Raw genomic sequence first — 288,358 nt, forward strand, 5'->3', positions numbered from 1 at the left:
TTTGCCCAAGATGTACTGAAGTCATGATCAGGTGACTCTCCTCCCACTTCAAAGTGACCTGTTTGCTTACAGTCCTGGTATCTAACCTATTTGGGGGATACTTTCCCCACAAATGATGCGTAAATGTCCAGAATACCCTGCTCAACCCAAGACCATAAAACCCTGACCGTTAAGTTATGGCAGCACTTCATGAGCCAGAAATACTTTGATGGTTTATGACTACAAATAAATTAAATCACCCAGTAGCTCTTTCCCTGATGAAGGGAAAGGGCCATGCTGCAGCTCTGCTTTGATGTGGGCTCCTCCCCATCCAACAAGATAAAACATGGGATGACTACTAGCATAGATCCCTTGCTCTGCTACATCTGCATGCCACTTCCAAGGCTGAATATTGAAAATCCAGTGAGACACAAACTCATTTTGTCTTCAGTACTGATATAAAGGAAATGCTTTTCACAGAAACATAATTAACCTGTGGAACTCACTGCCACATGATATCAAGGACGTAAGTTTAGTAGGATTCAAAACAGGTTAGATTCTTTTACATGTTAAGCTTTTTGGGGTAAGGAGCACCCTTATCTTATCTATCTTTGTTTCGTGTTTGTACAGCACCAAGCGGCCCTGGTCCAGGACTGGGGCTCTTAGAGGCTACAACAATACAAATAGAGTAATAATAATAAACTATAGGTTTGTACAGTTCCTAGCATAATGGGGCCCTACCTGGTTGATACTTTTTAGTGCTACCACAATTTAAATACTAAATCAACCCTCCATGTTAACATAAGCCAACTACCAAATGCCAAGGGTTAGAAAACACAACCTTCTATGGGGCTATAAATTTACAATTGTCCATTAAGAAACTTCTTGCACCTTTCTCTCAAGCACCAGATGCTGGCCACTGTCAGAGACAGGATACAAGGCTGAGTGGACCATTGGACTGAGCCAGTGCAGCAATTCCTAGTTTCCTATGCCTCACTTTGAACATTGCCATGTTTCAGACCCCATAGGTGGCTCCTTAAGGCAAAAAAATTCATTCCAATTGTCAGTACAGAAAATTGTCAGTGTGCATCCCAGACAGCAATAAGAACGACAGAAATGCCTAGAAATTAAGCTTGTCCAGGATCCTTTTACAAGCGATTGACTTAATTATCTCCAGCACTGGTCCAAAAGAACCGTGCTGGAATAATAATTCATTCCCTGAGCAGAGCACTTGTAATTCCTTAGCCAGAGACAAGGACAAATCGCTGCTGCTACAACAAGCCGCTGATTTAATATTTAATAGGTTCAGAGCCTGCTAGCTTGCAGCTGATCATCTCAAGCGCCTCTTTATCTACGGTGTAATGTGCCTCTGCAGCTGGGCAGTTAAACTCACTCAATAGGTGCATTAGTGGCAGAATCAGCTGATGTAGGAGCAAGAAATTCAAAATGCAGCTGAAAAATAAATGTATTAGGAAGAAGCCTTTAGGAGTTTCAGACATGCTAAGGATCCGAGAGTTGGCAGGTTGTTTCCAACTCATTCTAGTGGCGAGGGGGTTGCCTGAGAGTCAGGAAATTGGGGGTCTAGTCCTGGCTCTGCGACTGACTGCCATGGTGACATATGGTGACCAGTTGGATCCTCAGTATGTGGGCAAGACCTACCTTGGGCAAGTCACTTCCCTTCTTTGTGCCTCTGTTTAGATTATAAACTCTTTAGGGAAAGGACAGGACAGTTTCGCTATTTCTTTGTACAGCATCAGCACCTAACACAATGGGACCCAGATCTCCTGGGGTCTCTAGGCACCACTGGATTACACATAATTTAAAAAGGAGGCCAAAAAACAGACGACAGATGTTAATAACATTTGGTCATTACTGTGACGGGTTGGATCACAGAACCCGCCTTGGGGGCTGCCACCCGATGTGCCAAGACTACTTCTGCTCCTGCTTTCCCTGCCAGCTCAGGACCCCAGCACCCTGTCTTGCTGAGCCAAACACTCCCGTCTGCTCCAGCAAAGACCTAGGGTCTGAATTACGTGCCCCAAAGCTGCAGGTTTACCTGAAAGCAGCTAACAGAAGTGTTCCTCTCTTTAACACTCAGATGCCCAAATCCCAATGGGGTCTAAACCCAAACAAATCCGTTTTACCTGTATAAAGCTTATACAGGGTAAACTCATAAATTGTTCGCCCTCTATAACACTGATAGAGATATGCACAGTTGTTTGCTCTCCCAGGTATTAACACATACTTTGAGTTAATTAATAAGTAAAGTGATTTTATTAAATACAGAAAGTAGGATTTAAGTGGTTCCAAGTAGTAACAGACAGAACAAAGTAAGTCACCAAGCAAAATAAAAAAATGCGCAAATCTATGTCTAATCAAACTGACTACAGATAATCTCACTCTCAGAGATGCTTCAGTAAGGTTTCTCCTCAGACTGGACCCCTTCCAGGCCTGGGCACAATTCTTTCCCTTGGTACAGCTCTTGTTCCAGCTCAGGTGGTAGCTAGGGGATTGTTCATGGTGGCTCCTCCCTTTGTTCTGTTCCAGCCCTTTACATATCTTTTGCATAAGGTGGGAACCCTTTGTCCCTCTCTGGGTTCCCACACCCTCCTCAATGGAAAGACACCAGGTTAAAGATGGATTCCAGTTCAGGTGATATGATCACATGTCACTGCAAGACTTCATTGCCCACTTGCCAGCACACATGTATACAGGAAGACTTACAGGTAAAACAGCCATCTGCAGACAATTGTCCTGGTTAATGAGAGTCATCAAGATTCCAAACCACCATTAATGGCCCACACTTTGCATAATTACAATAGGCCCTCAGAGTTATATTTCATATTTCTAGTTTCAGATACAAGAGTGGTACATTTATATAAATAGGATGATCACACTCAGTAGATTATAAGCTTTGTAATGATACCTTACAAGAGACCTTTTGCATGAAGCATATCCCAGTTACATTATATTCACTCATTAGCATATTTTTATAAAACCATAGACTGCAACGTCACAATTACCAATCTGGGGCCTGATCAAAATCCTGTTGAATTACAAAGATTTGAGATTTGATCCCTGAGTGTGCATTCAGAGTCATATATTTACTGGCAAAAGTACGTTTTTACTGCAGTTAGCACAGTACTGCCCATGTAACTATGGGAGAGCAAACTGAATTCTATTTTTGCATTATAAAAAAACAAAAACAAAATATTCTACAGTAAATCGTCCAAACTGTGCAACATCCTTATTGTAAACGGTAGGATTTTCGACAATGACTGTAGTATTTTTTTTTTAAATGCCTCTCTCGCTCTTGTGTAAGGCATCTGCAGAATAATGTTCTATAGCTGCAGTCGTAAGTCCATAAGTCAATTCAAGGCCTCCTCGGTGACATGGTGGATATCATCCAATTCACCTTTGAATCCCTATTTGGGGCACTAAATGCCACTGCACATCATGAACAAATCTTCCCTACATTTTGATAGTAGACTCTTTATTACTAGCAGTTAGACCCTTGTAGGAACCAGAATGTGCATGTCATGCGAAATTCCATTATTTTGAAATTGTGTTCTGAAACCGAATGAAAATGAGGAATTTCAAAATTTCCTGCAAAACTAAGTTTTCACATTTTTTCAAGTTTTTGATTGACCTTTTTAAAAAAAATGTATAAAAGAAAATAAAAGACACTTTTTTCAAAAAGAAAAGTTGTTTTGAAACATAAAAATGAAACATTCCATTGCCAAAATGTCAAAAAGGAACATTTCAACCTTGCCTACATGCTTTTTTTATTTTTGTTTCTTTTTTTCTCCTCTAAATTTCATCAAAAGCAACATGTTCCCCATGGAAAGTTTTGGTTTAGATAAAATAAAATTTTCTGTTCTATAAGAAAACATCTGTTCCACAACAGCACATTTTTTCAGAAAATGTTCAACCAGCTCTACTGGCGAATGGTGCAAAAGGCAGAAACAACGCATCTTGAGTCAGATCTTAGGCTTCATCTATGCTTAAAATTAAGATTGACATAGCTACATCTCTCAGGGGGTGTGAAAAATCCACACCTGTGCACAATAGCTATTAAGGTCACCAACATTGTATTTCAAAAATACAGGACTCCTTTCTTAGCATCCCTATGGGGGAGAAGTACCCTGTACCACAGGGGCCAGAGGTGGGGTACTCAGTGCCACAGGGGGTGGGGGTACTAACCAGGTGGCAGTTGAGGAAACCTTCTGCTCCCTGCAGCAGTCAGGCAGTCTTGGCTGCAGGGACCCAGCTCCAGAAGTGAACAGGGCAGCACTGAAGGGCCAGGGTTGGGAGGGGAGTGGAAAGATGCACCAGTGAGTATTGGCCCCCTGCTGGACTGGGCCCCCTGCTGATTCCAGCCCTTGAGCACAGCCCGGTCTTCTTTCCCTGCACAAGGTCTGTCTGGCAGGGCAAGTGCATGGGGCTATGTGCCCTGGAGCTGCGCTGAAGGGCAAAAGTCAGGAAGGGGCTCTGTCTGGCAGGGCCATCAGTACTCTTGTTGTGTAGCCTTCCATTCCCTACTCACAGAGTCTCTGGCAACAGCCCCAGCAGAAGAGCATAACTGCTGGTTGGTGGCAACTGCAGCAGTGGGGGAGCGAGGCAGGCAGGGACCCTGGTCTAGTAGCTAAGACCACCTGCACAGAGTCCTGTCCGCTTTCCATGCTGGACAGAGCGTTCTCCTGACTCCAGCCTTTCAGCATGGCCCCATCAAGTCTTCGTGCTCACCGATAACCTTATCTCCCTCCCCTTCCGCCGGGTGCCACACCCTATAGTTTGAGAACCTCTATGGTATAGGTACATTGGTTCAGGGACCAATTCTGCATTACTACGATTGTCTAATTTTACAAACCTTATATCCTTGGAAGGTAAGATAATAATAAAACTGGCTTTGCATAATGATAATATTTTTAATATGTTGAAATATGGGATAAAAGGTATCCCATACTGATTTAGTGTGGGACAGACAATTTTCTATTTAAATAAGGGCCATCCCTTGTAATATGGGCCTGTTGTCAACCCTAGTACCTATACCAACCCAATTCCCCATGTAGAGGCAGCTAAGTGGATGTAAGACTGCTTCAGCTAAAGTAGCTCCCATTGCTCAAGGAGGTGGAGTTTACACTGATGGAAAAAACCCTTCTGTCACTGTAGGAAGGACACTATGGTACTGAAGCGGCATAGCTATAGCATCCGTAGTGTAGACCAGCCCTTAGAGTTTACAGGGCTAGCAATTAGAAAAACCTTTCTAAGCTTCAGAGTAACAAAGAAAATAACAGAACACCACTAGCTGTCACCTTCAGCCCCCAACTAAAACCTCTCCAGCGCATCATCAGAGATCTACAACCTATCCTGAAAGATGATCCTTTACTCTCACAGATCTTGGGAGACAGACCTGTCCTCGCTTACAGACAACCCCCTAACCTAAAGCAAATACTCACCAGCAACCACACATCACCGAACAAAACCACTAACCCAGGAACCTATCCTTGTAACAAACCCCGATGCCAACTCTGTCCACATATCTATTCAAGTGACATCATCATAGGACCTAATCACATCAGCCATACCATCAGGGGCTCGTTCACCTGCACATCTACCAATGTGATATATGCCATCATGTGCCAGCAATGCCCCTCTGCCATGTACATTGGCCAAACAGGACAGTCTCTACGCAAAAGAATTAATGGACACAAATCTGACATCAGGAATCATAATACTCAAAAACCAGTGGGAGAACACTTTAACCTGTCTGGTCATTCAGTGACAGACCTGCGGGTGGCTATATTACAACAGAAAAACTTCAAAAACAGACTCCAACGAGAGATTGCTGAGCTGGAATTGATATGCAAACTAGACACAATCAACAAAGGATTGAATAAGGACTGGGAATGGCTGAGCCATTACAAACATTGAATCTATCTCCCCTTGTAAGTATGCTCACACTTCTTATCAAACTGTCTGTACTGGGCTATCTTGATTATCACTTCAAAAGTTTTTTTTTTCTCTTAATTAATTGGCCTCAGAGTTGGTAAGACAACTCCCACCTGTTTATGCTCTCTGTATGTGTGTATATATATCTCCTCAATATATGTTCCATTCTATATGCATCCGAAGAAGTGGGCTGTAGTCCACGAAAGCTTATGCTCTAATAAATTTGTTAGTCTCTAAGGTGCCACAAGTACTCCTGTTCTTTTTGCTTTCTAAGCTTGAGCTTCTTCATTTAGAGGCTTAAACTGGTCTTCTGAAATGAGAGAAACGGGAACCATGAAGAAAACCAAAATGTGGAACACCCAGAAATGCATTTTTACAGTCACTTTTCTGAGCATGTCCCTCAGGGTGTCTCGCAGCTTTATCTAATAAACATTCCAAGCACAGTGAGTTACTACCTTACTGCAGGGGGCTGAAACCAGTCCAAAACATCAGTATGGACTGTGTTCCTTAATGGGCCATTAGAGAATCCACAGTGGGACAGATACAGCCCTGCCAGAAGAAACCAATTAGGCGCCATTCTTCCACGCCAGCTGTAATGCAGACAAATGAAGGGACGTGCCCTGCATTAATATGCCAAAGCTAAAAGCACTCCTTCTTCCATTAGCACATGCTGCAGTCCTCTCTGAGTCTGCACTGTGGCTTAAATGTATAAAAATAAAGGCTTGATTGATTCGGTTGAGGAGGAATGCTGTGCATTCACTCTCCCTGCTCATTCTCTTACCATTAATGGTTCCAGATGATTTCTCCTTCCCCATATGCCTTTTCAAACAGGGAACAGATTGGAAAAAGAAGTATTGGTATTCCCCACTCTCCATCCATGACCCATGTTCCATCCTCTCATCACACCAAAATGATATACCACTCCCAGTCCATTGTGCAGATCTTCATTAGATAATTGTCCTCCTCCTTGCTTTGATCAGCAATGGAATGGCTAGCGGTGTTGACATTTAAATTCTAAATCACTAGGCTCCAGAGTTAACACCACTGAAGCAAATACGAATAAACAAACATTCCCACCTCTCAAAACTATTGGTTCAGATGGTCTGCAGACTCTGGCAAGTATCAATGCATTTGTTTACAAACAGTTCATGTTCTGAAGGTTACCTCTGCTGGAGACAGGGTGGGATTTTCAAAAGTACTCCATATTGACCTGACTCTTCTCCAATAGAAGTCTATTGGGATTGTCAATTTTCAGGCCCATTGAAAATGAGGCCATTTATCATTAATTTAGGCACTTAATTTTAGACTCTGAGATTTGAAATTGTTGGCCTTGGTGGTTGTATCAAACACCTGACAAACCTCCATCTGTTCTCAGACTTAGAGCTACTGCATCTGTTAAGAGTAAAATCTGAATGCACATGAGTCAGCCCTGTGGAAAAACATTGAAAAAGCTGTGCCAAAAATGTGCCATCTGTGTGCCAGAATACAACCACGTTTATGTTCTAGCCTGTTAAATATAGCCTGAAAATCATTACATAAATAGGTAGAAATATTTAATACACTGTTGCTTCACAAAATTCAGTGTTAAGCTATTGCATGTGGCCCATATGTTTATCTTACTCATCTGTAAAATGAGGATTTCTCTTCATAGGGGACAAAGATACACTTTCTTTCCAAAGTTCAGTGCTCCTCCAAAGGCTAGATTGAATGTCCTGTGCCCATGTCATCTTCCCACACAGCTCTGCTAGGGTACATCAGTCCAGTTGAGCAGCTATTTAAGTGCTATTACAGGATGTACTGACTACACAAACATTGGATATAACAATATTTTGAGCCAAATTCTATTTAGGAACTTATTTGGCCTCCTGGCCCCATAGTATATTAGCACTTCAGAGACATTCATGGATCGTTGCACACAACTATCCTGCAGTAGGGCAATACCCTTAGGTATTAGCTCCTACAGGGAGCTGAGGCACTGCGGCCTGGATTCACAAAGAGACGTAGGCATCACAACACTGAGTGTCGCAGCAGCTAATTTTTCAGCCGCTAGAAAATCACGGGAACAACACTGATCCACAAAACCCTCGTTGGGCATCTAGGCTCCCTATACAACGCCTGGGGGGGAGATAGGCACCTTAGAATGAGGTCCACAAATGCCAGGATGCTAGGAGGGGAGCCCTGTAAGCTAGCTAATGAGAAATGCCGGAGGATGTGCGGGGTACTAAACCCTGCTACTCTCAGGAAGATAGATACCTCTCTCTGTTTAGCAATCCACAAACAGGAACCTGTTAACCTGGAGTCAGGCAGCTTTGGTGCCTAAGTGCTTTCTTTCCGGAATGGGTTAGGCATGTGCCTCCCTCCACACAAAAATGGTCAGTGGGGTGCCCAGTGGTTACAGCACTCCCCTGGGATGTGGGTGACTCAAGTTCAATTCCCCCCTTTATGCCAGAGGGGGAGAAGGGATTTGAACTGGGGGTGGGGATCTCTCACTTCTGAGAAGAGTGCTCTGACCACGGAGCCATGGAATATTGGACAAGGGAGGGGTTCAGTCTCTCCTGTTGAAGTTGTTCCACTGTGGAAAAATAATGAAAGAGAGAGTGATTGGAGCAGGGGAGCTGGACCCTGTGTCTCGCACCTCATAGGTAGTAGTTTCTCGGACACACACACACACACACACACAAAATGAGAATGACTTTGTAGTCCAGTGCTTAGGGAACCCATATGGGAGGCAGGAGATCCTGGATCCCATCCCCTGCTCTGGTCACTTTCATTTTTTAATCCACAGTGACACAGCTTCAACAGGAGAGACTAAAGGAGGCCCACATCAGAATATCCAACAGCTCAGTGGTCAGAGCACCCTCCTGAGAGGTGGGAGACCCCAGTTCCAATTCTCTCTCCCTCTTTGGCAGGGAGGGAACAAACTGAACCTGGCTCTCCCACATCCTAAGTAAGTTCTCTACTTACTGGGCTAAGGTTATAAGGTGGGCCCCTCCTCCTTCTCCAGACAGATTTTGAATGGGACCGGGTACGATAGGCAGCCTCTGAGTGCACCTACTGGATCGGGCCCCACATATGACTTAGGTGGGGCCAACCACCTGCCTTACCTCAGGTTTTTGAATTGCTCTCTGGTTTTGGGGAGGAGATAGATGTCTAGGTGTGTAGAGGAAAGTGGCAGTGCATACGCCGAGAAGCACAAATATAGGCATCAAGGAAACTTTTAGTCTGCAACCTTAGGAGCTGAGTGAGTAAACCTGCAGAGTTCAGTTGGAGTTTTGTGGATCGCAGTAGAGCCAAAACTGGGACTTAGGCACCTAAAGCCAAGACTTCGGTGCCTAAGTCCCTTAGTGGATCTGGGCCACAGAGAGTGAGTTGCCCAAGATTAGAAGTGGCCAAACATTCATAATCAATTAAATTAAAAAAAAAGTTTAAGGGGCAAAATGTTACAAATCTGTTTTGACCAGCTCTGCTGCCCAGGAACACACAAAGTCTGTCACAGCCAGGACCTCTTGAGTCCCCATCCACTGGCTTAACTACAAAACCATCCTTTTGCCTTACACCAGTAAGTAAGTTAAACAGATGTGAAATTCACTCCTCTGCAGATGGTTAGCAGAATGCCCCAGCACCTCTATTAACCCCTTGGGCTTAAGTGGCATATAGGTTTCTTTGCTGGCCCTTTGCATGGGGGTAGGAAGCAAATGACATGGCACCTGCTATGAATTTAGTTTTTCTTCATTTGAATCACTTTTCTGAGACCAGCCAATGCAAAGTTGCATCACTTAGTTCCCATCTGTTGCATTTTTGGTAAGAAAATATCTGTGTCATTATGACTTTTCCCAACACCTAGTAAAGGACGTGGTGAAGAACAGAGTTTTCCAGAGATGAAAAGGTTTTAAGGCATTTCACATGGCATGCATGGTATCTGTTGGCAACCTGCACCCAGAAGAGTTTACACACACACTGCAGGGGAAACAGGGTGCCTCTGGCCCCAGAGTCTTCCCAGAATTGGGGGGACCCTGCATCACCCTCTTTGAGAGGGAACCAGGGAGGATACCCTGCCCCATTATATCCCCACCTCTCCCTCCTGACAACAAAATAAAAGGGGGTAGAGGCAGGCAGATGACTATCACTCCACTCCCCAGTGAGAGTAGAGGAGGCAACTTATTTCAACCCAGCCAGATCTGAACTTCCAGGGACAATCTTTCTTCCCCTTGCAGCAGCTAGCTTTCATCCCTTTGAGAGTAGGAGTTCCTGCCTTCTCCCCCTGTGTGGTGTGACAATGGTAAAGAATCACAGAAAGAGTCACTTTCTTCTAACTCTGAACAAGGAACCTGATTAGAATTTAAAATAAACCGTATTATTACTAATACTACTTGCTCTTTCTGCTTTGCTGCACTGCTTCTGACTGTAACTTTCCCCAGTTCCTCTCTTGCCAGGTTTCCTGCTACCACCTGAAAGAAACAATACAAATATCCTCACAAACTGCAAGTCTTCTTAAGACTTGTCTTCACTGTGGTGCTAGTTCAAGGTATAACTTAAGTGCTGTCCCTAATGCAATTCCTGTCCACACAAAAATCTCTAGCTTAAGTTAAAGGGCATTTAGCAGCATGGACATTGTGGCTTCAGCGGAGTCTCGGGCTAGCCATCTTACCTCAAGCCTGGGAGGGGTTGGATGGGCTTAAGCTCAGGTGGCTAGTCAAGTCTCTGCCCAAGCCACAATGTCCACCCAGTTATTATTAGCAGGCTAGCTTGAGCCCCACTTAGGGTTGCCAATTTTCTACTCACACAAAACCTAACACACTTGCCCCACCCTCTGCCCCACCTCTCCTCCAAGGCCCCACCCCCGCTCACTCCATTTCCCCTTCCCTTTGTCGCTCACTTTCTCCCACCCTCACTCTCTCGCTTGTTTTCACCGGGCTGGCTCAGGTGGTTGGGGTGCGGGAGGGGGTGAGGGCTCCAGCTGGGGGTGCAGGCTCTGAGTTGGGGCCAGAAATGAGAAGTTCAGGGTACGGGAGGGAGCTCTTGGCTGATGCAATGGGTTGGGATGCGGGAGGGGGTGAGGGCTCCAGCTGGGGGGTACAGGCTCTGGTGTGGGGCTGGGGATGAGGGATTTGGGGTGCAGGAGGGTGTTCCAGGCTGGGGCCGAGGGGTTTGGAGGGCGGGAGGGGGATCAGGGCTGTGACAGGAAGTTGGTGCACAGGAGGGAGTGACGGGTTCAGGCTCTGGGCGGCGCTTACTGCAGGTGTCTCTAGGAAGCAGCGGCATATCCCCCCTCCAGCTGCTAAGCAGAGGTGTGGCCAGATTGCTCTGCACGCTGCCCTGTCTGCAAGCACCGCCCCCGCAGCTCCCATTGGCCACAGTTTCCAGCCAAGGGAAGCTACGGAGCCGGTGGTTGGGCAGTGTGTAGAGCCCCCTGGCTGCTCCTATACCTAGGAGCTGGAGAAGGGACATGCTGCTGCTTCCGGGAGCCACTCAGAGCCTGCAGGGAGCCTGCCTTAGCCTCACTGTGCTGCCGACCTGACTTTTAATGGCCCAGTCAACCGGGCATTCCGGTCAAAAACCAGACGCTTGGCAACCTTAGCCCCACTAGCACCAGTCTGTCTGCCCAGGCTGGGAGATTTGCTCCGAGTTGCAATGTACATGTGCTCTCAGGGGGTAGTACAGGTTGAAGCTCAAGTGCTGCTGACCCTTGAGTTAGTAATGCTGTGGGGATGCAGCTATAGGCTACAGTTCAAATTAGCAAAACTCCTCATCTGCTAATCCAATCCAATCACCCTGTGTAGCTCCAGTGTTGTTTTGCACTGTGGTCACTCTTACTTGCGCTAGGGTCACTTGAGAGGAGTAACTAAAATTAACAGTGTCGGCGAAAACCACCCCTTAGACTGCCAGTGCTATTAGAGGCAACAGTGGCTCAACTGTCTTCAATGTAAAAGGTAACTTCTGAAGATGTGAAAAAGGGAGAAAGTCCCATAAAAGCTCAAGTCGATACACTTCAACCATTACTCTTTAACTGTGGACAGTCAATAAAGACAAAGCGTGAAGCCACGGTTACCCATCATACTGTGGATTATTTAAAAGAATTTTAGGAGCCCAGATTTTCAAACTGGCCCAACTTTGCACCCCTGGTGAACGGTGTTTGTAATTTTATACCTGAAAAAAATTCATGAATAAACTTGGGCAGGCAACACTGTGCCCTCAAAGCTGGAGGTCTGGTTTGAAAATCAAGCCTTACAAATGTAATTTGCTTTTTCACCATTTATCCCATTGGTTTACTTTGCCGGTAAATCCCTCATCATGGACAGGGAAACTGGGTGAGTTAGTTTTATCATCTATTTATGGTCAGTTTTAGTTTCTAGTCAGTTTCCCTTTGGGTGAAATTCATTCCTGTGCAGATGGCAGAACAAGGCCTGTGCACCAATTAAGATGTATTTATGCCTTATTTTGGTGAGTTCAGTGGCACAGGCTGCCTACTGGCCATCGAGGGTGAATTTCACTTGAGATATAATCTAGAAAGAATAAAAAAGCTTCATAAAGCAAAATTGCCTTTTTCCTTAGCATATGTGATGGGTTTATTTTTCCCTTGTCATCTATGATCTTGAACTATTTGCTTATAAGGAGTATAACTATTTGTATATAAGGTTTTCCAATAAACACATAAATGAACACCCAACAATCATCAAGCCATGAAATCTGTTTCTGTCAATTGGCAGAAGGAGTACACAGAGAGGGCTGACCTCCAAGAGTTGATGATCACATTATCCCTGGCTAAGAAAAACAATGAACCAACTTTATCTGTGTAACACTCCCCACCCCCCAAACAAATGGCATCACTATTCAAATGTGGGTAAATGTTTGTAGAACAATGTAGGAAAGCTGTCACTCCCTCCAAATATCCACAAGGTGGTGCTATGTAATAAAATTTAGGAGCAGAGGCTCTTACGCAGCTTGGAGATAGTCAGCAAACCAGATCCAACCTTGCTTTTCAGTATCTATGTATCCCTATGCCAAATAACTTAGTCGTACAAAAACGAATCCATCTTCTTTTTTCTTCTGGGTGTCACTCCTCCAGCAGCCTGTAGCAATTCTGTCCACAGAATCTTAGGACTCAGAGTTGGAAAAGACTGTATTCCAGTCTCCTAGCCAATGAAAGATTGTTCCTTATTGAATGTCCCAAGCAATGGGGCTTCTACTACTTTCCTTAGGATAGGATCCCACAGTTTAATAGATCTCAGTCTGGAGTCATCCAACATCAGGATATTGATCAATTATATTTGTCAGAGACAACTTTTATCTCTGGGACTTATAAAATACTTCCAAAAAGCGACTTGGTTTACTTTGGAATGGACTAGATTGCATCAAGTGGCAGGGATTTAATAAAATGTTTTTCTGTCAAGGATACCTCTCCTGCCTGCCCTCCCACCCCACCCCAACTTCATATGCAAGATGAACACTGGGCTGTTATCAGGAATTAAGTTATCAGGAATTACACATTTCCAGCAAATGCACTTAATAAAGATTTGTTTGCCGGGGATGCAGCCTTTTTCCTTGGTTAAACAGATGAATCAGTTCTCTAGCAGAGGTGTAGTGATGCTGGGGAGATATGGAGTATCGCTCTGGCACCTTCAATCCAGGACAGTGGGTACTCCAGCACTTCAGAATTTCCCCCTCCCTGAGCTCACTGGCTCCTCCAAGGTTTGGGCTCCTCTCCAAAGCGTCTGTTGCTCAGTTGCCCTAGGAGATCCTGTGGGTCGGCGGGATCTGAGGAGCATAGGTGGTGAGCAACTAGGGCTAGAGGGGCTCAGCCCCTTCCCCAAATCTGAACCACCCTGCCACCCACACGCACAGCCCAGCTCGGGTGGCAAAGCCCGCCTCTGGCCATGAAAGGCCCAGCTTCACACTGTGACTTTCCTGCTGCTGGGCAGTCAGGTGGCTATCTCTGAAAGCACATGTATACAGAGCAAAGAGGAAAGGGGAATTTTTGTGGGAGCCCCTACTTCAAATATTGGCTGGACATCACAGGTAACATTCCATTTTAATTTTCCCACTAGAACAGAGGCTATCAGCTCACTTCACAATATAACACTCCACTGGCCCAGTCGTGAACTCCTTGTGTCACTGCACCCCACATTCTTCGCAGTAATATTATTATGATATGATTATGGCATAATTTTGATGTATTTTATGCAAGATGAGTCATATGAGGTGTCATTGGAAAAGTTATGATGTACTGGATATGATTATCCTATTTGTATGCATATATCATTTTTGTATTTGAAGTTAGGAATACTGACTATACATCTATATTACACCTGGGGAACGCCCACTAGGCAAAAGGCTCTCAGTCTAGATGGCTGGCTGGGAAGGGCCCATTTATGTTGAAGGGCCATTAGAGAAAACAATAGGCCTTAGAAGAAGCTTATCTCCCACCTGGGGACCTTCCTGAGGACACTGCAGACAGCTGACTGCTGTAACACTACAGGGACATGTGACCAGGTCACCTGGTGCTGGGCTCCATCTTGGGATATCAGTGTTTTCCACTGACTGGCGTGGGAACCAAGCTTTGAAACAAATGGTTCCCATCATATGCAAAAGCTATTTAAGGCAGGGGAGTGACATCATTGATAGTCTTCACTGACTCCCCACCCAAAGAGACTCCTGGAAACCCTGAGGAACAAAGGCTGAACTGGGGGAAGTGCTGGACTCAGGCTAAAGGGATATTTAGCCTGTGAATGGAACACCTGGGGATTCCAAGCTGTAAACCAGTGCAGCTTGCCCTTTAAGAATCTGCAGCCTGCTTGTATTGTCAGTTAGGGTGAAGATTTGCTATTCATAGCCGATCTATCTAGTATATTAAGCTTACTTTGTCTGTTTTGTTTGTTTGCTAGGTAATCTGCTTTGATCTGTTTGCTCTCACTTATAATCACTTAAAATCTATCTTTTTGTAGTTAATACAATTATTTTATATTTTAATCCAAACCACTGTGCAGTTGATTAAGAGATCTGGGGTAAATCTCAGCTTGGTTACCACAAGTGTGCATGGTCCTTTTCACATTGAGGGAGAAGCGGACCAGGTGTTAAACCCATATACTGGCCAGATTTGACTAGGTAGAATGGTACTGCTCTGGGGTCCCAGGCTGGGAAGCTGGTGGTTAGAGAGCCTGCATGTAACTGCAGCTGGGTGTGTCCCTACCTGTGTGAATACTGGTGAAAGTGCAAGGTTGGAGGGCTTTGCAACTTGTCACAGCAGCACAGTGTGAGAGGAAGCCCAGGCTGGTGGGTCAGAGGGCTCAGTGGTACCCCACTTCCAGGTGGGAACCTGTCACACTCCTTACTCTGGCAAATCCCTCACTGATATCAGTGAGAGTTTTGCTAGAATTCGGTTGCGGTGATGGTTGTGACCAGTCTCCAGTCTCCTCCAATTCTCTTTAGGTTCTGTGCTCTATGGATCATGCTGCAGAATGTCTACTAAATGCCAGATCATCTGTGGGACCAGTGACTCCTAAATCATGCAAATATCTTGTGTCAACAAGACATTAACAGCATTAGGTAAGGATGCATGCTGCACTCAAAAGAAAATGCTGCTCAGCAGAGCAAGGAGTCAAAGCCATCAGATAGAATTAAAGCTCTTTTATTAGTTTAGGTTGTTCTTCTCAGGCAATGCAATCTGGGACACTATTCATAATTCTAATGAAATTCATAGAATAATCCAATTGGAACACTTGATAGCACCTGAGCCATTGGCAGTTCCTGACCTTGTGGCCTGGAGAAACGCAGAAAAAAATTGTGTTAACCTATCCTTTGGATACAATGGGCTCAATTTGCAAATGTCGGTGTCTAAATTGTATCTGTAAATCAGAAACTTACCAACAGGCAATTGCATGCACAAAACAACTAAATAAGCATGCAAATGGATACTTATAGTCCCATTTATTACTAATTACTATCTGTTGATGGAGTGCCAGCAATGTAGTAGGCAAGACAAACAGGAAGAAGAAAGTTCATTGCCTCAAGACTACAGCCTGCAGGCCTCATCCTGCAGGCTGTTCTGTGGAGGCCGAGCCCTGTGTCCATGCACAGCTCCAAGTGGCCTCATGCAGGCTGTACAGGTTTGGGGGTCCATTTCTGCAGAACAGCTTGCTGGATCAGGGCCTAGCTGGTCAACATTCTGATGAAGCATGGGGATCGGGTACAGCAGAGCAACAGAATGGTGGAGTCAGCCCTGGACTTTTTGCTTCCACCTTTTTGTTGGGATTTTGTTTCACATTCTTTGTCATCTCTTTTTATGAAGTCGTGTCTGAGAGAAACACATGGTTATCAACCCAGTGGGAAAAGCCTTTTTAAGGATGGACTCAAAGGAGGAGAGCAAGTGGAGGCATGTCAAATGAGGGGAGTTCAGGCATATCAGGGCCAGGCAGAAAGAGCCAAGACTGGAGTGTTGACAAGGACAAAAGTGGGATCCATTTTCCTGGCTCAGCACTTAGATCTCCTTCCTTGCATCCCTCTACTGGCTCCCCTTTTCCACAGCCTCACTTTTAAGTCCCTTTCTGACCTACCTTTACGCAACCTCTCCTATGCTATCAAGACATTATCATCAGCATACGTGCAATGAGCCCAGCCATTTGATGGTGTTGTCATCAGCCAGGTGGTGAGCCAGTAGTCCGCCATCAAAATAAGTCAGTGGGCACTGGTCAAGGATATGCAACACTCTGAAATTGACTGCAGCTGCACCGTGGGTCATTAGAAAAACCCCATTTAAAGAGATTGGCTGCACAGCTGCCCAGTCCTGTTTGATACCGGTTCAGAGGTGACCATAAGTGCCTTGGTAGATCAAAACCTGGTGGACAGATGGTTGGTCAGTGACGAGTGAGTGATTGACTGTCATCGCTGAGCACTCATTGTGCCAAGCAGATTCCACCGTCATGTCCTGTGGTGGCATAAATGACCATAAAGAGCATCTAAAAGGCAGGCAAGCTGCTGGGGGTGGGGGAGGAGGGTATGAAGAGGTCTGCATACAAAGACAAGTCACTGTTCTCATGGATCTTAGGCAATAGCATATGTTACCAAGTATTGGTAGCCATAGCAATGGAGTAGCCGATAAAGTCCCAGTAACAATAGGCATTGCTTTGTTAAGCTCTACATCGACCAGTCTTGTGTGAGAGGACATGAATTCTTGTCTTTGCTCTGCAAATGATGCCAGGCTCCATTGCTCATTATTTAAATTTACCAACCAGCAGCTTCACTTTTTCTCATGCTGCCCCTTACGCATGTAAGTAGCATCTCATAAACATCCGCAAAGTCATCTCATTGGCTGCCTTCAAATCCCTCCTGAAAATGCCTCTGCCACCATGCCTACAAACTTCAGTTAGGCTGCTGGTGTGCTGAGACCACTGCCTGCCACGCTGACCAATATTCTCTATTGGTTTCCTAGTACAACCCGTCAGTCAGTCGGTATCCATCTGTTGTCTGTTGTTTTATACAGAGACTGTAAACTCTTTGGGTCAAAGACCATCTTTCTGTGTTTGTACAGTGCCTAGCATAATGGGGACCTGATCTATGACTGGGGCTTCTGGTCCACAATAGGGCTCCCAGCCACTACAGTAATACAAATAATAATGAAGGAGGGCAGTGAGACATGTGGCTTGGGTAGAGTGGAGAGGGGAAAGGAGTTAAAAAGTTCTTGAAGATTTGTTAGTATATGTAACGGGGTTGGGACTCACCACCGTGGCGCCTCGTACTGGTTGTTCCAGGAATTAACTCAGTCCAGTGGAGCGCCCCCTCCTGGTGGCGTCCCAACCATCATCTCGCCCTCAGTTGGCGTGTCTGAGCCCACGTTGCTCACAAACTTGTGGCGTCCTCTTCAGGACCACTGCCCTCCAGCAGTGCCCCTCTGTCTTTCCACACCCACTTCCGGGGGGGGTCAATCAGCAGTCTCCTTGTCCAGCCACCATAGTCAACCACACTCCCCAAAGTCTAATCTCTCCCGTCAGGGATCTGGCATGGTCTGTACTGGCCGCTCCCTACGGCCAATGGCTAGATGTACTGCAAGGGGGTAGGGAGGAACCCAGGCCCACCCTCTACACTGGGTCCTGACCCAGGGACCCTCTGATGGCAGCCTCGCTGTCCTCCTACTCTCCCCTCGTCTGTCTGCTTCCCTGGGCCGCTTCCCCTACAGCCCCTTGCACCCACTAGGCCCTTCCACTCAGGACCTGCAGCCTGGCAGGCCTCAGGCTAGAGCTCCCCGAGCCTGGCCAGCACTGCGTTGTCCATGGTGCTAGTCTCCCAGCTTGGAGATAGACCTTTCCCCTCTTGAAGGCCTGGGACAGACTGACTGCTCTCTCTCTTTGCAGTCTTTTATAGGGCTGAGTCTGGCCCCGATTGGCTGTCTCCAACCTGGGACCTGATTGGCTCCCAGTAAGCCCTTCTCTCATTGGCTGTGTGTCTGCGCCGGCCCACTGGCCTGCCGCAGCCCATAATCTCAGGGAGTGGGGCAGCCACCCCACAACAGTATAATTTCAGTATTATTCTGTATGGAACAATTCTGCTTTGACCAAGGTGACCTACTAGATCCCCCCCATCTCTAATTGTATTATGATTTTATAATATGGATCTATTTGGTGTGGAAACATCAACCAGGAAGGTTAAAGGGCTCAGTGCCTCAGATTTAAAGCATCCATTTGTTGGATATATAAATGAATGGGCTAAGCACTGGAGCATTTGTTGAGGGGCTATTATAGTTGAATTTTCTTCTGAGCTGCTTATGAGCTCTTGGCTAATAGGGTGGAATTTGATTTTTTACAGAAGTCTGTGCAGATGATTTTCTTGGAAGAGATTCTGAAGCGTCTGCCTGTCCAGCATATGGGACGTGATGTCCCTGCAGTGTCTGATTAATCCCTTGCCAGGCAGCAGCGTTGGGACTGAAAGTGGAAGCCTGTGGCTCTTCGATTAATGTTTTCAGTGCTAGCATGAAAGAGTCAGAATAAGAAGCAATGGCACATTCATATTAGAGACAGACTCAAACCAAAGCCCCCAAATGTGAATGTCATTGAGCTTTGGGGTATTTGAAATCCAAACGTGGATCCAGATCTGAAATTCAACAATGGTCGCTGTCATTAGGGTCAAATAAAAACTTCATAGCCAGAAACTATCAAGCTGAGTTGTTCAAATTTCAGGCCCAGACTTTCTGACCGAGGCACATCTGTATTAACAGCTGGGAATAATGTGATGAAACTGAGCAAAGGAAAACTTCCTCCCAGTGTGATCTGTGAGAACATGGAATAATCTCAAAAAGGAAATGATGGAAGCCAAACCACTTTAATTATATAAAACTTGACTGGTCAAAGCACTGTGCGATAAACCCTGGGTAACAATCTGGCTTTTGTTGGGGCAGAAATGGGGATGGACTAGAAGATTAAGAAATATTCTCCATATCAAGTTTCTATAAATCTGTGAATAGCTCATTCTGAAGCAAGATGCTTACCCTTCCATTCTATTAACACTTCCTTTGCCCTCTCTCCATTCTCAGGCTATGAGAAAGGTCTATGGGGAGACTGCTGGGAAGTTGAAGGGATACAGTCTTTCATCTCTAGGTCACCACTGTTTGAAGTTGGCTCAGTTTACCAGTGAAAAGCAACAGTTCCCACTTCCCATCTTGACAGATGGCCTATGTGAAAATAATCTCTGGTCTCTCTCCAGTCATTAGTGGACAAGGGTCCACATTTAAAAAAAAAAAAAGGACCCTGCCACCAGAATCAATATATATTGGCATTAATTAGCACCAGCAGCGAGGACAAGGACAGAACAGGCCATAAAAATGTATGGGCATTGAAGGGGCAGGAGCAATGGGCCAACCTCCCATCCAATCGGAGTCCAGGGCCTGAAAGAGTTTGCTCTCATTATGAAAAAAAGAATGGGGCAGTAGGGGGCACCTCAGTATCAGGGAACTCAACTAGTCTGTTAACACTGTGCAGGCAGGTGCTGGGGTGGCAGAGGTTCAGGACAGCCTATTCACTCTGTCCCAGTGGGGTCTGAGACAGTGGGAGCCCCACTTCGACATCAGGGGTTCATTTTAAAGGCATCTGTTGTTCTGTGCCAGTCCCTGTTCTGCTGGAACAGTGTGCCTGGATCATTCCTGTTCAAATGCTGAGTAGAGAGCAGTGTCACCCTCGTGTCAATGAAACGCTTCATTTAATGAGATGCATTAAAAATAGCCAGTCTCTCTGGAAACTGTGTCTGCACAGACACAGGGGGCCGTGAAAGGAGCAGCCATCCCCCTGCTGCCATGTAGCACCGGCTGGCTTTGTTTGGGCTGGGGTTCTGAGAATGGCCACAGAACCTTTCAGGCAATGGGAAAAGCACATTTTGTTTTTCAAACCAAAACCGTACAATGACACTTATGGTTCAGACAAACCAGCTCTTCCACCCAAATACCGTGCTGTATCTACAATGTTGCTTGGGCTCCAGAACCTGCTAAGAGGACAATAACTGATTTGCTAAGGCCATCCCAATCCCAATGATATAACAAAGCAACAAAGGCTAGCATTTGTGGTGGGTGTTCCCATCTGATGGCTGTTTGGAGATTTATATGAAGTGAGTTGATGGTTCTCAGTCCAGTTGCTAGGGGACATTGTCCACATTACATCTTTACATTGGCACCATCATTGGCTGTTTTAGTAAAAAGGACAAGGACTGAATAGGGATGGAGAATAACACTTTCTGTACCATCCAACCTGCTATGTTCATGCAACAGCTCAGTGACACAACCAGGAACAAAATCCTTTTCTTTTGATCCTGCCCACTATGACACACTGCTTTCTGTTGCCAAATAACATGTAACAAGTTACCATCACCTGGAAGCAAAAATAATTGAACCACTGGACAGTGACATATTCAAACACATTGAGGAAGTCAGACATATTATCTGGCAGAGGTCAGTAGTGCACATACATGCTAGCCAGCACATTACATTCACTGAGCCCTACTCATTGCTGCTCTAGAACTAATCAGACCAAATCCAGAAAGTATTCCGGATTTACTTCAGAATATCTGAGAGCAGAATTTGTCCCATAACTCTTAAAAAGAGGGATATATTTGAGTAAAACTTCCTGTGTCATCATCAGGTCAATTAAAAAATGAACTGGATCTTTTTCAGGGTATCTTAATAGCTTATGACATCTAAAGTCAAAGCATTTTTATCAGTCAGTTGCAAGGATTGGGATCAGCCATTGGAATATAAGATGACTTCAGTAAAGCGTGGACTCACATACATTTTGCAGACACATATCTACCTGGGGCAAACCACTACAGAAACAGACTTCTCAATCATTTATAACTCAGTAGCACAAGCAAGCTGTATGCTGTCCCTGACAGGACAGTCACTCCCTTTCAGGCTCACATATTAGCTAGCAGTGACTTCCAGAATGCTAATGTGCATTTGCCAAAAGATCATTTTCTGCAGCACATCGCTGTTGATAGTGTATAGCAGCCCCACAGCCATTTGTCTATCAGGTCTGTTTATTAGATGATGTGATGCCAAATCCAAGAAGCGATAAGGATGTTTGTTGGGCAATCACAATTTTTTTGTTTGTTAAAATAATTCTTTTAAAGCAATTTAAAATGGTTTGGGGCCAAAATACAAGTTTTGAAAAAAACAAGGATTTAAATAAATCTCATTATGGAAACACTGATGGTGACCCAAGACAAAATAGCTGTCTCTTCAGATAGAAGATTCCTTCGAGTACTAAAGATAATCATATCTCACTTTTGAGGATGCAAACTGATTTCCTTCCTGACCACTGCAGCAATTTTCCTTTTTATGTGCAAATAGTACATGTGGGCAGTGGTCTGATCTAGTATGTAAATCTTGTGTTCTTGCAGTATGAAGTACACGTTTTTTGGAAAAGATTAGTGCTCAGAATATTGCTGTATCCTTAGCTGTGCTGATGAAATGGGTCATAGATTTTAAGGCCAGAGGGACTATTGTGATCCTATAGTCTGTCTTCCTACATAATACAAGCCATAGACTCTCACCCAGTACTTTCTGCATCAAGCCCATCACTTCTGTTTGAGCCACAGCATCTCTTAGGGTATGTCTACACTGCAATTAAAAACCCAGGGTTGGCCATGCCAGCTGGCTCAGGCTTGCAGGGCTCAGGCTAAGGGGCTATTTAACTGCAGTGTAGACGTTTGGGCTCAGGCTTAACCTGGGCTCTAGGACCCTGTGAGAGGGGAGGGTCCCAGATCCCAGGCTCCAGCCAGAGTCTGAATGTCTACACTGCAACTGAACAGCCCCTTATCCTGAGCCCTGCAAGCCCGAGTCAGCTGGCATGGCCAGCTGCAGGTGTCTAACTGAGATGTAGACACACACCCTTAAATATCAAGCGTCACTGTTTTGGCACAAAAGCTATGAAAAATACTTGATTGCCTCTTTAAAAGGAGATGACCTGGATCCCTCCTGATAAAAACAATCCTGTTCTAATGTCTTTCATTTTTAATACATTTCTCTGTGTTGTGAGAGTAGCAACTACGGACTCAAGTGTAACAGCAATGGCTCTCTACAGCCTATTGTCTCTATTTTGGTCTCAAAATGTGTGAAGGCTCTGAGTAAAGCTCTGGGCCCTAAGAAATCATTGCAGTAACTGTGCCCAGTGCCAGCAGTGGTTACTGAGCTGCCCACCTCCATGAATAGCCAGCCACTCCACTCTGCTTCAGAGTCACACTAAGCAAATAAATGCTGGGAGAACATACATCAACAGGGCCACGACTGTGAATTATGTGATGGCTGCTGCTATATACGTGCCAAGCGCCAGAGCTGTTATAGTGATGCACATTAACCCTGCAAAACTACAGTTGATAGAAAGACAAATCTAAATGAATGGCTCACTCACTCACTGCTCTTACTCTACAGTGCACAATATGGGGGATGGTCCTAAACGTCTACATTCAAATCCAGACCAGGATTTTGAACAACCCCAAATTTGTCTGGCTTTGGTTTACCTAATACAGAGAGAGATCCATATCCTGGTTTGCATTCTGAAGCCCCCTCCAAAGATCAGGGTGTTTGTATCTGGGATTTTGGCTTGGGCCCATCTCAGACTCTAGCACAAATTGAGGAGAATTTGGTTAGCCCTCCTCTGCAGATTAAAGCAGGATCCTTGTATCAATAGGATCCTGGCCCTATGAGTAGTCCATCCATAGTCTTCCCCTGCCTGTGTGGTTCTTACCATTGCCGGACAGCAGGTCAGAGGCCCCCACCCCTGGCCAGAGCTGGGTCAGGGAGAGCTGCGCGGGCAACTATGGGGAGCCAGTGTGGAGTCACGAACCTTCCACCTCCACCTAGGCAGAGAGCCCGGGGGCAGTGACATGGGCCAGGGGCTACTCTCAGCCCCCCAGCACTGCCGGCAGGTAGAGGGTCCGCACGGATCCCTAGCTAGGCTCCAGTGCCATGCTGGCCTGGCTGGGGCATGGGGCCTCGCAGGGGAAGAGGAGGGGAATGGGGATGGTCTGCCCAGGAAAAGTGGACGGGCCAGGCCCATCCACTTCCAAAAAGTGGGAGAGCAATGGCCCTTGGTCCCCCCTGGTTCCGGCACCACTGCCTACTTCCCTCATAACCTTTAGTCTACTGGCTAGGGCACTCACCCAGGATGTGGAAGACCCCTTAGTTCTTCAGGAGACCTAGGATCTACCATCTCTTAGGTAAGTGCCCTAATCATTAAGTTATAGCATATTCTAAGGTAGGGCCTCCCCGGTCTCTCCAATCAAAGTTGTTTCACTTTAAATAATTAAATATTAGTTGACCAGAGAGAGCTGAACTCACTTTAGATACCTGTGTGAACCCCTTCTCCTCATCAAGCAGAGGGGGGCTTGAACCAGCAGTTTCCCACATCCTGGGTGAGCCTCCTAACCGCTGCATCTTAAACAGTCATTTACCCCATGCAAAATGAATGTGAAATGCTACTAGATCAGAGAGGTAGCATTTTACACTCATTTCACACCATGATTGCACAAAGTGCAAAGCACTGGAGAATCAGGATATATAGTGAGGGTTCATCTTGCATAAAAACTCCCACACCTTGTTTGAGGTAGGGTGACCAGACAGCAAGTGTGAAAAATCGGGACGGGGGTGGAGGGTAATAGGAGTCTATATAAGAAAAAGCCCCAAATATCGGGACTGTCCCTATAAAATCAGGACAGCTGGTCACCCTAGTTTGAGGGAACAAAGCCAATGGACTATGATGCTATTTTATAGTGAAATCTGCACAAGAGATCTTTCTTATTAGGCAACCTCCTATCTTAGAAAAGTGTCCCAACTTAATTTCAAATGGACTAAGTACAGTCCTGCTTCATCTTTAGTAGGAGGCCACCTTCATTAAGCAACCAATTATTGTCAATCCCTTGAGCAGTTGTGTAAGAAAAGTTTCTCTATATTTTATTGGCATACATATTTCCAAGGTGCATCCCTGCAGTACCTGGACTTGTTCTGTTAACAAACTATCTGAAGCTTGGAACACAAGACTGCTTGCATCCAAAGGTAGAATCATACATTAGGCCAAAGAACTGAGAAACAGATAGTACTAAGAAGTTGTGTAGGATTAGCCCAGGGCCACAAAATAGGGGGCTAGGGATGATTTATTCAAAAGTGTGGAATCAATCAATTGGCCTTTCAGCTGTAGGAATTAATCAAGATGGAAAGAGTTATGCTACCCCAAAGAAAAATAGGAATAAGGGACCATAATTAAGGAAGCCCTATAACCTGAATTGATCTAGCAACACATACAGGCCATAACACAACTGTGTTTGCTGAATGTTTGCTCATGGGCATGTACAGTGAGTCACTGCACACAACCCCCTGCTGAGATCCACCCTAATAACTCAGCAGAGAGGCTGATGACAACTATTAGTAACAGAGATCTGTGTATGTGGGTTGCTTGTGGAGGACTGTATGGCAAGTTTCCATGACTTATGTATGCATCACTGTCCTAAAAGTTAGGTATGTAGGAAGTAATGTGATGCCTCATGTGTTATCAATAGCTTTAATGGCACCCTCAAGTAACTGGGAGCTAATTAAGGACTCTGTGGAATTCACCTGCTTAATATATGGCCAGCCTCTACTTTCATTAACAGATGTGGTGCTGGACGGTGCTCACTAGCACAGATTTTTGACATGGTTTCAGATAGGTTTGGGTTTGGAGGCATTTTTAAATCCATGCCATCTGTTGGTTCCAACACATCAGGGTCTGTTCTGTTTGTTCCTTACTCTCCTGTTCTGCTGTGCACATCTGGATTTAACCTGCTTACTTGCTCTTTTAGGGGGACAAGGGATTTGAATGAGATCAGTCAAACAAAATTCATTTGTTAGACAACTCAGATATGAATCTAGGTTTCCTACAGCTGAAAAGCCAATGCATTTGCTCCCCTCACAGAACTCCCGTTAAAATGGAATTAAATGACTATTGAGGAATCTCAATTTAAAGGTATATTCAATTCTTTGAGTACTTCATTGGGAAACATTCAATACAAGCTGATCTACCTGTTAGTATAGGATGTTATTTTAATTACATTGCTTCCTAAAGTTTGATTCAATCCTGGACATTAGCTTTGGCATTAACTTCTATACAAGTAAGCTCTGACCTTATTTTGCTCTAAGTCCCTGCTGTTGGTAAACCAACCACTCAGTCAAGTTTCCAATGAATTAGGCTCCATTGTTCATCCCCTGTGAAGTACTGTGCAATTCTTCTTGCATTCCCAATTACTTCAGCGTGTTTTTTGTCATGTCAGGCTGATGTTCCAGAAGAGAGGCCTCCACAGACGTAGCTCTGGGTAGCACCCAGCACAAGTGCCAGATGTTCCCATGTCATTTCACTTCATGCTTGCCCATACCAGGTTATTTCCCCTGACCTTGGGAAATGGTTCTAAAGGGTGAGTCAGTTCTTCATTTTAAGGCTAGGTTTGAATGAGATTTGTTTCTTATCGGTTGTTGACTAAGATTTCTTTAGAGCCTTTCCAGGTACAGGTGGGATCTATCCTCATGGTGTTTGCTTTGAATTGCTGCTTGGTTAGTTGGTCAAAATTTGAATGGCACTTTGAGCATGTGCACTACAGACGTGCTAAGTATTAGCACGATCTCTTCATGTGATGTGCAATGGCAGCTAATATCAACAGGTGGCTTGATCATTCTGATATACTGTGCCCCTATTGGCGCATGCAGGGCACAGTTCAAGCACCAGAGCTGTGCACTCAGGTTCCTCCAGTGCCATGCACTGGTAAATTATTCAGGGGCTGGGGGCAAGGATAGTGAAGTGGCTTGAGTAGCTTCTGCCAAGCCTGCGTACCCTATGCTGCTTCAGGAGGAGAGAATATGTGCAGTGGTGAATCCACTAGCTCTGCCCTGCCACCAAAGACACACTGTGCAGTGGTGCCAGGGGGTCCACTCAGCACTGAGCTCTGTGATCTGCAGGGAGTGCATACCCCACCTAGGCAGGATCCCCACATCTGATCCCTCTACCTTGTGCAGTGAAGTCATTCTGGTCCTGCTGCAGGTAGCCCCATCATGTGCAGGGTTAGCAGCTTCCTAATGATGCCTGTGTGCAATGCCTCTGAAATGGAGAGTCTAATGATTAATGTTGTTAACAAAATAACCTTTTCTTTGCATGTCTTTCATACCACATGTACTTCACAGTACATTGCTAATCTAACAATGCAGCTAGGTAGTTATAGTAAAAGAAGATCAAAAACTTATTTCTCCTCTAGAAAGGAATCTCTAATAAAGCAGACCTTGCTACCAAATAGCCTTATCCAGTCCAGCATCTAGCCACAAGCCGGCAACCACAGAAAAATATAACCCACTCTCTGCATGGGAAACCCCACTGCTAATCATATAGGTCCTTCCCCACCAATCCCAGAAGGCATTGCTAGAGGTAAACTTTTCAAACACGTGTTGTGCCTGCTTAATATGGGTCTGATCCTGAGAGATGCAGAGCACCTGCATCTCTCATTGACTTGCTCCAGCCACTACAGTCAAGAATGGCTATCATGCTAATAAAGAATTAGAACTTTCTTCAATACCCTCAGTCAGAAGTGTATTCAAGGTACTCAGACTATGGAGTTATACTTTTCCATTAGATCAAATGCCTATAGACCTGTATTGGTATTTTCTTTTCTTGCAGCAATACACAATTAATGTTGCAACGGGGAGCATGGGTGGCACAGCATAACTTTGCCAGTATATTACTGTTTGTCTGTCTAGATTGTAAATCCTTTGGTGTAGAGATCTGCTCATATTCTGTGTGGCTTTGTCCAGACAAGGATTTAAGGTGAAGTCTTAGATCCAGCTCACTCCAATTAACTCTCTTCAGACCACCCCAGATTTTAAGTGGACCAGTTTAGTACGGGCTAAAGTACAATTGCTTTGTTCCGACTAAAGGTTTGGAAGGTGTTAAATAGATCTAGCTAGTAACTCCATCTAACATCACGTTTACATCCTATTCTGGACAAGGTCTGTGTGTACAGTGCCTAGGCACAACAGGGCTCTGATTGTGACTTGGACCTATAGGCACTAACATAACACTATACTACTAATAAATAACTAGCAATTTTTTACATGTGTCATAACAACAGATGTCCAGGAAAGTGACTAACACTGAGGTAATATCAGTAGTGACGGATTAGCTGAAGGGAAATATTGATCAAAGGAATTCTTTTGCTGATTTTTTTTAATATTATGTCCTCCTTCCTATCCCTACACCTCAGAGATAAAAAAATTTACCCCACTCCGGGATGGGGTAAATGGTGGCAGTGTAAATGCCAGTTATATAAGTTTCATTTATTACTGTATATTATATTTGTTAATTGATTTTATTCAACTGCCCCTGTGAATTTAAATTAGCAGTGACATTTAATCTGTCTATTATACCCTGTTTCTTTAAATTGTTAAGTAAAGGAGTGTTAGCTCTAATTTAAGTATCTTGGATGAATATTATTTATAATTGGGATGTCTGAGTTAGACCCATGCCACACATTATTATTATTAGAATAGATTTATTCCTGAAGGTTCCTAACGCACGCTATTGAGAGTGTACAGGGGCCAGCCAGGTGGAGGCACTGCCAATTTTAACTTCCTTTCGGAGTAAAGGGACTGCAGCAGAGGGGTGGATCGAAGATTCCCACTTATCCAACATCACCACTGGGATACTCAGGATCTCCTTTAATGTCAACAACATCAGGCGCCCAGGCACACAGGTCAGAGTTGCCTGCTCCTGCGTAACCTAGGGAAGAAAGGGGGGTTACATGAGCATCCTCAGCACAGAGCCACTGTGAAATAAGAGAAGTGAGTCAGCCCTAACGTGAGCTCATGCTGTGCAAGCTCCTCACCAGTACACCTCAATTTAAACCTGTAACGCTCCCTGCTATTCCGGTTCCAAGCTATCATGTGACTCAAACCTGGACTGCCACATCCCTGCTAATCCAGCTGTGGGCCTGTCCTGAACATAGCCACTCACACATGCTGAATGATGCTATGTCCTATTCTTTGTGATACAGACACCTGAATACACTGGAGGTTAAACTGAACCCACCACACACATTTCCCTTGGCACATCTGCCAAATTTGAGCCTGGAGATCTCCATAAATGAAAGACCCAGTATCAACCCCCTGACCCAGACATGTGATCCTAACTCTTCCACTGGCTCAGTAGTCGATTCATAAGCATAGGAGAGGCACCGTGACTTGCCTAATTTCCTCATGAAAGTGAGGATAATGCTAACCCTGCTTTGTAAAGTGCTTTGAGATCTTCAAATGAAAAGTGCTATGTAAGTGCAAAGTACTATTATTATAACTAATTTCAGTTGGAGGAAGTTTGTCTGATTTCAGCTTATCATACCTGGAGAAAATTCCTTCCAGATCCCTTGTGGTGATCAGCTTTTTGCAGTTTATTATCACTATTACTTTGTCATGGAGGCTGACAAATATTAGTGCTGCTCATACAGCCAGCCTCTGGCCTTCAAAAAGGTTTAAAATCACAGCAACCAAGTGCGTGTTAAACATTTTCTATCACTGGCTGAAGACTTCTCACTGGATTTCTGCAGCCTCCATTTCGAAATTAATTACTATTTAAAGAAGATGGTCCCACTGGGATTTGATTGTGGCTGGTTAGAGAACAGAAGGGGGCGATGGGGGCTCAGGCTGTCAAGCTTTTTCATTCTATTGGTTGATTCTGATTATGGACATTAGCATTCCCGTGCCTTCCCTGCCATAACTATAATGCTCGAAAAAGTGCTTTGAGGACATTATTAATCAGACAAAGGTAAATTCACCTTAATGCAATGGTTCACTGTTCCCCAGCATGCATGCATGCCATTTTGTCTGCCGGGTGCAGGACTTCATACAGAGTACTACTGAATCTCCCCTTGTTGCCTTTATACTCTGTGTCCCTCACAGCAGGTAGTTCCACTCAGACCTTTCCATCTGGCTAGCATGGCATAGCTCCTTCCCCTGTTCTAACCTTTGCTCTCCTGCAGGAGCCCACTTTGTGCACATCTATCCCTTGACTGAGCTCAGGCCCGCCCTTGTATTCCCCTGCAGGCTTGGTTCCTAGTCACATGTTTCCACTACATGACCTCTGGACTGAAAGGTAAAGGTGAGGCTGAAAACCCAGGACTCCCTTAAAGGGCCAGCTGACCCTGCACCTAGCTACAGAATGAACCAAGCAATCCTGTCCTTGCTGGGTAGGGTCACCTCTGACAAGCTTTAACTCAACACCCAAGGGCCTGATTTTCAGTAGTACTAACTACCTAGCAATTAGCAACCAATTTAATCTGGAGATGTAGGCACTTAGCACATCTGAAAATTGGGCCCAGAGTGTGTCAGTTGGAACCCCACAAATCGGAGGCACCCAGAATTAGATGAGACTTTTGAAAATGTTAGTCGGTGCTGCTCTCTGCCTCAGTTTCCCCCATCTGTAAAATGGGGATATATTTACCTTTCTTTATAAAATACATTGAGATTGGCAGATGATAAGATCTATAGACATGTTAAGTATTATTAAGAAAATAATCATAATCAATATTTAATAAAACAAAATACTTTCCTTTCATTGTATTCCTCCCCTGAATGACAGTATTTCTAGCATAGACACCATAAACACTGTTCAGTGGAAAATATTACATCTCCTCTATTTTCTTTCTTCCTCCCATCCTTATCAGAATTGTTATCCAGACAGTATCATACAAAAATTTGTCCATCCCTTTTTATCCAGCACTTCAGACATCTCCTGATTCAAAACAATTTCTGAACAGTATATCTCTGTCACTATTGCTTTGAAATTCCTTCCCTCCTCCTTCTCTTGTCTTGGTTATAATGAAATCAGTGAATAAGGGACTTTTTTGTCCCTACAACTTTTTGTATTTAAATGTTGATCCAATAGGAGATCACATAATCTTTCTTTACTTCTATCATAACTTACTTCACTTTTTCACCTCATCTAAAATACATTTTGGGTCAAAAGAAACAGCTGAGGCCTGACCAGTTTAGTTTGATCTGAAATTAAAATTTTGAGTTTTTAAATGTAATAACAATTTTGGAAAAAAAATAGTTTGGATCAGTCCAAAATATGTTTTTTCCCCCTGATTTTCAGTCCAACTGAAAAAATCAGTTATTCACACAGCTCTAACTGTAAACTGTGTCTGGGTCCATACCAGTTTTCAATTACAGCTAGAGCATTCAGAGTTACAGAGGTGAGGTAGCGCCTGCGTTCTGATATTGAATCAGTGGGCCAAATCCAGGTCTGGCTTAATTCTATGGAAGTGTGCCAATTATTTCAATTGGACCAATTTTTGGCCCCCCTCTGTGTCCTTGAGCAAATCACTTAATCTGCCTTGGTGTGTATTTAACCTTTCAGCTTCCCCATCAGTGAAATACTTTGCATACTGTCTGTCACAGTACACAAGGAGACTGAAGTGAACAATAACACGTATAGAAGGAATTCTTTACTGAGACTGCTGGCAATAGATCTTGTGTCTCTCTCTGTCTCACAAGCTCTCAGGGTATGGCTACATGGCAAGTGAATGTGTGAATGTAGAACAGGTAGGCATACCCCTGCTATTTTAATCTAGCTAGCCTGGATAACAATAGTAATGTATATGTGGTGGCACTGGCTAGGGTTACCATACGTCCGGATTTTCCCGGACATGTCCGGCTTTTGGGGGCTCAAATCCCCGTCCGGGGGGAAATCCCCAAAAGCCGGGCATGTCCGGGAAAATCGGGAGGCTCGGCCGGGGCCTCTTTGTGCGGGGCCGGGGTCGCGGGGCCGGGGGCATGGTGCCGGGCCGGGAGCCGGGCCGGGCGCGCGGTGCCGGGCCGGGGGCCAGGCCGGGCCAGGGTCGCAGTGCCGGGCCGGGCCCGCGGGGCCGGGGAGCCGGGCCGGGCCCGCGGGGCCGGGGAGCCGGGCCCGCGGGGCTGGGAGCCGGGCCGGGCTCGGCTCGGGGAGCCGGGCTCGGGGAGCCGGGCCGGGGTCGGGGAGCCGGGCCGGGCCCGCAGGGCTGGGAGCCGGGCCGGGCTCGGCTCGGGGAGCCGGGCCGGGATCGGGGAGCCGGGGTCGGGGAGCCGGGCCGGGGTCGGGGAGCCGGGCTCGGGGAGCCGGGCCGGGCCCGCGGGGCTGGGAGCCGGGCCGGGCCCGCGGGGCTGGGAGCCGGGCCAGGGTCGGGGAGCCGGGCTCGGGGAGCCGGGCCGGGCCCGCGGGGCTGGGAGCCGGGCCGGGGTCGGGGAGCCGGGCCCGCGGGGCTGGGAGCCAGGAGCCGGGGGTGGTCGGCCGGGGCCGCGCCTCCTCCCCCCCACACACACTCCCTTACCTGCTTCAGGCTTCCCGCGAATTAAATGTTCGCGGGAAGCAGGGGAGGGGGCGGAGACTTTGGGAGGGGGCGGAGTTGGGGCGGGGGGGGGCTGGGGGCGGGGGCGGGGCCCCCGGGGAGTGTCCTCCATTAGGAGGCACAAAATATGGTAACCCTAGCACTGGCTTCAGCACAAGCTAGCAATCAGAATACATGCACCCTCGGTATTCACAGGAACATATCGAACCCCACGCCACCACATCTACTTTACAGTTCTTGTGGCCCATGCTGGCTAGATTAAAGCTACAATCACACCTTCAACAGTGTAAACATATCCCAGACGTCAGTTGCAGTGTAAATGTATCCCAGATGCCACCACATCTACACTACTACTGAGCATCCAGCTAACTCAGTGGCCATATAATACCACATGGCACTTAAATCCTCAGAACACTTTCCAACCATTAATTAATCCTCCCTCTGATGTAGGGAAGTAATACAGTGTAGTCAGCAGTCCATTCCGAGACTTCAGAGTCAGGCAAAGACTCAGGAAGATATGGGGGGGGGGGTCCTCAGCTGGTGTTAGTCCGCACAGTTCTAGTCCCCTGTGCATGAGATTAGGCAGCACAGAAGGGACCCCCTTCCAGCCAAATCCCTGAATCCAAATGAAGCAAATGACATTTGAAAAAAACACTCTTCTGCAATTTCTTTCTAAAGAAAATGGAGCATGTTTTCCACTGCATGCCCAAAGGTGAAGACTGGACATGCAGAAGTTACCTAATTAAAAGCACTAAATTTGGGAATAAAAAATGTTAGTCACGGGTTTTTTGATATACCCTGAAGTTTGTCAGAGATTTATTTGCAAAAATTTTGTAGTAAGGGCAAGTCAGCTGCCCTGATGAATACAACATTAAATATTATGGAATACATGATGCAGCTCTTCTCTGTTTTACATTTTCTTAATCAGTATTTCTAAGATGATTTTATATTTTAAATGTACTCTTAAGTCTTCATAAAGTAATCATTCCAGATTACTACATATTTAACTCACTGAAACAAAGACATTATTTTAAATTAATGAGTCACAGAGGTTTAGTGTCTTCATAAAAATGTTCATTGCTTTTAGAAAACGGGAACACTAATTTTACTTTGTGTGATCTCATAACAATAGACATGTTTATGAAATGTCACCAAATTTAAAAAAATATGTTTCCAAAGATTTTAGGCATAACAAAGGATTTTATATCTTACTAAAGTACTGATTTTGCTAGAGGGTTCTCTTAAAACTAGTTCATCAAATAGTCAGAAGTAAAGAAAGGGAAACCTGTTTGTCCAGCTATCTCAGGGGTTCTCAAACTGGGGGCCAGGACCCCTCAGGGGGTCACGAGATTATTACATGGGGGGCTGCGAGCTGTTAGTGTCCACCCCAAACCCCGCTTTGCCTCCAGCATTTATAATGGTGTTAAATATATTTAAAAGTATTTTAATTTATAAGGGGCGTCACACTCAGAGGCTTCCTATGTGAAAGGGGTCACCAGTACAAAAGTTTGAGAACTACTGAGCTATCCGGCAGTAAAGAGGTGTTGTCCCTTTAAGAAGAAGAACAGGAGTACTTGTGGCACCTTAGAGACTAACAAATTTATTAGAGCACAAGCTTTCGTGGCCTACAGCCCACTTCTTCGGATCCACTAAAGCTTATGCTCTAATAAATTTGTTAGTCTCTAAGGTGCCACAAGTACTCCTGTTCTTCTTTTTGCGGATACAGACTAACACGGTTGCTACTCTGAAACCTGTCCCTTTAAGGGCTCTCTTCAACAGGGGATGAAGGGAGAAAGGGCTGGACAGAAAGGACAGGAAGACTTGGGAAGCAAGTTTCTGTACTTAATTAATTAAAATTAAAATGTGTATTTTAGATAAGGGTGGTCTTTTGAAGGATTTCTTTAAAAAACTATATGTCTGAAGATCCAAGCATTTAAGGCTAAAGATGAATACTCAGATTGTGCATCTAAAAATCTATGCAAGGATTTTTTAGAGATGTGATTTTATCATCTTCAGCAACACACTAATGAAATATTTTTAAAGCAAATTTTAAACTAAGGTCCTGTAGACTAATATATTCTGAGTAAATATTACAGTAATGCACAACTGTTTTTGTCAGTAAATTCAGAAACTGACAGTATATAAGTGGGGGTTGGCAAATGCCTGTTAAATGGCTTCATTACTACTTGAATGGCTCTTTAATAGATTCAGTGTTGTGCTAATAGTCTGAGAGGCTGGAAGGCTTTTTCACTTTTAAGTACTAGATCCCCTACAGAGGAAGACATACCAGGCTGCAGCAGCTAGCTGTGGGAGCCTGCAGGAAGGGTCAGAAGAGGGATAGGAAGAGGCAGGCGGGTGGACACTAAGACCCAGGAGTGCCCCAAATTTTCAGGTGCCCTATGCAGCCTTGTATACTGCATATGCCTATGAATGGCCCTGGAGGTGAGGGCCTGCGGGAAGGAGTGGAGTTGGGGTGGGACAGGTGTGGAACGGGGGCAGGAAGAGGTGGGAATGGGGTTTGGGGGAAGGGGTGGAGTTTGGGGGAAGGGGTGGGAAGGGGATGGGGACGGGGCCTGGGGCAGAGGGTGGTCGAGCACCACTTGGGAACTATCAAAGTCGGCACCTCTGCACTGCAGTGCACAGCTTCATTCTAATAAATGCTCCCTTCTTCCACCCTCCCCATATCCACCCTTCTTTCTAAGCTCCTTTCCAAGGCAATGTAAAAACCCCAGCCCCGATGCCATCTGTCAAGCTACGCTAATCTGTCCTCTGCTCGTCTCATGGTCAATTTGGCTCATCTCTGATTGATGCAGATATCCTTTATGTTACTGGACACAAGGAATTTACTTGCAATACCATTCGTGGGTTGATACTTTGATTTTCATAAAATAATGTAATAATTATAAATATTACATTGTTCTCAGAGATGCTTTTCATCTGCAGGTGTCAAAGAATTTTACTGAGCATTAATTAATTAAACCCTATAACAGAACTGTGAGGCAGGCTAGCTTTAAAAAGAAGAACAGGAGTACTTGTGGCACCTTAGAGACTAACAAATTTATTAGAGCATAAGCTTTCGTGGACTACAGCCCACTTCTTCGGATGCATATAGAATGGAACATATATTGAGGAGATATATATACACACATACAGAGAGCATAAACAGGTGGGAGTTGTCTTACCAACTCTGAGAGGCCAATTAATTAAGAGAAAAAAAACTTTTGAAGTGATAATCAAGATAGCCCAGTACAGACAGTTTGATAAGAAGTGTGAGCATACTTACAAGGGGAGATAGAATCAATGTTTGTAATGGCTCAGCCATTCCCAGTCCTTATTCAAACCGGAGTTGATTGTGTCTAGTTTGCATATCAATTCCAGCTCAGCAGTCTCTCGTTGGAGTCTGTAACCCCATTTTACAGATGAGTAAATGAGGCACAGCAGTATCAAATGACTTGCCCAAGGACATACAATGAGTCAGTAGCAGCGCTGAGAATAGCATCCAGGAGTCTTGGAATGAAAACTTAGTCATCAGTTCTAAAACACTAGATGACACAGCCTCTCACTTTGCCATGCCAGCTCTTCTTTTGTCTTTGTTTACATTGATTTCCATGGCAGCTTTCCAAGACTGTGCAGCATCAGCGAGGGCTTTTTTTTGTCAGAGAAAGGAGAGACTTATTTTAGGATTAAGTCATTGGACTTAATATAGCTCCAGTCTCCATCCCTGTGAGAATCTGGAGCAAAACCCCAGATACAAAGCTCACATCCATTCTGTTAATTAACAAGGGAGCTTAGACCAGTTATTTTCTCCAGCTGCAGGAGGTAAAGGGAGAAAATGTTAGAAGGGAGCAACTGTATCAGCATTTGTGTTGTCCGCATGCCACTAGCTGGCCGATTTTGACAGCTTCATCCGCTCCCTTGCCCTGCTTATATAAGCTAAATAGTGCAAAGAACAGACAGGTAAACAGAGATGCATGTGCTCAACACCCTTCAGCATCAGGGTGAAGTTGTCCAGATTCTAAAGGTTTGAATAAACACAGGGGTGAAAGTAAGGTGGTACAGGCCAGTACAGCCTACTGGGAAAAAGTGGCCGCTGGTACCGGCCTGTACCCAGCTGATTTTAAAGCGCTGCCGCAGGAGCACTTTAAGGACCCTGCTTAAAGCGCTGCATGGCAGCTCTTTAACGTCACTGCCCCTTTTGCGCCCCCCATCAGCGGCCTTGCCGGGTCCCTACCAGCAGGGCCACCGACGGGGGTGGTGGTTGTGCAAAAGGGGCAGCGATGTTAAAGCGCTGCCGCGGTAAAGGACCCTGCTTAAAGTGCTGCCATGGCAGTGCTTTAACGTCATTGCCCGCAGCCGGGGGTGGGGGGGCGCAAAAGGAGCAGCTGCCCCAGAGCCGGCGAGTTAAAAGGGCCCGGGGCTCTGGCCACCACTGCCGCTACTGCAGCCCTGGGCCCTTTAAACAGCTGCTGGAGCCCCAGGCAGCATAGGCCAGGCAGCGTGTATGGGCTGGCTGGGGGATGCTGACCCGCAGCTCTGCCCCTTCTGTCCGAGGCGCCGGCCCCCGTACCGGTAAGTCCTGTGTTTTACTTTCACCCCTGAATAAACATATGCATTTATGACTGGCTGTCGAAATCAAACTGTAACCTGAACGTGTTGATGTTCTCTCTTCACTGGTTGTTTACCTTTCCATCTACAAACATATCCAGTGTGTATACTCACTACAGAGTCATTTCTAGCGGTAAAAGATAAAGGCCATGCAAGAAGAGGCAATCTGAAAATCAGCTGTTCCCATAATTCCACACTGCACACTGTACAGTCACAATTATTTAAACCCCTTTTATATGAAATGAAGGAAGAATCCTGCGGAGTCAGTCCTTCTTTCCACTGCTCCAGCTATCCCTGAGAGCTGATGACATAACATGGGCAGACCTAATAAGTTACATGCACAGAAGCTATGTTTAATGCCTACTCTTGTTGAGCCGAATATAATCAAAATACACAGCAGAGCACAGTGCAAAACCAATGAATGTAAATCACAAGATTTAAAATTATCTTTCCCCCTTGAGTATCTTAGGAATGTTGGAGACCTAGGCCTTATCTATACAAAAAGTTGGACTGCTTTATTTATACCAGTGTAGTTAAAGTGATACAACTGCCCTAATATGGAAGCAGTTATACCATATAAGAGTGCTTGTATTGCTAAAACTTCTTGCCATGTGGGAAGAGGAATAAGCTATACCTGTATAAGGCACCTTTATAACAGTGTCCACAGTAGAGACTGTTCTAGTATAATGATCTCAGTTAAAAAAAAAATCAACACCCCTAGCCAAAATAGTTATACCTGCACAAAATCTTTGAGTAGATAAGGCCTTAGAACTGGCAGAGAAATAATGGATGCTGCAATAATTTGGCTAAATTCATAGCAGAGCTGGGGAGGAAAAGGACTTGGAACTACTTCTGTATGATGTCTGTGATAAATACAATGTTGTAACTGAGGCAGCATGGTCTAGTGCAGTGGTTTTCAAACTTTTTTTCTGGGGACCCAGTTGAAGAAAATTGTTGATGCCTGTGACCCAACGGAGCGGGGGATAAGGGGTTTGGGAGGGGGTTGGGGTGCAGGGGTGAGGGCTGCAGCGTGGGGCTGGGAAGGAGGGGTTCAGGGTGTGGGAGGGGGCTCTGGGCTGGGGCATGGGGTTGGGATGCAGGAGGGGGTCAGGGCTCTGGGCTGGGGGTGCAGACTCTAGGGTGGGGCTGGGGATGAGAGGGTTGGGGTGCAGGAGGGGCTCCGGGTTTGGGGGGGCTCAGGGCTGGGGCAGGGAGTTGGGATGCAAGAGGGGGTCAGGGCTCTGGGCTGAGGGTGCAAGCTCTGGGTTGGGGCTAAGGATGAGGGGTTTTGGGTGTTGCAAAGGGTTCTGGGTTTGGGGGGGACTCAGGGCTGGGGCAGGGGGCGCAGAGTTGGGGCACAGACTTATCTCCGGCAGCTCCCAGTCAGCGGCGCAGCCGGGATGCAGAGGCAGGCTTCCTGCCTGTCCTGGCACCGCGGACCACGCTGCTCCCCAGAAGCGGCCAGCAGCAGGTCCTGCTCCTAGGCGAAGGTGCACAAGCGTCTCCGTGTGGCTTTCCCCCCCAGCTCCCATTGGCCAGTTCGAGTGCGGAGCCATTGCTTGGGGCGGGGGCAGCACGCGGAGCCCGGTGGCCTCCCAGCCTAGAAGCCAGACCCGCTGCCGGCCGCTTCCGGGGCACAGCGCGGTGTCAGAACAGGTAGGCACTAGCCTGCCTTAGTTGGGCAGCACTGCCGACGGGACTTTTAACGTTCTGGTCGGCGGTGCTGACCAGAGCTGCTGGGGTCTCTGTGTGCCGCACTTTGAAAAACACTTGTCTAGTGGTTAAAGCACTGCAGTCAGGACTCTTGTGTTCTGTTCCCAGTCTGTACAACAAGCTTTCGCTGTGCACTCGGAAAATTCACCTACTGTATTGGGTTAGCTTAACATTATTCAGATACACCTCTACCCCGATATAACGCGACCCGATATAACATGAATTTGGATATAACGCAGTAAAGCAGTGCTCCGGGGGGGGCAGGGCTGCGCACTCCGATGGATCAAAGCAAGTTTGATATAACGCGGTTTCACCTATAACGCGGTAAGATTTTTTAGCTCTCGAGGACAGCGTTATATCAAGGTAGAGGTGTACTTTCTAATGGTCATTAAGGTGCAGGCTAGCACATCTGAAGCCCTGTTGGCTGGCCATGTTTTAGTTCAGGAGGGGAGCCTAAGGTTAAAGGTCTTGTCTATGGGGTAAAAAAGGGTTATTTTTCAGACAAGTTAGCTCTGTTGAGTTAGCTTAACTTCTTTGAGAACCCTCCTCACTACTAGCCTTAATGTGGATGTATTTTATTTATGTTTTAAACTTTTAAAAATGCAATTTTTAAAAGACACCCACCCATCCAGTGCTCACACAGTTTAACACCTTTAGAAATGCTTGAGCTGATCAAATAGTAGCCTAGGCTCCCATCTTAACTAGTGTTAAGAGGGCTTTTCATTTGGGTTAAGCTAACTTGATTGAGCAAATATGATTAAAACAAAACACTGTAGACAGGTGCAACCACAGGGCACTCCCTCACTGGCTGAGATGGCCCTGTAGGCACACTGCCTCAAGTCCCCAAATAATTCACATACACCTGGAATCTTTAAAAGAATATTCCTCCTTTTGGAGGAGAGTGATGGTAGAAGGGGTGTGTCTAATTTGTTCAGATTGTTCAGATCCCCTTTTAGTGTCAGAGGTTGCACAGTCCTCCCTCTCGGGCCTTTTTTTTGCCTCGTCCAGGCCTCCCTGGCCTATAGAATCTCCCCTGTGGTTTCACAGCCATCCCTCCCGGGGTCTGTCTGTTCCAGGTTCAGTCTTAGCTCCCCAGCCTATAGGTCACCCCTCAAATCTAAGGTGTCACAGTCCTCCTTGCTAGGACTGTGGCTTTAAGGTCTGGCCTCCCTGGCCCATAACTCACCCCTCAAACTTACGGGTTGCACAGCCCTTCTTCCTAGAGCTATGTGCTGATTCCATTCTTTTCTCTTCTTTTCCTTTCCCAGCAGCCACTGGCTTCAGAAGCTCCCCTTCTAACTGGCTTGGAGCCTCCCTTTGATGTCCCTGCCCAGTTATCTCTAATCAGTCTCTTAATCTTTCCCCAATGCCTGGCTGTGCTTGGCTGCGGGAGAGGGGAGCCTTATCCCTCCCTCCCATAACTCTACAAGGTTCCTGGTCCTGGGCCCCTTACTTAAAGTTACAGTGGTCAAAGTTTTTCCTACTGCTTCCCTTTCCCAGTCACTGACTGTCTCTGGTATCAACTTCCTTTCTCTAAATGACTACTTCAAAGCCTTCATCAGCTTTCCCTGGACACTTGGTGTAGGGTAATTACCTACTGTGGCCTTACACACACACACATTTTGCCTGACAAGCCTCAGTGCCTTGGCTTTTCCATCTCTAAAATGGGGTTAATGTTTCTCAACCACTTTTCAGCCTCCAAAGATGCTATAAAAACATAAAGTGTTATTCTTTTATCTACCAACAAAGTGGCAGTTTGTTTTCAAACCCTGTTGGTTCTCAAGGCCCTTAATGGTGGGGGACCAGGGTATAAAGATTACCTCCTTCCACTACATCAGCTGTGCCTTGATACCACCTGGCATTTATGGTGCCATCATCACCTTTGGAGGAGCTTCCCCAGAGGTGAAAGTAAGCCGGTACGCCCCGGTACAGCGTACTGGCAAGAGCCGGTTTGCTGTACCGGGGTGGCCTGGCTTCCCCAGGGGGCAATTTAAAGGGCCTGGGGCTCCCAGCAGGGGCTGGAGCCCCAGGCCCTTTAAATTGCCACCAGAGCCCCACTGCTGGAGCTCCGGGGTAGGGCTGCAGGGCTCTGGAGGCTATTTAAAAAGTCCGGGGCTCCAGCTGCTTCTACCGCCCCAGCCCTTTAAATAGCCGCTGGAACCCCACCGCCACTAATCCAGGGCTCTGGCGGCTATTTAAAGGGCCGGGGCGGTAGAAGCAGGGGATCCCTGGGCCCTTTAAATAGCCCCCAAAGCCCAGAGGTAGCGGGGGGCTCCAGGGCCTATTTAAAGGGCCTGGGGCTCCAGCTGTCTCTGCCGCCCCGGTCCTTTAAATAGCCGCAGGAGCCCCGCCGCTTCCCCAGGGCTCTCGCGGCTATTTACAGGGCTGGGGCGGTAGAAGCAGGGGAGCCCCAGGCCCTTTAAATAGCCCCCGGAGCCCCAGACTGCTGCTGCTATACCAGTGGGGTGGGGGGGGGAGACTTACCTTACAGAGTGGGCTGGGGCTGGCTCTGAGTCCCTCAGCCCCGCCCCTTTTGCCCTAGGCCCCGCCCCTTCCGGGGGCCAGAGCTGGCCCCAGCGTACCGGTAAGTCACTGGACTTACTTTCACCCCTGCGCTTCCCATAAATATTCACAAAGCTACCTCATAATCTACCTTCAAACCCCTCCACAAAACTCACCTGTGCTGTGAGGCCTAGAAAAAACTTGACAACAGTTAGGCTGCTGGTGTGCTATGGCCTCTGCCTATCACCAATATTGTTTCATTGATTCCTTGTACTGTAATTCCCATCTGTCTGTATCCATCAATTGTCTCGTCTTCTATTTAGATTGTAAGCCTTGGAGCTACAATCTAAAGGTGTTAAACTATATTTATTTTGTGTTTGTACAGGTCTTTTAGGTGCTATGGTAATACAAATAAATCATCAATCATCATCACGCCACTGATGCATAGCCAAGGCTTTGCACTGGTGGTCTGGCACTTGTGCCCAGTGGATGTCCACACCTGTCTTTTGCCATTGCTTTGAATTATGGGACACTATTTGATTTTTACATATTTTTAGCTATATTCTGAATGTTATGTTTTATGCTCATGCAGCAGTCACCTGTGGAGAGAGGAGAACTGGTGGCTTCATTTTGGCATTTTTCTTGTCAAGTAAAAATTGTCCAATTTTGAAAAGAACTGCAAGATCTAATAAAAAAGGGGGTTGGACTTCACAGGAGGGGTATGTTGACTACTGTGAGAATTGTGAAGTTGGCGAATACTACGGTTTTTGTGCAAAAAGGATGCACAGTATGGTGATGCACTCCAAACACAGTTTCTGAAAAGTGTGATTTTTAATGGTTTGGATCTTTTTCCAAGAACAGGTGAATACTTTCAAAAAGTCAGACTCCTCCAGCGGTACTTTCCACTTTTCATTATTTCAAGCATACTATTTCGGCTGCAGAGAGGTTTTAAGAACATGTCAAAGGCAAAAGCCTGAGGCAATGATCTGCTATTAGTGCCTCGATAGTAGAGTAAAAATCCATGGCCACCTAGGACTTCACAGGCGCTGCTATGCTGCATACCAGGGCTCCTTAGGAGTTTTAAGTCCTTCTTCTCCAAAAGTGCAGATCCCTACCATGTGTGGTAAAGGAAAAGCTCTGATAGCTGTAAACAGCATAGGATCTATGCCATATTCTGATTCTATACAGATTTAGTCCAATGATTATAAAATAGTGCCCCTGCTCAGGGCCAGTGCAAGGATATTTTGCGCCCTAGGCGAAACTTCCATCTTGCGCTCCCCTTATTATAAACTTTCAAAAATGAATACTGCATAATGTGGCATTGTTCATTAGAATTAATACAAGGGGGTCAGAGGAGATGATCACAACGGTCCCTTCTGGCCCTGGGGAACCTATGAGCAAGGAGGAGGCTAAGAATGCCCTCAGCTCGCAGGGTCTCTAAACGTTCCCAGGCTCTGAGTACTTCGCCCTCTGAGGGGGACCCAGGGGCAAGGAGGGAAGAGGAGGGCTCTCCCAGGGAGCAGGTGAGGATCTCCCTGGGGATCAGGGCCAGCTCCCCACATTGGCCCAGTGCCACCGGGGGCAGGGCCAGCTCCAGGGTTTTGGCTGCCCCAAGCAGCCAAAAAAAAAAAAAAAAAGCCGCGATCCCAATCCCAATCCCGATCCCGATCTGCGGCGGCAATTCGGCGGAAGGTCTTTCGCTCCGAGCGGGAGTGAGGGACCGTCCGCCAAATTGCTGCCGAATAGCTGGACATGCCGCCCCTCTCCAGAACGGCTGCCGCAAGCACCTGCTTGCCAGGCTGGTGCCTGGAGCCGGCCTTGACCGGGGGGGGGGGAGGGCGCTCGGTGTTTGGAAGCAGCACCTGCGCCAGCCCTTTCCCCTTTGTCGTGCTGCAGGATTTAGTTTCACTTTCCCTCACCCCAGGAGGTGGCTGTACCCGGCCCCTGGCGCGACGCATTGGAGAGTGAAGCTCACCTGAGCTCAGGACCGCGTCCTGCCTCCCCCAACGGCTCCATCCCTCGGCTGCGCTGGTCGCCGCGCCCAGCTGGCTGTCTCCTCCTTGCTCCGCCGTAGGCTCCCACTGACCGTCCTGCATGGCGCCCCTTGCTGCAGGGGCGGGTTTGTTATGGAGGCCTCGCTCCCTGCCCTGCCCTGCTCAGCTGACTCCCGTGACACCGGACACCGCTTTTTGGCACCCCCAAATCTTGGCGCCCTAGGCGGCCGCCTAGTTCACCTAGTGATTACACCGACCCTGCCCCCGCTCTAGGGTGACCAGATATCCCGATTTTATAGGGACAGTCCCGATTTTGGGGTCTTTCTCTTACATAGGCTCCTATTACCCCGCACTCCCTGTCCCGATTTTTCACACTTGTTGTCTGGTCACTCTACCCCGCTCTAGCCCCTGTAGCCCACTCTAGCCCCTGCTGTATTATACTGACCTCCCTTCTGTGTCATGGGCAGAGCCAGGGATGGGAGTGGGTGATCCTGTAGAATGGAACATTATGGGAGATTCTGTTCCCTAAATCTGGAAAAGCCCAAAAGCAGCTCTCTGGAGGCTGCCCTAATTTATTCCAGAAGGCACATCATCCCTCAGAGTAGCCTAGGATGCTAGTGGGAAGATGGCTACCTGGCTAAAAACCATCTTTGCCCTAGTCCTCACATGGGTTAGACCTCAATCTGTATTTTCTAAAACATTATTACAAAGATCTGTCATTGTTTTACTCTCTCCGTATGCAGTGAATAAGGCTGGTGTCCCCATCTCTCTGCCATTGATCTGCAAGTCCCTACACAGCCAGGAGTGCAGGTTTATAGTGCTCCAGCAGAATTGTGAGCAGAGGCTATACCAGGTCATAAGTACATCACTAAGCTTTCTCCTCCACAGGAAACTGTAGTAAATCTCAAGCCTCTCGCTCACCCACTCCCATATTTGAAAGCGTGCCAGGTAAAATGGGGCAGGGACAGGTGTCTGGAGAGAATGAGAGTAGACATGGACTTAAGCATCATCTTTGTCTATACTGAGGCACTGGATAGGCTGTCCTCATAGGCCTCATTTCTGCTACTCAGCAGGAGTAACCTAGTGATCAACGCTCTCATTAATGTGGACTGGATTGCCATGCATGCCTTGTGTTGCATAGACGTTTAATTTATGTGCAACACTCTTCATCTGTGCCTGGCAGGATGACGTGCTCTGAGGATCAGCCATTTAGCAGACAGTATATCCTGTTGGGAAGCACACAGGAAGTGCATTTCACAATACAATGCATATCCCTTATAATAAGATGGGAAAATTAGAGTGCCTCAAATTAAATAAGGATATTGATATAATAGGCATCACAGAAATGTGGTGTAATCAGGATAATCAATGGGACACAGTAATACCAGGGGACAAAATGTATCACAAGGACAGAATAGGTCAGGCTGATGGGTGAGTGGCACTATATGTGAAAGAAAGTGTAGAATCAAATGAAATAAAAATCTTAAATGAACCAAACTGTGCCATGGAATCTCTATGGATAATAATTCCATGCTCTAGAAATAAGAATCTAGTGGTAGGGATATATTACCGACCACCTGACCAGGATGGTGATAGTGATTGTGAAATTCTCAGGGAGATTAGAGAGGCTATTAAAATAAAAAACTCAGTAATAATGGGGGATTTCAACTATCCCCATATTGACTGGGTACATGTCACCTCAGGATGGGATGCAGAGATAAAGTTTCTTGACACCTTAAATGACTGCTTCTTGGAGCAGCTAGTCCTGGATCCTAAAAGAGGAGATGCAATTCTTGATTTAATCTTAAATGGAGCACAGGATCTGGTCCAAGAGGTGAATATAGTTGGACTGCTCGGTAATAGTGACCATAATATAATTAAATTTAACATCCCTGTGGTGGGGAAAACACCACAGTTGCCCAACACTGTAGCATTTAATTTCAGAAAGTGGACTACACAAAAATAAGGAAGTTAGTTAAACAGAAATTAAAAGGTACAAAAGTGAATCCCTGCAAGCTGCATGGAAACTTTTTAAAGACATCATATTAAAGGCTCAACTTAAATGTATACCCCAAATTAAAAAACATAGTAAGAGAACCAAAACGGCGCCACTGTGGCTAAACAACAAATTAAAAGAAGCAGTAAGAGGCAAAAGGGCATCTTTTAAAAAGTGGAAGTTAAATCCTAGTGAGGAAAATAGACAGGAGAATAAACTCTGGCAAATGAAGTGTAAAAATATAATTAGGAAGGCCAAAAAAAAAGAATTTGAAGAACAGCTAGCCAAAGAGTCAAAAAGTAATAGATAGCAAAAACAATTTTAAGTACATCAGAAGCAGAAAGCCTGCTAAACAACCAGTGGGACCACTGGACAATCGAGATGCTATAGGAGCACTCAAGGACAATAAGGTCATTGCAGAGAAACTAAATGAATTCTTTGCATCGGTCTTCACGGCTGAGGATGTGAGGGAGATTCCCAAACCTGAGCCATTCTTTCTAGGTGACAAATCTGAGAAACTGTCCCAGATTGAGGTGTTGTCAGAGTAGGTTTTGGAACAAATTGATAAACTAAACAGTAATAAGTTATCAGCACCAGATGGTATTCTCCCAAGAGTTCTGAAAGAACTCAAATGTGAAATTGCAGAACTACTAACTGTAGTCTATAACCTAGCATTTAAATCAGCTTCTGTATCAAATGACTGGAGGATAGCTAATGTGATGTCAATTTTTAAAAAGGGCTCCAGAGGTGACCCCAGCAATTACAGGCCGGTAAGCCTGACTTCAGTACCAGGCAACTGGTTGAAACGATAGTAAAAAACAAAATTGTCAAACACATAGCTCAGGGGTCGGCAACGTTTGGCACGCGGCTCGCCAGGGTAAGCACATTGCTCGCCCGCGCCGCTTCTCGCCGCCCCCATTGGCCCAGGACAGCAAACCGCGGCGAGTGGGGGCCGCGATCGGCCAAACCTGCCGCGTCAGCAGGTAAATAAACTGGCCCGGCCCACCAGGGTGCTTACCCTGGCGAGCCGCGTGCCAAACGTTGCCGACCCCTGAAATAGCTGAACATAATTTGTTGGGGAAGAGTCAACATGTTTTTTGTAAAGGGAAATCATGCCTCACCAATCTACTAGAATTCTTTGAGGGGATCAACAAGCATGTGGACAAGGGGGATCCAGTGGATATAGTGTACTTAGACTTTCAGAAAGCCTTTGACAAGGTCCCTCACCAAAGGCTCTTAAGCAAAGTAAGCTGTAATGGGATAACAGGGAAGGTCCTCTCATGGATTGGTACCTAGTTAAAAGATAGGAAACAAAGGGTAGGTATAAATAGTCAGTTTTCAGAATGGAGGAAAGTGTAAATAGTGGTGTCCCCCAGGGGTCTATACTGGGACCAGTCCTATTCAACATATTCATAAATGATCTGGAAAAAGGGGTAAACAGTGAGGTGGCAAAATTTGCAGATGATACAAAACTACTCAAGATAGTTAAGTCCCAAGCAGACTGCAAAGAGCTACAAAAGGATCTCTCAAAACTGGGTGACTGGGCAACAAAATGGCAGATGAAATTCAATGTTGATAAATGCAAAGTAATGCACATTGGAAAACATAATCCCAACTATACATATAAAATGATGGGGTTTAAATTAGCTGTTACCACTCAAGAAAGAGATCTTGGAGTCATTGTGGATAGTTCTCTGAAAACATCCACTCAATGTGCAGTGGCAGTGAACAAAGCTAACAGAATGTTGGGAATCATTAAGAAAATGATAGATAATAAGACAGAAAATATCATATTGCCGCTATATAAATCCATGGTATGCCCACATCTTGAATACTGCGTGCAGATGTGGTCGCCCCATCTCAAAAGATATATTGGAATTGGAAAAGGTTCAGAAAAGGCAACAAAAATGATTAGAGGTATGGAATGGCTTCCATATGAAGAGAAATTAATAAGACTGGGACTTTTCAGCTTGGAAAAGAGATGACTAAGGGGGGATATAATAAAGGTCTATAAAATCATGACTGGTGTGGAGAAAGTAAATAAGGAAGTGTTATTTACTCCTTCTCATAACACAAGAACTAGGCGTCACCCAATGTAATGAACAGGCAGCAGGTTTAAAACAAACAAAGGAAGTATTTTTTCATGCAACGCACAGTTAGTCTGTGGAACTCTTTGCCAAAGGATGTTGTGAAGGCCAAGACGATAACAGGATTCAAAAAAGAACTAGATAAATTCATGGAGGATAGGTCCATCAATGGCTATTAGCCAGGATGGGCAGAGATTGTGTCCCTAGCCTCTGTTTGCCAGAAACTGGAAATGGGCAACAGGGGATGGATCACTTGATTATTGACTGGATTTAGAATGGCCGGAGACCAGTCAAGAGATTTGTCTCCCTACCCGCCTCTATCATTGGGGTTTAAGATTGCCCAAAATAAAAACTAACAAGGAAGTGCAGGAGTAAAACTCAGGTATGTTTATTAAACTAACAACAGTTCAACAAAGTAAGTAAACTGAGTATACTATAAAGAACTCCCAACACAGGCAAGTAAAGCGAACAGGTAAAGGTGACATTATAACTATACTGACTGTGACCAAAAGGGTTTTACTCCCTCCCCAAGACGGGTCCCAGGTAAGGGGTATGGAGGACTTAAAAGGTCGCTACCATTTCTTGCAGCTTGTCTGGAGCCTCCTGACCTCACGGCACGAATCAGGTCCGGAACCAACCAGGTGACTCGGCAGGGTGAGAAGTGGACCTCAGGCGACAGGTAGGTGGTAACTCTGGTTTTTCTTCCTTCTTCCCTGCGATGTCATGGGTGCAAGTAAGATCCGGATGAGAGGGTGGCAGCTAACAGCTCACCCTTGCATGCAAGTGTGTTAAACCTTCCCACAACCCTAAAGCGTGGTGCTCTGGCATACACACCTGAGTACAGCCCTCTGCCACTCAGATTGGCAGCCCTCTCCCTCAGACGTGCTAGCCCTTATATGCCCTGCTGTTACTGGGCAGATCATAGGTCACATGGATATTCAGTTTCCTGCCTTTTGGCAAAAAGGGTGGAAAACTGTCCCTAAGGAGGAGGAAGAAAGGCAGCCAAGATGGATTCCCAGTTGTTGTTAGGAATTCAGGATGGCGTGTGGGTATTAACAACCAGAACAGAAATACAGAAATTCTCCCCCTACATGATGAGTACCTGTTCTGTTTATTCCCTCTGGGGCACCTGGCATTGGCCACTGTCGGAAGACAGGATACTGGGCTAGATGGACCTTTGGTCTGACCCAGTATGGCCACTTATGTTCTTATCCCTTGGGAAACTAAACTAAATTTCATTATTTTTAATTTAGTAATTCAACTACTGCTAAATTTACCATTTAAAAAAATTACATCATATTTGAAAATAATTGACACTTCACACCTAAATTGTACAGCCTTCCTGATCAGTACATAACTCACTGAAACACTAGTCTTCAGCCAAAACTCTGTACTTACTTAATTCTGGGAGCTGTCTTTCCCACACAAATATACAGTAGGTTATTTGTAGTTCTTTCGTGTTTCGATAGTTATTTGGAAGATTAATACATTTATATCAATGTCTCCACCCTAGTTCAAACTCTTTGTTAGTTTGGTTTAAAAGTAATATGTGGTTTTATAACAGTGATATGAGCCATGTTCGTGCCAAATGAATGGATGCACCTTTCACTCGGCAATGTTACCAACTTTGATGCCTTTATTTAAAATGCTGTTCTCAACATATTTTCTCCTTGACTACTTTGCAGAAATAAGAAGCTCTTGTACGGATGATGTAACTGCTGATTTGTGTCAGCAAGTTCCAGCATTATAGCTAAATAAATGCAAAATGATTTTAATAATTTTTCATTTGTCTTTCTACGTTGCTTTCCATTGGAGGATTTCAAAGTGCTTTGGAAACATTAATTAATTAATTAAGAGTCAACCCCTCCCCCATCCCACAATGAGCTAGAAAAGTATTATCCTCACTTTACAGATGGGGGTCTGAGATACAGATAGTTTAAGTCGCTTCCTGAAGGTCGCATGAGAAATCAAAGCTGGAAGTTGAACTCAGATTGCCTGACTCCTAGTTCTAGATCCTCCAAAATATGTAGGCACCTAAATATCTCGGAGGATCTGGGCCCAAGCACTTTAACTGCTGCCAGGGGACCATGCTGCCCTCACAACCCCAATCAAGACAAATTATTTCTACTTGTTCCAAAGATGAGATCCAAAATGTTTTAATTTTAAAAACAAGAGTTTGACCCTAAAAAACTCTGAAATAGCGTTTGTATTATAGTAGAGACCCATATATCTAAAGAGAATGAATTGGGTGGCGGAGGTATGCAATGTATTTGGGCGATCAAAGGATTTTTAGGGTGACTGATACCATTGGAGAAAGAGGGGACCACCCCTATTTTCAGATGTCCAGGGTTTTCAGATAAAAGTAATTTGGATGATGGGAGATTTCAGATATCAAGGCTTAGATGATGGGGGATATTGGCCAATGAGGGATTGCAGCCAAGAGGGGATTTTGGATCAGAGGATTTCAGGCGGTGCAGGGGGATTTAGGGTAAGAGGGGTGTGGGTGATGAAGACTGGGGATGAGAGTGGTCTGGGCTGTATTGGGGGATTTGGGGGTAAAAGGGATGTGGGTGACACGGAAGGGTTCATGTGGTAATGGGGTTGGGGGTGAGAGGGGTGTGGGTGACAGGGAGGGGTTTGGGTGGTGACAGAGGGTTCGGGGTGAAAGAGGTGTGGGTGACAGGGAAGAGTTTGGACGGTGATGGGGATAAGAGGGATCTGGGTGATGAAGAAGGATTCAGACAGGGTTGGGGGCAAGAGGGGTGTGGGTGATGAGAAGGGTGAAAGGGGATTGGGGTAACAGAGGTGTGGGTGCCAGGGAAGGGTTCAGGCCGTGATGGGTATTGGGGGGTAAGAGAGGTGTGGGTGATGAGGAGGCATTCGGGTGGTGTTGAAAATGTTAGGGGGCTTAATCCTTCACCCTCTCACTTCCCTGGTCCTTCTGGCATGAACAGAGAGCAACAATACTCAAAGTCCAAAGGTGCAAACAATTTGATGTTTATTGGGATGAACTTCCAGCAAGCAGGATTCCAGTTTCCTTCCTTAGTGTCCCCCTTCCCAGCTCTGACACCACAGAGCCTTGCCTGTGTCTCTGTCCCTGTTCCCATCCCCCCCCCTTAGCAAAACATGATCCCAATTCCCCCAGTCCCTGTTCCCATTCCCCCCTTACTTCCTGACTGACTGCAGACTATATAGTAAAACTTGAGTTCTGCTTAGCTATACCTTAACCAATCATTTTACTGAAATTTTACTAACCAATCCTAACATGGTTATTTAACCAATTATTTCCCACCTCCTTAATTGGTTTACACCCAACAAAATTAATTATACAGCAGACAGAAACAATCACAGAACCAGACAGAGATTATACAGACAAACAATAGGGAAGTGGAGACTACAGTGATAGAACAATACAGAAATGAGGATTTCACATCCCAGCTATTGATAAGTGAGGTCTTGCCAGACAGGATGCTATCAAACTAAGTTTCCTTTTACATCTTGTCATAGAAATTTCTGTCTGTTCCAGCTTAGGAATAAGAAGAGACGGACATAGCTAGCCAAGCAAGGAGCCCCGGGAGGGGCGATCCATTTATTTCAATTGCAATTGGGTTCGAGCTCATAAGTCAGCAAGAACAAAGAAAACACTTACACCAAAGCATTATATGCAGTTGCTTATGATAATCTATCGCTCTATGATTGGCCAAAAATTTGCCATCATTACCATACATAATTAGCAAGCTACATGTATCCGCCCCTCTTATGACCTCTTATTGTTCATCTACTTACCCCCTCCTCCTTGCTTATTTTGCAAACCAAGCAGTTAGCTATCTGCAGGACACAGGCACAGAAAGTTCCATTGTCTGCAGGTTTGGAGTTTGGCTACATTTCCTCTCGAAGGACTTTCCTGAGTTAAGACAACCCATAGCTGATGTTTTCCCTTCTTCTTTCTCCCATATGTACCTGACAAATTTGCCCCCTAGCAGTTAAGCAGAATAATTTTATATCAATTTTCTAGGCTCTTCCCTTTCTCTGGAGGTGATAGGAATATCAGGACAGGATTGTATTCCTAACAGCCCAGTAGCACCTTATTTCAATGTGACTACTTTGGAATGTGAGGACGTGACCATACACTTCCCAGTTTATGGCTGGCCTCTGCTACTTAGCTGAAGGCCTTAGCCTAAGAACCAGGCCTCAGACTGTCACAGTAAGAGAAGGCCCTTACACAAACAGACAGTGATTTTGATTCTTTCTTTTATACCTATTTAACTACCTAAGTGATACGAATACACCTAAATTCTTAAAGTATAGGCCTTTACAGATAGGCCTGAATATCTATATCCTAACAGGAAGTAAGAGGGGTGTGGGTGATGGGGAGGGGTTCAGGCGGGGCTGAGGGTTGGGTGTAAGAGGGGTGTGGGTGACGGGGAGGTGTTTACGTGCTGATGGGTTGGGTGTAAAAAGGATGTGGGTGACAAGGGGGTATTCGGGCGATGTTGGGGGTAAGAGGGTTGCGGGTGACGGGGAGGGATTCAGGCTGGTGTTCCCAACTCTGACTGAAGCTATTCTGAGAGATTTCCCCCCCAACATGACATAATGTAATTTTCTTAAAATATCCTATGAAAATTTCCTGGATTGCTTTCAATAGTCACCAGGAGATCAATGCTGATTCTGGGAGACTCCAGGTCAATTGTGGAGGGTTGGCAACCCTAGTTCAGGCAGTGATATGAGGTTGGGAGTAAGAGAGGTGTTGGTGTCGGGGAGGAGTTTGGAGAGATGGGGATTGGGGGTACGAGGGGTGTGGGTGACAGGGAGGGATTCAGGCAGGGTGTTGGGGTTGGGTGTAAGAGGGGTGGGTTGACGGGGGTGTTCGGGCAGTGATGGGGGTTGGGTGTAAGCGGGATCTGGGTGATGGGGGTGTTCAGGTGGTGACAGGTGTAAGAGGGGTATGGGTGACAAGGGGGTGTTCGGGCGGTGACGGGTGTAAGAAGAGTGTGGGTGATGGGGGTGTTCGGGCAGTGACGGGTGTAAGAGGGGTATGGGTGACAAGGGGGTGTTCAGGTGGTGACAAGGGGTGTTCAGGCGGTGACGGAGTAAGAGGGGTGTGGGTGACAAGGGGGTGTTTGGGCAGTGATGGAGGTAAGAGGGGTATGGGTGACAAGGGGGTGTTCCGGCGGTGACAAGGGAGTGTTTGGGCAGTGACGGGGGTAAGAAGGGTATGGGTGACAAGGGGGTGTTTGGGAGGTGACGGGGGTAAGAGGGGTGTGGGTGACGGGGGTGTTTGGGAGGTGACGGGGGTAAGAGGGGTGTGGGTGACGGGGGTGTTTGGGTGGTGACGGGGATAAGAGGGGTGTGGGTGACCAGGGGTGTTTGGGCGGTGATGGGGTGTTCAGGCAGTGACGGAGGTAAGAGGGGTGTGTGTGACGGGGGTAAGATGGGTATGGGTGACAAGGGGGTGTTTGGGCGGTGATGGGGATAAGAGGGGTGTGGGTGACAAGGGAGTGTTCAGGCCAGGGCCACCCAGAGGAGGGGGCAAGTGGGGCAATTTGCTCTGGGCCCCGAGAGTTTTTCGGGGCCCCTGGAGCGTGGTCCTTCACTCGCTCCGGGGGCCCCGGAGCGTCTTCCGCTCTGGTTCTTCGGCGGCAGTTCGGCGGTGGGGGTCCTTCTGCTCTGGGACCCGCGGCGGGGGGTCCTTCCGTCCCGGGACCCGCGGCCGAAGTGCCGGGTCTTTGGCGGCAATTCAGCGGCGGGGGCCCCCTGCTGCTGAAGACCCCAGGCCCCCTGAATCCTCTGGGCGGCCCTGGTTCAGGTGGTGACAAGGGATGTTCAAGCAGTGACGGGGGTAAGAGGGGTATAGGGGACAAGGGGGTGTTTGGACGGTGATGGGTGTAAGAAGGGTGTGGGTGACAAGGGGGTGTTGGGCTGCGGGTGACAATTCGGGTGACGCAATGACTTATACCCCAGTTTTGCAAGTGGATTTTTATACATTATACCAGGAGTGAAAACCCTGAGCGCGTCCTTGTGATCGCCCCGGCTTTACCCCACCCTGCCCCCCGGGCACCAGCAAGAGCCGCACGCAGTGGGCGCCCCGCCTCCAACTGGCCTCTGCTCAACGCGGCCTCACTCAGCGTTGCGAGCGGCCCGGGCCAGTAGGGGGCGTGGCCCTAGGCAAAGGGGAACGGTCACAGCGGCAGTGGGCGGGTCCCTGGCGCTGACTGACAGGGCAGGGGCGGGGCCTCTGGGGGGCGGAGTCAGACGGCCTGAGACCGAGCTGTGGAGCTCAGCTGAGGGGAGACTCCAGACGCCGACCGCTCCGGCCGCCGCCTGCCAGGTAACGGCCTCACGGGAGGGGGACGAGGCTGGAGACCGGGGGGCGACTGCGGGGCCCGTCCAGCCCGCCTGACCCTCGAGAGCGCTGTGGGCTCCGGGGTGAGGCGGCCCCGGGCCCTGACTCCCTCGGTCCGGCTGCGGGGCCCCGCTTCCCTCCTCGCAACGGCGCTCTCCGTCAGGCGGCGCAGGGCCCCCAACACAGCCACAGCGACCCCACGCCCTCCGTCTCCCCGGCGGCGGCACCGTCACAACAACAGCAACCCCCCCCCGTACCTCCGCCCTGCACCGCCTGAGCCAACCCCGCCCTCCCGTACCCCCGCCACAGCCGCAAGAACCCCCCCCCGTACCGCCGCAGCAACTCCCTCGTCCGCCTGTACCCCCGCCGAGCAGTCCCCGACCCTTGTCCCTCCCCTCCCCCCCGCACAACCACCGCCCCGGCACCACAAAGCGCAACACAACTTCCTCCCCTGCCCCAACCGGCGCCACAGCAACCCTGCTCAGCACCAGCACCCCACCCAACAACCGTCCCCTTCGCCTGCACCATCCATAATAGCTTAAGAATTCTCCCCCATTCCCGGCAGAGCAGTACGGTGTCCTACAGCACAATACACCCCGCACGAGCACAGGCTGGCTGTGGCTATTAAGGGAAGCTGGCTTGCGCCACGGGGGTAGTTTCATTTCCTGTTGTGAATGTGGTTTAACTTTATTGCTATTCTGCCCACACATATATACAAACAGACAAACTACCCGGCCACCAAGAATCACTCCTAACCTCCTCCTCCCCCCTCCCTGTCCCCCGCAAGATAAATAGTACCTGGAGAGTCATTCCTTGGATTAATCATTCCCTAGCCCCAAATTGGACCAGTTACCCCTTTGTTTCTCCATCTCAGCAGTAACACATTTCCTCCTCCAACAAAACCCTCTAATATACCTTTCAATTAAAAAAAAAAAAGTGGTACAGAGTGAACTCTGTTTGGATCAACACATCCTCCCCAGTGTAAATAATTTCAGCTACATAGTCTCTTGGGTTAATAATCTTTCCATCCAGCAGCAATTGCCTCTGTTCCTGACCAGTCCTCCCATAAGGTAAATATAGGGAGCAGCAGACCTGGGATCTGTACAAACACAGCAATACTACTGAGTGTCTAAATGGTGGGTGGGGAGAAGAACGAGAGTGCCTGTGGGGTTGCTACTGAGGGGGTTGTTCGTGCTAGCTTCCCCCTTGGTAGTATGGTACCTGTGACTCAGGCCCACAGGACTTTTGTGTTTCATGTCAGCTGTTTCCTCTTATTTGTTGTCAGATTGTCTGTGCTTCTGGTAGAGCCTCATTCTCAAACCAGACATAGGCTGAGCCTTTATTGATTGGCTCCCAGCAGCCCACATGACCAGTATCAGCTGTTGGACTGCTTTCTTCCCACCCCCCTTTTGGTTTTCTTTGTGTACAGTTTAGGTTTAAATAATAGAGGCTGCAGTGCATGTTCTGGGGCTTGTGGCTATGAGCAAAGGCAGTAGCGCATGCTCTTGCAATCTGCAGTGGGTGCTCGGTGAGAAGGATTCTAGTGCTGCAGTAGTGATGCTGTTGCTCTAGCCAGAGCATAGCTCACTGCCAAATATAGCAGCAGCCTGAGTGATTAAAAACATTTATCAGAGGGGATCAGGCTCTGTGCCTTTTTTTTGGTCTTCTAGAGTTTGGTTGTCTAATAATCACTCGAACAGTCTGCATTCAGTAAACTGTATATGATGAAACAGGAAGAACTGAAACATAATAATCTTAACTTGCTTTTGAAAATTATTGTGGCAACTGCAAGCCTTGTGCATATAACATGCCTTATTTCAAAACTCCCTTCCAAGTGTGTATTTTTTACCATTGGGAGAAATTCTGAGGTAGTTTACATCCACAGTTTAGGTTTCCCTTTTTTTAAAAAAGGTTCATAGAAATAATTTCATGATTTAAAAAATTGTAAAACTTTATTGTGGTTCTGTGTGCAAATACAGTTTTCAGAAACAAAGTGACAGTTTAAATTCTTTAAGGAAAAATATGTGTGGGGGGGGGTTAAACAATATCTACAGTCTTTGCAAGCCAAAGATGGGACCCTGACAGTAGCACTGACTAAAAACAATACTGAAATTGTTCTGTTTTTCACTGTCCAAAATGAGTGAAGTGAAAATATCAAAAGGCAGAAATGTTGAAGAATAAATTCCTTCTAACATTCTTTGATCTGATGAGTTATGTATTGGTATCACAATTAAGGAAACTTAGTTAAGAAGATTGTCAAACAATAATCCCTTTTATGTAGACACTAAATATGGCAAACGGGGGGGGGGGGGAAAAAGGATTTTTATGGCATCCAGGAGGGCTTATCACGCCGGTTATCACTTCTGTAACTTCAGGTAATACTCCCAACTGTTTACCCATTAACATAGTCGTTGTTTTTGGTTAGTGACCCCTTGTATTGTTTAATGTGGATATAAACTTGCTGATTTCCTTTCTCCTCTTCTCTCCTCCCATGTCCCTTGCCCTCAAACCATGTGACCCTGTGTAGCCTACTTATGATATGACATTCAGCACGCAGGAAGTAATGGAAGGCTTTTATGAACAACAATCGTGTTGAAGTGAAGTGCTGTCTTGCAAGCAAACCAATTTCCTGACCTTTCAAACGTCAGATATGTGGCTATGTGAGACCTCATACAATCCAAAAAGACCCCAATTCTGCAAATGGCTCTGCATGGGTAGACCTAGTTATCTGCACAGAGCCCTGTTGAAGTCAAAACAGCTCTGTGTGGGTCTAGCATTTACCTACACAGAGCCATTTTCAGGATTAGGGCCCTAATCATATGCGGCTTTGTTTCAGCTCCTGTTCCCCCACCCCTCCACTTTATAAAAAACATTATTTGTTTAAAAGCATCTTTTCTATTTATGCCTTTCTGAAGCCTCATTCCATCTGTCATGCGAGTTGTTGAATCAGCCTTAAGTAAACCCCGTGTCCTTATTTGACAGCTGACTCTTTTATATGAAGTATTCGGTTTCTTCAGTGCTAGAATGATCTTGGTCGTCTGATTATTAAGAATTTCACTGCAGTCATATTAAAAGCCAGTCTTGTCTTAACAAATTTTGGATTTGGATCTCTTTCGTCTGACATGGATTTTCAAGAAACTAAAATATTTATTCCAGGTGTTTTAATTCTGGAAGAGATTTTAATTGAGGCAAAGAGGGAATCAAAAGTAATGTCTGTATATAAACACAGAATTTTATGATGCCTAAATTAGTATGAGAAAACCAATATAGTTTTCAGTAATATATGGCATGCTTTTTTCTTTTTTTTTAAAAAGGATCTGTTTTAAAACAGTGCTAGAATTTGAAAAATACTTTTGTTGCATCTTCCATACACAAAGCAAAATGCAATATCAAGATTAGGTTAAGAATACAACAAAGAAATAAAAACATGCAAAGTGTGAATGACATAGACATGTACAAGATATTACCCTGTAGTTTGTCTTCTAGTAGTAATTATTAGAAATTAAAATGTCACTTTTAAGCATGTCATCTTTTCTAATGTTGTATGTCTACAGAAATATCCTTTGTAAACTTATGTCACCCATTACTTCCCCTTTTTTAGTTTTCAAAGTATGTAAACGTATTATAAACTACCAATTTAATTCCCCATAGATTAACTTTTTCATAAATGGGCTTCAGCCATTGTGTGGGATGAGATGTAGGGTGTGCCTGAAAGCTCCATCAAGCAGGTATCCATCAGGGGACAGGGAGCAGGGGGGGTTAGATGGGTCGGGAGTTCTGGTGGTCCTGTCAGGGGCGGGGAGTGGTTGGATGGGGTGTGGGAGTCCCGGGGGTCTGTCTGGGGGTGTGGGTGTGGATAAGGGTTGGGGCAGTCAGGGGACAGGTAGGGGGTAGGGTCCTAGGAGGGCAGTTAGGGTGGGGGGGGGTTCTCAGGAGGGGGCAGTCAGGGGACAAGGAGCGGGGGGGTTGGGGATTCCGAGGGTGGGAAGTGGGAGGGAGTGGATGGGGATTAGGGTGGGGCTCTCCCTCCCCCCAGTCCTCTTTTTTTTGATTGTTGAAATATGGTAACCCTAGGCGAGGGGAGAGCTAGGGGACGCATGGGGGCTGATGCCTGCATGCATCTGCTGTAGCCTGCAGGCGCCCCCAGGGGGGGCGCCAGGCCGCAGCCTGGGCAGGAGGGGCGGGGGGCGCGGCTGCTCCCCACTAGCAGCGCCGCCGCGGCTCCTCCATAGCTGGGGCTCATCGCCGCCGCAAGTGGGATGCTCTGGCTCTCCGGTGCCTCCAGAAGGCGGCTCCTCCCTGCCGAGCTGCTGCAGCAGCCCAAGCCTGGCAAAGCCAGTGAGTGGACATGGGGTGGAGGCCGCCGGGGAGGGGAGGGCTTGCAGGGGAGCTGTGCACCCTCCAGGGGAGGCCCCTGGGGTCTATAAAGGCTCATTGGGATTTGCCCCCAATGAACCGATGTTCTGGGTGGATGGCGCAAGGTGGAAGTTTCGCCTAGAGCGCAAAATATCCTTGCACCGGCCCTGCATGCAGCCCGCCAGTGGGCCACGTGCCAAAGGTTGCCGATCCCTGATTTAGTGGGTCTGGTCATGGCATCCACCTTAAAATTCCTGGCTCAGCTTTCTAGAGCACGTGCATAATATCTAATAAGTGTGTTATAATGTATTATACCTGTTCACTTTTGTTCCATTGCCTGCTTCAGCTTGCTCTGTCCGGCATAAGGATGCATGCATCATGAGGAGCAGGGTTTGTATCCTGCTAGCTGTAGCCAACGATTTTAGTTTATTATCCATTTATTGTGTGATATGATTAATCAATATGTCATAAGAATATAAGAACAGCCATATTGGGTCAGACCAAAGGTCCATCTAGCCCAGTATCCTGTCTTCTGACAGTGGCCAATGCCAGGTGCCCCAGAGGGAATAAATAGAACAGGTAATCATCAAATAATCCATCCCCTGTTGCCCATTCCCAGCTTCTGGCAAACAGAAGCTAGGGAGACCATCCCTGCCCATCCTGGTTAATAGCCATTGCTAGACCTATCCTCCATGAACTTGCCTAGTTTTTTTTAACCCTGTTATAGTCTTGGCCTTCAGAACATCCTCTGGCAAGGAGTTCCACATGTTACTGCCTTGTGTGGAAAAAATACTTTTTTGTTTGTTTTAAACCTGCTGCCTATTAATTTCATTTGGTGACCCCTAGTTGTTGTGTTATGAGAAGGAGTAAATTACACTTCCTTATTTACTTTTTCCACACCAGTCATGATTTTATAGACCTCTATCATATCCCCCCTTAGTCGTCTCTTTTCCAGTATATTCATTGTATGTTAAATAGAGTTAATTGGTAGGATTATAGAAGTATAAGATTGATCAGTATTTAGAGGGAATCATGTTTTAGTTATAAGTAAGAAAAGCTGAAACGCAAGAACCTATAGGCTGAGGTCTGCAAGATTTTAGCTTCGCTATTTTAGGCCTTGGAGATAATAGAAATGTTGACATAAATAAATGACTGAAAAACAACCTGATGCCCTAAGATTATGTGAAAAGATGTACCAAGTGGTGATAATGCAAAAATCTAGCTGGAAGATTAATTCTAAATTATAAAAATTTTGTAAAAATACATCTTGTCTCCAACTTTTGTCTTAACCACAGAATACAGGTGGTGCATCAGTGTTAATGAGAAGAGAACCTACACAGCCTGTAGAATTCGGGCTCCCTTATGTTTCTAGGGGACACACACCAATAAGAAAAGAGAGGGTTGACACTTTCATGAACATGCACAGAATGTAGGTATTGACAGAATCACATTATAAGGACGGGTGCCTAGAGCGGGAAAAATTGAGCTTGCGATTGGAGAACTCCAGCAGGGATCCACCCCTGTATTGATGATCAATCCATGAGAGAGCCATCAGACTCTTACACCATCTAGGAGGATGTGAGTATGTCTGTAGTTATAATGGGTGCATGGATATATTTAGGAACTGTATATGCTGTGACACTCATAACTTTGTTGGCAACTTTAATGAAACTGCTAAAATATAGTGGACCTTGTTCTTGTGATTGTATGTGTTACTTGCCTATGGTTTCATGTGTTCCTGTGAGCTCTAGATCTAGAACAAGCAGAGATAACTCTGTTGAACTTGAAACTGTAGCCGCCAGAGCCGAACCCACTGTAGTATAATATAACCAATGCTAAAATTAACATTAAATAAAATAAAAGATTACATAGCTCATTCACTCTCAGATGTCATGATGGAGGATTACCAGCTCTCACTATACTTGCTGTTAGCCTGACGAGGCCTGGAGTGTATTTTGATGAGCATAGGCACCTTTGGGTGGCAGTGTTAAGAAGGTAAGGAATTGACTTTTTCTTTCATTTATCCAATAATTCTTGTTTGTTTCTCTGTACTTTTTTTGTGTTGCTTTGTTTTGTAGCTTTACTAGATTCCTTCTCATGTGTGTTTCTCTCTAGGATACAGAGGTGAAATGATCTGGGCTTGATTCCAGAGTGAATACGTCTTTTGAGCCTCTCCATGTGGCTCAGTGAGTTTCTTCCCCACCTAAGGGAATGTGGCTCCTGTGCTATGCACCACTTCTCCTCAAGGGAATGACAGTGAGTGCTGGAGGACCATGGGAAGGTAAATGAATTTACTTGGGAATATGAAGACAGAAGGTCAGGTACTGCTGCATCTCCTTTAATTAGCAATCTTTTTCAGTTTTCTCTCTTAAATTTCAGGAGTGGTTGGAAATGGTGCTGAGACAGTATCCAGATTGCTGGAACAATCCCTGGTAAAGTGAGTTTCTATGTTCAGGTGTCTACTGTCAAAACATACATTAGCAGTTGGTGTATTTTTAGGTGATTCTCTGTGCAACTAAAAATCTCTCAATTGTTACCATGCTTTTAAAAGGTTAATAAAGTTTTATTTTGCATTATCTCTTTCTGTCATCTGTTGCTTGTGTGGGTGGAATGGCTAGAGCAAACATCAGTGAAGTACTTAGGTACTCTCGAGTCAGTATGCGTCCAGTAGGTGAATAGCTTGATGAATGACAGCTGTTTGCCCTGAGCTGACACTTGCAATTCACTTCATAAAAGTTGCTGTCAACTGTTACTTTGACCAACAGATTAAAAGTTTCATATTCTATTACTGACTCTGAATCACTTGATTCAGAATATTGATATTCACTTGAATATTGGCCAGCTAATTTAATGTTTGTTCTGTTCAAATCTGTAATTTCCATAAGGACGTTGCATATCTTGCACACGTTTATTAGAGGGCGAGGAACAACTGGAGGCTGCATAGCTGCTTTGAGGAAGGGCTGGGGGACAAGAAGTGTCTACTTATTCCTCAGCCTCTGCATTTTGAGTCCTTCCCTGTAAATGTCTCTGATACCTGTCTCTGGTGCTATTTATAGCTTTCTCAAGAACAGCATGGAACTGGCATGATTCTTGATAGCTCTGCTGCTCCCTACAGGGTTATGAATATCAGCAGAGAACTTGAACTACTATGAGAAGTCCATTGCAGCTATTTGTATGTAGATGCAGGGAGACAACGCTGGACTGGTTTACACTCTTCTTTCGTTGGAACCTTGTCTTTTGTAACTGGAGGTCTAAACTTTTTTTCAACCAAAACATTAGTTTCTACAGAATTAAGGCCTTAGTCTCTCATATTCACTGGAGAGAGACTTCACACTCCCACTGGTGAGTGGATTTTTCAGACCCTGTGTGAGCATGAGACCATGAATAAATATACACCCATACTTCTTACATGGGATGTGAAATCTGAAAAAAATAAAATTATGTTGGGTGATAATTGTACCTTCCATTTAGGGACACTGGATGCTAGTCAGGAAGGCCCAAAGGCAGCTTTTTGCCTCTGCCGTATGGTTTCAAGACATACTTGACGATACGCCTAACAAATTCCTTTGCAGGGCTCAGCATCAGTATGTATGAAAGGGCAGCCAGCCTTTGTCCACAGCAAAATAGCCCCTCAACATGTGTGTTCTGCAGGTAAGTTAGTGCTAAACTGGTGCTTACCTAAAAAATTTCAGGGAAGCGTCTCAAGTCCAAATTCAGAGTTTTCCTAGGGTTTTCCTGCTCCTTGTTAGCAATACAGCTTGTCCAGGATACTCAAGATCAAATCAGCTTTTTAAGGCCTTTCTTTTAGCATTCATTTTGTAATTACTTCTGTATTTCACCTTAATGTCTAGATTTTATATAATAACCTAAAGAACTGTGCATGAGGTAAACTTCAGAGCAGTTCAACTAAGCCCTCATTTACTTACTAAAATAATTGGATTTTTATTGAGTAGTTATAAAATCCAGAGCCCAAATAAGTATTCCAGATCTTTATCCTTGCAATAAGGCTAAAATTTGTAATGGGAAAGATAGGTGTGTGGATTTTTAAAATGTTAGTCAAAAACTTTAGTAAGGGATACATTAATTGCTAGTCGTAGATTTTTAGGGACCCTTATGGTTATCTAGTCTGACCTTGTGCATAACAGGCCATAAAACCTCACCCAGTAATTTTAGCATGAAGTCTGAAACTTTTGTTTGAGTTCTAGCATATCTTCAAGAAAGACATCCTGTCTTGACTGAAACTTAGTGATGGAGAATCACATCTCTAGGTAAATTGTTCTTTTGGTTTAATTACCCTTGCTGTTAAAACTGGGTGCCTTATTTCTAGTCTGAATTTACCTAACTCCAGCTTCCAACTGTTGTATATCATTATGCCTTTTTTCTGTTAGATTAAAAAGTAGTTTGTCAGAAATCTCTTCCCCATGTAGGTACTTGTACAACATGAATAAGTCATTTCTGAACCTTCTTTTGGATAAACTTACATAGGTTGAGTTTCTAACTATAAGGCATATTTTCTAGAGTTCAAATCATTCTTGTAATTCTTTTCTGAGCCTTTTCCAATTATTCAACGTCTTTAGATACTAGAACATGGTGTCTATTTCACTAATGCGGTGTGTAGAGAGGTAATATCAACTCCCTACAATAGCTGATATTTTCTGCTTGTATTTCCAGGGATTACATTCGCCCTATTGGCTAAGCATTGCACTGGAGTTTCCTATTTAGTTGGTTGTCTCAGCCAAGTCCTTTTCAGTGTCTGTTTTCAGGAAGCAATCCCCCATTTCTTTTTGTTGCTAGAGGTATGATCTTGCATTGTGCTGTGTTAAAACAGATGTTCAAATGAGCCCACCTTCCAAGTGATCCAGCTTAGTCTGTATAACTGACCTATCCCAATTGTTATTTAAAACTCTACTAATTTTGCCATCTGCAAATTTTACCAGCAATGATTTTATATTTTTTCAGATCACTGATAAAGATACTGAATAGAATAGAACTGAGATACATGTGGTGCCCCAGTAGAACCACCATTCAATGACGATTCCCCAGTTAATTTTTTTGTGATCTATCAGTTAACCAATTTTTAATCCATTTAATATGTGTGACATTGATGTTGTATAGAGCTTTTTTTTTTTTTAAACTACAGTGTCATGAGGGACTAAGTCTAATACCTTACCGAAGTCTAAGTTGGTTATGTCAACAGTTTATCATCATCCATACTTGTGATCTCATCAAAGATATCTGTTTTTTGTTTGTTTGTTTTACAAGACTTGTTTTCCATAAACCCATGTTGATTGGTTTTTGTTATGCTACCATCCTTGAATTCTTTACTGATTGCATCCCGTATCCACCTTTCCATGCTTTTGACCAGGATCAATGTTAGGTTAACTGGCCTGTAGCTTCCCAGGATATCCCATTTGCCCTTTTAAAATTATTGGCACACCATTAGCTTTTTTTCAAGACTTCTGGAACTTCCTTAGTATTGCAGGATATGTTAATGATCAACATTAATGGTTCAGAGAGCTCACTGCTTTTAATATTCTTGGACGCAAGTTATCCATTTTTGCAGACTTAAAAATGTTTAACATTAATAGTTGCTCTTTTACATGTTCTTTAGTTACCATTAGAATAGAGCATTTCATTATCATTGTAAATTATGAATACACCATCCAGCCTCTTTCCAAATACCGAAGAAAAATATTTATTGAATACTTCTGCCTTTTCATGATAATTTTATCATTTTTGTTCAGAGTCGGGCCTATACCATTGCTGGGATTTCATTTGTTCCTGGTTATATTTAAAGAATTCCTTCTTGTTGTCATTTTAAGCTTACTGGCTGTGAATTTTTTCACAGCTTCCTTTAGTTTGCTTTATCAATTGTTTTCATTTCCTGAGTACTGGCTTGTACTCTTTGCTATCAGCTTCACCATTTTTCCATTTGTTACAAAATTTTTAAACTTTTATTGCTGCTTTTACTTCCCTCCTTTTACCAAGTAAGATAAAACCATGCTAGAAAGGGATATCTTGCCACTTAAAATTCAACTGTAACGATGAAATTGTTTTATCAAGTAGAGACCTGCTTTATTTACTGTTTAAAAGAAGCACAGTACATGCTGACTGAAAAGGAGATGCAGAATCTAACACTGCTACCTTGAGTTATATATACTTACAGTGAATAAGGTTTTTGAGAAACATGTAATTCAAACAACATTTTAATACATAAAACCTGTGGTAAAATACTTCTATTCAATAATAGGCTGCTTATTTCATTACCAAACAAACCACGTTACCATACAAAGTGGCAATGCAAAGCAACAAGAAAATCACTGCCATCTACTTTAAAAGTATGTTTTAGGTTAAAATGGTTGTGAGATTTTTGTGTTAATTAGTTTTTCATGCCTGTGAAGCAACTTATTTCCGTTTAGGAGATAGAACCTCTAGAAACGGAAGTCTGAAGTGGGAAAATATTTATCTTAAGATTCACCATATCAGATCAGACTAAGTGTCCAAGTTGTGTGTCCTGTCTCTGGTTGTCCGATATCTGATCTTCACAAGAAAACCAAACACCCTTCCTCACACACATAATGCCCAAACTCATTGTGCGATGCAGTAGTAGGGGAAAAGAAGGAAGATATTCTCTTCTGATTCCTGTTGGTAACTAATTCTTGACCTGAAACATAAAGAAAGCAGTACTTTAACTGAGCTTGTATAAACAAAAGTTGTTTGGTTGTAAAGCTTCTTTAAGAGAGAGAAATGGAAATAAGATAAATGATTCAGTAAAACATTTAAAACCTATTTCTCTGTTTGATACAGTGTTATCCTTCATTATCTCCTTTTGCTGTTTGGGTATCTTCTGTGCATACTTAATGGCTAATTTTCAATATCTTGGCAACTTCAATACAACGAACTTACTTTAGCTCCTTTTTGCAGGTTAGGAGAATTGCTCAGCTGCTTCGGCGATGGTGCCCAGAAATACCCAGGGTAGACATATAAACATTTTAAGCTATCCATTTTTTATAATAGAAAATGTTTATATACAAGCTGTCTACTTCTAAAGCCTCTGGAAGGTGGGTTGTTTATGTGAAATAGCATCTGAAGCTTAACTGCACTATTATGTATGTGAAACTATAGTGTTGCCAGGTTCTGCAACAGGCAGCTAAGTATTGTGGCCCAATCTGCTTTACTAGAGGAACTAAAGCATCCTGGATGATTTTTAGCATTGTGTAGAATAGTGAAGCATTACTACGTGGTTGAATGTGACAAGCTTGGGACATGACAAAATAAGTATTAAAGTGACTCAGAAAAATTAATCTGTAACCATCATGCTGATTCACAGTATTACCACAGAGGTAATACTAAGTGACTTATCCAAGTGTCGACTAAGATGGATGAGTTTTATTGGAATGGCATGTCAGGGCTTCAGTAGAGAGAATAAATTCTTAGATAGGGAGGGAGCATAGGGTTTTGAATACAAGAGCCACAATCATTAAGCCTGAGGCTGTGGTTCGCAGATGTGAGTTACTGTTCTTTGCAGGCTCACTCACTTCGTACATCTGATTGTACTTCTATTCTCTCCTTGTTCAGAGCACTCCAATATGTCCTGCTGTGCTCATCTCCAGCCCTTGTCCTACTAACATATGGCAACAAAAGGAGGAAATGGCCACAGGCAATTGTGTGTAGAGGGGCTATGCTGTGGAGTAGCTGTTTTGCAGAAGACTGCAGCTGTGGAAATATCTATTACAGTATTGAGTACTTTTCTAGGACTATACTACAAGTGTTGGAGGGCATGTTATTATGACTCTTATTTGTATTACAGTAGGGCCCAGAGCCCTACTGTGATCAGATTGGGGCTTCACTGTATAAGGTGCTGTATAAACACCCAGTAAAAGGACAGTCTCTACCCTGAGGTAGTTCCTCTTTTCTCTTGCACTATCTGAATGGTGCTTCACAGCTTTGTTTGGCCTTGGAGACTGCTCAGGACCCTGATCCTGCAAATAGTTATGATGTAGCTAACCTTACAATTGTGAGTAGTACTGTTGAAATCAATAGAAAAAGAGACTAGTCCAGTGCTTAGTGCTTGATCTGCAACAGGCTTCCTTGGGCAAGTCACACATGTCTACACGGCAATAAAACACCCACAGCTGGTCTGGGTCAGCTGACTCTGGCTGTGGAGCTATAACATTGCAGTGTGGACGTTCGGGCTTGGGTAATCCCTCTAAGTAAAGTTTATTCAAGATGTGAGGAAAGTGACATGGAGTTTGTTAATGAAGAAAGCTCTATGCTGTTTCTTCACCCACTTGGTAGCTTAATAGCTTTGTCTACCTAATAAGTAAAAATGGACCTTTGTTGTGTGTGTGGTTTTGTTGTTGTGTTTTTTTTTTTGTTTTGTTTTGTTGTTGTGTTTTTTTTTTTGTTTTGTTTTGTTTTTTTGCATGAAGACCGGGCTAGTCAGAGAATCAAACACATGTTCCTTTGTCTAAGGCAGACCTGTTCACCAGCTCCCTGCTTTAAACACATTTTAAATATGGCTGGTTTAATCATACTTTAGTCCTAATCCTAGCATATATCCATAACTCTTAATACACACTGTGTATATGCATCATGCAAGAATATTAATGATCAGTGAGTTATTAGTTTTCAAATGATATCTACAAAGCATATTTTGTGCAAAGAGTATTATAGTAGTGTGTAGGGTGTGAATACAGGGGTTCTTAGGGTCACGGTAGGCATTCACTGTTTTGCTATAGAATTGATCATATACTCCCACATTTGATCTGACTTGTCTGGAGACTAGTCCATTTCAAAAGACAGTAGTTGCAGCAGTATTAGCTATAGGATTCCTAAAAGCAAAACAACATTATTGTAAAATTAACTTTAGAGCTCCATCCAGCTCATATTGAAGACAATGGAGGTTTTGGTAGTGACTTCAGTGGAAGTTGGATTGGGCCCTTACATACATTATTACCCAGAGTACTTTACCATCTCACAAATGCAGTATTGGCTGATCTGGATTTGGAGTCTGGAAACAAAGTTAAAAATCTATGAAAATGCACAGATCCCTTTTTCAAAAGCAGTTTATTGACTTGCATGCAACAGACTTAAGCAGACATTTAAACGAACAGGGCTCACATGCTTTGCACTTCACGGGCATTTTAGAGAACAGTGGCATCTGAAGCACTGTTAGGCTGCGCAGTGCTGTCATATGGTGCTAGTTCCTTACTTTTGCTGCTAAATTGCATTAAAATACAGCTAAGAATGCATTTCTTTCCTAATATTACTGTTCTATATAAATAATTGCTGTAGATGATCATAGAATATATCCATGGGCTGACCACTTCCTTCCATATTAATGCCAATCATGTACTGAATGGGAGGTGAGGTGTCTGAGACAGTCTTACATTACCTTCCATGCTATGAAAATGTTTGAAAACCCATGACTTTTTCCCCCAGTTTTGTTCGCTAACTGCACACACTATTTTCTTATTTTTAATATAATAAACATGTATGGTTGGATAGTCATGGAAATTTTCTATTTAATGCTACCTTTCCCTGTCAATTCCTTATTTTTAAGGAAGAAAGTGTAGCTGCTTTTAAAACATAACTGCATCATTGATCAAAATGCAACAGAACCGTGTCAGCAGTTGTATACTGATTTGTTATTATACAACTTTATTATACAAGTGCAGTGAAGGGCATTTTTTTTCTTTTTCAATAAACAGATTTGTTGCAGGCTTCCAAGGAGATTTATAAAAGCTAATGAGAAAATAACTTCAGTATTATGATAAATATCTTGACTTATTATTATTTAATTGTATTCCCCATAGCACCTAGGAGCTCTAGTCATGGACCAGGACCCCATTGTACTAGGTGCTGTACAAACACAGAACAAAAAAACAGTCCCTGCCTCAAATATGAGACGAGACAGCAGATGGATACAGACAGACCCATGGGGGAGTACAGAGAAACAGTGAGACAATATTGGTCAGCATGATAGAGGTCTATATAAGAGGTCAATACCCTTTGATATGCTATTTACATTAAGATATCACATATTTATATAATTAATTTACATGTACCAGAAGAGAACTTTAAAATCAAATAAATGCTTTATCTATACTTGAAGTACTGATAATTTTTCTCCAGACTTGAAACATACATCCTTGTGACTGTCTAAGGTTCAGGTAAACATCTTTATTTTTTGATAGGTCATGGTATCTCAGTGAATAGAATGAAAATCTTTAAGTTCTTGCATCATATTATTGGAGTGCCTTACAAGTTAAAACATTTTTCCCAATTATCTTGGGTATCTGAAGTTGCACTGCCATGTAACATTTCCTTACTAAATGAATAAAATAAATACACGCTAAGTTAAATGAAGTTTAACTTCAAAATAACATGCAATGAGATTTGTGGTCCTTCTAATGAGCTCAAAGAGAGAGTTCCACTATTATAGGCCAGCTGCTGAGAAAAATGTGTCCTCTCATGATCAAGGCCTTGAATTTGATTTTTTTTCCCATGGGTAACAAATGTAAAGAGCTGAGTATGATATGTGTCCAGTACTCTGTGTGTTGCTGAGTAGCTGCTGTGTTCTCAACTGACTGGAGCTGTTGACCCTAATAAAGCTCCACTAATAGGTATGATAAATTGCAGTAATCGGGAGATAACCAATGTATGTATCACTGTGGCCAAATCAGTAGGATAGACAAGGATTCAGTCTTCAGGCTACCCATAGATGCAAGATGGCACTCTTACTTCAAATAACCAAATTGCTATCAAGGAGTCCAGAAGGACCCCAAGACTTAACTGTCTTAATGATTGGAGGGCTGATTCTTTTGCTGGAGGAGGATGGTATGGATGTGGCAAATCCTTTCGAGCTTCCTTCTCCCTGCCAGCATGATCTCAATCTTGCCTGAATTCAGCTTCAACCTATTATGTTAAACACCTAGCCTACTATGTTAAACACTCTGTTATGTACACATTCTTGCATTGGCAACATCTTGGTCCTCCTTGAAGTGTTTCAGGCAACTGACTGGGTGGGATTTTCATACCCAGTGCATAGACAATTCAGTTATTGTATCAGTTGAATTGGCCATGTACCAAGTCTGATCAAACTCAGAGAAATGCTTTTTCATAATGAAAGTGTCAAATACCTGTACTAACATGATAGTGTAGCTATGACAACACAGGTGTCACTGTAATGACTGTGATGGTCACCTTTTTAAAAACAAACTCTTATTTTTGTTCTACCAAAAATCTGAAGGAAATGGGATTTTAAAATCTGGTTTTAAAATTAAGGGTTAAGGATTCAGCTTGAGCCACATACAAGCAAGGAAAGTTGAGGTTGCTCTGGGTTTCTGTGCTTCTCCTTTCCCCCTTCAAATATTGTGTGGGGGTATAAGCTGCATGATGTTGATTTAAGTCAAAGGGAGAGATTTAGTTAAAAGCTGCCCACCACTTGGAAATTTTACAGAGTTCTGATCTGCCAGCTGTATATTTACTGATTTCTTCATAACACATTCCTGAAAATTATAACGTTCTGCTGGGACAAAGAAGAAAATTTAGGAGAGAGCCTCCTGATTTTGGTTAGGTTCTTAGTCTCTATTTCCATCAGGGTTAAGGAATAAAGGATCAACACAAACTGTAAGTTCAGTACTTAATAGATCATAAAGAGTTTGTATATTCGTCGGCTGAATTACCCTGCAATGTGTTCTGGCCATATGTCAGAGGAAGTCTTATGTGAATTTGCTGTATGGATGAAATATTTCTGTTTGCTTTCAGGTCTTGAGTCTAAATTTAAGAACTTATAAAAATGGGCAGAATTTTCCTGGACCATATTGGTGGCACTCGTCTGTTCTCCTGTGCAAACTGTGATACAATCCTGACCAACCGCTCTGAGCTCATATCAACTCGCTTTACAGGGGCCACAGGGAGAGCCTTCCTTTTTAATAAGGTTGGTAAGAAATTAGATGACACAAGAGAGAGCTTCTTACTTTTGAAAATCAAGTTTGTGGGGGGCTAAGAATCCATCATCACACTAACTGTTAAACCTTGGATTCAGCTGACATCCTGCTGTTGTGATTTTTGTTTAAAGGGTGGGTTTTTTTCCTTCTTTCTAACTTGCTCTTTTTAGGTCATTGAAATTTCACCGTAAATTGCCTAAACTATTGGAGTTAATGCTTAAAAGGCTACAGGGAGGATTGTGAATTTAGTATCTTGCCAAAGTGCATGCAGTTAAACTCGAAGTATTCTGAATTCTATAACGTAAAGTTCAGGTTCATTGTAATAATACTTTTTATGCAGGGTTCCAAAGAGATTTACATTCATTTTTTTGTCTAATCTATTCCAGATTTTTATACCATGCCTATTGCTATGATATCTTTAAACTTCACAACACCATTGCAACTGTGTAGATAAATACTGTCCCCATTTTACAGGCAGGTATAGTGATGTACAAGTTGGTATCTTGACTAAGATTGGCAGAGTTGGGAATGAGCATAGAATATGGCTCCCAGTAGTGTGGGTGGGTGGTGTTGGTAAATATTTATGTAGAGACCAGGTTTTTTTAGGCTGACTCTGGCTTAATAACACAGATTTTCTGTGCTTTCTCAACAAATATGGCCAGGTAATCAGGGATGTATTTTCTTGAAATTGACCATCAGCAACCAGACCTTGGTAACACTTTTTTGTTAGCATAGTCCTCCCAGGTACAGGCAAGAAGTGTGGTTTCAGAAAGCACAGCTGTGGTGTGTGCTGAGTTCTGTCAGTAGCACATATATGCAAGTCTTCTTCCGTATACTGCAAGTGTGTAAGGAAAGACAGCAGTAAATCTGTCTTCAGACTAGTCCAAAAAGTGTTGGATCTTTGGGTCCAAATCGTGTTTGTGAGAAACAGAGTTTTGGCTAAGGCTTTATGATTGTTGATCTCTGCAACCCCAACTTGCATCACTGTAAGTATCAGATTATTATCTCCATTACAATTGTCATAAACATTGTTACTTTTCAGCAAGTTATTTACACTAGTTCCACATGTTTAGTTACCTAAACAAGTTACAGGTGGATTTTTTAACTGCTAGGATAAAGGAAAGGAAGGCATGCATTTGTACCGTCCCTAAAAGGCATGCACTTGTCAGCTCACTCAGTTTATCTTTCTCAAGCGGTGGGATTTTCAAAAGTACCAAAGGGATTTAAGAGCACATGTCCCATTGACTTTTGTTGAAAGTCAATGGGACTTATGCTCCTAAATCTCATCTTAATTTTTTTCCTGAAAACAATTTTTAACTCTAATATTCCAGTGACTAAATTGACTGATCCATTCCTTTGATCGCACCTATTGCTAATAATGGGTTTGGTATCAAGAAATTACTTCTGACATCAAGGGGTTACTAACTAAACTGTCGCATTGTGAGTAGCTTTATCTAATTGCTATGCCTTAGTTGGGCAAACTAAATAATACTGTAGCAGGCTCTCGCTGTGCTTCACAAACAATGTAGGCTCCGAACACCCTTGTGAGGTAGATCTCTGAAAGCTCTGCCCTCACAGGCAGCAGAACTTTGGTAGTTTCACCTGTTATGTTTCAGCGCCCAATATGCACAGTGCTACAAGCTCTTCACTTAGACATTTTGTACTTTGACAGAGGTACCTTGGATTTCCTAGTAACTGGAAAATGGCTTTAAGAGTCTTGCCTTTGGTAGGCCTAACCTTTCTTCTCCTCATTCCCTTTATATTTTTCTCAGGTGGTAAATCTACAGTATAGTGAAGTTCAAGATCGGGTCATGCTCACTGGCCGCCACATGGTTCGAGACGTGAGCTGCAAGAACTGCAACAGCAAACTGGGTTGGATCTATGAATTTGCCACTGAAGACAGCCAGCGCTACAAGGAAGGCCGTGTTATCCTGGAAAGAGCTTTGGTCCGAGAGAGTGAGGGATTTGAAGAGCATGTTCCATCCGATAATTCTTGAAGAGATGTCAGCCTCTTCTCTGGTTTTCTTCAGTGAAACTCAAAAAATAAAAAATAAAATAAAAAACAACAAAAAAATTCTACTTGTATACACTGTCACCTTAGCATCAGAGTTGGATTCATTAAACTATGGACTGGGAAAGATTGCGAGAGAATTTCAGATGGAAACTTCCTTTCTTTATTCATTTAATTTTTACTTTTCTCCCAACAGCTGTTTGTAGAGAATGTTGAACAGATGCTGTGATTTTTTTTCTCCTTTGCATTTACATCTCTTTGATCTGAGATTGTATCTACAGCTAACAGTGGGCTGAAAGGAAAATAATCTGGATAGATCTTTTGTTAGAGAAATCATTGGTTTTTAGTTCATATAAACTCTGATACATCAATAGAAAATTATTTTAAGTCCAAAGGGGTTTTTTAATTTACTTTCCAATTTTTGATCTACGTTTTTAACTTTTTTTACCCAGTCCTTTCACCAGATATACTAGTTTAAGAAAAGAGATCTGAATTTGTGACGAGTGCAAAAGGTTCAGTGTTGGAACGGCTTGTGCTGGCCGTTGTGCCATATTCTTGTTGAGGTTGATCGGTAGCGCAGAGCCCATTCTTTCTTGTCATTCTTGACCCAAAGATGTCACCAGTCCTCATTTATTTGTAAAGTCCCTTTCACCATATAATTGCGATTGGAAGCTATTTTTGAAATGGGGCAAAACTGTTTGGCTTTTTTTCTTTTAACTGATGTAACTTATAAGCATAGTAATAATCTAATGTAATAATTGTCTTAGTCTTGTGTTGCTTTAAAAATCAGAAGCTGTTTGTAATGATGGCGTTTACTGAGTAACTACTGTTGCAGTAGTGAATGTGTTTTTTTCCCCCTTTTCGTCTCTTTACTAACCTCATTAAGTAGACAAAGCTATTGCGAATCTTAATTCTTGTTCAAATGGCTTTCTTTTTTAACCCAAGATTTTGTGTTAAAAACACAGCTACAGGGGAGGAGGAGGAGAATGCTAGCATGTGCATTCGTGCATACAGCATACAACCTGCAACTTTTTTAAACAGCTTGGTTTCAAATGCTGCTTCTGGTATTGAAACTCGTATCTATCTTTCAAAATGTTGTTGCATCTTTCTATTGTGATGTTACACCTTTTGTCTTTCTGACTAGCAGAACAGGCTTGCCTGGTTGTAATTACTGACTTGATTCCTGCTTCCTTCCTGTAGAAGTCAACTGTTTTAAGATATTGAAATCTTACTTACCTCTTGGCAAAAGTGTTCTCCATTATCTTTCTTAAGGGTGCCCAAACATTGTGACTTGGAACCACACTGACAACTTGTTAAGAGCCCAATGGCTGCACCTGATTTGAATGTTAGTTGTGTACTGTTGTTTATCAGAAATAAATATGCATAGATATAGTTTCTGCCTGAACTTAGATTTTTGTGAACCAGCAACTAGTATTTGTTTAACTCCCCTAGCAAGCCGTGTCAACAAAACAGGGCATCCATAGGCCCTATCTCTGTATCTGAAACAGCAGACAGGAGGGGGGGGGTGTAATATTCCAGAGGGTTCCTTTGGCCACTGGGCTGTGCTTTGGCCATCTAAATCTGTCACCTATTAACTTAAAAGTAGCTTTACTATAGAACGATGTCGTTTAGCGGGAACACAATGTAGATTCACATACCAGAACTACTTTGAATCAAGGTACGTGAACAGTAGTGTAACTTGTGCCTCAAATGAGTCAGCTCTTCATGAGCTTGAAAATCGCCGTTGGAGTGATTCTCTGCAGTTCTCTTCGTGTCCTTTTGGTGTTACAGTACAATAAAATCTGTGTTGTCCTGAATTGTCTCCCACCAGTCTGGTTTTTTTACCTTTGATTATTTGCAAAATCCAGTGCAGCGTAGGATCAGTCAATTGAGCAAATGACTGCGGTTCAACAATCTGAGAACAGGAAATGGTTCAACATCTCATGTTGTCTGAGCAGGTGGCAATAAGAGCACAGCCAAGGACTACTCATGGTTTAGCACAGTGTACAGGCTGCTTGCAGCCCAATCAGCACACATGTGGCCCATGTGACATCCTCAGGGCTGTAACTAGGATGCAGTGGGAGGGGCACTGACCCAGGATGCGGCGCTGGGGGTGGGGGGCATGGGGCAGTACAGGATCAGGGTTAGCCTGTGGCATCAGGCCCAGCAGCAGCAGTGCCCCCCAGCAGGATTGGGCCCAGCAGCATCAGGAGGAGGGCAGGGTGCTCAGTGAGGATTGCGGGTCCAGTGACCCCAGCTGGAGCAGGCTCCCTAGCACTAGGGCCGTGGTGGGCAGGGCATGTTATATCGCCGAGCTTCCTGCAGCCGAGGTAGGAGACCAATGAGTACGGGAAGGCACTGCAGGGTGCAGGCAGTGCATGGGGGACAGACTCTACGTGGGGGGACTGGTAGCTGGGGACAGTCCTTGGAGGGGTTGAATCCTGTGGGGTCAGTCCTGGGTGGTGCTGGGTGAAGTTGCTGGGGGGCAGTACCTAGGTGGGGGACTGGGTGCATGGGGGGCAGTCCTGAGTTGGGAATGCATGCTGCACTGGGCAGGGCTGCCCATCTTGGCAGGCAGCCTCTGCAGCTATGCTCTCCGGGTACTCAGCCCAGCCGCAGCGCAGAAGTGAGGGTGGCAATTCACCATGCTGTGCCACCCTGACAAATTATTTTTTACAATGTTTTGACTTATTTTGCTAGTTTAAAATGCTTTTGGTAGACATTTGCCCATGTTGAAGTGAAAAGTACTATATCTATTTGAATCATATTGCTGTCATATAACAAATACTAAACCTTACTCTTTTTGTAGATATACAGGTAGTATATATGTATTGTGTGGATGCAGCCCACATAATACTTAGAGAGCTGCCTATGTGGTCCATAGTGGTAAATAAGTTGAGAGCCACAAGTTAGAAGGTATAGAGCACGGCTTCATAGTCTAAAAGTGGTCTTGAACCTGTTTGAGTTCAAAGGTGATATTTTTATTTAAAAAAATAAGTGGCAATAGAATAAGCAGGAAATAATTATTCTTTAATTTGAAGGCTACCATATCATTCCCCTTATGTCTTCCTGGAGACAGTCCAACAAGCTAAATACAAGTTTCCACAGGAATAGTTCAGGTCTCAATTCCTACCCTCTCTAGTATTGGCTTAAATGGTTTCATACCCTCGGCTGTATGTATTTGGAACTTCAGGAATATTTTTTGTTTGTATGTATGTGAGCTGTTTGTGCAGAGTGATGCACGCTTGTGATACTTGAGCATGATACTTGATTTATTTTAGCTGCTGAAGAACATGCAATGGGGTGGGCAGAAAGGAGAACAATTATTGGGTACAGTATACAATCGGGGCCTAATCCCACTTACATTAAGGCCCATTTACATTGGCAGAGTATCAGGCCATGAGACTCCTAAAGTGCCTTTCTTTGGGTGCTATGATATGAAAGCACGCTATTGGGTGAACTCATTAAGAACCCACTAGTCTCAAGCAAGACTGTTATAGTTTTAGATTAAAACTGAATCCCATGCATTTTGGTTTGCTCGGTCCCCCTCAATAGAATCTCTGTGGCTGAGTGTTGAGTGGGAGGAATTAGCTCTCACTTCCGGTTTTTCCTCCTCTTTGTGATGGTGACACTTGGTGTGTGTAAGCGCAGGTCTACTGCTAACCTAACTTGCCTGTAGGGGACAATATATGGTTAAAAGAACAGGAGTACTTGTGGCACCTTAGAGACTAACAAATTTATTAGAGCATAAGCTTTCGTGGACTACAGCCCACTTCTTATGGTTAGCATTTTGTCCCTGTGCCAGTAGATTGAGTGGAAAATCTCACTTCTACAACTCATTAGTGATTAACAAAGAGAAGAATTTGCCACTTGATTTTAAATGTTAATGACCAACAAAATATTTTGTATTGTTATTTGAATCCCAAGCTAAAACTTTATTTATCTTAATTAGAATTGCTAAGATTCATCTTTAGAGCACCAAGGTGCGTGAGGTAATACCTTTTTTCTGGGCCAACTTCTGTTGGTGAGAGAGACAAGCTTACACGGAGCTCTTCAGGTCTGGGACTACAACCACTAAAATTTGTCTTTGTCAAAACATGACTGTCTTGTCTGGGAGGGTTAGAAAACAGCATGCTATCAATCTATGGATTGAAAATCATGGCATTTTAATTCAATAAAGTTTTCAATGGGTGTTCAAAAAAAATAAGAAATGTACAGCTCACCAAGAATTACTTACAAGCCAATGTTTTTTTGTTCATCTACCTAAGCATTGAAAATTAACATAGGAGACAGAAAGGAAAGAGGTTCATATACACCTGATTCCTTGAAGGGCAAGAATTGGAGCAGGTACTTTACACCGTATCCATAATCCCACATAACAGCCTTTCTGTCCTATGAGAGAACTCCCAGTAAGTCTAAGATAACTACCTGCAAATCTGGAACTGTAAGAGTAAGTCAGACTACAATGTGCTTTTAAAACAGGGCATGTACTGGGAATAGCTTTTGCTTCTCTCTTCGAATTGCAGGAGGGGAAAAAATTGAATTTTAACTGTTTAAATTTGCTGATTTAGGGGAAGCTATGAAAAGTAAGTTGCCCTGAGTGACATGGAAACAGGATTGGGCAGAGAAATAGTGGCTGTTAGTTCAGAAGCTTCTGCCTGGTCTATACCAGTCTTCACACTGTGGAGTGCAAAAATGAGTATGCTCACTTTTTTCATGTAATTCATACTCAAAAGCTCTGTTAATGAAGCTTCCGTCAAATGGCTAAATTACAGTTCAAACTGGTTGGCTCTTAACTTTCTAGGCCAGTGGAATTTGGAATGTGTTTTAGAGAGTGGATGCATATTTGTTACCTCCAGGCATGGATGATTGCAATGTTCTATACAGTAGGTAGGGTTGACACCAAAGAGGTATTCACTACTAACAGGGAAACTTGCGACTGCCTCAACCTGATGGTTCCTATGCTGCACTGGCTCCCAGTCCAATGTAGGATCCATTTAAGGCCACTAATGTACTGGGTCTCTTTTCTGTTGGGTGATTTACCATAACTGCTGTGATTCTCAGGGATACTAGGAAATGAGTGTGTTTGCTACTCTGAAACTCTCAGCAGCTGGCCCATGCCTTTTAGCTCTCAAACAGAGTGCTGCTTCAACCCTGAATGAGAAAGCAACTACAAAGAGGAAGTGATTAGCTCTTGTCTTCAAGTAGGATCCCCAGGGGTGCTCCACTCTAGGTGTGCTTGAGCCACCTGTGCCTTTGATTGGAGATTTCTCATAGCAGTGTCCATTTAGCCTGTGCATGTGTGTTACTCGGTCTTGTGCCCTGTGCCATTGTTATATAGCACTGCATGGGCAAACTGCCCTCAGTTCTTTTCAGGTGCCTCACCTGAGGTGGACCTCTGGCACTTGTCCATGTTGTTTTACCTCAACTGTGCCCTAGTCTTTATTCTAGTAGTTTTTATAGTAGTTCTTAGTATTAGCCAGTAATTAGTAAGTAATAGCAGTCTTTAGATTCCTACTTTGGGGGGGGGGGGGATAAAAACCTCCCAGTGAACTAGAAGCATCTTATGCTCGGTTCTCCTGGTTTCAAACACTGTCTGTTGTGCTGGGAGGCAATCCTGGTGAGCAATGGATACTGCCGGTGCATCCATTGCTTCAGGGAGTCACACTTCGGGGCAACATGAAACTTCTGTCTGGTGTTGAAATCTAGAGCCAAAAAACAGGGAGATCAGACATTGTCCATTCATGATAGAGCGTTCACTGCACCCAGCTTTGCACCCAGCTTCTCACCCAACCCAGGGACCCATCCCAGTACACTGGTCTCTGAGTAAGTCTGCTGCTTCCACTGTCTCCAAGATGCACTCCTCGAAGGCCCAAGAGGAAGAGCCAAGATTCCTTTCATAAAACTTCCAAAGATGGCCCCTCAAGCGCTTGAGATAGAGAATCTATCTTAAAAAAAAAAATTGCGGTCTCAAGTAACCCCCTCGACTTCAGTACCTTTTGTTCTCCAATCCAGTACCCATGAGGGCACCACTAAACCGAAAGACTGCAAAGTCTGAGGCCTGGGGAATCGTTGATAACATTGGTGGACCGAAGCGACAAGAAGAGCTCTTCCTCTGTTCACTCAGTACTGAAGAAGCCCACTCAGGCTCCAACTGGACTTCCCTCAGAATGGCCGAGAATCACGATACTATCAGCTCTCTCAACCACTATCACTTTGGTGCACGGCATGGACTTGGTTCCGACAGCATGCTTAGTACTGCAAGAGGTTTGTTTTCCCTGAGACCTGACTGTATCTGAGATGTACGGCTCACCACTGCTTGGCTCCAACGTATTTTCAGTACCGGAAACATTAAGATCTCTGGAAATTTGCCCGGGACTGACAACTTCACCTCCATTTTCTTCTGGTGCTCCACCATTTCACAGTGAATTGGAGAAAGAGGATTCTGATGAACACCTTGCCTCGGTCTCCCAAATATTAGTACAGGGTTCTCCTCCTTATCCTATAGACTAGACGCTCTTTTCCAGGAGTCTCTGAAGGACAAAGCTGGAGTCGTCATAATACTTCTGACCTGGCCCAGATAAACATGGTTTCCTTAGCTGATACAGCTGGCTGTTTACTCACTGATCACTCTCCAGGCCATTCCACATCTACTCTCCCAGGAAGGCAGGAAGATTCTTCACCCCAATCTCAGAGTTCTTTATCTCAAATGGTGGCTGGTCAATGGCTCATGGGATGAGAAACAACCTGCTCAAAAGAGTAAAAAGAATATTGTTACACAGCAGAAAATGGTCTATTCTTCAAGTGATTGCTCATGTCAATTCCAATCAGGTGTGCGTGTGCCGCATGCACAGCAGTGGGTAAATTTTTCCCCTTGCAGTATCTGTCAGGTTGGCCTCAGCACCCCCTGGGGTAACGCCTTCATGGCACTCAATATAGGGCCCTGCTGACCTGCCACTCCCTCGGTTCCTTCTTTCCACCACTGATGGTTAGCCGGAACGCCTTTGGCACTTGCCTTGGCAAGCATGTTTTGGCAGTGTCCTATCCATGTGTATATAGTTGTTAAATAGTTGTAGTTGTAGTAGTTACTTTGTGGTAGATTAGTTCTATAAGTTTTCTTTGGGGTTGCCCACCACGCCCCACAATGCTCTCCCAGCAGCAAGGTATGCCGCAATCCCCTGGGTTTAAAGCCTGCAAGGACTGTGGCAAGTGTACAGTGATTTCCCTACACGCCCCCCCAAATTTCCCCAACATCCCCCCAAGTTTTGTTAACTAGTTACATGCCAAACCTGGTGGCTGAACTTTGCGACTTTGTCCTCACCCACAACTATTTCACATTTGGGGACAATATATACCTTCAAGTCAGTGGCACTGCTATGGGTACCCGCATGGCCCCATAGTATGCAAACATTTTTATGGCTGACTTAGAACAACGCTTCCTTACCTCTCATCCCCTAACGCCCCTACTCTACTTGCACTACATTGATGACATCTTCATCATCTGGACCCATGGAAAAGAAGCCCTGAGTAATTCCACCATGATTTCAACAATTTCTATCCCACCATCAACCTCAGCCTAGACCACTCCACACAAGCGGTCCATTTCCTTGACACTACTGTGCTAATAAGCGATGGTCACATAAACACCACCCTATACCGGAAACCTACTGACCGCTATACTTACCTACATGCCTCCAGCTTTCATCCAGGACACACCACACGATCCATTGTCTACAGCCAAGCTCTAAGATACAACCGCATTTGCTCCAATCCCTCAGACAGAGACAAACACCTACAAGATCTTTATCAAGCATTCTTAAAACTACAATTCTCACCTGCTGAAGTGAAAAAAACAGATTGACCGAGCCAGAAGAGTATCTAGAAGTCACCTACTACAAGACAGGCCCAACATAAAAAATAACAGAATGCCACTAGCCATTACCTTCAGCCCCCAACTAAAACCTCTCCAGCGCATCATCAAAGATCTACAACCTATCCTGAAAGCTGATCCCTCACTCTCCCAGATCTTGGGAGATAAGCCTGTCCTCGCTTACAAGTCAGATTATGACCAGGAGGCTGCCAGGCAACTCTCCAACACCACATTCTACAGGCCACTATCCTCCGATCCCACTGAGGAGTACCAAAAGCAACTACACCAACTGCTCAAGAAACTCCCTGCTATAGCATGGGAAGAAATCTACACAGACACACCCCTAGAGCCCCGATCAGGCGTATTCTATCTGCTACCCAAGATCCATAAATCTGGAATTCCTGGACGCCCCATCATCTCAGGCATTGCCACTCTTACAGCAATCTGATCTGGCTATGTGGACTCTCTCCTCAGACCCTACGCTACCAGAACTCCTAGCTATCTTTGAGACACACCCAACTTCCTGAGATACAACCACATTGTCTGTCTGTGGGATTGGAGCAAAACACCTACAAGATCTTTAACAAGCATTCTTAAAACTACAATACCCACTTGGGGAAGTGAGGAAAGAATGACAGAGCGAGACAGGTACCCAGAAATCACCTACTACAGGACAGGCCCAACAAGGAATATAACAGACCACCACTAGCCATCATGTACAGCCCCCAGCTAAAACCCCTCCAGCGCATCATCCACGATCTACAACCTATCCTGGAAAATGATCCCTCACTCTCACAGACCTTGGGAGACAGGCCAGTCCTCGCTTACAGACAGCCCCCCTGAAAACTGATAATTTATTCTTACTCTTTGTTTCCCATCTTTTAACCAGTTACTGATCCATGAGAGGACTTCCCTCTTATCCCATGATGGCTTACTTTTCAAAAGTCAATTTAAATTAAATACATTTTTTAAATTTATATATTTTTAGAAATCTAGACCTGTTGTGTTGTGTTGTAACTTGCATTACCCTTATGTTAAATTTGCATTATCCTAACAAAACTTTTACTTTATTCATATCTCTTTTATCTATCTCATCAGTCCTGACACCCCTCCCTGTAAATTTGGACACCCCCCCCCGACTAATTTCAATTCCTGGGGAAACCACTGCAAGTGTATGCCTAGGAGTGAAACCGCACACTTTGTGTCTGAAGTGTTTGGGGGAGAGCCACCTGAAGGAGTGCTGCAGGATCTGCAGGGGGTTTCGCTGGAGAACCCTTAAAGACCAGGAGCAGCACCTTAAGATCCTCCTGATGGAGGCCGCAAACTGTCTGCAATTGGACCCTGGCTCGACAGAGCCGACTCTGAGCACCTCTTCCTTGGTGTGACGTGCACTGGCGGCGCACGAGTCGGTGCCGAGAAGGACTCCTCTACAGACCCTTGGCACCACCACAGCTCTGCCAACAAGATGCAGGCCACAGGGAGACACCGGTCTCAATCCCCGGTGCCCCAGAAGAAAAAGAGGCTGGAGAGGGGCCGCTCTCCCCCGGCCAAACCTAAAGAGCCTACCACCGTGAGACCCGAGTCGGGCCACGCCTCTGCCCCACTGCCTACCAGGGTCGTGTCAACTCCTGCCCCCTTGGAGGTTCAGTCGAGTCCGGACCCCCACCGCTCTCTGGCCCGACAGAGCCGAGAGCTGCAGCTGGCCTCCATGCCAGAGGCATTTGAGGCTGCTTGGGACTTGCTGGAGCTCACGCTGCCATCTTCCTCCCCGAGGCATGACAAGTCTCTGGTGCTGATTCGTCCACTGGTACCATCGAGGGGCAAGTCAGCAATGATGGCGTGGCACTCCTCATCGCCTGCGCATCATTCCCCAGCACGGGCTGCCCACACGGGGGAGCTGCACTGGTCCCCCGCCCACAGTACGGATCACCAGCACCTGTGAGCACGGCTCCTCCATGGTCATCCTATTCGGCGTCATTGGAGGAGGACTTGTATTCTCCAGCAGCAGCAGGAAGTCCAGGTCCCGGTGTGATTGCTAGCCCTACCCCGCGCTGTGGCTGGGCCAGTGGAAGGCCCGGACCCAGTGGCCCTTCTGGCTGCCCAGGTCATTTCACCAGACCCAGGGACAGAGCCAGGGGTTGCACTCCAGATCAGCGTCAGTGACCTCAGCGTCCTTTGTGCAGCCACAGATGGCGGCGGCCCCAGGAGCATCGGCGTTAGCAATAACTCAGTCAGCAGTTGGGGCATCAGCACCAGCGGCACCCTCAGCGCTGATGCTTTCGGCACTGATGTCTGCGATATCCACAGCACCGGCAGCTCCGGCTCCACCTTCAGAGTCTGCACCATTCCTCCCGATGCTCGCAACACGAGGGCATCGGGCACCACGAGACCGCCTCGGACCAAGGGCAGTGAGCAGGGCCCACTACCTGCGGGGCTCTCATCTTTGTCCTCCCCGAACAAGGTCGTGGCAGGCACGTCAATGGCCCCGGCTTTGGAAGATAGCAAGGTCTTGCAGCAATTGCTGCAACGGGTGGCACAGAACCTGAGCATCCAGGTGAAGGAAGTGGTGTTGGATGCCGACCCCATGGTATCAAGTATCAGAGGGGTAGCCGTGTTAGTCTGAATCTGTAAAAAGCAACAGAGGGTCCTGTGACACCTTTAAGACTAACAGAAGAATTGGGAGCATAAGCTTTCGTGGGTAAGAACCTCACTTCTTCCGATGCAAGAAGTGAGATTCTTACCCACGAAAGCTTATGCTCCCAATTCTTCTGTTAGTCTTAAAAGTGCCACAGGACCCTCTGTGACCCCATGGTGGACATCCTCACCCCCTCCAGGGGCCTGCCTGCAATGCCTTGCCACCGATCAAGACCATCAGTGATACCACCAAGACATCATGGCAGACCGCGGCCTCCTTCCCCCCCACAGCAAAGAGGAACAAGAGGTGGTACTTCGTACCTTCCAAGGGGTACGAACATTTGTATACCTACCCTCCTGCCAGACTTCCTAGTCATAGACACAGCCGACCAACACAAGCGCCAGGGCTACCAGGGGCCCTCCCCAAAAAACTGAGAGGCTAAAAAACTAGATCTGTTCAGGAGGAAGATCTATTCAACCGGGGAGTTGCAGCTCTGCATCTCAAACCAGCAGGCCATTGTTAGCAGGTATAGCTACAACACCTGCGGTGCAATAGCAAAGTTTGCGGAGCTGCTGCCACAGGACTCCCACACAGAGTTTTCTGCTCTGGTAGAAGAGGGCAAGCTCATTGCCTGTGCCCCCCCTGCAAGCGGCCCTGGTTGGAGCGGACGTGGCCAGGTCTCTGGCCTCCCTTACAAGCAACCATACAGGACCTCCCTTTTGAGGGTTTGGCCCTCTTTTCTGAAAAAACGGACATAAGGCTTCATACCCTGAAGGATTCAAGGGCCCCTCTCAAGTCCCTTGGCCTCCATGCCCCCGCTACATAGCGGAAACATTTTAGGCCAGTGTCCGCCGCGATTCTACCAGTCACACAGTAGGCAGGATGGTTCCTGATGGAAGAACAGAAACAGGAAGAGGCCCCACCCTTCCTCAGGCCAGGGGTCTGGTCAGTCAAAGCCATCTTCAGGCCAGAAGCAGCTCTTTTTGAAGGTGTGCTCAAGGACGGTGTACCAGCCCAAACACTGGATCCACCCAGCCTTACGTTCTTGTCCAGATTGTCCCCTTTCTACCCCTCATGCTCCCTTATTACATCAGACCGCTGGGTACTCTGCATGGTAGAAGGGGATACTCCCTCCAATTCTCTGCCCTTCCACCCCCACTTTTCCCTGTCCTTCAGGGACCCTTCTCACGAACAACTCCTAATAGAGGAGGTGCACTCACTCCTAGTGCTGGGGGCAGTGGAAGAGGTTCCTCAGGAGCTGAAGGGCAAGGGCTTCTATGCCCGGTATTTCCTATTACCGAAAGCCAACGGCGGCCTCAGGCCCATCCTAGACCTGCAAGAGCTCAACAGGTTCATGAATAAACTGAAATTTCGCATGGTCTCCATTATCCCTTCCTTGGATCCAGGGGACTGGTATGCTGCCCTCAACTTGAAGGACACATACTTTCATATTGCAATCACACCATCCCACAGAAGGTACCTTAGGTTTGTGGTGAATCACAATCACTATCAGTTCACAGTCCTCCCGTTCGGCCTCTCAGCAGTGCCTCAAATATTTACCAAATGCATGGCACAGGAACAGTCATGGCCACATTCCTTGCAGGTGACAGGTACAGATGTTTCCATACCTCGACAACTGGCTGATCAAGGGCCGCTACAGGGAGCAAGTGGAGGCACAAGTCAGGTTCATAACAGCAACTTTTGACAAACTGGGCCTTCCCTTGAATGTGCCAAAGTCAACTCTGTCCCCGGTTCAGTGGATAGAGTTTATAAGGGCCAGTCCTGGACTCCATGCAGGCCAGGGCATTCCTCCTGGAATCGCGGTTCTGGGCCCTGGGCGACATTATTCGAAGTCTCAGGCAGTTCCCTACCAAAACTGCAAGGAATTGCCTGAAGTTTCTGGGACACAGGGCTGCTTGTACCTATGTGGTACAGCACACCAGGCTCAGACTCCAGCTGCTCCGATTGTGGAGTCGCCCGACCCTCGTCTCCCTCCTGTGGTGGCTTGACCCGCAGGTGGTATATGCAGGAGTTCCCTTCACCAGACCTCAGCCATTCCTCTTATTGGTGACAGACACATCAGCCTTGGGGTGGGGTGCACATCTGGGAGACCTCAGGACACCAGTCTCTCTCGTTTCACGTGGAGCTTGCTCTCCACATCAACGTCAGAGAGCTGAGAGCAGTCCACCTAGTATGCCAAACCTTCCGAGTTCATCTGGAAGGGAAATCTGTATTGGTTATGACAGACAACACCACAGCAATGTTTTATATAAACAAACAGAGGGGTGCACACTCCTCTCCCCTTTGCCAGGAAGCCCTCAAGCTGTGGGACTTCTGTGTAGCTCATTCAATACACCTGGAAACATCATACCTCCCCAGAGTACAGAACAAGTTGGCAGACTATCTCAGTAGGTCCTTCTGTGCCCACAAGTGAGTTCGCGACATCCAGGAGCAGGGACCAATCTTCCAACAGTGGTGCTTTCCCCAGATAGACCTGTTTGCCACATGACGCAACAGGAAGTGCCAGAAGTTTTGCTCCTTCCTGATTCACAGCCCGTGATCCATCACGGATGCGTTCCTTCTTCCCTGGGAGAGCCACCTCTTGTATGCATTCCCTCTCATTCACAAGGTGCTCCTCAAGGTTTGAAGGGACGAGGCCTTGGTGATATTTATAGCTCCAGCCTAGCCCTGTCAATACTGGTACACGTCTCCTCGGCATGTCTGTGGAAGCCCCAATCACCTTGTTGCTCTTCCTGGACTTGATAACGCAGATCACTGCCATCTCCAGCACCCAAACCTCAAGTCATTTCACCTCACAGCATGGAAGCTCCATGGCTGAACCCGAGGGAGCTCACTTGTTCGGACCCTGTCAGGCAAGTCCTCCTAGGCAACAGGAAACCCTCTACCAGGGCTACCTACTTGGCCAAATGGAAGAGATTTTCAGTCTGGTTGGTGCAACACCGTCCGTCACCAATGCTCGTGTCCATATCCCTTATACTGGACTACCTTCTTCATCTTAAGCAGCAGGGGCTGTCCATGTCATTAATAAAGGGTCAGTTGACCACCATTTCTGCCTTCCATCTAGGCGCAGAGGGCCGGTCGGTCTTTGCCAACCCTGTGGTCAGCCATTTCCTGAAAGGTCTCGACAGGTTATACCCACATGTCCAACAACCGGTCCCAGCCTGAGACCTCAATCTGGTCTTTTCCAGACTAATGAGGCCACCTTTTGAACCACTGGTGACATGTTCTCTGCTGTACCTCTTACACAAGGTGGCGTTTCTGCTAGCAATAACTTCAGCCAGGCGTCTGTGCTCAAGGCCGTAACATCGGAGCCTCCTTACTCTGTGTTCTATAAGGACAAGGTTCAGCTCAGACCGCATCCAGCATTCCTCCCTAAAGTTGTTTCTCACTTTCACATAAACCAGGACATCTTTCTCCCACTTTTTTATCCTAAGCAGGTGCTACGACCTGGTGAAGGTATCGGCCCCTCCGCTTACAGCGCACTCCACTAGGGTTCAGCCTTCGTCAACAGTATCCATGGCATGTGTTTCAACTCAGGAAATATGCAGAGCAGCAATGTCGTCCTCCATTCATACTTTCACATCACATTATGCAATTACCCAGCAGGTCAGAGACGATGCAGTCTTTGGTAGAGCGGTGCTCCAGACAGCAAACATTTAAGTTCTGACCCCGCCTCCAAAGCTTAGGCTTGGGAATCACCTGATTGGAATTGACATGAGCAATCACTCGAAGAAGAAAAAATGGTTACTAACCTCGTAACTGTTGTTCTTCAAGATGTGTTGCTCATGTGCATTCCAATACCCACCCTCCTTACCCCTCTGTGGGAGTAGCTGGCAAGAAGGAACTGAGGGGGTGGCGGGTCAACAGGGCCCTGAAGGCGCAACCCCAGGGGGTGCCCAGTCCGACCCGATGGGTAGCTGCTAGGGGAAAACTTTTCCGGTTGCCGTGCACGCAGCACGCGCGCACACCTGATTGGAATGGACATAAGCAACACATCTTGAAGAACAATTACAAGAAGGTTAGTAATCATTTTCTCACTATACGTTAGGGTTACCATACGTCCGGTTTTTCCCGGACATGTCTGGCTTTTTGGTAATCAAACCCCCGTCCGGGGGGAATTGCCAAAAAGCCGAACATGTCCGGGGAAAATGTCAGCCGGGCACTTCCCCGCCCGCGGTTGCTCTGCTCCTCCCCTGACTCTTCGGCTCTGTTTAAGAGCCGAGCTGCCCGAGCGCTACCGGCTTCGGGCAGCCCCCATGCCTCCGGACCCTGCGCCGCCGGAGCCCGGGAGGGGAAGTGCCCGGCTGGGGGCGCAGGGTCCGGAGGCATGGGGGCTGCCCGAGCGCTACCGGCTTCACGGTTTGCCAGGCAGCCTCCAGCACCTGCGCCCCCAGCTGGGCGCTTCCCCTCCCGGGCTCCAGCTGCGCTGGGGGGGCGCAGGGTCTGGGGGCTGCCCGGCAAACCGTGAAGCCGGTAGCACTCGGGCAGCCCTTTTCGTGTGACTGGGAGTGGGAGGGAGGAGGGGGCGGGGAAGGGGCGGAGTTGGGGCGAGGCTGGGGGTGGGAAATGGGCGGGGGCAGGGCCCCGTGGAGGGTCCTCTTTTTTTTATTTGTTAAATATGGTAACCCTACTATACGTACTCTCAAAAATGGACAAGATTTGTCTCTTGGTGTGATCTCAAACATACTCCCCTGACAACCTCATCGCTGCCAGATATACTGGACTGTATTCTATCACTCTAAAGCTCAGGGCTGTTGTTGAGCTCCATTAGAGTCCACGTAGCAGCCATCATGGCTTTCCATGCGCCAATAGTTATTCCGTTTTTGCTCACCCAACAACAATGAGGTTCTTCAAGGGGCTTGGAAATCTCTTTCTGCCAATCAAGTGTCATATGCCAATTGTGGCCTCAATCTGGTTGTTAAATGCCTTACAAGACTACAATTTGCTCCCTTTATCAATGAAAACAGAATTCCTGATAGCCATCACATCGGTGTGACAGGTTGGGGAAATAGGGGCCCTTATGGCATATCCCCCTTTTGCAGTATTTTTTAAGGATAAGGTCACATTATGATCACACCCCACATTTCTAATACAAATTTCCTATGAATTCTATAGTAACCAACCCATTCACCTACCACTTTTCCATCCTAAATCTCACCTCTATAGACAAGAGGCATTGTTACACACCCTTGGCAGCAGGAGATCCCTGGTTTTCTATCTTGACAGGACTAAACCCTTCAGAAAGACTCCCAAATTGTTTCTCTTGCTCGCAAATAGAACAAAAAGTTCTGCAATCTCTAAACAAAGACTTTCCAAGTGGCTATCCAACTGCATTAGTTTTTGCTACGAATCTTGTAATCAGAGGGGACGCGTGGGGGAGCAGGCAGGGTTGTCCCGCCCCCCAGATTTGCTGCTTGGCTTGTACTGAGCATGCTCAGTAACACTGCTGAAGCCTCTGCCCTCACTCCACCACCACCACCCCCCTCCACTGTCCAGGTTGCCTCTGCTTGTAATATTCAAACACCTTTGGACTTATGAACTCATTGTGCGAGATCCATTTCCATCTCTACAGCCTTTCTCAGAAGTGTTCCCAGCATTGAAATATGTACAGCCGCAACTTGGGCTTCTGTACATACATTTGAACACTATGCAGTAACTCACGACTCTGCTTCCAATACTGTGTTCAACTTGGCTGTACTTTCTTTCACACTGGACTCAACTCCAAAGCCCCCTCCATCTTAGAGGGAACTGATCAGTAGTCACCTAGAGTGGAGCATTCATGGGGACACTACTCGAAGAAGGGGTTACTCACCCTGTGTGGTAACTATGGTTCTTTGATGAGTCCCCATGGACAGAGCCGGCTCTAGGTTTTTTGCCGCCCCAAGCAAAAAAAATTTTGGCTGCCCCCCATCCCAGCCCTGGGCTGCCCTCACCCCCCCCCCGCTCCTTGCTGCCCCAGCCCTGGGCTCCCCCCCTCCAACCTGCACCCTCCTGCTGTCCCAGCCCTGGGTCACTGGTAACTCGCTCCCAGGGCGGGTCATTCAGCAGGAATTTTGGATGTGCACAGAACACAGACAGGATTGGTTCTCATATGGTTACAGAACTGCAGTAAAGTGGAACAAGTTTCAGCTTGTGTGATTGGAGGATGTCTGGATGCATATTATAAGACTGTCCTACATAAATGAGGAAAAGTTGAGGTGCCTTTATTATTCTTTTGTTCCACTCTTTGTTTCTATGGGGAATTTGCCAATGCAATCACTATCTTCCTTTTAAACAAATAAAACTATTAAAAAAAAAAGCAATGGCTGTTAAAAATAGCAATTCCAGTCCTAAAAATCACTGGAAAGCATTTCTTGCTCAATTTTATCCTACTTTTTCTACAGCAAGTTACAGTGGATCAGTATATTTGATTTGGGGGAAATGAAGTAACAGCTGCCCAAATTGAGCTTGAGCACTCCTGAATTTTGAGGGTGTTCAAATCTGGAAGGCAGGTGCTAGATTCCCTTTCTGAATATTAGCTAAATCTGGAAAGGAAAAGTCAATTTCTGCTTCCATGGCTCAGAAGTGGAAATCCTGCTACATGCCTGGTACTGTATCTAAAGCTGCCCAGGTCCTCTAGCAGAGCCTCCCCTCCCTTACTTTTCATTTTAAATTCTAGTGGGATCCACGTACTTTCCTTGCTAGCCTTCAGATAGAGAGGCGCACTGTCCCTTTAGTCCACCCAATTCCTTCTTTGGGGGGCTGCAAGGTGAGGTCACACCAGTATCCCTAATCCAGTCTGGGGAAGTCTTCTACTCCTTGGGCTGGGCACACTTGTCCCCCACTCACCGTGCCACCCCATTCTAGCAGCCAGCTCTCCATTCACAGCAAGCTGCAGCATGGGCTCAGCTACCTCCCTCCCTTTCCTGTTGATAGCTGCCAAGGGATTGCTGGGAAATGTAGTTCTTTCCCTGCTCCAGGGCTGGCTCTATAGGCAGGGAGCTAGGCAAGGAACTACAGCTCCCAGGGTCCCATGAGTTCTCCATTTCTGCAGTGTTGCGAGAGGGTAGGAAGTGTGTTTGGGGAAAAAAAAAAAAAAAAAGGATGGATGGCCAGAATGCCGCCCCCTGCAAATGTGCTGCCCCAAGCACCTGCTTGTTTTGCTGGTGCCTAGAGCCGACCCTGCCCATGGATGCCCCACTAACCACTCTCCTTCCCCTCTCCTTTGGATGTCTCTGCTATAGGGCTTTGCTATAGAGAAGGAAGTGAGGGCAGTTCACCTGTGCCATGCTATATAGCAATGCCATAGGTCACAAGACTGAGTAACATGCACGGGCAGAACAGACACTGCTATGAGAAATCTCTGATCAAAGGTGCAAGTCACACAAGCACACCTAGAATGATGCACCCATGGGGGTGGGGAAGGAACACATCTCAAAGAACCGTAGTTACTGCACAGCGTGAGTAACCATTTCTGTGCTTATTTGTCTCTGCTTTCTTGGTGACTCTGCCCTAGTAAGGAGTTTTGTAATGTTGATACCTGTTCAACGGGAATTGGGCTAAGACTATTAACTTTTCTCCTAGAAACAAGCCAGCAGCCTGGAGCTAGTTTTCCCATTTGTGCCCATTTTGCATCAGTAGTGCCCTAGCTTATATGGATATTGTGATGGTTTGGGGCATCTGTGTACAATTGATGAATTCTGATTAATTAACTTTATGTATAACTGTATTCCTCAGTGTACTGAATCAGACTGGCCCCAGAACAATTAAAAGAGTAGTTAACATTGAATGACTCTGCCATGGCAGAACAATGTATATGCTAAAGAGACTGGCCGAGCTAACAGAAGCTGGTTCTGCCCAGGTTGCCTGTGTAGTAGCATAAAGTGCTCCCTGGCAGAATTTCCTAATGTGACAGTTGCAGTTTGTGTTGCTACACTTGCAGAGAGTTGGGGTTGGAGAAGCATGGGAAATTCCCCAGCAGAAAAGGGGAACAAAGAGAGGTCTTAGAAGCTGCTTTTGAAAAGGGCCTTGCTCTTTGAGCTAGAGTGAACCTGTTGAGTGCTTCCTGAGCAAACCAAGGCGAGATCAGCATGGATTAATGAGGAATCAGTGCAGATGGTGTTCATTTCAGTTTCAGGGCACAGTTGCAAGATCGGAAGAGGAGGAAGAGTGAGAGTGTGTGTGGCTGGCTAAAGGGTGGCTTTGACCTGAGGAAACACTGACTGGATAGTCAGCCCTCCTGGACAGAAAACCACGATGTCGTGGTTTTCTAACAGCACCCTGCAAAGATGAGAACGGAGAGGGACCATTGTGTCTTGTGCTTATTTACAAAAACATTAAATCCTGGCAAGAGAAAATAACTCTGTTTTGTTTGTTCGGTGAGCTACTCTTACTCACTGCTGCCCTGTGACAGTAGCCCACCCATAAATATGCTCTGAGTTCCTCTTGGGTTCCAGGTGCCATATTCATTTGGGGGTGCATTATTTATAATTGGTACAGCTCTGAGGTTGTTTATATAGGGAACCTATGTAATATAACCAAGGTTGCTGATTGGTCTAGCCTTCATCACAACCTCAGGTGAAGCTGTTCATGGCCTCACCCCTCTCCCCCATCCTGTCACACATGGTTTCCCAGGGGGAGACTACACATACCCTAACCTTGCCTACCTACCTTTTGCTATTTGCAAGTAAGATTGCTCATAGCCTTACCTGCCTCCTGACATCTTCCCTCCCAGGGATCTTCAGGAGGAGGGTATTTCCTGGTATCCCACCCCCAGTCTATTAAACTGTAGGATCTTCAGGGAAGTGTACTAGACCCAACCCCCAATGTTAAGATGCAGGATTGTGGCAGAAGAACTCAGATACTACGGTAAAATGACAGGTTTCAGAGTAGCAGCTGTGTTAGTCTAAGAGGCTATTTAATTAAGATGAGCTATTATCAGCAGGAGGAAAAATACTTTTGTCGTGATAAGACAGTTGAAATGGGCAGAGGGGCATTGCTGGCATATGATGGCATATATCACATTGGTAGATGTGGCTCGTTCACCCTCACATCTAAGGTGCCACAAGTACTCCTGTTCTTTTTGTGGATACAGACTAACAGAAACTTCCCATGTAGTGCTGATCAGCAGGGACTCCCAGGCTGCAGCCCCTGGATTTTGAAAGAGGTGACTGCTGGCACAGCAGTTTCTACATGGGCCCTTCGGCTTTTACATTCATTCTCCCCCTTGGCCCAAAATAGCTAAAATTTGTAGCCAGCCACAAAATACATTTGAAATAAACAGACTTCCTGGTGTTCTGCTGACAAGCGGTCTGCACTATGGCAGAAGCCAGCCAGCAGATGGTGCAAGGCTTGAAAGCGAAACTGAACTGGGAGAGAAAGGAAAACAGGCTCCTAGAGAGGGGCGGGGGAAAGCATAAAAAAACTTACGTGGACAGACTGACAGGGAAATCTTTGTTTGTTTGGGCACCGTGAGAGTTTCACACACAAGTCACTTGCACTTCTCGTGCTGAAGAAAGTTCTAAAGGTAAATTTGTACATTTTCTGTCTGGCTTGTGCAGAACTGAGATTAGATCCAAGCAAAGCAGATTGTCTGAGATCTCATCTTTTTCTTAAAATACTCCTAACAGGCTTAAGATCCTTTAGAGCAGGGGCGGGCAAACTTTTTCGCCTGAGGGCCGCATCGGGTTTCGGAAATTGTATGGAGGGCCGGTTAGGGGAAGGCTGTGCCTCCTCAAACAGCCAGGCATGGCCCGGCTCCTGCCCCTATTTCCCCCCACCCTGCTTCTCGCCCCCTTAATCCTTCCCCCCCACCCCCCGGGACCCCTGCCCCATCCACACACCCCTGTCCCCTGACCACCTCTGGAACCCCCACTCCTGATTGCCCCTCTCCACCCCCTCCAACCCCCCCTCCTTCCTGACTGCCCCCCAGGACCCCTGCCCCCATTCAACCCCCCTGCTCTCTATCCAGTCCCCCGCTTCCTGCCCCCTTACCATGCTGCCTGGAGCACCAGTGACTGGTGGCGCTACAGTCGCGCCGCCGGGCTGGAGCCAGCCACGCCACCGCGCAGCACAGAGCACTGGGTCAGGCCAGGCTCTGCAGCTGCGCTGCTTGGCCGCCCAGAGCATTGCGCCGGCGGCGCGGCACGCTGAGGCTGCGGGGGCGGGGAAACAGCAGGGGAGGGGCCAGGGGTAGCCCCCCGGGCCAGGAGCCAGGCAGGAGGGTCCTGCGGTCCGTAGTTTGCGCACCTCTGCTTTAGAGAAGCAGAGCTTGATCATTTCCAGTTCTGGTTAGAATTTTCATTCCATCGAGAAGGTAGGGAATGTAGAAACAGAACTAAGTTTCTGGCTTTGAGAACAAGGAGTACTTGTGGCACCTTAGAGACTAACAAATTTATTTGGGCATAAGCTTTCGTGGGCTAAAACCCACTTCATCGGATGCATGCAGTGGAAAACTCAGTAGAAAGATATATATATATACACAGAAAACATGAAAAAATGGGTGTTGCCATACCAGCTATAACGAGACTAATCAATTAAGGTGGGCTATTATCAGCAGGAGGAAAAAAACTTTTATAGTGATAATCAGGATGGTCCATTTCCAACAGTTGACAAGAAGGTGTGAATAACAGTAGGGGAAAAAATTAGCATGGGCCTCTCTTTCTGGCTTTGGTGCATTTCAGTGAAGATGGGGCTTTCCCAAGCTGTAGTGTGTTTGTGCTTCAAAATGTGCTGTGCTTTCTGTGTTTAACAACATCAGAAACTTGCGTAAGAGGAGGTAAAAACTGGAGAGGGGTTTGTGCTACAAAGTTCAGTACAGGGTTTTGGTTCAGGCCAGGGTAGAGACAAGAGGCCTATCATGACATTCAGCTATGGGGGTGTTTTGGATCTGGGGTTTTGCTCTGGGACCATCTCTAGCCTCTGCATTAAATAATGTCAACATTTTTAAGTCTCTAATGCAGTAAGTCTGTTCAGTTTCTTGGCTTTCGCTATACAGATTGGATGTCACAGTTCTTCTGATCTCATGACAAGTATTGCAGCAGGTAAAACTGAAGAGGGCTGCTCTTTTCCTATTCAGAGGCTATACAGCACAACAGCAAGCACTAATCTATCCTGGTGACAGTGACTGTAGCAATTATGCTGAAATCGGTTTGGGGATGACCTATTCTAATTGTTTCAAGAGTCTGAAGATTGTATTCCAAGCAGAAGCTTAGGGCCACCCCAGACGGAGAGTGCAGAGGGAAGGTGAGGAAGGAGAATGTTATGGTTCACGGCCATATCTTAGTCCCTGTGCACAGCCCAAACAAATGAGATTGTGCAGAGGAGCTGTGCAGGGTGATGCGGGTATCACCTTCAACCCATAGGCAGGGCCTTTGCTGTAGTGTCCGTGGTCTGTTAAACTACCTCAGGTGGGTTTTGGCCAATATATCCTTCTCCACCCTCACATCCCCTTCTTCGGGTCTGCTTTGGAGGCCAGTGCATAGCTGTGCCCTAGCTGCTAGGCCCTATAATAGTGCGTACTCTGCATACTTTTCTAGAATACGAGTACAAAGATACAGCTTGGCTGCTGAGGGACACATCAGAGGGGGTGGATGGATGGAAAAGTGATTTCTTTAACCTTTTTATTCTTTCATTTACTCTGTATTAAGATCCCTTTTCAGTATAAATGAATATAATCATTCTTACTGCTACTTGCATTAATTCTGCTAACCATATGAAATCTAGGAAAGGGTCATGTTTATCCATCTTTTAACAACTCTGTAGAATTAAGGATTTGTTGTTTTGCCTTGGAAATATGATAAACTGACTTTTGACCTTTCCCAGCACTGAGTCAGCTGGCGGGAAGTTAGTGTCTGAAACACTTTGGGCCTAACTCTTTTCTCGCCCTCCCTCCCCCACTGGTTTTACATTAACGTAGCCCATTGACTTCAGTGGAATTATTCCAGATTACCAGCAGCATGAGAGGAGAATGTGTCTTCAGTTTTGTTATTTTGAGGAAATAAAACTCTGCGGTTGCTGAGCTGGCAAATTTCATTTTCATTTGGCATGTTTTCAGCACTGGAAAGAACTCATCTCGTGACCGGTATGGTAAGTGGCTGGTTTTTGGATGCACACACTGGTTCTCTCCAGTGAGTTGTGTGTGAATCTTGCTGTATTATCTCAGCTGTAATTTTTTCCCCCCTCCAGCCCCAATCAGAATTTTAAAGGAGTGACCAAGGTTCCCCATGGATTATAAGAATTCAGCACAGCCTCTTTTCTTTCTTATAGAAACAGGACAAAATCAGAACCTGATCTGAGGCCGTAGGACTGGTGGTTCAGATAAAATAAACCCTGAACCCAAAGCACTCATAATTTATTTTTGGGGCGTACAACCCAAAGGAAAACCAGGCTTCTCTGCTCACTCTGACCATAGAGTCATACAAAATTAAGGGCTGGAAGGGACCTCAGGAGGCCCTCAAGCCCAGCCCCCCTGTGCTGAGGCAGGACCAAGTAAACCTTAGACCATCCCTCACAGGTGTTTGTCCAACCTGTTCTTAAAAATCTCCAAGGAAGGCGATTCCACAACTTCCCTTGGAAGCGTATTCTAGAACTTACTATCGTTATTGTTAGAAAGTTCTTCCTAATAGCTAACCTAAATCTCCCTGGCCCCACTGCTACTCCAGCCCAAGGGAGGCTGACTTAACTCCAGCCACTGCTCCAGGGGCCTGGGGCCAGCCAGCTGCTCCAGCGGTCCAAGGGTCGCTACTCTGCTGGCCCTGGGGCTGACCACTGGCCAGCTGTTCCAGCCCCGCCACTGCTCTTGTGGCAGGGGCTGACAGCCGCTGGTCCAGCGCTATGGGGGCTGACCCAATCCCAGCCACTGCTCCAGCCCTGGGGCCGCTGCTTCAGCCCTGGGGCCACTGCTCCGGCGGTCCTGAGGCTGACAGCTGCTCCGGCCCTGCCCCAGAAGTAGTCCTGTAGGTCCTGGAATCCGTGACCTTTGTGACAGAATCGTATCCTTAGTAAACATACTTAGCACTTATACACTTCTCAACCAAAGATCTCATAGCACTTTACAAAAGTAGGTAAGGATTATTATCCCCATTTTGGAGGTACAGCGAGTTTAGCTGACTGGGCCAGGCTCCCATGTAAACCAGTCACAGAAACTCAACTGAAAATCAGGTCTCCTGACTCCCAGACCCATCCTCTAACCATTAGATCACACTGCCATCCCCAAAAGGAGGTATAAGCCAATTGATTGGGATAATATGAGAACCAGCTGAACCTGGTGCAGTAAATCAGTTCTCCCTTTGAAACAGTCCCCTGCAGGCTTGACTCCCTTTGCACACTGGGGCCTAGCAGGTATGGTTGGATCATAAAATCATAGAAGATTAGGGTTGGAAGAGACCTCAAGTTATCTAGTCCACCCCTCAGCTCAAAGCAGACCAATCCCCAACTAAATCATCCTAGCCTGGGCTTTGTCAAGCCGGGCCTTAAAAATCTCCAAGGGTGGAGATTCCACATCATGCTTTTGCTCCCTTTCTAATGTTCCTGGGCTTCCACATTTTGTTGTGCCCTAGGGTATGTGACATACCACTGAGCCTCCAGAACCATTCAGATCTCCCATGTGTTATGGCACCATCTGGATGATTGTGTATACTGGACTTCGTGGTGCATTCTTAAGGGCATGTCTACACTTACGGGTAGATCGACACTGCTGCAATTGATGCAGCGAGTGTCGATCTAGTGTATTTGGAGAAGACACGCTAAATCAATTGTGGAGCAATTTGTGTATTCCACCTCCCCGAGAAGCATAAGAGACGTTGACGGGAGATGCTCCCCCGCCGACACAGCACAGTGTAGCCACCGCGGTAAGTGGATCTAACTACATCAGCTTCAGTTACGTTATTCACATAACTGAAGTTGCGTAAGTTAGTTCAATTTACCATGGGAAATCAGGCCAGGCCTAAGGCGGCAATTAAAGGTATGTCTATGCAGCAACACATAAATAAATAAAATAAAAATCATAGCAGTGAGTGTCAGAGCCCAGGACAGCTAACTGGGGCTTGCGGGGCTAAAAGTAGTAATGTAGACGTTTGGGCTTGGGTTGGAGCCTGGGTTCTGAGCCTCTTGCCAGGTTTCTGAGCCCAGACGTCTACACTGCTATTTTCAGCTCTGCAGCATGCTTGAGTCAGTTGACCCAGGCTTTGAGATTTGCTGCTGTGGGTCTTTTTGGGTTTGGGGTTTTTTTTTGGCTGTGTAGATGTGCCCTAAATGGGAACAGCAGAGAGACCGCTAGACCCATTAGTCCCCAATTTTTAATACAGAGGAACTGGCACTAAGGGCCCCTTCTACAAGAAGCAACTCTGTGTATTGAGCAGTCCCTTTAAAGTAATCCCAAGATTTCCAGTTCTATTTACTTCTATCTTTTAAGACCTATTTTTTTGGTGACTGATTTGCTGGTTCCTTAGGTGACCCGTAATACCCTTTTCACTGTATGTTTGAATCTAAAAATTAACCATCTATAGGGTAAGATGTCACACATGCAGATAATAAGGGTCTGGTCCTGCTGCCTTTCCTTGCCTGGAACTCCCATGGACTTTGCTGGCATTGCAGAGTTGGGCTCTAAATAATGACAGAAGCAAACTAGATTTTTGCACTTTTTTGTTGCGTGACATGCAAGGCAGCCGCCATTGGTGGGTGCTACAGCTCAGTCATGAGATGAACTGAAAGACTATGGGGGGAATCCAGTGAGGGGGCAGCCATGCTGGGTCATGGGTCAGGATGCTGTGCTGTCAACAAATGCTACACTCCTCTTTAGTGCAGATCCCACCCCGCATTCACACCCAGGCTCTCAATCAGCTTGCCCTCTAGCAGAACTCCTCCACTGGCCTTTTTACTCAAATGGCCTTCATTTCTCGCTGGCTGGACACAACTTTTCATTTTAAATGAGGGGAATACTTTTTCAGTCATGTCCACCGAGGCAGAGAGAGAGAGAGGCCATTTCCCAAACAGGCCACGCATCCTGGGCCACTTCACCCCTGGTATCAAACAGTTTTAAAAGAAAAAAAAAAGCCGCTTTTTATAGCCCTTCATTACACATGTTTGAATACATCTCATCGCATGGAAGGGACAGTCCCTGACTGGTGTAAATGGGCATAGCTACACTAAAGTCCATAGAGCTACAGAGATTTAGGCCAGCTGAGGATCTGGCCTCAAATATTCAGTTCATCTGTGCTGGTGCCTGTTTATTTCTAATGTGACCCATCAGGATGGCTGTAGCCTTCATCAGCTTGCTAGATCAACACTATTCCGTGCAACTCCATTTACAGTAAAGTAAAATGGAAGGTCAGAATGCATTAAAATGTGGTTTTTTTTTTTTAAATTACTTTATTTTGTTTAAGGCAACTGACCTTCATTGGGTGCAATGACAGAAACGTGCCAAGACATCCTGCTGACGATCTTGGAGGACCTGGTAGAGGGACAGAGAAAGAAGTTTAAATTGAAACTCAGTGACACTGAACTGAGGAAGGGCTATGCAAACATTCCCAAGGGACATCTGGAGAAAGCTGATGTAACGGACATGGTTGATCTGCTGATTAGATACTACCAACAGGAGTATGCTGTGGAGGTGGTGATAAACGTGCTGGATCAAATCAATGATAAGGATCTGGCTGAAAGGTTGAGAAGAAAGTCAGCTGAAGGTGGGTGGTGATTAGGATGATATCTAACCCCTGTCTGTAAGTATAGATAGAGATGAAAGGTAGGAGCTGGATTCTGTGTTTTTAGTGCAGCCCCTTGGCATTGCAGTCCTGGTGCAAGGTGGTCCTAAAGCCACAGGAGATTGTCCTGGTGTAGGGTGATCCTTCAGCGGCACAGAGCCTTGCCTTCTCCAATATAAACACATAGCAATGTCTATGTTTAAAAAACAAATCCCCCAAAACAAAACACTCCACGGCACATCCAACTTCCCCCCTGGAGAGAGGCTGAGAGAGAGAACGAACCACACATGGGAGATGTTAGTCATCTCAATGCACTACTGGAAGGTGTTCTGGTGCTGGGATGACGAGGGAAGTATCAGAACCTAGCCAGAAGGCAATAGTGGCTCCTAGGCTACCTCTGCTCCTGGCTGCTAATGAAAGGAGTGGCTGGGGCTTCCTTGTACCCTAACAATCCCTAATTGTCATACGGCCCTTAAGGCCATCTTCAAACTCCTTGCTGGATTGCACTGTGAATTTTTTAGACACAGCTCCGGCTCTGGGCTCATATTCTGTATCATTATAGAGTTATCATAGATATGACATATATACTCTGTTGATAGCACGTCCGGGAATCAAGACATGATCGAGTGTGTCTTTTCTTTCAGTATGGAAAACCAGACCTGTTTCTGTAAAGCCCCCTGACATCGGTAAGTCACTGCCCCAGCAGTTTGTGCACTAGTTCTTACTGTTGAAAAACTACATGGGTCTCAATCTTTTTAAAAGCCTATTTTTCTTTTAACACTGAGGACTAGCAAAGTGATATGAAATACAGTGGCACATGCATGAATGTGCTTGAATTCCGTGCAACTCCATTTACAGTAAAGTAAAATGGAAGGTCAGAATGCATTAAAATGTTCAGCTCCCAAGTCTGCTTATACTGAAACTTCCTCTTAGACTGAAGTGGTTCAGTGGAAACAATATGGCTTTGCTCTAAGAGAGTTCTACTGGACCCAGATGTGCCAGGTATTTGCACAGTACAGTTTGTCTATCTGAAATGGATTTTAGGAAGATCTCTGAACTGTAAGGAAATTGGATCCACATCTGAGCTTTGCAGCTCAGGCCATCTTTACTGTAAAATGTCCTCTAAAAATGACTGTTTCTGTCATATTGATATATTTAAGGATATGTTCTTAAATGGACTAGAATTCTGGTAAACTATTCTCTTCTCTTTTCCAGACCACAGAGCGAACTATGTGGCCTCTGTGAAGGAAAAATTTAGAAGAGTGAAGGATTATAATTCCAGGCCAGGAGAATGGGTGTCTTTGGAAGACCGCTACACAAAGCTCTTTATAGTAAAAAAACACCATCAAGCAGAAGATAAAAAACATGAGCTACTGTCTAGAGGAAAAAGACACATGGATATCATGAGGAAGCTGAGCAGCTTTGCGGACTCCCATGTTAATGTGGAACATCTTTTTGACACGTTATCAGATGGCACAATAACCAGAAAAGTGATCTTACAAGGAATAGCAGGGATTGGAAAGACCGCTACAGTTGGCAAAATTATGTACGATTGGTCATCTGGGAGGCTTTACCAGGGCAGATTTGATTATGTTTTTCATTGGAGCTGCAGGGAGCTAAACCAAAGAACAGAAAAACTGAGCCTAGCTCAATTAATTTTACAAAACTGGGGACACCCAACGCCAGAGATAGGGGAAATTTTGTCTTGCCCAGAAAAAGTCTTGTTCATCATCGACGGCTTTGATGAACTCAGGTTTCCTGAGGATTATGATAAAAATAAAAGCTTATCCTGTGATTTGGACACGCCTCACTCAACAGCAGCAGCTGTGGTGGAAAGTCTCCTCAGCAGCCAGAGCCTTTCAGAAGCATGCCTTCTTGTCACGACGAGACCCTTAGCCGTAGGAATGCTGGAGACCCATATGAAAGCCGACCTCTGGGCAGAGATTGTAGGCTTCTTGGAGGAAGACAGAAAGGAGTTTTTCAAGAAGTTCTTCAAAGATGAAGAGAGAGCAGCCTTTGCCTACAGTTATATCCAAGAAAATGATGTAGTGTTCACCATGTGTTTCGTCCCCCTCATCTGCTGGATCGTCTGTACAACCCTGAGCCTTCAATTAAGGTATAGCGAAGAGCTCAGTCAGAAGGTGAGCACAACCACCGAAATATTTACCTATTTTGTGGCCACTTTATTGCAGTCCCATGGTCGCGCACAGACATCCACACAAGATCTTTTTCACAACCTTGGATCATTGGCCTATGGTGGTGTGAGGGACCAGAAAGTGCTGTTTGATGAGAGTATGCTGAGAAAGTGCAACTTGGAGGTGTCAAAGGGTCCATCAACTTTCCTCACGGAATTGCTGCAGGCAGACATTTTTGTGGAAACTATCTATAGCTTTGTGCATTTGACTGTGCAGGAGCTGTTTGCCGCCTTGTTCACCTTCTGGAACAAGGAGAAAGCTTCTGAGCTCTTGAAAGAAGCCTTTGTGGAGAATAAAAGCCATTTGATCTTAACTGTTCGCTTTCTGTTTGGATTGAACAACAACAAGTCACTAAAGCCTTTGAAAAAGTACTATGAAACCGGCATGGGCATCTCAAAGGATGAGCTGCTGAAATGGACTAAGAAGGCGCTTCTTATTTGCCAGGAACAGGGCGAGGAGAGCCATCTCCTCCTGGAGCTGTTGCATTGTTTGTTTGAGATTCAGGATGAGGAGTTTGTCATAAGTGCTTTGGAGGAGATAAAGGAAGTGGTCTTCCTGGAGAACAGTCTAGGGCAGGATGACCAACAGGTGATCCTGTACAGTCTGCAGCATGCCAAGGAATTCAGTCAGCTGAAATTGGCCAGTCTGAAAGAGAGAGACATGAACAAACTGGTTCCGTTGCTAGGGAAATGCAAACAGATCCAGTAAGTACCATCAATGTGACCAAACTTTAGCAGAATTCACAATATTCTGATCTCACTTGTCTCAGTGTGAACAAGGAGTAACTTCACAGAAGCCAGTGGAGTTACACTGCTATAAGTGAAGTCAGAATCGGGCCCAATAATGTTAATAAGGTGAAATCCAGGGCAAAATTTGGCTTGAAAAATCTTTGTTACTTGCGGTTATATATGAGCCAGCAAGGAACCTCACAGCATAAGTTGAGTTTTCAGGGTTTGCAGTTAAACAGCGCCTCCCCGCATCTGGACTCCTTGGGTATGTTCACTTTGGAGTTGGAAACATCCAGATAACATGCCAGCTCCGCTCGTGCTCCTATGCTAATATTAGCAAAGTATCAAAGCCCGCCCCCCTCTGGGTCCATACTTGGGGTACTAGTCCATGCCACTGCCTATGTCCCAATGTCCACATTGCTATTTTTGGCATGCTAGCTCGAGAAAAGCTAGCATGTGTCTGTCTACCTGGGCTGAGAGACACACTCCCAGCTGCAGTGTAGACATATTCATTGAGAGACAGTAAGCATGGAAATCCTCAGTGTCATTTTTAGTCACTCTTCAGAGAGCTTCATATTAAGACCCTTATCCAAACATATTCAGGTATCTGCCCTCTTCTTCTCTTCACTTGTCTCCAGTGCTCATCCTTCATCCCAGCCCAACCAAATCCTCATCCTTTCCTTCCCAGCCTTACCCTTCTCTCTTCCCAAATAGCACTGCATCTCCAATGCCTAGCCTCCTGCTCCTTTTCTGTAACCCCCAAGTTCCACGTCCTTCCCCTCCCATTCCCTTACCCCGGCCAGGACACCTGCCTCTTCTGGTCCCATCATGGGATATCATCAGCTCCTCAGTGTCTCTACTCAGCCCAGATCCAATTGTTAGTTAATAAACTAAATACTGTGCAGTGCTCCTTCACGCTGATATTTTCTGTATCTGATATAAGACTATTACATATTGTATACTAGACCAAAACTCTGTGGGAGTCCATTGCAATCATTCCTGTGATAACATCCGTCTCCGTGCTGAAAGGTCTTCCTGATTAGCAGAGCATCTACTCCTGTAGTCTCCTATACAGATATTAACACTGCTAAATCTGTTTTTCTCCCTATAGTTTTAATGCCTCTGGAATCTCATTGTCTACGGTACTCAAGGTGTGTGCTCACCTTTTACGAAAGCTTAGAATGACCAGACTGTATGTGGAGCACGAAGCAGAAGATGAAATGTATTTTACAGTGGAAGCGAGCTGTGAAAGGGACCGTTGCAGGTAAATACAACTATTTGTCTCGCTCACTCCAAGAGACAATCTAGAGAGAGAACGTTAGCGGCAAACACTGCAGTATGGCTCCTATGGCTTTGGAGAGTGACTGTAGAATCATATGCTATTTCTATAAAACGCAGCCAGAGCAGGATAGTTGTGCTCCTTTGATATCTGATGGCAAGAGAGTTGAGAGGCCAGCAATAGTGTACTTTCCAGTGGATAGTAGGACCTAGCCTTTCCATATGTTGTCCCTTTCACACTCATAGGGGATAGAAGTGATCATGAAATTAAATTCATGATTCTAAGGAATGGTAGGAGGGCAAACAGCAGAATAAAGACAGTGGACTTTAAGAAGGCACACTTTAGAAAACTCAGAGAATTGGTAGGTGAAATCCCATGGAAAGCAAGTCTCAGGGGAAAAAAGTACAGGAGAGTTGGCGGTTTTTTGAAGAAACATTATTAAGGACACGAGCAAACTATCCCAGTGCATAGAAAAGATAGGAAGTAAGATAAGAGGCTGCTCTGGCTTAACCAGATCTTCAACAACCTAGAACTCAAAAGAGTTATACAAAAAGTGGAAACTTGGTCAATTATGAAAGATGAATGTAAAATTAAAACACAAGTATGTAGGGACAAAATTAGAAAGGCCAAGGCAAAAAACAAGATTAAATTAGGGGTAACTACATGAGAAGCCAGAGGAAGACCAAGGACAGGATAGGCTCCTTACTCAATGAGGAAGGAAAGATAATAACAGAAAATATAGCAATGGTCAAAGTGTTAAATGCCTTTTTTGTTTTGTTTTGTTTCAGTTTTCAACAAAAAGGTTAGCAGTGATTGGATGATTAACCTAAGGAACCTCAGTGTAAATGGGGTAGAATCTGAGGCTAAAATAGGAATGAACAAGTTAAGAATTACTTAGACAAGTTAGGCCAGGTCTACACTCCAGGCCTATATCAGTATAATTACATTGCTCAGAGTGTGAAAAATCTACACTCCTGAGTAATGCAGTTATACGAACCTAACCCCCTGTGTAGACAGCAGTATATCAACGGGATAGCTTCTCCTGTTGACATAGCTACCGCCTTGTGAGGAGGTGGGTTAACGACGCCAACAGGAGAAGCTCTCCTGTTGGCATAGCAGCATCTTCACTAAAATGCTACATTGGTGCAGCTGTATGTGAAGACAGGCCCTTAAATGGCTTCAAGTTGAAAGGGCCTGATGAAATACGTCGTACAGCACTAAAGAGATCTCTGAGCCATTAGTGATTATCTTTGAGAATTTGTGGAAGACAGGATAGATCCCAGAGGACTGGAAAAGGGCAAATATAGTGCTAATCCACGAAAAGGGGAATAAGGACAGACCAGTCATCTTAACTTCAGTACTCAGAAAGATGAGCAAATAATCAAACAATCAATTTGCAAACACCTAGAAAATAATAAGTTGATAAGTAGCAGTCAACATAGATTTGTCAAGAGCAAATCATGTCAAACTAACCTAATATCCTTCTTTGACAGGGTAACAAGCCTTATGGATAGGGGAAAACAGTAGATGTGGTATATCTTGACTTTTATAAGGCTTTGGATGATATCTCACATGACTTTCTCATAAACAAACTAGGGAAAAGCAACAGAGGGTCCTGTGGCACCTTTGAGACTAACAGAAGTATTGGGAGCATAAGCTTTCGTGGGTAAGAACCTCACTTCTTCAGATGCATCTGAAGAAGTGAGGTTCTTACCCACGAAAGCTTATGCTCCCAGTACTTCTGTTAGTCTCAAAGGTGCCACAGGACCCTCTGTTGCTTTTTACAGATTCAGACTAACACGGCTACCCCTCTTATACTTGAAACTAGGGAAATACAGCCTAGATGGAGCTATAAGGTGGACGCACAACTGGTTGGAAAAGCGTGTTCAGAGAGTAGTTATTAATGGTTCACAATCAAGCTGGAAGGGCATATCAAGTGGGGTCCTGCAGGGAATTGGCCTAGGTCTGGTTCTATTCAATATGTTCATAATTTATTTGGATAATGGAGTACAGTTATAAAGTTTATGGATGATTCCAAGCTGGGAGGGGTGCAAGTGCTTTGGAGGACAGGTTTACAATTCAAACTGATCTTGATAAACTGGAGTAATGGTCTGAAATAAATAGGATGAAATTCAATAAGGACAAATGCAAAGTACTCCACTTAGGCAGGAATAATCAGTTGTACAAATATAGGGGAAATGATTGCCTAGGAAGGAAGACTGCAAAAAAGGATCTGGGGGTTATAGTGGATCACAAGCTAAATATGGGTTAACAATGTAATACTGCTGCAAAAAAAGTTAACATAATTCTGGGATGTATTTGCAGGACTGTTGTAAGCAAGACACAAGAAATAATTCTTCCACTCTTCTCAGCATTGATAAAGCCTCAATTGTAGTATTGTGTCCAGTTCTGGGCACCATACTTTGGGAAAGATGTGGACAAATTGGAGAAAGTCCAGAGGAGAGCAACAAAAATGATTCAGGGTCTAGAAAATATGGCCTATGAGGAAAGATTGAAAAAAAAATGGGTTTGTTTAGTCTGAAGAAGAGAGGACTGAGGGGGGGACATGATAACAGCCTTCAAGTATGTAAAGGTGGTATAAAGAGAAAGGTGATAAATTGTTCTCCTTAACCACTAAGGACGGGACAAGAAGTAATGGGCTTAAATTGCAGCAAGGGAGATTTAGGTTAAACATTAAGAGAAACTTGCTAACTGTATGGGTAGTAGAGCTCTGGAATAAATTGCCTAGGAAGGATGTGGAATTTCCATCATTGGAGGTTTTTAAGAACAGGTTCGACAAACACTTGTCATGGATGGTCTAGATAAGACTTAGTCCTACCTCAGTGCAGGAGACTGAACTAGATGACCCATTGAGGTCCCTTCCAGTTTTACATTTCTATAATAAAATCACATCTGTATGCAAAGGGACAGCCCTAGATTAGTGCACCATGTAATTCCACTTAAGCCTTATTTTGGTGGGTTTAAATAGGATTTACTTGAGATATTGACCTTATGCTGGCTCTCTGCACAGGGGAGAATTTCACTCAGCGAACTCCTGAGTTCTAATCCCAGTGCTGCTGCTGAATCACTGCGAGGGGCCCTGGGCAAGTTGCTTAACCTCGCAAGTTGCTTAACCTCCATTTTGATTCATCTGTAACATGAGATGGATCTGTCGTGAAGATTAATGCCTGTGAAGTGCATTCATGATGGAAAGCTCCATATATGTAAGTGCCAATGCATCACAACTTGATAAAGCTCAGTGTTTCTAATGGCCTTCCTCAAATGCAAGGTACCCTGGTGGGGTAGAGCTGCTGTGTCATAGCTTGCTGCATGTTCACTCAGTCAGTGAAATTCCCACCCCATGCAGGGAGCCCAGCACGAATCCTGTGCACCTCCTTGTTCCTCTGCACAGGGGTGAATTTCATGCCTAGCTAGTGTTGGTGTCATCAAGATCACAGAGCTGTTTTGAATAGCGGAGCAACGTAAAGAATCATAGAACTGTAGGGTTAGAAGGGACCTCAAGGGTCATCTAGTCTAGCTGCCTGCCAAGATGCAGGATTTGTTGTGTCTAAAAGAAGTGGTATTCTAAGTCATCATTTTGTTTTATTTGTCTTTGTAGTGAATGCAGATGATGGTGTTAGAGGTGACCTTCTTGAAAAGGAAAAGAAAAATTGGACTTGTGCCCTTTTTTGCCCACTGTTTTTCCAAAAAAGTGCATTTGGATTTTTTTCCTATGCTTGCATTTATTTTGGAAATATCCAAATATCAAATCTAGTTCTTCTCAGGTTTTGGTGGATGACCCATTGGAGGTCTCAGAGATATGGATAGTGATTCCTTTCAGCCCTTGCTTGGTGGGCCTGGGGTATTAACAAAGAGAAGTTTGCTTGCGCATGTGTCTCTGCGTTTGAGTTAAATAGCTGTTAGTTAAGTCTGTACTTTTATTAACCTGAATTTTTTAAAGAGTCACTTCCTCTCTCAATGAGTTTTCACTTGCATGGTGTCTTTAATGGCGTAAGGCTAACAGTTCTCCAGTTGACCATAGAATCTTTAGAGGAAGAATTGGGTAGACAAGATCTAAATTTTGATGTCATATCAGAAAAAAACATCTTTCATTTCAAAACACCATGTGGGTCTCTTTCATATATAAAATTATTTTTTTAAAAGACCACTAGCCCAGTTGCCCTCCTCCCCCACTTCCTATTCCTTTGCTGATCACCTCTGAGCAGTAAAACCGTTCAATTTTGTATTAGCCAAGTGGAGACCACACTGGTTTTCCCCTGACATTTCTCATTTTATTTTCCTATTCTGTCAAAACCTCTAAGTAAGGTGATATCATTCTGCTTACAGAATAACTTTAGATAACCTTCCGGAAGACACTGCCATTGCGATTTGTGACCACGTTATTCCAGCTCATCCTGGCATTGTCACCCTTGATGTGAACGGGATTCAGGGAAGCAAGAAATTTGTAAATAGCCTGAAGAACAGTCTTCTGGACTCGGACTGCAGACTGGAATCAGTGGGGTAAATGGACATTTGTCATTTCAAGTTATCAGACAGACTCACCAGTTCTCAGGGGACCTGCCATATCCTTCCTCTCAGAGAAACTGAGCCAGGTTCTTCCTGATAATAAGCATCCATTTATTTCAATTTCATACTTCAGCACAGAGGCGGGTTATCTTGTGAGGGTCAGGAAGGAGTTTACAGATGGTTTGATTCAATTTTATTTTCTGCCAAGCTTCAACATTGAGAACCCCAGACTCCAGGCTTTCCAGGACATCTGCCAACATCTTGCTACTCGCCGTAGCCCGAGCAAATTCCTTTTATTCCGAAGGTATGAGGAGGATGAAATACACTTTGGATATGAGGCAAAGGATGAGGAGAAGAGTGGCAACAGGTACATTTTAGTTTATTCTTCTTCCTTTGTCTCTTGTTGAAATAATATGTAGTATGGGGGTGTCACTGGGACCTCAAGAAGTGGATCTAGCTTTAATAAAACAACGTCACAGGGGCTTTCTTTATAGAGGGTTCACACATATTTTCATCCTTCCCAGGACATAGCCAAAGCCTAAAAAAATGGAGAGATTGCACACTGAAACCCCTGGCTGTGAAATTTCAATCTTCTCAGGTTTGGTCTCAGCACATGAGGGTGAATGGTCCCACCATCCAGATTCAGAGTGCCTGTAGCATTCAGCATGTAAATGGACTGCCTAAAAGTTCCAGTATCCTGCTCTCAACTTCCTGGTCTGATTATCCTGGTTTTAGTTCATAAGGTAGCAGTCCCATATGACAGACTTCAGCCTGACCAGCATACATAAGACACCCCTGTTTCAGAATACAACATACCCCTGCCCTGGCCCAGACTCCACTTTCTTCACCAAGCCTCACATATTTTTTTCAGGATCAAATCAGGGCAATTAATTCCTGCTTTTTGTGGCTAATTGTTGTCATGGCAACCCCCCACTTATTTCCAGGTCTCAGCACTCGGAGACTCTGGAACTCATTTAATTCCCAAAGAAAGGGAAAAGGGAACTAGCACAGCAAAATGCTGCAGAATAAATAGACATAAAGAATGGGATGAGGGAGGGAGAGATAAGACAGTCTCTCAAACTCCATTTGTATCCATTTACTCAGACCTTGTCTACACTATGCGGTTTTTTTGACGCGAGTTATGCCGACATAAAGCCACTGCTTTAATTAAACCACTGTTGCATGTCCATACTATGCTCCTTGTGTTGGTGGAGTGCATTCACACTAGTAGCTCTTGGATAGACACAGAAAGCAGCGCACTGTGGGTAGCTATCCCACTGTGCGTCTGGCCGCAGGGTGCTTTGGGAAGGGTTTGCACCCCCCCCATCAGTCTCCGCCTCCCTCCCCAGCTCTCCACCGCAGTATTCCCCTCACCCCCTGCAGCAATAGCCTGCCCTGCCTTCCTTGTTGCAGTGTTCCTAGTGCTGGGGAGAGCAGGATTCCACATCAATGACTCTGTGATTCCCTCCAAGGTCTCCCACAGCTTCCTCTTCCCACAGAGCAAGATGATCTACCCCTGCCCTGTAGTTAGGGTGACCAGACAACAAGTGTGAAAAATCGGGATGGGGGTGGGGGGTAATAGGTGCCTATAGAAGAAAAAGCCCCAAATATCAGAACTGTCCCTATAAAATCGGGACATCTGGTCACTCTACCTGTAGTCCCGGCATGAGTGTGTTTGCTGCCAGGAGCCAGCGTACTCAGCTGGACAGTAGCTATGTGAACTCTCCATGCTGAGGAATGTCAACACTTCCCCAGGGTTTTGAAAGGGGAGGGTTGCATGCCTGTGTAGCTGGATACAGGGCAGTGGCATTCAAAACAGTGAGCAGAGTGGTCACGGCGGGTATTGTGGGATACCTCCTGGAGGTCAGTTACAGTGACTTAACAAATGCAGTGTCTACACTGATGCTTTGTCACCCTAACTTTGCCGCCAAAAGCTCTATGCCATCAAGGTGGTTTTATTTTGTCGCCAAATGGGAGTTTTGCTGCCAAAAGTAGCATTGTAGTATGTATGCCTCTAGCTTGAGAACATCAGGTGGGAGACAGTTACGTTTTTTGGAGTCATCTAGTTGAGATGTGATGCATAGAACCAGATTTCTGAACTTATAGTCACATCTGAAAGGTTGTTGAACATGAAAGTAAAAATGTCTGACCAGCATGACTGGTCTGCAGTGATCTTCTTTAGGTTCCTCAAAGGCTCTAAATAATTAACTTTAGTTCAACAGAGTGCTGATGAGCTTTGCCAGACAGTACCCCAATACAACCACCAAACCGCGCAAAGTAAATTCTTCATGAACCTACTCCCTCCCAGTGGACCTTCTGTAGCATTAGCATGTCTCCTAAGGCAGTATGTAGACATGCTGTAGTGCTTTGTCCCCTTTTAGTGGTGACTGACCCACGTATCCAGGTTGATGAGCCTGCTACATCTTGGGCTAACAGAGACAGACCTTTTAGCTCAGGCGACAGAGCTCATATTTGTAAGATCCCGAGGTTGTTGGTTTGATCCTTGCTTATGATGACCCACCCAGGGGCACAGCATTACCACTGGTGTGTCTTCCCAGATACACGCGATGCAGATTAGGTTCCTAAAGCACTTCAGGCATTGACACATCTACCCAGCAATTTATATGTACTTTCAACTTTAACTTCATCCGAGCAATATTGGGTGGGTTGGTTGGTTGGTTTTTGGTCAAGAATATGTAAATATAGATCTAGAAAGATTAGAAACGGGCAAAACATAACCAAGTGAGATTCTATTTGAAAACATGCAAATGAATACATCTGGGGGAAATAATCTGAAACAGAGATATTCAATGGGCGGGAAATGCAGTGTGATATGATAGAAAAGGGCAGTGCGATTTTGGGGCTGCGTACACAGAGGCATCATACCCTAGGATTTTCAGACACTGAGTTTCTTTAGATTTGTAACTTGAGTCAATGTAAGGTTATTGTTATGAATAGTAGTTGATTAAAATAATGGCATTTCTACTGCCCCTTTCACCAGATTATCTCAGAGCGGTTAATTGATATGGAAATGGCTGTGGAAGAAGAAATGGAAAAGCCATGCAGTAATTCTTTTAGCACCTCTTTTCTATAGTTAGGATGTACTCTTTTTCACTTTCTTTTATCCAGACTCCAAAAGAAAAAGAAGAATGAAAAGAGAAAAGAAAAGAATGAGGCACAGAAAAAGTGTTTTCCCTGGCCATGTTTAATAAGGAAAACAGGAGAGAAAAAGGAAAAGAAAAAGGACTGCATGTAAATATTCCCTTCCCCTTTTTCATGGCTCTTTCTTGAAATATTTTCAGTAGTTCAGTGTAATAAGATAGAAGTCCCTGAATATATTTACCCACAAAGGGACAGACACCAGATCCAAATGAGAATAAATGATATACTGTTGTAAGGAAAAAAATAAACTACAGAAGGACTCGAATCAAAACCCATGCATGAACTTCAGGGAATTTCGACCTAGTTCCAAACTTCATGATTTGTGCCCATCGCTATATTAAGTAAACCTAAATCCAGGATCTGCAATCCCACAAACTTTGGGAACATCTAGATCCAAATTTTGCAGTTCAGTCCCATCTCTGAAATAATGGCAGAAAAGAAAGAAAAAATGTTTCTTTAGTTATTTCCCTTGGTCAGATTATGATTATTATTTGTTTGCAACAGTGCCCATGATGTGCTAGGTAGAGCTGGGAGAAACTGTTTGTAAGAAACTTTTTTTGGCAGAAAATACAGATTTGGGGAGACAGAGACATTTCATCAATTCATTTTGACATATTTTGTTTCAACGTTTTCTAAACAAAATGTTTAAATGTTTTGGTTTAAAACAACTTTTCAATTCAAATTTCCTTTTAATATAATTTTTTAAAATATGTGAAATGCTCAAAAATGAGACAAAATGTTTCATTTTGGGTTGAATGAAACCCGAAATAATTGTTCAACCTGAAATAATTTTTTCCAGCTTTTCAATTTACTAAACATTTTATTTTTGACTCTATTTAAACTAATTTTTTTTCGGAAATGCCAGTGAACCAGAAAATCCATTATTCTCCCAGCTCTTGAGCTAGGTGCTTTCTAGACCTACAAAAGGGACCGCCCCTGTCCCAAGGCGCTCACTGACTAAGGGCAGACACACAAGTAGACACAGGTCAGGGAAGGGGGGCAACAAAATGGATTTTCTATACAAATCAGTAAGATTTGCTAAAAGCAGCATGGCTGGTGTGTTTTAAGAGGGGCTTGAAAATGGAGAGGGCAGGGGCCTAGTATGAGTTCAGGAGAACTGAATGGCATGAAGGTGATTGTTTGAGGTGGGTGGACAAAGGCAGTTTAATTGGTGAAGTGGAGGGAAAGGAGACAATGCATATCTTGACAAGGGAGGGCCGCTTTATACAGAACCTTGAAGGAGCATCATGTATCATGTCGGCTCTTCCTCTATGGGTTCTCTTCCTGACTCTGCTGTACTAGCTGTATGACTATGGGCTTTCACTTATGCCCAGATTTTCAGAATTGTCCTATAATTTTTAGATGCTCAGTTTTTGGGTGCTCAGATTGAGACCCCCTCTGGGCCTGATTTTCAGAGGAGCCGGGTGCCTATAACTCCAGTTGATGTGAATGAAAGCTGTGGGTGCTTGGCTGCTCTGAAAATCCGGCTCTAAGTATTCCAAGTTGGGCATCCAAAACAAATGGCCAATTTTGAATATTTTGGCCTTAACTGCTTTGTGCCTCCATTTCCCCAGCTAGTACGCACTTTGGCAGAGTGCTTAGAGATCCTCAGGTGGGAAGTGCTACCGGTGGGAAAAGAGTTGATGTTTTTATTTATTGTTATATCTTTTATTGTTAAAATCTGCTTTTTCCATTAGTGCTGTCCTCTCCTGTCTCCCTGAAGAGTATTTTCTTGAGCTCACCAAGTGGGTCACCTCCACGTTCACGCCGCTAGCCCTGTGCCTGGATGAAAATTCCATCAATGATGAGCTGATGAAAACAATATGCGAAAATCTGAACAGTACTGATTATCAGCTTCAGTCACTGAGGTGAACAGAATCTTCTAAGGCGTCTTCCTGGTATCCAGGATAGGAACATAGGAATCTACCAGAACTGGCAGGAACAGACCAGTTCTCCATTTGGTTCAAACAACAAGGAGTCCTTGTGGCACCTTAGCAACTAACAAATTTATTTGGTCATAAGCTTTCGTGGGCTAGAACCCACTTCATTAGATGCATGGAGTGAAAAATACAGTAAGCAGAATATGTATTCTAGCACATGAAAAGATGGGAGTTGCCTTACCAAGTGGAGGGTCAGTGCTAACTAGCCAATTCAGTTAAGGTGGAAGGTAAGGCAACTCCCATGAAAGCTTACGCCCAAATAAATTTGTTAGTCTCTAAGGTACCACGAACACGGCTACCGCTCTGTAACCTGTCACCATTTGGTTCAGTATCCTGACTCTGACAGTGACCCATACTAGATGCTTCTGAGGGCTGAAGTTTACACCAGCTGAGGATCTAGCCCCCAGTTTGACTTTCATGAAGGTCTTACACAGTAAATACTCGCCAGTGGAAATTACTCTGAGTTGTTCATAATGAGAGATCCAGGGGTTGGTAGGGGCTCTAAAAAATACGTGTCCATGTAAGTTCAAAATATCTGCTACAGCAGTCATCCCTCTCCAGTTTGAAGTCTGGACTATCTCTGTCTATAGCTTTCTTTCAGTCCAGGGCTTGTTTAATCTTTTCTCCTTGTATCTTTCTTTTTAAAGCCTTCGCTCTTGCAGCATAACCCAGGAGAGCATGGCTAATATCTGCTCACTATTCCTCTGCAACACGGCAATCTCCTTGGACCTGCAGAGCAACCCCGTGGGGGATGAAGGAGTTAAAATACTTGCAGCGTGCCTGAAGAGTAAAGGTTGCTGCCTAGAAAAACTGAGGTAACAGAGACAGATGCTCTGGTGTAACCATTGATATGGAAAACTGAGCACTGGAACTAGCACTTAGGGTGGTGTCCACTGGTTTCAAAGCATAGTTACTAACATAGGCCCTGGTCTTGCAAATATTTATTCATGTGCTTAACTTCCCAATCCATTTAAATGGGACTGCTCTTGGTAGGCAAAGTAAGCATGTGCCTGTGGCTTGGTCTACACTAGAAAATTGTCAGCTTAACTACGTCTCTCAGCAGTGTGAAAAATCCACACCCCCTGAGCAATATAGTTAAGCCGACCTAACCCCCAGTGTAGACAGCGCTAGGTCAATGGAAGAATTTTTCCATCAACCTCGCTACCGCCTATCTGGGAGGTGGATTAACTACAGCAACAGGAGAATCCCTCCTGTGGGCTTAGGTAGTGTCTTCTCTGAGTGTTGGCAGGATTGGGGCCACAGCCTAAGAAACGAAGGGTCGGAAGATGGCCAGCAGAGAATTCGCTGTGTGCACAGGAACTCTTTTGCTGGCCAAGGCTGCCTCCCTCACACTGGCAGAAGGGTTCTGGGGATAGGGCACAGGCGGGATAGGGTTGGGGAGGCAGGGCTGAGTGGAGCCCTTCAGTACCCAGTCCTCTGAGACCTGAGCAGAAGACACACATCAATCCAACTTTTCTTTCCTGGTTATTTCAGCTTATCAAATGCTGACCTCACAGAAGACTGTGTCCCTGCCATCACCTCTCTGTTTTCCCAGAAGAACACCCTGATTTGGCTTGACCTGAGCTTTAATAACCTTGGAGATGGTGGAGTGAAAGCCTTGTGCTCTGCCCTGAAAGATAAGGAGAGCCATCTTGAGAAGCTAATGTACGTCCAGGCTCCATTCTTTTCCCTTTTCCTTTTGTTTATGCCGTAAAGAGTCCCGGGTGGGTTGTTTACAAAACCGTAATGCACTCCGTAATTCTTCATTTTCATGATGGTTTCAGTGATTTCAGGCAGCAATTAAGTTTTCAAGCTCTCTGATTCTGATTCTTTCCTCTTTCTCCCTATTGCGTAGCCTTGAAGACAATGGCATCACTAACAACTGTGAGCAGGAGCTCATCCAACTCATTGAAAACACCCTGTCTCTGAAATACCTGTGCTTGGATGGTAATAAGTTTACATCCACCTCCAGCGCCCGCATCTATGGCGTATGGGACAATTATCATGATGATGAGGAGGAGGTGGAGGAAGACTGACAGAGAGTCGCAGGCGCTGCACTCAATTCTCCCTTCTCGGCTGTGAAGGTAGGTGCAGATCTCGGGGAACTTCAGTATGTTACACAAACATGGTGCTAAGGAAAGGTACCAGAATGAAACCACTGGGATTTTTACAGTAAATTCTTTACACACTGAACAAAGTGCAACACAGGATGCAGCAGTGCAACCATTTCCTATACTGCTCTGCCCATGAGCCTAAACCCTGGCATGGATGGAGCATCTCTAAGGATGAGATGGTTACAGTCTCCATGCTCACCCAGCCCTTGGATTTTCTGATGTGACTGGCATAAAGGGTGCCAAGCAGAGGTGATGGCAGAGAGAACAAAGGTGGCAAGAGGAAACCCACCTATAGAGACCCAGAAATTGAAATCTGAATTTCAGAAATGACCTTATCAAGTGACCTGACATTTATAGAAGGCAACTTTGCAAACTACAGTCACCTCGGAGCTGCAACCTGGTGGTTGTTCATTATGCTAAAAGAAACTAGGGCAAATAACTCTTGCTTGTGAGTAAATGTTTGCTGGTTCTTGTGCATTACTGAACAATACAGTGTAGTACAAATAGTTCCAAAATTAAAGGATAATGCAAGACATCACCTGTTTCATGTCCAATTTCCAGATTGTGAGCTGGCTGGGGCAGGGACTGTCTTTATGTCATTTGTTTATACCGTGACTATTCCTCACAGGGGAGCTTAAGTGCTACTGCATTAGAAATAATAATATAGCCATGCAATAATCAGTTATTCAGTGTTTAAGGGGGGAGGGATAGCTCAGTGGTTTGAGCATTGGTCTGCTAAATCCAGGGTTGTGAGTTCAATCCTTGAGGGGGCCACTTAGGGATCTGGGGCAAAATCAGTACTTGGTCCTGCTAGTGAAGGCAGGGGGCTGGACTTGATGACCTTTCAAGAGTTCCTTCCAGTTCTAGGAGATAGGATATCTCAATTTAAAAAAAAAAACACTACTCCTGCCACACCTTAACGTTCCTAGCCATGTGCATACAGACTGACTTCCCAGTTTCTCCTCCAAACTCTTCTCTCTTGCAACCTATTCTCCTCCCTCCATGGTCCATGTGTGTTGCTACAATGAGAATTATAGATTCCAAGGCCAGAAGAGACCATTGTGATCATCTAGTCTGACGTCCCATATAACATAGGCCATAGAATTTCACCCAATAGTTCCTGCCCCAAAGACAATCCTACAAAGAATCAAACCCAAGAATATTGACAATAAAAATAAATTCCTGAATGTTTTGCTTTTGACTGTAACTATCACAGCTCATCAAACATCATAGTCTATAACATCTGCAGATCAATACAGTGTGAGATCTCTAATGCCTTGTAAACTGGAACATGTAATGGGATTAGGACTAAAATGTACTAAGGCAGCTAATTTTTCATTCACTATTAATATTTATAGGCTCTTCTAAATGTATTTCACAAGTTTCAATAACAACCTAGTAACCTGGTATGGCATTTTAGCAATTTATAATCACCTTCTGTAACAGGGATCTGAATTAATCTTTATACATCTCATTAGTTTAGCTATCACAGATCTTTTACAAGGCAATTGGCTTTCAGCAGCCTTCATTTACTTTAATTTATTAATATCTCATTTATATTTCATATATGCTGTTTTAATTATTAAATCGCTTCATCTCTGAAACATAATTCTGTTATACAGCACCTACCCTGTGCTTTTAGAGCTTGAAAAATTTTCAAAGGCATTTTTTGAAACAAGAGAAGGTTTTTGTTTGTTTAAAGTCAAGATCAATTTAATTTTGCTTCAGGTTCTTGTTTTTTTTTTTTTAAATCAGATCTTAATTTTGAGCCAGAGGTTCACAAAGTTTTTCTTAGCAAATGAAATTGATTTTTATTCTTTTTTTAAAATTTCTCTTTATTCTGTCCTGATATAAAATTTTATAATAGAATTACTGGTACAAAAGTGCAAACTATACAGGGCAGAATTATCATTAGTAGAAGCACCATTAAACAACAGATATTTGGGTGTTGGGAGGGAGTGACCAGTAAATAATCTTCTCCAATAGCACTATAGCAATATTCATATCTTCTATCCAGTGTAATAATTATGATTATTAATTTCAGTGAATAATCTGAACTACATGCCATTAAGAATAATAATTCATGTTCATAGCGCAGCCTTCCTCCCAAGGATGCCAAAGCAATTACAAACAATGCACCATGAGTCCTGTTCATCCTCTTCTTCCCATTAGTTCCACTAACTTCAATGGAACTAATCATGTGAATAGAGGCTGCAGAACTGGACAGGATGATGGGACAGACGTAGAGATATAAAGACTTACTCTGGTGTCCTGTTCTAGAACCCCTCTTAAAGATGCAGAGCTGTTTGCTAGCTGGTGCTGACAACCAGACCAGGTGGGGTCCCATTAGCACCAACTATGGAGCATAAATACTGTAGTTCCAGAGTATCTCTGAGGCAGAAGAGAATTAAGGATAGGAACAAAGTGGTTCTGCAGAGACAGGAACAGCCAAGCTCATCTTGAGATTATATTGTTAGTTAAATGAACAATAAAGACAAAGCCGAGGAAAGGGGTATGTTTGGACAGTACTCAGGGCGATTGCTGTGTTAGGAGCAGGATGGGAATGCCATCCACTGAAATAGATGCTACACACATTACCACTGAAATGAGGCCATCTCTGGGGGAGGCGGGGGAGGAATGCAAGACAGGGTATCAAACAGCACACAGAACATTGCACAACAGGGCAGAGAGAGACAGTTGTGACTACGGAGAACCAAAGCCCCATTCCAAAAAATGTAATGAGATCTTGAGGGTCTGTTTTTCGGCACTGAGAGCAGCAAGCAAAGACCTAATCTGTGTGTAACTACTGTGACTGCCTGAGTATATTTGAGGATTTGAAGGTGCAATAGCAGTAAGCGTGCCTGCAGTTGCACATATTCCAAGGCACCTAAGCTTTGAAAATCAGGTCTTTGCCGTCCAGGTAGAGGAGACAAGACTTGATATTTTTAAATATCCCATCTGAAAAATCCACACGGCGTGCACTCAACTTACAGTATCTACTTCAGGCTGGAAATGGGCTGAGTCCCCCTGCTGTGATTGGTGCCTGAGGTTTCATGGAGTCTAGGGATTCCAGCTCTGATGCTGAGACCACCAAGCTCCATCCTGGAGAAAAATCTTCCTCCTTTCACCGGAGTAATGTTCAGGCAAGAGGCCCAATCCTGCACCCATTGAGTTCAATGGGTATTTTGCCATTGACTTCTAATGAGAACAGTATGGGACCTGGGGTACTGCGTGAGAGACAACAGCAAATGAATACATCTCTGTAACAATGACAGGGTCAGCCCCTCCTCTCCTCCAGGAAAACCAGGGGGGGAGGAACTCTCAGCAAGGGTCCCCTCCCAGTGTTTCCTGTCAGATTGTTCCATCGTGGGTTTCTATCCCCCCTCCTCCTACAGAATATGCAGGTGGTTCCACCCTCGGGGCTAGCAACTCCCTTGACAGTCACCAGAGGTAAATGGACACTGCTGCAGTCTCTGTTCCTCTGCACTGCCTCCTGGCCCCCTGCTGCTCTTCCCTGGCTCCCTGTCAGCATCTTCCCCTAGCGCCCTGATCAGAAGGCGTCCCATTCAGAAAGGAATGTTGTCCTAGCTGTGTCATGTTCTGAGCAGAGTTCCCACGGGTGTGTGTGTGTGTGTTTCCCCACCCCTACCTCAGCCCCTCACCCCCTGCCCCCACTGTGTACAGATCCTCAGACCTAAGAAGGGTTCTCTGCAGGGTCCAGGGCAGTGTGGGGACAGGTGTGATGATCCATACACAGAGATTCCCTCTGTATGGAGAGCCGGGGTGCCTAATTGTCTTAACCCCCGCTAACAGGCTGTACTTGCTAATCATGCACGTGCCACTCTGCATTAAATCAGTTAGGGACGTGAGTCTCCCTTGGGAGCTATTTGCTGTGATGTGAATAACCTCTGTCAGCTAAAGCCTTCCTGGAGTGAAAGTTTTTAAACAATGCTGTGTGTTCTCTCCTCCCAGTAGCCAGCAGGGCAATGAGGGTGCTCTTCCCACGGTCACTTGGTGCTCTAGACCAGCAGTTCTCAAACTTCATTGCACCGTGATCCCCTTCTGACAACAAAAATTACTACAGGACCCCAGGAGGGTCATGAGGGGCCAAAGCCCAAGCCTCACTGCCCTTGGCAGAGGGGAAGGAGGGCCAAGCCAAAGACCAAGCTGATCTCTGGCTGAATTACTGAACTCTTCAAATCATGGTTTAGAGACTTCAGGTTACAGAAATGCCATCATTTACCCTAGTTCAAACCAGCAAGTGACTTATGTTCCAGGCTGCAGACGAAGGTGAAAACTCTCCAGGGTCTCTGCCAATCTGACTTGGGGTAAAATTCCTGGCCAACCCCAAATATGGTGATCAGTTAGCATGTGGGTGAGACTCACAAGCCAGACACCTGGTAAAGAATTCCAATAACCCAGAGCCCTTTCCGTGTAGTGTCTCCTTTCCTGCCGTTGGAGATATTTGCCAATAGCAGATGTGGCTGTGCCAATGTAGGCAACCTAATCATCTGTGACCGGTGCCTTTCGAGTATTAAATACACTGCAGAATCCTTGGGCTTGAACTACTACGGCAACTCCTTTGAGCACCACTGCAGCCAGTACAAAGGACTGTGGGCGTTAAAAACACCCGCTGTACCCAAGTGGTGAGGGGATCCTTTTAGAACTGAGGAAATGACAATAAGAGGGCTGCTGAATTGGGTAGGTGACAGGGAAGAAGGGAGCAAGGAGTGATTGATTCGGGAAGGCATCAAATCCCATCTCCACCTAGCAGACCGAGGGTCATCCACAGCAAGCACCCATGTCCATTAGGCACACCAAGCTATGACACAAACCTGTAGGCAATGAGAACGAGCCCATGGGCACTGCTACTTGATGGCTTCTGCAGCAACCTCAGCTCCCACATTTGAGACTTTTCTAGTGTCAGTGTTAGGGTTACCATATTTCCACAAGCAAAAAAGAGGACACTGGGGGGGGAGGAGCCCTGTCCCCATCCACTCCCTCCCACTTCCCACCTCCTGATTGCCCCCCTCAGAACTCCCAACCCCTCCCCCGCTCTTTGTCCCCTGACTGCCCCCTCCTGGGACCCCTGCCACTAACTGCCCCCTAGGATCCCACCCCCTATCTAAGCCGCCCTGCTTCTTGTCCCCTGACTGCCCCCTCCTGAGAACCCCCCACCCTCACTGCCCCCTACAAGCCTACCTGTCCCCTGACTGTCCCGACCCTTATCCACACCCCCACCCCATATTCACACCCCCACCCCCAGAAAGACCCCCGGGACTCCCATGCCCTATCCAACTGCTCCCCGCCCCCTGACAGGACCCCCAGAACTCCCTACCCATCCAACCCCCTCTGCTCCCTGCCTGCCTCGACCCCTCTCCACACCCCTGCCCCCCGATAGGCCCCCCAGAATCCCCCGACCTATCTAACCCCCCCGCTCCCTGTCCCTGACTGTCCCAACCCCTCTCCACACCCCTGTCCCCCTGACAGCACCCCCTCCCAAACTCCCAACCTATCCAACCCCCCCTTCCCTGTCCCTTGACCAGGGCCAGCTTTAAAGAGCCCAGGAATCGGGCTGTGCTCCGGCTGGAGCTCTGGCCGGGGTTGCAGGGCTTGGGGCCGGGCCGGAGGTGCTCGGCCGGGGCTGGGCCGACCCGCTTGGCCGGAACCGGGGCCGGCGCTGCTGGGGCCCGAGCCGGGCCAGAGCCGCTGGGGCCGCCGGGTGCCGCTTGGCCCAGGCCGGAGGGAGCCGCTTGGCCAGGGCCGCGCCTCCCTGGAGCTCTCCTCCCCCGCCCCGCCCCAGCTTACCTGCTGCTGCCGCCCACCTACCCCTGCTTCTTTTCAGACTTCCCGCGAAGATCTGATTCGCGGGAAGCAGGGGAGGTGAAGGAGCAGGTGGGCGGAGCGTTCAGGGTCTGGGAGGAGGGGGAAGACAGCTGCGGGGCCGGACAGCGTGGTAAGGCTGCAGGGGATGGGGGGAGCTGGGAAGGGGCTTTGGCTGCCCAACGGCGCTTGGCCGCCGCTTTTCTGTCTATAAATAGCCAACCGGGGGGAAATTCCGGACATTTTTAGATTTTTTAAAATCCCCCCGGGACGGCTGTTTATAGACCGAAAAGCCGGACATGTCCGGGGAAATCTGGACATATGGTAGCCCTAGGAAGTTGTAGATTCCCTAGGGGCGCAGTGGCAATGAGCTCTTAAAATAGGGGGGATTGAAGGCCTTCGTGAGCCAGAGTGAGGTAAACAGCTCACAGCCATGATTGCTTTGCTTTTGCATGGCAATGTCAGACCAAAAGCAAAGCTGGGTGAAAGAAGCCCAACTGCTCCCTCTGCTGCTCATACCCAATATCTCATGGACTCATGGCAGGTTTTTTTTTTCATGCAACATATCTGGCTTTAAAAGGGGCACTTTTCATCCATGTGCCTTTTTAAATGCAGCTGTCTCACTATCGTTTGTAACACCTTGGAAATACATTCTGGAATAAGATTAAATTAAATTAGAAAAAAAATTAGACACTTGTGGACATCATTCTAGCAAGAATTATAGCAACACCTTCCAAAAAAGAGAGAGGAAAAAAATGTTGAAAAACATTTGTGCTTCTTTTTGCATTTTTTCTGCCAACTCCATTCTTCAGTCCTTGCTCTTCGCTGAGGAAGGTGCCAACCAGTGCCAACTGGGGTTGTTTTGGTGACGTGTAGGCTCTTGGAATAGACTCTAAGTAACATAGCGACACCACCAAATTCTGACGTGTAGGCCCCTGAACAACCTTCTGATGGTTGGGCAGATCTCTGGGTCTGGCCTAGCTCTGCTCAGCGCTGGACTCTGGGTGGCATAAGAGTCGCAATATGACACCTTTACGTTCCTCCAATCCGAGCGGTTGCCATTGGCCAGTTCAGTCCCCCATGCAAGGCAGCTCTAACCTTCAATAGCGAGTAAGCCCCCCAAAGGGTGGTTACACCAGCAAGCAATTACTAGATGCTACTGCCATGCCCTCTTCCAACCCTAGCACCACATTTCTACTCCAGAGAGGCTGGGAGAGGGTGGTTTAAAGCCAGTTATACCCGCTCTGCACCACGGAAACATTGGAGAAAATTTCAACTGCCATGCAGATTTCCAGCCCCTTTCAAGAGTGGCGCAAAGGGGGTGGAGCACGGGTGAGAATCTGGCCTTGTCAGTAATTCCTAAGGTGAGCCTTTCTGCTGAGCTTGCCAACAACAGGCAGAGCAATCGGTGTCCACTGGGAGCGTGGTCTTTTGTTTCTATGGATCCTTGTCCATTAGGAACAGGACTGAGACCCAATCAACTCATTTCACGCAAGCACTGAGCCAGTGATGGCTTTACCCTCTAAAAGTCAGAGCTACCATTCATTAGTGAAAACTTCGCCCCCTCCCTCTCCTCTTCCCAAGATGGAGGTTCCTCTCCATTAACAATTTCATCTATGCATTAGAGTTCTGCAGCCCAGGTCTTCCCTCTACAAAAGAGTTTCTCAAACTGTGGTCCGTGAGCTCCATTCAGGTGGTCCACGGATAGTTCCCTTCTAAGGTGTGCGCCTGGGTGGCTGCACACGAGAGAATGAAGGGCCACCCACCGAATTAGTGGAACCACGCAGGCATGGCTCCACTAATTAGGTGCCTGGACCCTGGAGATGATGCACATGTAAGGTGAGCTGGTGGCCTTGGGGGGGAATATGGGGTAGGTGGGAGGGGGCAGTGGGGTGAGAAGAGGGGGTGGGGGGATTTGGGATGTGCAGGGCTGCGGCGGCCAGAGAAAGAGGTGACTTTCCCCAGCTCCAGGGCTACGGCTGCCGGGGAGAGATGGCCTCCTTCCCAGCCCCAGCTCTGTGGCTGCTGTGGCGGGGGAGAGACCCCCCTCTTCCCAGCCCCAGCTCGGGGGCTGCTACGGCAGAGGAGAGAGGGCACATCCATCGCATTAGAAAGGCAAGACTACTGATATTAAAATATGAGCTGTGTGCTTTTATTTGTAGAACAAAAAAAGTTTATTAATTTTTTTTAATATAGTGCTTTTATCCAAAGCACTTTACAATAGTTTGCTAACAAACAACATTTGGAAAGATCATTAAGTGGTCCGCTGAGACCCTCCGCAATTTTCAAGTGGTCTGCGGGGGGAAAAAAAGTGAGAACCACTGCTCTACAGGATACCAACATTCCTATTGATTTCAATGGGATCAGGTTCAAACCATTTAACCAAATGCCAGGGACTAGCATCCCTCTCTGAGATTCTGGGTATTTCTCCCACCTACAGGTTATCAGGCCCCAGGACAGCATAATCCCTGCTGTGCTATATGTACAGCATGGTGCTGCAAGAGGCTGCTTTGTTATAAATGGTTCAGAGCCCCTTGGATTGGTGTAAACGTCTCTTTTGCCAGCTCGCCCAAGTAGAGTGGAGATCACTGTTGTGCAGAGGGCTGAACTCTGTCCAAGGTAACAAAAGCCAGCTCAAACTGTTGTATAAAATTGTTCAGAAAACGATACAAAAGGGAGAGAGGAAGATGCGATTGGTCCAAATGAAAAAGGCTGCTGATGCCGCCCAACGACTGTGTTAAGGTAGGTGAAAGGATAATGAACCCAAATGGGTGTTTTGGAAATTAGACCTAATTGGTGAATAAAATAATGAGGTTATTCTACTCACCACTCCCTTTTGGGGTCCTTTAAAAAAGACTTTGGGGGGATCAGAACACTGGGGACAGTCGAACTGAAAGGAGCAAGTTTTACCCTCGTTGCTGCCATCCCCATATCTCCTGGGATCCATCACAACATGGTTGGGCCGTCATCATACGGATCCTGAGAAATGCTCTGAGCAGTTCAGGCCAGAGAAAGGGAACCACTGGCATTGCCACCTCCATCGGCTTTGGCTAAGTCCTGAACAAGCCTGAAATGGGAGATTTGGGTTCCTGCTGTCACCACCCACCCCTTCCCTGCTCCCCACTGTCATTTCTTTCCCAACTTTATTTCTTCTCTAACCTCTCTCTCGCTCTCTTTTTGCCTCTTGTTTAATAAGACTCAGGGATCGCCAGCCAACACTGTCTCTTTCACAACACTGCTGTGAACCAGAACTCGGCAGCCTGAGACGGGTGTAGGTTTGCCAGGTCTCCGAGTGGCTGAGAAGACCATGTGTCATGCCTGTATTTCTCCAGCAGTGAGGCTGCAAGTGAGAGTCAACCCCAGAGACACAAGCTGCACTGTCCGCCTTTCCTGTTCTTTTCTCTTCCCCTTTGTGTGGGTTTGTCTCATTTTGTCATCAAGGAAATGGGCTCAGGCTTTAACAACAACAGCACCAGCCCATTGCAACTACATTTTTCTCTTTTTTTTCAAAAGAAGGAAGTTAGGAGCCTAAATACCTTTGAAGAGCTGGGTTGTATTGCCATCTTTACCATTTAAAGACTGTTTTTTCCTTATAAAAAACTTGCCAGTTGAAGGGAAAGGGATACTGTTTACATAAAAGCCTTAATTAATACTTTACATTTCAAATGCTACAGCTGTTTTCCCTTCTTTTTCTGTATCTTTAATAAAAGGTTATCAAAAATGTAATGGTGATTGTTGCCATGGGAATAAGCAGGCTAAGAGCTCTGTACTGGAAACCCTGTTTCACTGTTCAGTGTTCCACAGTGACAGGGTCACGTTAACATCTTTGACCTGCTAGGTCCATTTATTCTATTTATCTAAATTAACACAACAGCACTTACAATGGATGCCTGCCTAATATGGCTCAGCAGTTTTGCAAAAGCTGTAAAACAACTGAATAAGAATTAGGAAGTAAACATGACTGGATATTTGTGTGTTTTCCTCTTAGCTGCCCATCGCCTCTTCCCTAGCACATGTAGAGAATTTAACTTTGAAGGCTGAATCTTTCTTTCCTCCCCCTGCAAGTATTTTACTTTCTACATCACCATAGTGTCTCAACACATCTTACAATATCAGGGTTGGAAGGGACCTCAGGAGGTCATCTAGTCCAACCCCCTTCTCAAAGCAGGACCAATCCCCAACTAAATCATCCCAGCCAGGGCTTTGTCAAGTCGGGCCTTAAAAACCTCTAAGGAAGGAGATTCCACCACCTCCCTAAGTAACCCATTCCAGTGCTTCACCACCTCCTAGTGAAAAAGTTTTTCCTAATATCCAACCTAAACCTCCCCAACTGCAACTTGAGACCATTGCTCCTTGTTCTGTCATCTGCTACCAGTGAGAACAGTCTAAATCCATCCTCTTTGGAACCCCCTTTCAGGTAATTGAAAGCAGCTATTAAATCCCCCCTCATTCTTCTCTACTGCAGACTAAACAATCCCAGTTCCCTCAGCCTCCCCTCATAAGTCATGTGCTCCAGCCCCCTAATCATTTTTGTTGCCCTCCACTGGACTCTTTCCAATTTTTCCACATCCTTCTTGTAGTGTGGGGCCCAAAACTAGACACTAGATCAGAGGTGGGCAAACTATATCAGAGGTGGGCCCTCCTACCCGGCCCCTCCCCGGCCCCTCCCCTCCTGTTCCCCCTCCCCCGCAGCCTCAGCTCGCTCCGCCGCCGGCGCAATGCTCTGGACAGCGGGGCTATGAGCTTCTGGGGCAGCGCAGCTGCAGATCCTGGCCTGACCTGGTGCTCTGTGCTGTGCAGTGGTGATGGCGTGGCTGGCTCCAGGCAGGCGGCGCAGCTATAGCGCCACCAGCCACCGGTGCTCCAGGCAGTGCAGTAAGGGGGCAGGGAGCGGGGGTTTGGATAGAGGGCAGGGGAGTTCGGGGTGGTGGTCAGGGGGTGGGGGTATGGATGGGGTCAGGGTGGTCAGGGGGCGGGGAACAGGGGGGTTGAATGGGGGCAGGAGTCCCGGGGGGCAGTCAGGAATGAGAGGAGGAGTTGGATGGGGAGGTGGGGGGGCAGTCTGGGGCAGGGGTTCCCGGGGCAGTCAGGGGACAGGGAGAAGGGGTGGTTGGATGGGGTAGGGGTCCCGGGGGGGAGGGGCGGTAGGGAGTGGGGGCCAGGCCACAACCCCCTCCCCTAACCGGCCCGCCATACAATTTCTGAAACCCGATGTGGCCCTCAGGCCAAAAAGTTTGCCCACTCCTGCACTAGACAGTACTCCAGATGAGGCCTCACCAATGCCTAATAGAGGGAAATGATCACATCCCTCGATCTGCTGGCAATGCTCCTACTTATACAGCCCAAAATGCAGTTAGCCTTCTTGGCAACAAGGGCACACTGTTGACTCATGTCCAGCTTCTCATTCACTGTAACCGCTAGGTCCTTTTCTGCAGAACTGCTGCCTAGCCATTCAGTCCCTGGTCGGTAGCAGTGCATGGGATTCTTCCATCCTAAGTGCAGGACTCTGCACTTGTCCTTGTTGAACCTCATCAGATTTCTTTTGGCCCAATCTTCTAATTTGTCTAGGACCCTCTGTGTCCTATCCCTACCCTCCAGCGTATCTACCACTCCTCCCAACTTAGTGTCATCTGCAAACTTGCTGAGGGTGCAATCCATGCCATCCTCCAGATCATAAATGAAGATATTGAACAAAACCGGCCCCAGGACCAACCCTTGGGACACTCCACTTGATACCGGCTGTCAACTAGACATGGAGCCATTGATCACTACCCATTGATCCCGACGATCTAGCCAGCTTTCTATCCACCTTATAGTCCATTCATCCAGCCCATACTTCTTTTACAGCCTCTAGCAACTGCATTGTTCTCTCCCTTCTGGAACCAATAATGTTTAAATGCTGGACATTCCAAACCGCATTACCCCTGAATCCTCCATCTACTAGCACTTTGCAGGCATTGGATTTCCCCTTGAGGCTCTAAGGAGACCAGTTCTAAGGCAAGCATTTTTAGCTAAACAGGATTGTTTCTGGTTACTAAAACACAGGGGGGAAATCACAGACTGACAGATGTTATAGAGTCTTTAAACCTCCCTGGAATGTGGTGGTTTTGAGTAAATGTTATTACTGGTAATGACTAGTTGATGTGAGGTTATGGTACAATTTATAGTGGCCTTATTTTAACTTTGATCACAGCTGAACTAAATCTCTGAAGTCAGCTCTGTGCCTTAATCTTAAGACTCCGCAGATATAAATCTTTCTGCTGAAAGAAGCAGTGGGGCTACTTGTTTAGCTCAGTTTCAGAGCTCACTTTAGAAGAGCTGTCTAGTGGCTAGCACAGGAGATGGGGAGTCTGTTCTGGGGTCTAGTCCCAGCTCTGCCACTGACTTTTGATGTATTCCTGAGCAAGTTACTTAATTTCTAGGTATCACTTTCTCCATGTGTAAAATAAATCTAATAGTGGGTCACAAAGGTTTTGGGGATGAATTATCATTATTAGCACTAATTAGATGAAGCCCGTGGTCCTAATAATGTTCTAGTGACTCTGCCGAGCCACTGAAAATGTCTTGCACTGTAATTCATGCTGTTAGGGGGCTGGTGAGGAGCCAGCACTCACAAATCACTGGCTGGTTCTACCCACTCCCAAACTAGTACAGCGACAGACATGGAAAAAAACCCTTCTGTTCCAACCCCTGGGAGGAGACTGTGACATGAAGTGTCGCTGGCCCAAACCCTGGTCCTATTGAAATCAATGGGCAATTTACCATTGACTTCAGTGCAGGCAGGATCTGCCCCCTGGCCTTTTGAATACAAACCAGTCTGGTGACAAAGGCCTCTGCAAAGGTGAAGGTCTGATAAAGTAAGGGCTAGCTTTTCTTCCTCTCTTTCTCTCTCTGTTCTGCTGAGTTGATTCCAGCAGCAGAATCAACCCCCTGTGATAGTGAGCTCATGTGTTGTGCGACTGGGATCTGGCTGGCCACACACATAATGCTGGCTGGCAGGGGACTATGTTAAATCCAACAAGGGATGCCTCTGCAAGCTTGGATCAGTCTAAGTCTCCCAAGATGCGTCACTAAGACACTCAGAGTCAAATTCATCTCTGCGTTTAACTGCTGAAGCCAAGATCATTATGCCCGGGAGGAACTTGGCCCACTGTTCCAGATTGACATGCAATGTCCAAAAACCTGATAAATCTGCTGCTTTTGATGTTTGGATTTCTAACTCTATTTTTTTAAATAGCTTGTCATGAGCCTTCCCTAACTGGAGGGACTTTACCTTTAAATAGCCCGGGGAAAGCTGTGCTCTACATAAGCCACGCCCACAAAGAAGATAATGTGAGCTCACACTGCTGCTGGCTGGATTTAGGAGAGAGCTCTCCATGGAGGAGGCCAGATACTGTTATATGGGAGGTCCTCTGAATAAGAATCAGTTAATTGTCCTGTTCATCATCCTACAAAAATGCAGCCCTTGTTTGTATGATGTAAGCAGAGTCAGGATGAGCTCTACCCTGACATCTGGTGATGAATTATGGCGAGTGTGGAAAAGAACTCCAGGGGCTGATCTTGTCTGCATAGGCACACCCACCCGCCTGGCATGAAACAACAGCAACTGAAAGTGGTTACTTTGGCTGGTGTGGGATCCTCAGTTTCTCTGTTATTGGGGCAGGAAGAATAAAGTTTTGTTACCCTGATTCTGTGAATCAAGGCCAGTGGAACTGTTGTGTGACAGAAGGACTGAGTGAGTCCTTCACCATTATCTAAGTAGCACTTGCTTGGCAAGGGGCATGGGTTACAAAACCCAGTGAATTGAGAGAGGATGGGGATAGGTATTTGTACCTGATGGTATGGGCTTCTTCTGAGGGCTTGAAACACCAATTGTACCATCTCTTCTTTCCACTGTTGAATGTCAGAACTAACTTTGATTCCATTAGGAGTCTAGTTAGAGGCTGCTGAGCTGAATTCACTTTGGGTCAATGGTGCACCAGCACTGGGGCTCCCCTACTCTGAGCTGAAATCATGAAAGAGTTAAAGTTATTAAGTACTGTGTTAACTAGTGGGGGAGCCTGAAGCTATATTGCTAAGCAGCTGGTGGAGCAATTTGTGGGGATGACTGGAGGAGCAGTGGGTGGCATGGAGCCTTGCGGGGCCGGTTGGAGCAGCCCAAGGAACGGCGAGCGGAGCTGTTTGTGGGGAAGGCTGGAGCGGCTCACAGGTCGGGGAGCGGAGCAGCTCGTAGAGTGGAGCGATTCGTGGGACAGCAGGAGATGGACTGGCTCGCGGTGAAGGCTGTGGCGGAATCCCACGGAGAGATGGCCGGCTGGCCTTGGATCACGTAAGGTGCCCCTTAACATCCTGTGTGCCCCCCTTTTACTCTGGGGCTACACTGACCAGGGACAGAGACTTTGGGGGCTGTTCGACTTTTGGGACTTTGGGTGGTTGCTGGACCCAAGAGACTTTGGGGTTTTGAACTTTGGGGACTCTGGGTGATTTTTGGGTTGCTGGATTCAAGAACCAAAGGGAAAGGACACAGCCCAATTTGCTGGGGTGGGTTTTCTGCTCGTGGTTTGTGTTATGAATCCTGTTTGTGGTGTTTTTCCAATTTCATGCTGATGTCGTTTACCTCATGTTATTAAACATTTTCTGCTACACTCAGACTCCGTGCTTGCGAGAGGGGAAGTATTGCCTCTTGGAGGCACCCAGGGGGTGGTATGTAATTGTCCCAGGTCACTGGGTGGGGGCTCGAGCCGGTTTTGCATTGCGTTATTGAAACGGAACCCCTAGATACAGAACCCGGCCCTTGTTGCTGCCAACTTAGATGGGCAGAAGGGTTACATATACTGAACATATGCTAGTCTTATCTATACCTCGGGGCAGCAGACAACTTAAGAGGTATCTCAGCATTATCCACATACCCCCAAGTACTGTGTTTACAGTCTCTCTTCTGGGCTATATGTACAATATACTGGAATTTCCTATCCCAGGATTTCTTGCATGGAGCTGTCAGATGTGGGCACACCAGGCTTGGTGAAGGAGGTCCCTACTCCCCCATCATGTACCTCTGATTTCTCACTAGGCACTACAGACCCTGTCTACATTACAGAATTAACTATGCTTGAACATGGTTGTGAAACACATTTACAGCCCGACTGTTATAACATGGCCTCTTTTTTCTTATGCAACCAGAAAAACCTTTATTATAATCACGTTGAAGGACCATGTTTTAGTCTAAATATCTACCGGGACCAATCACTGTTCCAATCACATGGATTTTTCAGTCCACACAAGCAAGAACAAAATATTCCCTTGTTTTAATAAACCACTTAGCCTGCAACCGTGTTTAAAGATGGTTGGTGTTGTAGGACAGAGAAGAGATTCTGCCCATGTCCACAGTGGGAGCACAACTTTGCTAGCTACAGTCATGTTTAAATGATCTGCAGGATTTAACTGGTATCCAAGAGGCAATGTGGACTGGACCAAGGCCCAGGCGCCAGGAACCGCTCAGTTCTAATCAGCTCTGCCACTGACTCACCATATGTTCTTGGTCAAGCCGCTTAATCTGTGTGTGCTGAGTCCTGTGTGGATTCATTAGTTTAGATTGCTTAGGGGTTTGAGAATATGGAGGGCTCTGTAGTACTATCCAGCATGTTTCTCTTGATCAGTCAGACCTATGCTAGGTAGACTGTCCTGCTTAGATCCCGCCACATAAGACTGTTTTACAACACTGTTCTCCAAATAATAACCCTGTCCAAACTGACCAGGGAAAGCATGCCAGAAACCCTGCTAGCTAGCAACAGCCATGTTGACATGCTGCTGTGGCTAAAGCTGTTCTGATCTCATGGGGGCAGGAGCTTGGAGCATCTTCTGGTCAAGTGATCTGAACCTGAGCCTTCTGCCTGAAGACAAATGTCACTAGGATAAAATAGCTGAAGTGAACAAGAAAAGAAATGTAAAGAAACAAAGGTAAAGGTGGAGGGATAGCTCAGTGGTTTGAGCATTGGTCTACTAAACTCAGGGTTGTGAGTTCAATCCTTAAAAGGGCCACTTAGGGATCTAGGGCAAAAATCAGTACTTGGTCCTGCTAGTGAAAGCAGGTGGCTGGACTCGATGACCTTTTGAGGTCCCTTCTAGTTCTATGAGATAGGTATATCTCCATATATTATTATTATAAAGAACACAAAGTCCCTGAGGAGCTGCCCTGTCAGAAATATAGTAACTCCTGTAGGTCTGGAGAGTAGGTTGAGCTGTGAAGTTTCAATAATAATTAATTATTATTATTCTCAGCTCCTATAGATCTGAAGGTCTCAAAGCCCTTTACGAAGGGGATCAGTATCATTATCTCCAATTTACAGACATGGGAAAGCAAGGCACAGGGAGGTGAAGTGACTTAACTAAGGTCACCCATTGACAGAGCCAAGAATAGCACCCAGGCCTCCTACAGGCTAGTCCAGAACACTAGTCACTAGGCCACGTACACTCACTCAAGTTAGCAGCAACTCCAAATCAAACTCTCCTAGTAGCTCAGCTCAAGGTTGCAAGTTTAGTGCCTCCTAGAAATGAACCCAAGCATTGAAGCTAGGCTCCAGAGCCAAGCCCATGCTACTCCAGCCTGTGGAGGGCTTTGGATTCAGGGTTCCAGTTAAGCCCATTATAGAGATGGGCTCATGCTGTGTAGTTAGGATCCTGAGTCAAACTTCCTCAAAGCTTCAGGGAGGTTTCAGATCAGGTGTCCTGATCTGCACTCTTGGCTAGTCCTAACGGGCGACAGGCACAAATCCAGCACTGTTCCAAGCCTTCGTGGCTTTGATTTCTTGTCTGCCAAATCCAAGACAACTGGCCAGCTCAGAGTCCTTCTTCCCAATTCTGGAATCAGGTCTCTGCTAGACTAGGACTGCCAGCTCCAATCACAGAATGCACTGAGCTCACTGCATATTGAGCCGGGTAGCTGCTCAGGTGATTGGCCCTCCCCTGCTGCCCCTCATATGGAGAGGAATTATCCTGCTTCTTCCCAGAGAAAAAGACTCCCTATCCCCTAAGAATGAGAGCAGAGATCTCCCTGCTTCCCCAGGGAGGAGGGGAGAAGCCATCCACATGCCCCTTCAAGGGGCAGGAGGTAAGTCAAATGGCAGCCTGCAAACCAGGCCAGTGCCACTTAATGAAGTTTCCCTGACATACATGCAGAGCTGAGCAGCTGCTTTAGAAACACTTCATCTCCCCGTTTAGTAATTAGCACTAGAGTCAGTAAAAAGCTGTGAACCAAAGCTGAGCGTGCTACTGAAACCGCTCATTAACTCTCAGGTCCCCACAGGACCAGCAACTTAGTGCCTCACTGGTTCCTGCACCGGGTAGGTTTGAGCACACACAAGTCTCCGACGTACTGTACTCTCAGTTATAGAGATGGGAGAGTTGTGTAACTAATACCTGTTTGAACCTGCTTGCTACAGCGCAGTTTGCAGTCTATGCCGTGACAGTGAATGTTTAGAGATGGGCCTGTTCTCCCTGTGTAATAAGGAAGCTTTGCCCTTTCCAAATGAAGATCTCAACATAATTTTACACCAGTGCGTAAATATTATCACCCCCATTTTAGAGCCTGGAAGTCCAAGGGATTTGGCCCAGGTGGCACAATGAGCAATGCTAGGAATACAACCAAAAGCACTGCCTTCCAGTGATGAGCTTTAACCACTAGATAACACTGCCTCCCAGCATACAAGGTCTTTGTCTGACATCAGTGGCAAGGCTGGCATTAGGTTTTTGCAGGCCCTTGTACGAAGTAGGAAGTACGTGCTTGTCACATTTCTCCACACATCAGGTTCCTATCTGCTCTCATCCTTTCCCTTCCCTGCCCCCCACTCTGACAGCCTTCTGTAATTTGTACATGAACCCAGCTGTTTACCTAACAAGCAAGTGGTTGAGGAATGGTAGTGGACAGTGTGAGGTGAGAGGAGCATGGCTGAAGCTCACTCTGGATAAGATGCCCCTACTGTAGGACGGGGAAAGTAGCTGCAAGATGCGATGAAGACTATATCTGCCCTTTGAGCAGGTGTGTCCACCATTTGTTACTTGAGCTCACTGTTTGGGGGGGGAGTTTTTGGCTCCTCATTTGCTGTTAGACAATTGGTTAGCAGCAGTGACCAGACTGGCTCTTCAATCCCAGAGGTCAGCTACCTGCGTAGGGTCAGCTGTCTATTCACCACTTCTCTTCTACTTGCCCCACAGTGACATGACTCTGATCAGCACAGAGTGGTGACTGGAGGGAAGATTGAACAAAGGCTTAAAGTGCTGCTATCAAAAAAAATTGTATATAATGTTCTTGAATTATCCCATGGAACTCACTGCCACAGGAAATTATCAGAGTCAACGTATAGAATGCCCTGCTGTAGGATACTAATGAAGTTCACCCATGGAACACACTGTTACAGACCATTAGGGCTCATAGTAAAGGATACTACTGAGATTAACTGATAGAACTCAGGTTTCAGAGTGGTAGCCGTGTTAGTCTGTATCAGCAAAAACAACGAGGAGTCCTTGTGGCACCTTAGAGACTAACAAATTGATTTGGGCATAAACTTTTGTGGACTAGAACCCACTTCATCAGATGCGTGGGGTGGAAAAGATGGGAGTTGCCTTACCAAGTGTGAGGTCAGTCTAATGAGACAATTCAATTAACAGTAGGGAGGAAAAATCACTTTTGTAGTGGTAATGAGAGTGGCCCATTTCAAGCAGTTGACAAGAAGGTGTGAGTAACAGTAGGGGGAAATTAGTATGGGGGAAATTAGGTTTAGGTTTTGTAATGACCCAACCATTCACAGTCTTTATTCAGGCCTAATTTGATGGTGTCCAGTTTGCAAATTAATTCCAGTTCTGCAGTTTCACACTGGAGTCTGTTTTTGAAGGTTTTTTTGTTGAAGAATTGCCACTTTTAGTTCTGTTACTGAATGACCGGGGAGACTGAAGTGTTCTCCCACTGGTTTTTGAACGTTATGATTCCTGATGTCAGATTTGTGTCCATTTATTCTTTTGCGTAGAGACTGTCCGGTTTGGCCAATGTACATGGCAGAGAGGCATTGCTGGCATATGATGGCAAATATCATATTGGTAGATGTGCAGGTGAACTCACTGTTGCAGCATGTTTTGAAGTTACCTTGTGAAATTCATTGCAACAACATATTACTGAGGTTAACTTGTGGCACTCACCGATGCAGGATATTACTGAGGTTAACCTATGGTGCTCATTGAAGTGGGATAGCACTGAGGCTAACCTACGGAACTCCCTGCACACAAGATATGTGTAGATACAGATTGGAACTCAACTTTCATAGTGCTTAAGACTCTTACATTTTATGGAAGTCAGCTAATATATTTTGACATGGATCGAGTCCTGAATTGAGAGCTTGGAGGAGGGGTGTTTTGGTTTGGGTCCAGCCCTACTGTGAAACACCCTTGAAATTTACAGAAGTTCCGCTCCAGATGACTCCTGTGACTCGGTCCATCTCCAATGTAAAGATCTACATGAGAGAAAGAGGGACAGAAAGGCAAATGCTGCCTAGTCTTTTACCCAGCTGTGATGAAAACATAGTGTTCATTCATCTCACCGAAAGAAACCCATTAAAGAGGGAAAGGGGACAACTCTCTGTGTCCATCTTAAAATCTTTACATGGCCTGTGGCACCTTTTTATTTCTACACCACAGGAAAGCACAACAATGCATTGGGTTCAGAGGAGGGCAGGGGGTGCGAGGGGTAATATCACATCCAGTTTCCTCTCTTAAACATGTGGCAACTGACCAAGCTTCCTGTTCCGTTTTGTATGAGCACACTAAACACAGTTGACCCTCCAATAGTAGGCTGACATATTTCCCAAAGAGAAAATGGGACACCCCCAGCCGCTTGCCCGAGGCCTCCTCCCGCCCCATGTGAGGCTGTTGCCCATGGCTGAAACCCTGCTCCCCTGCATTGCCTGTGGCTAGAACCCTGCGGGGAGGCCCTCAGGAGGCTGTCACTGGAACCCTGCCCCCACCCCATTCTGGAACACTGCCTTCCCTCCCCAACTTTGCCTCCCGTGCTGCGGGGGGCTGGCATTTCGTTCCTCCACACCGCGCCCCACTTTTTTGACAAAAGTGGGCATTTGTCCTGTTTGCTCTTGCCAACTGATCATGTCAGCAAGAGCAAACGGGACAAATGCCTCCTTTTTGGGGAAAAAAAAGTCAGGACGGCCAGGACAGGGCTTAAAAAAGGGACTGTCCTGGCCAAAACAGGCCATATGGTCGCCCTGTCCAATAGCCATCCGCACACTGTGGCTACCTTTTCCCATCAGTCCTTGGCAGCCAATATCAGGACACACTGAAAACCTGGGCACCGTTTAAAGGCTCTTAGACATAGGGAATGGCACAAAATGATCTATTTCAAGTGGGCCCAAAGTAAGAACCACACCAAACAACAGCTGGTCAAGCTACAGAATCAGGCCATGAGAGCTTTTCAATTTCCTATTTGTGGATGCACAGATGTTGCTTATCTTGGGTCTCCCTGTGTTGGCCCTCTAGGATCAGCAGCCAGATTTTTGCAGCCCTTGATGAGAGGTTGTGCCATACTGTTTTCTTTATAAGGAATGGCCACCCATTTCCTCTTTTCTCTGACTCCTTCCTCCTCCCCTGCCCCCAACTGACATGGGAATTCCACTTATGTGACACACTCTTTGTCTTCATGTCACGTCACATAGTGCTGTGATCTACTCAGATCTCACAAGCTGAGCATGGTCAGGCCAGGTCACGGCATCAAATGCCCTCAGGGAACACCAGGTTCTACAAGAAATGGTGGTGATGCTGGCGCTCTCCCCTCTGAGTCACTGCAGAACCCGGTGTCCCAGCATGGTGTCAGGGGTCAGTATGCTGACAAAGGGACCGATTTTGAGATGTAAAACTAAGGTCCTGTAAAGATCCCATGACAATTTTCACAAGAGTAGGGATGGCAGGCCTGATGCCCTGGCCAAATGCCAATGTAGGTCATTACTATTTATTTGGCTGCCCTAAATTCCTCTAACAGTTTCAATGGGAGGAACTACTCCCCCTCCTATAAAATTTCTTCTCAGAGGTGGCTTCATTTCATTGGTGGGTGAGACATGAGCATGTACACGGTCCCTACAGCACTTTTACAATGCATCCTGTGGGATGAATGGTGTTTATATCCGTGTCAATTGTTATTACTACGTCCACAGCCCACTTCTTCAACTTCCAGCCCCAAACGCTCTTTTCAGGAGGAGAACAATGCAGATGGTTTTCTTTTTAGCCTAAACTTTATCTACTTTAGTTCTAAGACATCACTGAAAATGGACCTTGAGCCACAGCTGCAGACACGTTCCCGCAACCACAATCCTTCTGTTCCCCATTTGGTCAAAAAAAGTGTATCTTTTGTACAAAATGATAATCTCAACTTGTCCATGGCTGTGAAATGGCCAACCTGCTCTGTTGGTCAGGTGCTTGGCGCACTTCTACTATTGCACCAAATGGAATTGGTCTGTCCTCTAGATTAAAAAAAACAAGGCAGGAGACCTGGCGAATGGATTGTATAGTGAGACTCTATGTCTAAACCAATCATCCTAGTTGTTGCAAAGCCACATGCTCCCCAGGAGGGGGCACACACTTGCCATCCAAGGCTGCAGCAACAAAATGTTAGAATGCACCAATGTATGCAGAGAGGAGATAAACTGATGAAAGTGCCAAATTTTATGCTGGCATAATTCTATTGGAGTCAGTGGAATTATGTTAGTAGAGTATTTGACCCATTATATGTACAAGGGGAAAAGCTTGATTGGTCTATCTTACGCAGAATTTCTCAACAGCAGTTACAGATCTAAGGGCCTGATTCTGATCTCACTTACACCAAACTAATCAAGGAAAAACTCTGTTGGCTTTCAGTGACATTAATTTGATGTCCAGCTAGTGTAAATGGGATGAGAGGCGGCCCCCCAAAGCTGCACTTCAAGGGAAGAACCATGGGTTGTTTTCCTCACTGTGGTGGTATATGTTTGAATCCCCATACACTGAAAGCACCTTTATATCAGGCAGATTTTAGTGACCTTCTTGAGTGAGAAATGAACAAAGCAAATGTGCAGTTCCCGTCAGAGCAGCGGGGCTGAGTGATAAAGCAGAGTCTGGTTGCAGTTCTTTTTCCTTGCATATCACAGCCCTAATAACCCTGCTTAGTGAGCTAGACCTTGCTTTGTGATTGTCTAACCACAAGCCTCTTTGACTGTATTCTTAATTCTTAACCTTTCCCGGTTGCTGTTTTTCCACACACACCTGATCAACCAATGAGACTTGCAATGGTAGCCAGGGACCAGACCTCTTCCTCCTGCAGAGTGGGGTGACCAGACGTCCCAATATTTCGGTGTCTGTCCTGACCGATGTTTGGTTGGGACGCATTTTGTCCCGATATCCGCACTTTGCTCAGCCGGCAGGACTTGTTTTTTTTTGTTTTGTTTTTGCTCTGCTGGTGGGCATCCACCCCACCCCATGTGTCCCGATATTTTCTTCCCCTCATCTGGTCACCCTACTGCAGAGCAACTTGTGGGTGGGGCCCAGAGCACAGGAAAACTACTGGAGTGAGCCACCTGGGGATTTCTGGAACAGCCTCACTCCCAAGTCCAGGGACGCTAGGGATCTGCACCAGTAGAGAAAGGAACCCCTTTCTGCCTGGGCACAGTCAATAGCTGTAGCAATAGCTGTGATGCTGCTGGCCCCATCTCTTCCCTAACAGTGCAGGTCCAGCAGGGGCTACATGCCCTAGACCTGTGGCAGCCCCAGAGGAGAACTACAGAGAAGCAATGCAAATCCCAGTTCTCTCACTTCCCACCTAGGATCCCACATAGAAATCTCCAGACTTTGCAGGGGAGGGTGCTGACAAGAGCAGCACCGTTTCTGCCCTGTACCCTGCTGCTCCCCACCCTATCCTCTGACCTCAGCAAAGCTCTATCCACATGAAACCCAGAAAAGGGGCATCTACACAGCACAAAGAACATGCCGTTGAGGAGGCACACCCCCCCCCTGCACAAACAAGAGGGGAAAGCTGCGCCTGGTGCTCCCAGCCCAGCTTAGTGATCTGCATCCTGGCATTGTTTTCAAGAAGGAGCCAATTGAGAACATCTTTATTCTAGTGTTTGAGTAACAGCACAGATAATGAAATGTTCTCACCACTAGAGGGAATTTGTGTACTTATGTAATCCACGTAGGTTATGTCTACACTGCAATAAAACACCCACGGCTGGCTCAGGTTAGCTGACTGGGCCTCACAGGGCTTGGGTTGTGCGGCTATAGAATTTCAGTGCAGATGTTTGAGCTCGGACTGGAGCCTTGGCTCTGAGATCCCATGGGGGGGGAGGGCCCAGAGCTAGAGCTCCAGCCTGAGCCCAAACATCTGCCTTGTGATTTTATAGCCCTGCAGCCTGAGCCCCATGAGCCCAGGTCAGCTGACATGGGCCCAGGGCCACCCAAAGGATTCAGGCGGCCTGGGGCAAAGCGGGGGAGCTTGTACTGACTGGGCGGCGCTTCGAGTCTGTGGCGGCATTCCGGTGGCAGGGGGCCCTTCAGTCACTCCTCGTCTTCGGCAGCACTGAAGGGCCCCCTGCTGCCGAAATGCTGCCAAAGACCTGGACCACCACCGGGTGAGGAAAGGGATTATTGGCCAGGGCTCGCAGGGCCCCTGCGAGGCCCAGGGCCTGGGGCAAATTGCCCCACTTGCCCCACCCTCTGGGTGGCCCTGCACGGGCCTGCTGTGGGTGTTTCATTGCAATGTAGACACACCCATAGTGACTGGTGTACACAAGAGGTTTTATGGGTCCTGAATAGCCCTCCTGCCCCCACTCCCTCCTTAGAGAAGATAGTTGATTAGCTCAAGTAGTTGCCATGCATGCATTTAATACTGGTGATTCCAGGTTCACACCCTCATGTCAGCTGAAGCAGCACTGGTTCTCTTTATATTATGGTACTTTATGATACTCCTCATTGCACTTTACACAGCAAGAGAATTTTCTGGGGGAGGGAGGAGGAAAAACAGCAATCCCCAGAATGATGGGTGCAGAATTTCCAGGGCCCCATTATCCAGACAGTCAGAGAGGCTGGTGACTTTCTGGTAGTCATTATGTTGATGGAACTCATGAGCTGCTCCCTATTTTCTGGGACTTGAAGATTGGGGGTGTGAAAGAGCTGACACGAGCATGGAAGTAAGTGTGAGGCCTGGTCTACACTAAAAAGTTAAGTAGATCCAGCTATGTTGCTCAGGGGTGTGAAAAATCCCCAGCCCTGAGCAATGTAGTTAAACCGACCTAACTCCCGGTGTAGACAATGCTAGGTCAACAGAAGAATCTTCTGTCAACCTTGCTACCACCTCTTGGGGAGGTGGATTACCTAAGCCAACAGGAGAATCACTTCTGTTGCATAGGTAGGGGCTGTATTTAAGCGCTCCAGCTGTGCCACTGTAGCCTTCCAAGTGCAGACAAGCCCTGAGTTAGCTGTGGTTGGTAGAACTGAATCAAGGTTAGAGAATGGCCCAAGTCACGGCATACAAACCTGCAAAGAGGAAGGCGATCCAGAGCCAGGGTTTTGGTGCCCTTCCATCTCTGGTAAAGATGTTCCATACGCAGCAGGCCTTTCTCATCTATTCTGGACAGGCAGATTAGGTATTTATGCCACAGCCATCATCACTATGGTATCAGAGCGCACTTCTCCCAGCTGGGTATGCAGCCAACTGGCCTATTTGTTTAAGCAGGAAGCTGAGGATTTTACTGGATTACTTCTTGCCTCCCTGATAAAGGGAGATCCCTCTACATGAGGCTGAAGGTCACTATTGGGCATTACAGGTCACATTAATGGACCCCAGCAAGAACCTTTCACTGAGTGTGGAGGGGACTTTAGCCTCTGTCACTACTGGCCTCATTGCATGAACACACATGCACAAGCTGGGACCCCACCAAATCCCAGGATCCCAAACTCTGGGATCCAATCTTTGCATCTGGTCCCTATTTCTATAATGGGCTGAACAAAAACCTTCAAATCTAAAGACACCAAAACTCTGGAGGAATTTGAGTCCAGATTTGGATCCAAATTTCCCAGCCTAGAACCATCTCTGCCACTCACTGGCTACGCGGGGCAGCTAACGTCCCCCCAGTGTCAGACCCGTGCTGTTAGTGTCATGTGCTCGTCCACAGACATTTGAACTTGTCCACTGATGGGTGGGGAAAGGCTGTTTTATTCTCCATCATCCCAACCAATGAGTCGCAAAGGAAAAATATACATATTGAAAATAGGTAACTGGAACTGTCACATGCTCCTTGTCTGCTTCTCGGCTTTTGTTTTCTTCCAACCCTCCCCCACTCCACCTTCTCCTCTCTGTGTACACGCCCTTTGGCTTCTTCTGCTGTTACTGGCAACTTGGCACTTTATTTCCACTGTTCCCTAGTCCTGGAAGAGCTGCTTTCCTCCAGTTTCCTCAGTGATCTCTGTCTCCTCCTTCAGGTCCCTCCTTGAGACCCATTTCTTTCTGCACCATCCCCTCCCTGCTCTCAACTCCGGTGCGCTCTCTCTCCTCCTTCCTCCTCCTAATTAATAATAATTAATAAATGGAGACCAGGAAATATGGTCTGAATTCTTGAATTCAATGGTCTGAATTCTTTGTGTGCTGCAACCCCCCAGAGCTACTTCCCTTTCCCCTGGTTTGCCCTCCTCCATGGCTGATTGTCATCTCTCCTTATATTTTGTGTGTCATCTAGGGCCCAGTCTGGCTAGAATTGACCTCCTACTAGCTCAGGGATCGGGACCTTTCCTTATTATTTCCCAAGCTTTCACGGTACTATCGGTGCTATCCAAGTGCTAAGCATTACGTGACCTACAGTCAAGTGTTAAAGACTGATGGTACCTATATGGTTAACAGGTCTGTTTTCAGTGACTCACTCCTCTAACCAGAGGAAAATGAAAAGCCCTATGACACCCTTTTACATCAACCCCCTGTGAAAGGAGCAAACTGGTTAATAAATAAAATCCCACTGCAGTAAAAAGGTGAAATGCAATGATCCGATAAAGGATTCAATCTGGTAAACAAAAACATTTTCCATGTATAGATGCCAGCCAAAATGCATTTCGCTTACAGCAATAGAATACAAATATTAACAGAGACACTGTGTTTGTTCTTGGTGTGCCCTTCTGTATCGGATCTACTTACAGGGTTAGGGGCTGATCCTGATCTGTGCTGAGGACTTGTGTCTCCCATTGACTTCCGTGGGATCTGTGGATGCTCTGTACGTCTCAAGAGTGGACCATTAAAAACCAGTTCTGCTCCCGCTGAAATCAACGGCAGAACTTCCATTTATTTCAGTGGGATAAGGACTGGGACTTTAAACTGTAAACTTTATGAGACAGAGATGCTGATCTTTGGTCCATTCTCCATTACGCAGCTGTGGTCGAGATCTGACTCGGGCAGCAGAGGAGGGGGGGACCTCAGGGAGCCAGTTATACCAACTAGAACAATTTACCAAGGGTCGTGGTGGATTCTCCCTCACTGACAGGTTTTAAATCATGACAAGACGTTTGTCTAATAGATCTGCTCTAGGAATTATTTTGAGGAAGTTCTCTGGCCTGTGCTAAACAGGAGGTCAGAGTAGATGATCCCACGTGGTCCCTTCTGGCCTAAGACTCTATAGATCTATGAAGAGTTCTCTGCTCAGTCCTGCTCCAGCACCAGCTTCCAGGCTGCTTTGGTACCTGGCAATGTTCCCAAAGGCCTGCCGCCGTGGGTAGCCCAGGTGCAACTCACTCCCCTGCCACGCTCTCTTCCATGGTGCAGCACAGGAGGGGTGGCATAGCAGACAGCTATGCAGGCTCTGAACCCTGCTGGGGACTCCTCTGTGCCAGGCAATCCCCAGCTGGGGAGAAGATGGTTTCTTCTCCCTTTCTACCAGCTGAGAGGCACGCAGGGAGCAGAGAAGTGGGTTGGCTCCATTATAAAGCAGTTTTTACACTTACAATGCTATAGTAACTAAAACAATAATAAGATGATTAGAGAGACACATTGCTGCAGGCAGCACTTTGGGGGCTTAACCCTTCTGGAGGCTGCAGCCACTAGAGAGTGATGCAATCCCACACAGTCTAGATATGTCAGCAGTGTAGCTTGCGTAGACCTACTTAAACACACTGAAAAGTGATATGATGATGCATGCTTGAGCAAGCCTGGTGACACATACTTATTGAGGGAGGACACCTACACACACACAAATGTAGGCGGATAGTATATAGTGAGTTAACTGTAAGTATGAGTGTATAAAGTCCCAGTCGAAGAGGGTATAATATTCCTTGTGCTCCAGGCCTGATTCTCGTACTGTGTGTCAGCATTTGCACTAGTGGAAGGTGGGAGTGAAATGCTGCCATTCTGATCTGGCCCCAGGAGCGCCGCCAGCTTTTCTGCCGCCCTAGGCGGCGGAAGGTCCCGTCCCGAAATGCAGCCCCCCACAGAGGCGGCAGAAGGTCCCGCCGCTGAAATACCACCGCGGTCGCCGCCCAGGGCCGGTGCAACCATTTAAGCAACCTAGGCGGTTGCCTAGGGCGCTAGGATTTGAGGGGCGCCATTTTCTTCGACAGCGACCGCGGCGGCCGGATCTTCGGCCGCCCTGGTCACCGCTGGCATTTAGGCGGAGGGAGCTGGGGCAGTGGAGTGCGGGGAGAGCCGCCTGCAGCAAGGGGGGAGGGGGCGGCACACAGGGGAACTCCCTGCCCCAGCTCACCCCTGCCCCGCCTCCTCCCCGAGCATGCCGTGGCTGCTTCACTTCTCCCGCCTCCCAGGCTTGCGGCGCCTAAGCTGATTGGCGCTGCAAACCTGGGAGGCGGGAGAAGTGAAGCAGCGACGGCGTGCTTGGGGAGGAGGCGGGGCAGGGATGAGCTGGGGTGGAGGGGCGCCTCAGGGCGGGGGCTCAGGAACAGGGGGGCGCAAGGTGGAAGTTTCGCCTAGGGCGCGAAACATCCTTCCACCGGCCTTGTCGCCGCCCCCCAAATTGTAGCGCCCTAGGCGACTGCCTAGGTTGCCTAATGGGTTGCACTGGCCCTGTCTGGCCCTGTGCCTTCCCGATGTGCTGGTGCAAATGACCACAGTATTTTCCAGGCAACCAGGAATCAGGCTCTTTGTGTTTCAATCCACCACTTCTTGGCCTCCAAGAAATCAATAAATTCCCAAGCAACAGTTATTTTATAGTGTAGAAAATAAATCCATGTGTTTCTCTTATGCCTCCTCCGCTGGGTCTGAAAGCAGCAGGTAAGTAACACGCAGCCTTGCTGGGGATCTGTGCTGCTGACTTCCTCGGTAACGGTCTGGTACTTGCAAGGGAACAAATCAAAAGAGCCATGTTTGGTTTCAGCTCTCTTTGAAACACTGGAAGGGATAGAGCTTCCCACAGGGAGCAAAATGAACACGTTTAAACTTGTTTGACAATCAAGGTGGAACAAAAGGAAAATCAATTTAAAAAATGGAATAGCACACGGTTATTTTAGGTTTCAAGACGAGGAGCCTGATCCTGCACATATATCTATCCATCATCTCTCTTGGGTTTTATATAGCAACTATCGCTGTGGTATGTATGGCCTCAATTCAGCAAAGCACTTCTGCACATGTCTAACTTTCTACATTAAGTTGATTAAGTGCTTCACTGAATCAGGGTTTTGTTGTATGGGACTTTATTGGTCTGCACAGTCAGTGGTACTAATCATATGTGCAAGGGCTACAGAATCAGCCTCCAGCCTTGTATTCTTCACTTACTGGTGTAAAACAAAGCAAAAGGGTTGGTTACAAAAGTGGCTCTTATTTCTGTCCCCTTGGTAGCATCTCTAGGTACTACAGGTGCTGCCACCAAATAGCACCAAGGCACTCTGGTTTGCCAGAATTACATTCCTTGCCTTCTTCCTCACCCGGGGCCATGAAATAACACTCTCTCTATACACCTTTTGATTCTGTTCCTGCGTGATCACCGGCTGAAATGCAACAAGGATGTCCAAACGTTGATCTTGTTTTAAGTTTCTGCAGGCTGCAGTGAAACTCAAGCAACATCTGGAAGTCACTGTGAAATCAAGCCACAAGACCCCCCTTTCCAGGGAAATATATAGCTTGATGCACTCTGCAGTTGAGGAGCTTTATAAGAAGGGGAACATTTGCCTTGGGACAAACTCAGGTAGGGCAAACCATGAATATTCGGATGTACTGAGACAGTAATCATGCTATATGCTTTCTTCAAAGTGCCAGTTGCAACGTGCATGACAAGGTTATTTTCTCCCATGATACTAGAGAGATGAGTAAAAGAGAAGCAGATGATCCATGGCCTGATCAGAGAGGATCTAACAGTCTGAACACAAGAGTGGGAGTTAGGAACTCCTCTTGAGTTCTAATCCCAGCCATGATGTGGCCTCTTTCTGTGGCCTCAATTCAACTATTTAGGAGGACACTGGCAAGTCAAATCTGGCCCCAAATTTAAATTTGTTAAAATAACTTTGTACAAAAGATCCAGAGCAATATTTCCATGATTTTGTTTCTAAACTCCACTGAAGGGTTTATTTTTTCACTAAGAAATTTTCCCTGCAGTATTTGGAACCGTGACTGGGAGACAGGAACGCCAAATTCCATTCCCAAGTCTGGTGAGCCCTCTGGGTCTTGTTCACCCCATCTCTAAAATGGAGCTTGTAAAGTGTACCTTCATAAAGCGTTTGCAGTTTAAGCATTAATGTTTGAGTTCCCAGTAATATATTCATTATGATCATTTGTCATTTCCTGGTCAATGCACTTTCTGGCTACCACAGACTTGCATATTGCTGCAATAGGAGAAAGGTTAAATCCAAAAAGTCTGTTTCCATTAACATTTTAACAGTAAATGTCATGAAAACACTTGGATTAATATAAGGTATGATAAAGTTTGGGATCTTATTCTAACAAATCCTAAATTTGAAGTCTGAATAAACTACCTGACCGTGCCCCTTTTATTTCTCCGCTCTAGTTACCTGCAAATGCTCTACACAGGAATACTATTAGCCGTTTGTTTTCTGGCATGTTTCTTGTGATCCTTTTACTGGCTGATTGTTACTGATTTGTAACATCACAGGGAATTCCTGTTTGTATTTGCTTGTGTCTTGTTGCATTTTATTCTCCTGAAAAACAAAATAGTGTAAAGATTGATAAAATAAAATGAAATTATCAAAGCAGCAACAATAGGGACTAGCGCGTCAACTGGTATAAATCAACAGAGTTACATTAAAAATCAATTTATACTGACTGAGGATTTGAGCAGCATTGATTTACACTGGCTAAGGATCCGGCCCTATGGGTTTAAAGAAGTGCAACAATGAGATGAAGGAATCTGGGGAGCCTATTAGACAAAGAATAAAGAACTGAAAATGTTTCTCTGTCAAGCTCCCTTTACTTGAACTGCCTGTCCACCGAAGTCAAATCATGGAACTTTTAAGGTGTATCCTGTGTTCATCACTGGGATATGGGAGGCGGAATGTGTTTAGTTCTCATTTTCATTTAAATCCAAATTCTTTGAGCCTGGTTCTTCTCTCCCTGAATATTATTTTACTCCTGTGCAATTGCATGGGATTCACTGCAGCCCCTCCTGTTTCCCACTAGTGTAAGTGGGAGGAGAATCACATTCAAGGATGTAATAACAAGTGAGGAAATTACTGAGCAATGGAAGGGTTAAAGACCTTTCTTTTTTTAATTGATGTGTTAGGGCTTGTCTACACAGTGAGTTATTGTGGAATTAGTTTAATTCACTTTAACTTTCATTCAGAATTACAGTGGCCTTAATATAGTTTAGTTTAATTCAAGTGAATTAAAACTAAACTGAAGGAAGGCCACTTTAATGCAGAATGAGAGTGTTCACACAGAGGTTTAATGAATTTGCTTTAAATTCACACCTTTAGTTAATTTGGATTCATTTTCCTGAGAGGTTCCATGTAGAGTAACCTTAAGGACATATATGGCTTTTAAAATCTATGCAGGATTTTTCTACCTACTGAGTATATGGGACCAAATCCTGAAGTCAGTACTCAGCATTTATTCACTCTTTACTCAGACAAAACTCCTGTTGGTGTCAGTGCAAGGGCTTGTCTACAGTTGGAAATTTATGCAGATTAAGGTAGGGTGTGAATTTAATGTGCAATGGCTATTCCTGAATAACTTCACGTGTTGACATGAACTTTTAGGTATCTATTTTCATCAAGCAACACAAATATATTTTTAGTGGTATGTGCTCCCTTAGACCCAGACCCAGGTCACCTCCTTAGAGCCAAATACTACCTAAAGATCCGAGTATCTATGGGGTGGAACAGACCCAATCTAATCTGATTTAAACCCTGGAGTTCTCTGCTCTGCTTTAAAAAAAAAAAAAACTAAAAAAAAAACAGCCAGTGAGAAGAGAAACTGCTTTCTAAAAAGTCAGGGCTGGATTGAATTGTTTGTTCCAGACTTGTCCTCTGTCTAGAGTCAATCAGTCAGATTAATCACAAAACAGCCCTCAGTCAGCTTGGTACTTGAGAAATCAAAAACAAAAGACCCCAATCAGATGCTGTCATGGGAGTGAGGCCCAAAAGGATTAGGGGGAAGCCATAGAATTGAAGTGCTGCTAACTAAAGAAGCATTTTTGATACAGAAAATTGTGTGTCTGGTTTAAATGGGACACTTTCTTTTTCTTCTTTTTTTCCTTTCTTCTTTTGTTATATATGGATAATTCCATACAAATGGACAAAATCAGACTCTACATGTGTGCATGACAGGGGCAGGGAGAAATTTATGACAATCCATTAGAGGCAATTGAGAAAGGGCCCCATCTGAAGAGATATGGCGAGTCCTCAACTCCTGCTGGAGGCAAGGGGAGATCAGGGCAGTTAGGACCTGATTTTTAGAGGTATTTAGATGCCTAAAGAGTCAGGCACCCAACGGGATTTTCTAAAGCACCTAGGCACCTAACTCATATTTTAGTCACTTCAGTACTTTTGAAAATCCCACTAGGTCACCTCCCTGAACCCTGAATCTTTATGTACCTACTGCCCTTAAAAATCTGGCCCTTAGAATCTCACAGGATTGGGTCCTGGGTGAACAAAGTCAGTGACTATTGACTATTTGGTTAGGAGCAATTGAAGTGTGGGCCTGATCCTGAGCACCATTGATTTGAATGGGAATTGCTCACCTGCGCTGCTTGCATAATCAGATCAGACCTTTTGATTGTTTTAGCTCTGCTGGAGAGAACTGTTTGCCTTTTTACCTATCTGCTCGACTCACTGGCTCCAACATTTAAGAAACAAACGGCCCAAAGTCTTATTCATTGTTCATGAAATCAGTCAGATTCCTATTGCTGGCCTTCACTGGTGTCCATATGTTCTGCGGGGGGTGATGGAGGTTAAACTGATTATATTCACTTCAGGGTGAAATTAACATTGGTGGAGACAGGCAGCATCAGGCCTATGCACTGCTTAAGTCCCATTTAATCAAGTTAAGCCTAGTGCTACCCTTTTGCACAGGGGTGATTTTTCACCCACCAGAACTTAAATCTGTTTGGGAAGGTTTGATCAGGTTCTTGTGATTTACTTTAACCTGGCACAAAGGAGAGACTGATGGCTCCTGATGCAAAAAGACCACCTCCCCATTATACAATATTAAACTAGGCGATTCAGCTGTTCGACAGGCTCAGTGGAAAACACGCACACCTATGGTTTGGGGGTTGAATGGGTGGGGCAAAATTTGGTTTTAAACTCAGCTTTCAAAGATTAGAGTTTAACACATACCTATTTAAGCTTTTGTATGAGCAGCTGTTTTTCCTGCATAACATGTATCTGAAGGAGCAATATCGGTAACTACTACAAGCACCATTCATATTTATGCGCACAATTACCCATTTTGCTGGCACAAAGCTGGCTCCCTGTCTGAGAATTTATACCACGCTGGTGTTGTCAGCACAGTATCTGGGTGCCTGTTGCAGGCAAAACAGTTCCGTAGGTGATATTTGTGAGTGCTGTTTAGTAACCAACTTTCTTTTTGTCTGTCTTTCTTATTTGTATTATGGTAGCAACTAACGCACCAACTCGAGGATCAGAGTCTAGTGCTAGGTGTTGTACAAGTAGGTAAAATAAAGACAGTTCCTGCCCTAGGCTGTGAGCTCCAGGATTACAAGAAGACATAAAAAAGCCTGAAGCAGATGGACAGGGAGATGGAGGATAGGAAGGGAGGGTAACAGTAAAAACATGTTGCATAAATTGGTAGTCTCAGCAGCCCAGCCTGACTAATGACTGATGGTAGTACTTCGCAGGCATCTACGTCTGATTTGACCCACATAGTAGCTGCTACTCTGTATCCCTTGTGATTTATTTTTGCTCAGCTGTTTCCTAAGGATTTTTAGTGTGTGGGATTAGTTTGTGCACACAGTTTAGGGTTTAAATTAAATTTTTAAGGCACACAGGCCTTTTGGGGCACTCTGCCCAGGGATGACTTTCATCCCCAGTGATTTAATTTTAAGAGGAAAGTTGGGGAAATTTACCCGTTCACCTAAACTATCTGTTACCTTGTTCTAATGTTTCTATAATTTTCCCAGGCAGGCAATGTATTTTCCCCCTCCTCCTGTATTTTGCTGTGGTTGTATTCTTGTTTGCTAAATATGGCTTGGCATTATTTGCCTCATTTGGGAGTTTTGAGACCATTGTGTGGTTTCCTGCTCAATGCCCTCCTGTTAAAAGTTTCACAAATCAATCTTTGCCTGCGCAGACACTCATGCATACCCTGTCTATCTTGTAGGTAATCCGCCAACAAGAGAATCCTCCCCAACAGGATTTGAGAGATCAGTTAGAGATCGTTTCTCTCTCTCTCTCTGTCTCTTTTTTTGGGAGGTGCAGGGAAGGCAGTATCAATAGAGCTGGGAGAAACCCAATGGATCAGTGTCCGTATCTCTCTAACTTAACCTGAAAGCGGCAAGGAAATTCAAAGTTGGGGTTCACACGGTATTCTCATCTCACCCCAATTTGCCTAAGCATCCCAGAGGTCTCCAGCAATATGTGGTTTTACATAAGGCAAATAGTGGTGTCTAGGCACTCGGGGTAAAATTCACCCCATGTAGAGCCACTTCAATCCCATTTAATTCCTCCATTTATGGTTCGAGGGAGATTAAGTGGTGCACAGGCAATATGATGGCCCTCTGTTTGAGGGTGAATTTCACCTAAAGTGAGATGAGGTGTTAAGGACAGAGTGTCAACCCTACCTCAGATTTTTGTTACTTCTGTTACCTAAAAACAGTCATTGCTACTGGAAACTAGTGGGCAGATGCTACTCTCAGCACACTGGTGTAAACGCAGAGCAACTCTATTAGCGTCTACAAAAACAACAAGGAGTCTGGTGGCACCTTAAAGACTAACAGATTAGCGTCTGTGGATTTATACCCAGGTAACTGAGAGCAGAGTCTGGCCCAACCTTTGTGTTTGTGTGTGTATGAGTGAGGGAGTGCCATTGACGTCGAGTGGAAAAAACCCAGCACTAGAAACTATTCCTTCCTCCAACAAAGAAGCATAACACATTAAAAATAAGATCCAACATGAACAGCAAGGGTGAAAAAAAACAAAAACTCAGCAAGGCAACTTGTGATCATGCAGCTCTTCCTCCTCCCACCTTCCCATGGATTATTTTAAACCTTGCTCCTATCCAGATTAGGCAGCCCAAAATAGAAACCAATGGTGCTCTCTTCTCTTCAGCGTACACTTGGAGGCAGCAAGGTAAAGAAAACAGGGGAGTAAGGCAGAAATCTGAAAGGGGGAGGAGTGGCTGCTGTGATTGGTACTAACAGCTCAGTCTGGTGAGAGCCAGGCGGGTGGATGTGACAGAGATGAGGGAGCTGTGCTTGACTAGCTCGTGGGCCTGTGCTGCCAGTCACAGTTTCAATGAATGGGTTTTGTTTTTTTAAAAGGAGTGAGCGTGTAAACGTCTCGTGCAGACTCACTACCAAAGCTCTTAGCAAATGCGGAGCCTCCCTGATCTCTCATTTCTGTGCAAACCCAAACACCCACCGCCCGCTTGGAAACGCAGCCCAGGCGAGAGGGGCTCGGTCGCGTCCCGAGCGAGAGCTGGGCTGGATAACAACCTGCAGCAGCCCGAGCCCCGGTGATGCCATGGCAGCGAAGCCCAGCTGTGTCCAATCGGCGCTCGCCAGCCCGGCTCCCAGAGCGGCTGCTCGCCGCGGGCTGGAAGCACGAAACCATTCATGATTTTGGTGACGTCATCCACAGGAGGAGGCGGGCGCTCTGGACAAAGCCACGCCCCTTCTTCTATATAAGCGCCTTCCCGGGTTGCTGGTGCGGCTTAGGGCTGTAGTGATAGCTAGCAGTGTGTCATTTGGGGTTAAAAGCCGATCAGCGCGTAGCCTCCCCGCTGGGCTGCTGTGCCCCCGGCCATCTCTCACTGCTCTCAGGGAAAACCACTGGACTCCTTTGCTCCCCGTTTTTGCATCCCAAAGACGCTTGTCAGCCTTTGTGGTAGGACTTCATGTCTGTATTTTTTCCCATTCACTGGTGAGTACCCTCTTGCGGGTTCCCCGGGGGTGGTTGGCGGGCTGGGAGCTGGTTAAGGCTTTGGCTGTGCCTGGGGTAACTTTTGAAGGGGAGGTGGGGGGTGATATTCGTCCTGCAATGGCTTTGCAGGCAGAAGTCACAGTCAAGGTTGTGACGGGAGAGGGGGGAGGTGTGAGGGAATGGAAACAAAGGAAGTGAGCTTGGAGGCTGCAGTAAAGCGTGCAGAGGGGCTGGGGGAGGTTTGCTAGAAAACGTGCCCAGATCTTCACCTACCCGCCCCAGTTCCGAAAATCTAGTGGGTCCTGGAGATTGTGCTTGGGGGGGGCGGGTGGGTTGGTTCGGAAGCCCACTTGCGAGTGGATGCGTGAGCTGCCGCCAGGGCTGCAAAGCCTTGTGCCGGAGAGAGGGTTTTTATTCACCTTGGGAGTCTGTGAGGCTGCCCTGGGGAAGCTGCAACAGGCGCTAGCAGTGGCCTGAGCCCCGCTGGCGAGTTGGAGGGGAAGGGGTGTTGCAGAAGCGATCTGGCTGCCGTTGATCTCCTGCTGTAGCGGCTGCAGTGTCCCATCCTTTCACCTCCCTCCCCCCTTGCGGTGACTCGTAAGCGCCTCTTTATCCTCTCCCTGGCTTGGGAGAAGAGAGCGGGCGGGACTGTGCAGGGATCATGCCGGGGAAGGCGGGCGGAAATACTTTCCGGGTGTGTTTGTCGAGCAGCTGGAACTTGCTAGGCGGCTTGCAATCTCGCACCCGGTTACCATCCTTCTTGCGCTGCGCCTGAGCACTATCAGGCGCTGGGACCAGCAGCCAAGGCAGAGGCGATCAGGTCAGCTGGGGAAACTGACCAGGCAAACCGCTTGGCTGCAGCTGCTTATCCTAACCCCAACTTCCTTCCTTAGGGAGATGGTGTAGCAGCCTTCCCGTTGCCTTGCATCCTCCCCCCCTCCCATTCCTACCCCAATAACTTCAGAAGGCCAGACTGAGCTCTGTTATATCCGAGTAAGCAACTGAATTCAGCAGTTACTCCTGGGATGAATTTAGCCCATTGGTATCACTGCCTGTTCCTCTGGATTTACACCTATATAACGGTGGGCACAGGCTGGGCCAGGCTCCCTTATTGCCTGTACACTCCTTTTCAAGTGCATCCTTTGAACAATGTGTGCAAGTCCATCTGAGGACTGAAATTGGAATAGCCCTGGACTAGAGCTACATGTTAAAGCAGATTGCTTGGGAACTTTGGTGAGCTTGTCACCTTTCTTTATTATTGCCAGGTAGCCATGGGGCAGCTAAAATTGAGGCCCTAAAACCCCTCTTTTCAGTTGCTTATGACTTTCTTGCTTATCTTCCATTTGAGCTGAATGGAAGATAGAAGGGTTGCTCAGGTTATAACACTGGAACTTACGCTGCACCTCTAACCTTTCTTTCCAAATTAAAAATCACCCTGTTTAATATCCTTAACATTGCTTCTGGGAGTTGTAAAAGGACACTGGATTAAGCAGCCTTCCTCCCCTGTTAATACCTTGTATTATTAGAGCTGAGGGATCTAAACATCTGACTACATTTCAACAACATTCTTGTTCACTTCCTTTATTTCGATTCCCTTGATGAAAATAGACTCTGTAGCTCATGCAATAGTTTGGATTGCAAACGCTTTTGGGGGATGGTTGCAGGCAAATGTGATTTTTAAGTACAATAGAAGACAGTCCTAGAAACATGCATGTAGATACTGGATTTTGCAAAAACCTTTGTTTTTACTAATCCTGTGCTGATGTACTAGTATCCTTTTTAACCCATCTAGAGTTGGAAAATAGAGAGCTCCAGCTCATCAAACAAATGGCTCTATGTAACTTCTCACTCCCAGTATGTTGCAGCAGAGGATAGGAAGTACACAAACTACTATTAGCTTAGGCTAGGGAGTTTGTATACTAAACTGCAGTGCACTTGCCGAGATCTCCCATCAGCAAGGTTCTTGATGTACCACTTAGTGAGAGCTTGGAAAAGAACACTCTTTTTCCAGCTCTCTGCCAGTTACCTGATAGGTGACACAGACAATGATGTGGCTCCACAAGTTGTTATGCCTGAGTGGGGTATCTGACATAATGAAACATGCATCAACTCTAATGCTACAGCTTCCACCGCTGCTACTTATAAGAGCTGGTGCATCATATGGTCTCACTTTGCCACTGTAAACAAAGCCTTTGTCTGTGCTTATCATTATATATCTGCTTACCTGTGTATCTTGTGCTTTGGGATGCTTTTGAAAGCCCTCATTGTGCTGTTTCATGCATAGTAAGCTGGAGTGGCATTAGAAGGGCAATGTGAACTTGTCTCAAGTGACTTCATAGGAGCAAGGTGCAAGGGATAGTCAATATTTTGGTGACAAATGTGAGTTGGCTTGTGTGTGCAAATACAAAGTACTGTGGTTATAAATAGGCTTAAGCAATAGCATAATGTAAAATAGAGGAACTACAAGCTGTGAAAATCAACTTGACTTTCTCAAATTGTCGAGCTGGAAACTTCATTATGACTGCAAAAGCAGAGCTACAATTGGCATATCTCATACTCAACTGGTGTGGAAATCCCTGAAGTAGTAAAATAAGTCGTAGGAGTTAAAACTGATTAGTTTTTAAAGCTGTGGGGGGAAAAAAACAGTAAGTGCTAGTGCTTGGTTTGGGTTTTTTTAACCTACACTCGAGGGTAAAGTTGGAGGAAGTGGAGTTAAATTTTAATCAGTCTTGGTGAAATCTTGTATTGCTCGAAGTGAGATCCTGCAAACTACTTTTTGGGTCATGATATGTACTGATTCTTTAGGTGAATAATTTTTGATTCCCTTACAAAGAAGGGGATGGGGGAAGAACAGAAATAGGATTTAGTGGTTTAGCATTTTGGTTCTTATCTGTGACTAGCTCTGCAGCCGTATAAAGCTTTAGTTTTTAGATACCACATAATCTTGTTCAAGGACCGTAGTGATCTAATGGCTCCATGAGAGCTGAAAAAGTATCTTTCTTTGTTTCCAGCCCTGATTATCTGAGATCAGCTGAAATGACTGAAGTGATGATGAATACTACATCTATGGATGAAATTGGGCTAAGTCCCCGCAAGGATGGCCTATCATATCAGGTAAGCTTTCTGTTGACCGGACAGCATAGTTGGCTGGTTAGGTAATAGTCAACTATGGAACTGTCCAAGCTAGGTTGCAAATTTCTAGCCTTTCCATAATCTGAGATAATAAATCTTGCTGTAGTGAGAACAAGTCAATGGTCTAGAATGTTGGCTTGGCAGGAGCAATTTGTCTAAATTTAATTTCCATCTTAATATCTGATTGTATTAACCAAGTACCTCTCTGTTTGTTTGGTTTTTTACATAATCCTGATCATGTAGCATTCTTGGGGATGGGCTATGTCAGGGGGAAGTTAGCCCTAGTGGACAATCTAACCCTGGAGTTTCTTTTGACAGATCTGCAACTTGGCCCACAAGCAGTCTGCCTAGAGCAGATGGGAGGAGTTGTTTGTGGCACTTCAGTCTTTTAAGATAATTCTTTGTTTATACTGCACAAATCAGGCTATTTTAAACTGTTTGCCATGTGCCATATGAGACAGTCTATTTCCCCATTCTCCCCACAAAACCTTAATCTTCATACTCAGTGGTATAAGCTTCTGGCACTTGAAGAACCTTTGGTAGGAGGATATAACTTAAAATGACTGGTTAGTGGAATTAGCTAGAAACTGGATTTTTTTTCCATCCCACAAAAATTGCAAAAGCTAAAATAGTAAAGTGTTTGTGGTGTGTGTGTTTGTGGTTTTTTTAACACCCTCCAAATGACAGGGTTCTAAATTTTATTTTTGAAAATAAAGCAAATTTTTAAAATGAAACTACTTTGCTATGGAAAATCTAAACTTTCTTTCCAAAAATAACATTGTGTTTTACTGTTTCTGAAAATGTTTTTTTTTTTTTTTTTCAAAACAAAGATTTTCATTAAAATTGATATAATTTTGCAAAATGTTTTGGTTCAGCTTAAGCAGCATCTTCAGATGAGAAACTTTTGACAAAACTTTCAACCAGCTCTAGTGACTAGCTCTATGGGCCATTAAAACAATATTGCTGGATGTGGAGAGCTGTTGTATATCTTTTGATATTTGCCTATTGATTAACCAACATTTCAATGCTTGTCTCAATCCATTTTCTACATCGCCTGAGATATGCAAAGAATGAGCATTTGAGTAATTGTACCTTCCCAGTCCTCTGAAATGGAGACTTCCACCCTTTAACTACCTTGTGGGAGACATACTATTAAAGTCTGATATGAGAACTTGTGCGTGCAAGTGGCTGGTTTATGTGTATGCCTGATCTGTGCAGAACAGGGCAGTTTTTTATATTTTATATATTTCCACTTGCAGATGCTATTACAGCAACTGTATGTGTAGGTTTTAGGTATGCATGCAAATTGGTGCACCGTTGCATGCCTAGCTCTTTAAAAGGGCCTTAAATATACTAGCATAAAGAGTGCATCAACATGTTAGATCCAACCTAAACAAACCCTCTGGACAGGGAAAATGTGGTGTATTTGATCCAAAAAACTCTGGTTCCACATGCTGTGCTCTGTTTACATGGCTGCATGTGAAATAGCTGTTTGAGTGGCTCTAAAGGTTGTAAGGATGCTCATGAGTGAGTTGGGGCTTCTAGAGAGTGGGTACACTTCAACAAGAAGAGTCCTCAAACTCTGCTTCATCATGAAAGCGCACAACCAGCCTCTGCAATAATGGTGTTAATAGGTCACCGCAGGAAACACCATATAATCCAGTTAGGCCCATAACTCCCTTCTTCTAGGCTCCTCTTAAACTCCAAAACCTCCAGATCTGTATGGACAGAACTAGTCAGAATCTAGGTGCCCTGCTTGTCCTAACTATATTGCGTGAGCTGGGTTTTTCCAGCGTTCGATACTAGGACCAGGTCTACACTCCACATTTATTTCAGTATAACTGTGGCTCCAGGGTGTAAAAAAAACCCCACATCCTTGAGTGATGTCCTTTATACTGACCTAACTCCCATATAGACAGGATTGTCTCAGCAGGAGAGCTTCTCCCATCGACATAGCTACTGCCTCTTGCGGAGTTGGCATTAAGCTGACTGGAGAGCAATCTCCTGTCAACTTCAAGTGTCTTCATCCGAAGCGCTGCATCGGCCGATGCAGGTTTGTAGTGCAGACCTGCAGTAAATGTTTGTTTAGACCCTAACATTGGAGGGCAAACTGATTGGTTGCAGCATTCAAGTTGCTGGGAGTTCCATTAACATTTGCAAGTTGCATTTAGTACTAAGTTTTGCAAATTACTGTATCTGCAAAGTGTTATTGGCTCTCAGCACTCTTGCTTCTCTGTAGTGGGTCTGGTCCTATTCAAATACCCGCAAGCTTCTTATTGTTCTGTCTACACTTGCTTGGCCTAACTGACAGCCTAGTTGACTGTAAGAAGCTACTTTCTCCCTCTGTTACCCTACAGTCTTTGGCTGGCTGGGTGGAGTGAAAGAAGTGGGTGGTCACCTTTTTAGTAGGACACTAACCACATGCTGGCAATCTTCAGAAGCAAATTGTTATATGAACAATGTACAAAGGACAACACTTGTTTACATTGTCTGTAAACTGGGCTACAGTGGGGAATGAAGGTCTAGACTGTAGTCCTCCGACTAATGCACTGGGATGGAAACTATTTGTCATATTGTGGTATGGATTACTAAATATGAACAGTGATAGAAAATTAAACTGCCTTGTACAGTTTAAAGTAAAATCAAACACTGACAATGAAAGAGGAAACCCCTCTAACAGGATGCAAACAAAACCAGTAGCTTACTGCTTTCTGTGACTGGCACTGCTGACCTACCCCTCCTGCAGATTGTGAAAGATTTTCTATATGGGAAATTGTACACTAGTCTATTGAGTGCCTGAGCTTAGTATTTTACAAGTGGACAGGGCTAATGAAGCATGAATGCTCCTGCAATACAAGCCACATTATTCTAAGCTACAAAATCTTCCATCTGTCCTGCAGAGTTGAATTCCAATTAGAAGAACCACAGCACTTGGATATAAGAGGCAAGGACTTGTAAAACCAGAATTGGAACTCTGTTGCTTTATTAGTATTTTCTTGGACAGTGGACAGGCAGTCCCTTAATTTCAACATGACTCTTCTGTACCAATGTTCAACTTAGTTTTGGATTGTGGTGGAGATGAACTTGACATGAAATTTTAAATCTAACCATGGGTCTCTAGATCCCTGAGCATTCAAACTGGTCCCTAGTTGGATCCTGCTCCTAGAAGGGGACTGTTCTTCAGAAGGTGGCCCTTAACAGTAGAAAGCTCATGAACTAACTTGCAAGATTTTAGTGCCCTTAAATCAAAACCTCTATCCTAAAGTAAGTGAGCATAGATTTGGTACTCAGCTCTGTTTTGAAATGCTCTCATGATCACTGGAAAACAGTCTGGATATCCAGCTATAAAAGGCTCTGTACTAAGAGAATGTAAACATAGAGTTCAGCAGAACTTTGCAGGAAAGATTAACCAGTGATTTCTAAACTTTATTGTAAGATTCCTGACTCTGTTCCCCACCAGCTGTTGTGGTCTGTAAACTTAAAACACTGATGTCTTCCTACTCCAGGCAATAGACTCTTAGTTCTGTCTAGATATTCAACTGAACTTGTGTACCTCATGAGTCCAGTGCATGTCAGGAAAATGAACGTATCATGGTACATTTGCTCTTAAAGTAGCAATGTGAAGGCTTGACTTCTAGAAGGTTGAAGCAAGCATTCTTCTTGCAGAAGTCTATATACAGTACCTACTTTGCATGTACTGTTGTACTCACATTGGCCTAAATGCAATTTTATGTACACAAACACATCTCCACCCTCAACTTTCTGTTCATTTGCTTTAATGATAGCTAGCATGGAACTATACTTAAATGCAACCAATAGACAGTCTTGGAGACTTTAAGCTAATGCACTTAAAACTCTTTCCTTGTTGGACAAAGCTTTTATTAATACAGTACCTACAACCAAGGCTCTGTTAGCTCCCAGGAAGAGGGCTCAGCCACCAGGTTTGAAGGGCCAAAATAGAAGCAGATGGTACAAGCCGAGCAGGAGTCTGGCACAATAAAAATGTATCCTATGGGACGCCTGGACAAAATATATCTGAAAAAATGAAGTCAGACTGGGTCTTGTGACTGCAGTGAAGAGCTATTTTTGGATCTCTAATGGCTGTCCCATAATTCCTATGGGAACATTAACACAGTAATTCATTCAAATGCAGCTGATGGAGCAAGAGGCCCCTCCTACAGAGACAAATGTGCACATGAAAAGTTTCATTCATTTCCAGTCCGTCAGCCTTGTGCAAGTCCTGTCTCTTCCTAGCCAGTTGGAGCTAATGTATGGTGACCCCTTTTTTTCCTCTCTCTTTGTGCCTCCACCAGCCCTGAGAGAGGCCCGTTATCTGAAAACACCTAGCCACTCTCTGCTGGCTCCCCTTCTAATGTCATTCCACAGCAGCACAAATGATGTGGGTGAGAACAAGGCTCTCAAGACTAAATTAATCATTTCTGCTGCAGTGTTGTCAAAACAGCGCCTTGACCTGAATCGCTCTTAATTTCTTGGACTGGTAGCTGAGGTTGAGCACAGTAAAAACATCTTGAAGCCTGAGGCAGCTGTACTGAGCAAGCAGTGTATGCCAAACTCTGAGCCAAGAATTCTTTGCTGTGGACTAACTGCCCTGGACAGGTGACTGATTTCTAAATGGGGTAGGCATGCAATGAGTGAGCTGGCTTAGTCACATCAGCCCTGCTCTGGTGGACCTGGGAAGCTCAAACACCTAAATCATGGTATTCTCATGCTGGGATCCTAGCACTGGCTAGGGATCTGATCTGTCTGACATGTGTAACCCTCACACACGTGGCAGAAACTTGGAGGTTTCCTCCCCTCCTTGAGACGAAGACTTCACAGCATCGTCTGCCCATGAAGCCACTCCTCTTTTTTTTTTTTTTTTGTTCTGCTGGAACAAAGTTGATTTTTTTCAATAGGAAAAGACATTATTGGGTGTTGCAACTAATTCCATATAGTAACATGCCAATCTGTAACTCCACTGACTTCAGTGGAGTTGAACTGATGCTGCTGAAACCTGATGTGTAACGATTCAGACATGAGAGATTGTAACACATGGACAAAGACACATGTATTGCCAACCTGATGGCTAATGGGGAACTTACTATGCCTTCATATTCACCTCTTGTATCTTAGAAGATGCCTTTATATTAACTTAAATAAGGAGGGCCATATGTGTACTGAGGCAGTCCTGCATTGGAACTGACATCTATGCACTGTGTAAAACTGTCCTCTGAAGTGATTCCACTGTACAAAATGAAAGCCTGGATGAAATAACTTCACCTGTTACATTACAGACAGTGGCTCAGGAAGTTGCACGGGCATGTGCTGACACATGTCTAGTGCATAGATCAGGCTAAATGCTTAGGCCTAGGAGCGCAATAGTGCTTCAAATGTTAATGAATGTGATCCGAGCTAAAAAGGCTAGAGATGGAATTATGAGGACTACAGATAACTCTCTTTATTGTAAACCAAGGAACAGCATTAAACTGAAACCCAGGATGATAAAGGGACCATCTGATCACAAAACCTCCATGCAGAATTTCTTACCCTCTCCTATGAAACTTTTGTAAGGGAAGATCCATTCTCCTGATTGGAAATGTCGCACACAAACGCGGCTTTCCTTACTACTCTTCATCAGTCTGAACACTTGTCTACGCTATCCTGAGTAGTCCTGGTAGTAACTGGTGCCCCAGCATTTCTTACCACTGACATGCCCCTCTGGATTATCTTTCTCTTTAATGTGAACTTTTGTCCTGCCTCTTGGAAGGGTATTGTGTTCTGCTTCTGGGGGTGGGAGTGGGTTGTTAACTTTATTTTTCCCCTTGACAACCCTCCATTCAGGTCTGAAATAAGATGTAGTTGGTCTCAGGCTTCTTCAAGAACCTCTAGCGTCTAGTATCATGACTCTACCTCTAAGGATGGTAGTATCTGTATGTTGTCTCTATACAGGTACATTTTGAGTACTAAAGAGGCTAAAGCACCTTTTGAATTCCATCAGTCTGCATCCAGTGGAATATCCTGTACTACTGTCATAGCAGAAAACCCAGTCTAAAGTACTAATGTCAGAACATAAGTTTCCTAGAACTTGTGTCAATACTGATACAATGACCTAGGTAGCTAGGCATGTAGGGCTCTGACCAAGGCAGCAACTGGCTTCATTTGGGAATATCTTTCGTATCTGGAGGGAGCTGTATTCTCCCACCAGTGCAGTATTACTTACAGCAATTTTCTGGGTGTCTGGGGAAGAAAAGAACCCGGGGCTGGAGTCTGATCTGTTACACCAGAGTCCATTTGAAGTTAACTTCCTTTAAGTCAATGGATGTTGCTCTGGATTTATACCAGTGCAACTTTGACTGGAATATGGGTCCTCTGTATCTAATGTTGTGATCCTTCCAAGTCTCCCATCCCCTTCCCAGAAAGCAGGATGTTAGTGCTACTGCTGTCTCGTTTTGTACTGACAATAATTAGCCCATCGTGTACAGTTAACTACACTGCATCTCACTGTCCAGTAGTATCTGGTTTCCTTATTAGCATTTCTCAGCTTCGTGCAGGAGAACTGCGAGAAGCTAGCAGCCAAAGGTTGGTTAGCTTAATTATGGCAAAGCTCCTCTGCTCTGGGGTACTGGGAAAGGGCTCTGGCACCATCTGCCTTTCCAGGGGTGTTAAATATTTTCCATTCTCGGTGCCAAGCTCTCAATCTAGAAGTCACTTTTGGGTCTTGTGGATGACCTTCAGTTTGGGGCTTCAATTTCTGGTATTGCCTTTCAGTTCACCTTCTAGGCAAAAGGTGAGAACTCAAGTTTGCATGTACCTGAGCTGGAGCTGAATCTACTGCAGAACAGAATGGGATTGCCAGAAGACCTCTGAACAAAGCTTGTCAACCACTGCCTTCTCAACAGGGCCAGCTCCAGGCACCAGCTTACCAAGCAGGTGCTTGGGGAGGCCACTTCGGAGAGGGGTGGCACGTCCAGCTGTTCGGCCGCAATTTGGCAGACGGTCCCTCACTCCTGCTCAGAGCGAAGGACCTCCCGCGGAATTGCCGCCGCAGATCATGATCGCGGCTTTTTTTTTTTTTTTGGTTGGCTGCTGGGGCGGCCAAAACCCTGGAGCCGGCCCTGCTTCTCAAATCCAGGCTAAGTATGCTGCATGTCATAGTTAGGGCAGCAAACCTATTCCTTGCCCTCTGCATCCTGCAAAGATGTGTCACAGAGCTCTTTGCATAACGCTTAGACGGGCCTTGGCTTCTAAAGCTGTGATTCAGTGACCGCAGTTGCTGTGATTACATATTCAAAGTTGTATGCAGTCGTATGTAGATAGCAGGGGCAAGTTAGCCCATCATAAACGCTCTTCTGTAGCGTTCTTGGCTGTTAGAAGGTGCCAAAAGCTCCTGTCCCACGCTGATCTTAGCTCTTTAACTCCAAGACTCTCTAGTGAAGCATGTAACTACAGGCTTTAATATCGACACTGTGTGAGTATTCACACTGCATTCCAGGACAGGATTTTGAGTGCCATGAGCTCAATGTAAAACCTGCAGTGGGTTATGTGAGTACAGATTTCCCTTTTTGTTTCCAATTCCTGCTCTGGAGGGGGATATCCCTCGGGCATTTCCATCTATGCTGCATTTCAGATGATACAGAAAAATCAGGCTGAGGAGGGTGGGTAAAGGAGTGATTCGTCTCTTCTGTATAGTGACTGGGAATCTGCCTCTTGTTTTGGAGTGGCTAGGGGTCAGATTGCATGGGGTAATTTACCTGACCTGTTCCCTGAATGTAAATGGCAGTCTTATTATGACAAACTTTTTCCTTAGCCTTGCTTGCTGCCCTTATTGTGGGAACTAGCTGTCATATGCTAGGAAATAGGGCTTCATAAAACTTTTTTTTTTCCATTGACTGTCCACACCCTTGGAAAGGGTAATTGTGACATCTCCTTTTTTTTTTTTTATGCTGCCTCTGATTAAAAGCATGACTTAGTGGAAAAAAAGGTTGACCTCCTTAGGTTCAGCCTCTCGTGCAGCTGTTCAAGATAAGATTGTGCTAGTAAAAAAAATAAAGCTAAACACCACATTTGGGGATATTTGTTTCTGAGGAAATGACTAGCTCCTTGGCTTCTGAGAAAACCAATCTGTCAGTCTATTTTCAAAACTACTCCATTTGACCTAATGTAGCTAAAATGATAGCAGCCAAAGGTTAGCAGTATAATAATTAAACTGTTTTCCTACAGTGTAGGCTATTTTAGTGGCATTATCAGCATATATAACCTACTATAATTTGCTTTCTTTCCATTGCAGCCCTCTAAACAATACAATGTCAAGGTTCTCTGTATCCCAAGTCTGGGGAGTTAATACTGAAAGTTCAGTTCTGTCTACAGCTCTTAAGCAATGGACTGGGTGTCTGGGATTGACCTCGCTGAAGCCACTAAATCGTATGAGACCCAGTTACTGTATAGCTTGCTCTGGGAATGAGTAATTGCAAGTAGCACAAACTGTAACACCCCTGTTAATGTCCCAGCATTCATAGGCCTTGTCCATACTAGACTCCCCTTAGTTTCCTAGCAGTGCAGCTGAAGGACCTGGCTAAGGTGCCCTGGAGCAGTGTAGGAGAGCTGGAATTACACCCCTCTGCCTTGCTGTCTACCACTAGCCTAGGCTGCCTGTCTGAAATGTGGCTTTTTGTTTTGATCCATTCCTGACTGGGAGTCTCTAATGGCCATACTGAGGCTGTTACTGCAGTATCGTCTCCCAAAGTTAATCTCTCCTCTCCCTCCCTTCTTAGTAGCCATTTAACTGCTACTAAACTGGCAGGAATTTGGGATTAGGTCCCAAAAAGTCTTCCATTATCTAAAGAACAACACAGCTAAAGCCTGTGAAACCCTGAGTATTCAAAGATGCATCTGAACTATGCTTTCCTTTGGCTATTGAGTGCTGGCAGTGAATCACAGAACACTCAATGGAAACTGATCTGCAGAGGGGGTTAATTGACTGCCATATTACAATATATCTCTAGTAGCTCCATTGAAGAGAAGAACAGGAGTACTTGTGGCACCTTAGAGACTAACAAATTTATTAGAGCATAAGCTTTCGTGGACTACAGCCCACTTCTTCGGATGCATTGAAGAGGTTAGGCCAAATTTTCCAAGAGTGTCTACTGGGTGTGGGTGCCCAGCATAGGACTGGAAGGGGACTTGTTGGATCATTTTGTCCAGTCCCCTTCCATTGCAGGCAACACCATCATATAGTCCCTTTCATAAATTTATCAAGCTCCATCTTAAAATTAGGTAGGTTGTTTGCTCCTCCCGGAAGGCTGTTCCCAAACTCACATGAAACACCTCAGGCTTCTGACTTGAGCATCTGCCACTACAACTGGAACTGCAAGTGCTCAGTGCTTTTTAAAAAAAACAAAAACAGGCCTTGCCTCTCAAACTGAGGCATTCCAAACTAGTGGATGCTTCTGAAAATGTAGGCACTGCTGTCTAAATGAGGCGCTACTCTCGTCTCCTCTGCAAGCCTCAGGAAAATGGAGTAGCAGTCGTGACTGCCTTCTTGTATTTTGAAGACTTTTTATATTGATGCCCAGGTAAATGCTTAGTCTTGTAAACAGGACAGGAATTTTTGATAAATGGTTAATTGCTTAATTATCACTGGATAATCAGAGTTGGCAGTTGTCCCTTTTTCCTCCTACTAAAAATTCTTGTCAGTGTGAACTGGGGTTTATTAAAGACCGTCTGTTGGTAACCCACAATAATTGCACTGCATTGCTCACAAGCAATAGTACTTTCTTGCCTCTCCTGCTTTGAAGGTTCAGTAAACATGGCATTTGGTCTCATAACTACAAGTACTCCTGCAACACACTACTACAAAAGCAAGGTGCTTTTCCTGGATTGAGTTTCTGGATTGACATCTAGCATTAACAGTGTAGTCTGCTCTAGAAAACCATCTGGGTGTTCTCCCATCTCCAGCATTCTCCTACCACAATGGCACCAGTGTTTGGGCTTGAGTGGTCTGCTGGGGTTATCAAAGGGTGGCATCCAGATGGAAGATGGCGGCAGGTCCAAAATCCACTTTAGGACTGGGAAATGCATCTAAGGAACTTTCAGTGCAATAGAAAATACTGGCCTTATAGGATAATCCGAAAAAACAAACCCATTTTCAGGAATAGTTTTACTCATTTGCATGTCACTGCACTCTAGCCTTTAAATTTCATCCCATGACCCCTGCATACTGTCCCCTAATCCTGGAAATGTTCTCTGATTTAAAGGTAACCGTGTAAAGAGCCACTTTCTCCATGTTGACTCAGAACAAGAAAACAGTCTTAGATTGCTGGTCCAAACCCTTGAGGCAAAAAGACCAAGAAGCAGAAGAGCTAAAATAGTGAGCCTGTTTTCACAATATTTCTGGCCTGACCAAAAGCAGGAAATGCAGACAACAGATTCTCATAGCAAGACTTTTTTAGCTCTGTCTGCAAATTCATGAGCATTGGTGGTAAGCAGTGAATCTCTGGGAGGCTTAGTTGATATAAGTGTCTGAAAGCATTGAGATGTCCATCTTGAACTTTATTCCAGCAGCCTGTCAGTTTTGGAATCCTTCAGATAGCTGCCCCACCCACTTTTTTTTGTATTTGTTTATTTTTTTGGCAGCATTCTGGTGCTTCAGGTCCCAGCCTGGTTCATGAGTTTTCCTGAGAAGCTAACCTGAAAACTCCTCAACTTGCAGAACTTCATGTATGGTTGACTCTGTCCCTTGGAACCAGACCTCTTGAGATTTGGCTCTTGGTAGTTGTGATGCTCTGTAAGCTGCTAGCCAATATCAAAACACTAAAATATTCTTTCTAATGGATGTACTCCTTTTTTTTTGTTTCAGATTTTTCCTGACCCCTCAGACTTTGATCGTTACTGTAAGCTGAAGGACCGCCTGCCTTCCATTGTGGTGGAGCCAACAGAGGGGGACGTGGAGAGCGGTGAGCTGAGATGGCCACCTGAGGAATTCCTTGTCCAGGAGGAGGAGGAGGAGGAAGAAGAAAACTGTGAAGAGGCAAAGAAAGAGAACAAAGAGCAATAAATGGCAGCTGAAAAAAATACAAGGGATTGTATTGTCTTGAGGGAAGAGCCACACCTGTTCTGAAGGTCTTTTTTTCTTAAGAAAAAAGACAGACAAGTTCAATTTTGCACCTGCAAGATCTTAGGTTTTTTCGTATTCTCTGTATCGAGAACTGAAGCCCTCGATGTGACACTCTCCAGACCTTCTGAGGAAGGAAGTCATGCAGAGAAAAATGTTTGCTGTTCTCAAGATCACTATCTGACTTTTTTTTTAATTTTTTTGTTAAGACTGAGAGGCGGCAGAGAAATTCCAAGGCCCTTGGTGGATGGTGAACAAGCAAGGCTGTTTAATGAGTGGTGGGGAGGGTGGGAATAAAGAGAAATGTAAGCAGTGTTGAGCAAGGAACTGCCTCTGGCTACAAAAGCATGAGACTAGAGTCTTCATCTCTCAAATTTTCCTTTCTTATAAGCTTCTGTTTGTGTATCTGGAGTGGAGGGGAAATGTGTGGTGACATGTCACAAATGGATGCTCTGCTGACATAATTGCTGGGTGGCATAGAGAGGCAAAGGGGCTTTTAGTCATTCCCCAGTTGCACATCTCCTGAAGTTACACAAGCATGTGTAGGAGTAATGGATTTCTTGCGTTCACTATCAAACCTGTTCCCAGTCTTTGCCCAGAAGATGTTTTCTTGCCTTCTCTTTCTGTCTGCATTTAAACCTTGTAATGCTGAACAGCTCAGTTGGCAGGGTCAGTGTGTTCTGCTGCTACTCTCCATCTATTTTGCAAGGTCCTTGTTTATCTTGCAGATGATTAGCATGAGGTAACAAAGAAATTTCATGTAATGTCTAAATCTACCTGAGATCTTGTTCTAGAAGTGGTTAAGATGCTTCTCTCCTGCTAGCTGAGACTGCTATAGTAAGACAAAACTCATTACAGTGCATAAAGCTTGCAAGGTGCAGGGACCACCTGCCTTCTAGATGATTCTGGGGCTGCATGGTTTCCATCTCAAACATGCTGGGTCAACCATCTGATCAAAACTGGCTTAGTAGAGGGGCATGGGGAGAATCTGCAGGGAACTGTTAGATTCGGGTTTTCTTTGTTAGCAGCAGTGCTCTACCAGAGCTCCAAGACCTAGCAATGCTGGCAGACCAAGATGCTTGCAGAAATCATCTGCTTAAAAATGGATGAAATTGAAAATTCCCACATGCAACAAAGTCAGAAGAATGTTGCCAGAACTGAAATCAAAGAGGCAGTCCTAAATCAAATGGCTGACTTGAAAAGATAAGATGGGGGCAGGGAAATGATGCCTGTCTTCAGACAGTATTTCATGGCTTTTGAGTGTTCTGGGCAAGAGGATGTGCTTCTGGTTGTAACAAAGTATTAGTAGGGTTTAATAAAGGGCAAGATGGTTTGTAAGGTCTAAGGTATCCCATGCAACTTGTTCAGTGCTGAGTTCTGTCTCTGTCCTACCTGACCTCTGTCTACAAGGGGAACTGATTGCAAGGCAGGTTGAGTTGCCACTTTTGTGGAAAGTGGCAATCCAGCAACTTTATGGAAAAGCCCCAAAGGGGCCCAAGGCATCTGTTGAGGAGCTGACAGGTCTAAGAATAAAGTGCTGGTAGTTTCCACCTTAAAACAAGTCTGGAGACACTAAAGGAAGAAAGACAAATGTTAAGGCCTTAACCAGACCTTATGATAAAACCCAGTGCATCCTGTCTACTAATAACTGGTTCAATTAAAAAAAATCTATTTGGACTTTGTGTGTGCGTGTGTGTGTGTGTGTGTATATATATATATATATATTTGTATCTAATACCTCATGAGTAGTTTAAACGCTGGTGGGGGTTGGGGGATTGCTTTTAACATATCAGCAGAATTGTTTTAGTCTTCGTCTTGCTTGTGATTTAAACATAATGGCAATAACTTATCAGCTCTGTTACTATTTCAGACAGACCTGAGGGATTGGAGACTGACTTTTTTTGCATTGTTCTGACTAGTAGCAATGTAGAATGCAGCTTGTCTCTTCCTTCTTTTTTAGCAGCAAAGAACCAGTCTCATACTCACTCCCAGGTTTGGTGGATGCTTTGTCATCACTGACCTCTCATCATGATCTAGTGATGTTATCATTTTTAAACTGATGGATCCAGCTGTTTGTATCTGAACATCTGTTCTAGTCTTGCTGTCTAATGGAATGAGCTTGTACACCTGTATACCAGCCAGTCTCAATGTTTTAAACTGTTACTTGTCTTCAATCTGTGCCACCATGTTGAGGCTTGTTAACAGATTACTATGTGGGTAGCAAAAGGATGGAAATCCTTATCCTACAGATCTGAGGAGAAATGTCTGCCGTAAAGACTGGTATATTCCTGTCTGCATCCCCCTCTTTTGTTTTTTTCTTTTTAAGTATTGTGTATTTCTATTTGTCAAATGTATTTGAAGAACAAAGAACTCCAGTAAAACTCCTGTTGTCTGTACATTCTATTTCTGTAATTCTTTTTTGAGCCTCAGGGAGAAGCTAGCTTTTTTTTTTTTTCCTCAAACTACTTTTTTGTCACTGTGACAGTTGTAAATAAAGTTTGAAAATGCTTTCCAACTTGGTGGCTTTTTTTAAATTCTGCTTACAGAAAAGTGGGTTGGGCTTTGATTTCCCAGTGCTTTAATCTGTACCGGAAGCAACCTTTCACCTTAAAAGCAAGGCCATATTATGCAAAGCACTTTGGCATGGGCATGTGTCCCAGTAAAGCTGATGTAATTTAAGCATATGTTTAGACTTAATTATAATTCTTAAGGGGCTTGCTGAGCTAGCACCTAAATCACTTGAAAGGATGAAATCAAGAGGCCTGACTCTTCATTGCCTTGCACCTCTGCAAAGAACTAAGGGGGTGTGGGAATCTGCAAAGGGACTTGGGAAGTGCAAGTTGGGCACCTCGGAAATCACAGGAACAACACTGCAATCTACAAAACTGAATTGGGCAACTAGGCTCTGTCTCTCCATTTGTTGGATTGGGAGCCTAAGAACATGATCCACAGTCTAGAAGCCAGTATGCTAGACTCTCCCGGTCTAAGTTAGCCAATGGGAGATGCCCAGCTGCTAAGTCCTACCCATTTCTCAGAGATGGATGTCAAGGTGTAGGCAGGTGCCTAGCTATCCATGAATGGGTATGTAGTTTCTTGTGGGAGCAAGTTCGGTACCTGCCTCACTCCTCGAGGAGGTGGTGGCGGTCCTGGTCCACCCTAAGTTTAGCATAGTGGTTATAGCACTCTATGGGGATGTGGGAGATCCAGGTTCAATTCCCACCTGCCTCTACCTGTGGGAGGGGAGAGGATTGGAACTGGGGGGGTGGGGTCTCGCCTCTCAGGGCAGTGTTCTAACCACTATGGGATATTCTGATGTGGGGCTCCTTCAATCTCTCTCATTGAGGCTGTTCCCCTGTGGATAAATGAGTGATTGGAGCAGAGGGCCTGGACTTGGGGTCTCCCACCTCCCAAGTATCCTAACCACTCAACTACAGTGCCTCTCTCTCTCTCTCTCCCCCAATGACTGTTCCACTGTGTATGCACATGGGAGACACTCTGCAGTCCTGTGGTCAAGGCACCCATCTAGGCTAAAAGTTACTAGGTGGGGGCACCACCACCCTTCTGGCTTTTGAATGGGACCCAGTTTGATAGGTATGCTAAGAGTACCTACTGGATTGGGCTGCTAGGTGTTCATCCCCTTAACTTGCCCACTCTTCCCCAGGGTTTGTGGCTTGGGCTTGGGAGAGGGAGGAGGGTGGAGAGATGGGTGTCTGAGTGTTTAGAGTGAGGCAGCAGTGCATGTGCTCTGAGGCAGAAACATAAGTGCTGGCCTGAGGGAACTTGAGTCCCCCTCACTACAATTGACAGAACTCATGTCAAACCTGCTAGGGGCTTAAGTGCCTAAGTAGTTTTGTGGATTCTACCCTAGAATTTTTTTTTTTTTTTAGAGGCACAAACTGCACTTGAAAGTCTGAGTTGAACCCCAAACTCTTTGAACATCAACCTGGAAGTAGTGTGTCAAGAACTGGGTACAATCTGAAGTGCTCTTACTGACTGTAACAAATTGCTTGTAAGTATAAAACCCAAATCATCTCCTTACCCAAGTCTGTTCTGACACCTGTATGTTACTTTCACCTCTGTTGCTTAGGGTAGTGTTGCTGTGCTTTGAACTAAGGCCACAGAACACAAACACATGGACTACAGAGACAGGAAGGCATTGGCTGAAGACTAGAGCTGTCAGCTGTGCTGGCCCTTCAAATTCAACAGGCCTTCTATATTACTATACAGTTGTTACTGACCCAGCTACAACATAGTGAAAATGTGTAGCACAGGTTGCATCTTAATCATTCTGTGACCAGACTAAAGCCTTGGTCGTGTCCAAAAATGTTAACCATCTGACTCTTGTGTAGCTGGGACCCTTAAATGGAATCACTTTTGGACAGCTTTTCTTGTATCAGAACATTTGAATTGCAGGTAAGTTACAACCAGATTGCCAGGCTCAATTAACTGAGAAGGCCCTCTATGCTTAATGGGGTTAAACTTTGCACTAGGAAATCCAGGTGTTAAGGGCCAAACACCCTCTGAAGTCTGTATCCTTCCTCCAAGAGGAGGGAATTTGTAGTTTTATTGGCTGGGTATATAAGGGACTACAACCATATCTACTCAGACTAATTGGCCCGTGACTGGAGCATTAACTTTAGACTAGACTGGCTTAAAGATACTAACTTGGGACCTGACACTAAAATTAAATGCTTGGGAATTGAGGACACACCTAGCACTAAGCCCCAGCTTAGAGATGCTTAATGCTTTCTTGCTCCTGTGATGTGGATATTTGCATTAGTACTTCTAGTGGGAAAAATGTTAAGTTTGCTCTTTCCTGATGGGACTGTGGTTTAAGCCGCTTTCCAAAGTGCCCCTTTAATTAGTTTTTCACCTCTTCTTAGGCCTTCAAATTCTCTCCATTATAGCAACGTTGCAGCAATCTGTCAAGCTAAGGTAGCAATCTGTGAGATCACTTGGGAGGCTGTATTTCCTGCACCAGAATATTGGTTCTCTGATGGCAAAGCACAGAGCTGGTAAGGATTAGAAATGGGGGAAGAAGGAGCTGGGAGCAAATGAATGTGCTTGCCTACCACCTCTGCACACGTGAGCTGAAATTGTTCTCTGGCTCAGATTAGAACACCCCTGATTGTGTTTTGTTCCCTAAGGGTACATTTAATTCTTTGCCAGCACCGAAAAGGTGGCCTGTCAATCTCTGATCAGGTGAACATCATTTGGAGTAGAACTGACCTGGCTGAAGTCAAAACTAAAATGGGCCTAGTAGAACTATACTGGGGGGAGGAAGTCTATTATACGGTGCTCGGGTTTAGCCAGTGTGACCATTGTCCACCTTGTGTGAGCACCACCAAATGAAAACTGAATTGACCTGCTGTCAAATGGATGGCCCTGAGTCCTTGTCATGCTGGTGCTTTCTTACAAATAGAGTGCAGGTTCTAAAGCTAGTCAGTAATTGCTTCTGTCTCTTCCCTTTTGTTTAAAGATTTAATTCCTGCTGGATGGAAGGGGAAACAATGGGTGGGTCTACCTGACTCAGGCTCAGAAGATTGGGGCTGCAGGGCTGTAACATTGCAGTGTGGGCCCGGGCTCTGGGATCCTTCCCTCTTGCCGGGTATCTGAGCTCAGGCTCCAGCCTGAGCCCAAATGTCTACACAGCAATCTTACAGCCCTGTGGCCCAGGTCAGCTGACTCAGGCCAGCCACAGGTGTTTAATTTCTGTGTATATGTGCCCTGTGTGGCTTCCATTTCCACTTGAAGCATTAATTCTCTGTAGGGTAGTGCATTAAACTGTAAGCAAATAGCTATACACCATTGTCCAACTTAGGGCTGGTCTACACTGGGGGGGAGGGGGAGGAAATCGATCTAAGATACACAACTTCAGCTACATGAATAGTGTAGCTGAAGTTGAAGTATCTTAGATCGATTTACCTCAGGTCCTCACAGTGTGGGATCGACAGCCACGGCTCCTCCGTCGACTCCGCTACCGCCTCTCGCTCTGGTGGAGTTCCGGAGTTGACAGGGAGCGCGTTTGAGAATCGATTTATCGCATCTAGACGAGACACGATAAATTGATCCCCGATAGATCGATTACTACCCGCCGAGCCGGTGGCTAGTGAAGACATACCCTCTGTTAACAAACACTATTCCTTGTCTTGGCCTTTATCATACATTCCTTTTGCCCCATCTTTGAAATCAGTGACATGCGTTTCCAATGTGCTGAGCAGCTGAACCTCTGCTGGATTTGTCCCCTTTTGTGTGCATTTGGTCCCTGAAAAGTGCTTGGGTCAGTAAAGGCAGTTTTGCTTCACCACCACCCAGGGGTTCAGAGCCTGCTTGTGCAGGTAACAATATCTGCTATGGTATAGAAGCAGTATTGACTCAGGCTTCTACTTAGTAGCACTTAAAGAACTAATTCCCTCTCTTTGGTAATGAGTAGGGGATAACCCCAAATTCCTGCCCTTGACAAAAAGTTCATAATGGTCCACGTTTGTATTTGAGCTATTGAGAAGAACATCCCCATAGAGCCTCGGCGTTACTTTGGGAGAACTTGAAGCACACTTAAAAAAAAAAATACTTTAGTCTAATAATCTGCAACTAAATGAAAGCCAAGGAGCAATGCATTTTAATAGACATGTCTCAAGCCCTCCAAAGCAATCAAATAAAACAAACATATATATGTAAACCAAAGCAATTACTATACCCTCAGTCCTTGCCAGAGTAGAAAATAAAAGCTCTGAAATGTTCCAGATTTGGATTGGGTGACTGCTTTCTGTTTATCTTTGACAGGATGGGAAAGGAACAACATTGAGAAAATAAAAAGTTTAAAAGCTGAAACTGGCTCCCTTAACTGAAGTTTAATTATGCACAAATCTGATCCAAACCATCCTACTGCTGCTGTGCATGATATTTTGGAGTAATTTTGCTTGTCAAGGACAAATCTTAGCTGACACTCATGTAATACTCATCACCCCTCCCAGTTAAGAGCTATGTACCCATGTTTTACAGTTTAAAAAACAAGCATATCTGTCTCTCTGTGCTGCTGTCACTAAGTCAGGTGTATGGTGCTGCCATCATATATGAGATCTCTAAGTTTCTATAAGGACATCACCTTGGTATCTGAGAGATTCTCCTAGTTAAGGGCCAGAACCAGGAGGATAGAAGATAAGAGCTCTGTTCCCAGCTCTGACACTGCCATCCTGTATTATCTTCAGCAAGTCACTTAGGCCAAGATCCACAAAGGTATTTAGACTCCTAACTTCCAGTGATTACAATGGAAGTGATGAGCCTAACTATTTTGTGGATCTCAACCTTACCTTTCTTTGCTCAAAACCAAGCTCCAGGGGGTCTTTAGGGTAAACCAATGAATAACTGTGACAGGTATCGAGATGCTCAGGTGGGAAGGTGCCACTGATAGGCCAGGTACTGTGGTGCATCATGAATACCAGACACTTGAACCCCTGATAGAATTGCTGCCCCAAGAGAACTTTGGGAGGTAGCACCCTGGAAGCAGCAGCTGTAGACAGAGAAATAGGTGATCTGGGTTCTGCTCCCAGCTGGGCCAAAGCTTTCCTGTGTGAACTTGGGTGGGTCACTCCGCTGGAAGGTACTCTAAGAGTTAATGCTGAAGGTTCCACTCATTACACTCAGAAGTGTAGGGTGCTGACCCTTCTGTGGCATTTCCAGGTCACTGCTAATAAAGCATTTACCTAGTGCTGCTACCATCTGGGCCTGTCTGTGCTCATTATCCTTGCCTGCATCCTTACACTAGTCTCTCTATTCTTTCTGTGCTTCATTTTTCTCATCGTGAAGCTATGGATAATACCTACCTTTGTAAGGAAGTTTGAGATCCTGGCATGAAAGGGACCAGGCGTAGGTAAGTGCAAGTTTGTTATAACAGAAGTGAAAGTTTGGGAGCACTCCTTTGAGTGGAGACTTTTCACTCAGCCTGGTGTAAGGCAGAACAGCTGGGGAGTGAGATGAGTTCAGAGGCCAGTTTTGCAAATGGTGGCTGGAGTCTGTTCGTTTACAAATCTAGAGTTCATGTTAATGTAATTTGTCTTGAGTACTTTATGAAGACAGTTGTGTCCAGGCTTACTGTGGAGGGAAGCTGAGAGCTGCCATGGAACAATAAAGAGGGAAGTGAGTGTTGTTTTTATACATACTACATCAGAAATGAGGAATGAATGTCAAAAGGTTTGGCCGTTCAGTTTGGGTGCTTCTTTGAACTTTCTTATATCCCTTTGCTTTGGAAATGGAGCTGGCCAGGCAAGGAGATTGTCAGCACTTGTTGGGCTTTTCTTTGGGGAAAAGGGGACATTGGGGATAGAAGCCAGGGCTATATATCAGAAGTGACACAAACACTTGGTCTTTCTCATGTTGTTTCAGTTCTACCTTAGCACATGGAAAAACTAAAAAAGCCCTAACAGCGTTAATGTTTTAAATCCTCCACAGAAAGTTCTAATCTTGACTCAGTGCAAATGTGAGTGAAGGTCCAGATAGGTTCTTATTTTATCTGACCAGATTCATTCAACCGTAATCAGGGGCACGTCATGTCAGTGATCCAGTGCACACAGAGGCTGCAAAGTATTGTTCAGGGCAATTTATTTAGTCTTTCTAATGTTCTTTTTAGTTAAGCTGAAAATTTGTGTGGAGGGGATGGAGGGAGGGGTGAATTAGCCTTGGTTTCAGATGCAAGTGTAGTTCATAATGCTGCATGGTCAATTGTGGTGATACTTGAAACAATTCAGAAAATACTAACAGCTATTTTTTAACCCTCTGATGTGGTTAGAAAGTTCAAAACCAGAAAACTGACCAGCTTGAATGTGGGATGTGGGGGTTTATTTGAGGAAGAAACTGAAAGACTATAATGGGCCAAGTTCATCCTGGGTGAAACTCCATTGAAATAAATGAATTGGGTGGAATGGGGCGTCTGTTAAGGCTCGCTGCTGAGCTCTTGACTTCCTAACATTTGTTACAATGTGCAACGGTGGTGGAGACCTTTTGAGTGAAGTAGAATAACTGCTCACTGAAAAATTGGGAGGGGTACGTACCACAGATGTTTGAGAAGAAGCACTCACCACAAGGAGGATCTTCTTTCCAGAAAGATGTAAGGAAGAGGGTGATAGACTTCAAAGCCTCTCCCTTTAGGTCACCAGTTTCATTGCAGGGCAGGGCAGTAGTAACTGAGTGACTTTATCACCTGATGGTTGTTTGGTGACCCTTTTGAAATAAACAGGTGATTTCACCACTGTTTCCAGTGGATGGGAGTGCACCCCAGCCTTAATTCTCTAAGCCAGCACCTCTCACTGTCATGAAATCCCAATAAACAGAACAACCAATCTACAATGAGAAGGGATAATTATTGTTTTTGCGGTTCTGAATCAGGCTTTATCCCCCTAGTGCAAATATTCTCCTGCCACCCTATTGTCATAAGTGCCTTGCTAGCTTTGGCTGTGGTGTGTTATCATGTACAAAGAACAACCATAGTCTTTGGGTCAGAATTACCTCTATTTTGCACTAAGAAAACAATGAAAGAGTACAAAGCTAAGGTCCCTGTGTGTGAGAGAAAGCACAGTGTGTATGTCTCCTCTGTAGCAGGTGGCCTCTGAACACAAAACATCAGCAAGGAGAAGGGACCTTCTCATCCTGAAAAGGTTCAGAAGGCAGAAACAAGTCATAAAAGGGTTGATGTAGCTTGTATCTTTTTGTGAGACAGTGGAGCGGGAGCAGTATAAGGAACATGGTGGTGGGGAGAGGAAAGCCACAAAGGAAGTGTATGCTGAGCACTTGCTCTCTACCAGAGCTGTAACCACACAGTGTTACCGTAGCAGCGACCACCAGCTTCATCTGATAAATATAACCAAGGAAGTAAAGAGCACAAGAGGAGAGGATGTCATAAGCCAAGCATGAAAATGTCACAGCAGCTTTGGTTTTATTTTCAACACTTCCTTCTTTCTTCTGCACTTGACTTGTTTATAAAGCCCAGTATTTCCTGTGGAATCAGTTTGTACATGTGTAATGCTATCATTCTCCCTCTCCCAAACATTGGCATGACCCAGGTGCTTCCCTGACTCCAGGCGTTCATGCAAAATGCCCTCTTGGAGTTGGTGGGAAACTCATGAGCAGGGAATGCCTCCAGAATGAGGGCTGCAGCCTGCTTGCTCGAAGGAAGAGAAACACCAGAGGCCAGATCCTCAGCTGGGGGAAGGCAGCACAACTGCATTGACTTCAGTGGGGTAGCATCAGCTGACACCAGCTAAGGTTCTGCCCACTTCTTCTCCCAGATGTTTGGTTCTGGGCATCTCTGTACCAGGAAGGTGCAGACAAATTGGAAGGAAGGAATCTGGTTACAAAACTCACTTATGGCCCAGTCTACACTTCAAACTGGAACTATGTTGCAGCTGGACTAGGAGACAACCAAACTGCAATCACCTGGTCTGTCATTGCAAAGGGGGGAGGGGGGAGTGGTTGGAGTAGAGTTAGGGTTACCATACGTCCGGTTTTTCCCGGACATGTCTGGCTTTTTGGTAATCAAACCCCCGTCCGGGGGGAATTGCCAAAAAGCCGAACATGTCCGGGAAAAATACCGCCGGCCGGGCACTTCCCCTCCCCTGGCTGCTGTGCTCCCTACCTTGACTCTTCGGCTCTGTTTAAGAGCCGAGCTGCCCGAGCGGTACCAGCTTCGGGCAGCCTCCTTGCTTCTGGACCATGAGCTGCCGGCCGGGCACGTCCCTTCCTGGGCTCCAGCTGCTCTGCTCCGGTGGCGCAGGGTCCGGAGGCAAGGGGGCTGCCCGAAGCCGGTAGCGCTCGGGCAGCTCAGCTCTTAAACAGAGCCGAAGAGTCAGGGGAGGAGCACAGCAGCCGGAGTCCGGGAGGGGAAGTGCCCGGCCGGGGGTGCAGGGTCCGGAGGCATGGGGGCTGCCCGAAGCCCGAGCGCTACTGGCTTCACGGTTTGCCGGGCAGCCTCCAGACCCTGCACCCCCAGCTGGGCGCTTCCGCTCCCGGGCTCCAGCTGCGCTGGGGAAGCGCCGGCCGGGGGCGCAGGGTGTGGGGGCTGCCCAGCAAACGGTGAAGCCGGTAGCACTCGGGCAGCCCTTTTCGTGCGGGTGGGAGGGAAGAGGGAGAATGCGGGGTGCTCAGGGGAGGGGGCGGAGTTAGGGCGGGGACTTTGGGGAAGGGGCAGGGACTGGGCGGAGTTGGGGCAGGGAAGGGGTGGAGTTGGGGCGGGGCCAGGGCCCTGTGGAGTGTCCTCTTTTTTTATTTTTTAAATATGGTAACCCTAGTAGAGTTGTGTTTCAAAACCTTGCTTTCTTTGGCTCTCTCCATGCTGAGGCTTGAACTGGGCTAGCTGCAATCAAGTCCAAAAACATTTGCATAGGGTAGTTCCTTAAGAACCCTGATTGGCCATTGTTTTCCATCATGTTTGATGCCAGCACAATTCCATTATGGTTGCCATGTCAACTCTGGACATGCTACAGAGGGGCAAGACCCCATCTATACTTCAAGGGGCCCAGTTATATCCATTTTGCAGTTAGCATGGGGAAGGCCCTGAATATGCTGTCAAATTGAATGAGGCAGTAGCTGGTCCCATGGAACTGTTGTAGCGGCAGTACAGACAGGGCCTTGTTTGGCCTGTAACCGTGTGCTTTTTGGATGCAAACTTTGTTGCAAATGGGTTTGTTTGGAAACCCCTTCAAACATGGTCACAAGCCCCACTCTGCAGAGGGCCTGTCTCTCATTCCCTCTCTCATGCTTCAACTCCGAGGCAGCTCTTTACCCTTCCCCTGGCCTCTTAAGTAATTGGACACACTCTTATTTTTACGTGGTCAGTTTAATCCATTAATGCTTCAGCCGAGGCTGTTTGTGACACTCTTGTGAGGAGGGAAATTAATGACAGAATTAGAGCAGGATTTAGACTGTAAACGTGGCCTGATGGAAAGGGAGGACGGGGTGGGAGGTGGAATACAGTGCGAGCTACGTATTTCATAGAGTGCAGCTCTTCTCATAGGACACGCTGGGGCTTGTTGCTCCAGCCAAACCTTGATTTATTATCCCTATGTCTGAGTAGGAAGGAATTTAAATAGTTACCAATTTTGTGACCAGTCTGCCCCCCTCCCTCCCTCCCCATCTTGCTAATCTGAATTAAAATGGAGTTTGCCAAATAATTCAGAAGTCTTGACAGAGATTCATGGGATTCATCGTAACTGGGTGTTCAATCTGGGGCTACGTAGGGGGGAGGGGGGAATTTGGGCCTGGGTACCTGGTATGCAAAGTGGGTAATATGGGTGGGAGTTATACACCCCCCCCCTTCAAAACTAAACATGCAGGGGGTAACATTCTCTGCAGAAGGCCATGGGTTCCTCGGGACATACCTCCAATGCAACCCGAGACTACTTAAATAATCAAGGGGTGTGACCACATCACCGCCCAGGACCCCGATGACTTCCTTGTGATGTTGCACCCCATAATGCTTTATAGAAATATGCTTAGAGTGGAAATATGACATAACTGGAATATGTTTTATGCTAGGTATGCCATGTAACATATCTTTGCAAAGGTTATGATCTACTGAATATATCCATCCTGTTTGTATGCATGTATCATTTTTATCTCTGAAGTTATGACTATTGGCTCTATGCTTGTATTTAAAGTGTTTGCTGGAGGAAGCACATAAGGCAGATTTGGTCAACTTAGTGTGAAGGGGTTATTCAAGTAATTGGGAGTACTTAACTAACAATGGACTTCGGGAGACGCCAATCCACATCTGAGCTTTCCTGGGAATGTTCAGACTAACATGTAAACAGTGGCATCGGCCTGCAAAAAAGCTGAATCGTTCATAGACATGTGACTTGCCCAGGTGGCTAGAGACCCCATCTTGTGGCTGTGATGTTGTACAAGAGAGAGAATATAAAAGGCCCTAGAAACCCCTCCATTTTGTCTTCAGCTGGCTCAAAAGATAGCCTCTCCACCCTAAAGAGATGCCTGAAAGACACTGTAACAAAGGACAGTAACTATGGGGGTCTGAGTGATTGCTGGACCCAGACTAGGAAGGAGTCTAGTCTGTAAAAGAAGCTTATTGGAACATCTCTGAGGGTGAGATTTACCTGCATTTAGTTTCCTACTATGTTAGTCTTAGACCTGCATGTTTTTGTTTTATTTTGCTTGGTAGTTTACTTTGTTCTGTCTGTTATTACTTGGAACCACTTAAATCCTACTTTTTATACTTAGCAAAAGTGATTTTATTTATTAATTGACCCAGAGCAAGTAATTAATTCCTGGGGGAGCAAACAGCTGTGCATATCTCTCTATCAGTGTTATAGAGGGCAAACAATTTATGAGTTTATTCTGTATAAGCTTTATACAGAGTAAAATAGATTTATTTGGGGTTTGGATCCCATTGGGAATTGGGTGTCTGAGGGCTAGAGACAGGAGCACTTCTTAAGCTGTTTTCAGTTAAGTCTGCAGCTTGTGGGGGATGTGGTTCAGACCTAGGTCAGTGTTTGTAGCAGGCTAGTGTGTCTGGCTAAACAAGACAGGGTACTGAAGTCTCAAGCTGCCAGAGAAAAGAGGCTCAGAGGCTCATCAGGTGCAGTCCCAAGGGGGTCGCTGTGACCCAACCCGTCACATTTCCATCCTGTTCAAAAGCCATTTCAGCATAGCCCTCCATGGACTGGCTCCAGCCCTTCTCAATTTCTCAAGCCCAAGTATTCTCTTTGGATCTTCTCACTAGCTTGCAGCTATTGACAGAGAGCCTTCTCCTCTGGAGCTCATTCCCTTGGGCTCAGCCTCCCTGTGTCTCTTGGCCTCACTGACTGCTCAGCTGAATCTCTCGGTAACTATTAATTGACTGTAAAGAATTTGTGGCTACCACTCACATGAAAGATACTCATGCAACATCGTTGTGTCCAGTACTTCATAGAAACCTGCTATAAGTGACCACCCATACACCTGCCCTTCACCCAGCTATAGATACTCCAATGTGCTGAGGAAGTGTGCCCCACCACAATGAAATATTAGTCAGTGATTTTGATTAACCCTGGTCAAAAATTCACAGAGGTCCATCTAACAGAGAGAGGTGCAGTTTAGTGCCCTGAATGGTGGCCCGGAGCCAAGAAGTTCCAATCAAAACTCTGACACAGATTCCCTTCATGGTCTTGGGCTAGTCACTTAAACACCAATCCATCAAACCACTTGTGCTTTGTTGAACTGGTGCCTTGGCTTCATCCCATCTCCCAGATAGGGATCAACATTGTCAGTGTTGTGCTGGGCAAATCCATCTAGCCTAAGCCTGAACACACTCCTACGTTTTGCATCCAAAAGTTCGACTCAAAAGCTGTCAGATTCATTTTCCACTGTGGAAAAAGGTACAGGGTGAAACAGCTTGGGGAGTGGGGGTGGAAAAAATGGAGCAGGGAAGGGGAAGAATGAGAAAACTCTAGAGAGTGTGTGAAATAAAGTCCAGAGAGGGGGATGAGAGAAAATACATATGGCATGTACCCTCTTGAGCCATCTGTGATTTGGTGGGGAGGGAGAATCCCTCATACAGGCCTGATTCAGGAAAACACTTAATCACACACATAACTTAAAGCATGTGCTTAGATTGCATTGACTTCGCCATGTGCTTGAATGCTGTTCTGAATAGGTCTGCTTTCCTGAACTGGAGCCACGTAGCAAAGGCATCCCTCTAGCTAGGAAAACATGTGTTTTAAATATAAATTCCCTTGGGGATAAATTAGTTTAAAGTACAAGAAAGAAAAGGTTTGTGAACTCAGGTTCATTTAGTGAACCCTCTGATCCCAGCAAGAACTGGAGAGGTTATGAACCCTTGAACTTTGCGAGGTTCTCCCTTCCCAAGCTGTGAAGATCAGTTAGGTCCATGAAGATTAAAAATACTCCCCTCCTTCCGGATGCAATAGGTTTGAATGGCTCAATCCTGCAAACCATTGCATGTGCACACACACGACTTGACTCATTTGAATAGTCCCATTGAGGCCTATGGGTGTATATGGGCTTGAGTGGTGCAAATACCTTTTGTCGATCCTCCACACACAGGTGAGTTTCACTCCTAACAAATGGCAAAATGGCACAAATCTATTGAGAGGAAATTCAGAGAATACATTATTCACTAGGAATTCTCCTCTCTGCTCTTATTTTTAATACATAAATGCTGCAGCCTTAAGTAAATATTTCTCTTTAGTATTATTCCACCATCAGTAGATTTCCCTCTGTATTATTAATTATACCTGGCACTTATATGGGGGGCCTGATTCAAAACCCATTGAGGTCAGTCAAAGTCTTTCCTTTGCAGAGGGTCTTGTTGGATCATTCTCATAGAGCCTATTGCCAGACGATCTTCAAGCCAGATCCTCCACCAATGAAGAAAACAGGAGTACTGTCATTGTCTTAATGAGAACAGGATTTAGCCCTTAATTAATATAAGCTTTGCAATACCACCTGGTAGGTAAAGAACAGGTAAAACAATTATCTGTGTTTGTACAGCACCTAGCACAGTGGGGTCCTGGTCTATAACTTGGGCCCCTAGTTATAAATAAATAATAAACAACTTATTTTTATTCACTCTTCAGCTGACTGCAGATTCAGGAGTGGAAACCAAAGTCTTCGTGTCTGGTGTGTAAAGCAGTTTGCAGTCATACAATAGACTATATTGTATGACACTATAGCAGGGTGGAAGCATCATTAATGGGAGGGGTACTTCACATATCGGTAACTAGAAAGAGAGGTAATAACAATGCTTCTGAAATTTTATTTCGCCTCTTGCTGTCTAGCTTGCTTCCCAAGTGCCTGATCCTGCAGATATTTCAATGAAACTACTCACATGCTTAAAGTTACTCTGTGTGTGTCTGCAGGATTGGGGCCTATTTATTTCAATCAGCTGTCACATTCATGCAGAGAAAAGCAAACCCTGGGAACTGACTGCCAAGTTTTTGGCTGTGACTAAAACAGCGCGAAGGCCTGGCACAAGGAGAGGTTACTGACAAGAGCTGATAACATGCTGACTTTGCTAATTACTGTTTTAAAGTCCAAAGTCATCGGAAAAAATGACTAAAATTACTTTTTGCACACCAACAACAAGAGAAAAGCTTACCGGAATGTCTGAGTCATTATTCCAACCACTCTTAATTATATAGAGATGCATATTTTATACACTATATTACTTCGGGAAGCGCAACAGTTATTATTATAGACCCAGCTGATTCTGGGGTTTGGTGAAATGGCTGAACTGAGATGTGGTTGTGTTTTGAGGGGAGTAATGCGTAAATTGAAGCAAAGTTTCAAATGAGCAAACGGAACTTTGAATGTGTTTCAGTTTCTGGCTGGGCTGATTCATAGCGCAGTGAGCAGACTGGGGTCAGTCAGTCTATCTGACTCATTCACCTCACACAGTGTGTCTCTTTGTTCTGCATTTGTACCTCACCTATCACAATGGGGGCCTGGTCCATGACTGGGGCTTTTTAGTGCTACAAAATACAATATAATTTTATATATATTCTGGGCATAAAAGAAATGTTCTAATTGGCTGAAAATCTTGTCTGTGCAGAGGACCAGCACAAGACCTATGCACCAAATATGGGTTTAGGTGAGACTGAGGCCAGGTCTACAGTAGAAAATTTTGCCTGTCTAGTAATGTTGGTTAGGTGTGTAATTTTTCTGCAACATTCTTACATCAGCAAAATAGAATAAGACACAGTTGTACTGGAATAAAAGTGCTTCTGCTTGTATAGCACGGGGCTGACTGTCCTTAACCATCAATAGCAACTAGTAAAACATTTGAATCAATAGTAGTTAAAGAGAAACCATGATCAAAGGAAAGTGAAACTAAACCTATAAACCCCAATTTCCCCTTGAAAGGAAGCGTCAACAAACTAGCCAGTGCAAAATATCAAAGAGCAAAAATCCAACAAGATGTTTAGCTGGAGCGTTCAGCCACTTTACTTTCTATTGCTTCCTTTTTCCCATTAAGGGCCTGATCCTGCAAACACACGGGAGTAACTTTTGTTCATGTGAGTGGTCTGACTGAAGCCAGTGTGGGAGCATTTGCAGGACTGAGATTTAGACGATATATTATTCAGGGCAGGGACCTTGATTTCTTAGGGCTTGTCTACATGACAGAACTAGACTGATATAGTTAAACCACTCTAACTTCCCATGCAGGTACTCTTATTTCAGTGTAGCATATACCATTTTTTAAGTGAAATAAACTAGAAACAGGCCCTTTTATACTGGAATAAGAGTGTCTAGGGGTATGTCTACACTTAAACAGCTACAACGGCACAGCTGCAGCACTTCAGTGTTCACGCTGCCTTCTCCAACAGGAGAGAGGGGTCTCTCATCGCCTCCCCGAGAAGCAGTAGCTATGTCAAAGGAAGGATTCTTCCCTCCACCTAGTGCTGGCTACACCGAGCGTTAGGTTGGCATAGCAATGTCGCTCAGGGGTATGGATTTTTCACACCCCTGAGAGACACAGCTACGCCAATGTAATTTCCCAACGTAGACCAGTCCTAGATGGGGAGCTGTACTGGTATAACTACAGCAGTATAACTCATACCAGTATAGTTCTGCCAGTAAATTTCCCTGTGTAGGCAAGCACTCGTAGTCTTTAAAGTCCCCGGCACGTTGATTACAATATAAAATAATAGGGCCAGATCCTGAGCTGGTGTAAATTGATGTACTTCCACTGAAGACAACTTACAAGCCACTTTGCAACAGCTAGGATGTGGCCTGGGATACTTAGGACTTATATAGCAAATCCCATTTTCAAGGCACTTTACAAAGCTTGATGCAGGAAAGCCCTTAAGCATGTCCTCTAGTGCCATGGACGACATACTGGTCAATGCCTCTTGCTTCCCACTTCTGTTGTAAAGGACTCGCACTTCACTGCATGTGCCTGATGTTTATCAGCAAGGGATACAGGGAGCTGAATCCTTTCACCAGCAGAACTTTCCGAGTCCAGAGATGATGGCCCAAAGCCTGGCACTTAGCCAGTTCATTGCTAGCTCCCAGTAACAGCCCCATGTAACTGATGTCATTTATATTCTTGTTTTTCCTGGGTTACTTTTGCATCTATGTGACTGGGCTTTCACAGTAAAGCAATAAAGATGCTGAGGCCCCGGTTTAGAAAAGAGCCGTGTGAGTAGAGTAACGTAGCTAGTATCTTGAATGCAGTTACAGATAGCTGCGAGGCACAAGACTGTGGAAACCTCCAGCACAGAAAGGGTTAGGAACTCAATTGCATAATTCCTTTAATGGGTTGTTTTGTCATAGGCCATATCATAAACAGGCAGGCGCTGAGGAGAGGGGGAGGAAGAAAGATTCCTTAGTCAGATTGAAGCAGGACTGGGACTGTAATTCACTGCTGGGTGACTAACTTAATTACCTGCTTTTTGCATATTCCCCGCTCCCCCTCACTACCCAGCGTGGTTTGTTTCTTTTGTGGTTTGACCTCTTTACTCTTCCTTTGTTCTAACCACCCCTCCCTGTCCTGATTATAGACACTCGCCCCCTCCTACCCAGAGCCAACGCTTCCACACCGTTCTGCAAAGCAGGCAAAGGAAGGAGCTCCCTGTATGCACCCAGGGCTCCAGCTGCATTGATAAGGAGAGATGGGTGTAAGGTGCTGGAGCGGAGTGTCTGGATTCGGGGGGCCTGTTTCTGAAGGTTAGAGTTGGAGCTGGATCCAAGCTTTTCCAGGACCGTTGCCTTTTTAAAAATACCTGTAGTAGTTATGGTAACGGTCCCAAACCCTGCAACTAAGGGCTTGTCAACGGGGTGGGGGGAGAGAGACTGGAATAGCTATTGCTGAATAACAACTCCTCACTAGCTCACAGGGCGGACACCCTTATTCCATAGGAAAAGTGCCTTTCTGCAGTTTACCTTAATTCACTTTTGATGTGAATTAACAGAACCCACATTCAGGCACTCTGAGGTTATGTCTACACTGCAAGTGAAGGTGTCCCTGTAGCACAGGTCAGCATACCCATGCTAGCTTTAATCCAGCTACTGCAGGTAACCGTAATAGTACAGACATGGTGGCATGGACTAGCCGCCCAACTACAAGCCCGCTAGGGACCCTGGGTATGTACTCTGACAGCTAACTTGCACTGAAGCCTGTGCCATCACATCTACACTACTAATGTTACCGATGATAGCTGGAATAAAGCTAGCTCAAGGTGTGCTACAATCACAGCTTCACTTGCAGTGCAGACATACCCTTACTGTAGAATAAGAGTGTCCACATTGGTAATTACCAGTGGTGCTGGAGCCCTTTTAATAGTGGGGGTGCTGAAAGTCAGCCCCTCTACCCCTGTCCACCCCCACCCCCAGCTGGGGCTGGGAGCTATGCCATGTTTCTGGGGGGACCCAGACAGAGGCAAGGGGGCAAAGGATGGGGGTGGGCATGGAGCCAGAAGCAGAACTCTAGGCATGGGGCCTGCAGCCAGGATGCCGGGAGCAGAGGCCAGGTGCGGGGCCCTGGGCATGGGGCCAGTGGCCAGGCAGTGGGGCCAGTGGCCCAAGAGCAGAGCCCCAGGTGCATGGCCCAGGCACAGGGCTAGCAGCCGTGAAATGGGGCCGGCACCTGGGACCCGGGCGCAGGGCCAGCAGCCAGGGTGTGGGGCCAGTGGCCGGGACCCACATCCTGGGTGCAGGGGTGGGAAGCAGAGTCCCGGGCATGGGGCCCCAGGAGTGGGGCGCCGGTGTGGAGCCCCAGACACGGGGCCAGCGGCAGGGAAGCGGGGCCAGCGGCTAGGACTCAAGCTCTGGGCTGGGGAGTGGAGGCCTTGGTGTGGGGCCAGCAGCCCCGCGTAAAACCTGGGGTGCTGCAGCACCACCCACACTCCTAGTTCCCACGCCTATGGTAACTACAGTGGAATAGTTATTGCACTTTAAATTTACACCCTAGCTATTTCCCACTAACTTCCCCATGAATTCCCTGTGTAATCAAGCCCCTGCAAGAGTGGCCTGGCAGTGTTTGGCACTATAAGTCTTTCTACACCTCTGTATCTTGTGTGATTTCCAGCCCAGTTCTGCACACCCAAGATTCAGATAATTTGGAGAGGGCTTAGGGAAACAAACAAATGTCTGGGTCCTAAGCCAATCCAAGCTGCCAGAAATCTGAGAGTTGCTCATTGCCAGTCATTTTATTGTCCTGTTTCTGAGGCATGGGAATAAAATCTGAAGGATACAGACTACAGAGGGAGCAACCCATAACACTGCTAAAGGGGTTGAGCAGATTAGAAGATAAGTAACAGTGCTTTGAGATCCTCACACAGAAGGCACTTCACGCTCATAAATTAATTATTTAAGCCTCCCAGCACCTTTGAGAGGTAGGCATTATTCTCCCAGTTTTACAGATGGGGAAACTGAGTATGGTGCGGTGAAGTAATTTGCCCAAGGCCACACAGTGAGTCTGTAGCACAGCCCAGAAGAGAACCCAGGTGTCCTGATTAGAGTGGTGTGAACTGTTTCGTTACAAAGTGAAACTCAACCCATAGGAAACTATTTTCAATATGACCATGTGGGGTGTAAGCTGGCTTGCCTGTCCCTACCAGAACCCAGCCCAGCAGCATGATTCTTACCGCGTACATAGCCTGCTGAGATCACTGCTATTCACTCTCGCCCTGCTCACTCACTTAGGCGACCCTCCCGGCCCCTTTCCCTGCACATGCTCACAATATCATTAGCAGGGAAAAGTTCAAACTGGGTCAATGTGCTGCTGACATACTTGGCGGTTCAATGTAAGGTGCTCCACCTAACATCCTGCAGCCACCCACTCCAGACTCCTGGCCAGGATGTTGGAATACCCAATGGAGAGACTGCCCCATAGACTCCATTCCAGGTGCTATGCCTGAGCCCAGTGCATGCTGGGACAGGACTTTGAGCTTAACCAGTGCTGTGTGCAATATCCATGCACTGTTCTGGCAGGCTCAATAGAGCTCCTAGTTATGTACTTGACTATTCAAGGCTCGGTGCTTTGCTGTAAAGATGTTCCCCCAGGTGACTGGGAACCCCTGAAGAACCTGACACAGCTGGATGAAAAATTCTGATAGCCAGATTACAAATTTTAGGTTGGGTTTAGCCGCACAGCTCTATTACTGCCCATCCACCACTGATGGATAGGAAGCTAAATGCTCCGCAGGAGAAAAAAGCAGCTGAAATCAGTCCATTGGAACAAGACAATGGATGAGCCATGGAGACCAGCAAAAATTCCCCAAGCTGCATAAAACATGCAGGGGAAGGAGAATAATGCATCATAATGTGGCATTTGGGTAGCTCAGTGGTTTGCGCATTGGCATGCTAAACCCAGGGTTATGAGTTCAATCCTTGAGGGGGCCACTTAGGGATCTGGGGCAAAATCAGTACTTGGTCCTGCTAGTGAAGGCAGGGGGCTGGACTCGATGACCTTTTTAAGGTCCCTTCCAGTTCTAGGAGATAGGATATCTCCATTTATTTGTTTTCAGTTTAGCCTCCTAGTAAAATGATAGCTATTTGGTAGGCTGGATTCGGCCCTCACTGATGCCATTGTAAACTCAGCGTAACACCACTGAATTCAAACCTTTATTGCAACACATGTATTGTTGTTGTTACTGGCAAGAGGAGCCAGATTTGAGTTCAAGGGGGTTACTCCAGGTTTGCACTGGTGGAACTAAGAGAGCAGAAGCTGGCCCTAGGAGAAAGAGAGTTTGCAGATACCATTAGTGTCATAGACACCACTGAGGTCTTGTCAGCACGTCCAGTCTATGACATCAATGAGGCCATTCTGATGTGGGCAGGAACCTAGGGAAGCACTTTTTGAAGAATGGCTCTTTTTGATGACCGAGAGAAAAATAACATGACCCTTGAGATACAGATGTCAAGTACGCTGAGTTGAACTCACATCAAAGATCCTTAATGCGAGTGGGGTGGGGTGCGGTGCGGGAGGGGATAATTTGTATGACTAATACCATCTGTTCCATGGGGCTGTGTGGCTTAACAGATCCGTCTGCCAGAAGTGGGTCAGAAGTGGAGGAAGAGAGAATTAGCTGGGGCCAGCAGCCTAGCTCTGTCATCCAGTAAAAAAACACTTCTTTTCTGAAGAAAGGAATGAGGAATACTATTGATCTCCCCAATGATCCAGGATTTCTGTGTGTTGTGCGGACTTCCGCTAGGCCTGTGTGACTGGAGGGGGATGAAGAAGGAGGGAGGGCTGAGCAGTGGGTGAATGTATCTGAGCGTAAGGGACAGCAGGGCTGCAAATATTTCAGTGCCACCTCTGGCTGGATTTGAGTGGCACTTGCAGTGTGGCCAATTATCACAATTTTATCATGAGTATTGTGGTAATTGGTGTTTTTTTTTCTTTAAGCCTTGCCTCGAGGAGTCATGTGATTACATGAGACTCTCAGCTTTCATTGAAAAATAAAAGCATTTTTAGCTGGTGTATTAACAGAGATAAGCTTGACAAATGACCCCAGAAGGCGAACAAAAAGAACCCCTAATTGATTGGCTTAAAAATCATGATGTTTGAATACTTGGGGTTGGCAATGCCCTAACAGGCGGGGCCAGGTGTGAATGAAGCGCACACTGGCCTTGTATATCTTCATTGGTCTGAGGGGGATCAGCTGAGTTTCCTTGTCAGTCAGATTTTTGACCCATTGTGCTTGACACTACACTCACCTGACAAAAAGATGGGCTCTGCCCAAAATGCTTAGAATCATAGTGCTCAGTGACTCTGGGCATCCAGTCCTAGGCAGGCCAGCAGTGTCCTCCCCTACTAGCTTCCACTCACTTGCACAAGCCGGTACCAAGAATGCTCTGCTGGCCTTAATATTTTGCTGTCCTGAGTGACCTCTGGTGTGTGCCTGTAAGGATGTGTAGAACTGGTGTATCATTCTGATTGAAGATGGCAGGGATGCCCTGAAGGTACCAGGATCTGGAGCTGACCTGTCATTTCGGCATGCTGCAGTGACCTCAGAGAAGCCTGCCATGTGTGCGTAATGAGGGGAGAGGTGTGTGGAGGGCAGGGTGTGTGGGGCAGATGTCTGTGTGTATCATACTAAGCACATTCAGCTGCTGCCCTGAAGGAAAATCCAGAGCTCCTGACCTGGAAAGATTAGAGGCTGAGAACACTATGAATGAATAAGAGAATGGTTGGCTTATTGACGATTAAGAGGAGGGAGGACAGACTATGAACCAAATCCGCTGAGTCTGTGGGCCCAATCCTGGCCCCATTAATGTTGGCCAGAGTGGGGGGTGCTGAGCCCTTTCAGGATTGGCCTTTCTGTCTGACATGGCAAAAGAAGAGAGAAAATGGGGTGAGTGCAGCTTGGGCTTGACTCTCGTGTTTTGGATGGGGGCAGATTGTGACTGTTACTCTTGTTCGGACAATTGTGGGTTTTAATTCATGCAAACGGTGCCCTGAGCCTTGGAGAGGTACTTTCCTTGTGGTATCACTACAAATCAAACAGAGTGATTAAAATGATCAGCCTGAGGGGGCAAGGGGAAGGGGGCAGGGGAAGGACAAGGTTCACATGAAAGCAGGACACTGGTGTACTGGCTTGTGTAACACACACGTTGTGCAGGTTCCACGGCTGTAGCTGGTCTCTCACTCTCAGCGCTGCTGTGTGTTGTTCTAATGTCTGGGAGGGAGGGAGTGATGCTGTGATGACGATACAGGATGATAATTACGGATGGGAGCTGAAGACACGGGCAGTTAGTAACTGCCTGGTAACTAAACACTATTGAATTTGCAGTGTGCGTGTGTGTCTTTCTCCCGCCTTCCCCCGCCGGCCCCTTAGTGCAGTCACCTTCTGTTTGACTTTCTATCAAGTGATTTTTTTTTTTTTAGATCATTCATATTTTCCATCATATGGCAGGGCAGAAGCCTCCTTATTTGCTTTGTTTCTCTCCCTGAGAAGCGTCATTATCACCCCGAGAGAGAGATGTGCACTCAGCCATGGCCACAAGCAAGGCTATAGGTGAGTCATCAATGTTTCTGCTTTCCAGCAAAGTCCTAGAAAAGCCTGTGCAAATGGGGGCAGAGGGGCCTACTTGCATTTCTGGGTCTGGGTGTGTGCATGTGCAGCAGTGCTTAATGTGTAATGAAAGAGGTGCCAGGCATGGGCGGCAGCTGAACCCCCTCTTTGGGGAAGCTAGCCCCTGGCCCCACCCCTTCTGCCTGAGGCCCTGCCTCCTGCATGCCAGAGCCCCGAAACCCGCCCCCATAACAGGAGGAGCCCTGAGACACCCCCCCCCCACTCCCCTCGCGACTAGGGGATCCCCAGCTCACCCACGCTAGCTGCCCTGGGCCAGCGCCAACGCCAGGCCAAGCACTGTGTCAGGCCGCTCCCTCCATGCCGGGTCAAGCTGCCCTTCCCCTCCCCCGCCTTCCCCCCAGCGCATCACACCAGGCCGAGCCGCTTCCCCGACCAAATGCCAGGCTGAGCCAGCGGCCCCAGTGCCCAACCGAGCCACCTCACTCCCGCGCCCACCGCTTGCTCACAGTGCCCCTTCTCACTCCCCCGCTCCTGAGGGGAAGCAACGTGGTGAGCAGCGGGGACCTGGGGGAGATGTGGAGTGCAGGTAGGTAGGTGGCAACAGCAGCAGGCGGTGGGTGGGAGGCCTCAGGGAAGGGCGGGACTACCGCGGCCCAGGTGTCCCTTGGAGGCGGCTGTGCCAGGGAAGGCTTAGCCTTCCTTGGCCTATTATACCCGCCATCCATGGTGCCAGGGCTCAAGCAATTTTTTTTACATTCATAACCGAACCTACAGTGACCAGATAGCAAGTTTCAAAAATCAGGAATAGAAGCCTATATAAGAAAAAGCCCCAAATATCGGGACTGTCCCTATAAAATCGGGACATCTGGTCACCCTAACTGAAGCAGCAAGCCCAAAGGTGCCGGGGCTCTGAACTGCCAAGCCCAGAGGTACTGGGGCTAACCCCTGGCAAGCCCCGGGACAAATTAAGCCCTGATGTGCACATATGAGCATGTGTGTTCACAGGCACGTTAGTGAGTGAGTGCACATGCGTCAGTGTGCCTATGAAGCTATGTATTTCTAAAGTGCCTTTCCCCACAGTATGTAGAGCCCAGACCACAAGGGTATTTAGGTGTCCAAACCCCACTAGGAGTTAAGTGCTTGATTACCTTTAAGGATCAGGGCCTAGGTGCCAGGTGGGTGCACATGGACATGTTTGGTAGGGTTACCATACGTCCGGATTTTCCCGGACATGTCCGGCTTTTGGGGGCTCAAATCCCCGTCCGGGGGGAAATCCCCAAAAGCCGGGCATGTCCGGGAAAATCGGGAGGTCAGCCGGGCCCGCGGGGAGCCGGGTCGGCCGGGCCCGCGGGGAGCCGGGCCGGCGGGGAGCCGGGTCGGCCGGGCCCGCGGGGAGCCGGGCCGGCGGGGAGCCGGACCGGCGAGGAGCCGGTCAGCTGGGCCGGCGGGGAGCTGGGCCGGCGGGGAGCCGGGCCCGCGGGGCCGGGAGCCGGGGGGTGCGCCGGGCCGCCGGGGGCCGGCAGTGCTGGGTGGGCCGGGGGTGGTCGGCCGGGGCCGGCACCCCAGGGCCCGAGCTGACCCAGGCTGGAAACGCCGGGGGGCCAGCCTGGGCCGCGCCTCCTCCCCCCACACGCCCCTTACCTGCTTCAGGCTTCCCGCAAATCAAATATTCGCGGGAAGCAGGGGAGGGGGCGGAGACTTTGGGGAGGGGGCGGGGTTGGGCGGGGGGGTGTGTGGGCGGGGCTGGGGGCGGGGCCGTAGGCCGTGGAGTGTCCTCCATTTGGAGGCACAAAATATGGTAACCCTAATGTTTGGTTTTGTGCAAATGTGCTTGAGCCCATAGTGTATCCAGGCTGATGCATGTGTTTACGTGCATATACAGTGTGTGTGCATTTCTTTGGGTGCATCGAAGCTTATGTGCGTCGTGCGTGTGCCTGCTTGTGCACTTGCTAATGGATCTCAGAATTTCCACGCACTCTCGGGGAATGTTAGAGTAAGTGAGGCCTGGATTCTATTACAGACTCGCAAACCATTTGGATAATATAAGGACTGACCTGAACTTTTGCCCTATACTCTAACTTGGACCACATTTATGGATCAAAAAAGGTTTTGTTCATCTCAACTTCTGGGTTCAGAGTGGAAACCATCAGAATTCCTGGGAAAACCTGTCCCGGTGAGATTCTCAGCCCTGCTGTGCAGCTCTGAGAGGTTCCCAACCCAGAGAGGCTGAGAGAGCCTCACCCAGTACAAGGAATGAGAGTTCCCTAAGATTGTTGCTTGAAATCTCTATTGTCCCTCTCCCCCTTCCCCATCCCCCAGAGGTGCTTTGTGTTTCCGACAGCTCAGGACCCCTCTGCCAGCTTAGCTTACTATAGCTTTTACCACAGGTTGGCCCTGCAGAGGATCAGCTGAAGAGACAGGCAGTTAGTAACCGCATGGTAACCAAACACTGTTGAATTTGCTTGGGGGAGAGAGTAATAATAGTAGTTAGCATATTATGGCTTCAGAGCATGGCGCACACACCAGCTAAGTGATCCACATGACATCTCCAGAAAGTAGGTTAGTAGTATCCCCGTTTTATGGATGGAAAAACAGACACAGAGAGGCTGAGTGACTTGCCAGAGGCCACATTCTGCTTCAGTGGCAGATCCAAGATGAGAACAGAATTGTTTCTGGCCTAGTTCAGGCAGTTTGTACAAACATTCCACACCCTGCCCTGCCACTCCACTTCACTCCTAATCTACAGCTCCCCCTGCTCTGCCAGTCCTTCCTCACCTGCGTTGGCAAAACCGATAGATCTCAGGTCTACAGCTCCCCCTGTTAGTCAAGTCCTTCTCCAAACACCAGCTCTGTCAACACACCTTAGTTCTGACCTCCAGCATCCCTGCTATTCCACTCTTGGGCTCATCAGCTCTGCAAATGTACCTGGGCTCTGAGAGTGACCCACTCCTCCTTTGGGTAGTTCATTCTGACCCCTGACAAACCTGGCAAAGTGTCTCTGCTACCCTGCACCTCCTTCTGCTTACTCCACTGCTGGGCCTGGTGAGCAGAGTCTAGCGATCAGTTGCTGAATTGTGACAGGTTTGGGTGGCGGTTTTGTGATGTGAGCAGAAGGCAGGATGGTCTCTCCCCCACTCATTTTCCCTTAGGGGGCATCATTTTATAACTAGGTATGAAGCCCTCTTATTCCCCTCATCCCAGACTAGGGTGACCAGATGTCCAGATTTTATAGGGACAGTCCCGATTTTTGGGTCTTTTTCTTATATAGGCTCCTATTACCCCCCACCCACTGTCACGATTTTTCACATTTGCTGTCTGGTCACCCTATCCCAGACTCTGGCTGTATCACTCCTCTCCCTTCTCATCACCTGCCCAGAAGCCAAGGAAACAGAGCTTACCATGGGGAATGAGGGCTGAACTATGAAATCAGGCTTCAGTGCATGGGTATAGATCCTGCCCCTGGCGTGCATGAGCTGCCATGAATCCAGGGAACTCTGCAGCAGCCACTGCTGTTACAGGCGGCAGATTCAGGCACCCAAAGGCGGCAACTCTCTTCACTTGCAAGCCCCTCATTTGCTCACTCGGGTGTCTCCTATCCGTCCCTCTGCAGTTCCCGGAGGTGTGAGGACTTGCTGCAGTAGCAGGGGAGCAGCAGACTGCGATGGTGGCCTCTTTTGTTGTCTGCCCACACAAGCTGGTGGCTGTGGAGGAGGGGGGGATGTTTGAGCCATCAAGGACTGTGGGTGCAGGAAGGGGAACAACATAGGAGCCACTGGGGACTGGTGGGGAAGGAGAAGAGGGCTTGAGTGGCTGACAAAAGGGTGAGGGGGAGACGGGATTGTGTGTAGTTTAAACCTAGGCAGAGGGAAACCTCATTTTGAAACAGTGCTTGAGGGTTCATCTGCCACAGCACTGCCAGCTCCATGCCCTACAACTAAGGGCTTGTTGAAAAGAGGTGGAAGAAAAAAGGAATTAAAAGAACTGGGAAATTCTTAAGATTCTTTCCACTGGAAAATATGTCTCCACTTATCAGTCAGTGTCAACAACAACAACAGACACCTGCCTTTAAACTCTGAACAGCAAGAATCAGGACAAAGGTAATTTAAGGCCTCAGCTAGCTTATAATCAGCCAGGTTTCAGTTCTGGCTCATAGCTAGGAGCAGGAAAGCTGCCTGTCATTTGTGTATGTATATGCATAAGAGATGGCCCTGAGCTGGAAGATCAGATCAAGACACCTCTGAACCGATGTGTGGTCTGAATTTCGTGACTTGGGCACGCTGGCCCATTTCTTACAGCTGTCTCTCTGCACAGATAGAGTGTGCAGATGCACATATGACTGTGTGAGTGAGGTGCGTGCACTCTAGCTGTTTAACAAAAATAAATAAATAAACTGTGTTAAAAGAACACTAAGTTTGCAATCTCGAGCGCTCAAAAGTTAGGAAATGTCAGTATTAAGGTTGCCCGTGCCACCTTAATTCAGCTCCATTGTGCATATGCATTATAATACAGTCTTTAATTACATGATCACATACTATTATTTCCTCATTAAGGGCTCTGTGCATTTAATAAGCAGCTACTCAGTATTTTGTTTTCTTCTGACTGTTCAGTGTGTGGCCCCTTGCCTTATTCACTGCACACCATCCAAACCCCAGTTTGAAAAATAGAATTGTTAATTTCCTTATGGGCTTTCCTGTGGTGCTCATCACTATGGTGTCTGAGAGCTTCAGACAATTTATTTTCACAAAACCCTTGTGAGGTGAGGCTGTGTGTGATCCCCATTTTACAGCCGGGGAACTAATTTTGGATGCTCAGTTTGAGATGCCCAAGACCTGATTTTCAAGAGTACTTAGTATTTTAAAGCACTTAATATGTTCAAAGCACAGCTTCTATTGACTGCGGTTGCAGCTGTGACTCCTCAGTACTTTTACAAATCATACCCCAGGGACTCAAGTTGGGAACCCAGAAAATAAGGAACAGAAGTGGCCACCTGGAAAAAAATTGGTTTAAGTGACTTGCTCAGCACTACATGGGAACTCAGTGGCAGAGGCAGGGATAGAATCCAACTCTCCAGGGCAGCATTCAGCTGCCTTAAGCATGAAACTGTCCTTTCTCTTGCAGAATTCATTTGCTACACACCTTCCAACTTCTGCAACAAATAAAGCAGAGGTCCTACAGACAACAGTCCCCTTTGCTGCACAACGCTGAGTCATCCCCAGAGCAGGGCCATCCTGTGCAGGGAACTAGGTCATGTCTAGAATGATGTGCACCTATGTCTTTAAGGCACAGCCCTGCGTTGAATGCCTTGCCAAGAGAAATTGCCTCACAGGAGCTCCAGGAGACATTGGGCACGGCTACACCAGAGAGTTTACAGTGGCACAGCTGGACCGCTCTATACTGATGGGTGAGAGCTCTCCCACTGGCTTAACTACTCCAGCCCCCACGAGTGGCAGGGAGAAGCTCTCCCATTAATGTAGCACTGTCCACACTGGCGCTTATGTCAGGTGTAACTTATGTCACTCGGGGAATGTTTGTGATTTATTCACACCCCGGAGCGGCAAATGTTTTGCCAGCATAAGTTGTAATGTAGACGTAGCCATTGTGTCTCATCGGTAGACGAATCTGGCCAACTCCAGGGCTCCTTTGGAGACTCTAACATTGTTGTAGGTACCAGCTTCACTTAGGGCTTGAGCCTGTGCCCTTTGAAGTCAATGGCAAAGTTCCCATAGATTCAGTAGAGCAGGATCAGGCTCTTAGTTCTTGTCTTCAAGAACTGTGCCTAGTCCTGGCTCTTTGCACCCCATCTTCCAGCTGCTCAGCACAGTCTGGCCTCTTAGTGTGTAAATTACTAGACAAGCATCTGTGTAACTCTGTGTGATTGGTGTGTATTAATACATTTGTGTGCTTTGTGTTCAAGGCGCTGTCCAGACATTAATCAATCTTTGCAATGTTTCTGAGGTAGGTAGGCAATGTACTTGTAACCAAGTTGGTCCCAGGATATTAGCGAGACAAGGTGGGTGAGGTAATATCTTTTATTGCACCAGCTTCTGCAGGAGACAGAGACAAGCTTTCAAGCCATCCAGAGCTCTTCTTCGGGTCTGGGAAAGGCACTCCCAGTGTCACAGCAGCATCCAAGGTGGAACACATTGTTCAGCATAAGTAGTTAGTACATATTGGAAGGGACCATTCAAGTTAGAGTGGCCCATTAGGCAAGCAGGCAAGTGTTATTCCCATGTTATAGATGGGGAAATTCAGGCAGCAAGGTGAAGTGCCTTGCTCAAAAGTTCATGCAGCAAGGAAAGGATACAACCTGCTGACTTAAGCACCTGTGCTCATTCCTCCTGAACAACACATGCCCCGCTTGGATTCTGTGTTCTGATACAGTAGTGATGATGCCAGGCAAACAATGAATGATGGAGCTATTTTCTATTGTTCTCATAAACACGGTAGTTGCTGAAACTTTACCTCTCCTACGTAATGTGTCCACTCCAAACTCATGCCAACACAGTCTGGGCATGCTGGCCTATGTTGGCCACCAGCTCCTCCCTTTGGATCCTAATCCCCAGGAAATGCCTTGCCCTCTAATCCTTAATGCTTACGTAGAATTTCTTTATGGGACTTTTCCACTCAGCTCACATTCAACCCAACAAAGCCCTGCCCAGGGCTGCTTGGATTACTTCACATCCTTCACTTCTGCCAGTCCTTCCAGTTCTCCTTCATTGCCAGGTCCCCCACCCACTTTCCTTCTTGCAGCTTGGTATCCATATATTGATATCAAAGACAAGAGGACAAATCCAGATATGAGAGTAAATTTATTCTCTCCCATCTCCCCTCAAATATCTGATTACTGCACAGCTCTCTTTAGCAGAAGTGGGCAGGAAGGTAGCGTGGCTAGTGATGAGAGCAGGAGACCAATAGGCAGAACACCTCCTAGATTCTATTCCTGGCTTTGCCACTGACTCACTGAGTGACCTAGGGCAAGCTGCTTCCTTTCTTGCTGACTCAGTTTCCCCATCTGTAGAATGGAGACAGTGAATCATCTTCGTAAAGCACACGGAGAACATCAGATGAAAGGCTCTGGATAAATGCAATCTGATTATTATAATAAACGTTTATGCTGTCCGCATTGTTTCTACTGCTGTTGCTTTTCCTTAAAAGTGTTTAGTAATAAGGTCAATGGGAGTGAGGCCTTTATTTACATCCTGTTCAATTCTGAAGCAAGAAGTTCCCAAGGCCATCACATCTGAAGTCCTTGCTCAGGTGATTAAGGCACTGGGCTGGTATGCAGGAGATCTGGGTTCCTTTTCTGGCTCTGCCAGAGACTGCCTGTGTGAGCAGGGGCAAGTCACTTCCCCTCTCTATGCCTCAATTCCCCATTGGGAAAATGGGTAAAATGATACTGGCCTCCTCTGTGAAGTGCTTTGAGATCTGTGGCTGAACAGCACTGTGAGAGAGTTAGAGAGACAAGGTGGGTAAGGTAATATCTTTTATTGGACCAACTTCTGTTGGTGAGAGAGACAGGCTTTCAGAAGGAGAACTCTGTAACTCAAAAGCCTCTCTCTCTCTCACCAACAGCAGTCAGACCAGTAAAAGCGTGGGCAGTGGGTATAATAGGCCAGGGGAGGCTAAGCCTCCCCAAATAGGATACAGCACACCTCCCTTTGGAGGCACGCTGCCAGCCTGCTGCCTTTGGAGTGCTGCCGTCGCTCCACCCTAAGGCCCCACTCCTGCGTCCTGCTCTTCCCTGTGACCTTGCCCACGCTGCTCCTCTTCCTGCACTCTGACTACGTCCACCTTTTCCCCCAAGGCGCCCCCCCCCCCCGATTGTTGCTCACACTTCTCCACAGCTTTACATGTCAAGTTAGTTCACATTTAATTTCATTCTAAGGCTAATTAAGTACACTACAGGATATGGACAGATGAAAACAATGCAATCAACCTCTCTCTTGATTTCTATCAGCACAAGTGAATTGCTTTCAATACATGTTGACCCACTCAACCCTTCTTGGATATTCAGACACAAGTGAATCACCCTGGTGCTCTGATCTGAGTTGGCCTGTTTGCGTCACCAAGCTGGTAACCTGTTTAGACAGCATCACAGTGTTCTTATTCCTTTCTCCCACCTTTTGTCTACTTGGACTGAGAGGCTCAGATCCTCATAGGTATTTAGGCACTTAACTCCTATTTATTTCAGTGAGGGCTAAGCGCCTCAGTAGTTTTGAGGATTTGGGTCCAAGCTATTTAAGGCAAGCGTTGTCTCTCACTGTGTATGGGCAGTGCCCAATTCAAAGGGGCCCAGTCTCAGCTGTGGCCTCTACTGAAAATGACAAAGAACTTCTGCAATTGGCACATAATGTAATCAGTTGACTGATAAACCTACAGAAAACTCAGACCATTGCCTGAATCTCCATCCTTATTTCATGTTACATTGCTATATTTTTCCCATTGTAGTGTGAGTGAAGACAGAGGGCTATATCCTAAAACTTTGCATTCCTTCCTCTCAGCTGATGTCACCTTACCATTATTTAAAATGTTTCTTTTATTCACTAATCAAACACTCATTCCCAGACCCCTCCACTGAACAGCTCCCGCTAAAAGCGGTAACATAATTCAGCATCGCCTGGTCCCTGTAATGTTACAATCATTTGTCAAGGCTCATTTGTTTCAAGGTCTTCAAGTTGTAAAGCCTGGGAGGGTTTTCACTTGGTCTTCAGGAATGTTGGCCCTATGTCAAAGCTAGATGAAAGGAAAAGAGAAGAACCACAGAGAAACAAAGGCAAATGTAGTTCCATGCAAAAGAGCATATTAAATAGTTCGTGTTAAACACAATGAAACCCATACAGGGGAAAAATAACAAACTCATGACCATTCACCACCTCAGTGTTGCCAACTCAAGGAAAACACTAAAAATTGAGCTGCTGGAATCAGTCTGTTGTACAAGAATCTCAGTTATTTTCCATTTTAAAAGGAAAAGTTCTAGCTCTCATGGTAGCCTAGAGTTTGAAAAGGTGAGCGGAGTACATGCTGAAGGCTCGCGAACCAGAAGCCAAATAAAAAGAACCCAATATTTAATGATCTTTTTAAAAAAAAATCATTTTTAAAACTCAGTTTCTGGGGGCCAGGCTCATGACTTCTGCATGTTTGGGATTGACAATACTGGTCCCCTGCCCCATTAATGATCCACTAGAGAGGGGCAGCTTTCAAGTGTAGCCATTGCTCCAGGGGTAGAATAGGCCTTTCAATCCTTGGGTTCCAAACCTGTTGTTTTGCCCTGTCTACTCTATCCATTTGAACCAGTAATTTAATTCTTCATCTTAGTGACACGGCCGACTCTATGGATGATTTGAGTCTACACACAACGTGCACGTTGCTTGGTTTGCACCATTGGCAGCTATTTGTTTTGCCTCCGTCAGTGCCCTAAGCCCCGACTTGGTTGTCTTTCCATCCAGCCCACTATTCTTGTGCAGTATAGAAACCATTACACAAGCCTGAGTGACCTGGTTGTTTGCTCGGTTTTCCTTCCATCTGTCTGTGAAGTAGGACGTCCCAGAGTGTGTGTGCTGAAGATGCTGCTCTGGGCCACATTTTAGGTACGGAGCTCTTTGGAGAATCTGACTGTAGGTGTCACGGGGGGGATTATGCTGAGACCGCAGCTCTTTTGAAAGTCTGGCCCTTATTTAGGTGGCTAAATGGGAGCTCAGCTCCAAGATCTGCCCCCACTTGTGACTGCTGAGCACTTTCAATCTCTGGGAACCCCTGCTGAAACGCTACGGGAGAGCCTCAAAGCACAGGTAAAAACATGCTCAGACATGGATGCACAAACACTGTGCCGGGGTGTGTTGTGAAAAACTGCATTGTGGACGCAACTCCACCATGTTGGGTATAACTGTGTCTGACTCTTCCCAGAGATCTCCAGGATTATGTTCCACCTCACCACAACCTCAGTCTTGTCTGAGCCTGCAGTGGATCAGTTCCCTCAAACCACCAGCCCCTTATCCACTGAAAACTCACAGAATTACCGGGCCTCAAAGAATACAGATTCAAGTAATGGTGAGTAAGAATATTGGAAACCAACGGTTACATACAAAAACATTTCCCACCAAAAGCTTTCTCCAGTGTTTTTCAGTCAAGCCTGGTTAAGATCCTTTTTCATAAAGCAAATGCGCTGTTTACTTCCTCACTGAAGGGTACCAGGGTGTCGTCTTTGCCTCCCCCAACTCTAGTGGAGCAAGCCTTGAAAGTGCACCTCAAGATTAAGTTTGCTTCCCCCTTTCTTTCTCTTCCTGTTAGTTTCTTTCTGAAGTTCTGACATTCCTCCATTTGTATTCAGGTCAGACTGGTGCTAGGAGACCCCTTGTGAACGGGACAATACTCAGTTTACACATAAACACAGAGCAATGGCAAAACCTCTCTTCTGACAGAAAACCTGATTTTCATCTTTGCTGCAGACTAGTACCTAGACGCAGACTTTAAGAAGGTACTATGTGTGCATATGCACCCACACACACATGCATGTTTCACAAGGACATTGATGACCAATGAGACGCTGGCTTTCGTTTAAGACTTCACATGATATTGTTTGGTAAACTCCAATATACATACCAGACTCAGGAGATTCCTGTAGCCCTTGGGCACTTGCTCTGCCCCCCTTGCCAGTTGGCACTAAGAGGCTCTTGGGTCACACTGGCTCAGACTAGAGCACCACATTGAGGTTACAAAAACACGGGTATGCTAGTAGAATAGCTAAGACTTTAGTCACATGAGTAATCCTACTGAATTCAATGACGCTGTTTGTATAAGTATTACTCATGTGAGTAAGTGTTGCAAGATCTGGAGTCAGCAAGGAACAGATTCTCCAGGGCCAGGCAGGAACCTGTGTTCTGGTTTAGTGGAGAGGAGAAAGGTAAGTGAGGAACAGGGACTGGGGCAGAGAGAGAATACTCCGCATAGTAATTAATGCCTACCTCTTATGTACTGCTTTTAACCATAGATCTCCAAGTGCTTTACAGAGGAGGTCTGCAGTGGTGAAGTGACTTGGCAGACACTTGGGAGACTTGGGTTCTATTCCCAGTTCTGTCACTGGCCTGCTGCGTGACTATGGCCAAGCGCTCTGTCCCGACCACGACGTGGATCTAGTTGTATTATCTAAAGCAGAAAAAAACAGACATTTTGAATTGTGAAGCTACAAGCTCACCTCCAGGGTGTTAGTGACTCAAACTCCACCAGGGCCCCTAGATGGGAGTACAGTCCCATAACTCAGTTAGTAGTCAGTTATTCTATGAACAAAACCCCCTTTGCCCCTTAGAAAATGTCACAGGATTTTTATAAGGCCCATAAATCTTCACAATAGCTGATAGGGCTGGGCTGACTCATCAAGGATCCTGTATCCCGTGGCTTTCCTACCTCTTCCAGTTAGCCTTTGTTCAATCACATGAATGAAGCAATTGTGTCAGTCCTCTCATTTCTCAGAGCTATGCCTCTCCTAGGGCTATGGACAGCTCAGGACTGAAGATAATTTTGTCTAAGGATGGATAAGCTTTGGAAAGTTTAGGTTTGGTTTAGAATTGGATAAGGATCTAAAGCTTATACTGTTTATTTGAAACTTACTTAGCTTTAACCAAATCTTCAAAAGGCTGATTTCCAGAAGAAGAATAAGCTTAGTCACAAAGTTTCTTGTCCTTCTTGCTTTAGGTTTGTGGCTATGAAATTGTGATGCCTGTTTTCCTGTATGCTGCATCTTTAAATACCTAAGCACCTACCTCATGCACACAGAGCTTGACAGCCATTTTGTTTCTCGGAGTGCCTGGAGCATGTTACAGTGGAGATGTATACACTGTGCTCTCTCCGGGAGACTTTTTAATTTTGTTCTTAATCCAAAGTAATTTTAGACTGAAAGAATGTGTTTTGCTCTTTGTGTATGGAAATATAACAGGATTGGAAAGGAAATACAATGCCATAAAAATATCTGTTCTAATAGCATTTTTCCACATCAGCTTTCAGACCTGGAAAGCTAAGTGCAGCAGTATCTCAGTACCAATACTAAATAATCATCGTCATCATGATGCAAGGTACTATTCAGTGTACATAAGGGTATTACAATCTGGTCCTTAGTTTGTAAGCTCTTTGGGAAGCAAAGGGGGCCTTTGTTTTGCATACATAGCACCTAGCACAAAAGAGGCCTGATCAGAGCATCCACACACTATCCTAATATAAATAAAGATTTTTTTTTTGCTTTTTTTTGCTTTTCATTGAAACTACATGGTCAGTTTCTCTTTCTGGCTCTCATGCACTGCTGTTGTGTATTTGTGTTTACACCATCAAAAATGTTTTTATTGAAATTTTAAAGAAGTGAAAATATTTCTATTCGTAATGGGACAAAATCTTCAGTTCACATTGAGTACACTTCTGTTTCAGTAGACGAAAAGCAAAACAAATACTCTATAGTGGCACTAATGTTAGGTCAAAGAAAACAAACCTAAAAAAGAACAAGAGTCAAGTTTCCAGGACAGAGCACAGTGTGTTTGTCTTCTTTTTAAACGACTAAAACAACAATCAGAACAAAGTGACTGCTGGCTCTGCTTACAGGCAGGGTTCTTAGAATTTAATAGGGCAGCACACAGAGAATAAAAACTTCACAGTTCCAAGCTACCTAGTCCTCAGACGTCATTTGAGTCAGTGGCAAAACTCCCATTGTCTTTGATGGGGCCAGGATTTCACCCTCTAGCTCTTAATACAGCCACCATTTTTGTTCCGTTCGTTTCCTAGACTTTGAGCCTAACTGCTTGCATCCCTTTCGCTGGCAGAGGCTTAGGCTTAATCCAAAGGAAAACAGTGCTGGCAGCCACTGCAGCATCCAAACTGGAGAAAACAGCTAGAGTAAAAATTGGAAGGGATTTCAAAATCCATTGTCAGAGTAAACTGGCCAGAAAGATAATCTCTCCCACTATTAACCAGCTTGACCCAAGACTGCAGAAGGACCACACTGTTCTATCTTATCTGCTTTGAAGGCACTTCGGTGACCTCCATTACCATGGTATCTGATCCCCTCAGAGTCTTTAAGGCATTTATCCTCTCTACATCTCTGTGAGGTAGGGCAGTGCTATTATCCCCATGTTACAGGTGAAGAACTGAGGCACAGAGAGGCTACGTGACTTGCCCCTGATCATACAGGAAACTTGTGGCAGGTCCACAAATTCAAGGCAAGGCTTTACCTGTTGGGCTATCCTTCCTCTCTGTTCAGGTGAAGACTAGCACTGGATCAAGGCTGCTTCACATAGGCCTCTATTTTATATTTTCCTCCCTCAACCTATCACACCGTGGTCACTCCTAAATGCTTACTAGAAATGTTCTGTGATGCATGGACAGCTGTATCCAGGGCTAGCATGAGGTAACTCCAGACATGTTGTTTATGTTACTGTGGCAAAGTTGCCACCCCAACATGCCCCCTCCTAACAAACTGTAGCAGTGTGGCAGCTTTTGCCTCAGTTTCCCCCTTCTTTTGGCCTACTCCAGCCACAGAGGCATCCTGACCTTCTGGCCAGGCCACTCTACAATGTCCTGCCCCTCCTGGGGCCATAGAGTCCTTCATCAAAGTGCAGGAAAAATGCATACAAACCAAACCTTCAGCCCCACTGGGCTCAGCAGACAGTCACCTCAGCACAGACATGCTGCTGCACCTCTTCCTCCCTTGTTCGATCAACCCCCAATCCAGGGACTGGCACTCAGGATTTCTGGCAGGTTTCCAGTTTGCCCCTGTCAAACCCTATCTGATCTTTTTTCCCTTGCTCCTTTTCAGCCTTCTTGTCAGGCAACTTCCCTCCTCTTCTCCTCTGGGTCTCTTTTCCCCAACTGGGTTCACCCAGCTATTTATAGAGACAACTCTGCTGTCCCCTAGCTGGGCTTTATTTCTAATTAGGTTTGGCCCATCCTCCAAGGGCACCCAAGCTGGTTAATTGGCCTCTCGGGCCCACATTAACACTTTTGCAACCAGTGAGGGGTAAACACCCTTTCATGATTACGACGACCCTTCATGGGTTTGAAGGGGAGCGGTCTCCTTCTCTCACAAGTGACTCCTTACCTTTCCTCAGTCTGCCCAGACTCCAGGTCTACCGTGAAATCCCTTCTCAAGACTTGCTCCTCTCAGTTAGCCTCTCAGCCCTCACCTCTGCTGCACCATTCCTGCCCCATTTGGGACTCCAACAAATGTTTTATATATATAATAAAAAACCTGAAAGATATGTATGCCACAAACCCCTGATTATCATGGATCTTTCTTTTTGTACCTGCCATACCCCCCTTTGTCCATTCTTCCTTGCTGTAGCTTTAAGCTCCTTGGGGAAGGGCTCTCCTTTTGATTGTCTTAAAGCACTGCGCTCTCCTCTGGTGTGATATCAGTAATGATGCATTAGGAGGCCTGGTTGCCATGGATGGGGGATTTTGGGAGCTGTCCATGTCCTGTTTGCCCTTTGGACGAATAGAAAAGCTGACCCTCTCTTTCCATAGACTCAAAGCATGTGCACCAACTCTGTAAAGGTCGTGGAATGTGGTTATGCTACCAAGAGACCCTATGGAAAGTTCCGTCTCTGCTTCCTTCCCTCCTCCATACTGAAAGGAAACCCCAGGGAGTAAGAAACGACCTTTGAAGTGTTTGATAAGATCTCTGTCTCTCTAAGTGACTAGTTGGGAAGGTAGGGTGGAAAGGGTGGAGACAGTAACTGTCATCCCTTTGGCTTTGCCTCCCGGCACAGCCCCATCCTAGGTGAGGTGCCTGAGGCAGTGTGGTCTGGTGGGATGCTTTGCGCTCTCTTCATCTCTCCCCGAATGGATTAGAACAATGCAATAAGGCGACGAGTGCTGCCACGACAAAAATAATAATTCCCCTTTGATGCACACTAAAAGGGAGGTGGAAACCACCCCAGAATAGAAATGCAATTCTCACTCCCCTCCTAAATGGCGGCTGCTAACAAAGAACTGAATCTTTGAAATCCAAGTGGCCTGGCTTAACTCTTCCCCTGCTGTTTGAGATATATAGATATAGATAGATAGATATATTTTTTTTATTTTATTTTTTTAAATGAGTGGGTCATACACGTTCAGATGCAGGAGAAAACAACTGGGTGCAAAAATACATGGAAGGAAAGAGCATTGCCAGAGAGCAGCAAGGGAGCACAGGACTGAAACAGCAGAGGCCGGCGTGAGCCAGGAGCATTGGCAGAGCTGCCTGGGGGCCGAGGGATGACAAAGCAGCGGGGTTTGTGAGACAGGCTGGAGATGCGTTGGCAGAGCTGGGGAAGAGAAGAGACTTGGAAAAGCGGGGTAAAGGCTGAGTTGCCTCAGCAGGGCTATGTGGGAACTCAGAAAGGAAAACAGCCAGGAATATCGGAGGACGTGGGGCAGAGCTGTCTGACAGGAGGTCGTACAGGGCCTGCCTGGCCTATACCTAGCTCTAGCCATAGCTCCTCATTCGCACTTTCATGAGTGTTACGTTGACCTGCAGATAGCCCCCCCTCCCAAAACGCCTTTTCCTTTGCACACTGAACAGTGGGCTATTGTCACATGAACTCTTCTATCCTGCTGGACCCTAATTACCTCAGAACGACTGTAGTGGAGCAACTACTGAAGTCAATAGAATATTAGATTAGTGAAGTGCTGTTCCTAGCTACTGATGGAGTATTCTGAAGCACATCTGGATGTGTTGGGTGTCTCAGGGCTGCACTCATTGGAACAGGCCTTGACTTAAAGCAGGACTTTCAGTTGGGATTTTAGCTTTCAAATACCTTGTACATTCAGGAAAATCCATTCACTCTTCACTTGGTTTTCATACCTGTTTGTGTTTAAAGAGAGGCTTCATTCCTCGTGGACCATCTGTTCTTTTTATTTCAATCGAGTTTTAGTGTTTGAATTTTGGCCATCAAGTGGTTCAGTGAGTTGCTGAGTCTGTGTTAGCCAGTGGTACAGTGAAGGGATGGTGCTGAGTGTTTGAAAACTAGTGCTGCAGAGAGGAAGGGTGAGCTTGTGGTTTAGGCATGGGACTGGGATTTGGGAGATCTGGGTTTAATTCCTGGCTCTGCCACAAACTTCCTGTGTGACCCTGGGCAGATCACTTCATTTCTCTGAGCCTGAGTTCCCCATCTATAACATGGGGATAATAACACTTAATTTATCCCATGCATGTCTGTCTTGTCAATTAGAATGTAAGCTATTTGGGGATTACTGTCTCTTAATATGTGTTGTGCAATAATAAATTATCGTATAATAAATCATAAGAAAATCACTTATGCTTGACAGAGAGCCCCAGCTATAGACAGGGACTGTGTCCAAAACTGAAGCCAGCTGTCTGTGACATTCACTCCCAAGTCGAAAGCATATGGATTGGAAAGAGGTTCCTAAAGAGTGAAGACTACGGCACTAATGAGGTGGTTAGACAGCTCAGGCGATGCTGCCTGCCTGCTGTGTTTTGACGCAAAGAGGCTGAGGGAGAAAGCTTGGCAGCCCCCCGGACAGAGCAAGGAGAGCAATGATAATGACGTCAGAACAGTGCGTTCCTCTCTGTATGGCTTCCCAGTGCAGGCAGCTCGTCTTTCAGGCACCAAATAGCTGCATAGTTTCCATTGAGACTGTGATGGGCTGCAGCGTCACATGCACATACCTCTCGGGCGTGACTGTTCTCCAGGGTGGACATGAGGCAGCAGCTCTCCGGGTTTGCCTAGATTAAGCAAGGAGGTCGGGGTTAGCAGCTAACCATGATCTTTTCCCTAGTATAGGTGTGTAGATTGACATACATAAACTGACTTCTCCTAGAGTTGACTTTGACCAGCTAAGCAGAAGTAAAATGTGGTACCCTACACTGATGGGAAAAGATCAGAGTTAGCTAACACGTGTTTAACTAACATCAACCTTCTTTCCTAAGCTAGACAAACCCTCCAGGGTGATCAGCCAAGCACCCACTGTCAACAGAGAAACCATGACTTGTGTTGTCCCTTGAAATTCAGAGGGTGCAGAGGTAGACTCATTTTCAGAACAGTCACAGTGGAAGGCTGTGTGGTCTAGAGGGCAGGGCACTACACAGGGAGTTGGAGATTTGGGTTCTAGTGCCATTTCTGCTGTTGCTCTGTGGCCTTTGAGTATATGATGTTACCTTTCTGCACCTCAGTTTCCCCATCTGTAAAATGGGGATTGTGACACTGTCCTTCCTTTGTAAAGAACTTTGGGGTCAATTGATGGCAACCACTGTATAAGAGAGAAGCATTGTGATTACTTTTATTGTATTGTTGGTAATGCCAGGATCTTTTCCCCGCTACGCTACCTGCCAAACCAGTTAGCATCATTTGAGCAGAGGCAAAGCTTCCTGGAAGTTGCATTCCTGAAATTATTGTTTTACGTGGAGATACAGGAGCGGCACTTGGACTTGCCACTTTTTAAACTTTCAGCTCCTGGCTGTGTGGAACATCTCTTGTGTATGGCTGTGGGGTGCAACTGCCGAGATCAAAGGTTCTCCTCCATGTTGGAAGGCCGTGCTTGGGACTGTAGGGGGCAGATCAGAGAGCCGCAGGCTGCAGCAGACACTAGGGTCTGGTAGCTGTTGTCCAATTCAAGCTCTCTTGCTTTAATGTAAAGAACACACAAGACAGTCTCAGCATGAAACAATGTAGGGCGACGACTCCTGGGTGTCGTGACCTTGTTTCAGCACAATACAATGTCATGATGCCGCCATCCGATGACATAAGTGTCCCCGCACTGCTGTGCACTCAGACACCACGATGATCAATGCGGTAGAAGAACCTGAATAGGCTAGAATAAACATTGCATTGTGACAGTGGCTTGACAGCCGTGATGACGTTTTCCATCTCCTGGCAGCAGGTTGTAGGACATCGTCTCCATCTACCTGGTATGCAGGGCAGTTGTAACCATGCCGGTCCCAGGATATTAGAGAGATGGGGTGGGTGAAGTAATATCTTTTATTGGACCAACTTCTGTGGAGCACGTGCAAGAAAGAAAACATCTTCCCCAGAGGTCTCACCGTCTATAACCCTCTGACCGCTACATACAACTCCAAATATGCTGAACGCAGAAGTTGGTCCAATAAAAGATTATTACCTCACCCGCCTTGCTTCCTACCTTGACAGGCAAGTGGGTAGCTAATGAGAGTGTGAACCAAACCCCATGCCCATTAGCTGCATCCCTTCCAGCAGACTCCCTTGAAGTAAGAAAGAAGAAAAGTGAGACTCAGAGCCCCTTTTCTCCAGGGCTAAGTGAGGGGTTAGCTATACCAGGAGTGCTTGTTTTTCCACTATACTCTGCTTCTGAGATACATATTAACCTCACTAATATCCCTGGAGGGGAAAGAGCAGGGTTTAGCAAACAAAGTCTTGTGCAAAGGGAGAGCCAGAAATAGAAAGGGTTGAAATATAGAAGGCCCCTGGCAATGTCTTCCTCTGTCCTGGAAGAAAGATTTTCTCATGATAAAAGACACATTCTGACTGGCTCCACCATAGCCCCAAGCAATCAGAGGGATGTGCAGGCCCATCAGCTAGGCATTTTTCCGTTACATAGTAAAGACCTGCTCAGAAAAGAACCAGAAAGGGGAGAGAGGAAAACAAAAACCCCAGCAGCCACAACTAGACTCTTTTTTTTTCTTTTGCACAATATTAACACGTCAGCAGCACCTTTCATCTGCAGATCTCAAAGCACTAGAAAAACCCTAATTAATTGAGCCTCACAATAATATCACAAGTTAAGTAAATTGTTCAAGGTCAATAGCAGTGCTGGGAACTGAATGCCCAAGACTTCTGGTCAGTTACCCATCTTTATTCTGATGCCTCCTTGTCGTCTCCGGGATGGTGTAGCATGCAACAGGCATACAACCTCATTAGAAAACAAGCACACATCTGGTATGGAAGGATTCAAAGCAGTTGCATGATGTTTGCAAAGAAACACAGAACTTCCCTGCTTTTTGGGTTTTGTTCCCAACTTGAAATTCATTTTAGGATTGTGAACTTTCTGAAAGTCCCAGAGGTTGGATTATGGGTTTGCACTGAAACAGCTGAAATTTTGGTGGTTTGGGCTGAGTTTTGCCTAGAGGTGTTTTTGATTTATTCAAACCTGAAACTCAATGAGAAACTTTGGAGAGAGGGAAGGTTTGAGGGGAAATGCAGGATGACTGAAAGGGTATAATATGTTGGGATGTTCGCATGAGCCTCTACAATCCAAGACGGCTGGATTTGACACAGCTGTGAAAGGAATGCAAACATGCAGTTTGATCTGCAATGAGCTCCCTTACAAGTGTTAAAGGATTATGAGACATGTGGAGTTTTGTAATGATTAGTTCTGTGCTTTTAAAAATATGGGTCACTTTGGTTTTTTCTCACATTATATGATATCCCATATGCAGTGGTTTTTGGTAAACAGAACCTGTCAATAACCATTTCGATAATGTTTTAGATAAAAAAAAACTTTTTTGGGGGGGAGGGAGAGGAGATTAATGAAAAATGGCTCCATTTCAAATGCTCTGAAATGGAAACTACTTTGAAATTCCAAAACCTTTCGTGAAAATAGCCTTTCATTTTTCAGCCAACTCTAGTCTAACATATAATATTTCAAAATCCTTGTGCTAACTTCACCCAGCCTTCTCTGAATACATCACTCAAGTGTCGTCTTAACATGGTGGCATTTGCAGGGTCAGGCCCTAAATCTTTACTCCTGTGAGTAGCCCCAATGACCTCATTGGGATTACTCAACCTAGTAAGCAATATGTCTGAGAGTACGTGTCTGCAAGATCAGACTGTGAAATTGTACGCTTTTTGGGTCCAGGACCCTGGACTAAAGTCTTTTCTCCTTTTCACCATTGTAACTTCACCCAGCTACATGAAAACAGTATTAATTCCATGTTCTTTATTTGTCTATTAAGCACATATCTCTCAACCAGCCAAGGTTCAAATGTGGGGCATGGTGTGTGACAGAGATCCAAAATGAGAGCCACAAAACAAATGATTCATGCAGGAAATTCAAAATGCTGTGTGGCTCTTTTGGTATCCTCAGTTCTATGATTTTGCATTTCTGAGGTAACTAATTTTCAACAGTAAAGTGATAAGACACCAGATGTGTATGTCACATAGATAACTTTGGGACTAAGGCCTCTTCTACACCTAAAAGTTAGGTCGACCTAGTTATGTTGCTCAGGGGTGTGAAAATTTCATATCACTGAGAGAGGTAGTTAAGCTAACCTAAGCCCCCGTATAGACTGCTTTAGGTCCACTGAAGAATTCCATTAACCTATCTAGCAACAGAGGGTCCTGTGGCACCTTTAAGACTAACAGAAGTATTGGGAACATAAGCTTTCGTGGGTAAGAACCTCACTTCTTCAGATGCAAGTAATGGAAATGTCCAGAGGCAGGTATCAATCAGTATGGAGATAACGAGGTTAGTTCAATCAGGGAGGGTGAGGTGCTCTGCTAGCAGTTGAGGTGTGAACACCAAGGGAGGAGAAACTGCTTCTGTAGTTGGATAGCCATTCACAGTCTTTGTTTAATCCTGATCTGATGGTGTCAAATTTGCAAATGAACTGGAGCTCAGCAGTTTCTCTTTGGAGTCTGGTCCTGAAGTTTTTTTGCTGTAAGATGGCTACCTTTACATCTGCTATTATGTGGCCAGGGAGGTTGAAGTGTTCTCCTACAGGTTTTTGTATATTGCCATTCCTGATATCTGACTTGTGTCCATTTATCCTCTTGCGTAGTGACTGTCCAGTTTGGCCAATGTACATAGCAGAGGGGCACTGCTGGCACATGATGGCATATATAACATTGGTGGACGTGCAGGTGAATGAGCCGGTGATGATGTAGCTGATCTGGTCAGGTCCTGTGATGGTGTTGCTGGTGTAGATATGTGGACAGAGTTAGCATCGAGGTTTGTTGCATGGGTTGGTTCCTGAGTTAGAGTTGTTATGGTGCGGTGTGTGGTTGCTGGTGAGCATATGCTTAAGGTTGGCGGGTTGTCTGTGGGCGAGGACTGGCCTGCTTCCCAAGGTCTGTGAAAGTGAGGGATCATTGTCCAGGATGGGTTGTAGATCACTGATGATGCGTTGGAGAGGTTTAAGCTGAGGACTGTAGGTGATGGCCAGTGGAGTTCTGTTGGTTTCTTTTTTGGGCCTGTCTTGTAGCAGGAGACTTCTGGGTACACGTCTGGCTCTGTTGATTTGTTTCTTTATTTCCTTGTGTGGGTATCGTAGTTTTGAGAATGCTTGGTGAAGATCTTGTAGGTGTTGGTCTCTGTCTAAGGGGTTGGAGCAGATGCGGTTGTACCTCAGTGCTTGGCTGTAGACGATCTGGAGGCATGAAGGTAGGCATAGCGGTTGATGGGTTTTTGGTATAGGGTGGTGTTAACGTGGCCATCGCTTATTTGAACTGTGGTTTCCTAGAGCACCTCACCCTCCCTGATTGAACTAACCTCGTTATCTCCATACTGATTTATACCTGCCTCTGGAAATTTCCCTTACTTGCATCTGAAGAAGTGAGGTTCTTACCCACGAAAGCTTTTGCTCCCAATACTTCTGTTAGTCTTAAAGGTGCCACAGGACCCTCTGTTGCTTTTTACAGATTCAGACTAACACGGCTACCCCTCTGATACTATTAACATATCTAGTGCCTCTCGGAGAAGGGGGTTTACTACAACAACAGAAGTACCCCTTCTGTCACTGTACCAAGTGTCTGCGCTACAGAACTACAGTCAGCACTGCAGCTGTGCCTCTGTAGCATTTCTGGTGTAGACCAGGGCTCGGCAACCTCTGGCATGCGGCTCGCTAGGGTAAGCACCCTGGCGGGCCGGGCCAGTTTGTTTACCTGCCGTGTCTGGAGGGTTCGGCCGATCGCGGCTCCCACTAGCCGCAGTTCGCCATCCCAGGCCAATGGGAGCGGCGGGAAGCCGCGGCCAACACATTGCCGACCCCTTATGTAGACAAACCCTAAGAAATGAGGGACACTTGACTGGTACCTGAGTAACCATTATGCGCACTAATAATGCTATATAAATAATTAATAGCGCCTTTGATCTTGAAGTATTTAGCAATGTATACATCAGCTATTTGCAGGGAGCAGTTAGCAAGAAAACAGAACCCTTGAGGAAGGGATCACTAGGAACAATGGGATAAAACTGAGCAAGGGGAAATGTAGGCTGAATACCAGGAAAACGTTCTTAACAATAAGGTCACTTAGACTGTGAAATGGGGAAATGGCAGAATCCCCTGAACTGGTTTACTCAGGCTTGGGATGGACAAAACACTTGGGAATGTTCTGTGGAGAACAATTACATTCAATGTTGTCAGGGAACTGGGCTGCAAAATCATTCTAGTGGGTCTTTTCTAGCTCTAATCCTATGGGGATCTATGCAGGGGGCAGGCAAAATCTCTGTTTTGTCCTCCTGCATACAAATGTAAGGGCTTGAATACGCTGCGAAATTATTTTGGTTTAAGGGAGGGCGTGAAGGTAAAGTGGAATGGGTATTCTTTGATTAATTCCCTCTTATCCCAGAATAAAAGCATCCACACGTGGAGTTGATCAGGACGAGTTAATGAGGAATAGCCATTCTGGAATAATTTAAACAAGCCTAAATCGTATGCTTTTATACTGCAGTATGTTAATTTTTAAGGCAGGAAGGAAGAGCAGCAGCAGGCCGGAGAAAGGGTTTTGTTGGCAACATCTGTACTTCCACTCGCATGCAGAGAACTGAGCCGGGGACACAACTACAAGGACCCAGAAAAATTCAGAAGATAGGTGGTGGTAACTGCCGAGCATGCTCAGTAGCTGTTGGAAGCCTGTGTGGAAGTCACTGTTCAGCCCAGTTCTTCTTGACTCAGTGTGTCCCCAGAACTGAGCTAATCACAGCTCACTGTGGGAAGGTAGAGGCAAGGCAAGATTTTAGGCCTAATCTGCGCACAGATTTTGTACTGCTATAACTGTTTTGGTTTGGGGTGTGATATTTTCCTAAAATAGTTTTATAGGTCCAACCTCTGCATGCACACAGTTATACAGGTATAAAGATGCCTAATATACTGGTATAGCTTATTCCCCTTCCTGCATGGGAATAGCTATACCTGTCTAAGCCCATTTATACCTATAGAACTATCAGGGTTGCCAATTTTGGTTGGCTGTATTCCTGGAGGTTTTATCACATGACCTAATCTTTAATTAAACACTAATCTTTAGTTCCTGGGAGCCCCAGGACAACCCTGGAGGGTTGGCAACCCTAATATCTATGTCTGTACTATACCAGCATAGTTAAAGTGGTACAACTTTTATGTGTAGACAAGGCCTCAGTGAGACAGAGGAGCTACGGGAATTCTCAGGGGACTCATCTGAATGACAGATAGTGCAAAGCATCCAGAAAAGCATGGTTGCTCTCATTGTAAAGTTGTAAGAATTCCTATTGGAACAGACAGAATGAGGAGGGTGTCCATTTGCAGAGGACTGAGGCTTCGTAAATGAGTGAGAACATTGTACTAAATGAACTAAATCTGTTTAGAAAGTGATACTCTATTGGGTTAGTTGTTAAGAAATCAATTAAAACTAAATTAATCTGACACTCTTCAGCTGAAATAAGAGCGTCCTGCAAAGGAGTGGCATCAGTGTAACTAAATCCGTTTCTAACCTTATACGGTCTCAACTCTGCTGTATTCCTTTAACTTTTGTATTTGTCACTTTCCCTTTTAATATTTGGGTAAGAAATTTGTACTGTCAACAATTTTGTTTAGCATTAATAAAAACTTAATAAGTAAATCTCTGAATCATGGTCTATAAAGCAGAATACATTCTTTCCTTGCCAAGAGGAAATTAATGAGGTGAATTGCTGCCTGCAGGTACAAAGGAGCAAATATTTTTAGCTTGCCCATTTAACACAAAAGTGAATCTGGATTTAAAATCCATGGAATAAATATAGAATCGGAGAAGGGATCAGTTGGTCTTTGGAAGTCCTGAACCCTTTGTGTGATGTCTTTGTTTAGAGTTTGTGGATGAAGAGAATATAGTTATCTGATGAGACATGAGTGCTCTGCTCTTTCTGTATTGCATCCACCTAGCTGAAAAAAGAAAAAGGCTTGGAAAATTGGTTATATCTGGCCCTTAAACTGCAGCAAGAAAGTGCGAGTTATTAGATCAGGCCTTCAGCTTCGATGGTAGATTGATCTGGTGGCAGTGGCAGTCTTGTTTGCGTGCCTAAGACTAAGTATAAACATAATTTGATTCCTGAAATGATTAAAGTCACAGCGTGGGAGGCTGTTGCAAGTTCTTCGCTACCTCAGAATACATATAGGTCTTGATGATATTGGAAACATGTCCACAATAACCCATCATCAGTTGACCACTCAGTCCACTGATCATCCTGGCCTAGTAGAGCTCAAACCAATTGTTAGAAGTGGGTTTTTAATTTTTTTTTAAATCTTTTCCACTCCTTAGACACTGGTTCAAACATTTACTAAAGCTGCATTCAAAGAAAATACGCAGGCTAAAGACCGTTCTCTGAAGTGGTGTCTTAGGAGAATTGCCCGAGGTATATTTATAGAGTAGAAGTTAGCTGCTGAAACACTGAAATATTCTCATTACCGGGAAAGACATGACTACGGAGGTACAGGATACACAGGTCATGTACATACTTCATGATCAGCTAGAGGGGACCAGCTGGCTCAGGAGTTTGGGATGGAACCTAGAGACTTTCACCCCTAAATTGCCAGTTTGAATCCAGTCTAAGTATAAAAAGAGTGAAAGTCAAAACCATTTGAAGGCTGTTTGGTGGCCATGTGGAATCATCCGGTGACATCAATCCAGTTTGTATTGGAGACTTGTTCCCACCCTAGCAACCACTAGCATAACTTTAATTCAGCCATAAAAAGGATGCCAAAGATTGAATGGGCATGGTGGCTGAACTATCCCGTCACTCCTAGAAGTGATCTCTCTAGATCATTGTGATGTCATGCCGGTGATGAACTGTCCAGGGATAGATAGAAAACTTCATCTCCAGGCACGGTGGTGGCATTTTTCCCAAACAATAATGAGAGATGATAGTTGCATTCAATCCTTGGCTTACCTACTGAGTCTGCCGCTGGTGATGTCAATGGAGCATCTGTTCATTCCCAGCTGGACTGAGACAACTAACTCATTGCACATAGGTCACTGAACAGTGACTTCTGGCCCCCAGTGATAAGAATTTCCTTTGTTAGAAAACCACTTACAAAAACACAGAAATACAAAATGAGGGTACTCATGTGTTACGTTTTAGCCTACCATGCTGGATGTCTTAGGTGGCATGGGTTTCACAGCAATGCCAACAGGGTAGTAACAGTATGATGACCATTATTGTGAGGTACTGTCATCAGCTATGAAAATATTGCCACAAAATTAGACTTCAAGTATTCTGCACCAGGGACACCAAAGTAACAATAAAACCAGCCAGCCAGCACTTAGATTCCTTGCAGCCTGCCAGAACCCTTTAGAAGCTCACATTTTCTGATGGGAACAGACTATGACAGGAGGCCGCAATTGAAAAGAATGAGCGTAGCATATACACAGGGAACTCGAGGTGGTGATGCTCATCCATTTGTCACATTCTGAATTGGTGGTAGGGAACTGACAAACGCTAGCAGAGCTAAGTCATATAGTCCTGGTCCCAGTGTGAGTCAGTGGGGCAAGGATTTTATGGTGGTTTAACAAACAGTGAATGGGATTTGCTTTTACAAGCTAGGCAATGAATTATTTGCCCTAAAGTAGTTCTACTCTTTGCTGGAAACTCTCCTCCCTCCTCAACACCATCTTGCCCACCTTGCAAATGCACTCTCCCTTTCCTCTCCAGGTTCTAGTAACACTTTCCAGGTAGACACTTAATTTCATTTTATTTTGTTGATAGTACAGTAAAACTACCAAATGGTGTTGACCTTGGGATCTAATCAATCGACCAGGTCCTAAAAGGGAATGCCCAGCTCAGAGACACTCAGAAGCCACCCAGAACTACTGACCAAAAGAGCGTAGGGTGGGAAACCAACCCAAAATAACGTGATCATTCTAGTCATAAAAGGGTCAAGCACTGGAGTTAAAAGCCTTTGTGGAAATGCACAGAAATCTAGGTTGGTTTGGCTTTTGCTGCCTTAGAAAGTTCTGGCTTTGGTATGGTGTTTCTTCGGACAATGATAGAAGTGCATTGTGATGCTTGTAAAAGAGGTGCAGAGAGGGAGAGAGACTGGGGTGATGGGAAATTAGAATCACATTTGCCTAAATCAGCGATTGATCATTACAGGGATCCATGGGCTGGTGTACATCGGGAATTACGTCGGCATAGGAAAAATCCACACCCCTGCAAGACATAGCTATGTCAATGTAATGTAACCCCCTGTGTAGACAACACTAGATTGACAGAAGAACTCTTATGTTGACCTAGCTGCTGCCTGTCAGGGAGGAGGATTTCCTATGCCAATGGGGGAGCCCCTCTCATCAGTATAGGAAATGTCTACACTGAAGTGCTGCAGCTATGCCAGGGTTGCATTACAAGTGTAGACAAGCCCTAAGTGTCAAACTTATATGGAGGGTGGAGGGCCCAGGAGCAGATCCTAGGCCGGTGTAAATTGTCATAGCTCAACTGACCAGCCTAGAATCTGTCCCCAGGACTCTACAGTAGCAGTCCAAGACAGTAGTGAATGGCAGGGTTACTTCAGGGCTTGAGATCGTGTCTGTAGAATATGGTTGCATAGGGCTTTTTGAAGGAATGACTGCATTGTGTTTTTGTTTTCCTTTTATAATGAATTGGCCCCTCCTTCCAGTATACCCTTAAGTCTAGGTTCTACTTTAACTTACATCCCTGCAACCGTAATGACATCTGTGTCAGAACAGAATTTAGTCTTTAACCTGTAAGCACCATTACACTCAAGACTTATCCATCTTGGCCTACCCCAGCCATTGATTAAGTGACCTAAGTGTTCACCCCAGGTAAGAGTGAGAAGTGGGGTTCCTGAGACTTTCCCTCAGCCCTTCATTCATCATTCACTTACTATCCATTCACCTCTTCTTCTCTTTGCCCCCTTTGGAGCAGATGCATCTGTGCACATTTCTGCTGGCTACTAGGATTCCAACAAGCCGGCATCACCCAGGGTGGGCTTTGGGGAGTCAACTCTCGCACAGTATCAGGGGGTAGCCATGTTAGTCTGTATCCACAAAAACAACAAGGAGTCCGGTGGCATGTTAAAGACTAACAGATTTATTTTGGCATAAGCTTTTGTGGATAAAAAACCCACTTCTTCAGATGCATGGAGTGAAAATTACAGATGCAGGCATTATATAAAGACACATGAAGAGAAGGGAGTTATCTCACAAGTGGAGAACCAGTGTTGACAGGGCCAATTCGATCAGGGTGGATGTAGTCCACTCCCAATAATAGATAAGGAGGTGTCAATTCCAGGAGAGGCAAAGCTGCTTTTGTAATGAGCCAGCCACTCCCAGCCCCTAGCACAGACGTCCTGTGTGACCTTGGGAGAAATTCAGGCCCTGGCAAAACTCCTATTGACTTCAACAGGGTGAGGATTTCAGCAAATAAGTCCAAAGTTATGTTGTTTTTTCTGCATTTTCTCATGTTCAGTGGTTTCCACTGGAAGCTCCTTTCATGTATGTATCTGATGCCTCCTTATGAAACCCAGCTCTCACCCTACACCCCTTTCTTGGTGTATCTGTCTGTTCCTAATGAAAATGGCTTGACATGCACCAAACAAATCCCAGGCTCCTCTCTTCTGTCTGCCTTCCTAGAGAGTGTGCCAGCTTTGGCGGTTACGTCACAAACTGGAACAAAGACACCTCCCTGGGTTTTGGGCCTGATCCGCATTAATTGACCTCTGAATGCTTGGGGAGTATTTAAAGCAGCATGTGAGAGGGGTTTTTAGCTCAGCATTGATATTCCTCCATTATCAGCCTCCAGAGCGTGTTGCTTATGCACCCGTCTCGAGCTGTTAACAGTACTGGCATGCGACGTTCCTATCTGTTATCAGTATGGACAATAAGATGCAGGCTATAGTCTGTCTTGCAAAGATGTTCTGCTGCCATTAGCTGCTTGTCTCTGCTCCCGAGACCACCTTGCCTTGATTATACCCCAGCTGTTCCCTTCCCCTGTCTGCAATTGCATACGCTTCACTCTCCTTTCTTAAAAACTCCTCCTAGGAGCAGCTATTGGAGTCTAAAATCCTTTCCCTTGCCTAAGTTATTCCACCTCTTTATGGGGGGATTTGGGTGAATTTTCCTCGCTGTCTAATCACGTCCAGACACAGGCCTCCAGTGGAGCGCTCTATCTTGAATGGTGCAGAGGTTCTGGGATTTGGTGTTTCAGTGGCAGTGCTAGCTGCAGGGAATGGACTATGCCACCACTTCTCATTGTCCCTGGAGAACTCTGGCTGGCTACCATTCCTCAAAGGTGAGGACAGAACTTGGAATTGCTGGACTGAAATACATAAGCCTCTACTGCTTGAGCTAAAGGCCCAAGTTCCCTTAGGCAAAGCTGCATAGGCTCATGGACCTGTAGCTAAAGCCCAGCCACCACTAGGGGGTGACAGAGTGCCACACTGAATGGATTTTACTTTCCTGCTGGCCAGGGAAGCTCATCCTGACCTTCAAAGGAGGAGGAGCTTCAGAGGAGGCTCTGCCATCCTTGGAGATGGGGGGGTGTCCCAGTTGTTGCACCACTTTAAATATATCTGTTTTGTATATAGTTATAGTGACACAACCGCCTAAGTGTGGACAGTTATACGGTATAAAGGGGCTGATACTGGTGTCGCTTATTTCTCTAAATGTGGGGAAATTCTGCCATCTTTACTCACAGTGAGCAGTGTCGTGCTCCAAGAATAGTCCCACTGAAATCAGTGGGTCTATTCACAGAGTAAGGCTCCAAGAACTCCCAGGTTTGATGCACTTGCTTAACTTCACATACTGTATGTAGCCCCTGACTTCCTGTCAATGCATGAAGTTAAACCCATGCGTCAGTTTTTACAGGATAAGGGCCTAAGGAACTACTCCAAGGGCCAGATTTTCAGAAGTGCTCAGCTCCCATGGACACTTACAATGAGGACTTTCTGAGATGTTTTGAAAATCTGGCAACACATGAGTCAGGATGGCAGAACCTGACCCCCTTATGGAACTTTTGGAGAGACTGATTGAAATGACTAGGCTGTAAAAGAGCTTTTGGGATTTGTTGCAGAGATTAGAGAAGCCAAAGTAAATGTGGAAGATAACATGTTTACACACATCCACTGACACAAGTTTTTTTTCCCAAAATAGCCACTTGCATTTTATTTATAGCTATTCTCTGATTTCTTCTGGGACTGAGCTGAACATTTACATAAGGGAAAAAAGGAGAGCCAATGAATAACCATTGCATGTGCAGGCTGGAATCATCATTAGACCTGCCACTGTGGACAGATGTCTGGACCAAATAGAGCACCAGCATTAGCAAGTATAGTTTAACTTTGTGAAGTTTTTAACTCGCGGTGGGCAAACCTCAAAAAGTTCAGAGGTTCATTTCCAAGCACCAAAAAGATACAGGGCCCACAGTCCTTATGCAGTGATCACTCAGTCCTGAGTCTCTTTGGCCCATGTAGACTCACAAGGCTAGATCGTGACGTAGTTGTACCTTATACACGTGCCATATTACCGTAGTATCTGGTCATCTCACAATATTTAATGCATCTATTTGCACAACACCGCTTTGAGACGGGCAGTACTGATATCCCTATGTTACAGATGGAGAACTTAGGCATGGAGAGGCCAAGTGACTTGCTCAAGGTCTCAGGCAGAGTCTGCTGTGGAGCAGGGAACTGAACACATGTCTCTGGGTTGCACTCGAACCAGGGACCATCTTTCCTCTCTTGAACTTGGACTATATGCTCACATAGAGAACTAAGAGAAAGGAAGCACTTACACTTCTGCAGGGGCTTTCTGGAGCTTGTCCAGGTGCCCATGAGTTTGTGCTGCATGATGCCCCTCTATTCTCCTCCCAGAAAAGGTGGCCAGGGAATGGTGGGGAACGGGAGCCAGCAGTGGAGACTGGCAGGAAGTGGGAAGCTTGGAGGGGATTATGCCTTAGAGGTTCAGTTGGAATTTTGGACAAAAATTCCCTGCAAGCTCTGATGGTCCCCTGAGAGAGGCAGGGTTGTCTACTGGGCTGAGCACAGAGTCAGTCCTGAGACACTTATGGAGGTCACTTTGGAGTCACAGGGCATCCTGCACAGAAAGGGCTTTGCAAAACTAACCCCCCCCAGTTCCAATCCTGGATTTTCCACTCTTGCTTTATGGCCTGGAACAAGTCACTTCATCCCCCTGTTGCAACTCCCTCAAAGTGGGAATGACAACATTTTACTCATCTCACAAGGATGTGGTAAGGACTGATTAATGTTTGTAGGGTAAGATTCACTCCTGCTGCCTACATAGTGCCGGCAATGCTTACTTGCAAGCATTCAGTTAAATCCTCAGTGGAATTGAGTGAGGCCCTGCCTGTCAGCCCTGCCACTGAGCTTTACTAGCACAAATGCTGGTGGAAAGTGAAATTAAAAACTAATTTCAGTATTCTCACCAGAAGTGCTTGTGTAGCCAAGTGGAAAATGTGAGTTGCCGACCCCACTCTGTGTCGATTCACACAGAAGATGGGGATAAATTTGTCAAATAGTATGTTGGTTGGGAATTATTTGCTCTCTTGTGTATTCTCATTCTTATTTTGTTACATATCAGAGCATCTCTAATTGCTGCTACGAGACAATGATAAAGAATCACAGAAAAGGTCACTTTCTTCAAACACTGAACAAGAAATTTTATGAGAATAAAGAAAACAGTATTATCTTTCAAGCTACCTTGATTTCCTCCCCATTTGCTTAGATCCTTCCCTCAGCTCCACTCTCTCCTGGCTTCCTGGTACAATTTTAAAGAAACGGTATATCTATCGTCAAGAGTGTTACATGAGGACACAGTATCACCTTGTTGCAAGGTCACACCGAGAAGACTTCATGACAATAAATTTGGGGCTCTTCACCTGTCCCACAAGGTGGGCTCTAGTGGGCTCCGGGTGTGTTTGTGTTTTATGGTGAGTGGCAGTAATCTTTATTCTCCTCCTTTATGATTAATTCAGTCACCACCCCCTCTGCCTGCAGGGTTGGCAACATTACATTTCATCATGATGGAAGTGATGGTAGTGTCACACGCGCTGGATTGCAGTGTCACAATGGCTAAAGAGAGAGGTGAATGAGGTGGCTAGCTATAAAGGAGAAGTCTTGTTCTCTTTAGTGCACATAAAAACCTTGAAAAGCAACAGAGGGTCCTGTGGCACCTTTAAGATTAACAGAAGTATTGGAGCATAAGCTTTCGTGGGTGAATGCCCACTTCATCAGACGCAAAAGCTTTCACCCATGAAAGCTTATGCTCCAATACTTCTGTTAGTCTTAAAGGTGCCACAGGACCCTCTGTTGCTTTTTACAGATTCAGACTAACACGGCTACCCCTCTGATACATAAAAACCTTGGCAATTGCCAATGATGGGAAAGGAAACAGAGGGGAAAGGACATGACAGTTTAATGGGGTCTTAGAAAAATAACATTTTTTTTAAACTTTTTATTCTCGCATATTTAGTCTTATGTAACACAGCCCTGAACCTTGGACAGAAATAGCGATCCGCTTTCTTAACAGCCTGACTTACAAAACTCCCACGTTTTAAACTCTCCAGGCTCCTCTCGAGCAGAGGGCTGTCAATCAGATCAGACACTGCTTGCATTAAAGACAAGTTTCTCTTTGTTTACGCAGAACTCGCTGCACTTGGTAAATGGTGTTAACTGCAGACCAGAGTCCTAGCTCCGAGGAGCCGACAGTCAAAACACCATGGACCTGGTACAGTCCAAAGCAATGCATCTGGGTCACACACAAGCAAACTAAGTGGTGTAGAGCTAATGTTATGCTTCCCATTTGTCCACTGCTCGTGGGCGGGGGGAGTAGATTACTATTATTTACTATGTTTGGATCTTCCCTATCCAGAATTGGTGCCCAAATGTACAAAACCCAATCCCTGTTCTTCTGCAGCCTTTGTTGCTGGCCATCTCATGCAGTCTGGTTCCTAAACAAGGCCTGTCTGCATCACCAGTGTAATTACCAGTCTCTGCCATAAGCCCAGGAGCTGAATGGGCATGGAGGTTCAACTCCCTTCCCAGCTGGATAGATAGGACTGAGGCCTACTTGTCCCCATCCTGATCACAGCTTGCACTGCCAGAGCCTGTGCTGGATTTGTTCTGTAGATAAATAGGGAACTTTAGGTTGAATGGCTTCCATTTTCCCCCCCTTTGCACTTTGAGCACTGGTGGTTAGAGATTAATGTCATGCCATCCCCTCTCTCTCCAGCTCTCCCTTGGCAGCAGAGCTGTGTGTGGTTGAAGGCAAGCCTGGGCAGGTAGGCAATACCAATTTGTTTGCCAAAGGTAACATTGTGTTGCAGTAGCACAGGTTTGCTCTGATTGGACCTGATCCACTGCACACCTTTGTTTTCTCAATACAGTGTGAGGTGGAATGGGACCACATTAAAAAAAATAACAAATACTCACCAACAACGCTGTGCATACAAGTTTCTTCCTGGAGCTGGTCACCAGACACAGTAATTACTGAAGGAGTTCAAAGTTCAGACCCATCATGGGATGCACTAGATTCTTTCCTCGTTCCATTAGGCCTCCTTGCTCAGAGCACCTCTTTATTTGTCCTCTGGTGACAGAGGCAATGTCAGCTTGGCTGGAATACACATGGAAATCAGCAAGTCAATGAACCATGCAATGGAGGGTGGTGGTATTGGCAGCAGGTGTGTGTGTGTGTGTATGTGGGGCACCTGGGAACAAATGTTCTATTGAGATGTTGATTAATTCTGAGAAAGCCAGGCTAACTTGCTTGTCTCTGAATAACTCATGAAAACAAGCAGCTTCATAATGCCTCTGTATTGGTGATCCATGTCCCCCAAATTTATTCATTAAGCAATCTTTTCAAACAGTTAAACTCTGGAGACTTCAAAGCCTCAGAGAGAAAAGACAACTGCCTGGAACTGACTTTCCACAGTCAGATAAATGGGAAATTGTATTCCGAAAGCCTACGAGTGATTCTATTAGGAGTCGTCTTCGGCCACAGGAGAATACAGCAGTGTGTTTATGGAAAGATTTATTTTTATCTTAGCAATGCAAGGGACAACATGCCTGGCCATGGCTGGAACACTTGTATGGTTAAAGACATGAAAGGCAATGAGTGGAAAATTTTCAAGTTCTCCATCACGTCAAGATATCACCTTAGTACGTGATCATATGTCACATCTCTCTCTCTCTCTCTCTCATGCACACACACATGTATCTTTCATGTCTATAGCCATATGGGTGTCCCAGCCATGGCCAGGCATGTTACCTTTTGCACTGCTAAAATAAAAATAATCTGTCCACAAACATATGATATATCAAGTATCATCATGTAATATTGGGGAGGAAGGAAGGGCTAGTGACTAGGACACTGGACTGGGATTCCAGAAACCTGGGGGCAGTGCCCAATTCAGACACACACTTCCCGTGTGACCTTGGGCAAGTCACATAATCTACCCCAAGCCTCAGTTCCCTATCTTTAAAATGGGCTTAGCACTTCCTTACCTCACAGGCTTTAAGCAGGGTCCTTTGCCATGGCAGCACTTTAACGTCCCTGCCCCTTTTGCCTCCCCCACCGGTGGCCCTGCCGGTAGGGTCCGTACTGGCAGGGCCGCCGACGGGGACGGGCAGCAATGTTAAAGCACTGCCATGGCAAAGGACCCTGCTTAAAGCGCTGCCACGGCAGTGCTTTAACGTCATTGCCCCTTTTGCCCCCCGGCCGCCGACAGGGGGGCAAAGGGAGCAGCTGCCCTGAGGCCAGCGATTTAAAAGGGCCCGGGGCTCTGGCTGCCGCTGCTGCTACTGCAGCAGCAGCTGGAGCTCCGGGCCCTTTAAATTGCCACTGAAGCCCTGGGCAGTGCGGGCCAGGCGGTGTAGAAGGGCTGGCTGGGTGACACTCACACCCCCCAGCCCCGCCCCTGCCGCCCAAGCCCCAGTCCTTCAGGGGCTAGAGTCAGCCTCCGTACTGGTAAGTCTTCGGAGTTACTTTCACCCCTGGCCACAGCCATACTATTTTTTACACCGGACCCCTACTCATTCATTGCACGGGATGGATCTGCTCCTGGGATGAATCGTGGTTGCATAGCGAAGCGGACAATTGTGTGTAGGGACCCCTGCCACCTTTGCTGCAAAAATTGGATGGTGTGTTGTTGGAGTGAATGAGGCAGGGGGACTTCAGAAAGAGAACGGATGGTTTTTAGACAGTTGAATACCACTGTGTCGAATTGGATTCTATCCCTGCCCCTGCCATAGAGTTCTCTGTGGTTAAACCAAACTTTTCCCAGGTGATCACTAATTGTGTGTTCCTCATTTTCTGGGTGTCCAACTTGAGACCTTGGGGTTTTATTTTAAGAAGTGCTGAGCACTCACAGCTGCAACTGAAATTAACCGGAGCTGTGCTTTGAACATATAAAGTGCTAGGTGACTGAAATGAGGTACCCCAAATTAGTGGGTAGTTTTGACCTTAATCGCTCTGTGCCTCAGTTTCCTACCTGCAATATGAGGGTAATACCACCCTCTCAATTCACAGAGGTGTTGTGAAGATAAATCCATTACTGTTTGTGAAGCATTCAGATATTATAATTATGAGCGTTATAGAAAAGCCTATGAGGAAATTAATAATTCTGTCTTCAGAGCAGGGTTTGAATGGTGAGTAGTAAACAAGGCATTTGGCCACACATTGAACAATAAGGAGAAAACAAAATATTGAATAGCTGCTCATTACATGGACAGTGCACTCAATGAGGCCGGGGTCCAGTGGAAAAATTCATATGCAATCGTGTAATTAAAGACTGTCTCATAATATATACACACCAGGGGGCCAAATTAAGGTTGCACGGGTTACCTTAATTCTTGCATCTCCTAACTTTTGAATGCTTGACTTCATAACCTTAATAATGTTTTGAATGTTGTTTTGGGGTGTAATATGATATGTACAATAGCATAACATGATATCTCACACAGAGGTTTGATTATATGCACCACATACGGGTGTGTACAATTATGTTCCTGGATGTCATTTCTCTATTTGGATGTGTATATTTTAGGTACATGTGTGCATGTATAAACGATATAGATGTATGTATTTTTTAAAGTGTATCTTCACTCTATGTGTGCATGTGTATAAATTGCTGGATTTACAAGGATCTGCACCTTCCTGGGAACTCAGGGCATATGCTGATAATTTCATGCCATTCCATTCATCACTGCATGTGTTTTTAGGCCTTGCTTGCAAGGAAGCAAGACAAAGAGTAAAGGAAGGCAAATCTTCTGGGAAGTCTTTCATTGGTGATTTCTCCCAGATGTCTCTACGGCTTTGAGCTTGTACCATCACCAAGTCCATACATGTCAGTCTTTTGAATTCGATTGTAATCTTGTGTGCATAGCACTGATCACATTGCTAGTGCTCAAAAATAATCTCTCTCTCCACTGCAGTTCTATAGTACACCCATTACTAAGCCTGTCCCTATGACACATGCTGGCAGAGGACTTCCCGAGAGGAAAGGAAGATGCTCCATGTGATTGTGGTCTTATCTCAGGCTGGCTGGCCCTTTAGGCATGCTGGGCATAACCTGGCCCAGGACCTAGCAGTTATCTCTCAACCAATCTTGATCTGGTCCGTAGGCAACTGCTGAGGTTCCACTCAGCAAACTTGTTTTTAAAAGCCCTGTGTAACTGAGCTTTTTCTCAGCAAGGGAAAGATCTACGTGCTCGGTCACATTTCTTCCCACAATGCACTGCACACGTTCTAAACTTTTTATAGAAACACTCTTGGGTATTTTTTTTTTGGTTTGTTTTTTTTATTTTCATCTGTGGGGATTTATCCCACCAGTTGGTCTAATCAACTCCCAAAATTGACTGATTATGGGAAGCTGTGCAGAAAAAATAACTCGTGAGAACTGGGAAAATAGAAGCTTGGGACATGCAGGCTATTAATAAAAGCTTGTTCTGCAAAGTCCTGCAGTTTGAGTTTGATGCACTGAACAAGCAGAAGGAGCTCTTCCATTTGGGTTAAGCTCCTGTTACAATTATGGCAATGATTACTAAGTTTCCTTCCTCCAGGTTGGCTTTGTGGGCATCCAGTAGCACTGAGTCCCAAAGAGCCTCAAGACTGCAGATTGATTTGACAGTCTGATGCTGATGCCCTTGATAATAGGGGAGGTTCTGAGGAAGCAAGTTCCTTCCAAGTCTGTGCCTCGTCTTACAACCCTCAGTCTTGCCAGCTTTAAGCTTTAGCCAGTTACAGTTCGTCAAGGTGATGGTCTCAGCTAGGTATTGAGAGATCTGGCAGATGGGGCTTGTTACGTGTGATGGAGAGGAGAGAGAGAGCAGAGTCATCCCCAAGTGTGTCTGTGTGTTTACTAGATGGCTATTAGTATGATTTCCCTGACCAGTGTGAAGATGGGCTGTTTTGTCTGGATGATCTGTGCTACAGGTTCTCCCTCTGAGCAATGTATCATGCCATGTTTTAATAGCTCAATCCCACCCTGGGGAAGGGAAGTGGTACTAGAGTCCCACTAGCATCAAGAGTGTTCAACCCAGTTTGAAACTAGCACCATTCTGGTCCCAGTGTGGACAGGACCTAAACATAATTTAAAAAAAGAGAACCTGTGATTGGGTCAGAACCCCATGTGCAGCTGAGCAGCCCTGCGCAGTAAGAGGTTTTCTGCTTTCCTAATCCTGGGGTCAACTTGAGTCCATCTTGGGACCTGGCATAACTGAGAGTTGCCAAAGGTTCACTGGCTGGAATGGTTCCATAGGGATTGTCAGAGTGCAGAGGCATGTTCCTTCCCACCTTGACAGGCCCCCTATGCATGGGTGGGTGTGTAACCGAAATCCTGTTGTACATCGCTTATGGATTCTTCTGCTCCAGCTTTACACTGCCTGAGCAGCAGGGGTGCTGGAACAATTTGCATTGTGGGGGTGCAGAGAGCCATTGAACCAAACTGTAAACCCTGGATATAATGGAAACCACATCAAGAAAGGGGGTGCGGCAGCACCCCCAGCATCCCTAGTTCTAGCACCTATGCTGAGCAGCACAAAGCGGCAGTACATAGTTGCTGGAACTAGGGATGTGGGGGGTGCTACAGCACCCCCTGGCTTGAAGTGCTTTCCCTTATATACAGTTTGGTTCAATGTCTCTCAGCACCCCCACTATAAAAACTGTTCCAGTGCCCCTGCAGCTGTATGATAGGCTGAGAATCTGGCCCCTCTTGGGATGTGGGCATCCTGAAGAGATGTCCCTGATCGATACTGGAATGTTGTAATGTTTCCCCTTTCATGTCTGTCTTTCCATGTATCGTGTGTCATTCCCACAGCTGCTTTTAAATTCTTTGAGGAATAAAACTGTGGAACTGCACACATGAATATACCTTTAGTAAAGGCAACCCATTCAAAACAATGCATTCGCTATACCATCATCTTGAAGATCAGCCTGCGAATGAATTGCCTCCCTTCTGACAGCAGGATGCTATAAATATAGCAAAAGGCTATGCTTTCTGTGCCCCACATCTCCCAGTCTGATTTAAAAAAAAAAATGGTACTACTGCCAAATCAGCGAAACCTAGCAGTAAATTAGCAAGGGAGTCTTGTGTGACTTTTTCATGGTGAAGACCAAAGCATGTCCCACTGTGAGTTACATTGGACTCAGATAATAAATGGATCAGACAAATATATATGGGGGCATATACTGAGTAGGGGTCTCGGTATTTAATTTCCCTTCCTCAAACCAAGATCTATAATATGCTTCCTGATCTGTGTGTGTTTTTCAATAGCTTTGTGGGTTTTTTTTTTTCCTGTTGGATACTTTTGGATGTGGTTGTACTAGCCAAACATTTCACAGTAGCTACAGCAGAGATTGTTTTACAACTCTGAGACGAGAGTACAGAAGGTGCCATAAACTATCCAGCAAGCTGTTCTGTCAGCGGGTGAATACGTTAGCAACACTTCTCTGCAAGCTGAAACAGCATCAGAGAAAAGCACACTTCTTCACAGCCGGAACGTGGCTGTCAGAACAGGAGCGGGTGTGTGTGGCTTGCTTTTATTTTATTTGGACCTGTTATCAAAGGAGGTAAGGGAGCTTCTTGAACTGCTCGGGCTTAATCCAAGTGGCCCTATCACAAATCCAAGACAGGGTCTCTACCCGTTCTTCAGAGTTGTCTCCTTTAGGCTTCAGTGTATCCCATTGCTATGCAGCAGAATTAAATGGCTAGGCAGAGGTTAGACTAGAAAGTATATGCACAATTACACTTCCTCTCTCTCTCTCTCTCCTGCTGCAGCAGCAGCAAAAACAGAGTTAGACCCTGGAGCTTTTCCCAAGCAGAACCCAACTGTTCACTTAAGACTTGCTGACTCTGAACTGGACGCGTCACTTAGACAGTCCCAGGAGTGAAGATGAGCTAATTAAGCCTCACAGTTAATAGCAGTATCCCATTTTACAAGGGAAAATGCCTCTGGAGAAGCATGCTATGTGATGGCATCACAATCGCTGCCTGTGGAGGCTGTGGGTTCTTTTTAATTCCCTGGGGTGAAATTTCCCTGTGGCACGAGGCCTAGGCCCTATCTAAATCCTCAAGGCTTAAGCAAGACCTACGTGGTGCCTAGGCCTTGGACTGGCCTTCACAGTGCTGCCAACTCACATGATTTTATTGTGAGGCCTGCCATAATTGGTGTGTTTCTTAAAGCCTCAGCTCCTGGAGTCGTGTCACAAGGTGGCCACCCTCCAGCCGGATTGGGGATGGGACCGAATCTGGTAGGTATGCACAGGGGCCCTACATGCAATTTAGGCAGATGAACGCCTGTCTTCCCCCAGCTGTGGACAGTGCTGGGGCTTAGGTGGGAGACAGGCAACTGGATGCTTAGAGGGTGACAGCAATATGCATACTCAGAGGCAGAAACATGAAAGGCAGAAACTGAGGGAGTTTGGGCACCTACAGTGTTAGGCAGGAGTTCTGTGGATTGTAGTGGAGCCTAAAACTGGGACTTCGGCTGGGATTGAGGCACCTAAGTACTCAGACCCTCTGTGCCTCAGTTCCCCACCTGTAAAATGGGGCTAATAGCACTGCCCTGCCTCGCTTACATTAAAGATTGTGAGGTGCTCAGGTCAGATATTATAGTAATGGGTGGCAGCTAAGCACCTAAAAGATCTATCTAGATAGACTCCAATGGATTCAGGGTCTGGGCTTAGCGATCACGTTAGGAGGAGTCAGCCACAGTGTGGGCTCTTTCCTGTGTTAGCGAGGGAGAGAAATGGTGTGTCAGCTTTAGTTATTTCCCTCTGGGGACAACAATGAACAACTGCCAGAGCAATTGGTCAACAGGTGACTAGCTCACAGAGTAGGAAAATATGATTTGATACAAGCTTCATACAGGGATATAATTCATGGCAGCAGCTTAAATACCAGCCCAAGTTATGCGTCTGCCACTAAATCAACAGTTTGATTCTCACCTCGTAATAGCTCTAGCCATATGAGCTGTAACTGACTTTTTCACTAGATGCGTTTGCAGGACAGTATGTGTGGACTCAGCTTTATAAAGGAGTTCTGTTTGCTGAAGGATTTTCTTTCTTCTCCATATTTGCAGCCCACGCTCCAGCGTGACTCCCAGCAGCTGCTGGGACAATGAAAGCTCTGACCAACTGCAAGGGCACAGCTGCATCACAGAGCACGCACACTTGTCTACTGCTTTCAAACTGGGCATTTAAGGGCTACTCTAGGAAGGCAAACAGCAACAGAGAGCAGGCATTTTGATCATTAAGAGTGAGGGCTTTCTGAGGCTCCCTACGATCTTAAATCTCTATTAAGAAACCAGTGTACACTTTCATTAGTAATATACAAATACAGTGACTACTTTGTGTACAGGGTCTACGGCTCACAGGACAAATCTTCCATTTTGGGGCTAGACGGCCGTAGGTTCAAGTCCCTCGCTGGTGCATAGGCTCATATGCACTCTGGCCATTGCTGTAAATGTAGAGGGTAGTGTCACTAGCAAAAGCCCTATCCTTAAGGGTGATACCTTGAGCTGCATTGTCCTCTGTTCACCCCCAGAAAGCAAATGAGGCATATGACGTCCTATTTATAGCTGTATAAAACCTGTCCAGGTGCCATTGTTACTGACTCTGGCATCAGGACGAATCTTAAATTCCATCGTCCGTATTCATTAAGGAACTTTTCTGGGTTTCCCAAACCTGCTAGAGCCCCAGGCTGCCTCAATCTGTGTTTCACCTTTGGGCTGAAATATGCCAGGTCCAACTTTACTGCTGTGGCTGTCACTAGATTATTTGGATCCCTCAATTGATTTATCATTACTTCAGCATTGCATCTGTCCCCATTTATTATCCTATATATAACCAGATGGAACTACCAGACTGTCTCCATGGCAAGAATGCATTCTAGGCCACAGGTGCCTCTTTGGCCTGATTAAAAAAAAGTTAGAAGCAAGTGTCAATTAGAAAAGCAGAACATGGAAACTCTTTCAAAACGTGCCGGCATACTTTTGCCATTGAGAAGAGTACACCTAGTGGTTCACTGCCTGGATCGAATCAGGAGAATCATAGATGGCAGAAAACTGAACCTTTGCTGTTTGGACCTGGAAAAGACAAATGTTGGATGAGATGTTGCACTCCATATGATTTTATGAAAATATGCTAATGAGTGTGAATATAATGTAACTGGAATATGCTTCATGCAAAAGGTCTCTTGTAAGGTATCATTACAAAGCTTATCTACTGAGTGTGGTCATCCTATTTGTATGAATGTATCATTCTTGTATCTGAAACTAGGAATATAAAATATAACTCTGAGGTCCTATTGTAGTTATGCACAGTGTGGGCCATTAATGGTGATTTAGAATCTTGATGGCTCCCATCAACTAGAACATAAGAATGGCTGTACTGGGTCAGACCAAAGGTCCATCTAGCCCAGTATCCCGTCTACCAACAGTGGCCAATGCCAGGTGCCCCAGAGGGAGTGAACCTAACAGGTAATGATCAAGTGATCTCTCTCCTGCCATCCATCTCCACCCTCTGACAAACAGAGGCTAGGGACACCATTCCTTACCCATCCTAGCTAATAGCCATTAATGGACTTAACCTCCATGAATTTATCCAGTTCTCTTTTAAACGCTGTTATAGTCCTAGCCTTCACAACCTCCTCAGGTAAGGAGTTCCACAGGTTGACTGTGCGCTGTGTGAAGAAGAACTTCCTTTTATTTGTTTTAAACCTGCTGCCCATTAATTTCATTTGGTGACCCCTAGTTCTTGCATTATGGGAATAAGTAAATAACTTTTCCTTATCTACTTTCTCCATATCAGTCATGATTTTATATACCTCTATCATATCCCCCCTTAGTCTTCTCTTTTCCAAGCTGAAAAGTCCTAGCCTCTTTAATCTCTCCTCATATGGGACCCGTTCCAAGCCCCTAATCAAAACAATTGACTGTAGATGGCTCTGTTTACTTGCAAGCCTTCCTGTGAGTCAGGCCAGGAAGAATGAAGGCTTGGGGTACCACAGGACATGTGACCATGTCATCTGGTACTAGAATCCATCTTAAACCTGGTGCTTTTCCATTTAGAAGCAGGGGTGGGGACCCAAAGAGACAAAAGATTCCCACCTTGTGCCAAAGGTATATAAGGGGGTGGAACAGAACAAAGGGGCTGCAATCATGAGAAATCCCGTAGCTACCACCTGAGCTGGAACAACGACTTTACCAGGGTACAGGATTGGGCCCAGACTAGAAAGGAGTCTAGTCTGTGAAAGAAGCTTATTGGAACATCTCAGAGGGTGAGGTTTCATCTGTAATCAGTTTCTTACTGTATTAGGCTTAGACTTGCATGTTTTTGTTTTATTTTGCTTGGTAATTTACTTTGTTCTGTCTGTTATTACTTGGAACCTACTTTTTTAATAAAATAATTTCTTACTTATTAATTAACCCAGAGCAAGTAATTAATACCTGTGAGAGCAAACAGCTGTGCATATCTCTCTGTCAATGTTATAAAGGGTGAACAATTTATGAGTTTACCCTGCATAAGCTTTATATAGAGTAAAACAGATTTATTTGGGGTTTGGATCCCATTGGGAACTGGGCATCTGGGTGCTAGAGACAGGAGCACTTCTTAAGCTGTTTTCAGTTAAGTCTACAGCTTGTGGGAGACGTGGTTCAGACCTGGGTCTGTGTTTGTAGCAGGCTAGCATGTCTGGCTCAACAAAACAGGGTACTGAAGTCCTGAGCTGCCAGGGAAAACGGGCTCAGAGGTAGTCTCAGCACATCAGGTGGCTGTCCCAAGGGGGGTTCTGTGACCCAACCCATCACACACTCAAAGGTTTTCATGTTTATCCAAACCTCCTGATTCTGACCCCTGGAAGGGTGAAGTCAAAGTGAATAGCTCCTGAGAGGGTGGGCCAAATTTAGAGTTGTCTAATCTGGTAGAGCTCTTTTTGAGCCACTATGTGGCCATGTTACAACAACAACAGACTCCTCTAGCCCAGACTTATATCCGCTTGCATCACCTCTAAATCTGGCACAATGTGTGTGAATATAAATCTTCTTCAACATATAGAACCCCTTTCCCTTTGAGATGATCCCGGGGTTTGGATCTACAGGTGTAATCCTAGTGCAGTATATAGCCAGGGTGACTACTTCATCTCTCTGTCCAGATCTACCATCACATCTTCCTGTTAGAAATGTTAGGCCTGCTTCTTCTGACACTTCTGTGGATGTAAATCAGGAGTTATGCTTGTATAAAACTGGTTTATGGGGTGAGGCAAATCAACCCCCTTTTGAGTAGCTCCTCATTTCTGTCTGTTACTCACATCCAAATAAACACACACCTGATTTCCTTCTGTTACCAGCTTATGCTGAATGATGTCTTTCCACTTGTCCAAAGTGTATTCCTTTGTATTCATCCTTAAAATTAATCCTTTGATCAAGTCAAAGGCAGGAGTCCATTGTGCCTGTCAAGCTCTGAACACAAACACCTTGCATAAAAGGTAGTAAGCCCCCATGATTACCTTTAAAACCTTTGGTGGAATCAATCCCTTTTAATATGTTAATTACAAATTCACTCTAGGGGATCCTGTTTTTTCTGAGAGGTTACAATGCTTTGATTAGAGGTGATGTATATGGAATATAGAATATCACATGAATAAACCATTCCTACATTGACACCAGGCTGAACCAAAAGGAGGAAGAGAGATTATAATGTGATACGGACCAGGAAGCTCCCCTGGGTGCATTTTTCACATTGTTGTAACCTTTCTTGCATTGCTTAGGGACTGTGGGACTGGCCTCCAAGCACTGTTGTATTAAACTATGTTCTGTCCTGGCCACGGATCAGGTCAACATTGGTTAAAAGAAAGAAAAGGCTACATAGAGTTTAATAGAAAAGGTTTTTCTATGTGATTCGGTCATGTATTTCCGAGCTGCTCCCTAGTTTTGACTTCAATATCCAGGCCTTTTTGAATGCACTCTGTTTATCTATTCTCTGCCAGTATCCTATGCTGACTAAAGGGGTGGTGGCGAACTTTACTTGCGGCCCTTAGGTGGAGTAGGTTAGATCTCAGCCCATGGCAACAGAAATGAGTTAATCCATTGCTCCCTCCAAGTGCGAAAGTGTTTCCACTGGTGATGTTTATGCAAGGCAGTGTGCATGCTCAGCAGAGGGAGATTATGTAAAAAGGAATGGTGACCCAGTGAAGTGTAATTAGCATAGCCATCACATAGGAAAAGAACATGTTTGTACAGATTATTTCCAATTTTCAGCGACACCTTCTCACTTGCTTTAACCAGATTTCTCAAACGGGGACTAATTAGCACTACCTTGGAAGCTCAGCTCTCCCTAGGCAGTAGCTTCGCATATTTCGTCTGAGGGAAGCTGCAATAAATACTATATCAGAAGCTGATAAAAAGTAAGGAAGGATTTTAATGCCCTAAAACTAAATAAAGAAGGAGAAGAAGTTCATCTGCTCTGGCTTGGAGCTGTGCTTTGCTCTTCCATACAGCAGCAAGAGCTGTGGTGTACAATGTCTACCCTGCTTCCTGCACTTACACTAATGAAAAAAATAAGAATAAGTATTTTACATCCATATAGACCTTTTGGACTAATAGACAAACAGTAGGGAGAGATCACTTCGTTTGCTGATGAAATGCAGCCACCTCTGGGTTCAAACCCAGCAGCTGTTTAACAGCACAGAGCATCACTACAGAATACTTAATACTACATTTATAGTGCCAGAAGTTAATAATTCACTTAATTACATGCAAAATGAAAGATGCCACTGCTATTCTGAGCATTAGATTCCTCTTGCTAAGTGAACAAAGGGCAAGAGGATGCCTGAGACTTCATCTTTCAAAGCTCATGTACATGGAGGCCTATGATCACAATGGTGAGTTATCAGCTAGTTTATGGAAGTTGATGATGATGATGATGATGATACAGCCCACAAATCTAACTAATCACTGTATTAATCTGAGGATCTCAAAGAACTTTAATAATAACAACCTTAATTAAACCTTTCAGGATCCTGTGAAGTAGGCAAATAGTGTTATGATACTACAGATGCATAAATGTGAAGCACAGAAAGTTTAAATGAGCTGTCCAAAGATGCAGAGCCAGCCAGTGGTGGAACCTACAAACCTTGACTCTCCATCCCTGGCTGTAAACACTAGACAACTGCACTCTTTTGTAAAGAAAATCCTCTTTAAACAGACCTTTTGTTGGAAGTAATTTTCCTAATAAGTTGATTAAGGTTTACCATGATGACTGTTTGTTTCCACACAAGCATTCTTTTATTACTGCAAAATGCCATGTGGTGTTGGTTACACCCAAAATATCAATATAAGCATAAACGCCTTTTTATTCTGTAGCCTAGCAACAATGCAGTTATAAGCATTGGCTGAATACTTTCAACAGGTTCAGGCCTGGGAGATGCCTCCCCATCATGGCGTGACTCCAGAGAGGTAAGGAAAATCGCTGATAAAGAACCCCTAGAAACCGTTGCTTGTTTTATATGCTATAACAAACAAGTGATGTCATTGCTGATTATTGGACCTTAGTTAAAGTCAGCTGAAGCAGTTTAGAGCTACAATCTGCTCTCTTACCCGTATTTTTTCCAAAAGACTGGACTAAGCATTTCTAACCAATTGTTTACTGAACCTGGGGCCCACTTAACTATGTTTTCTTTATTTCCCAAATAAGATAACACTGCTATTCCAAAAGGTCTCTACACATTTAACATAAACAATCCTTTTTTCTTCAGGAATTCATTCGTTTTGCTTTGACCTATTGCTCATGCTAATCTCCGATAGTTCACTCATGTCTAATGTGGGCCTATACTCCTACACGTTTTGTTTTCCTGTGGTGCATACAATGATTGTCTTTGAGTGAGTAACTATCTAGCTTTTGTGCAGGCTCCCTGCAGTTTGATTATTATGTCTCTGCACTGTGAATATCTCTGGACATTTCTAGGGGGTCAAAGCGTCAGAGATGGACCCATGCTGCAAACTTCAAAGCTGGATTTCAACCCCTACCCCCACCATTCAGACATACTCAGATTCTGACTTTTGTTTGGGGGCAATCTTTACACACCCTGGCTCAGATTAATGAAAAGAAATCACACACAGGGTTCCTCCCATATTTTAGTGAATAGAAGTGACATTTCTTAGTTTCTGAAACATTATAAATATTGCTTTCCTTTTAAAGATTGATCTTTAGTTTCAAGTCAGTAATTTCTAGTTCTGAAAAAATGGTTTGTCCTTAAAAAAAGGTGGTTTTTTTTGATCCATAATATAAGATTAGATAAGTCATTTTAATTTTGTCAGTAACTAGAATTATTCATGTTTTCATATAGTTTAAGGCCAGAGGGGGCCATTAGGTCATTCAGTCTCCCCTGTATAATTCAGCCCATTACGTTTCACCCAATCACTCTTGTATTGAGCCCAATAATTTATATTTTACTAAGTGTAACTTCCAGAAAACCATCCGGTCTTGATTTGAAGACATTAAAAGAGGGAGAATCCACCACTATTTTTCCATAATCGCATTCCAGCTCTTGTACCCTAGAGACTTAATCCTGGTTCCACTGAAGTGAATGGGACTCTCCCCATGGACTTAAATGGGAGCAGGATGAAACCTTGGCAGAATGTCCCCGGGTTGGGGATGCTAACCCTTGAAGGGATTGTTTAGTTACCAAAAAAGCCTTGAAATTTTAAAAGGACATCCCAGAAACCTTTCTGTTGTAGTAAGTTTGGGAAAAGTTTATTTTTACAAAACTTATATTTTGCCCAAAATTAACATCTCCTTTAAACAGACCCTTTCCATTTTCAGTGTCTGATTTGTATGTAACAATTTGATTCCTGTAACTATGATTAAAAATTAACTGTATACATTTTCAATAGGGCACACGTTAAGTGGATTAAAAACTGGCTAACTGAGAGTCCCACTCCACACCAAAAAGGGGAATTATCATTAATTGGACTGTTGCCAGTGGAGTTCTGCAGGGATCAGCACTAGGCCCAACACTGGTCAGCATTTTCATCAGGGATCTGGAAGTAAATATAAAATCACTGCTGAAAAACCTGCAGATGACACAAAGATTGGTGCAGTGGAAAATAACGATTAGGAGGACAGGGCAGTCATTCAGAGCAAATCTCTCTCCCTCAACAGCAAACACAACCAGTTTCCCCTATGCACATTTTAAGTAGTGGAATAATAAATTTTAAAGATCTTCAGCTGTAACTACCCAAAGTGATGGTTGTAATATAGTCAGTGAAAATTGTTTCCTTATTTTGTATTGTACTAAACATGGTTAATCTGACACTGTCCCCTTAAATCAAGCAGTCCATCCCCAGGAGCCTGTGCAGGTTGGTTCCCTAGGCTGTATTCTCCCTCAGTCCAGACTAGTTTAAGTGACTCGGTTTACTGATTACTACCCCTCTTTCTGTGAGATAGGGTTCCATACTCCAGAACTCCTCCATGATTTTATACATTGAACCAAAAATCTCTTTGCTCAGTTTCATCCCATAGTTATACCCCCTTGGTGCCTGTATTCTTCAAAATTTAGCATTATTCTATTTAGATCCTTATACCACCCTCATCACCATAGTATGTGAGCATCTTCCAGGAGTGTGTTAAGCAATGTGACGCTCTCCCCAGGGGAAGTACTCACTTTCCACACTCCCCTTTCCTTGTCTCTGGCCTTGACCACACTACTAGGTTTGTTCTTGTTCAAAAAAAAAAAGATAGTAGAAATAGAGAGTCCTGTGGCATCTTTAAGACTAACAGATGTAGTCTGTAAATCTGTTAGTCTTAAAGGTGCCACAGGACTCTCTGTTGCTTTTTACAGATCCAGACTAACACGGCTACCCCTCTGATAGTAGAAATAGAGGAGTTCAGAGATGGCTGCAAAGAATGATGAGGGATATGGTAAAACTCATATGAACAGAGATTGAAAGATTGGGACTGTTTACCTTAGAGAGGAGATAAATAAGAGGGGTTTTGATAAAAGCATGCCAAATATACCATGGTATAGAGAGAAGGCACATTGGGAGCATTTGTTCTCCCTGTCTCAAGAAGAAGGTGACTTACAAGGAAATTGAAAGGTGGTCAGTTCAAACTAATAAAAGGAAATAGCTTTTCTCCCTATGCATGGTTAGCATGTGGAACTCATTGCCATAAGAGTGAGGCCAAGCAGGATTCCAAAAAGGATTAAATATTTATGAGTAATAAGAACAGCCGGAGTTATAGCAATAAACATTTTAAGCGCTTGCAAAGGGGTATAAATCCGTAAACTGTGGGGCATAAGCAAACCTTAATTACTGGCAATTTGGAGGAAACTTTCCCTAGGGGAAAGTTAGCCAGAACTGCCTTCAACAGGGTTTCTTCCTCTGAAGCATCTAGAATTGGCCAGTGTCAGAGACAGGATACTGGAATAGGTGGACCACTCATCTGAGCCAGTGTGGCAATTCTTACATTTCCAGGTTTGATAATCTGTCCCCATAAATCTTAATGTCGCTGACCTTTCAGGAAGTAGAAATCTTTATTCCACAACTGATCTCATTTACTTTGAAGCATTAATTTAACATACAGAAATGAATCTCTAATCTTGTAAAGCAAAGTAACAGTAAGTTATTATTTAACCAAACAGTCCCCAGGAGGGACTTTAGAAGAACTAATTGCATTTAAAAAGTTCCAGAAAAAAACCTGCAGGTAGCCTCACAAATGCTTAAAAAAAACAAAGTAATAGGCCTGATTCTGATCTTGCAGAGGTGTAAACCAGGAGTAATTCTGTTGAAATCACTGGAGTTACACTGGCATATAATCAATAAACTGACCGCCACTGATACAGCATTGTTAAAATGCCCTATAACTATTTAACCAGCTTTTATTTTTCTATATAATCTATGGCATATGTACTAAAGAAATACCAAAAAAGCGACTGGAATGGGGACAGAAATTCAAGAAAGATCCTATGGAATGATGCATGAGCCTTGTTTAAGGGGGTGTGAATGTTGTAGAGAAGGAAGAATCCTTGTCCGTTCCCCCCCACCTCACCCCTGTGGACCCAGGCTAGAGCCAGGCATAATCTGATTTTGTTTTTTAATTGCTCCATGGAGCTATTCCATTCTATGATGTGCTGCACTGTAGTTAAGGTTGCATTACAGAATTCTGTCTTTAACAGGAGCTTTAAACCTTTATTTTGTGGAAATCTCACTGAGATGGCAAAAACCTTAATAGAGAACACCAACTGTGAGCACTATTTGAGTTTTTCATGGTGATTTGATTTAAAAAAATGCATTGATACAGAGAAAATAAAAGGCAAAACCTTGACAGTCACATCAGCAGCATTAAGGTAAAATAAAGCGTGGTCTACACTACAGAGTTAGGTTGACATAAGGGAGCTTCTGAAGCTTCCTTTCCTGTTTTGTTTGCAAGTACTCATCTGGCCTAGTGACCATGGCTACTCCACTGAGCAAACGATCCCTGGCTTGGACCCTGCACTCACCCCCCCACACACTTCCCACAAGACCTATCGTCAAAATGGAGAGAGCTGCACTGTGGGATAGCTGCCCGCAGTGCGCTGCTCTCGTTGGCGATGGAGGTGCTGCAAATGTAAGCACTATCTGACGCCTGTGCAGGGTCACCCCTACCAATTATGGTGCCCTACGCAGCCCGAGCCCTGCTCTCCCCGCACCCCCACCTCCTGTGGAGGGTCTGTGCTGGGCTCAAGGCCTGCGGGGCTGTGGAGGTAGGAGCTGTTGGGGGACACTTTGGGGGGCCCCACAGGCCCAGAGCAGCCCAGGGGATTAGTGGGGGAGGGGCTGGCGCCAGCAGCAGGAAGCGGAACGACCCATCCGGCCCCAGGCCGCTCCGCTCCCCACAACCCAGCCGTGTCACTCAGGGGAGGGTGCTTGGGGGAAGGGTCTCCCCTAGGGTTACCATACGTCCTCTTTTTCCCGGACATGTCCGGCTTTTCGGCAGTCAAACCCCCGTCCGGGGGGAATTGCCAAAAAGCCGAACATGTCCGGGAAAATGGCGGCTCTGCTCCTCCCCGACTCTTCGGCTCTGTTTAAGAGCCGGGCTGCCCAAACGCTACCGGCTTCGGGCAGCCCCGTGCCTCCAGACCCTGCGCCGCCGGAGCCCGGGAGGGGAAGTGTCCGGCTGGGGGCGCAGGGTCTGGAGGCAGGGGGGCTGCCCGAAGCCGGTAGCGCTCGGGCAGCCCGGCTCTTAAACAGAGCCGAAGAGTCGGGGAGGAGCAGAGCCGCGGGGGCTGGAGCCTCCAGCCGCCGGGGCTCTGTGTAACTGACATAGTGTCAGTTACACAGAGCCAAAGAGGAGCAAAGCCTCCAGCCTTCCGGGCTCTGTGTAACTGACATAGTATCAGTTACACAGAGCCAAAGAGGAGCAAAGCCTCCAGCCGCCCCGGCTCTGTGTAACTGACATAGTATCAGTTACACAGCGCCAAAGAGGAGCAAAGCCTCCAGCCCCCGGGGCTCTGTGTAACTGACACAGTGTCAGTTACACACAGCCCCAGCCGCTGGAGGCTCTGTTTAAGAGCCGGGCTGCCTGAGAGCTACCGGCTTCGGGCAGCCCCCTGGCCTCCGGACCCTGCGCCACCAGCCGGGCACTTCCCCTCCCGGGCTCCGGCGGCACAGGGTCCGGAGGCATGGGGGCTGCCCGAAGCCGGTAGCGCTGGGGCAGCCCGGCTCTTAGAGCCTAAGAGGAGCAGAGCCTCCAGCTGTGGGGGCTCTGCTCCTCTTCGGCTCTGTGTAACTTATACAGTGTAAGTTACGCAGAGCCGCGGGAGCCCTGGAGGGGAAGTGCCCGGCTGGGGGCGCAGGGTCCGGAGGCATAGGGACTGCCCAAAGCCCGAGCGCTACCGGCTTCACGGTTTGCTGGGCAGCCTCCAGACCCTGCGCCCCCGGCTGGGCGCTTCCCCTCCCGGGCGCTTCCCCTCCCGGGCTCCAGCTGCGCTGGGGAAGCGCAGGCTGGGGGCGCAGGGTCTGGGGGCTGCCCGGGAAACCGTGAAGCTGGTAGCACTGGGGCAGCCCTTTCCCCCTGGCTGGGAGTGGGAGGGAGGAGGGGGCGGAGTTAGGGTGGAGAAGGGGTGGAGTTGGGGCGGGGCTAGGGGTGGGGGAATGGGCGGGGCCAGGGCCCGTGGAGGGTCCTCTTTTTTTATTTATGAGATATGGTAACCCTAGTCTCCCCCCCCACTCACCAGCGGCGGGAAGCGGGGAGCCACCGGAGTGAGGCAGGCTGGGGCTGGGTTGCTCTGCTTCCCACCACCGCTGGTGAGTGCAGGGGCAGGGCTGACCCCTGCTGTCAGTGCCAGGCCTCCCCCTCTCCCTCACTAATCCCCTCGGCAGTGTCCATCGCTGGGGGAGGGGGTTTGGGAGAAGGGGTGGAAAATGGGGGCGGGGTGGGGGCGGGGCAGGAGCGAAGGGAGTTGTCCGGGGCCCCGCACCCCCCTAGGAATGCACAGAGGGGCCAGTTAGGGGATGGGGCTGGCCGCCAGTGCTGCCGCATATGAAGCACACAGCTGCATAGGCCACCACAAAGTTTGGGGCATGAAATTTGGTGCCCCAAATTTCGTGGTGCCCTAAACAGCTGCATATTCTGCGTATGCCTAAGGACGGCCCTGCACCTGTGGAAGTAAATGAGTACACAAACCAAAGCTTTTCTTTCACCGGTTCCCTATCACCGGTGAAACTGACAGCGCAAAAACTCTGCAAGTGTAGACATAGTGTCTACAGCCTTGTTCACGCTGATGTAAGTGCCCTACTACACTGATATAATAACTCCACCTCCACGAGAGGCGTAGGGTTTATGTCAGCGTAGTTAGGGTGATGCAGTGTCTCTGTAGACGCTGTATTGCTGTGTAGATCTGAGAGCCCTGGCTCTCATTCTTCTCCCCCCCACCCCCACACTCTGCCTCTCTTCAGTCGGCGGAAGCACTCTGGGTGAGGATGTGGTGGCTGTAAATCAACCTAACATAGGTCAACTTAAGATTGTAGTGTAGACATGCCCTAACATCCTGAATACATGGAATGTGTGCCTGATCTGTTGGTATAATTGGTAGAAGTGCATATGAGATCACTGTTAAGGTGATGTGTTGAGTGCACATTTGATGAAGGTCAGGTACACAGTGCTTTTTGGTATCTGTTGGAGATAGAAGCAAAAACCTTATGGAGCACTGGTGTGTGTTATTGACAGTGTTGTAGGCAATATGCAGGTAGAAAGAAACACACAACTCTTTCCCCTTAACTTTGTCTATTCTGGTTCTTACATAACATCTATCACTGTAACAGAGCACCTTCCAGAAAAACACTAAGGCCCACATTTTTTAAAGTATTGAGGCATTGCTGCTCTCAGCATTGCAATGCCTAAATCTCATTCTCTAAAGGGATTTAGGCACTTATGAGCCTAAATCCCATTGCCTGTCAATGCCTAAATAGCTTTAAAAATCTGGCCTAAGGTCTTCATCCTGTTCCTATTTAAGTCAATGGCAAAACTGTGATTGATTTCAGTGGTGTTGGATCAGGGCCTATGGCCCCATTTCAGCAAAGCCATTAAGCACATGCTTTATTTTAAGTGAATGCTTAGCTCAAATCAATGGAAAAGTGTGCTTACGTGTAGAACTTGCTGGAAAACTGAAATCCCTTCCTGTGATGATTCTCGCTTTTTTTTTTTTTTTTTTTAAATGTTTGTCCTGATCCAGGATGAAAAGTCAAAAACATTACATTTTTCGTGGGATGGGTTTTCAAGCAAAATCCCATTTCAGGAAAATCCAAACAGATTTTTTTTCAGCTTTCCTGCTGGAAGGCCGTTGTCAGTTTCACAAGGGACTGCACCCCAGGCCACTTCACCTCCCCTCCAGCTGCGGGGGGAAATCAAGTGTGTTTTATTTCCAAAACTGAAATTTTTTCACAGAAAATTTTGCTTTTGCCAAATGGGCATTTTTTCCACTGGAAAATCATTCCTATTGAAACTTTTTTCAACCAGCTCTTCCTAAGTGCTGTATGCCATGTACTTAACCGCTTTGCAGATTCTGGCCCCATGCAATGTGACTAGCAGCTGTTAGTCTCTTCTGTCATCATTATAATATAGATGGTTCCATACAAATGGCTCTTTGAATGCAATGTGTTTTCTGAGAAGCCACTCCACACACACACACACACACACACACACACACACACACACACACACACACACACACGCATTGATGCTGACATCCTTCCATGTGCTTTTGAGATGTGCACTTGCTTTCTCGGCTGGATGGCACAATGGGGAGAGATAAATATAATAGCCTTTGAATAGGTGCAGGGCTTTCAGGCAGACTTGGCTCATTCAGAGCTGCACTAAGCATTTTACTTTGCAAGGTTCCAGGGAATGACAACCCAGCGAGATAATAAAAAGTAAAGCAAACTCTAACAGAAAGGAATGGGATGAGCTGTGTGAGTAATTAAAGGTTACATGATACAGTAGCCTGATTTGCACAGATTATTAATACAGTCACGTTTGCATTATATAAAGGATAATTAATATGCTGCCTGCTTACTATTGATTACACCCATCGCCTGGCATGTGTAACAAAGCAACAATGGGTGAAACAGGCAAACCTCAAAAAAACAGCTCTGTAAGCTCTCATTATCACTGCATCTTAAGGACACTGGGAATCGGGACTCCTGAGTTCTATTCCCATGTGGGTCACCCATTCTGTGCCTCAGTATCTCCATTTGCACAGTGGAGAAACTACTTCCTTCCAAGGGCATCATTAATTGTTTGTTTATGAAATGCTTCCAGACTCTGATGAAAATGGACTATGGAAGTGAAAAGTAGTAAAACTACTCTAAGAAATCATGCCTCCCATTACTGTAATGTAAAAAATTGCAAGATTGACTTAATATCAATAATATTAAACCTACACAGATCCAAAGAAAAGCTTAGGATGGGATAGTTTAGAAGATTGTCTGGAGGCTAAGGATCATTACCTCTTTAAGTTGCTGGCTCGAAACCAAATGAGGATGGAATATGACCAAGGGTCCTCATTAACTGACAGAGAAGTGAGTTGTTCTTTATAGTCCACTTTCTTCTGGACAAGCATCCAGTTGGCACCGGTCAGTGACCTTGTTGGAGGGAATTCAAGGATAGCAGAGAATTCAAGGACAGTATTGTATATATGGAGACTAAATTCCTCTTTCAACCCCAGAACTAGTCCCTACAGAAGAACACTGTGGCAGCGTGGAGTAAACATACATTGGCCCTGTGACATGTCATTCCATATTCTTTATGAAAATATGCTTATGATATGAATATGACATAACTGAGATGTACTGTATGCAAGATGGCTCATGTGAGATATCATTGGAAAGGTTATTATTTACTGAATGCAATTAGCTAATTTGTATGCCTGCATCATTTCTGTATTTGAAGTTAGGAATATTGACTTTGTATCTGTATTTCAGCTATGCTACTTTGGGTGACACCTACTGCTAACACTTCAGGTACAACAATAGAAAAGCCAGACAGAGTGGATGGCCCATCAGCGAGGACATTGAGCTGTGAAAAGCCTGGCCTTCCTGTGGATACTCCATACTGCCACTGACTCATGGACACTGTGATACTACAGGGTCAAGTGGTCTTGTCATCTGATACTAAAACATTACCTGGGACTTCTTGTAACTTTCCACTGTAAGGGAAGGGAGGGTCAAGTTTGGGAAACAAAGGATTCCCGCCTTATGTAAATCCTATTAAAGGGTGGGGAGAAAGGCAAACAAGACTCCTTCTCTCCATGGCCTGTCTGTCCAAGAAGAAAGAGTGCAAAAGGGAAGGCAAGGTGGGGAGTCCAGACTGAGACAGGGGTCCAGTCTGAAAAGGAATATAACTGGAACTCGGAACCACAGAAACTTTGCAAACTGCCTGCAACAATATCTAGGGTGAGAAATACTATTTGTAACCAATTTCTTTAATGAAACTAGCTTAGTTTGCATGTTTGATTTAATTTGTTTAGTAATCTGCTTTGTTCTGTTTGTTACCCCTTCTACCACTTAAAATCTGCCCTTTGTAGTTAATAAAATTTGTTTGAATTATTATTAAGTTCAGTTTCTGTAATATCTAACTGGGGGTGGGAGGAAGAAGTGTGCACACCTCTCTCCACATTGAGGGAGGGGGCGAATTTCATAATATATCTTTGAGTCTGCACTCCAAAGGAGATGGACATCTGAGTGCTGGAGCAAGTCCCTTAAACTGAGTCTTCCCAGAGCTGATCTGCAGCTGGGTGCGGCCCTGCCTGTGTGTGTATAGAGGAGGTTTTAAAAGCCTGTCTCAGCAAGACAGGTTAAAAGGGGGCCTATGCTGGCAGAACAGGTAGATTCTATGGCATCTCAGCACCTCAGGTGATTTCCCAAGGGGTCCAACCCATCACAGGCCCTCTGCCTATTCAGTGGTCAGAGGACTTTTGCCTCCTGGGCTGTCAGTCTGGCACCTTTCCCTACCCCTAAATTCACTATCAATCTGAAAATGAACGAAATAAGACTCCTGTCTTCCTGAATTCACGTGGTGAGTGCTGAGTCTTGTAATAGCCCAGCACTGAAGATTAAGGTTAACATAACTTCCATTACCGTCCATGCACAAGAGCTGTCCAACATGATGTTGAATTGATACATCAGTTGTTCGAAGAGAAAAGACAGCACTGTGTTTTCCAGTTGTGGCTGCTCTGATTGATATGCTGCCTGCGTGTTTCTGATCTTTGCACAAGAGGATTTAGAGGTTGAACAAACAACAAATCTGACTCATTTAGTTAAGAGGAAAGGGAGACAGAACATTTTTGCAAATGTTAAGTGGCCAGGTTGCATGTTAAATAGGGCTATTGGCTCTGAAGAAGAGAAATGCACAAGGGCCCAGCTCCATGAGATGCAGTGCAATCAACTACTTTTTAACCTGAGTGTTTTTGACAGATTCAATGTGCCTAATTTTACATATGTTATACCAAGTTTGCCCTGGCAAATTTACAAGTATTGTTTCAGAGACTGGAATTTCAAACCTGTTTTCATTAGTTGCTGGGGTCTGAGCCTGTAGCCTCTGTTAGATTATCAGCTTTCTTTATTAAATGGATGCTGTGCTTATGAGAGGTGCTAGATTGTACTTGCTGAAGACTGAAATCCTCTATTTGTGAGTCAGACACAGCATGTGCCATGGCAGTGGAACTTTCCACATTCATCACCCCACAACGGTGCCTTAGACCTGCACCAGAGGTCAGTGTCCACATCCCTTTGATCAATAAGGGAATGCATTAAATAATGCCAATTGTGTGGGGGGGCCTGATGTGGTAGCTCTAATAGATTGGGAGAGAGATGCTGTCCCTGGGGTATTTCCAGCCCAAGCGAAAGGAAGAAGGAGCAGCAATCTCCCAAGAAAAGCCCCTTTTTGTACCACTTCCAGGCCAGTTGTCGAGACTGAAGAGATTGGAATAAGTATTAGACTGTTGGCTGCTTATTTAAAGTTTCAAACTTCTTGAGGTTCATCCATCCCTAACCTCTGACCTTATCAAGGGAATATTATATATGTGGTGACTTCTTGAATTGATCATTGTTGCCTTCCTATATATGTGTCTTTTTCAAACAGCTTTCCCTGTTGCACCGGGGTACCCCTTAGAAGATCTCCCCAGGTTTTTGTACTATATATTTATTATTAACTTGACTGTGATACACCGTAAGTTTCAGACACGCTATGTGCTGGAGGTGGCTATTGGGATGCACAAGCATCTCTATCAGTGGCAGGAAATAGATTTTCTGTTAACCTTCTGCAACATTTGGCAGGCATCAGTTATTGACTACGATGGTAGAATGAGGGATGCACAATAAAGGGCCTGATTCTGCAGTCCTTTCACAGGCAAGGCTCCCATTGAAATCGATAGGATTTTTGCCACAGTAAGGACTACAAGACTGGGCCAAAATCTGAGCCAACCTGAATCATCACCCAAAATGTGCACATATTTAGTGCTATGGAAACTTGAGATTGTAATTCTTTGCCGAGGTTCAAATGACTCCTTTCTAAAGGTCGTTTTCTTACATTTTCATTCTTCTCTGCACTTTCAAGTTGTTGCCAGGCTTGCAAACAGAAATGCCAAAGTACCCCACAAAAGGTTGTTGCAACGCAGTAGTTATGTAAGAATAGTGCAGCTATGTTGTGATTTTATTTCTATATACTGCACTCTGAAATGTAAAGGAGTTCTCTAGTCGCCTGCAGGAACAGTGCCTTGGGGATAAGAGTATATTTTAGAGTGAGTTGTACATGGTGCTCTCTCTCTCTAATGGGGAACTTGTTTCTGACTCGGCGTCAGAGGAATTACATTAGTGTCGGAGCAAATAGTGGTGCCCCCTCACAAAGCTTGTGTAAATGAGATCAGAATCAGGTCCTTAATACTTGTTCTTTGCTGGTATTTTTTTAATCACAAATGCAGATTGTCTAGACTGAAGACGCATGTTTGGACTGGTAAGTGCATTGTCATAAGGAGAGCTGGTTGGATCAGCCCTGTATACCTTGGACTCAGCCCTCGTTTGTATTTCAACTGTCCACAAGCTGATCACAATTTAATTGTTTCTATAATTTTTACAAACAGATTTCATCCCATTGGATTTTTCAAGAAGTATTCATAGCAAGTGATACATGCAGTATTCAAGGTCCAATATTGGAGCTCGGTGATTGGCTAACTAAGTCAGATGGCATGGTTTCTGTTCCCTAGTTGAATGACCTAAAGTAAACATGTCTGGCATGAATATTCTCATTTGTGAGCAGACACCCATTTCTTTTGAACAGAGTAACAGATCCTCAGCTGATGTAAATCAAGTAGCGTCATTGACTTCAATGAAGTTTTGTTGACTTACCAGCTCAGGATCCATCTCTGAAGCCATCCCCAAAAGTCCATGAAAGCACAATACACCTGTGTGAATGTCCAGGGAAAAGAGAGCAAGAAAGCATATGAACAAACAGCAGAGGCATTTGTGAATACTTTCCCCCACCATCCCCTTCATGGCTGTAAGATTAATTTAAGACAGTCTAATCCTTTAATGATAAAAGCTAACTTGATATAATACTGACTCTCTGGGTTTATAAGGGAATTTTTGAAATATGGTGCTGGATAACTGACAAAACCTCAGAATTAAAGACTGAGTACAAGTTTCTTCAGAAGTAACTTTCTGCTTCCAACTGCCATGGGGTTAACTAATTAGAACTAGAATTCCTGGTGCTGACAACTGGCAGCCTTCAGGGGCTTCAGTCTGCGCTCAAGCCACTGCTGCCAAACCAACCATTTGTCTGTTGATGAATTGTTTTTTAAATGTGTTGCTGTTTCTATTAAGTCATTAAGGGGCAGACATTTAAAGGTATTTAGGCTCCTAAAGATGCAGTTAGGTGCCTAGCAGGGTTGTGCAAACTACCTAGGTGTTTAACTGTAGGCACCTAACTGCATCTTTAGGAGCCTAAATGTCTTTTAGAAATCTGGCCCTACCATTTAGGTTAGATATTAGGAAAAACTTGCTAGCTGTACACGTAGTTAAGCTCTGGAATAGGCTTCCGAGGGAGGTCATGGAGTCCCTATCGTTAGAAGCTGTTAAAAACAAGTTAAACAAACACCTGTCAGGGAGGGTCTAGATTTACTTGGTCCTGCCGCAGCGCAGGGGGGATGAACTGGATGATTTCTTCTCGAGGTCCCTTCCAGTCCTACATTTCTGTGATTCATCAGTTTTCTCCCCATTTTAGAGCAATTGCCAAATAGTCTCTCAGTTTGAGGTAGCATTACCTGAGCTGAGAGGAAAGGTTCCCTTTGTTGCAACTAGACTTTAAAAAAACTACATGTTAAGCAAAAAAAACCAACCAAACAACCCAACCATGTGTAGGCTTTCCTACTGACTGTCAACAAGACCTAGGCTTCTGCACTCCTATGTCATTTTCGAAAATGGGAGTTAGGCCCTGTAGTGAGCCGGTGTGGCACCCCTCCGTCTCCGATAGGGCCGAGCTTCCTCCAACCCCAGCATGGGTGGAGCCATCAGGTCCGGGGCCCGCCCCTCCGAGGTCACGGCCCCGACCCGGAAGTATAAAAGCCCGCCGGCAGAGCTCAGTGAGGCCCAGACCGCCAGAGAGAGCAGACGTCCCAGGCCGAGCTCCCGCTTGGGAGACAGCCGCAGGCCGCGAACCGCCTGCTACCCCCCCGCGCCGGTCGAGCCTACCTCTCGCCAGGTACCCCGAGGAGGACTGGCCAAGCCTGCCCTGGACCCGCTACCCCAAGGAGGACTGGCCAAGCCTGCCCCGTGCCAGCTACCCCAAGGAGGACTGGCCAAGCCTGCCCCGGACCAGCTACCCCGAGGAGAAGCCAAGCCTGCCCCGTGCCAGCTATCCTGGGGGAGACCTGCCGGACCGGCCCTCAAGCCCCGCACCAGAGGAGCCAATGCTGCTGGACTGGCCCGAACCCGGCATCGCCAGCGAGGTAGGCCCCGAGGGGGAAAACGGAAGTAGCCCGGGGGTAGCCAACCCCGGTCCGGCTGCAGAGGCCTGTGAGCCGATGTCAGTGTGTTTCGGTCAGGATACCCCACTGACCTGCAGCGGCAGTAACCGCTGCTAGGGCCCCGGGCTGGGACACAGTGGAGTGGGTGGGCCTGCGTTCCCCCCTGCCACCCCGCTCACGGGTGGCAGGCTTCCCCCTCACCCGACGCTCAGGTGTAGGACCCTGGGCCTCCCCCAAGTGCTTGTTTGCTCAGCCCCTGCATCCAAGGGCCTGACCTGTGACTGTTTGTGCCCCGCCCTGACCCAGGGCCTGGACTCCTTAACTGCTTGTCTGCTCAGCCCCTGCACCAGAGGGCCTGAGCTCCTTAACTGCTTGCTTGCTCAACCCCTGCCCCAAAGGGCTTGAGCTGTGACTGTGTGTGCCCCGCCCTGATCCAGGGCCTGGGCCTGCTTAAACTGCTGGTTAGCGCTCAGCCCCTGCCTAAGGGCCTGAGCTCCCTGAACTGCAGGCCGCTTAGCCCCCGCGTAAAGGGACCTGAGCTTTGACTGTCTGCGCTATAGTGAGCCGGTGTGGCACCCCTCCGTCTCGGAGGGTAGAGCCCCGGTGCGACCCAACTTCAGGCCCTAAATTACTTCAGGACCTTTTGAAGATTTTTACCTGGGATCCTAGTATCCTCGGGAAAAGAGTTACTTTAACAAGGAAACTCTCCTTCAGAAGAACAGACTTGTGGTTGAGGCACAAGGTTCGTACTCGTGAGATCTTGGCTGAATTCCCAGCTTTAACACAGATTTACTGAGTGAACTTGGGCAAGTCACTAGAGGCCCGGATCCTCAAAGGTTTTTAATCTCTCTGTGCCTCAGTTCTCCATCTGTAAAAGGGGGATACTAATGATTCCATTCTCACCTCTTCTGTCTTGTCTATTTAGATTACAAGGTCTATAAGGCAGGGCTGTCACCTACCACATCTCTGTACTATACCCAATACTATACAATAAAGTTTCAAATTTAGTCGCACCCTGCAAGTGCTGCTACTAAAAACAGTCAATCAAAAAGCTGATGCCCTTCCCCCACCATCTGAGGGCAAAAAATGGCCCTTTTGTTGTAAAGAACTTCTCTCTGCACTCCCTCCCTCCACACTCCAGGTATGCTGAGGGAAACAGCAACATATTCAGCTTGGTGCTCAGTCCCCCCTTTTGGTAAAACTTATATAAAAAAACCCCATTACAATCTCAAGTTTCCATAGCACGTCCAAAACATCCCTCAAGCCAAAACCCACCATTTGTTGCATTGCTTTGTCCCCTGCAGCTGCTGCCCTCCCTTGCAGGCTTTGTGTGTCAGAAGGCAGTCGCATTCAAGGGCTGTCCTGCCTACCAGGCACATCACTTTGAAGGTCCAGTCTTGCTGTGGAAATTCAGATGTATGGGGCAGAATCTGAAGTGTTGTTTGGTTTTATATCCCATTCCAAAGGCCGCACCTGCAGTAGCACAGTGGGGCCCGCACATTCACTTTGTTGGTTCAGTGAGTACTGATTCTGGTTGCTGAGTCACTAATGACTCTTCTTACAGGCCCTCCATGGTCTCTCTTCCAAGGGCTGATCAAGCCCAGCCCTGTTTAGCTAACAATCGGAGAAAATCCCAATCCAAACTGATACAGCAGCACTTTTTTTTTTTCTTCACATGGATTTTTTCATGGGGGCCAGTTACCCTACTGTCTAAAAAGAGCCTCGCTGGATAGCCTGTTACTTGCATTCTCTGGTTACTTAAGTGGACAAACACAAGTGGTTTTGCTTAATGGTATTAAACAGAAGATGATAATGTTACCTTAGGGATCAAGTTGTAGGCTTTGTACTTGGTGACCTGAGCAGCAGGAGTCCCTCACAGCCAGGCCTCACGTGGCATTTCAAGGTGGATGATAATGTATGGACTTGTCTGGTATGGAAGAAATTTACAAGGGAGAAAGGTTAAGAACAGGGAAGGGATGAATGGAACATTTAAAATAAAAAACATCTATTCACAGCTTCCTATCAGCAGGGCCGGCTCCAGGCAGCAGCTTAACAAGCAGGTGCTTGGGGCAGCCAAGGGAGAGGGGCGGCACCTGCGGCAATTCGGGGGCGGCAGGTCCCTCACTCCCTCTAGGAGCGAAAGACCTGCTGCTGAACTGCCGCCGCCAATCGCGGCTTTTTTTTTTTTTTTTTTTTTTTGCTTGGGGCGGCAGAAATGCTGGAGCCGGCCCTGCCTATCAGACTTTAACCCACCTTCCTCCTGTTTCAGCCTAAACCAGGGGTCTCAAATACGTGGCCGTGGAGTTATTTTCTGCGGCCCGTGAGCTCCTCGCAGCCCCCCCTCGCCCTTCCCCAGTGTTTACCTAGAGCGGCTCCGGCCCGACGCGCACTGGGGGCAGGGCTGCCTGCCTGCCCTGCCCCCGCGCCGCTCCGGGAAGCGGACAGAACCTGGGGAAGGAGGGGCGCTGGGGGGTGTGTGGCTGTTGCTTCAGGCACCGCCCCCAGCAGCTCCCATTGGCCGCGAATGGGGAACCAGTGCGCGTCGGGCCGGAGCCCACCCCCGAACCCCTCCTGCAGCCGAACTCCCTGCCCTGAGCCCCCTGCCGCACCCTGCACCCCTCCTGCACTCCACACCCCAACTCCCTGCCCTGAGCCCCCTGCCGCACCCTGCACCCCTCCTGCACTCCACACCCCAACTCCCTGCCCTGAGCCCCTGTCACACCCCTGGGGGCAGGGAGGGAGCAGTGTTGGGGTGGGGATTTCAGGGAAGGGGTTGGAATGGGGGCAGGGAAGGGGTGGGAAGAGGCGGGGCAGGGGCGGGGTCTCACAGAAAGGGCGGAGTGGGGGCGGGGCCGAGGGCGGCGAGGAGGATGTGTCAGTAAATGTGGCCCTCGGGCCAATGTACTAGTCCTCATGTGCCCCTCGTGGTCATTTGAGTTTGAGACCCCTGGCCTAAACCCTTTAAGGTGTTCTCCCCCACTCCCTCCCCCTCCCTCTTTTTTTTTTTTTTCACTAGAGAACACAAAAGTTCACCTTTCTGATCTTCCAAGAGTGAACTGATCCCCTAACTAAGTTACACACCAACTCATCCTAAATGGAAAACCAGCCCATGAAGTATAGCGCAGAATGAACAGGTCAAGCAGGAAGTTCGCTCGCTTCTCAGAGACAGCAAAGTCCACAATGAGCAGCTCAACACTGAAGAGATGACAACAGCCATGAAAACCCTGAAATGTGGAAAGGCAATTGGACTTGATGGTATATCTAATGAACTATTACTACACTTCAGGACAAAACCACAAAAGTGGCTGCTTGACTTAACTCTTGCATGGATGCAATGTAGATATCAAGGCTGTTGAGATAGGCCCGAGTGGTTGCATTACTCAAACCACATAAAGCCCTAAATCTGCAAAGAGTTTCTGACCAATATCCTTACTCTATTCTGCTTACAAGCAATGCGAGTACATGATAATGGGTAGAATAGTGCCATTAGCAGACAGGCAGCCGGCTGATAACGAAGCTGGTTTCCATCCAAGATATTTATGCTGTGGCCAAGTTGTAAACCTAACTCAGTACATTGAAGATGGCTTCAAAACCTACAAATTTGCAGGGGCTGTGTTTTGTTGATCAGCTGCTTATGACGTGGTGAACCAATGTGCACTTCTACGGAAATTGGCAAAAATTCAGAGAAATAGCAAGATAATCCAGGACACCTCCTTCCCGTTCGAGAATTGAATTTCTGTGTTGAGATGGATGGTCGGAAAAATCGAGGGCATACTCAGTGGACTAGATTGCCCCAAGACTCAGTGCCATCACCCTTGCTGTTTAATGTCCGCACAAATGACCAACCAGAATTCCCTGATGTGTGAAGATTCAGTTATGCAGATGATCTTTGCATCCCCATGAGACTTAGGTTCCATGTGACATGTAGCCAATGCCGTGCCAATGCTGAAGTTTGAATAGGTCTAGTGATCATCACAAATTTCCAACATGGCTACATAGTTGTTTCAGTGAGGGGTGAAGTGATCCCAAAGTATTGTAAAGTTTAGCAACTTCTGAGGTGGAATGCAGCAGTGGTTTAAGGCAGGCCTCATCCAAAGCCCTCATTGTCAATGGAAAGAGTCCCTTTGACTTCAGTTGGCTTTGGATAAAGCCCTAAGAGTGCAGTATCATGCAATAATTTAGACCATGTTGTGAAAAAGAATATCATCCCCCACTGAAACTGTCAGATCTCCCATGGTTCATTATGGAAATATTTTAGGTATGGGGGTAGTGAGTACAAATTTCAGGGGTGCATGTGTGTGTGTGTGTGTGTGTGTGCATATGCACTTGCATATCCAAGCTGAAATATCTGGTCAAGGTACTCACTGGAATCCACAACACTGCAGCAATGCAAAAGGAGGCTTTACGTGTTTGATTAGTTAACAGAAATAAAGTAAAGCACCAGATCCTCAGCTGGCGGGAGCTCCATGGACTCTAGTAAGGTGATGCCAGTTTGCAGCAGCAGGGAGTCTGGCGTAAGTGTCTCTATAGAGGAGCAGAATGAGTGTGGAGGGCTGCTGAACTGCACTGTCAACCTAGCAAATGGCAATGTCAAGGGCATTAAACCATTAAATGAGATGTCCCTTGACTTCGAAAAGAGCTCAGCTCAGAATTAAACGCTGCACTCCCAGAACAGAAACCTAATGAACTTTTGATGAACTGGGATAGAGGCAGACAGTTGCCTCTATTGAATCAGTGTCCTAGAAGGCTGGCTTTATTAATGAATGTTTTATAGACAGAGAGACTGGCTGAATCAGAGATTTCAGACTTGAGCTGTGTGGTGTTTTTTTTTTTTTAATTTTAATTGCATTTTCAAGAGTTCACAGGAGAAATCTGTGATGGGTCACAAATGACAAGCCTTTGGAAAGAATTTCAGGCATCTTTCCGGTGACCTTCTCAGTCTTAGACACAGTCATGACCGTTCAAGAAATACTGATAATGGGATCTTGGAATTGCCTTACAGGATTGGAAGCTGCCCCTTTTATTTGCTGAAGAGGATCCATATGTGCATATGGACGGGACTGTACAAGCTCTTTTGGGGGTCAGCAGAAGCAGCTCACCTGGTTTTCATGCTGGGGCAAACCACCATGAGCCTTAAACAAGTGCTGAGGTGGTTTACGGGCGGCTGCTGTAGTAGATACACAATTAGCCCAGTGCTGTTCCTATGTGATTGGTAGGATTTATATTTAATCTGGAGCCTAGTCAAGCCTTGTGAATCCCTCGGAGTAGATGGGAATTGCTTCCTTTTTGTCTGGAGATGAGGGTGGAAAAAAAGCTGACTTGCTTTGCTGATTCAGTTAGACAGGGCATCTGGCCTAGTTAACCATTAAGGATGCATGTTAGAGAGCTGTCTCCAGGAGGGTTTTACCTAAATGAGGACTTAAAGATTTGGTCTCTAATGCCTAAGATCTAAGTAGAATGATCCCTATCTAATAAGAATGCCAGGCAAGTTCTGGGGCTATGGGAAGTTAGGAACCTGAATACCTTTGAGGATTTGCACCTTTGTTTGTATTTAAACAGACTTACTAGAGAGAATGAATAGGGCAGGGAATGTAGGAAGCTAGGACAGAAACCTCCTGAGACATAGATATTGGGGGCCTGACTAGGAAACAGAGCTTTGCACTCTGCCAGTGTCATTCTCATTATCAATAATGTCAGCACACTAAAGAGAGCAGGGGAGAAATATATTACAGCAGATTTATCATACAGGATCAAAACATTAGTTCATCTAATCTGATATTACAAAAAACAAAGCATCTTATCTATTATATATGTCATAGTGTACATGAGAAGAAGGAGTTGGGAGGAATTTCCTTCCTGATCCCTGCAGGCAACTAGTTTACAACCTGAAGCATGGAATTTGGTTGCCCTCATTTTAGCAGCATAACTACAAATGGTCTTCTTGTTAACATAATTGCAGACAATGGATATTAAGATAAACTCGGAGAAAATCTCAACAAGTATTTAGTGGCACATGATAATGACAGCTTTATCTTAGGTTCAGGGGTGAAAGTAAGCCGGTACAGGCCGGTACGGGCCGGTAAAAAGTGGCCGCTGGTATCAGTCCATACCGTTGCTGCCCGCTTTGTGCCTCCTGTTGGCAGCCCTGCTAGGTTGCAGGGCCGCCGATGGGGGGGGGGCGGGCGCGCAAAAGGGGCAGCGACATTAAAGCGCTGCAGCGGCAAAGCATCCTGCTTAAAGCGCTGCCACGGCAGCGCTATAACATCGTTGCCCCTTTTGCCTGCTTCAAGCCCTTTAAATCGCTGCTGGAGTCCCAGGAGGCACAGGCCAGGCAGCGCAGATGGGCTGGTTGGACCCCCAGCCCCGCCCCTTCCACCCAAGGCCACGCCCCTTCCCAGGGCCAGAGCTGGCCCCTGTACCGGTAAGTGCTTAATGTTACTTTCACCCCTGCTTAGGTTGTTTCTTAAATGTTTTAGGCACCTTACACAAAACACAGTAGAAACAAACAAGTTCTGCTCTCAGTAATACTGGCATAAATCCAGAGTGACTTCACTATATTCATTGGAATGGTACTGTGAATGGTATTGAGAGTAGAGTTTGGCCCTAAGTGTCTAACTGGCCTTTTCAGCATGTAAATATTTGCTTTGCTTTACCTTCACCTTCAGGTACCCAGTTAAGTAACCCACCAAATAGCAACAATGAACACAATGATTGTTCACAATCACCTTGCCTATTGTTTTAGTGCCATTAATCCCTTGCTTCTGTCGTGCTGCTTTTTATCCTGCTGCTATGCTAAATGATTTTGTTGTTTGTGCGTACGGTGGTGGCAATTGCACCTCCAAATTAGGTGCTCTCTTGCCACTGGCTTTTTCCACCCCCCTCCACATGCATCAGGCCTGATTTTTCACAAATGTGTGAGACTCGTTGAGTGTGTGAAAACGAACTCTTGATTTGCAGATGTAATTACACCCACTGTACTCACAAACTAAAAATCACTCCAACTACTGTCAGCGTGAAAAAGGGCATGATGTAAGGAAAAGATCACTGACATTAACACAAGAGACAAGGTAATCGTGTACCACGCTAGTTACTCTTTGTTCATTACTGCTATTTGATGGGCTGCTTCAGAAGGTTCCTGAAGATTAAGGAATTTATGAGGAGAAGCTGAGGGAACTGGGATTGTTTAGTCTGCAGAAGAGAAGAATGAGGGGGCATTTAATAACTGCTTTCAACTACCTGAAAGGGGGTTCCAAGGAGGATGGATCTAGACTGTTCTCAGTGGTAGCAGATGACAGAACAAGGAGCAATGGTCTCAAGTTGCAGTAGGGGAGGTTTAGGTTGGATATTAGAAAAAAACTTTTTCACTAGGAGGGTGGTGAAGCACTAGAATGGGTTACATGGGGAGGTGGTGGAATCTCCTTCCTTAGAGGTTTTTAAGATCTGGCTTGACAAAGCCCTGGCTGGGATGATTTAGTTGGTGTTGGTCCTGCCTTGAGCAGGGGATGGGACTAGATGACCTCCTGAGGTCCCTTCCAACCCTGATATTCTATGATTCTATGAAAAGCAAATCAAGTATTTGCATGCACAAGCCACACAGACCCAGATCCTTAAGTGCTATAACTCGGAGTAACACAACTAAAGCTATGCAGCTGAGAATCTGGTCCATAGGATCAAGTTTTTTTTTAATACTACACCAGTATTAATACAGTCACATCATTCTAGAGTCCAAAGTCCCATCAGTGAAATGACTGGATTTTCCCTGGTGTAACAGTGAACAAGATCAGGCCCATAGCTGTCCATTTGCACGTGGCAACAGCCAGTTGGTGCATGCTATCTCAGTAATTTGCACACATAGCGGAGGTGCACAATTGTGCATTTGTGTTTGCATGTCTGGCTTTGAAAATTGGGCCCCCAAAATCTAAAATCAGATCAAATGTGCTGTGCTTTCTAAAATGAACATGAGAGGAAGGTTAGATGCACTTTAAAAGGGGCAAACTCTGATTTCCTTTTAAAGTCAGAAATGAATGAAATGCTTCCCCAAAATTGAGACCACAGAGCCATATCCCGAGGGTCCCTTCTGTCTATGTAACCCCCAGGCTCCAAAAGGCCCAGTCCTGTAGATCGAAGAGGTAAGATGGCACGTAGGGGCCCAGACACTCACTAAGAAGCTGCTCTTAAAATATGAGATGTGCGTGATGTCTTTAAAAAAATAAACTTCCTTCAAATAATAGCACCCTCTAACCCACTATTTTATGACTTCAACAAGAAGCTAAAGGGGAAAAAATAGTAAAAAGAGGCAGCAGCAGCGTGTGTAAACGTAACAAACAGAATGAGGTTTCCTAAGGTGAGCTTTCCCAGAGGAGGAGATGGTAAAACATCATTCTACAAGGCTGGCTCAGCTGCTGCTGCAGAGGGAGGGAAGGAAGGATGACTTGTGGGATATCAAGAAGGAGGGACCAGACTGAGGTTTTTGCTTTCCTAGCCAGCAGGTCTGAGAGCTTGGCAGAGGAGGCAGAATGCTCTCCGCTCCTGGGGCACGAGAGGAGGGTGGGATTTGCATCACTCAGCTGCAAAACCTGCTGTCTAGCCAGAAGCCATTTCAGAGACGTGCTCACAGAAGTATGACGTGGCTCTATGAGGGCTGGGTATGTGGGGGCTGTGTTTGTGCATGTTCTCATATTAGAGGGGGCTCCAGAAAAAGCCCAGATTTGAATACTCCTGAATTGAAATGGACAGGAATTTTCCAACACCGTTTTTCACAGGAAAATGGTGATTCATTGATTCAGCTGAAACTTTTTATGGGAATGTACCGGTATCAATGAAACTTCTTCCTGGAGAGGTTTCTCTAGTCCAGAAATGTGTGTGTGAGAGAGAGATCCATATCCATCCCAGTATAGTCGGGTCCCTGAGTTGGAGTGGGACATTGTGGATCCCAGATGAATCCCTAATTACTTGGCGAATAGCTATGCTGGAGTGTGTCTCTGGTGTACTTTTTTTTTAATGAAAAATCTCAAAAGGTCTCAGTTTTGTCCAGTGTGGAATGGACTATTTCCTGCTCAGCTGTACTTCCAAAGCTTTGGGAGGATTTGGAATATGGATCGAATTTCCTGGCTTTCAGCTCCACAGGGCCAAGGGGAGCATGCTGCGGAGGTAGAACTCCCTCTTCTGTGTGCACAAATGGAAAGGAGCCTGGGGCCTTTAAAACTGGAAGCTTAGCCGTTGCAGACTACTACAAAATACAGAAAAAGTGTGGTGAGAAACTAAACTCCTGGGATCTGCAATTTTCCCCATGCCCCAATTTCTACCTGTTCTTGATATAAAGGTATTCCCCCTCACCCCCCGAGGATTTGACTGTGTTGCCGGGAGACACTTTTATAATCTCTGTGCAAATTGTCCCAGCAGCAGCCTCTCTATCTGTCTCTGCCCTTTAATCAGGTCTGGCAGGAAGCATATGCAGTGATGTTCCAAAGAGGCAGGCTTCGTTCTGTTAAAGAAACTTTAGCAGATGCCCACTGAGCATGCTTGCGTAACAAAGCTTGTTCATGAACACTTACACTCATCAGGAGGAATTGAACTAGGGATCTTCAGCACTCTGTTGGTGCCCGGGGCTGGAGTACCCACAGGGAAAAAATGGTGGGTGTTGAGCATCCCCTGGCAGCCCCCCATTAGCCCCACTCCCCCAGCGCCTCCTGCCTGCCAGCGGGCCCTGTAGATCAGCGTCTCCCCCTCCCTCCCAGTGCCTCCTTCCTGCCACTCTCAGCTGTTTCATAGCATTCAGGAGGCTCTGGGGGGGAGGAGCGAGGAAGCGGAGCGCTCAGGGGGGAGGGGGCTGAACTGAGCAGGAAGAGGCGGGGTGGGGCAGGAAGGGGCAGGGCTGGGGCCATGGGGTAAGGGGTGGAGTGGGGGCAGGGCCTAGGGCAGAGCTGGGGGTCAAGCACCCCCTTGGCACTTTAGAAAGTCGGCACCTGTGTTCAGCATGAAAACAGCAGGATTCTATCATCTGAATTAAAGTAGATCTTCTTAGGCCTGGTCCACACTAACCCCCCACTTCAAACTAAGATACACAACTTCAGCTATGTGAATAACGTAGCTGAAGTCGAAGTACCTTAGTTCGAACTTACCGCGGGTCCAGACACGGCAGGCAGGCTCCCCCGTCGACTCCGCGTACTCCTTTTGCGGAGCAGGAGTACCGGCGTTGACGGCGAGCACTTCCGGGATCGATCCCAGAAGATCGACTGCTTACTGCCGGACCCGGAGGTAAGTATAGACCTACCCTTAGGTGAGAGCAAGTAGGAGGCTGTTATAATTACAGTGTCCATACACTAGAGGGACACATGAATTAGGCCAGTGTATTGCACTCAGAAATAAAGCTGTGCAAACAACAAGTATTTTGGTTTGCTGGCAATTCTGAAAATGAATTTTTTTTTTTCAAAAATATTCATGGATCAAAAAAAAAATTGTTTCAGGTCCAACAAAACATTTTGGTTTTGATTTTGAGCATTTTAATTTTTTTTAAAGAATACAATTACAGGAGCTTTCTAAATGAAATGTTTTGAAAATGTCAAAACAAAATTTCTACTTTTTTCAGAACCTTTTTTTTTTTTTTTTTTTTTAGTTTACTGAAACAATTTGGAGAAATCAACACATTTCAGTGCCCTGAACCTATATTTCCTTTCCCTCCTCCCAAAAGAAGTTTCTGTTGGGAAAATTTCACTCAATTCCTCTCACAATGATTTTTTTCCAATGAAATTTGTTGTTTGCGGTTTTTTTATTTTTCCTCTTAGGGCTATGCAAAGCATGCATCCTTAATAAGGACTAGTTCCAGGCCAGGTTTCACATTTCGCTCATTTTTTTCTGTAGCCCTGGCGTTTTTTAGTTTTTGTTTTGTTTTTTAATATACCTAAGGATGGAATTTTATATTTTTGGTAAAAGGAAAAATATAATTCTCCATCCCCACAGTTACTCAAACAGCTGAAGGGAGTTTGCTCAAACTTTCCAAAACAACAAATTCACCTCCAGGCAAAGACCAAAAATGGAAAATTTCAGCCTTAAGGGTGAATGTTTCAGACATCCATGAACCTGTGCAAATGGATTTATGAGAGTGCACTCCTTTCCCGTGAACTAGTAGGTGCTACCATAGAATAGTATTGCTCACAAAGGCACAAGTCTGAGCCAAGCCCTGGATAGCATGATCCAGCCATGTTTTCCCCACTCCCACCTTGAGGGTAACCAGTCTCATATGAGGGAGATACACTCACCGAGCATTGGGTGATATGGCGGGGGAAAAGAAACCCTAGGAGAGATAGGGAGAGTGGCCAAATACAGAGATGTGGCATGTTGCTAAACCCATCTGCATATAGACATATACACTCATAACCTTCCCCCACTTTACAAACCCATGGTCATCTCCACACATTTGTCTTCAAAAGTGTTAATTCCCAAGTCTGATCTGCTTGGAAATGAGTGCATCAAGTCTACTATGTTTTCTGGCCAAATCATTTCCCCTGTATCCTTTCCCGCCCCCACCCCTGCACTGCATTCTGAAAATCATACAAATGTATTCCTAGCAAGCAGTGCCGAATGACTTCCTTAGAGAAACATGCTAGATAATATGGGAAAGGCATGAGTAATGGAGACTTTTGTGGGCTAATAAAAGAAATTTTTCCACAAAAATACTATCTGTGGGAGCCTGAAAGGGGAATGATTCATATTAAATATGAATGTGCCAGAGAACTGGGGGAGGAGGGTTGAATGAGGGGGAGACACGCAAATCTGAGCCTAGCAGTCCCTGCCTGTAAGAGGAAATGATGATAAAGCATGAAGCTTTCAACAGCCATATACAATCATCAAAAGTACTAAAGAGTGAGTGATGTATTGGGGAAGAACACAAACTAGAGAATAAGGAGTGCTTGAAAGAAAGTCAGCTTGGAGGCAAACAAGATTTGTGCGATAGTTAAGATCAAGAGCTAGCAGCCACAAGAGCTGGATTCCACTCCTCACTCTTCTGCTGACTTCCTGTGCAAGGTGGAACAAGTTTTAACCACTCTGTGCCTCAGCTTTCCCTATGTATAAAATGACACTAATAAGACTTTCCTGCAAGGATCGGTGTGAGGCATAATACATTAACGTTCGCGAGTAGCTGCCACTTAGGAGGAGAGGTGAGCTGTGAACCACCAGTGGGAGAGGAAAGCCCAGCCCAGCAGCAAGGAAGCATAGGGAGAGGGATAGTACAGAAGCACATGCAAAGGAGTGGAAGATGGAGTGAGGTGAGAAAAGTGGACAATCTGACTTTTTAAAAGAGGACAAAATCCTTCTCACATTAAACACAGTGAATACGTCATGGGGGCTGATGGGACTTGTACTCCCAACTCACTGAGACTTTTGACAATCCCACCCTAAATCCTTCCCTGATGGTATTTTTCCATATAAGCAAATGCTGCAGCTGCCACAAGGATGTTCTATGATCACACATAGGAAGTGTAAGACTTGGTCTCCACTTAAAAAAGTTTTATTGGTTGGGGGGGGATTTTTGCTGAAATAAGTATAAAGGTAAAAACCCTAGTTCAGATATAGTTCTATCGGTATAAAAGTGTTTATACGAGTATGGATTATGCTGGTTCCTCGAATCAGCATAACCTATACTGGTGTAAACACTTCTATACTGTAATAACTGCATCAGCACTAGGCAGGTTTTTCTGGTTTAACTATACCGGTGCAGTTAAACTAGCAAAACTTTAAAGTGTAGACAAAGCCTATGAAAAAGTCAGGACAAGATGACTGAGCCTCTGGGCAGGTCTTCACTACCGGTGGGGGTGGGTTTGATTTAATATACGCAAATTCAGCTACGCGAATAGCGTAGCTGAATTCGACCTATCGGAGCCGACTTACCCCACAGTGAGGACGGCGGCAAAATCGACCTCCGCGGCTCCCCGTCAACGGCGCTTACTCCCACCTCCGCTGGTGGGAGTAAGAGCGTCGATTCGGGGATCGATTGTCGCGTCCCGGCGAGATGCGATAATTCGATCCCCGAGAGATCGATTTCTACCCGCCGATTCAGGCGGGTAATGTAGACCTAGCCTCTGATCTAAGGCACTAAAACATTACACTTTTTAAAATTAAACTAAAAGAAGAAAATGTTTATGGTTAATGTAAGCTGTGGAATGAACAATTACTAGAGTATAAGACATCAACATAGTCAAAAGCGGCAAGAATCCAAAGCTCTTCTCTTTAGGCTGTCTTACTGATTCCTATTGAAGGTCAACAGTTCAGGGTACACAAAGCTTTAAAGTCTAATGAAACACAAAATATATAAGCACATACTTAATGTACGCTTGGGACACCTCCCTCACTTACTGGCTCTTGACAATCCCACCCTTAGTCTCTACAAGTATTTTAAAGGCGTAAAAGTGGAGTGATTGTGTCAGGTGGTGCCAGGGGGCACAGCAAAAGCTTCTGGAGCCTTAGGATCTGTCTACACTGCAATTAAAAACTCATGGCTGGCCTGTGTCAGCTCATGGGACTTGGGCTAAGGGGCTGCTTAATTGCTGTGTAGAAGTTTGGGCACAGGCTGGAGCCCAGTTCTGGGATCCTCCCACCTTGCAGGGTCCTAGAGCCTGGGCTCCCGCCCAAGCCCAAATCTCTACACTGCAAATAAACAGCCCCTTTGCCTGAGGCCCTTGGCCCACATCAACTGGCACGGTCCACCCGCAAGTTTTTATTTGCAGTGTAGACATACCCTTAATGGGTTCAGGTCTCAAGTGGTTCAGGACCTGAACTGGTTTTGTTTCCAAGGATTTGGCAGCAAAGCGTCCTGACAGGTTTTCCTGGAGGCTCCAACTCAGTAGATTCAAACCTGCAAAGGGAAGCCCTGACCACATAGCCCTAGCCCAAGGGCCACCTTACCTAAGTTAGCTTCTGTGTAGTTACTTTTCATGTCTAGAGAACCTATGGAGCCAATTCTGCTCCCGGTTCTGGCCGCTAGACCCTGCTTTGTAGGTGTGTAAGGTCTGTAAATGATCTGCAAAGGGCTAGGGAAGAATGCCTCCAGTGCAGGAGCACTGGCTCTATGCTACCCTCTCCCTTGCAAGCCCCAGTTTACAGGATCTGTTGGCGCAAGAGGGGCAGTGGCCATAGCATGCAATTCTGTGGGGGACTCTGATCCACAGTGAAGCCCATAGGCAGCCCTGAGGAGGTTATTCTAAGCTAAACCAACCCCTGGGACTGCTTTAGGTTATGTCCAGGATTGTTTTGGCCCGAATAGCAGCCTGGAAGCTGAGGGTATGTCTGCACTGCAATCAGAGGTGTGACTGCAGCACATGTTGACATAACCTGCACTTGCTAGCTCAAATAAAAATAGCAGTGACACTGTGGCAGCATGCAGGGCCGGCTCTACTGTTTTTGCCGCCCCAAGCAGTGTGCCGAATTGCCGCCGCGGACGGCGGGGGCAGTCCGTGTGCCCTTAGGGCAGCACGTGCGTTTCCGTGGCAGCGGCAATTCGGCCGCAGCTTCTGTCTTCAGCCAGAAGACAGAAGCTGCCGCCGAATTGCCACTGCCGCAGAAACGCGTGTGCCGCCCTAATGGCGCATGGACTGCCCCCGCCGTCCACGGCGGCAATTCGGCACGCTGCTTGGGGGCAAAAACACATGGACTGCTGCCCCTTGCAGATTGCCGCCCCAAGCACCTGCTTGGAAGGCTGGTGCCTGGAGCCGGCCCTGGCAGCATGGGCTGTACAATCCCATCCAGGACCCTGGGTATGTACTCCAGCAGCTAGCCCATGCTGCAGTGGCTTCACTGCTCTTGTTATTTGAGCTGCTAGATCAAAGCAGCTTGAGAATGTCTATACATGCTACAGTCACACCTTTGATTTCAGTGTAGACATACCCTGAGAAGCACAAAAGTGGCTTAAAATTCCCTTTGCCCCACTGCCCTGGGCTACATCTTCTGTTCTGGATCTGTCCGTAGATAAGGGACAAAAGTTCTGATCTAGTTACTACATGTTTATTCCTGTCAGCCTTTGCTAGAGACTTCTTGGTTTTAATGAAGGTGCTCAGATCTCACAGGATGGGGGGTGAGAGAGATGGGCCTGAATAGAACAGATTTGGGCCAGAAAGCTCATTGCACTCTCTCTGTTTGCCTTTGATTGTGCTCCTGTGCGTCTGTGCTGTGGTTGTGCTGTAACTGCATCTGACATCCCCTGAGGTCTCTTATTGCATGCTCGAACAGGGACTTTTTGCTGCACACTATATTTAGGTTACAGATTTGCATCATCAGTTTGTGGGTCTTAGTGAGCGTAAAGCTCACTTGTTGCACCAAACTTTTACCTACCATATGGTTCTGACAGCCCTTGAATTTCTCTGTGTAATGTGCTGGAGGATGCTGTGCTGGCGGAGAAAACAAACAGTGGTCAAAAATCCGTTTGACATTTAAAAAAGGAAATTATGAAAAAAAATGGAGTCACTGTGAGATGGAACCAGAGTGGGGCACATTCCAGCTGGCACTTGAGTCAATGGACTTCAGTGGAGTTGGATAGGATCCCAAATCCAATCACTGCACAGGCTTTGGGTGCTGGAAATCAGAACCTGGATCAGAATGGCACAGGTGCCCCCAATCTTTCTAACAGGCTGAACTTCCTCCCCCACTCCCAAGTAGCCAACTGCCCCTGCACTGTGAGATGTTTAAAATCCAGATGTGCATGCTGTTGCATAGAACACAATTTAAAATTCCTATTGGACCTGATTTTTCAGAGGTACTCAGCACACAGACGTCCCATCAACTGCAACTGAACTTGTTAGGCACTCCCGACTTCTGAAAAATTGGCTCGTTTTGTTGCTTAATCGCTAAGACACCTTTATAAACAATGTATATTTTAGCTTAAACTCCTCTGTAGGGTCTCTTTCTAAAAAAACCCAAATCTCTTCACAAGAAAGGATTCAGGTGACAAGATGGAAAAACTAGTCACCAGTGATTCACAGATAGATCATAAAAATATGCAGCTATTGTTCCTTTATTTAAGGCCCAGCTGGGAAGAGTTGTTTGGGAGAGGAAGCAGGAAGATAAACAAACATTTGCAACATGCAGTAGTGAAGGCTCCATTCCAAATTTGTCAACCCCCTGAATACAGCTATTAGACCCTCCTTTGCTGTGTGTACATTCCTAGCCAGAGCCCAAAGTGAGCGGGAGGTCTCAGGAACTGAGTTGCAGTACAGTTAAACGCAAGTCAGAGCTGGGTTTCTGCACATAAACACACACATACAGTGCTTAACGGGAGTACAGTAGATGGTTCAAGGGATTGCTATGGGCTGGGATGCCTTTCTCCTCTAGGTCACTGGTTCAACTGCAGATCATCAGGAGTGGGAACATAACATGTTGTAACACTGCTGACTAGTAGGCGGCTGATTTACACCTGCCCTGTGTCAGTAGAAGCTGGACATTATCACAGATAGAAAGTCTCATTTCTAGTGGAGGTCGTTGTTTTGAATTTGGCCCTGCTGGTAATGGCTGGAAGTCAGGACCATCTGATAATGGCTGGTTAGTGGCTTGTATGAAATAATCTCGATGCTCTCAGTGTGGTTCCTACTGGACAGATGACTACAACACAAAAATGACCATTTAATTGCCACCATTCATGATAGCCTCAGTAGAGAGGCCAAGGACTGAGCTGGGTGTGGGGACAGAATACCTTAAGTGGAGCTAGAGAGAGTTGTGTTGGTGTGTGACTTACATTTTCTTCCAGCCCTCTGAATGTGTATGTTACTCTAATGTAGATGCCTGTTTCTACACTAGAAAATTAGGTTGGTATAACTCGGAGATGTGCAAAATGCACTCCCCTGAGCGACATAGTTCAACTGACCTAATTCCCCATGTAGACATTGGTAGCCAATGGAAGAATTCTTCCATCAACCTAGCTATTGCCTCTGGGGAAGATGGATTAACTAAACCAACAGGAGAATCCTCCCATCGGTGTAAGTTGTATGTACACTGAAGTGCTGCACCCGTGCTGTTGTAGCATTTCAAGTATGGACAAGCCACTAGACTCCTTTAGACTAGACTCAATGGACTGACTTACTCGCTTGAGATTCACACTCAACTCCCCAATATGTAATTTGCACCCCCCTTTATACCTTACCTCTGAATTGGCTCACGGAGTCAGAGTGTAAAGAAGGAATACAGCTTCAGCTACATTATTTAGAGCAAAAACATTAAAGGGATTATAAACCCTTGTCCTTCAGGACATAAACCAACCACTCAGGGCTGGGATTAGGAGGAAACTTCTCCTACAGGCAGGTTGTTCCATAATTGCCTGCTTTAGGGTTTCTTACACGCTCTTTTAAAACATTTGATGCTGGCTGGCCACTGCTAGAGATGGGACACTGAATGAAATGGACCCCTGGTGTAATCCGGCATGCTGGTTCCTTTATTCCTACACACAAATTCCCTTCAATCTAAATGAGAATGTCTTAATTTAAACCCTCACCTGGATTTAATTTAGCCACTGGCAAAAGACAGAATAAAACAAAGTGCCTGTGACAATGTCACTTCTAGGACCAATTCTGCAGTCGGCGTAAATTGGTATAAGTCCTTTGACTTCAATGGAGCTACATTCATGTACACCAGCTGAAGATCAGGCCTCTAATGGATCAGAAGAAAATCCAGCCATGCGGGCTCTTAAGCACAGAGTTTGTGAAAAGACCTCGCTATAGATATTTAACACCACAGGTGCCCTACAGGGCACCCCACTCCTTACTGAGCTTGCTTTCTGTAGTGGTACAGCAGGAGGAAAGCAGGACATAGCACATCTGTCTCAAGGCCACATAAATGTCATTTTGCTGTATCTATGCTGCACGATGGCCAGGAGGCATGGAGAAGGGAGTAAGTTGCTTGAATGGCCACTGTCTTTATGCTCTGTCATAGGCATCAGCTTCCAACCGGGAACATAAAGCCAAAATGAGTGGGGCTGGTTCTTTTCCTGTGGTGCCAGGGAAGGGGCCATGAATATATACCCCACAAACTGTGCTTCACCATAAAAATCAGGAGAATAATTAAATTTTCCCATTCCTCTGGGTTAGGATGAGCCACCTCTTATGTACTGATTGACCTATAGCAGCATTGATTTCAGGAACTTTTGCATTTCTAGACTGAGTGTAGTAGTTACACAAATGGCAAATGCTGCCTTGCTGGGTCTGAGCATCCAGATCTGAACTGTCACTCCAAATGGTCACATTAATGTATTGTGTTGCCTTTACACTTTCTGCTGAAGTAAGAGAGAAAGGCAGCTGCCGTCAGTCCGGCTTAGCTGCCCAGATGCAGAAATTTTTCGCCATGTATAAACTGAAATTTACAAGAAACAAAGTTGTTACATTTGATGTTTCTGAGATTTCTGAGCCAGTACCTCACCCTTCTGGTAGGTGGAGGAGACAGCTTCAATGGTGAGATCAGAAACCAGCTCCCATCCTCCATTAGTGAAAATTTCCCAGAGGTGTCAACAAATAAACTAGAAATATGCCTGAGCTATAGCCTCAGAGCCAGACAAGCCTGACCTTTGGGGCACGTTCAGAATCTGAACCTAGATCTGGATCTGAATTTTGTAGCTGGTTGCCTATGGGCAATACAAACCCTCTGAACCATGAAGTGTTTTAGATCTCAGATCTTAAGCTTCTATAAATTTTCCAGTGCTCCACTGACTGAAATGAACCTATGATCATTTACACCATTGAAGATCTGCCTCCCTGTCTGGATCAGAATTTTGCACATCAGACACAACACTAGCATAAAACAAGGACTGGGAGAAGGACGTGTGGGAGCAAGGAAATCCTACGCCCTTCCCCCCAGCCCAAAACAGTCACAGTGGAGACGGCTCAATCAACTCCCAGCACCTCATGTTCATGTCTGGCTTTGTGATATCAGGCTGTGTCATGATGCACATATGTAATGCCACACAAGGAAAAGAACAGCTGCTCCCCAAACAGCCTGCGCTCTGGGACGTAATCGTCAGGAAGCTGGGCAGGAGAAGGGGGAAGTGCAGGGAGAGATTCTTCAAGTTCATCTAACTTTGTGGACAAGAACAGAACCCAAAGCACTTTCCCAACCATACAACGGTATTGAAATGCAGCCATCTCTAAGGTGCAGGGAAAGGTAGAGAGGGGAACGGTTGGAGAGAACCCCTACTCTTAAAAGTTGTGTCCTGCATGGTTTAAATGTCTTTGTTTTATAAGGGCTCAGCAAACAGACAGACAGACAGACACCCACCCCCAAACTACATGGGGCTCAGTTTATCTATCTCCAAAGAATAGGGTTAACCCTAATGGGGTTTGACACTATGGTTTGAAGGAGCTGATTCCTTTCCTTTGCATTGGGCTACATTCTGATCTACTTGAAGCCGGTGGCAAAACTCTCATTGATTTCAGCAGAGCCAAGCTTGAGCCCTTCAATTGAAGGTGCATCAAGTGGATACCCTCATTGAGCTCCTGTCCCCGGCCTTATTGATGGCTCCTGCTCTCCCATTTTGTTCTTATTTAACCTTGCTCCGGATAAACGCCACCTCCTTTCAGCTGGAAACGGCTGACTAATGAAGACCTGTGAATGTTCATCAGCTCCTACATTATGCAGCATGTGGCTAAAAATAGCCAGCGTTACAGGTCTGAGCCCAACTTTGTTGGGAGAGATTCATATACCAGACTCAAAAAGAGATTCATCACTCGGTGGCCATGGCAACAGCCATTACTAATAGAGGCAGTAGGATGTCAGCGGCATGGCAATGTTCAGTGAGTGAGTGAGTGAGTGCATGATAACCCCATCAGAGTGCACAGCAACAGAACTGACTGTCGTTCCGATAAGCCACATATTTGATTTCCCTTCTCCTCCCCAAATCCGCAGTCATTAATACCTGTCTCCTAAAAGGGAAGAGGCTTCTAAAGTTGGTTAGCTTGCGGGGAAAAAAAAGAAAAAAAAATTGTTGCATTTGCAACCAAGGGAGAAAAAAATAGCAGAAATCTAGGGACTGCCATTAAAGATGACATGCAAAGACTGGACTTGCGGCCTTTTGTGTTTCTTTATTATTTATAAAGAAGGTCTAAATGTTTTTGTGTATTTCTTTCCTGCTTGATTTTAGCCTTAGAAATATTAGGAATATCAAGTGTGTCATTCCATGATTTTGTTGGAACACTTTTGGAGTTAAGTTTATTATGAATTCGTGCACTTCAATAGAAGGGACAGGTAAATTGAATCTTTACCAAAGATGTCCTTTCCCCCAAATGTTCATTAGACATTTGAGTCAAAAAGTTGCTAACTAAACCAAACAAAACCCAAAGTGTTTTAAGCAAAAGTGACAAAAATCACGTCCCGTCCCAATTTCTTAGTTTAGCTGTTTTATGTCATCATTCTGCTAGTTCTGCAATTGTCATAGAATCTTTCCGAGCTGAGAGACAAGACCTGAATTTTTGATAGTTTAAAAAAAGTTGAAAAAAAAATAGAAATTACACTTGCAGAACTTCATTGTAAATAATTTCTAAAGGGAATGGGGAGCACAAGCCCAATATATTTTCCCCCTTTGTGGGTCACCTTTAAAAAGTTAAGATTTGACAACAATTGCTATATAGTGGTTTTAGAAGTATTACTCTTTTCCACTCTATTCTTAAAAGAGGCAAAACCCAAGGTATTTCAAACACCGTTTGCATTATAAAATGAACAGTCTACATTGTCAAAAGGGACTAGAAATTTTGAGTTCCTCAATTTTTTGGAGTCTACATTCAGACACCCTAAAGGGACAATTTCCAGAAAGTGCTGGGCACCCATCCATTGAAAATCAGGCCCCTTTCAGAACTCTCTTGTTGGGTGTCCAAAAATGACAGCCCCCCCAAAAATTAAACCCATAAAAATAATACATGAACACTTTTCCATTGTAAGCAATTGTTGAAGTTGCCCACAGACGTGTTATGCGATTACAAATGGCACGGAAAGTGGTTTATACAAATGAAATGGAGCATGTGCTCCCATGATTGCAAATAGGTTGGGGGTAGGTTCATGTGATCGCGAATGTGAGTGGAGGAGATTGACAAAGAAAATTTCTGCTAAGATGTGGCTGACGCTATTATCTTGTTCTTGCTTAGCAATCTAAAACTGCTAACCCATTTTCAAACTAACTAGACCACGTAAGGTAACATGAGAAATTTCTGCATGAGCTGCTATTCTTTATCTTAATCTATGTCTGCAAGTGTTGGATGGTGTGATACCAAGAAAAAACAGAATCAAATGAGAAGGGCTTTATCCTTTACTTTAAACAGAGATGGCCCCAAGCTACAGAATTTGGATCCAGATTTTGAACACTCCAAAGTTTGGGGCTGTTTAAGCCTGGAGTTTTGGTTCAGCCCCCTTGGAACGATAGAGGACATTAGAAAAATCCAGATCTGTGTTTGGATTTCAAGCATTTTCAAGCATTTTGGCATGCTGAGGTCTGGGGGTTTTGAGTTAGGCCCATCTCTGCTTCAGAAACATGCTCAAGAAAGGTGCCTGTTTTCTTCTGCTAGCCTGTTTATTATAAAGTGTAACATGTTACAGTGACAGCACCAGTTGGAAAATGACTTCCTGTTTCTCAGAATTCATTCTTGGTCATTTCTCCCATTTCCCATTTTGGGACTGAAAACGAAAGGAGGGAAAGAAAAATAAAAGCAGCCAAATCAGATGTCATATTGTGAAGCAGTCATCCCCCACAGTTTTCAGGGCCCGGCGTTTTAACGGTCCCCCTTTCATACAGGGACGGATTTAACAACATGTGTTAAATGATCAGTTGCTTGAAATGAAAAGCCTCTATCACAAGCAAAGTGAGCAGTGTAAGAAATGACATGCTGTGCGTATTGGACACGTGCAGAATTCAAATAGGCCTCCAGCAGCTCTACCCTATTAAGCTATAATGCCATACAGTTTGTCTATAGACAGCATCCAAGAGAGAAGGGCTCGGCGGAGCTCAGGGCTATGGAGCCTTCTGACCACAGAAGGGAAAGACACAGCAGAAATAGTGAGGGAATAAAAGGGGAGATGAGGTGTAAAAGCAGGAAAGGTGCAAACTAGTTCCAGTGAAGGAAAAGCTAATGGTGGGGCAGGGCATCACTGTTCTAGTAAGGGGGATGAGAGATGGAGGGGTCAGTATCACAGTGAGGGGGATGGGAGGAGGCAGGGATGCGGGAGGGGAGCTGGGGCTGGGTGTCACAGTGAGAGGTGCTGAGAGGAGGTGTGGAAGTGTTACTGGAATAATTTGAAGTAATTTTGTCTCCTGGGTATAGGCTGATGTCCCTCATAGCTCTGTTCCCACTCCTGTCCCTACGAGCAGTGATCTGCTGTGACTTTGTTCTGTGGCACATCACCTCCTGGGGTGCTGAGTTAATGTTCATGTAGCTAAGGCTTGGTCCACACTGGGGCGGGGGATCGATCTAGGAAACGCAACTTCAGCTACGAGAATAGCGTAGCTGAAGTTGACGTTTCCTAGATTGAACTAAGTTTACTTACTCCGGGTCCACGCGGTGCAGGCAAGCTCCCCCATCGACAGCGCTTCCTCCTCTCAGCAAGTAGGAGTTCCGCAGTCGACGGGGGAGCGCTTCTGGGATCGATTTATCGTGTCCAGATGAGACGCGATAAATCGATCCCAGAAGATTGATCTCTACCTGCCGAATCAGGCCGGTAGTGTGGACCTAGCCTAAGTTTCCAGAGGTAGCCGTGTTAGTCTGTATCCACAAAAACAAGGAGTCTGGTGGCACCTGAAGAAGTGGGTTTTTTACCCACAAAAGCTTATGCCCAAATAAATCTGTTAGCCTTTAAGGTGCCACCGGACTCCTCGTGGTTTTTGTCCATGTGGTGCTGTTCATGAGGATCAGACACTCCCAACAGAGGAGAGCAATGGCATCTCTGCGCTTCCTTCTCTTTTGCAGCTTCCACAGCGGGGCAGCCCCAAACCAGCCAGCTCACAAGTCTCACAACATTCAGTTTCTTCTCGATACCAATCTCCTTTCTTTAGAACAGGGCCCTGTGGAGATAGAAATCATGTGTGGCACTACCCCAGAGGATTTCACTCTGCATTTTGAACAGTTGCTACAAAAACCAGGGACAGTTTTTTTCCAAACCTTTTTGACCTGCCTTAGCCACAGCCCCTTCTGACCAAACACTGCCTGCAGCTCTCCAGCAAAGTTTACACCAGTAGCATCCAGAGAGACCATGAGAACTTAGCCCTTCAGAGCACTCCATGTTTTATAACAGTAGGTGTTCTTTCTGCTACAGCCAACACCAGGCCCACCGATAGCAATTCTGGGCCCCAGGGCAGAACAGTTAATGGGCACAGCCAGGGTTTCCACATGCCCGCCTGGCTGCCTTCGCTGCCGCCGGTACCAACCCGTCCGCATCTTGGAGCCCTGTGGCCCGCCCAGGCAATTTAAAATGGCCCTGGCTGCCGCCTTTGCTATTGCAGCAGCGGCGGCAGCTGGGGGCCCCTGGGCTCTTTTAAATTGCTCAGGTGCCTGGGCAATTGTCCCCTTTCCCCCCTGTCGGTGGGCCGGGCCCACACTGTTGTGCAGTGGCTCCGTGCCACCCTCAAACCCAGAGGTGGCTGTGTTTTAGTGGCACTGTTTGAATAGAGCCTGTGAAGTGCTTTGAGGCTCTTCAGGCTGCAAAGTGTTCTACAAATATAAGACTATTATTAGTTTGAAACTGTCCTCCAGTCCGTTCCTGGGTAAGCTCTATTTTAAAGGCCTTTCTTGCTCCTGCCACTACTTGAGGTCTATGGAACAGGAATGAATGACAGACACATGACCAGACAGCAAGTGTGAAAAATTGGGACAGGGGGTGGAGGGTAATAGGAGCCTATATAAGAAAAAGCCCCAAAATAGGGACATCTGGTCACCCTAGATGGTCTAGAATAGGTATATTTAATCTCAGTGCACGGGGATGGACTAGGTGAGGTTTTGAGATCCCTACATTTCTCTGATGTTATGGTCCTAAGTTCTGTTTCTATATTGCAATGTGAGTTAGCTGCCTGCATGTAAGCCTATGGCCACTGACCTTCCCCTCAGGAAAATCACAAGATCCCAGCCCTAATTACTGGCAACAATATGCACATGCTCCAAGCAGTACTCTTGAGCTGCTGCAGCATTAGAGGCTATTAGAGGCTATCATCAGTCTTAAGTCAGGGCAGCTGTGAAGACAGGGAAGTGCATAGGAAATAGGAATGTGGCAGATAAGTGATCTATCACATAGACTTTATTAACCTAAACTTGTCAAAGAAGTTTCCACTGAGAGGAGCGGGGAGAAGGTTTTTGTTATCCAAAGGTGATTTCAGACAGTGAAAGGAAGAGCACTTTTGTATCTAAGCAACTCTGGTTATCCAAGCAATTGTTTCCCCACTGTTACACATTCACATCATTCCCAAATGGAAAATAGCTGAGAATAAAGAGAGGAGGAATGGAACAACAAAGTGAATGGAGAGACTAGAATCAGATTTTCTAAAATGTCTTTCCTATTCAAGGAATACTAGTGTGCTTTACAAGGCAAAGATACCAGTAATGCAACTGTAGAGCACGGGTGCTTGCTCTTTCTTTCTTTCTTTCTTTCTTTCTTTCTTTCTTTCTTTCTTTCTTTCTTTCACTTTCTCTGCAGTCTAAAGAGATAAGGGGCCTAGCAGTACTACTAGGAGATCTCCTTAAGCTCAAGTAGTACAGGTCTTACAGTATGTCTTCATTGCAGAGTAAATTCAAGTTATTTGCACTCAGATTACTTCTCTTGAGTGAGCCTATCTTGAGTGAGCGCTGGTACTACTGTGAAATAATACTTGCGCTGCTGTGTTCATACTGGAGCTGTATAAAGACTTCTGGGGATACAGGCACCGGGGTTAATTCAACTCATTCCTAAGCGGATCATGGGATGTTTGGAACAGTCAATGAGCAGAAGGGACTTCAGTTAACAAGCTACCTCAAGCACGGTCTGCTACATAAGACACAGGAGAAAATAAAAGGAAGGTTCCACAGGAATGTTTTATCCCGCTCCTGCTTTAAAATATGTGAGGTAGGTTAGTGTTTAGAAGCTTTGAAGAAGCAGCACATTTCGAGGTGAAATTTGAAAGACCATTGCTTCCAGTGGAGAGAGAACCAGGCTGCAAAATTCAGATCGGAATCTGGATTTAAGACTTCCCATGTTTTAGGAGTAGTTGGAATCTGGGGATTTTCTTTGGTCCCATATAAATCCTGCACAATTAGAATCTGAACTGAGTTCAGATTTCAATCCATACCCACCTCTGAGCTTCAGAGATGTTCAGATCTGGGGGTTTGGTTGAAGCCCAACACTTGTTTCCAACATATTGGGGAACTGCACTATTTTTATGTCAGTCAGGACCTGCCTTTTCCCATTCAATCATTTGTACTCTAACCATAGTGATTTTTTTTTCAAACTCACAAGAGCATCCTCTACCAATTCAATGACTCCCAATTAAATGCAAAGCATCACACGGTATTAGCTCATCACAGCCCAGCACAAAGACTCACCGTTAAAACAGCAGGGGAAATTAATCACAAAAACAGAAGTGCCAGCCCTGGTTGATATAGCAATGGTTGGGAATCACTGCACTAGATATGTGCATTAGTGCTGAGGAGGGAAAAGTAAGCACCACCTTAAACGAAATTCCATCTCTCTCCAGCAAAAATATAAAAATAAAAAATATCTAGTCATCTCTGTAATGAAACACGAATCCAAATATTTTTGGAGCTTCAAAATTGTTGCTTCACTTCATGTTTCAGCCACAAAAGGAAATCAAAATGCTAGAGATCAAAAGCATTTTTACCAGTCTTGTCTAGATCGGGAAAAAAGAATGCCCTTAATGGAGATGGAATTTATGACATTCTAACAAGTGTTACCATCAGCAGGTGTTAACTTCTTTCTGCACTAGAGGCAAAATCATGTCTGACCTCTTGTTGGCTAACATGGTGTCAGACTTCTTTTCCTAATCTAGACAAGGCCATAGGAAGTCGAGTCCTATTTTTCAGAACTAGGAGTTTCAGAGGAGCCTCCATTTTTGGATGCCCGTCTGACACCAAAACCAATCTCAGAACCTTTTAAGGTTGCCTCATTGCTCCTTGTGAGACAGATTTCTACCATCGGGGCCAGGCTTCTAGTGACAGAAGAAGGTTCTGGTTATTTTTCTGGTTTCCATAAGAAAGCAGAGTTCAATAAGGCAAGTGAAAGGAGAATTTACTGTGTTTTTTTTTTTTTTTTTTGAAAAGGTTGTACAGTGAAAGAGAGAGTAAAGTTCACCAATGGTAAATATAGCAAAACCAAATGAGTTTAGGTCAAATACTGAGGGCAATAAACATATATAGGTGAAATTTTATGAGCTTTTAAAGGGAGCTTTATGAGCTTCTAGGGAACAGCAGTATAATTTGAAACCAGTGGTGGAAAAACAATGTAATATGAAATGTAGCATATCTAGAAAACCCTGTTAACCTAACCAACACAAAAATGCAAGTAGGATAGGTTGCTATGTCTATAGATCTGCTTAGTGCCTCTCCATGATCCTGACCGGATCACCCTCCCCTATCAGTGTACATGGTGCACCTGACGTGGAATGACTCTTGCGGCAGCTGAGGGAGTCGAGATCCAGAAACTCAGTGTAATCGCATACTTTACATGCCACTGTCCGAAACAACGAGAGGTTCATAAACAGGACTGACCAGAAAAGGGGAAGCTACAGTTCATAAAGGCCCTGCAGTGTATTGCCACTGCCAATGGAATCTCAGCCCCTAGCACTGCTTTTCCTGAGGCGGACTGGGGGTTACCTCTCTGCATGCTTGGTGAAAACCATTATTATTATTATTATTATTACATCCTTCTCACGCCAATGTTGGCACACAAGGCGGAAACTAGTCTCTTCCATCTAACTGTCATTTGCTGCTTCCATCCACTCTATGAGGAAAAACAATGTACTAGCTGCTTAAAGATCCAGTCCTTGTGTATGAGACAGAAGAAGGCTGCCCCATAGTCCAGTCCTAACCATTAATGAAGTGGTTGGATAGGGGAAATGGAAATTAGATGCCTATAATCTGCCCTCTCCAAAGTCTGTTATTTCATAAGTAAATGACATGCCCAGGAGACTGGAGGACTAGTCACCCTGGAAAAGGCCAGGCACCATGCAGACAGGTGCTCTGCAAACTTCTATGCATAGCTGTGCTAATTAGCAGGTCAGGACTGAGGCTTGTTCCTGGATACAGATCCCGCCAGGATTCCCATTCAGCTTTGCTAATACCTTGAGTCTTGATCTGTCACATTCCCTGTTTTCAGCAGAGACCACCAGTCATGCTGAATTATGACCGTTTTTTGTCAAATAAGGACTAGGATGAGTTCAACAAATGAGGTTTCCTAAGATGATATTTAAACTCAGGTGACTGACTTAGGAACTATGCCACCAAATCCCGCCTCCCTCCATGCATGCCTGAAGTTATGCTAGGAAAAGTCCTTGCTAGACAGTTGACAGTGTCACACTTTGATCCTCAGTTTGTCCTGTGACCTCTTCAGTACATTCAGTCAATACAGCTGCCAGAGAGGTTTGATACTGAATAACAACCATTACAAAATAGAAAAACTGGACCACATTAATCTCTGGTGTGAGCAGGTTTCATTGACTTCAATAGGATTGCGCTCACTTACAGCAGCAGTTACCTTGACCAGCAGACAAATGAAGGAGTCTTGCAAGTCAAAGAAGAGAAAGATGTTATGACTCACATGTCCTCTTTGCCTAGAACATAAACATTTGGCAGTGAGTTTTCAACCAGAAGACTTCCGCATACACTTAATTCTATAACCATAATAAGGGCACAATCCTATAGTCCTCTTACTGACTTCTCACTCAGGCAGCATTCACATTAGGTCAATGGGCATCAACACCAAGCACTGGAGTCAAGATATGGTCCTCCTGAGTAAGGACTTCATGATTTGGCCCACTGAAAATATTATCACCAAGGTTACTGACAGTGCCAAGCAGGGTCACATAAGTCGCCATGCAAAATATCTCCTATGATGCTAATATTTAAGTCTTGCCTCACTCAATTGCATTTGGGTATCAAAACTGGTTACTGCTAATGCACCACGTATGTACAGGGAGTTAATGGAGGATCATGTTTAATTATTGCTTACAGAAAAAAATCTCCTGAGAAGTTAGTGTTCATTGCCCAGTGAGCAGCTCTTTCAGACATAAATAGCCTGGGCCCAGTGTCAGGGAAGCCATGGAATTAGTTTAAAAGAGGGTGAGTGGGGAAAAAAATCTACATATCTACTTCATTGTTTGCTGGTGATGATATATTTGGTAGATTCCTGTCCTGTTACGAATTCAGATACTGCTCTGTAAGTGCATAGCTCTGTGGCAAAGTAGTAGTCTCGGGGAGGCTTTGATGACAAGCTAGAGAATGATGCTTGGAAAATGTGCATCGGTATATGCTAACAGATGTTTTGTGGCTCTACAAAAGTGTAGGATCAACTTAATGGAGGTCTGCCATATTTCATCCGACGCTTTCTTGGAACAGCATTTTTCCAAAGAATCATAACATGTGAAAGTGTTCCTGAGCACGTTCGCTAATGCACATGATCCAAACTAGCTGTAGAATGAAAAAAAACCCTTCACATAGATTTACAATTAAACTGCTCAAATGTGGTGTGCTGCTGTTTATGGTATCATACTCTTGGTTCTTTGTGAATATTCAGAAGGATGTCAAGGATATTGAAAATGTTTGCAAATGAACCATCACACGACTTACTCCTTATTCGCTATTCTTTGCTAACTAGTGACCCTTAGAAGGGCACTTCTCTCCTCGCTCCAAATATAAATAAAGTTATTTATCCAAATAGGGAGCAGAACAATATCATATGACCTTTAGTATATAACAAATAATTAAAGTGAATGTTTTCCCAACAACCCATAGTCTGAATATTATTTGTCCATGCTGTTTAGTGAATATGGCCAGATACGGAATATGTCTGCAGTTAATATGACTGCAATGATGAGAATGATTCATGAGCCAACGATGAACCCAAAGTTCACTGAAGCAAAAATTGAATCAGGGCTAAATATGATAGACTGCACCACATTTGTGTGGGATTGAGTCATTTTAAGCATACCTTACAGAGTAAGATTCCTTCTTCTAGTCTCACTATTTTGGATTTGATTGATTTTTTTCCTGCAATTCTGCCCTATAATAAAGAATAGAAGGCTGGTAAATAAGGAAGGGAAAGTCTTGTGGTCAAGACACACATTGGCATTCTGTTCCAGGCCACTTCCACGGTCTTCCTGTATGATGGTGAACAATTATCTCCCTATGTCTTAGTTTCCATATCTCTACAAAAGAGGTGAAATTCGAGTGATACTAACCTATTTCACCAGGGCATTTGGAGCCTAAATTAATTATGGGAAAGTGCTTGACACTATGGAACTGTAAATTATTAGCATAAGCAAAAATTGTATATCAGACATTGTTATGTAATAATCAGACCACACACTAGAGAATTAAAGATTGCATATTAGTAGGCCTTAATTACCCTTTTAAGGATAGTACAATCACTGATAAGAAATAGGAGTCTAAATGAGCAATTGCCAGCCAGCTGTAACATGTCTGTCTCTCACAATATGTATAAAGGATTATAGTGTTATCTTTCCCCTGTAAAGCAGTAGTTAAGTGGTTACTAATATCTGTTTGGGGTCCTGACTTTCACAACTGCATGACTGTTGTATGACTGTGTTTCCCTGAAATGTTTGCACCATGATACTGGTCAGTTTGGAGCAATTCAAGGGACAAAAGGATTAGGACTTGATTCAAAGTCCATTGAAATCAATGGGAATCTTTCTTTTGACTTCAACAGTCTTTGGACCAAGTCCTTAGTATATAGCTGTGATAGATACACAGGAATGAGCAGAGAGTTCTTGTTTAGGCATGTGATTTAAAGGGTTAATGGGAAAAGTTTACAGCACATGCCCAGTATGCCGTTTTCAAAGGCTAAGTATGCAGTCAAATCAAAACCAATTTCTCTTAGAACAAGGAAGAACACTGCTCCTCAGTAAGACCTATTTCCAGCCCAAACTTAGCCTTTCTACTCCCAGCAATTTTAGCTGGAGAGCTGTATTCCCCTCTCCACCCCACCCACACCCAGGTTCTTGTCACTCAAAAATAGATGAGCTATTTTTCCTTAAACTTTAAAATAAAATAAAGGTACCTATGTCAGACACCAGAAAGTTTTAGTCCAATTGGTGAAAGTTTCAGAAAGCTATGAACAACTGAAAACAGTGGGTTTGAATGGAAACTCTTATGTAGCCTTAAAACATATCACATCCAGAGTCTTGCTGCAATTATTCTATGTTTGGGCTTTTTTATATTTGATTTCTTTTGCACCTCAATCAATACCCTTGAACTATAGATGGGTCCAAATCATCATGTCATATTCAAACACCCCCAAACTTTGGTAAAGTTCAGATCTGGAAGTGGATCTTAACACTGGCACTGGACTGTGTTTTGATAATGGATAAAACAAAAACCTGGATCCAAAATCTCCTGAACTCCAGGAGAGTTTGGATCTGAATCCAGATCTGAACTTTTCCTTTTGAGTAGGACCATTTCTTTCTTGAACTCATGACATCCACAGTGCAATGGAATAAATTAGGAGACAATGTGACATAGAGGACAATAAAAAGAAAAATGCTAATATCAGTAATTATTGCAGTATGTCACTGTGCTATTTAAAGGCTGCTCACTGCATGCCAAAGAGTGCTCTGGGCAGAGTTTTCATTACAAAATCCTGCCAAAGCACTTCCTAAGGGGATAATGATAAATATAGATAGCAGAAAGCCAGTCTCAATCCATTGCAGTGTATAGCAGCAAAGCACATGCCTTAGGGTCTGCTCATAAACCAGCAGAAACTTGGGTTGGCTCAACTCCCTGAATTGTTTCTGAATAATTTGGCAGACTCCAATGAAGGATTTTCAGGTAGCCTTGTGATATCGTATATAACTCTCACTAGGGAATTAGCTACAATCTCACAGCACCAATGCCGCAAGGGTAACCTTTATTTCTAGACCTTGATTAATCAAGATGGACTCTTGTCACATGTCATAGGTCCAATCAATTATTTAAAAAAAAATGTATTGTTTATCCAGTGTATAACTTGGCTCTTTGCATCTCATCATCACAGGAAAATCAACAGCAAGGAAAATGTTTGTAATAATATCCAGCACGATTCCCACCCATTTGCATGGGCATGAGTGCTGGTAGTTTTGTTACTGGTATTCTGGTCTCTTCTCAATCCCCATGTTAGTGATCTGGGCTCTGCCCCTGCCATTTGATCTGATAGTGCCAACCCTGTCCTCATGCAGAACCCTAAGGGCACAGGGGTTCTGTGCCAGCGGCTCAGATTGTAGGATCAGGGCCTAAGATTATTTTCTTCCCACAGAAAATAGTACCAGTACTCATAGAGCAAAATGATAAATGTAACGCGGCACCACTGCAATCATAATCACTTATTTTCATGGCCAGTATCAACCAAACTAGAAATGCTTCCTTGCAGAATGGCGGAAAGAAAGCAGAGGTGGTATAGTCCATGCATTGATGCAGTGGCAGAGGGATAGAAGGGAAACGGATTGTGCCTTCTCTGTTTGGAGACTAATGGAGGCAGGTGCAGTATCTGCCATAGATGAGTGCAGCTCTGAGGGCTGTTGAAACTTGTGCCATTGCTTCATTGCCCCTGATGGGACATTGCCAGGGTGCAGAATCAGTGGGGCATAAGTCTGCCCCTGAAACACATGCTCTTCCATTCTGATCCACCTGCACCGTTCTCTGCTCTGCCCCATCCCAGAATAACTCCTGTGCCTCAGGTTGCTGTGGAGATGGCCCAGAACTGCCTCTGCACCTGACACATGAGCCTTTTCATTTGGGAAAATTCCCAAGGGCAGGGGGGTGGGGGAGGGAGGATTATGTCTGCTCTAACGCCAACCTACCTGAATACAAAGCATCTCTAGTGCAATGGTAAATCTGGCCCCAAGAGTTTTCATTCACTCTTTAGCTTTAGTTTTCATTCACGGTTCTTTATTCTGAAATACTCTTACTTTAAAGTCTGTCAGGTTTGTCTCCAGAGGTTTGTCTCGATCAAAAAGGGTATCCAGAACCTGCCTGACCTGAGGGAGAACTTATTGAGAAGTGGGGGGAGAGGACCAAATACTCCTTTCTTATCCTCCCAGCCATCCAGAGAAAACAGAGGAGCTTTCCTTTCTCCGAAGTCCTTGAGTTTTTTACCTATTCAATTCCCTGCCTTGTAAGTGGTTTAGTCTCCAGCAAACAACTGAAACCAGGAATCTGCCCTGCAGATTAGAACACCTAGAGCAGAAAGGGGAGGAAGTTAAAGAAAATACAGACACGTAGAAGAAAGGGGTCATCCCTCCTCTAAGCAAAGAGTGCTATTGCTTTAGGAAACGCAGGTCCCCTTTCTCCTACATTCTTGTGTTTTCTTTTCCCTTCTTCCCACATTACACTCAGCAATGTGGCCTGTAAGGCTCAGTATGAAATAACTCAAGGGCAGGAACAGCAGGCTTCAATCAAGACCCTTCTTTCATCTGCCTCCTCTCCTCCCACTCCTCTCTGTCTCAAGGTAGGTCTACACTTATGGCAGCATGTGCAATATAGACACTGCATGTCCAACTAGCACATGTCTAAACTGCAGTATGGACAGTGAGGGACTGCCTAGGCAAGTAGAATAAAGTGACACCAGAACCTTAGGCTACTTACCTTACGTGGCTCGCTACACACCCAAGCCATGCCTCCCCTGTCTACACTGCCATTTTTAGCAGTATGGCATCCCGTGGCCTCCCCACTGCTGGAGCCTTTCCCTGCCTCAGTTAAAGACTCCAGCAGAGGGAAAAGGCTCTGGCAATGGAGAGGCAGCAAGGAAAGGCTCCAGTAGCTCCCAACGGGAGCCTTTCCCAGCTGCCGGAGCCTTTCACTGCTGCGTGCTGCTGCCCACAGCAATGTGGACATAGTCTGCCTTTCACTATGGCATGTAGCTAAACATACTCTACATACTGCTGCAAGTGTAGCAAGGCCTCAGTGAGATGGATTGCTCAGCATATTTGTATTTCAGGCCTCTCTCTAATGCATGCATAGTGAGCAAAAATGGTAGAAAGTCAAATTTTCACATTTTCATGGAGATTTTATGTTTTTTAAATGTGTTCCACAAAATACATCATTATTGTGAAAATAATACAGCCATAATGGCCCTAAATGTTTGAGAAGAAAAACTACTGGTAAGTGTACTGAAGGGAACAATTTTGCATTGGCAGGGCATATGCTGGATAACTCAATAAGTCTTTTGTCTCTCTTACATCTGTGATTTCATAGACCCGTCTGTAGAGGAAAAGATAGGGTTACCATACGTCCGGATTTTCCCGGACATGTCCGGCTTTTGGGGGCTCAAATCCCTGTCCGGGGGGAAATCCCCCAAAGCCGGGCATGTCCGGGAAAATCGGGAGGGAGGGAGGGCTCGACCGGGGACTCTTTGGCCGGGGCCGGTGCGGGGCCGGGCCGGGGTCGCGGGGCCGGGGTCGCGGGGCCGGGCCGCCGAGGGGTGCGCTGGGCCGCTGGGGGCCGGCAGTGCTGGGCGGGCCGGGGGTGGTCAGCCGGGGCCGGCACCCCAGGGCCCGAGCCGACCCAGGCTGGAGCCGCCGGGGGGCCAGCCTGGGCCGCGCCTCCTCCCCCCACACTCCCCCTTACCTGCTTCAGGCTTCCCGCGAATTAAATGTTTGCGGGAAGCAGGGGAGGGGGCGGAGACTTTGGGGAGGGGGCGGAGTTGGGGCGGGGGGCATGGGCGGGGCTGGGGGCGGGGCCGAGGGCCCGTGGCGTGTCCTCCATTTGGAGGCACAAAATATGGTAACCCTAGGAAAAGATCTGAAGTGTACTAGTTCCACTCGTGTAATCTTGGGAACAAAAACCCTGCTCCCTTGACTTTAGAGGGCAAGATAGTACCTATGACTTCATATACTCAGTAAGCTATGTACTGTATGGAGTGTGTGTATATTTTTATTATTATTATCTTACTATCAGTGCCCAGAGGCCCTGATCAGGATCATGGTCAATTGTGCTTGACTCTGTACAAACACGGAGGTAGACATGATCCCTGCCTCAAAGAGCTATCTATATAATGTATGAGAGATTACAAATTGCCCATAAACCTGCCTAAGAGCAATGTATGCAGAATACAGCTGAATAATCAGTCTGGACAAAAATGCAATAGGGGATTTTTTTGATGAGCTGATGATGATTATTTGCAGCACCTGCAGTGGTTTAAGTATTATGAACAACAAGAAATTCTCAGCTGGGAAAATGTCTACTGTAGCAGTTCTGTAACGAATGTCTACTGTAGCCTCTATAACGAATTCTTTGTACCTGCTGAAAGTCTGCCAGGAGAGCTGGATTAGTTGTCTGCTACCTGCTTTGTTAAATCATCTGCTTTTCTGAGCTCTCTGAGCTGGAAAACAGGAATAACAACATGTTTAGAGGTGTGATCCTTTCTCATGACCTACAAGGATTGTTTCCACCACTCATTCCAGAGGGAGTGCTGCAGATAGAGGAAATGGAAAAAAACTATCAGGGGAAATAGCTGTGAAAGTTTGGTTTGGACACATTGTTTTGAGATAAAAACAATGATAATCTCCACTGCCCTCTCCTTCTGCTCCAAACAGCAAGTGGATCCTTCAATTAAATTCTAAGATATGTCCTTGATATAGTTCTTCCCCTTCATGTGCATGACAAAAGGTAAGTCCCATTCTAGGGACTCTGAGTGAAAAGAGGATCTGGTGTTCCCTGCTTGTCCCCATTCACCAACCCACCCAGCCCCTGGTCTCATTTCTGCCTCCAAAATGCATTGACGCTCCTTTGCGTTGTGCTTCAAAAGAAACATCATTGCAGATAACACAAAGGATTCCTGGTTATTCTAAGACTCAGAGGCCTCTGATGCCCATCGCTATGGAGAAACAAGGATGACATATTTTGTGGGGAGGAGAGGACTAGATGAACAAGAACTCTCGAGCTAGAATAAATCATCCTGATTCACAGCTGACTGTGTTACTCCAATTTTACGCCAGTATTCCTTTGATTTTATATAAGTGGAGGAAAGCTGTAGTGAGATGTGCAGGTCAGAGATGTGCAGAAATGGTTTTGGGGAGAACCACAGCTGTCCCAACGTGATTCTGGTGAGGCCTGGGATGTGGTGGTCTAGGTGGCTTATCTTGTGCCTACGGACATCAATGGCCGAGCAGCCTCCTGAAAAGGTGACCCCACCATTGATCTAAGTGGTGCAAAAAACATGTTTTTGTGGGAAAATCTAAATACATGAAGCAAAACCTTGAATTTTGGTGATGGGGAGAAAAATAGGGCAGCTAGCCAAATTCAAAATACTGCCCTAGGAGAATGTGATCATTTTTGCCACACAAAGTTGTGTGTTGGCAGATCCCAGAGCGGTGGAGAAGCGTCCAAACCTGAGATTACTTGTGTAAACCAAAGGGAACATTTTGAGTTTTGCCCTTCACTGGATAGAGAGCCACCCAAACTCCATTGTCACCTGCCTGGAAGATCTTCACATTGCCCAAGAGCAAAAGCTAAGGAAGCGGCAGCTGGTTGTTGTTTTTTTTCCAGCTCAGCATCCTGAAAGCTCCCAACGTGCAAAGAGTTTCTGCCCAGGTAGAGTGTGAACTACATTTGAAATGAGATCTTTGGTCATTTCTGATCCTCCTTTGCCACAGCCGTGCTTTTTTCCAAGGGCTCAGCATCAGGGATCATATACCAGTTTCCATCCTGCTTTATCACATATTCAAGAATTTTTAAAAAGTGCTTTCATTAGTTAAGCAAAATGTCTAAAGCGTTTTATGCTGTCGGAGTTGACCTGGTGTATTTGAGTCTGAAACTGCATCAAGGGATATGGTCATGTACATAAAGTCACTGTGACCATTAGGAAGTCATTCCAGACTGATCACAGTCACTTGGCTTTTCCTGCTTCATTGACATAGCGCCAAGGCAAAGCAAATGAAATTCATCTTGGGGAAAATGCAAGCTAATACAGTTGGAGAAAAATAATGTCAAACACACAGACTAATGGAACTAAGAAACCCATCCCTTCTGGAAGCAATGAACTGAATACAAGGCTGGGTCTCTTATGTTCTAATTTTGGCCCTGCCGATGATCTACTGAGTGATCGTGGGCAAGCCTCTCAACCTCTCCATGCCTCATTTTCCCCGTTTGTAAAAGTGGCATAACCATAGTTACCAACCCAGAAAGTTGCCCGCGGAAGAGCCAGTACATTGCTGTCAAAATTTTGATCCCTTCTGGTTCTACAGATGCAGCACAACAACCTGTTTAAGTAGCTTTAGGGTGCTGTGAGGATCAGTGAATATTTGTTTGCATAACAACTTGAAAATGTTACACACTATTCAGATTCTAAGAATGATTATTATTAATTGTTATTATTCTCTCCTCTTCTCCTCTTTTCTTCATCTTTTCTTCTTTCTTATCCTCTCCTCTCCTCTCTTGTCTAGTAAAACCCACCCAACAAGTCTAGGAGAAGGACCACAAGATAAACAGAGGTTTGTTTAGTCTGGAGAAAAGAAGATTGAGAAGAGATGATGATGACAGTTTTCAAGTACATAAAAGGTTGATACAATGAGTAGGAAGAAAAATTGTTCTCCTTAACTTCTGAGAATAAGACAAGAAGCAATGGACTTAAATTGAAGCAAGGTTGGTTTAGGTTGGACATTAGGAAAAACTTCCCAACTGTCAGGGTGGTTAAGCACTAGAATAAATTGCCTAGGGAGGAACTGACAGCTCTGCCAACTTGGAGTCTCTGTGTTCCCATAACTCCTGGATCTCGCCCAGTTGTAGAATCTCTTTTGTGGTATTAAACCTCCACCTTGCCCACCTCCCCCTACGGGGCTAAATGAATAATGGGAGACTCTTGTTCACCCTTTATCTATTTTGGGATCTCAAACAGTTCTACTGATAATCACTGCACTAAATGTTTACACTGATAGGAAACTGGCCAATATTGTCTGGAGATAATAACAGCACGATTTGATATTCAGGAAGTGCTGATGATCTCTAAATATAGAAATAGAGTAATTATTGCTGACACGATTGGTTTGAATTCAAAAGCAGATAAGAAGAATATCTATTTCTCCATTTATTTGTAGCAGTTTTTGTCTGGGGGAGGGGGAAGAAGCCCTTGTTAGGCAAGCATCAGAGCTGCACAATGCAAGGGTTCTTAATGAGGGGGTTGTTAATGATGGGGCATGATACTTTATCACTGCAAAAAAAAGCACAAAAGCCACCGAAAACTATACTCACCAGTGCATTGCACCTTGTGCAAAGTGACTTCAAAATGCTGCCAAATCACTCCAGTGTCAATGACTGCACGTGGTGCAAGGCAGCGAGGAATCACACCCAATCAGACCTTACACTGCAGGATGTTATTGGAGTTACTGGAAAAACAATGTTGAAATTAACTGTAGAGGGAGCTACAGAAACCATTGTACAAATCCAAGCCATTGGGGAAGTTGCATAGCCTTATGCTTCAACACGTAGGTCTGCAACTGGATGGGGACAGCCAGGGTGTACTAAGAACACATCAGACACAGACCGATGCCCTTGAATGCTACCCACCCACAGGAGTTGCAACTTGCAGATGGTCCCTCACTGCTTCTGAAATGCCACACGATGGAGTATTATCTTATCCCTCACTGCTGTGGGTGGGGTACATACTCACATGCACACCATGTGTGTCAGTGGAGGGTGTTTGGGGGAGATAGTCTTTCTGACCCTGCATGCAGTCTTAGATCCTTAGAAATCAACTGTCCTACAAAGTTAATTCCACTGAATAACATTGAAATGTTGTTGGCTTGTTTTTTTTTTTTTTTAAAGACCCTTCCTTCCTGTAACATAGATGGGATTTTGATGCTCCAAACTCGCGTACACCACTTATCCCTGCTGCGTTGGTAGTAAACACATCTAAAGCTACAAAGATCAGTTAGAGGGATAAGTGGCTTTATTTCAGTGTGATGAATTTAGCTGCTCTTGGCTTAAATATAAGCTGGGGAGGAAGAATTTAAGTTCTGTTTGATTCCACAGAAACCCACCCCGAAATCTCTCCAGGACGGCATCAAGTTAAAAGCATTACATCAAACCCCTCATTGGCCTTTCCTACTTTGGGGGTATAACTTTGTTGCTGGCTGCTTGTGGCAGCAGAAGGCTTACACCAACTATTCCTTTCATAGATGTTGCATACACCACATTCCTTTAGCCTGGTTTGCAGGCTTCAATTGTGACCCATCCTCCACAAGATGGAAGATCTAGCCTGCATTTATAACAGTTTCCCTGACTCTCAGAGGTAACCCACACACCATCTGCTCTTGCCTCATCAGCAGGTCTGCCTTAAACTTAGCAACCAGGTAAAGTTGCAGCGCTCCACCTCCTTAAAGGCACACAATCCTTTTCCAAAGAAGTGTTGTCACGCATTCAAAATGTGTATTCTTCCTTTGATTATCTTGGACCACTGATTCTTTCTATAGTTGCCATATGCCACACAGCACTTGTGTACCTCAGAAAGTTAACAGGCCTCATCTACTGTTGAGAACAATACAGTTTGAATGTATCTGGCCTGCCTGGTGGGTCTTCTATGGTGACTTGAAATTAAACCCTCATCCTGGTTGTGCTCTGACCTCAGGCAAATAGCTGTTTTGCAGATGGGATCATGGTTAGATTGCACTGTTACATTAAGGATGAGGGTGAACCCCCATGTATTTTGCAGTCATCTGCTCTGCTGCTGAAATGGAAGTCCTGAAATATGGTAAGGAGGGTTGTTCTAGGATGTGTCTGTTAAAGATAAGTAGCAGTGGCAGTATCATAAGAGACCCTGTTCTCAGGTTTCCAGCCTGATTCTCCAACTAAAGAGGTTCTAATTTAAGAGGCAGGTTGAGTCTAAAACTGGAGTGGAGCCTGTTTTCCACATACAACCCAAAATGGCAACATCTTGTGAGAACACCTGACACTGGGAGAATACCAACATTTTGGGCTGAAATCTCACAAGAAATTGGAACCATTAAATGAAAACACAAGCCCATGCCTTGGCCGCCAACCCAAATCTCCGTCTCTTACTGAAACCTAAGCCAGATCCTAACACCATTTCCTTGTTCCATCTCTACTCCAGATAGATCAGGATAAATTTTGGATAAAAATCCAGATGGTTGGATGAATATCAGAACCCTATCTCTGGAACATCTGAGATGCATCTCCATACCAACAAGCTTCTAGAATTAGAAATCCTTTCAAAGAAACCTACTGCATGAAGAAGACCTGACTATACAACAGGGACAGCTTAGCTGCAGCAAAGGCGTGTAATAGCATGAGCACAACATAGAAAGCATAATCAGCTATCTCTCTTGGTGTACTAGCTCTCAGTCAATCAGTGATCCTGTAAAATAGCTTATCTAGAAAAACAACCAAAACAGGAGTTAGATGCCATGAACAGTACTTGGGTTCTTAACCCTTTCATCTGTCTCATGAGTGGATGTGTCTTTCCTCTTAGGGGGTGTGTGTGTGTGTGTGTGTCTTTCCTCTTAGAGTTGTGTGTGCGTGTGTTCCTCTTAGGATGTGTGTGTTTGTGCTTGTGTTTTGTAAGAAAGCTGCCTATGTTTAGTTGCTCTCTTGATAAAACCTGAATCTATCCCTGTAATCCTTCCTCGCATCTCTATGGCCAGATTGGAGCAGCCTGTGGAAAAAATTCCTGTCTATTTTCAGATACAGATAAAAGCATTCAGATTACAGAGCACAAATCTCAGCTCGAAACAGTTGGAAAAAGCCACTCAGCACCGCTGTCACTGACCCCCACAAACCCTTTCAAGTAATGAATTTCAGTTGCCTCGCCCCCTCCTTGCTTCCTTCTTCCCCTCCCCCATCACCACTCCCGGAACTGCTTGTGCTTCCAACATCTGCAAAATGTCATAATTCTGTCCAGTTGTTTACCTCACAGGGAACTTGGCGGGAGGTGTTATGTAAAAAGGAGAGTTTGTGGAAATTATTATTGATCCAGCTCTCTTTTTAGGACCTTCAGTGGGATCTTTGTTTTGAAATTTCCATCTATCTCAAAAGCTCCACAGAGGGAGTGCTCTTTGCAGTCAGAAGATGACTGGAATCTGCCCTTTCAGCTGAATGCATCTCATGCTCATAAAGACTTTCTGCGCTAGTTACAAAGTCAAATGCTCCATTGTCATGAGCTCCCACGGCATATGAGCCTTCAGCATCATTTATTAGTTCTTAAGATTGGGGATTCAGTAGAGGAGATTATCCCTGATTTAAATGGATTGTGTGTTTTAGGGAACCCCTGCTGCTTGATGCCTCCTGTTCACAATGGATTAATCGGCTAGTAGCACACAAAATATTGCACACAATTGCGGAGAACTTATATTGCACTAGCTCGGAGCAGCCCTAGACAAGCTGCCAGCAACTGGTGCCCTAGGCGAACCACGCAATCAGCGCCCCCACCCCCAAGCCCCAAGGGCAGATCTAGACTGAGGTTTCTGGTACGCAGATATGTTTTTATCCATTTTAACTTTGAGACGCTACGGAAACTGGCAAAGTTAAAAGAATGCATAAAGCTATAAAAATGTTTGGAAAACTGAGAGTTTATTTTCACAAACAAACTTCAGTACTTCTTCAGGAGTGGAATGTTTCTTAAGTCATCTTGAAAAAGCCTGAAGCTCGCTACACAAATCTGTAGCATCAATGTCTTTTGAATTTTCATGAGTCAATGCCGACTCCAGTTTTATACAAAATTCTCTTATCTGTTTTGCTGTTTTCTTTTGCGAGCTCTGGATATCATATAGAAAGCCAAATACTGACTCTAGCTGCGGCATCTGTTGAAATCTTTCGTCAACCGAGTGAATAGCAGTATCAAGGACTGTGAAGAAGAAATTCACTTTGAACCGTTGTTTTGGGTTCTGAATGGGTGTGTCTCGTCCTTCATATGAAAACTGCTGTTTCTTTTGCCGAATGCGAACTGGCTGTGGTCCAAATTCTGTCAGAAAGTCTATTTCTTCAGCAAGCTCGAGAGAATCTACCAGTGTTCTTTCGAACCCTTCATCACTTCTGAATTCCTCCAGAATATTTTTAGTTTGCTGCAGTTTTTGAGTAGCAGAATGTATGTTCAAGTTCTTTTCCTGAAGTTGCTTACTGGTGAGGTTAATCTCGAAAAGGATATTATACCACAAAATGAGTGAAGTCACAAATTTGAACTTGGAAAGGCCTTTTGCAAGAGCTTCTGCATCTGAACATGCCGTATTGCCAGATGATCCAGTAAAGGTAGTATCATCAGAAATTTCAATTAGGGCATCATAAATGTTTCCAAGTTCATAGCAAAGAGGCTTCAAAGCATCAATGCGACTCTCCCATGTTGTCTGACTAAGTGGTTTCACAGTTAGAGAATTCACATGGTGAGTCAGAATCTCCCACCAGTGTGTTGAACCTGAGAAAAACACATAAACACGTTGCACCAGGTCAAAGAAACTGCTTGCCTCCAAACAGCATCTAGCAGCATCATTGACAACCAAATTCAGAGAATGCGCACTGCAAGGAATGAAAAAGACCCTAGGATTGATTTCCATCATTCTCCTTTGCACACCATTGTCCTTACCCTTCATATTACTCCCATTATCATAGCCTTGGCCACATAAGTTTTCAACAGATAATGATATTGTTTCACGCTCTTGTAGAATAGTTTCAGTCATAAATTCTCCAGTCGTCTCCTTCAGTGGTACGAAATCCAAAAAAATGTTCCTTTATGAGCACTTCAACATTATCTTCATCTGCAGACTTTTCCATATCAACAAAACAAATGATCATCATCATTTGTTCAATATGACTCACATCTGGTGTACAGTCCACTATTATTGAAAAGTATTTTGCAGAATGGGCAGCTTCTACAATTTTCTTTTTAATGGCATTTGCTAGGATTTGAATCAGTTCATTCTGCATATTTTTTCCTAAGTAATGAACCTGTGTTTCTTGATCAGTTATTTTACATAGATGCTCCTTC

General features: G+C 45.6%; 3 protein-coding genes and 1 long non-coding RNA gene across 17 annotated transcripts; 3 read left to right on the top strand and 1 right to left on the bottom strand.

The window, feature by feature from the left end:
• Positions 1–52,872: 52,872 nt before the first annotated feature.
• On the top strand, positions 52,873–73,163 carry YPEL5 (yippee like 5). Of its 4 annotated transcripts, XM_065589335.1 has the most exons (6): positions 52,903–53,010; positions 58,677–58,959; positions 64,306–64,442; positions 67,200–67,384; positions 69,154–69,325; positions 71,108–73,163. In XM_065589335.1, the coding sequence occupies exons 5-6, from the start codon at positions 69,185–69,187 to the stop codon at positions 71,330–71,332; spliced, it is 366 nt and encodes a 121-aa protein (XP_065445407.1). In that variant the 5' UTR covers positions 52,903–53,010; positions 58,677–58,959; positions 64,306–64,442; positions 67,200–67,384; positions 69,154–69,184; the 3' UTR covers positions 71,333–73,163. The 4 variants fall into 4 exon arrangements, with proteins under 4 accessions (XP_023967267.1, XP_023967284.1, XP_065445407.1 ...); XM_024111516.3 differs by lacking the exons at positions 64,306–64,442; positions 67,200–67,384 and having other exon boundaries at positions 52,902–53,010; XM_024111499.3 differs by lacking the exons at positions 58,677–58,959; positions 64,306–64,442; positions 67,200–67,384 and having other exon boundaries at positions 52,873–53,010.
• A 1,192-nt stretch (positions 73,164–74,355) lies between these two features.
• On the bottom strand, positions 74,356–91,981 carry LOC135982470 (uncharacterized). Its single transcript, XR_010599855.1, has 3 exons — positions 91,845–91,981; positions 77,343–78,093; positions 74,356–77,051 (listed from the first exon to the last, which is right to left on the bottom strand). It is a non-coding gene; the product is annotated as an uncharacterized LOC135982470 (long non-coding RNA).
• Positions 91,221–143,534, top strand: LOC101950860 (NACHT, LRR and PYD domains-containing protein 3-like). 11 transcript variants are annotated; one of them, XR_010599854.1, is made up of 15 exons: positions 91,254–91,377; positions 93,907–93,938; positions 97,235–97,534; positions 98,197–98,238; positions 98,768–100,451; positions 101,587–101,739; positions 106,102–106,275; positions 106,490–106,648; positions 109,411–109,533; positions 111,141–111,311; positions 112,031–112,198; positions 112,878–113,048; positions 113,239–113,467; positions 121,761–121,939; positions 122,517–123,041. XR_010599854.1 is itself a non-coding variant. In XM_042848534.2 (14 exons), the coding sequence occupies exons 4-14, from the start codon at positions 97,258–97,260 to the stop codon at positions 113,417–113,419; spliced, it is 3,303 nt and encodes a 1,100-aa protein (XP_042704468.2). In that variant the 5' UTR covers positions 91,250–91,377; positions 92,848–93,095; positions 93,797–93,938; positions 97,235–97,257; the 3' UTR covers positions 113,420–114,032. The 11 variants fall into 11 exon arrangements, 10 of the variants coding, with proteins under 10 accessions (XP_005289600.2, XP_008173205.2, XP_042704468.2 ...); XM_042848534.2 differs by lacking the exons at positions 121,761–121,939; positions 122,517–123,041 and adding an exon at positions 92,848–93,095 and having other exon boundaries at positions 91,250–91,377; positions 93,797–93,938; positions 113,239–114,032; XM_042848535.2 differs by lacking the exons at positions 121,761–121,939; positions 122,517–123,041 and adding an exon at positions 92,848–93,095 and having other exon boundaries at positions 91,250–91,377; positions 113,239–114,032.
• A 5,114-nt stretch (positions 143,535–148,648) lies between these two features.
• On the top strand, positions 148,649–165,630 carry LBH (LBH regulator of WNT signaling pathway). Its single transcript, XM_005289544.4, has 3 exons — positions 148,649–148,873; positions 151,885–151,987; positions 162,861–165,630. The coding sequence occupies exons 1-3, from the start codon at positions 148,848–148,850 to the stop codon at positions 163,056–163,058; spliced, it is 327 nt and encodes a 108-aa protein (XP_005289601.1). The 5' UTR covers positions 148,649–148,847; the 3' UTR covers positions 163,059–165,630.
• The last annotated feature ends 122,728 nt before the right edge of the window (positions 165,631–288,358 follow it).

This window comes from Chrysemys picta, chromosome 3, assembly GCF_011386835.1.
Source record: "Chrysemys picta bellii isolate R12L10 chromosome 3, ASM1138683v2, whole genome shotgun sequence".
NCBI classification, from domain to species: Eukaryota; Metazoa; Chordata; order Testudines; family Emydidae; genus Chrysemys; species Chrysemys picta.

Excerpts from the sequence above, each read along its gene's own strand:
- YPEL5 (XM_024111499.3), top strand. The coding sequence starts at position 69,185 with ATGGGCAGAATTTTCCTGGACCATATTGGTGGCACTCGTCTGTTCTCC. Across the intron at positions 69,326-71,107 it reads GAGCCTTCCTTTTTAATAAG|GTGGTAAATCTACAGTATAG; the intron begins GTTGGTAAGAAA and ends TATTTTTCTCAG.
- LOC101950860 (XM_005289543.5), top strand. The coding sequence starts at position 97,258 with ATGACAGAAACGTGCCAAGACATCCTGCTGACGATCTTGGAGGACCTG. Across the intron at positions 97,535-98,196 it reads GAGAAGAAAGTCAGCTGAAG|TATGGAAAACCAGACCTGTT; the intron begins GTGGGTGGTGAT and ends CTTTTCTTTCAG. Across the intron at positions 106,649-109,410 it reads GAGGAGAAGAGTGGCAACAG|ACTCCAAAAGAAAAAGAAGA; the intron begins GTACATTTTAGT and ends TCTTTTATCCAG.
- LBH (XM_005289544.4), top strand. The coding sequence starts at position 148,848 with ATGTCTGTATTTTTTCCCATTCACTG. Across the intron at positions 148,874-151,884 it reads GTATTTTTTCCCATTCACTG|CCCTGATTATCTGAGATCAG; the intron begins GTGAGTACCCTC and ends CTTTGTTTCCAG. Across the intron at positions 151,988-162,860 it reads AGGATGGCCTATCATATCAG|ATTTTTCCTGACCCCTCAGA; the intron begins GTAAGCTTTCTG and ends TTTTTGTTTCAG.